Below are 267,155 nucleotides of genomic sequence, written 5' to 3' on the forward strand. Positions count from 1 at the left end.
CTGACTGTCATAGTCTGAAGTACCCAATATGACACTGTGTTTCTGCAGTAGCAGTTTTCCTTTTTTCTCTTCCCTTTCCACAGATGCATCGCTTGCTCTTTGGTATTCAGTGTTGGTCTGGTGTTCAGTCCTGCCAGAACCCAAAGTTTGAGAAGGATTACCACTTGCCCTTCAGAGAGGTTTGCCTGGTATTCTCCTTCTGAAAGTGTAGCTGTAAGCTTGATTGTTGACTTGAGAGTCCCTCCTCAGGTTCTTCAGCTACGTTGATCACGTCCTGCAGCTTCAGCAAAAGCCACCTCTGTGTTAGTAAAATCTGCCACAAAGATTTCAGAAAAAAAGTGGCTTGGAGGGTTCTACCTGGAGTTTTTATGTTAGAAACTCTATATGTGAAACTTCCGCTTTTTTCCTTCTTACTATTTTTCCAATGCTCCAAAACTCAGCCATATCAGTCTGCTGTAAGCCCTCATCAAAAAGAAATCAAAAGTAAACTCTGAAGTTCTATGATTCCATTTGACCTTAAAAGAATAAAGCAGCATTTAGTTATTTCTTTAACTTAACACTTAATGGACCATTTGAGCAAAATACAGCAATGACAAATTGGTAAAATATGCCTTAAGTGACCTACGACAGGAATACAAGTGACATTTGGCCAATGCAGTCTTTTCTCTTCTTTCACCAAGAGATGTCAATCAAGTTGTCTTGCTCCCTGACAGACCGTCCATCTACTGCAAATACTTAAGAAAATTTGGATCACTCTTTTCCCTGTGTTAGCAGCATCAACAATGAGCTCTTTATTTAAGGGTCAACAGGTCACTAGCCTGTCAACTTGGATTACTTGTTGTTTCACTCCAGGGTCCTGTTTCCCTAACCAGTAGCACAGCATGTGGGCTAGATTTGTCTGGGGATCTGTTCTGGTTAGTAACAACTGGGTATCTCTCAAACAAAACCCATGAGTGTTTTGATGAGCCAAAGTCAGTTCCAGTAGGTGTTATGGTGAGGCCTATGCCTGTCTTTCTGCCCAGCTCAGGCCTCCAGCAGGTATCCAGTATGATGGATCTTTTTATATGTTGTGATTTCATAGCCTGCTATATGCAGCCCAAACTCTCAGCAGTCTGCTGGAAAGGTATAAATGTATTGCAGGTGTCTCATTTTCCAAGCATATTGAAAAAGAAATAAATAATATTTTTTAAAAGTTTCTTTTGAAGAAATCACCATTAAACCAAAATTGAAGTGTCCAGGACAAAAAAGAAGCTTGACATTGCCCAGAGGAAAACTGAGACTCTTATAGCTGAAGGAATTCAGAAATCACTGAAATGAGGGACTGAAGAATTTCCCTGTTTATCCAGAGGGAGCAGCAGTGTCATTTCATGGTAAGAGGTGTGAGGCTCAAACCAGGCTGTGTGGCTCAAAATTAGAAAGATTAAAAGTGACTCATGATGAAAAGCAATTGAAAGCAGACAAATAGTGTCTATGTGTTAGAGAGGCAGTGGGTAACTAGACACAAGCGTGTGGGCACAAATTCTAATGGGACAGTATTTGAACCAGGGCACTGTGAAGGGAGCAACCATGGATAGCTGTGTAAGTGAGCAGCTGTGGCACAGTACCAGAAATTCAAAGTCACTCTTTGTAGCTTATGACTTGGCATTCTCTTACTAGGTACATGGTGTGGGAACAATTTCTTAAGACTTCAGCACCATCTCCTACAGAGTACTTTGGAAGATGAAGCATTGTGGGCTGGAGAGAGGGGTCTGTCAGATGGGCAGTCATGTGGGTTCAAAATTGGCTAGATCATCAGCTTCGTAGAGTAGTGATCAAAAGCTCAGTGTCAAGATGAAGACCAAAAATAGCCAGAATAACCTAGGGGCTGATACTGAGGCTCATTTGCTGTAAAAAGGAACATGGATTTATACCTTCCAGATGCCAGCAAGAAGCAAGAGCAAGCTGCTCTTCAAAGAAAGGGGAGATAGGGGCAGAGGGTGATGGCAAAGCAGGCAGGGTCTGTGGCAAGAAGTCAGGAAGTTTGGACAGCCAGGGTCAGGATCAGGTCCAGGGACAATGATCAGGGTCAACTGTAGTCCAGTGACAGCCCTGCAAATCCGTTGTGATGTGGTTGATCCAAGGTCAAGCCAGGAAGTAATTCAGTCTGTAAAGATTAGGGGCAGGGTAAGGGTCAGGACTGAGGAGGTATTTGGACCAGAGGCATGGCCAAGCTAAAGAGCTGCAGCTTGAAAGCAGCTCCCAGGGGAAGACTTGGGGGACAGGACATTGTTTCTTGTGGTTCTCCACAATAGTTCTCATTGGTGAGGAAATTGACCTTGGACTCAGTCAGACTCTTTAACTTAGTCAAATAGGCTCCTGCTATTGTGGGGGGAAGTGTGCCCAGGAGCCTGAGACCAGGGGGAATCCTGCCCAAAGCTCAGCAATCCAAAGCTGGAGGAGGAGAGCTGGCCCATAAGTCACTAACCACATCTCAGTAATAAGGAAAACATCAAGTCAAGTTAACAGGTGTACGTCTTTTCAGTAGATATTTTAGCAAAATTAATGCCTAAAATCACTTAGAAATATCCCACACTAGAAAACTGGCAGATCCACCCCATCCAGCCAGATTCTGTCATCTGTGGCTGTTTCATCTTTCTGACAGATCAGCTGGCTTGACTACATTTCACAACAAACGTAGCAGTAGTCAAGGCTTAGCTAAATATCTCCAATACTGAAAGCATTTCCTGAACTTAAGCTTTCTTTTCTTCTCACCTTTGCAGGAAGGAGTTTTTGGTGTTGTGCCTATTAATTTCCTTTTGTGCAGGCAGGGAGCCTTTCTCCTTGCTTTGCAATACAGCAGGTTTTATTTTTTAAAACATGTATTATTATTTAATACATACTTGACTTTTTTATACATGCTTAATGTGAATAACACAACGAAAAAGGGATTTCAGTCTGCTTTAATGAAACAGACTCTTTCCACCGTTTTTATGGGGTTTTTGGGGGTTCAGGGAATGTCACAATATCCAGCAGCCGGCATTCATGGGTGTGAGATCCTGCAGGTCTTCAGTCAGAGTGTGTAAAGACAACAAGGGGGAGCTGAAACACAGCAACACACAGCCATTACACTGCCCTTTGCTGGAAAAGGCTGATGAGATATAGAGGAAAGGCTGTGTCTTGTAGTGCATGGAATACGAGCAATGACTCACAACTGGAAGTAGGCAATAAAACCCTGCATCCTAGCTGCATCCACAACAAGAAGGCAATCTAAAAGCAGTGATTATTTAAGAAACTGGTGTTGTTGGTTGTTTTAGAGCATTTGCACTTTCAATTAACACATGTTCAGTTGGCCAGTAATTGCTGGCTTTGTGTATTTGTGGTCATGGATAATTACACCATGTGAGGAACTAAAATATTTCCACAGAGTACAACTGTATTGATCCACAACCTACTTCTAAATGTCATGGAAATATCTTTCAAGGGGCATCAACGAACAACGTTTTTCTGGAGGAAATTGGATTTGATTTGGCAGCATTAGAAGTGTTTAAAAATCACTCATTGAGCAATTACAGTGTTGGCTGTGCTCATCTTGTTGAGGTTGAAATTTGTTCACCTAAGGAACGATACACTGAGCTTGCATGTATAGCTGGAGGTTAGTCACTGGAATAGTCAGCGGGGCATAGGGGCATAAAAGGCAAAGGATGATTGTTTTCTTGCAGAATTATTATTTTCTCAGGACCATATTCCTCTTCATAGAAGTATGGCATTGTCTGCCAGGGCCAATAATTCCAGGAGACAAGCACCTTATGGCTATGTGGACTTGTGGGGAAAAGCTGATTTAGGAAAATCACTGTTTAGTGAAGAAACCTCATTTTGATCACTCAAAGACTATACGCAATGGAGCCTTTCATTTCAGTTTATCATTCTTGCTGCTTCATATATCTGGCCTTTATCTATTGCCTTCCCAGCACAAGCTCAATAGACTTAAACTGGCGTTCATCACTGTCCTCTCACTGCAGCTTTAGCTTGACAGCATTAGTGTGAGACACCTTCTTCTGTACTGCCAGGTGAGCAGGGATGATGTGAGGCAGCAGAAACTTGTCAGATCCCATAGCTAAGTACAACTCAGATTTCAAAGCCAGAAAAATAAACTCCTGAATGGCTGTCATGCTTCAAGGCTGAGAAATTCTCAGTTTAAAGCATTAGAAATGATCTTGGCTCTGTCTCAAACCCTTGTTTTGTGGTGACAATTCTGACTATTATAAGACACAACAGCATTTGCTTTAGAAAAATGGTTGTTTGACAATTAAAACACTGGGTTTTCAAAAAGCTAAATATAATCGAATCATCAAAGATTTGTAGCCTATTTGCCATAATAATATTCTGGTCATCTTCTACACTTTCTTTGAGTATTCAGAAAACACATTACCCATATTAAAGTATTAGGACCTACAATATTTCCATGCTCTAAGCTAGCATTACTAGCGTCAGTCTACAGAGCAGAAAATTTAAGGCAATCACAGTAATGATTTTGTTCACTGTCATTTAGCAGATATGCGAGATGAATGGGAATAAGATACAGACCTCCTCAGCTGCAGAACTCGGGTATCAGTACTTCAGGATTCTCCTTTTACTATCAGAAACAGTAACAACTGGCATTGAATTAGCAGAAACTACAATGAGGACTCATGCACTTCCTCAGACTATGAAAGGTAGCAGGATATTGGATCAGTCATTTGTGCATTCGCAGAGCGCTGCATCTGTGAGGTGTTGCTCTTCTATTGAGCTTTAAATTCAGTGGAAACAAGCTAAATTAGTACTGAGTATATGCATACCCCGTATGTTAGGGTTCCTCTCCTGAGAGGTGGCAACTTTATATGTTTGTGGCATATGTTCAGCCATCCCTCTGAGCCTTGAATATAAACCAGGGATTTAATTTTGTTGCTTCAAATCTGTCACACCAACCCCAGCAGTTTCCAAATGCCTATGTAGTAGCTGTTGTACATAACATTTTCTCATGCCCTGTAGTGATATGTCTGCGATATGTAACTTAATACCAAGAGCAGCAGAGAGAAAATGTTGATTCTGGGATAGACTTTACAAACCTCAGACATGCTGGCATGTTTTAAAAGGTTTTCACTGATTTCAATGAGACCACACTTCTTGTCATCCCACCCTTACCCAGAAACGCTTGCTTGCTCTACCCCACTTCGGAAACAACAGGGTGACAGGGATCCGAGGAATCTGCAGTTCCCTGCTCTTTGTTGTGACAAGGCAGTGACAACTGCTTCTGAGATCGGACAAGTTTTCATATGCCTTCCTAGTTCTAGCTGCATGAACAAGGCAGACCACTGATCTCAGTGAGGATTATTAAAAAAAGTGATGGATAAAATGCACTAGAAATAACAATGGAGAGAAGCACTGTATGCAGTTTGGAGCTGGCAAAGGGCTCTAACCCATGCTTTTTGTTAAAAATTAAAGCATGAGATGTATGCATTGCTAAAAATCAAGGTTAAATTTTTGCAAATAGAATTAGCAAAATTAGTGAAAATCTTTTGCTGTGCAAATAAATAAGGAAATGAGTCCACTGTGTTAGTGAGGATGGGTGAAAAATGAAAGATAATAATGATACATTTCCAGATCCAAAATTAATGCTTCACCTCATTTTTCAGTGAGAAAGATGATGTTGATATGATGGAAGCAACGGCTAAATGGTTTATGGAAGTGAATGCACAGTGACAAAAATGACCACATCTGGGTGTAAGAATCCTCACCATTCTCTTTAGAGAAACAAGGTGATTCAGACACTGAAATCTGTAAAACATCCTGTTTTTGTAATGGAGCATGGAGGAACACCATCTGACTAGAAAACAGCAAGCACACTAAAATAATCCAGAAAATAATCCTGAAACAAGACATTAATCTGAATTAGATGTAAGATTAGCACAGATATTGAAGTGATGAATATTTAAAAGCTGGAAATCAAGTAAAACCCAGGATAAAATGTAGTATAAATTTAGCAGTGGTAAGTTGATCAGATGGTTGTTATACTTTCTGATACCACGGATTACTGTAAAATATGGAAAAAACACCACTGAACCCCAAAGCTAAATATCTTTCTGTACTGTAGCTAACTACCAATACCTTATAGCAAATTTTTATATGCAGAGGTAACATGAAGAAAGTAGCAAGAAGCATGAGCTCAGAATCAGCAAAAGAAGAGAAAAAATAATTGGTCTAGAAAGAACTGCCATTAGTGGAAATCCTTAAACATTTGGGATTGATTTTTTAACATCTTCATTAACGACTCTGGGATAAGAATTTGGCATGTACTAATGAAGTTTGGTGATGACACAAAGCTCAACAGAGAGGCAGACTCTAATATCGTACAGGAAAAACTAAATGACCTTGAGAGTAGAGTATTAGTAATGGGATGAAATTTAATTGCATAATGTGCAAAGTCATGCACTTAACAAGTTTATAACATGAACTTCTGCAAATTGGGAGTTTCAGATGAAAATGACAGAGAAGGCGGGAGACCCTTGGGCACTTACTGATTACAGGAGAATTGTGAGCCACCAGTGTAGGGTTGTCGTGAAGAAAACAAGTACCACAGCTAGAAAATACCTTTGCTGGTATAGCTGGTAAAGCCAGAGATGTGTTTGTGTCACTGCGAGATACTAATCAGAAATCATGTGAAATGTCACCTATTTCCCTTTTTTGAAAAGGACAGATTTAGTAATCCCTGGTATCAGCTACTGGGATTTTCTTAGAGCTGGAGACAGGGATTTTCTTCTGCATGAATGAAAGGCAACATAACCATGCGAACGTCCCTATCCTGCCCCTGGGCCTGGATCAGTTCCCTGCAGAGCGCTGTGCCCTACCTGATGGATTCATCAGCCCCAGACAGTGCAAGCCCAGCATGCAACAGAGACATGTCCTCCCAGATATAGTTTTCTTGGTTGAAAAAAATAAAATGGGCTAGAAACTTGATCACTTTCTATAAATAAACACTTGGGTTTGTAGCTGTCCTGTCCCCCACAAGGGCAATGCTAGGAAAAACAACCAACACAGCAAACAGGGAGGAAAGAAAAATAAACATGGGCTGAAAATAAAGAGAGCTTTGTAGCCAACAGAAAAGACAGATTTCGCTGTGAAATTATGGAGGAAAAGAAACTTGCTTTAAAACGTAGCTAAATTTTTTTACCATCCTCTATTTACATTTTTTTCCCAAAATGAACCCAGAAAAATTTCTTAGCCTGTGATTTGTTCCGTAACAGCATTACATCAACTTCTTGGCTTTAATCTACTACTTGTTAGAGAATGTGCTATTTTTTAACAAGTCATCTCATCAATTCTTTATGGATAAAACACATTTAATTCAAGTTTTGGGTGTCATTATTTTTAAAGAAAACGTGGCACAGAACTTTTGTCACAGAAAATGAAATTGAATTACTGGAGTTATTTTCTAGTTCCTGCATCATTTGCAGTGATCTTCCATTGTATTTGCAAACATTTGTCTGTAGGAAGGAAAGTCAGCAGACTCAACTGGGCATTCAGAAATGTGGTGCTAATTTCAAATGTGCGGAAATATTTTCTCCCTAAACAGACTAGTCTTTTCACACTGAAGATGGTTCAAAAGAGGCAGAATAAATTTTCCACTAACTGCCGTCAACTACTGATGCTTTCTTCACTAGAACACCAATTATACTGACAAATGTTCTTCTTGGGTCTCTTTTGGGCACATATATTTCATCAGTTTTCTCCTTCTCCATGGCTTGGAGTGGAGTCGTTTCTTTGGAGATCTAAAGTACTTGTCTTCCTTCTGATCCTTCTAGAGACAAGTTACTGGCTGGCAATTTATAACTCTTGGCTAACAAAGTCCCTTTCTCTAAAGTCCCCGATCACTTCTTTTTGAAGACATTTAATTTCTTTGTATTTTCTTTGTGCTCCATCCCTGGCAGTGTTCAAGGCCAGGTTGGACAGCGTCTTGGGTGACATGGTCTAGTCTGAGGTGTCCCTGCCCATGGCAGGGGGTTTGGAACTAAATTGTCTTAAGGTCCTTTTCAACCCTAACCATTTTATGATTCCATGATTCTAGCTATCATCATATGTGATTATGGAGATTAGTTTGGAATTCAGGAGGGCTTTTTACAAAATATATTTTAAGTCCTACATGCCTTACTGTTTTTCTTCATGTTTTATACTTGTTTATATCTTTCCAGAGATGCTGAGAAGCACACTGTTTTCAGCAATGTCTAGGACAAGTAGGTACTTGTTGTCTTTTCACATTCTACTGCAGTACGGTATGAAAAAAAGTACAGGCAAGAGGAGAGAAACTGCAACTCTGTCACATACAAGTGCCCATGTTGAGCCACTCCATCATCTGGTTCTTCAGCCATGCAGAGTACGTGACACCTCCTGAAGTGTGCTGCAGGTCTGAGGCAGGTAATGTTCAGCAGCAGGATTTAACCAGCCTCTGTTCTGCAATGAGATTTCCAATGTTTGGAAAGGGACAATTCAATTTAATGGCTGTTTCTAGGCTTTGTCCAGCACAGACAGGGTGTGCACAACATCATCAGAGTGGAAGCCAATAACCTAACCTCAGCATTAATGTGGAGCAAACTGCTGCATGCTCGCATGGTATCGATCGTAAGTCCTGTATCAGGACGGGCCACACACAGTCCTCACAGCCCAAAGTTAAATCTTGAGCTTTTACTAAAGGGGAAGCAAGGCTAATTATGCCCAGCTAGTTGGGCAATACCTGAGCTTGAGCACCTGGTTGAAGAGTTTTTGGGACTTTATGCCTCTCCCGAGATGATCTGGCAGCTGTGATAGACTCCAACAATATCTGAGAGAGAGGACTTGCTGCCAGAATCAGGTGTCCTTCTAGCACTTTTGCAGCTGGTTAATGAAACCCTCTTTCATGTGCATACATAGGAAAAAGCGGGTATTTGCAGTAGTGTATTTTGAGACATGGAAGAGTGGCAGGGGAATACATTTTCTCTCTTATATGTACACATATGCACACACACACACACATGCAGACATGTCCCAAAGCCATTAAAACCTCAGCTGAAGGGGAGATTTCTCAGGATGTGTGAAGTGACAGTCCTTGGCACTTCTCCAGCCAGCTCTCCTGCAGGTCTCTGCTGCATGAGAACAAGCTGATTAACAGTTTTCCGTACCCTGAAGCTAGGGACACTTTAAGGGAAAGGGTTGTTCCTTTTATCCTACAGCTGCAGAGAGGGTACTGCTGCAGACAAGGTAATGAGAATTTTCCAATAGTCTCACCTTCCCCTTCCCAACTGTTTTTATCAACCTTCCCCTGCCCCTCCTCCCTCCATCTCCAATGTACTCACTCATTAATGATAACAAACCCCCCTATATGGTACACCCAGAAGTGCAAAGCTGCTGCTGAATAGACCCCGTTTGCCTCAGGATCAGTCGCTGCATCTGCTTGTGAAGCTGCCAGTCAGGACTGCAGATGATTTGAGAGGCTTTCTTATTGGCAATTTAGTTAAACCTGCTGTTCACAGCTAGGTCTTGGGAGAAGGGAGATGAATGCACATTTTAATGACTGAATCAGCATATATTGGCAAACAGGATGGCAGCAGCCTCATCTCCCTGGGGGCTCACCAGCTATGACAACTGAGAAGCCTCCTGCCTTTTAAAAAGTACATGATTGCTGTATGCCCCTCTGCTTGATACATATTCTAGATGGATTGTGCTGGGGCTCCCCAATGGCATTAAACTATACCCAGTGTTTGCAAGATGATGGTGATGCTGTTTACACCCTGATTCCAGTGCTGCATCCCAGGAGGGATAAAACTCTACTGCAGAGTAGCTTCAGCAGATTGTTGCATCCTAACCTTGTATGAAGTGGTAATGTAAAACATCTGCCTGCTGACAGGTGTAATAGTTGTTTTATATACACACACTTACCCCCGTGCTGGCTAGTGTAAATTAGCACATCTGAACCACAGTCAGTGAAGTTATGTTGATTTATATCTGCTGAGGACTGCAGCCATGATACTTGCCTCTACTTTCGTACATGCATGCATATACATTCAAATACTTTGGTTTTCAATAGTCTTCAGCTATCTAGAATAAGATTGTGTCCTCCATCTGTTCTTATTTCCAACAAAACTCTCTGCAGCTATTGAGTCGCAAATGTGAAATTATTCTATATCCTCAGTGACATTAAGATAATTGAATTTATATTGCACATATGCTTGTTTACACATGCAAGAGCTCACAGTCATTATTACTGTTGCTGATTTATCTTATTGCTATCCCAAGCTGTATGCATTTATGAACATCATTCATTTTAAAATATTTCAGAAATAAATCATCACATAACAAACTAAGCAATCAGATGAGTATCCTATTATTCCTCTCATCTCTAAGTATTCCAGTCAAACTACCAGCCTTCATATCCTTTTTTGTCATTTCAGAAGTTATATTCTTGCACTTTGAGCTCAACAATTCAAGCTATTTTGAACAAACACATAGTAGCAAGTTACAATTTGAAGAAAACATACAACAGAGTTTGGGAAGTTAAGGAATTAACTGGAGAATTAATATTAAACAGTGCATGTATTTCAAGTTTTTAACAAATCATACCCAAGATCAGTATGTTAGAATTCAGACTTAAGTATTCCTTATGTGCAAACTCAATTAATCCCAATAGACTAAGCACCAGAAAGCAGCCAGGTTTTTCCTGAGAGGATTTTCCTGAATTAATTCTGTAACAGCCATCCTACACCTTCTTGCTAGACCCATCTACTTTCTGGACCACTTGCCTCTCTGTGAGGATTTTTCTTTGTCATTCCTTCCTATCTCAGGTTGTCTTACTCCTGGATAGGAAGAACATTAGCTCTGACAGTCACTTTCTCCGGCAGTAAGGCTAAGTTTTGATGTGTTATTCTTAAAAAGTTGTATCATTAGGTGCTAGCTATGCAAAACATGACATCTCATAATTTATTTCCCTCTGCAAAAGGACACTTAATGGTCTAGCAAGACAGCACCATTATTGTTTAGACAGATTAGCACTGACTTTGTGAATACTTGAACTCGATAGAAGCAGGTCCCCAGGTGGTTTAAATCACAAGTATTTCACTAAAGTCAGCGCAGTGAGTGCTGCCAAGTAAAAGCAAGGCCAAACCTGCACCTGACTTATACAACACATCTGTGCCTAAAGTCAGTGTTTGCAACACCTGAATGATTAGGCCATCAGAGAGACACTTGTTTTTTGAATGCTGATTGATCTTTGGTACCAAGCTACTCAGGCTGGATCTACATGAGGAACTTTATGATCCCACAGTAAGCCAGCTATGGGATTTAGACCAGTTCAGAGTTAGGCAAGAGCTGAGGGGGGAAATTCTGTGTCACAGTTCTGAAAGCTTGACTTTACCTGGCTAGTGCTGCTGGCCTCCAGCTCTCTGCTGGTACTCCTTGCCAGCTCCTAGGACTCCTATGGAGATGTGAACATTTCTGGTTCACCCCTCTACATGCTCAGGGCCTAAACTTTGCTTGTGTCCTAGTTACACACTATTCTGAGAGTGTCAGAAGTGGCAATAGCTTGTGAACTCAGCAAAAGAACAAATTCTCTCCATCAAGAGTGAAAACATCAAAAACTGGACCCTTTTCGTTGAATAAATCATATGAACAATCCATTTGCATATGTTTTGCATTCTTGGGTATAAATTATGAAATATTTTAAAGGTTCAAAAAACCTGGGAGGATTTATAACATGAATCCCTCTGAACTGTGATCTAAGAGTTACTTCTCCCTTAAGAATAATGATTTATTAGGTCTAAGCAGTTTTAGCATTATTATTTTTTAATCTATTGGGGTTTTCAATGCAGTTACTTTCAAAGGAAATAAAACTAGATGGTAATTGTAGATTAGGGAGAAAGAATGAGCTCCCAATTAATTATTAAAATTAACTGTTAATTTTAGAAACTTGCAGCAAATTGTTCATTAAAGATACAGGAACATCCTATATTATTTCTTTTTTCTCAAACACCCTATTCACAAGTTGTAAAGAACATTGTAAATATTAGAGAAATCATGTTGAAAAAGTAAGTGATGCTAGATATATACTGAATTACACCAAAGATTTGTTTGTCTCCTCATATATGCACACCATTCACAATAGTTCACACCCTCACCTGTAAGATGCTAAATATCAATATGCTTTTGTGTAATGTAGATATATATATGAGTTTCAGTCTGAAAGCAGAGTAACAACAGTTTTCTACTTCTTTACTGTGATGAATTAAAATATTTCAATAGTTTTGCGCTTTGTATCAAAGAGAAAAAAATATCAGAGCTGAAAAAAATGCAAACTAGCTCCAAGCTTCATGGCACTTCTTGGGAGTCAAAATTACAGCAATGTCACTGAGTGAAGACAAAATGTTTTGCTGCAAAGACAGTAGATTCAGTAGAAACTGTTTATCACACCTACACCATGGAGCACCCAACCACTCTGCTCTTCCATGGATCCTTTCTACAGGTGGTGAAAATATACTCTATCCAAGTTTGTTATTTCACTGCTCTACATTAAAACAGAGAATCAAGATGTGTGATGACAGGGAGGACCAGGTTAGACTAAAATTAATATCAAAGTTCTACTTCACTTTCCTAAAAGGCTGCATAAAATATCCTCCCCCCTCCAAACTGATCTGTTCTCTCTGCATGTTCAGTCAGTTCTAATGTCTTCAGTGACAAACCATGACTACAGGCACATTTTTCTCCCCTTAGCTAGGCATATTCAACACTGCAGATGAGAAAAGGATGCAGCTCCAGCCTGTGCACATCAGCAAGGGTGTTCCTAACGTCCCTGACATACCTTTATGAAACTGAAGGTTTTATACCTTCAGGCCTGCTGTTTCTGAGATCATAACTTCAGATGAAGTGTAATGACTAGGGCAAAGAAAAGAATGAGAAGACCTGAAGCATGACCTCAGTGTACAGAGAAGACTTTCCAGAAAGAAAGTGATGAAGTGGTGATAAGAAAGAAACCTGAGAATATTTGCAGTGGGATCAATATAAGGCCCTGCTGTAATAGGCTTGCTTCTACCATAGCATTGTGCTACATGTCCATCACCCAGCGGATCAGCAGGCACTGGTCACCTAAAAGCAGCACAAAAGGAAAAAAAAAACCAACAACCCCAACTTCAATTAACAAACCAAATAAAAATATTAAATCCCTAGATATTAAGCATACATCAAATTTGGCAACTCATTTGACTGCCTAAGGAAGCTGGTTTATAGACTCATGTTCATTCCACTTAATATTATTAACAATTCCCAGGGAAGTTCTGCATAGTTACAGTAGCTAGTACATTAATCTTTATCATATGTGCAAGAGTGGAAGCTTGCAACAGGATTATGAAAATGGAGTGCTTATTGTTTTATTTCCAAACTGATCTCTATGCAAAAAATAATGATCTAATCAGACTACTTACTAACTGACTACTAACTTCCCTGGGGCTAGAAATGTTCTCCCATCAAGTGCTGGGACAAATGCTCTTGTGAGAATGTTGAGCTCTGCCTTTGAGCTGTTGCTTCAGCTCTTCCAGTCAATGTGATTGAGTCACGGGATGCAAACACATTGTATGCCAGTTTCAGACCTGGTGTGGGTTAAATTAGTGGTTGTGTATGGAAATGATTCTTAAAGCACAAGGCATCTTCCCCACAGATTCCTTTTGCCTTTGCTTACGAATATTGTGGGGTTTCCTTTAAAAAGCAAGTGACTCTGGATGTACGCTCTTTCAAATAGGACAAAACCACTGGCTCTTCCCCTTTCAAGGGAAAGAAAAGCTGAAAGGGCTCCTGCTGTGTCTACTTTGTATGTAGGACTATAAGAGCAGCCAGTAATGGTTCATATCCAAGGTCCATCTAGCCCAGTGCCAATCTCCAGTGGTGATTAGCAGTGGACAGCTAAGGCAAAGAATAAGAGCAGGGCAAGGATACAGTAATTCTCTCCCACATATTACGCCAGCCTTCAGCAATTTGTGGAACAGGGACTTCCTGAGCCAGAGGTCATGACTTCACATTTAAAAGCCCTTAATGTATTTTTCTTTCATGAATATGTCCAACAAATCTCTGAAGCCTGAGTTCCTGTGGAAATGAGTTCTACAGCTCCACTGAATATTTTGTGAAGTATGCCCTTTGGTTTGATTTAAACTGGCCCCTTGTGAGTTTCTTTTCTCCTACTCCTTGAACTGGAAATGAGATTGAGATATTGTTCCAATTTATCTTCCTCATGCTGCTCGTTATTATGAAATATTGTAAATTATGAAAAAACCACACCACTATTTTATCCACACTTACTCATCTCTTTTTTTCCATGCTGAAGAATCCTACTGTTCAGACATTTCATATATAGAAGTTGTTTCCTATCTTTAGTATTTATCACCCGGTTCTTTGCTATGCAAGATCTTTCAGTAACTGGCGCAAGAGGGCTGTCCAAAGAAAAGAGACCAAGACAGTCAGCTGACATTAATCCACCACTTCCCAGGAATTATGCTCCACGATGTGGAGTGAATAGGGGTAGCAGAAGAAGAAATGTGCTTTGCTGGTACATTTGTTTGCTGTGTTGCTAAAAGCAGTTGCATATGAATTTGGTTGCCAAAGCCACTAAGTCACCCAGTATCTTCCAAGTACAGCTTAGAAAAGATCTTACAAGGCTCATACAGAAAGTGGTTTTCGGGACCTAACTTAATGAGACACCTACCCCTCTCATGTCCTTTCTACAATGCTAGCTAAAGCTTAAGAGATCCCTATCACAAAAGAGAGGTGATAGTTTGTGAAGTAGGCAGATGGCCTGTGGAGATCCTTGTCAAAGGATGTTACGGAAGGATGTTCTAGAAATTTGTAAGTGTCCTAGGAGACCCTGTGAAAGTTCAAGGAGAACGAGGTCATCCTAAAAACACAGGCACCACATTGCTGGGGAAATCCCTGAACTTAAAATGCTTGGGAGAGGGGTTGAGAGAGTGAAGGGGTGAAGCTTGTACTGGCGTTATGTTCTTCACCAGTCATTTGCTGTGGCTGCTGCTGGCGACAGCACCCTGAGCTAGATGTACCTGTAGCCAGACCCAGCCAAACTTCTCTTACAAACGCTGGCTGCCATGTTCGTTAAGGCAGCCCATCTATAACACACGGTACATTAGGATTACCCTTTCTGTGGCTGCTGTAAATGCCGCATGAGGTTCTGCTCCCCCCGAGTTTCGCTGGGAGAGGGGTGATGTGAGAAAACAGGCGGCGGAGACCATGCCACGAGGTGAAAGCCGTCGCTGCTAAGCAAGCAGCGGCCGGCTGTGCTGCTGCTGCGGCTCTCCGGGCTGTCAGCAGCCCGCAGCTCCTTTGTCACCGTCCCTCGGCGGTGGCGGTGCGCCGAGCCAGCGGCCGGGGAGCGCCGGGAGGCAGCCGTGCGGGCGTCAGGAGGGCTTAGGACCCAGGGGGACGGCAGCCGCCGAGTGGAAGGACCCAGGCTGTGGTGCACACGCCTCCTACCAAAAAAAAAAAAAAAAAAAAAAAAAAAAAAAAATCATACCCGTGGAGCTGGCGCTCGCTCATTCACAGTTTTCTAGAGAGATCTGAGCCCGAACCTGGGAGCCGGGAGAGCTTTCGCACCCACCCAGCTCGACAGCAAGGACACCTACAGGGGGACAAAAACCCGACCGTCCCCCGCAGCCCCCGCGGCCCCACGGCAGGCTGCCTGGCGCTGTGCAGGTATTTGCATTCGTCTTTTCTCGGTTTGCAGCAGGAAGGCTCTCCGCGATCCCAGACACCCCCCCCCTTCCCCCCCACCTCCGTGCCGCCGGGCCCGGCTGCGGCGTTTCAGCACCGCCGAGCGGACAGCTCCGGCCGCAGCCCCGCTGCGCTGCGAGCAGGGGCCGCTCCCTGCCCCGCTCCCTGCCCCGCTCCCTGCCTGCTCCCTGCCTGCTCCCTGCCTGCCCTGCTCCTTGCCTGCTCCTTGACTGCTCCCTGCCTCCCTCCCAGCCTGCTCCCTGCCTGCTCCCTTCCTACTCCCTGCCCGGCTCCCTCCCGGCTCTCTGCCCTGCTCCCTGCCTCCTGCCCTGCTGCCTGACCCGCTCCCTGCCCGGTCTCCTGCCTGCCCTGCTCCCTGCCATTTGCCTCCTGCCTCCCCACTTCCCTGCGTGCCCTGCTTCCTGCCCACACTATCTCCTGCTTCCTGCCTGTTTTTCTGCCTCCTGCCTGATCTTCTTGCCCCGACTGCCTCTTTCCCCTGCTCACCGCCTCCCCTGTCTCCGTGTCCCGTGCCTCCAGTTTGCTTCTCCTGCCTGCCCTGACACCCTGCTCCCTTCCTGTCCTGCTCCCCGCCTCCTCTGCATCATACCTGGCCTGCTCCCTCCCTGTTTCCTTATCCTGCTCCCTGCCTCCCCTGGCTGCCTCTCCCGCCTGTCCTACCTCACTACTCTGCCTCCCTGCCTCCTTCCCCTGCTCCCTGTCTGCCCTGCCTCTCCTCGTCGCCCTGATCCCTGCCTTCCCTGCCTGTCCTACTTCCCTTGCCTCTCCTGCTTCTCCTCCCTGCCCTGCCTGCCCTACTTCTCTTACTACCCTTTCCTTCTCTCCTTCCCTTTTTTCCCCTGCCTCTCCTCCTTGTCCTGCTTCCTGCCTCTTACCTACCCTGCCTCTTCTGCCTCCGCTTCTCCTTGTCCTGCTTCTTTGCATCCTGCCTTCCTGTTTTCTGCCTTTCCTGTCTACTCTCCTCCCTACCCTAGTCCCTTGCCTCCTTTCCTCCCCACCCCTGTTTCCCCCATTCCTCACTTTCCTACCCCTTCCTCCCCTCCTGTTTTCCTTCTCCATCACCAGCTGCAATTCTTCCTGAAGGTGGGCATGAAGGCTGGAAAAATCAGCTCAGCAGCCCAGGATCAGGGCAAGCAGGGAAAAGAGTTCAAGTTGGAAGGAAAAGTCCAGATACAATTTGAAAGCAGGGGAGAGGTGAGAGGCATGGAGTGGAAAGTGTTAAAACCAAGTAAGGACTCCAGCCAACTGCCAACAGATAGGAGCTTGCTGAACAGAAGTAGTCACCAGTTGTGCTCCTCATCAAATTGGCACATATTTTGACCAGGTGTATTCAACCCAAAGAGGAATGGGGAATGAAGGAACGTGCAGGGTCAGTCAAATATTGTGTTTTTCCAGTGACAAGCAGTGATGAATAATGGGTGTAGGGAAAAAATGAGGTGAATTGTGCCTACCATGTCGATCCTTTGCTGCAGGAAGTCAAGAATTAAGTTGTGATCTCTGCAAGCCGTGAGGGTGTTCAGCGACAACTTCATATGGATAATAAACAGAGAGCAAATAACATCTGGAGAAATACCACGTGTGCTACTGGCCTGTACTTAGTTCTGTTTGCAATGGTTTAATCCTGGGAGCATGGGGAAGGTCATAGGAAAAAAGGAGCTTTCCCTTTTCAAAATTCTGATTCCTCAGTCTGAAAAAGCTCTAGGAATAATGAAGTAAAGGATCAGATGGTTACTCACTGTCCATCACAAAACCGTGGTTGGATCATATTTGAAAGGGAAAATTAAATTACAGAAAAGCTGCTCTCATGTGCTTTCCAAATAATAAAATGGTAACATGGATTTTCTCCAATACTAAAAGTTAATGCAATGCCAACATTTAAATGACATATTATGTAACAGTATTATTACATGCATTGCATAGCGAAAGTGTTATAATGATCTGTCAGATAGCCTTATAGAGCTTTCCTTGTTTTGCAGTCTGTATTCCAGCTCAAAGTTTATAAGGGGCAGCTTGTGTTGTTAACATGATCAGGTCTGATGTGTATCTGCTATAAAATGCTGCCGATCATTTTAAGAATTCTGTTGATTCATCCAACTGAAAACTTGTATTTCCTAAAAATCAGGCTTTTGTAATGCATATACAAACCAATTAAAGATATTACAGCCTTTTCCAAAAACCTTCTTACTCTTTTGCATCATCATTTATAACTTCTAATCTGCTGCAGAGACCAGATACTCATACTGAGTAGCGCTGAATGCTGCTGAGTAGTAGTGTAAGCTGCGTAATTGAGTTAAGCAATGGAGAAACTGTAGAATCCACCCATCACACTGGGTCATAATTCCTTAAGCTCTATGTGCTTTGAACACAGAGGCGGCTTCACTTCAACATGTAACAGCAGCCTCCTCATGTTCTAGAAGAGGACCATGTCAGTTAAAATGCAAATAAGCAATGTCATAAAAGGCTGGAGAAAATTTCCTTCAAGCTAAGATTGTAAATAAATGCAATTCTTGATTTAAATGTGCAGTTACTGAAGCAATTGTGCTATTGTTTGGCAGGTGAGTATTATTCTCTCCCACAGCCCATTGCTGTGGTGTCCAGTACACACACAAACAAGATAGGATAATCAGGTCCTACTAGTTAAAAAAAAACACAAAGCAAGAACATCAGTCTTTTATGGAGTTGGAGATTCAGTGAGCAGAGTTCACATAGTTTTTGGCAGATGAGTTGTAAGTCCTTGCCCTCTTGAGTGCTAGTTTGAGAATTTCCAAACAGGTTTGGGGTTTTGATTATTTTTTTTCCTTCAATAGGATTTATAGAAATAAACTTCTTAAGTCTGATATGTTCCTTCACTGAGAAAACAAGCCCACAAGGTATCATCAGATTATATTAAACTTTATTTCTACAGTTTTGTGAGAAGCGTCTGTGTGAGGCCTTTGTGTTTGTGCTCAGACTTCAATAGGAAGGAGAGAAAAAGCCAGGAGAATTTAATGGATTCCTCAGTGCAGAAATCTCTCCCTTTTTCATTTCTAACCTTCCTCCCTTCTTCCCTTCTTCACTCCCTCCTTTCATTCCTTCCTTCCCTCACTGCCTCCCTACTTTCCCCCTGCATTCATTTCCTCCTTCCTTCTTTCCTGCCCAGCTTTCTCTCTTTACCTTCCTCCCCCACTGCCACTCCACAGGATGCTATGGATGCCTTTCTCTGACATCATGTATAAAGCAGAAAGAAGTCGGTCACTAACAGGGCTCTAATACAACACAACTGCATTTTGCATTTTAAAAAGGAACTTAAACTTTAAAATGGGGAGCAAATCACTTGAATGTCATTTTATTAAGAATATAGGACAAAATGCCATGATAATATGTCTTGTTTCTTCTGCGTATCTTTGTGCAGATGTTGTAACACAACTTCTACAGTGCATTTAAGGATTTTAAGACAAAATGTTATTATCTTGTGCTATCAGATTTCTACATACAGCTTGACTATGAGGCTTGGGGGGTCAGAATTAATGTTTTGCATGCTGCTGATAATTTCTGCTGCAAGAAGCTTCTATATTATTGGAGAACTTTTTGCGTGGTGACGTTTGGAGTAGTGTGATGACTGACATGGAAGTCCTTTGAAGCCTGCTGTTTCTTAAAGATGCCACACGTCAGGCCTCATGTTCCTATAGGGCTTTGCAGTGGCTAGTGAATACTTCAAAACTGTGATCTGGATTAAAATTGAAGCAATGTCATTAAGTTCCCAGATGCTTTGTTAAACCTTTTTCTTTACAAGTTAAGTTACTCTCCTCGGCATGTGGTCCTATTTCTTAATATCCAGGTAGGCAATTCATTTTGCACATTTCAGGTCAAAAGATAATGAGGCTCTTTTTACATCTCTGAGAAAACCTTTTCAGTCTCTCGTCATGCCTGCTAGCTTGTAGCAACAACAGGACAATTGCAGCTCGGTGTTACAGACATGCCTGTCCTACATACTGTGCAAAGCTGCAAAGACCAGTTGAATTGCTGCTGTGATTTGTGCTGTGCCACAGCTAAATTACCACCACTGGACAGCTAGATGTGGCCTGAGGGTAGACTGTAACTGACTCAAGCTAACCAGAAGACTATTATATGAGGGAAGTAGGAATGTGCAATGTATTGCTTTCAGTGAACTGAAAGAAATGTTATTCTTTGTACCTGAGCAGGGAGATCACATCCCGGGAAAGTGTGAGAAACCATCAGATTCCCCACGCAGCTGTTACAGTCACAAACATTCACTATTTTCATACTGATGAGAAGTAACCGCTCCCTCGTGAAGGTTTACAGGAGCATCAGGACTTAAGGGACACCAACCTGTGATACTCAACTTGTTTAGATTCACTGGGAGAATATAGTACCTTAGAGAAGGGCTATAGGGAGGCAGGAGATGTTCATGATAGTCAAGACTGGTAAGGCCTGGGGTGTTGTGTTCAGGTATGGGCTCCTCAGTACAAAAGAGGCATGGACTTATGGGAGGAAGTCCAGGGAAAGGTCACAGAGATGGGTAAGAAACTGGAGCATCCCACATGTGAGGAAAGACTGGGACTATTCAGCCTGGAGAAAAGCAGGCTCAAGGGGATCTTATCAATATGTACAAACACCTGAAGGGACGATGCAGAGAGGATGGAGCCAGGCTGTCTTCTGTGCTGCCTAATGACAGGACCAGAGTCGAAGAGCACAAACTGAAGTGAGGGAAGATCCCCCTGAACATCTGGAAACACTTTTTCACTGTGAGGGTGACCGAGCCCTAGTGTGGGTTTTGCAGAGAAACTCTGGAATGTCCCTATGGGAGACAAGCTACTCACAAGCTGTTTGCACATAGTCCTGGGGAACCAGCTCTAGGAGGCCCTGCTTGAGTGGGAGGTTGGACCAGATGCTCTCCAGAAGTCCCTTCCAATCTCAGCCATTCTGTGATTCTATAATAATCTGTTATAATTCTATAATAATCTATTTGATTTGGGATATGAGAAACACTTGTTGGGAACCCTCACAGAGGGATTGTTCTTTACAAAAAACATAAAGATATAATACACTTTTTAGGTCCTGATTGTGCTCTTGAAGCCTAGGGGAATTACACTCAGGACACTGGGAACATTGTAGTCTACCTCTTGGTTTTCTTGTGTGCAACATGGCTTTACATCTTTCTTAGGATGCAGAGCATTATGCACAGGGGAAAGATTGCCCAGATGTTAACATGTTAGCTTGTGGCTCAGGAGACATATGGTCTGTTCCCAACTGTGTAAAATGTGTCCTTCATAATCTCAGGCAAATCACTCAAGGCTGTACTTCTCCCCACTGTCTGTGGAGGATGCCAGGATGCTGCAGCCAAGGACAAGAGTCAGTTTTTTCTCATCACTCTTTTGACATTAGTTCATGGAGCTGGGTATGTCCCTTTCTATGTTTGACCACTCCATTTCCAGTGGGGGTTCCTACTAAAGTACCCCAAGGCCACAAAATGCCATAAGAACCGTTCCTATAGATACGAGTTCATCCTACCCTGCCCTACTAAGCACAGCATAACTCAAAGATGTTTTCCACAGTTAACATCAAAATATTTTTTCAAAAGAAATTTAATGAGATGACACCCACACTCTGAGATGAAATCATTCTAGATTACCATTTTCCCTCCCTTCCTGCCCACTCCCTTCTTTTCTGGCACGATTTTGGCAGCTAATATCTGTATGAATGCTAGGAGTTTAGGTATTATATAATGATACAAATCATAACAGTGATGCGTATCAATACCAGGTGAGGACCAAACCCTAGTGCCTTCCCATTTAAAAGCTGTGGATGAAATTTCACATGGCGTATAGCTTTAGATTGAATGGAAAACACTTGGTAGATAGAGGCAACCAAAATCTTTCTGGAACTGAAGCTGATGGGGAAGGGCCAAATGGACATGAAGACAGTGCTTCAAGAGGCAAATGGTGCTGCAGGGACAGCTAAGTGGGCAAGAACAGAATGATTCAGAGAAGCGTCATCATTACTGAGATCAGGTTTTGGCCAATTTTCTAGGGGACGTAGAGCAAGCAAATAGGGGTTGAATGCTAATCCAGAATCTGTAACCGAAAAGAGAGCAGTAAAGCGTATTAAGATCTTCAGCACTGGAAAGTGCTGTACATGCTTCCTAAAGATATTATTTTAATTTTATTTGGTTAGTAAGTGTTATTATACATTTTATTATTAACTAAATTTTATTTTTGAGGGTCAGGCAAAAATACAAGCTGTTAGTCTGAAGATTTTCAATATTTTACACATACTAAAGCTACTCTCTGTCCCTTCTCATTCTCTTCTTAGGGATGCCATGAATAAACCAAACTGGTAGGTGACACCACAATTTCAATGAAAATTTCCTTTTTCTTTTTTTATTAATATGTTGTTTTTCAAGCTTTTGTAATTTTCCTTGTTTAAAGCTGCATTTTTCTTTAGACAAATGATTCATTGTAAGTGGCTGTGAAAAGACGTTAGGAGAGCAAATAGTCCTTTGGGAACAAAGAGTCGCAGCACAGAAAAACAGCTGTTGAGACTAATAAAGAGTCCAGTGTGCCAACATGCTCCAACAAATATTCAAGATAGGGGAAAAAGGCCAACATCTTCATTGGAAAAAAACCCCATCAAAGTAGAACAAAGATGTAAACATCTGAAAAACGGGCAGATGGATCAGAGCTGAGCATACCACCAGAAGAGAAAGTGAAATTGCCACGTGTGGGAGGGGGTGAAAATGGAGAAGGTGCTTCTGTTGTACCTTTGGGAATCAGGAGAAATCAGTATCATTTGAGAAAGCACAATGACAAACTGGGTAGCTATGGAGCATTACATTTCTTGTCAAGGTAAGTAGGAGAAACATATTATCTACTGATGTAAATCAGATTCTTTTAAGTCAGTGGATTGCTAACCCCATGATCTGGGCTATGATTCAGATAGTGTCAACACTGCTCTCCTGTAAGCTGTAACCCATGGCTATAGCTCAGCTCACTATCAGAAAACTCTGAAATGCAGTTAAAAAATTTGGTTTTTTGTTAGAGTGAATATTGGCAAATTGTTTTTTGACAGCAATATCTGACACAAAAGGACTGTATCTCCCTCACCTTGGCATCATCCTGGGCATAAAGGGTGGTAATCCACTTAAATAAGTTAAAAAAAAAGTAGGAAACTTTAATGAAAACAAATAGCATAACTTGTGACATTAAATGCTTCAGGATCCTATAAAAAAACCTGAAGGGACAGATTTTATCTCCTTGGTCTAATCCAATTTTCTCCTAGAGCAGACTGGAACTGACCTATTAAGAATTTGCCTTATTTCCAATGAAGCATCTTAGTGGAGGTGAGAGTCAGAAAAGGAGCAGTAGAAGGGACAGTTTAACTTCCATAAACTCTTAGAAAACAAAGCTGGTGGGTCACAGCTACCTGCCACTTATCCTTGGACCTGGTACAAGTGCTCCAGAGGAAGGTCACAGAAATCGTCAGAGAGCTGGAACACCTTTCCTCATAAGGAAAGCCTGAGAGAGTTAGATTTTTCAGCCTGCAGAACAGAAGGCTCCAGGGGACCTTATTGCAACATTTCAGTACTTAAAAGGGGCTTAAAAGAAAGATTAGGACAGACTTTTTACTGTAGTAATGGCACAAGGGTTAATGGTTTTAAACTGAAAAAGGATAGATTTAAATTGCATACAAAGAAGAAATTTGTTATGATGGAGTGGTGAGACACTGGAATAGGTTGCCCAGATAGCTTGTAGGTGCTCCATCACTGGAAGTGTTCAAGGCAAGGTTAGAATCATAGAATCATAGAATAGTTAGGGTTGGAAAGGACCTCAAGATCATCTAGTTCCAACCCCCCTGCCACAGTCTCCTTACTTTACTACCTGCTGTTAAAGCTAGGAAGGCAACCAATCCTTACACTACACTGCCCCAGTGTCAGTGTCACACTTCAATACACCTAGCTCCCTTAGTTTGCCCATAGAGGCAATTGTAACTAAAACCATGATTTATGCAAGAAAATGCTAATACCAGCATTAATTTGAGACCTTAAATATAAAATACTGTCCTGGTTTCCCAATGGCCTACATCAATTTTGCATCAGTGGAATTCAGTTGATATCATCAGAGTTACCCTAATATGGTCTAGTAAATGCAAGAGCAAAGCAAATAACAGTTACTTTATTTTTATGTCTGAAATCCATCTTTAACACAACTCTAATTTCTTTGAGAAATGCATAACTTGAACCCATAGATTACCCCTCAAAACTCTAGGACTTGTTTTTCTGTGGCGCCTTCCTTTTCCCAGGTTTTCCTAGGCTGATCAATCACCAGGTACTCTGCCCCGCAGGTAGCTTTTCTCACCTCCAGCTCCACAGTGAATACAGAAGGAGGCTGTTTAACAAACTCTCCTTTGCATCATGTACAGACAAGTCTAATACACATGAAAAGCATCTCTCTTGTCACAAATGTCCTTTAAGCAAATATGCAGAAACTCTCTGTATTCAGATTTTGGGATCTCATCCTGGGGTTGCAACTGTGCCGTGTAAAATGTAGCTTTTATCAATGCATGAAATGCAAGCTCACAAAACGAGCAACTTGGTCATCCGTTGTGCTGATTAACATCCAGGTCCTGCAATGTGACTTTGAGCAGCCCCTGGACAAAGGAATGCTCTGGCTGCTGCTCTCCACTTTGTTTAATCTGATAATGCTGAACCCAGAGAGTGGCTGGGTGAAATAGTTGTTTTGCTATAAATAGTTCATAACTTTCCAAACAGCTTTCTTTAAATGCAATATGCTGTTCACCGAGGGATTCCCTTTTAATTTTTAAAACCATTTTTTCTTTTTCAGAAGTTAGGGAGAGAGATCAGTTAAGTGGTGGGGCTTTTTGATAGCTTGTCTGGTTTTGTGGTGACTGAAAAATTGGATGGATCTTGATCTTTCCTCACACACATGTCTCTTTGGAACAGACCTTGATCTTATCTCACACAAGTGTAACTACACAGACATCGATGACAGCCTCTTGCTAATTATGTCACTGAAATGTAAGAGAAACACTGTACCATTTTGCTCATACATAACAGCTTAAGCAGCTTTTCTTCTAGCACTTGTAAAAAACAAGTTCTAGGTAAAGTACAGGAATAAAAATTAAATTCAGAACTAGGTATTCAGGAAAGCTCCAAGATCCTGAATACTTTAATTTCTGCTTTTGTCATCCTGGCCTTGATGTTATGGGATACTGGAACTCCCACACTTCAGTAAGACAACTTTGGAAAGTGTATTGTAATCTTAAATTGATGCAGCTTAGTATCAATTGACAATTGAATAGCTTGAATGGTATATATACATTCAAGATGCCAGTGACTGCCTTATCTTAAATTCACCCATTCTGAAATAATTTGACTGGTATCCTCTTACATATGAAGCACACAAAGTAATTTTATTGCTATATAAATTTCAGAAATTCATTCCTGTAAGCTTTACATACATATTTAATCTTTCTTTTATATATTTGCTTTTTCTTTTAGTAACTGATGGAATAAACAGCACTTTCCTTTGGATGGATTACACTACATGTGAACTGCCTGTTACTCTTACTGCAAGAATAAGAAAAGCCATTTGCTTTCATTTGTTAAATATCAGCTTGACAGCAAAAAGCTTCTGAATGGTTCCCACTCCCAGCAGACCATCAATTGAATGGGATCAGCACTTCTACTGAAATATCTGAAGTTAAGGATTTGGAAAAGAGGTTTTTGCAGAGATGACCCATTTACAAGCTGGACTTAGCCCAGAGACTATAGAGAAAGCCCGCCTGGAACTGAATGAAAACCCAGATATTTTGCATCAGGATATCCAGCAAGTCAGGGACATGATCATCACGAGGCCTGACATTGGGTTTTTACGTACAGATGATGCCTTCATCTTGAGATTTCTCCGAGCCAGAAAGTTTCACCAAACTGAGGCCTTCAGACTGCTGGCTCAGTACTTCCAGTACCGCCAGTTAAATCTGGATATGTTCAAAAACTTCAAAGCTGATGATCCAGGAATCAAACGGGCTCTGACAGATGGGTTCCCGGGAGTACTGGAAAATCGTGACCACTGTGGCAGGAAGATTCTTCTGCTTTTTGCAGCCAACTGGGATCAGAGTAGGTAAATGTAGATAGTGTCCTTATCTTTTTACATACACTCACGCTCAACTTGTAATGGAATATTTGTGGCCATACTTGAAGCAGCAAGGCCATTTTCATTGAAACATTTTGTAACAATGAGTCCATTTCACTTAAACTTTCTTCTGATCTCATCACCTGTCATTGTTCATCCATAACACCATTGATACACCATATAAAGGGTGTATCAGAGTATCAGATAAGTAGCTCATGGCTTTTTTTCCCATAAATATTTTCCAGTTTTAACCAGATAGTGTCTGTTTGCTATAAATACATTAATGCTTATTGTGTGATTACTTCAGCAATATCACAGACTAGCCAAACAGGTTGACAGAAAGCAAATGTCTCAAAACTTATGAGGGTTCTCATACATCTTCTGGTGCAGAAGGAACTGACCATATTTATTCTGTCTCCAGCCTTCTTAATAGATAACCTGTCTTTTTAACCGTTTCAGGAGTTACAACTTGTGTTATGAGATTTGCACAAACTGCATTGCACTTTCTACACATTCTGGTTACTGTATGTTATGTATGCAGTCTGACAAAAGGGAGGTTCATGCAAAGTGTATTTTCTGTTCAGGTCATTTCTTCACAGAATGGTATGAACAAAGATATCTCCCAGCCATTATTATAAAATGATGTCCTTAAATGTTAATGTGATTAGTCAGCTTTCACTACCTATTTGAAATAATACAGAAAAAAGGGTCTAGTCCAGGAATATCATGTTCACATTGTCCTTTTCTCCAGAAGTCATTCTATGCCATTTTCCCTGCCTTCATGGTGGGAGGGAGAAATGGAATCAGCTGTAGGATTGCCATGTGTTCTGCTGATTTTCGACAAACATCAGATCAGAAAACAAAATTCAGATTCAGGTTTGCAGTATTACAAATTCTGTTGAGTTCCAGATAGGGTTTGTCTTGGCATGGTCTAAAGTTGTCCAACAAAGTGTCTCACCTTTAGGAGTCAATTGACTAGAGCTTTGAATTTATATTATGGAAATTATTACAGAACAATATACAATATATGCAATTTTTCATATTAGTTGCTTTCTGGGAGAACATTTCATTTCTGTGTGAAACCAGAGCACAGAATTGTTTCTGATATTCATTTTCATGTATAGATCTGGTAAATAAATATACAGAAAAAGTTACAGAAATGTAACTTTGCATATACAGAAGTATTTTGTGAAACCTAGAACTGAAGACAGTGATAAAAGTCCTATTGACTACAAAGGGGTTAGCAGTTTATCTCCTGTCTTTCTGAATTGTGAGCTTGCTTTTCTTCCAACCACAAACCCTTTCCTTTAGCAATCGGCCTGTAAAGAAAGACGAATGAACAGGTATCTTGAATTAATAGAAAGTATCAGCTTTAGATGACAGAAGCTCTGTGGCTCTGCTGGTTGCATTAAAGGATTTAGGTATTATATAGAGCCAGCTTTGGGTTTCTGATCCCTCAACAAAATGAGTCCTTGTGATTAACCTCGAACACCGTCTTGCTGTTTAGAAGCTGAGAGTGCTGCTGTCTAAGGCTCCTCCAATGAGATTTCGACACAACATTGATTCCTGTGAGATTTTGGCTCAAAATTTCTGCGATGCTTTAATATGCATCCATGTACATGCGTGTATGTCGGTTCAAAAACCAAGGTGATCCTGCCTGCAACATACCTCATTTCTGAAAATGCAATTTTTACCTTCAAAGAAGAAAGGCTGAGGCAAATAGGATAGGATGTACTTTCCTAAGGCTTCTCAGTGAAATTAAAATCCACATACAAGTTTTACCTCCGTTGAGCCACAGAAGCTTGCCTCCTCTATAGATTAATTTCTGTGGGCTTTCGAAGCACTCCAAGTGCAACAGGGATCTGGGACAGAATTTGGACTGTAAGCAAATAAAAGGATGACCTTTTCATTTTCTACTGATTAAGAGCATTAAGAAGAGAAAAAGCTTTTAAGAAACAAAAAAAATGATGAGTGTAACATCTTGTAAAGCAGCTGGGAAGCAGTTTATTGGCCAGAGGACATATATATTCATATGCCTTTCACAAAAACCCTCAGACAAATAGGCATTGTGTATATCTGGCATACATGTGTCTCAGGCAACCTTTCTATACATGTGTCTTCAGTGATGGCAAGATGTGTACAGGCTTGTATTTCAGTTGAATGCTAACGCAATTCATATGAGGCTGTGATGCTGACATGCACATCATCATATAACAGTGACATGCACATCGCCATGTAGGAGCTCAGCCTTCAGCATGCCTTTCCTAACTGTAATCTCATTTTCAGCTAGCCATGCCTTTTCTTTCTGTATGATTAAATCATAATTTAGAAAAAAATAATAATTCACAAAGGATTTCTTAAAATCAGCATGGCTGTAATCCATAAACTGATTTTCAGTCCAAATGTTCTTACCATTTATACTCCTGGGAGTAACAGGGGCAGGTCAAAGAGGCAGAAGCAGCCTCGAAACTTTTTGGTCTTACAAATGTGTTGATTTTTAAAAGGAAATGTCATTATTTGTGTAATGTGACTGCTTGGACAAATCGAATCAAAAATGTTTTTAAGGGATTCCCTGTATCAAAGTTAAAACTTCTATGTGAGCTTTTAGAAACACTTGTGATTTTATCTTCAAGAATACAATTTGATAGATCTAACATCTCTAGAAAGCCAGGTTTCAGATTCCAGTCTCAATGTTTCCAGCTTCAGCTTCCAGCTGCTGGATTCTGTTAGTTTAAAGGGAGCATAAAAATGACAGCTTCCCATGTTTGTACCTTTGTGTCCTGACCACATCATCTTTTAACCTACTTTTTAATTCACTGAGGATGCAGCGCTGTAGGGTAGGTTACTGTTAGCAAGAAGATAATACATTAGCTGCTCTGCAACAGTGATCCTTGTGTGCACTTGGGTTCAAACTAAAACAGGGGAAGTTCAGGTTAGATACAAGGAAGAAGGTCTTTACTGTGAGGGTGGTGAGGCACTGGAGCAAGCTGCCAAAAGACGTGGTAAATGTTCCACCCCGGGCAGTGTTCAAGGCCAGGTTGGACAGAGCCTTGGGTGACATGGTCTAGTGTGAGGTGTCCCTACCCATGGCAGGGGGGTTGGAACTAGATGATCTTAAGGTTCTTTACAACCTTAACCATTTTATGATTCTATGATTCTATAAGCAGGGTGAAAGCAAAACAGCTACCCCCATTTTTCTTGGGGAAAAAACAACCTTGTGCTGTCTACAAGGTAAAGACCATACTTGCAGACAACCAGCAGAGCAAAGATAATGTTCTGTAAGGTATTACACTAGCTTAATGTCTTGCAATACATTTCTGCTTCCAAATCTTGAATGGATTGGGCTTCTTTACTCTCAGAATTAGGAAGATTTTCCAGCTTGCTGAGACTTTTTGTCATTCTTTTCTGGATCTTTCCTATCATTTTAACACTGTTGCTAATGTACAGATGGATGAACTGAATATGAACTTTCATTAATAAACCATCATGTGGTAGCACCATTCTGCTCAGTACTTCCTTCCTTTTAGATATAAGATTGTCACTGTTTTCTTAGCTACTCTATCTCATTTTGAGCTCATGTTCAGCTCAAATCTGCTTCCAAGTCACTGTTGCCTAAAATACAAACACCACTGTTAAATGTGTCATACATTCCCATCCATAATGTGGGCATAGTCTAGCATGTGATTCACGCTCTTCTGCAGTGCTAAACCTGTCCTCCTCATAAATTATCATTGCATGGGTTTTGTGACAGCTGCAAAGTTCACTGGCAAGACTTTTATTTTTAGCTCCACATCATTGAAAAATATAATGATTATTGTTTTGATCAAAACCTCCTTGATGGCTAGGAAAAAAAAAAGGAATGATAATTCTTATTGCCAATCACTAGCTAAGATCTATTAATGGTGCCAGGGTTTCATTCATTTAGCATGTGCCTCATTGGTTTGATTTTCTATTTTTTAGACAGATTTTTCAGAGATGGTGTTATCACTTTCTATCTAGGTTCTGCATAGTATATTTTGGAACTCTTCATTAATGTTAATCACATATGATACAGAACAGAAAACTTCAGAGGTATTAAATAAGTTAAATGAGCAGATGGATAGAAAAGGATCAGATTGGTTCCACACTGAGGGAGAAGAAAAATGTTGAGCTATATTACTGTATTGGGCCATCCACCCAGGGGATGGTCATCATTCACTTCTTTGATCAGAGCTCAAAGTGTGAACTCACCCCAAGCCCACAAAGGCTTCACATGTATCACTGCTTAGAGAGCACTTTATTTTTTAAATGGTAGTTGTGGATTAATACAGATAGATAAGGATGTCAAACTGATCTTGTCAGGAACTTTTTTAATTAAATAATTTGCATTATAAAATATCCTAGTTTGTAAAACAAATGCATGCATGCATACAAATGTACAGTTTTGATGAGACCTGGATTTCTCATAAAAACAAATGTGCCATATGCTGCATTGCACATACTTGTCCTCCCAGTTTTTCATTCCATCAGTCTCACCAAACCTAAGTCTTCACTTCTCTGATGCACCTCCAGCAAAACTGAAGCTTTTAAAGAAGCCTGATAAGAGGGCCTTTTTGACTCTTGGATTGAGGAGTCTTCACTACCGCAGCTGTTCCTAGGTCTGTTGTTGCCTTCTAATACATCCTGCTCATACACTGAGGAAATGGGGATTTGGGTGAACAAGTAACTCAGCAGAAAGTGTTCATTAATCTTCCAAGTAAAGGTATTTCCTTCAAGGTTGTTCAACCAGAGTAAAATTTATTTCTATGCAGAGAGACAGCAGAAGGGCTACCTCCAGTCATGATCATCTGTGAAAAGGGTACGGGGGCGGGGGGCAGAAGGTTGCCATTGTCATTTGCAGTAAAATGATAGTTGATTTCTGTCTTCATGTCTGCACTGTTGTGGCTCAGAAGCTGTCACATAGCTCCAAAAATTCTGTAAATCAGTCATATGGAAAAAACCTGCTGCTCTGTATACAAAATATATTCCCAATATATCAGCTTCTAGCCATAAATTCTCTTTTATCAGCCAAGGAATCTCAAATGCCAGATACTTGCCATTCTATAGGAAAGTGTATTGAGATAGGCTAAAGGGCAAGGAAGTACTCTGACATAGTGGTAAACTAACAGCTATAAATATTTTCAAGGATCACAATAGAACAAATGATGTCCCTGCTGAGAATGCTCATAGCTGTGTACAAGGATATTGTCATCAGCAGATCCTGTTGGTATAAATGAATATGTCTCAGATGCTGATTATTCCAATATTTTTCAAGGATAATCTCAGTTTGATAGAATATGAAGGAATAAACATCTGTTGAGACTGATTTATAGTCCCAGGCAAACTGTGGCAATAACTCATCCTCACAGCTTTTTATTATGAGAGATCGCAGCTGAAATACAGCCAGCCCTGAGACCAGGATGATTTTTACAGAGCAAGTCTTTGGGTTTGATTAGGAGGCAGTGCTTCTGTGTTGTGAGATGCTTACAGTAATGCAGACTGAGGTTGTGTTTCAAGCATTGCATTGACCAATAAATAGCCTGGAAGCACACTGTACTAAAGCATAATTCATATTACATTATTACATTACTGAGGTAGTCTGAAATGGTAGCTGAATTCAGGGTAGAAAACATAGCATAAGAAGAATACTCATTTTGAGGAGTAACAGATGTGCAAATTAAATGTTGGACAAAGAAGGCGAAAAGGAGCTCTGCCTTGAAATGTTTTAATTTGCTTGCAGGCAGCAACTTAATTTGGTTAGTACCATTTATTATGGAAGCTGCATTTGGGAAGGCAGTTGTAGTCCATATGAATGACAGAAGGATGACATGCACAAATGACAGTCCTGGGTAGGGCTGAGAAGGGAATCAGAAGGAAAATATCTGAAAAAGCGAAAGAAAAACAGCAGCTGGGGGAGTTATGAAGCATGACTTGAAGACTGAGAGAAGCCTGACTCAAAGGGAAAAACAAAAATATCAATGGGGTGGGGGTAAGGCAATCAGACACATATTGAGAGGGAAGAGGAGATGACTGGATGGTGCTGGGCTGAGGCTTGACTGAAGAGCCGTGAAGAAGCTGTGGGCAGAAGTGGGCACTGTGAAGTGCCAGTGGGTGAGACAGGCAATTGCTGGAGCTGGCCTTTCCCCTTTCAATGGGAAACAAAGGGCAGACTAGAAAGCTGTTCTGTGCCATCTCCCTCCTGTGGAGAAAAACCAAACCCAATGCCCAAGCTTTGTGAACCAGAGCGAAGAACAATTGATTAAGAAAAGTACACACAGTCAAACATGTACACAGCAAATACATACACACACATGATACACTCCCTTCCTCCCCAGCATCTCAAAGGACCCAAATTTTGTGTGAGGTTTATGACTGGGTGGCAGAGAAGACAAACTGCATACAGTGGTGGTAGCACTTGTCCCTTGTCCCTAGAAAATAACCCATACTCCTATGTGGGCTGTATATGTCATCCTCACAGCTGGGTTCTGCAAAACAACATTTGAACAGGCCTGTAGCAACAGAATAGTAAGAAGCCAAACAGTATGACTTCCCACTCAGCTCTTTGTCCCGTTGACCCTTAGGAACAACTAGTAACCGTGACTGAATGCTCTTATGAAAAGGAGATTTTTTGAGGTAAGACTTAGTAGGGAGAGGTAAGAATATTTTTTTTGGAGCATTTCCTAAATCAAGCTTTCTGAATATCCAATATTGTGATCAGTTTCTAGCTTACCAACCTAATTAAAAGGAGCTAAGGCAAATTCATGCATTGCAGCAGGAACAGACTGCATAGAGTCAGTAGAGGAAGAAACCATAATTCTCTGACTAGCTATTTAATAGGCTGCATAAAGTAGAAATGTCAGAAAAGACTGGAGATCCTGAGATGGAATCATTAAATACATTTGAAATTTTAAAATTACATATTCTTGATACATTATTTCCCTAGACCATGATTCATTTTAGAATCTTTCTCTGAACTCTGAGCCCTCTGTATCAATTGCATTATACATAAAAATATTTGTCTTTTTCAGCACACACTGGTAGGTGTTCAACATCTTCCACTTCCAGCACACTTAGAATCATAGAATCATAGAATAGTTAGGGTTGGAAGCACAAGGGATGTTTAGGAACTGGTACAGGTCAGTAGGTTGGGTGATCCCAGAGGAGTTACAGCATGAATTTGGTTAGGATGTTCATGGTCTGTGGGCTCAATCTCTATAAAATGGCTGAACAGCGTGTTGGGGTAAGTTCTACCCTGCCACCATGGTCATTCTGCTTCAGTGTTTGTTTGCTGTAGTGAGGCTGAGAGATAGCTGGATAGTACCCATGGTTGTACTGGTGAGAGTGACCTGACCATATATCTCTGGGGTGCTCTTGACAATGTGAAGAAAGTAGTGGTACAAACACCCGTCTGCCACAGGCACCTAAAAATTTGACAGACCAGACAGGGGTGGAGACCAGGATGGAGGAGTAAAGAGGAGGATGAAGGAGTAAAGACATTGCAGTAAACCAGCCTAAAAATTGAATTGTTAAAGCTCTTCCATAAAAGATATTTTACCTCTTTTGACATGGGTAAGCCAATAAAACACATGGAGCATAATAATTAATATGCCATGACTTGACTCCTAAAGAAAAGAAAACAGAATCACTCCTTGAGGAAAAGGATATTTTTTGTCTTAAATTCTGACTGCACTCTCACAGTTTTAGTAAGTGCAGCAACCACAGAGGCAGTAAAAAGCAACTATCGCTTGCTTCCAGGCCATGATAATCTCAGCTCTGGAAACTTCCTGGAGGGTCTATTTGTAGCAGGGAACAGAGGGCAAAGCCAGCCTTGTTAGACTCCTGCTGGAACTATTTCCTATGTAGCAGCCTGTTTTATGACCATGCTGAACAATTTTGCATCAATAAAGATTAATTTTTAAGGGAAAGGTAATATGCAAATGTTTTCATTGGTGCATTTCCTTTAGTGAAAGATGATATCACTTTTCTACTTTTCTATTGCAGACACACAGTGGGTGGTACATGCCTGAGCATGCATTAACATGTGTGGTGCCAGTTATATATGTATGTAGCAAAAATCACAGCACCAAGTAATGTTATGATGCCATGTGATCCATAACGATGTATTTGAAAATTATATGGATTATCTCTATACTATTCCATGATATATCTTTAAAGGGACAAAATGCAAGATATGAATGAAACTGTAAGATTCTAAGCTACTGACTACCATATTTTTGAAGTTAACATATCAATATATATGTAAGAAATATTTGTTTTTCAGAGGAAAATCAGTATGTTTTCTGTTTTAAGCTTTTCAACTAGCTGTGTGTCAAACCTCTTGTTAGGCACTTGCTGCTGGCCGCTATCACAGTGAGGATTTTGGGGGAAAGGAACCCTTGGTCTGATCCAGTAGAACCACTCTCACATGTATTTTGCAAGGCACGTACTCTCACATACTTAACAAGACATGTAGCTGTTGCTCTGAATTAACAAAGCAGGAAGCTGAAGACTTTTTTTTTTACATTTTCAGACCAATATGGCTTTCTTCACTGAGTTCCAGTCATAAGCCACCCCCCTGCCTTCCTTGTTCTTTCCCATAGATAATGCTGTGCTACGTGCCACAAAGCCTCTTGGGTTTATTTATACCACATCAGCAGAGGAGCTGAATACTGTACATTCAGATATGAATGAAGTAACAAAGGTGGTAACAAGCACAAGGTCATTGCTATGGTGTGATCAGCAGCTTGCACTCCCCACACAACTGCTAAACCTTTCACTCTTTCTTTCCTTCTGGCTTCCTTTCACAGCAAATCCAAGAGATGCCAGTCATGTATATTAAATATGCACAGATCAATCTACTGAGTATATATGGTGCCTATACCCCTTTGGAGTGCTAGAGTATGTGTTAGCACACAAAATTTATTTTGTATAGGTATTTCTGACAAGGAAACTTGACACCAGAGTGTGATGACCTTATCTAAGGCATCTCCACCCTCCACTATTATCTTGGGCCTGTGATCCTCTAAGCTGTTCTCACTTTGAGAGGTTTCTGAATAAGAATGCATTGCCTTGTTTTCCCAGGGATAATCCTACCCATCTGCTGTGTAAGTACAAAAGAAGAAATGTGTTTTATATTGTTAAGAGAGACTGCTTAAAAATCCTGCTTCCAAATGCACAGCAATATTCATTTGAAAACTAAGAAAAAAAAAGGAGGAATAAACTGACCTAGGGAGGGATGGTAGGAAATCTTTCGGTTTCTTAGGTGCCCATTTACATGTAAGCCACTTCTAGCTGGCTACTGCAATTTAAATTCAGTTTCACTCTGATAAAGCCTTCAATTCTGTTTGAATAAGAGAGCTTTGCAAGGCTAGGGAAAATGGCAGTTTGTGTATGCCTTAGCTGGCACTGAATGCCTTTCTTTTTTCCAGCATCTTATTATTATTCTCTGCTAAAATGTGTGTGCAGGTAGATGTATATTCACTTTCTTTCAGAGAACATTTTCTATGATTCATCTAAAAGTAATCCAGGATCATTTGGGGGTTTATTTCACAAAGGCATATCAGACGTAGACTCCATGTTAAAAGCCAAAGAGCCTTGTGAGACACCAAATATAGCCCATTTGGAAATAGTCCTCCAAAGGAGACTTTCCGATATGACTTCAGTAAAAGAAGTTCTAAGAATTAAGGAAAATATTGGTGAGCAAATACTCTGTCAGGAGCACTCTGTCAGGCGTACACAGATGCAGTGAGTGAATCACAGAATCACAGAATCACAGAATCCCAAGGGTTGGAAGGGACCTAAAAAGATCATCTAGTCCAAGAATGGTACTTTCTTGTGTTTGTTTTATTTTCAGACATTTTCAGAGATTTCCCATGGGAGGGAGCTGGTGAAGTACTGAGGCTGGCTGTGAAATGTCACAGTACAAGCATAGTATTGCCTACATGTTCATAGAGGGAATGCTCCATTGATGCAAGAGCCACATGGGCTGTCCTGTTGGCTGCCGTCAAGGAGAATAGCACAAGGAGGGCCCTCAGAGCTCTTGTTGGCCCTGCTGATTAATAGCCACATCCCTATGTCCAAGGAAATTTAATTAGTGTAAAGCCACTTTCATCTTAGCTCTGAAATACACGGGGGTATGGTACTGGCACAGCTGACTGAGCATGTAGTCTCCAGGACATTAAATGCTGTTCTTGAATACTAGTGGACCTACCAAGCCCAAAATACTGTCTTAGTAGAGTGGGTTTGAATTTTAAGAGGTTTACTGTGCTATCTCATTCAACTTCATTAAAGTCAGGGAAAGACAGCAAGTAGCAAAGGTTATATTAACATATAATGCAGAGAGGTAACGTACAGGCAAATGTCAAAGATAATAAAATGCATAGATATAAAATGCAGCCGCATCAAAGCTTTTACTCAGTCAATCCAGACCATGGTTGTCGAAGTGGCTGATGCTTACTGCATGATGTATCTAAGTGGATATTGCATTTTTACTAACCAGTTGTGCTCAGCAGCAGCCAATCTTCTACGTGAATTTTTCTATTTTCTGCTATCAGCTCTAAACTGGGTCCTAACACACCAGGATGGAAAAATAAAGCAGAAGGAAACTGAACTGGTCTCCACTGACCCACAGAGGCACTGCAGTCCTGGTCTAGCTCTTGCATGAGGCTAATCAGGAAAAACACTTTTGCCTGCTTTTTTCTCCCCCGCAGAATAATAAAATCATAGAATAGTTAGGGTTGGAAAGGACCTCAAGATCATCTAGGTCCAATCCCCTGCCATGGGCAGGGACACCTCACACTAAACCATCCCACACAAGGCTTCATCCAAGCTGGCCTTGAACACCGCCAGGGATGGAGCACTCACAACTTCCCCGGGCAACTGATTCCAGTGTCTCACCACCCTAACAGGAAAGAATTTCCTCCTTATATCCAATCTAAACTTCCCCTGTTTAAGTTTTAACCCGTTACCCCTTGTCCTGTCACTACAGCCCTGACGAAGAGTCCCTCCCCAGCATCCCTATAGGCCCCCTTCAGGTACTGGAAGGCTGCTATGAGGTCTCCATGCAGCCTTCTCTTCTCCAGGCTGAACAGCCCCAACTTCCTCAGCCTGTCTTCATACCGGAGGTGCTCCAGTCCCCTGATCATCCTCGTGGCCCTCCTCTGCACTTGTTCCAGCAGTTCCATGTCCTTTTTATGTTGAGGACACCAGAACTGCACACAGTACTCCAGGTGAGGTCTCACAAGAGCAGAGTAGAGGGGCAGGATCACCTCCTTCGACCTGCTGGTCACGCTCCTTTTGATGCTGCCCAGGATACGGTTGGCTTTCTGGGCTGCGAGCACACACTGCCGGCTCATGTTCATTTTCTCATCGACCAGCACCCCCGAGTCCTTCTCTGCAGGGCTGCTCTGAATAAAAGAAGCTCTATGTCTCCCAAAGGCCAAAGGTATGGCTTACTGTAACTGTCTACAAATGCATCTTCAATTAAAAAGTGGTCATTTTGTTATCCTGAGATACTCAGAAAGATAAGCTATGTTGTGGTATGTTAAGAAAACAACCATTTGCCAGGCTGGTGGTGCTGAACAGTTAAGAATGGCACTCAGGACTAATTTCTGCAAGCAGGAAATTGCTCTGGTGTGAGTACACCAGATAATAGAAAATGAAACAAAGGATGAAAATTGAAATAGCTATGCTGGAAGCATCGCGAAGCAGGCGTGATTTATAGCACTGCACCTTAATTAACTGTGTCATCTGAGGAGAGGCTCTGGCTGGGACCAGGGTAGTGGCAGGGTACAGGGGTGAAGGGCTGCAGACACTCAGAGGGAAGGAAGGTGTTCATCAATGTCCTGCTCACACAAGGTCCCACTGTGCCAGCGCTATACGCTGTCATGCAGTTTCCTACCTCTGGAGTGAAAAATGGCCTAATTCATGCCTACAGTCATGTCGTGGGGCCTTTAATAAAAGTAGTGCACAGGACCAGGTCAGAATAGGGGAACTGAAAGTCTGTTTTCTGACTTGCATGAAACTATGAGTTAGAAGATTGCATGGCTGAAGCCAGAGAACCTCCTTATCTTATTCTTTCAAAAGCATATATGTTAAAGGTTTCACTCAATTCCAAAGAGCAAGAAGACAAAGAAAAGTTTCTTTCATAAAATCTGAAGCAGCAATGCATATATGTGAGCAACCCCAGCAAATTCAACTATAGAGACAAAACGCAACAATGAGAATATTTAAATGCTTCACATTAGACATTTGCTTAAGTACCTTATGGCTTAATATACTTATTGTGCAGAAAAAAATCCAGTGCATTTACTTGACTGTTGAGGACTGTTGATTGATAATAAAATTGCAAAATAATAACCTAAGTTAAGTCAACTGAATGCAATGGAATGGAGTGTTGAAGAGTTCTGCCAGATCAGGGGGAAAAAAACCACAGAGAGACAGGAATCTCTATGCTTTTTGTACATTTTTGTGGAGTGAAACTAACTTCAGCATATTGGGATTCATTTTGCAAAGACTTGATCTCTTATGGTTTTTATCTGATACTGACATAAGGCCTTCTTAGTAATGCATTTGTGAAGTCAAAGCATTGAATAAAAAGAAGTATGTACTAGCATTGTTTTTAAGCACACAAATTCTACTGTTTTAACGAATGTAAGGTTATGCTTTCAACACAGTCTAAACTGTGAGACAAAAACAGACAAAAAAGGACACCTGATGTAGTATTAACCCTGAAATTTTAACAAGTCATCCCTTGATACCAAATTGTAGCTTTTATATATTAATTCTTCCAAACGCTGTGTCTTCCCTTACTTTCTGAACATAAAATCAAATAGATCTCAAGGAAAATTAATTGTGACTTTTGTATTTCTTTGTAAACAAGCTTGTACCAATCAATACATATAACTTTTTTGCGGAAAACAAAGAGGATGTAAATAAGTAGGAGTGACTTATTTGTTTCAGGCTTCCCCATTTTCTTCAAATATTGAAGTTTTCCTTCTGGCATTTTTCTCAAGGCCTTGTAACTAGACTTGCAATGTCTGCTGATCCTCTTTTGGCCTCTTTTTACTTTGACTTTTGACAAAACAGGGCTTCCCTGCTGTCTGTATCTTTATTTCAGTGATGTCTACTGCTTGTGTTTGGAGTAAAGATGCTGGTTGCTCCAACTATCTGGTTTCAGACCTGCCTCCTACAATACTAACGTGGGGTCTGGCAGGATGCTATTGTATATTGAGTCTATTATTTGTCTATTATTTTCTGTGCATAGTTGTTACATATGTTGCTCCATGAGCAATGATTTATAATTGAATGAGCAGTTCAATTAATCAAGTTTATTCAGTAATTCTCTGTACTATGTAAGAATTCTTATTAGAAGTATGAAAAAATATTTTAATTAAGTACATTAGCTTTACAATAAGAAGCAATATAAAGGGAAATAGAAGAGTATAAATCATTACATTATCATTGTACAGTTTCCAGTTGTTTAGAAGCCTGTACAGCCCTTGCCACAGAAACAGCAAACCCTGAAACAGTGATTTCCAGAAAGCAGAGAAAAAACATCCAGACATAGAAGTATACTCTATTGTACAGAGATTAGATTGATTTGGGAGGTTGCTGATAACTTTTGCAATAAGAAATTAATGAAACTTTTATTTCAGAATCCCTAACATTGCAATACACATGAAATTCTGTTTTCAGTTCAACTGATTTTTAACAGTTTATAAGCCACTTAGATGGTTTTTCACTGGCAATTCCTGAGAAAATTCAATAATCTGCCAAAATAATAACGTAACATTACTACTCCAAGGCAAGAACCACACTGCACCCGCAACACTAATCTGCACCCTAATGGGAATTGCTGGCACATACCAAAAAATTGTACTGGCTTCAGGGCAATAAGGGATACCATGCTGGACTTCCTTTCTCCATGACCATATATTCAATACAATTCTACTTCTGCCCATCTGGGCTTTCAACTTCATCTCATCCAGGAAAAAGCCTTCATGCTGTTAGGTCATGGTATCACAATCTTGGCTAAAAGGCAGCGTTTGCTTCAGAAACACAAGGTTTCAAATCCTGACAATAAAATAGAAGTAAAGCATTGATTAAATTTTTCCAGTAGATTGCCTATTCTTTTCTTTCCTTTTTTTTTTTTTCCTTAAATGAGGAAATTATGTACCATGCTACTGCATTCACAGAAATGGAAGCACTCACAAATTATGAAGATTCAGTCTGGAGTTTTAAAATACGCTTTCCCTTTTCCTTTTTCGATCATGATATCTGAAATCATACTTTACAAATTTATTAAAGTGTATTTTGTCCACTGATCCTGCACAGGGGCATTTTCAGAACAACTGTAACCCTGGTAGTTTCTAATTTTCAGTTTTCAGCCTGCATTTTAATATTTTTGTTCCATGATTGCCTCCTCTGCTTTGAGAAAGGCAGTCTAAAAACACTTGTATTTGTAAGTGAGCTGTGCCATTCCCATTAATTTGTTCAGGTTGCTCCTTTGGAAGAATTTCAGGGGAGTCTTTCCAAGGTCACCTCTTTTCCCTTTGTCCTGCAATTCTCTCAGAAAACCGTATTTTGCAGCTTCAAGGGAAAAAAGAAAACAAATAAAAGAAAAAAAAAAAAAAAGACCATTCCAAAGGACTATTTTGTCAAAGAAACCCCATACATCCAAGGAAAGTGTCTGGATCTGAGCAATTTTTGTTCTCCTTACCCAGCCTATTCTGCGTAAGTGTTAGTAAAATACACAGGAAAAGATTTTTGTCTTCCTTTAGGCAGACCTCTTTTGCTCCATTGCTGTCATCCACACAAAAATACACTTAGTAAAAAGCTGGTAATGCTACATAATATAATGTTGGTGACACTTGATTTCTGTATTCAGCAATTGCCCTTCAAAGGGAGCAATTACCTCACTCACTGGAGTCATTACAGAAGCAGTTATCATTCATTCTGCCTATAGAATTAAATTCCTAAGGTTTCTCCTAAAATGTAGTATGATTCAGACTCATGTTGTCTTCCATAACTTCTGTTTTCTACTAGCTACTTATAAAATTCATTCTGTATCAGTCTTTTGGTGATTGGCATACTGGAGAGTCATGTGTCTGTGGAATCCAGATGTCCCAAAGAAACTGCTGTCATCTGTTTTCCACACGGGAGGTCCAATACCCAGTGAGGTCTGAGACAAGCCTGGACAATGTTAGTAAGAAGGCATACCTTTTTCTAATGCCATTGGTGACATTCGACCAGACTCCTCATTGTTGCTTTGGTTGCATCATGGTTTTGTCCCATTAAAGATTCTGTAAACTCTGAGGTCTTCAACAGATTTGGCTCTTTTGCACTTTCAGTATGGTTTCTGGGAACAAACAAAATCTGTTTTCTTAGGGGGAATGGTTGTTGCTATCCATACCTTCACTTTATTCAATTAAGTTGCATGAAACACAATGCACTCAAAAGTGGCTAGGGTAAAAACTACTCATTTTTCTTGAGCTTCATGGTACTGCATATCCTTTTCAGCATAACTGCAAAGAAGTTACTTTGTGGCTGGCCGCACCACGATCCAATACACTTTTAACACCCTATTTCATAAATCCACACAGGTTCATTTTATTTTCTGGTTCTTCTCCTGTGTTTAGTTGAATCATTACAGCAAATTTTCTTCGCTATTGTTCCTGAAGAGATATGCAGTTAATTTTACCTAGACTGCTGTCTTATGAATCTTCATAGCACCTCTTTAGAATTCCTCAACGATCATTTCAACACCAATAATATCAAGTTCCTCGATTTTACCAGCTATATCAAAGTTGCCTGTTGTTTTAGTGGGAAATCTTTTTGATATAAAATGCTTGACAAATCTTTTCATTTGCTTATAAGAAATGATTACAATATGTCTGTCCTTTATTTACCCTGAAGGGTTTAAACTAAAATAATTTATAACCCTTTTTGAGATTGACATCACTTTTGTGCACCTTTTTAATGCCTGCTATTTTCACTGTCCGGATTTAAGTACTTTAATAGCTATTTTAGATATCTGATAAGATGCACTTACATTTTCTTTTTTGTCTTTTATTTGCCTTTGGTGACGACATCCAACATGGCTTCATCAGTCTGTTCTTGCTGTTCTAGCAAAACCCTATCATGCTCTCCACCAAACAGGCACAGGGACCACTGAGCTTCTCCAACCTTTTTAAAAGCATCATTTTTACATCATACTTTATATTATGATAGTTAAAATGACATTTTAACTGGAGAAAGGCTGTAAGTTTAGAGACTGTGATGCTTCTGATTGATTGCTTTCTTTGTAAATTATTCCTTTGTTTTCATTGTGGCATTGCTGGTTACTACCCATACTTGCTCTGTTTTTCTCTTTTATTCCTCCTGAAAAGAGAAACAAAACATGGTTTCTCTGGTTCTCCATTATACCTTGTGGTGATAACAAAATTACTTTATCAATCTGTATGTGGAGATACACATTATTGCCACAGGATAATTTTGCTGATGAAGATGCACAGGCCATTTTCCAACATCTTCATGTGAACCATTTCTAGACATGCTACTGCTGAGAGGTCTGCAACAGTCTGTGTGTGCTCATTCATTCCACACAGGCCAAGGACGATGTCACACTGACTTAAAGTCTACTGAAATACTGTGTTTTTCTTATTCTTCTTCATGTTCTTCTTTTGTTAGGGAAATAAGAGTGCACAACTGTCACCGTCATGCACAGTGCCTGAAATTCCATGTCCAGGGCACTACCCATAACTAAGTTTACTGTGGTTTTTCACCACAGTCAGCTCAGATCTGCTCTTTCTACTGGATAAATCATTATTGCTTGAGCCTGATGCAACCTGTTGCTGACAACCTAGACTCACTTAGTTTTCCAGTATTCCTATGAGTTTTTTCATCCTGTAGCATCAAATGCACCTCCCATAGTTCCAAACACAAGAAAAAGGGACCATTCAGTAAAATTTCTTTCAAAATATGAAATGCTTTCACAGGCATGCTTTAACTTTAATCTTTCAAGCACACCAATTTTACACTGGCTTTGAAAATCTGAGCTTCAGATGGACCAGATTTCTCTGACCTTAGAGCTTCATAGAGATTTCAGGCTAGGTACTAGAAGGAAAGAGGTGACTTTGCACAATACCTTTTGCGTTCATTGTCAGTTTAGGATTACCAACTGAAAGTTCATTACTGTAACTTCAAATGCACAGAAGGAGTCTTTTTATTAGCTGAACAGTTAAACTTTCCAATGGAGATAGAGAAAAGTGGGTTTCTGAATGAAATTCCAGGCATTCTTTTACATTTTTCAAATCTTTCTGGACTGATAAGTGCTGTGTGAATAACCAGGTACCGTCCGAATAGCCACAAGCGATTATATGATTTTTGTAGTTCTGAACTCAGCGCTCTCAGAATATATGCATTGCTAAGCAGTTATTTGATATCAACTTTACTATTTGATCAAGTCATCAGTAAGGTTTGACTGGTGTAAAACAAAAGGACAATTAGATGATTTTTTTAGCATTGCAGAAGTAAAAGGCTCAAGTATTCTGTCTAGTTTGCTAATAAAAAATCTTCCTGTGAAGTTTGTTTTAAACTCTTTTCAGAAAAGTTAATAAATATTCTGGTGAATTCTTGCCTTGCACGTAAAAACGGTGCTGATACTTCAGGCACAAAGTAGGATTTGTAAGTGGCAAAATTATGTTAACATAATATCCAGCAGTAATATTCTTTGGGTGGTGATGTGACAAAAAGTAAATGGGAAGTTGTGTAGGTTAGTGAAGATTAGAGGAAGTTGTGGAGAACTCTAGAATGACCTATAAAATCAACATTTGATATGCAAAGATGTCTAAGTGCAGCACAAGAACAGGTTGGATTTTGATATGTTGCCAAATCTAGTATGCAGATCCTTTCTTAACTCTATGCAGTATCTTCTGGGTTTTCAATTACTTTTAACCTTTTAAGAAAAACATCATGTCATTATAGACAGCACAATTAAGAAGCATACTTATTGTGCAGAGGTGGTCAGAAAAGTTGATTAGATGTTAGGCTGCATTAAGAATGAGATGGAGAACAAATAGGAAAAGATAACACATACTTTCATGTATGTTGGCATTCCAAACTCACCTTGAATACTGAATTAATTTTACATTGTATTATCTCAAAAAGAAGGGGATGTAAAAAATAATTCTTAAAAAAAATAGGGCAATGCAAGGAATTCATAGAATCATAGAATAGTTAGGGTTGGAAAGGACCTCAAGATCATCTAGTTCCAACCCCCCTGCCACAGGCAGGGACACCTCACACTAAACCATCCCACACAAGGCTTCATCCAACCTGGCCTTGAACACTGCCAGGGATGGAGCACTCACAACCTCCCTGGGCAACCGATTCCTGTGCCTCACCACCCTAACAGGAAAGAATTTCCTCCTTATATACAATCTAAACTTCCTCTGTTTAAGTTTTAACCCATTACCCCTTGTCCTGTCACTACAGCCCTGACGAAGAGTCCCTCCCCAGCATCCCTATAGGCCCCCTTCAGGTACTGGAAGGCTGCTATGAGGTCTCCATGCAGCCTTCTCTTCTCCAGGCTGAACAGCCCCAACTTTCTCAGCCTGTCTTCATACGGGAGGTGCTCCAGTCCCCTGATCATCCTCGTGGCCCTCCTCTGGACTTGTTCCAGCAGTTCCATGTCCTTTTAATGTTGAGGACACCAGAACTGCACACAATACTCCAGGTGAGGCCTCACAAGAGCAGAGTAGAGGGGCAGGATCACCTCCTTCGACCTGCTGGTCACGCTCCTTTTGATGCAGCCCAGGATATGGTTGGCTTTCTGGGCTGCGAGCGTACACTGCCGGCTCATGTTCAGTTTCTCATTGACCAGCCCCCCCAAGTCCTTCTCTGCAGGGCCGCTCTGAATCTCTTCTTTGCCCAACCTGTAGCTGTGCCTGGGATTGCTCCAAACCAGGTGTAGGACCTTGCACTTGTCATGGTTGAACTCCATAAGGTTGGCATCAGCCCACCTCACAAGCGTGTCAAGGTCCCTCTGGATGGCATCCCTTCCCTCCAGCTTATCAACCAGACCACACAGCTTGGTGTCATCGGCAAACTTGCTGAGGGCGCACTCAATCCCACTGTCCATGTCAGCGACGAAGATGTTAAACAAGACCGGTCCCAACACCGATCCCTGAGGGACACCACTCGTTACCGGTCTCCAGCCGGACATTGAGCCGTTGATCACAACTCTTTACGTGCTGCCATTCAGCCAGTTCTTTATCCACTGAGTGGTCCATCCATCAAATTGATATCTCTCCAATTTAGAGACAAGGATGTTGTGTGGGACAGTGTCAAACGCTTTGCACAAGTCCAGGTAGATGACATCAACTGCTTTACCCTTATCCATCAATTCTGTAGCCCCATCATAGAAGGCCACCAAATTGGTCAGGCAGAATTTCCCCTTAGTGAAGCCATGCTGGCTGGCACCAAGCACCTTGTTGTTTTTCATGTGCCTTAGCATGCTGTCCAGGAGAATGTGCTCCAAGATTTTGCCAGGCACAGAGGTGAGACTGACTGGTCTGTAATTCCCCGGGTCTTCCATTTTCCCCTTCTTGAAAATGGGGGTTATATTTCCCTTTTTCCAGTCGTCAGGAACTTCACCTGACTGCCACGATTTTTCAAATATGATGGCCAGTGGCTTAGCAACTTCATTCGCCAGCTCCTTCAGGACCCTCGCATGGATTCCATCAGGTCCCATGGACTTGTGTGCGTTCAGATTTTGAAGATGGTCTCGAACCAGATCCTCTCCTACAGTGGGCCCAAGGTCTTCATTTTCACAGTCCCTGCGTCTACCTTCTAAGACCTGGGTGGTGCAGTCAGAGCCTTTGCCAGTGAAGACCGAGGGGAAGAAGTCATTCAGAACCTCAGTCTTCTCCAAATCCTGTGTAGCCAGTTCTCCCGAAAGCTTCCTCAGGGGGCCTATGTTGTCCCTAGTCTGTTTTTTGTTTGCTACGTACCTGTAGAATCCTTTCCTGTTATCCTTAACATCCCTGGCTAGGTTTAATTCTAACTGGGCCTTAGCCTTCCTAACCTGGTCCCTAGCTTCCCGGACAACATCCCTGTACTCTACCCAGGCCGCCTGTCCTTGCTTCCATTTTTTAAAAGCCTCTTTTTTTCTTTCATTAACATTATGAACAAGGGAGGTAATCACATCAGGAGGAAGCAAAAAGTCCAGGGTTAGTTCAGATGGAAAGATGCTGAAGATGCCATAGAATTATAGCTAGAAGAGATATAGTGGAATAACATAGAGAAACGTGATAGCAGTGGGACTGAATCGGTGGTGCCATTTGTACCTTCTAATAACAGAACAAAGCAGCTGTGTAATTGCTTTCTGTGATTAAACAGTAGCTTCATAATGTTCAAAAGAACATCCTTTGCCTTTCAGTAATGAAAAATTAACTTGTGGAACTCAATGGTGCAAGAAATAGAGCAAATAACTTAGTATGATGCAAGGATGGATTTCACTGCCAGAAGAGAATAAGGCTATGAAACACACAAAATAAAGTAAAACAAAAGAGGTCATCAATCCTAATGTTTCTAACCATAAGCAATTCCTGTACCAGCATTCATTTTCTTCATTATTACTGCAGATGTGCTTTAAGGGGACAGTATCATAACATCAGAAACCCCTCAACAGGAGAATAAAAACTACCTCTCTAACACTGTCTTGAACTGTGACTGTCAGTCTGCTCCCACATGTCTCCAACAGTGGAGACCACTAACCTGAAACTACCACAGACTCCCTAACTGTGCTCATTCTGGAATGCATTCTCTGCTCACCTTTCCCATGCTTCTCGCAGGGGACATCGCATTTGCGACTATCCAGGCAAATTATTGCACTGGCTCTGCTGTAGAACTGATTTATTGATTGCATTTAGGGGTTGTAGCATAGGGCTTCTGACAATTTCCACAGTATTATAAAACACTGCCTATGATTGTCACTTATTCCTTCTCAACAGAGAAATTTGCACAGTTTGCAAGCATGACATTGCTCTAGGAACAAAAAATGCAAGAAAATCGCTGGTGTGTAGCTCAGAAATACTTAACTCTTGAAGGGATAAAACAAATCCATGTCTGGAGGAGCAGCTGTGTTGCACCTGAGATTCAGCTCCAGCCTTTCCTTTCAGCAACAGGCTACAAAGTAGAGCTGCGCACTGCTCTTGAGAGGCTTCACCCTGCACGGCACTGAGCACTCCGGCTGGAGGCCAGCCATGCCGTTAGCCTGATGGCTAGGCAGCACTACTGTACCCGTGTGGACCCCTTAGGAGCAGTCTGTGCTGTGACAGGTTGCAGCCGTTTGCCTGCTTCATTTGGGATCAGGTCCCTGGAGAGCTCAAGCAGGGATTTTTTGAACTCTCAAGAGTGCTTTATCTTGGTCCAATTCCCTGCTAGATGGGGTGACACCTCCCTGGGCTGAGGCAAAGGGAAGAGCAGGTGTCACGTCCCCATCCCCTCCATAGTTCTCTGGTGGAAGCTGGTCCTGCCATGGGTCTTAAGAACCCCAACCACCTGCACTCTCCAGCTGTAAGCACAGGGGCTGTGAAGGTCCCCATTTTTCAGTCAGATTCCACATAAGAAAGGGTCCTTGCGCAGTCACATTGACATCAGGAACAAGGTATTCATTTGGCAAGGATGCCCACAATATGAATGAGTGTATGTAGGAGGAGATTCGTAACGCAGACTTGAATGCAGAGCATGCAATTCAGGGGCTATTGGTTGCTATGGAGTTCAACAGAAGTGGAAAGTGACAGCAAAAAAACTCATAATACTTGTATATAGAAGAACCTCCAGAGAAATATAACAAGAGGAATAATTTCATATCTTTAGGAAAGACACAGAGGCAATTTTTGCATGATAAAAGAATAAACTGATGCAGTTTCTTTTTGCAGGCTGGTACATTTCCCCTTCACTGGCAATGACAGGCTTCCAGCTCACTCCAAGCAGGAATTCAAGGCCAGACAGATATCTGTGGGTGACTGGCCTCTGTTCAGTTATAAGCTAAGCAGTAGCTTTCTAATGTTGTTAAACACAGTTCAGGTCTCAGCTTAGTCTATGCTATTCTTTGTATCTTGCACATTGTGGCACTAGGCACTTCAGAAATAAAAAATCAGTGCACTTATCTATCCAGTCTGTTATCCTGGATGTAAAGTTACTTGGGAATTTTATTTATAGACTTACACAGATGCTGTGGGGAAAAACTTGTTATCTTTTCATTACAAAGAGGAGAGATGCCTGTCTGAAGCTGACATACTAGAACAACCAAAGATAGCTACACTGGATGTGACAGAAGAATAATTTGGAGCTATGACATTAACTTGATGCAACCTGTGTTTTACCCAGTAGGAGTTTTATGTGCATATATTCTGGTTCTACAAAGAAATAGAAAGTTCTGTAACTTGGCCGTGACAAAGAAGAGGTTGGTACCCTACAAAACAAGACAAAAAAAATCTCATAGCGTTGTGTAAGAATTTCTCCATTTTGCCTGCTAGTGAATTGTTCATATTTTTGCAACTAACAAGTTTAAATGGCTTTGGATTGTTCTATGAAGGAAGTTACCTGTGACTGGTCAAAATACTTGTTGTGAACGTTTGCTGTGAATGAAACCCATTTTCTCTGTGAATCACAGAAAAGCCCTGCTAATTTCTGTGCACATACGTGCTGTTCAGACCTCACACAGATGAGACAAACAAGCCCTTTTCAGTGCATGAGTCAGCTGTGAGCTCCTCTGAGACATGCATCCCCAAGGACTGGATGTCAGTAATTTCCAGTGCTTTTTTTCAGCTGAGGTGAGTTTTATATTTCTAAAATAAATACATGCATTAAAAAACGCCAAATGTTTTCAAAGAACACATTAATAGATGCTGGGGTTTTCTTATCAATATTTGATGAGCAGAAAGGAGAATTTAATCTCCTGAAATAAATTACTTCATATGAACAACAGATCAAAACCCAATACTGACTGGATTCCAAGGGCTTTTCCGTGAACAGCATACCTTGTCATTGTGTGGGATCAAGTTCTATACTGTGAGGGTGGTGAGGCAGGTTGCCTAAAGAAGTAGTAAATAGTACAGCCCTGACAGTGTTCAAAGGCAGGTTGTGGACCTAAATGATCTTAAGGTCCTTTACAACCCTAACTATTCTATGACTCTATGATTCTATGAAATATATTATTTCCTGGGCTCTCCCTCCTCCACCAGCACTGATCTGCTGTGTTCTTTGCATCTCCCTTTTTAAGCCTTTCATAGAATCATAGGATCATTTAGGTTGGAAAAGATTATAGAGTCCAATTGTAAACTTAACACTGCCAAGGCCATCACTAAACCATGTCTCTTAAGTGCTGCATCTGCACGTTTTAAGTACCTCCAGGGATGGTGAGTAAACCACTTCCTTGGGCAGCTTGATCCAATGTTTCATAACCCTTTCAGTGAAGAAATTTTTCCTAATACCCGATCTAAACTTCCTGTGGTGCAATTGGAGGCCATTTCCTATTGTCCTGTCCCTTGTTATTTGGGAGAAAAGACTGGCACCCACCTTGCTACAACCTCCTTTCAGGTAGTTGTAGAGACCTGTAAAGTCCCCCCCCAGCTTCACCTTCTCCAGAGTAAACAACCCCAGTTCTGTCAACCTTTCCTTATGATACTTGTGCTCCAGACCCTTCACCAGCTTGTTACCCTTCTTTGGACTTGCTCCATCACCTCAATATCTTTCTTGAACGAGGGGCCCAGAACTGAACACAGGATTCAAGGTGCAGCCAGCTTCTTCAGCTTGGATTAGCCCAAATAATTTGGGCACCCTGAAGATATTTTCTAGTCCTTCTGCTTTCCTTTTCCTCTTATGTGCTTTACTCTCAGTGGGAATCCTCCTTGCAGGGCAGTAACAGCTCTGCCTCCACTAAAAGCTCTTCATTGGTGATTTATTGACTGGAGAGGGACCAAAGCAAGATGTGGCTTCTTACCTGATTTGCGTCTCTGCCATGTTTGCAGTTTGCTGAATGTTATTCAGCTTTGGCCACATTGTAAGTATGTATAGGAGAGAGACTCTTTAGCACATACTAACTCAGGAATGTTAAGTCGAGTTGTCTGCAATTGCCAAGATAATGACACTGGTCCAAACTTTGTTAGCCTGCTGTCTTGTGGGACAGTCAGGATTTTTAGTGACAGTTTGGTTTTGCTTACTGCCAGACTATCTTAATGGCTTCAGCTGCCAGTACTTCTGTATGTTCATACTCTTAACCATCTGATAATCCAATTAATTTCCCTAGCATGCCTAAAACAAAGCCTGCACGAAGCTGTTCAGAGAGAGTAATGTCAAAAGCCTTTACTAATGTTATCTTCTCCCAAAAGTATTGCTTTTTTGCAGTATATCTTATTTGACCCCTTATTTTCCAACAGTCCCTCAGCTTTATTATCCATGTATCTCTTCAAAATGACTGGTGGCAGAGACATGCAAATAGATCGTTTAATTTCTCTGCAATGTCTTTATCCCCTTTAATTGTTCCCATTGCTCCCTGGTACTCCACTGAGCCTTTTGATTCTCTCACAACCTGCTTACGCCTCTTATAATTAAGTAATTTCTTCTTATTTATTTTCATGTTATGCCTTTGGCTAATCTCTCCACCAAATCCCTCAGCTAAACCATCTTCATTTTTGTTTTACATTATTGTTCCCTACCACTAGCTTCTGTTGGGCTAACTTCCCATTTTCCAAAGGATATTTGAAGAGCCTCTTTTGTGGTACCTTTCCATTCAGCCAAGGCAGATAGGCACTCTCCCTCCCTCTTCCTTTTTGTCTTTCTGGAGCTTGTGCAAATCTTTCGTAACTCATTAGTGGCTCACTCCAGTAGGTTCCATGCTGAATCCTTATAGCACCTTACACATTTCCCTTTATGTAATAGTAATTTATTTCACCTTTTTTGTGTGTGAGAGGGTTAAACTGGTGGAGAGGGTTTTGGAGGAGGGAAGGGAATATTAAGCAAAGGAACAAAAGAGATGGACTAATAGAAAGTGGTTCTGTGTTCATGCATAGAAAATGATTTGGATGCAAATCAGTCACACAGCTGAACGATTTGTGTCAAAGCCTCAAGATCAGGGAGCAGAGGGCTTCAGCCTCAAGTGGCACTCTTTCTGATTTCTATCCAGACCCTACATTCACAAAACAGCATGCCTGCAAACAGCCCACCTGGAAGACCTGTGTGCTGCTTTCATGTCTCCTTGTCCTCATCTGAAAAACATCTTTGTGTTCACTTTGAATTATTTCCTACCCCATGTTTTAAAACTGCAAATACTTGTGGGATTGGGGAGAAACCTGGGCAGGGCACAGCCAAATCATTTACACACTAAGAAAACTGAGTGCCATATCTCCCAGGCAAATAATTTCTACTGAAAGTACAGGTGAGTAATTGATTCATATAGTGGTAATTTATGTAGACACCCAAATAAAGTCTGGAATTCCTCAGCATAGAGTCTGAGAGGAAGATTTTGCACTCAGTCAAATAAAATATTTCATTGTGATTTAGAGTTTAAGCATATTACAGAGGATGCCTTGTAGGCACTGTATTTATACAGCCCTATTGAAATCATTATGTAGCCTTTAAAAGTATCAGGGATAGCAACATCATGAATATGAGTCTGAATGGTCTATTAAGAAAACTTCTTCCCACAAATTAAGGATGAAACTTTTTCTTATTACAGTGTGGCCTTCAGTAATAACAAGTGTTCAGTTCATTTTCAGGTTTGCAATTGTGGGGTTAAATTGAGCTCTGGATTAGTCCATCTTCCCTAATCTAGCCAGAAAGCCCATCCATGAATGATGACATCATTGTGTGTTGATGCCGCTAAGAGGGTAGAGAAGGCTGGGATGTGTGTGGTGACACTTTTGGAGCCACTGCACAACCACTGGGAGCTTCCCTAGGGCAGTTCTTGTGGAAGGGTGACCCCCTTGAATGGGGGTGCTGGGTTAGAGCAGTGTAGGATATATTAAGTAGATAAGGTCTAGGGGTGCATTCGCTTCTACCATCACTGAAATCCTAGTAATCTGGTGCTGCTGCTTGCAAATCATCACCAGTTGGGTTACGGATAATATATCCATATCATAGTTTTTTGAAATAAATTTAGACTAAAAATAAATGTAATTTGCCAATCCAATCAGTACACCCTCACCTTATGTTGCTAAGGAAATTACTTTCAGCTTGTCTGTTTAGCACAGTTTCCCCACAGGATTTGAAAAGGTCAATCTTGTCCTGTTACTGCAAATGAGAGAGAGGTAGTCTGGTACCCAGCAGCAACAAAGTTGAATCTTTAAGCTCTGTGTGTTGCAAGTTGCTTCAGCAATTATGCTTCAGAGGAGCTTCTAACTTTTGCAGAAAGGCTCAGTTCAGAGACAGCTTTTTCAAGGGACCATGTCTTTAGACAAAGACTCCACTCAAAACCCGATGAGAGAAAAGAGAAAGAACAGGAAAACACTTCACTCAAGGCCGGGTTGGACAGAGCCTTGGGTGACATGGTTTAGTGTGAGGTGGCCCTGCCCATGGCAGGGGGTTGGAACTAGATGATCGTAAGGTCCTTTGCAACCCTAACTATTCTATGATTCTATGATTCACCATTTACTTCTAACAGAAATCTCTCCTGTGTTGCTGCTGTTCAGGAAGAAGTCTTGGTGGAGAAGTTTGCTTTGACTGCACATAGGTTTTTTCTCTTGGGCAGAATTGGAAAAACCGCTCTTGAAGGCTTCAATGACTTGTTTCGTATTAAAGAAAAAAACAGAAGAGGATTAAATTAAAATCTCCATGGGAGAACATGGTGTGAACCTTCCCTGTAATAGAGCTCAAGCATCATTAAAATTTGAGAATTATGCAGAATTAAAGCAGACTGCAAAAGCAGTATGTTACAATCTCATTTTAGACAAGGTTAAGCTGAACTTTCTCAAGCTTTCTTTTCTTATTCTTCTCTTAAAGACTCTATTATTTGTAAATCATCTTAGTGAGAAGGACAGATCAGGAGACAGCCTGATTCAGCTTACTCAGGTGTGAATATGGAATTAGTCGTTAAGTATCCAACTCTTGCGTTTGTAAAATTCATGAGATAGAAGTAGAAAGGGGCCCAGGCTTCTCTGTACAGACTTCCACATGAAAGTAAAACATTTCAGTATTTTCTTCGTTGTCACTTTCTATCCCCTTCAGGGCCTCCTTCAGGGCCTTCTAATTATTCTCCCAGAGCTGAGGGAAGCCTTTCAGCCAGCCTACTGGGAGCTGCTAATTAATAAAGAGTTCCTATTTTGAGTGGATGCAGCTATTTTTCGTATTGCATTTGGTTTGCAGAAATAAGGCAACAATTAAAATTTATGATGTAAAGCCTTGAATCATTCACTCCACTCAAGCAGGAAGCCAAGGAACCTGGTTGTAACCATACCATTTATATCAATATGGCACTGGTTTATTTCCTTTTCAGATTTTTCCTGTTTCTTATAGAAAGAAAAGAAGGAAAACAAACAAACAAGCAGATTGGTAAAGTATATCCAAAAGAGCAGGGATTTAAACTGATAGCCTGAATCTGTTTCATGTCACCACAGACAAATATTTTCATCAAGTAGCTTAGCTAGAATCTATTGTAAGGAATGCCAGAAGAATCAAAACGATTTCATTCAGGGTTTATTTTATCCAGCAGTGTGCAGGAGTTATCACACCAAGCAGAAGGATGTGAGTTTTGGGGAAGGAGCTCTTTACTGACAACTCTGAAACAACTCTTTTTTCAGGAGAATTCTACCAGAATAAATCCCCCACCCTCCCTCACACCTCATCCACAGCAAAGCTGCGTATCTTGAGGTTTGAAGATAACTGCAACCATTGATCACTTCTTTTTCTGCTTCGGCTTTAGGAACTCCTTCATAGATATCCTCCGGGCTATCCTGCTGTCCTTGGAAGTGCTCATTGAAGATCAGGAGCTTCAGATAAATGGCTTCATTCTAATTATAGATTGGAGCAACTTCTCCTTCAAGCAAGCCTCCAAGCTTACGCCATCTATCCTCAAACTGGCAATTGAAGGGCTACAGGTAGGTGGAGGGTAATACATGTACTTGCAACTCTTATTGCTACAGACATTGATTTTTGCCTCATCAGGCAGTGGGCAGAGTGAAGGGTGGAGAAAATAATCCAGAATGCTTTAGTGTCCCATCCACTTTCAACATAGATTGATTTTCAGATGTTTCAGTTTGACTGTCTTCCACTTTTATTTCAACTGTAAATCAGTGTAAGCAATATACATGTTGCTTACTGCAGCATTAAAAGGAGGGTTAGAGATTTAAGGTTTAATCCATCAGAGTATTCAGGGTGATTAAAATCCAGCAGTGTCTGCCTCCTGGAGTGTGCAGTCCACACACAGGCACATTTGTATGCAGAGGGAGGGTGGCAGAAGAAGAGAGTAGCTCCCTCAGTAGATGGAAGTGTGCTGTTGTGTTCACGTGAGCATATTTGAGTTGGACAGAAATAAGGAAAAGGGAGGACAGGCTCCCTGTTGTGCCCTCATTCTGACTGCCTTCATTTGTCACATAGGATCCTGCTGCATTATGGTTCAGACTCTTCAGGGGCTGTGCATACACTTGGTGCTTGCAAATAAATAGGAGCAAGCTAAACCATGTGGTGTTACAGGGTTAGGATGAAAATGAGGACCAGGTAGCTGGGGCCTGATGGGGTAACCTGAGGGTGAGGGTAAGATGTGGTGCTCAGAGAGCACTTCAGCCCTTTCCACAAGAGTGTGAACCCATCTCTGCTGCTAGACCCAAGATGGGTTCTTAGGTTTGAAGTAGTCTGACACAACCTTATTAATTGTGGGCATTTGATGGGATACAAAGACTATTTACGTTGGAAGGACCTCTGGAGATCATCTTGTCCACCCGCCTGCTCAAAGTGGAGCTGACAGTCCTTGACCAGGTTGCTTAATGACCACAAGTTTCATATTGTAGCTGCATACTTGAAAGGAGAGATTTTATAAGCTGTTGGGTTTATTCTTTTAATTTGATTTTTAGCACCTTTTGGGTATCTTGCAGTCATAAATACCTCAGGAATAATCTTCCCTGGAGTGTGTGTATTCTAACTTTAACTTACAGATTAGAAAGAACAATTTATTCAGCTAGTTTTTTGACTAACAAATTGTCTACAATTAGGTAAGAATTGTCTTTTCTTTGTGTTATTCAAAAATGAGGTAGGAAAATCTGCCAGCAGTTTGAAGCCTGTTCTCTCCTTCGAGGGGAATTTTCGTCTCTTTAACAAATTAGAAAGTCAAGCTGTGCAAGTAGTCTCTAGGACAATACCTTATCTTCTCCTGCTGATACTATCACTTCATCTGCCTTCCTTCACAGAATAACATTCTGTGGTTGAAAAAACCCTCCAGTCAGAAAGAAGATAAGGCCAAGTGACATTCACAAGCAAACCAGATTCCAGCAAGGTGTCCTTGTGCCTGTCCAAATTTTGCACTTCCAGCTCTCCAGTGAGAGGCCAGTCCAGCCTACATCCCATCTGATTTCTGGACATGGCACTGCCAGGTTTTCTGCCTACATTTTATTTGCAGTTCTTGACATCAGTATGTTTCTGAAAGTACCAAAGCTTGAAAGTACCAAAGCTGATTTTATGATTAATTATTAGCCTGACTTCCTGTGCTTGCAATTTAAAGAGGTTCCCTTCTTGTTGGTGGGTGGGCATTTTATTTAATTTTATTCTTCTCTGTGATAAATAGAAATATAACTCTCTCTCTAAAAAGTACAGACTGGGATAATGTGCCCTAGATTTTCTAACCACTGGCTGGCTTGAAGAGCTGTAGGAGTTGTGAAGGCAATTTGCCAGGTTTAGAGAAGCAAGTCATTCATGCTTATAAAGCTCATATTTAACAAACAATATTGGTGTTGGTTTATATTAGGGGCGAATATTTTGGGCTCCCCTAATTGCTATTGAAATACCTTCATTAAGACTTCTTTCTATTATTATTTTAAAAGAACTACTGCTATCCTAATGTAAAATTAATGTAAAATGTTGAAATGCAAGCAAGACCTGCACACAAGAAAGGAAGAGTCACAATATGAGTTGCATTGGAGGTCACTGGAAGCAAAAACGTCAGGTTCTACTCTCATGAGATGATGATGTCTGAAAAAAAAGGAGATTGTTTTAGTTCCTTATTAGTTCTCACAGCTAAGGCACTGTGCATATACAGATCCTCAGACAGGCAGATTACATGGCTGTCCCAGTCCTCTTTTCTAAGGAAAGATTTTGTGTCATATTAAGTCCTGTGTGACTCTAGTGAAGAGGATGCTATGAAAATAATTCTCTCTTACAATTTCTAGGGGGGTTGAACCCTTATCTTCACAATTTGGTATCTGACCCAGGAACTTCGTGTCTCTGAATGTAACAGTAATTTTAATGTCATAGTTGAACCATTTTCCCATAGCATTGTTTAGATCTCATCTGATTCAGTGTCTCAGAACATAACTTTCTGAAATATAGAACTGCTAAAAAATAAACAGTAGTGTATTAGAAAATTTAAATTTATGCATTTGGGTCTTCTTTTTTCTTACTTTCAAATTGCTTTAAGCCAATTAATATATTGGCAGCTCATTTTTTGCATTTGTATTTAATTTAATTTTTATCCTGGAATTGCTGCTGTAGTACATTGTCACTAAGTACAGAGAACAAACATTACACAGGTGCATATATTAATTCATCCTGTGTTGTAAGACCAGCACTAAGCAAATCTAATAGACTTGTCTGTAGAGATTAATATGTTGTGATTATATAAGATGCTTAGTTCCAAACACTGTATAGTCTGTAAATGCTCAGAGAGATGAAGTACAAATTACATCACCATGTGGCTGAAAGCGTATTTTGCTCAATACTACTCTTTATTCTGTTTGGATTTCTGTATATATAGCATCACACAAGATAGGTCATTATAACTGTGCTGTTTTTCAGTTATGATGTTATTTAATTATCTGAGAGTAGCCTTACGTCTCCACTTTAAACAAAAGTTGTGCAGATGCAAAGCAAGTATTTGTACAGCATGGCAATTCACATTATGCCACAGCAGTGCAGGAACAAATGTTTTCGTAGTGACTAAACCATCTCTGACTACTGAGCTCTTTTATCACAAGACAGTTGCTACTGTGTGCTTCCAGCTCATACCATACTCCTTCCTACACTGTATTGATGTTTTGTGTTTTAACACACTAAAGAAAAAAATCATCATGTGGATGGAAAGGTGGGGAAAGGCATGTATAAAAGCAATCTATTTTGCCAATAACAATGAGTTTTAACTTCTGATCCTTATTCTTTTAACATGAACAGCTTTTCCCATTCACAGTGTATTTCTCCCCTCTGTTCTCTTCATCTGTGAAGTTATACTTCTCTGTATCATGCTGATCTTATCTTATGATGGCAGTCAAAATTTGATCATGGCTTAAAAGACTAACAAGATGAGTACAGACTAACAAGTTAACAAGATGACTACAGGCTAACAAGTTAACAAGACTAACAAGTTAACAAGAGACTGACCATTTGACATTTTATATAACAGTTTAGAAGATCAAAGTCTAATGGCAAAGGTAAGAAAACCATGTTCCAATTTTGAAGCAGGTAAAGCATGTAAAAATGGTCCCTTCTTAGTATACAAGATGTTTGTTACTGACCCCTGCATTTGATGACCTCTAATAAACACGGGAATTAGGGCTGAAGTGTAAGTGTTACAGGAAACATAGCCTGGGTGTCCAGTGAAGTCCAGACTATTTTTTTTAATGCTAGTTTTTTTTTTTCAAAGGATGTAGTTGCTTTGCCTCCAGACAGGTCTTTCCATTTTAGGGTGAATATAGAATACCAATGAATACAGAAAAAAGCTGTTTGCTTCTGCTTTATCCAAAGCAGAATATATACAGAGCTATGTCCTGCAGTCTGTGTACATGCATGCACATATCAATTTAGAAATTCCCCCAGCTAGCACTATGAGTTGAAATGCAACAACTTCTCCAACAGCATCCAGAAATAGTTCAAAACTTTCAAAACAGCAAGAGGTCTGATCTCTCCTGCCATTGTTTTGGTGAAAACAAAGCCAGAAGGCCCCTGTCTACCAAGGCCCAGATGAGTGGCTTATGTCCCAAATCAGCAAGTTGGATTCAAAACTGACCGGAAGATCAGGTTGGCACTGCAGCATACCTAGTACTACCTTACATAAAGTCTAACTTGCCCCAGGGCTTTCTCAAGGTACTAAAAGAAGAAGTAGGGTGAATGGTAATATCTTGGCCATATTTTTTCTTTCTCTGATAATTCTGTAACATGTAGTTGTACTCACATATGCAAGGACAGCGAGTCTTAAAAAAAAGCCCTATGCCTCCCTTGTCACAATGATGAATCACTGCAGGAGTGATCTTTAGGGTTCAACAGGGCTTTCATTCAAATTTCACAATCATCGCAGCAAATAGCAGTAACAACAGGGAATAACCAAGATCTGCAAACAGGAATTTGTCCCTAGATTTTCACTGCTAATAACTTGACAGAATTTATGACCAGCAATGTCCATTAAAAGATCCGTTAAAGTTCTTTCATTTATTTTTTTTTAATTACCTTCAGTTTATCATCATCCAGTGAAAATCTGAAACTGGTATTTCTTGAAGGAGAGGAAAATAGAAAGAAATCAATGATGTTTGACTTAAAAACACCTTTATCAGATACTGGTACTGATAAAATTCTTATGGGAAAAAAAAATCAAATAAAGGAAACTTGTATAAGCTTCTCTTAGAAAATTGTTCAAGGTACATTTGTCCAAAATAGCTCTGATGCTGAGATCAAGCCAGCTAATCAAGCTAACAGGGTTTTTTGACATTATTGGAGGTTATCCCATGTCAAAATCTGAAATGAGATACCACATTAGAGAAAACTCAGCCTGCTTAGAATTATAAGAAGATCTTCAATCTTTAAGATGAGCAATAGGATTAAAAGTTGTTTTGGAGGTTTTATTTTTCTTAGGTTTGGTTTTTGTGTGTGTGTGTGTGTGTGTATTTTTTAAATTTTCTTCCCACTGTAATTATGTGGGATTGAGAAACTTAATGTCTGTTAAATTATAGCAGCAGATTATTGGTCTCTTGACACTGTCTTATACAATCAAATATTTTTCTTGTTGTGCTTCAGAAGGAAGAGCTAATATAAAAATTATGCTCAAAATGCAGGCTATAATGTAAGGCTTGAAGGAAAAAAGTGTAATTCAATATTATATCAAAGTGTAATTTTCTGGGGCTGTTTCTTTTTCCAAATCTTAAATGAAAGATATGAGCTTTCAGAGCTGATAAAGCTCTCCAGTGGAAAATTTCTTTTTCTGGAACAATGCCAGTTTTTTTTTTTTTTTGTTTTTTTTTTTTTTTTTAAGAATAAAAGTATTATGGTGAAATATATTTCCAAAATTCCCTTGGAAAAAAAAGTCTGGAAATGTGCTTGTTTCCAAAATTTTCATCTGGAAATCTAAATATTTAATATTCCATTCCATTATAGCTAGTAACTTCTGTCTCAATTGTTAGAATTTCTTGCTTTTTCAAAGTTTAAATCAAGCTGAGATAATGGAACATATTTCAGATCAGCATAACCTGGTTTAATTGGTATGATAAAATCTTTGTTGTGGTCAAACTGTGGATCCGAACAGAGCCCAGACAGTCCTTGTACATCTGGAGACTTCGCAGACTTGGTCTTCCCTTCACCAGCCTGGACCATGGGGCAAGGAACTGACTCTTCTTTCCTTGTTTAAACACATTCGTACTCTGAAACCCGAGGTAGATGTGATCTCTTTGACTTAGTACTTGCAGTTGAACTCTTTATTAGTCATGTGAAGGATGCAGGATATAAGATGCAGTAGAAAAAGATACAACCATTTTTTACACAGAATTTCTGAACATAATACCATCTTTACTTTAAAATGTCTTCATAACAAACTGAAGAACACTCTAAAGCACACTACTCTAGCTCAGCCTTTCTGTAGAAACCTGTAGTATAGGGAGAATTCTGTCTGTGCTATAAATATCCTATGATGCTGTTACTTCTCATCAGGTATATATAACAGGTCGTATTAACAGAAAGAGAGCTCTCTGTCATTGCCTACAGAAGGCAGAACAGATCAAATGTTTAGAAATAGAAGCTAGGCAAGTAAAACCATATATAGGCACATCTATACACTGGTCTGGACAAGGACAAGAGAAAAAAACCTAGCACCTAGTCTAAAAAGCCCCTCAATGTAGACCCTAAAGCTGTTTATCTCTGTGAGACTAAATGTAGACTCAAAAGTCACTCATTCATTGCTTCGAGTGCTCCTCAGTCTTTCAGGTTGAAAATCTTGAAATACAGCATTAGCAGACAGCTGAGGCCAGTTGCTGGATTGGTATAACTGGCTGGGGCTCTGTGCACATCTGCAGAGTAATACTGATTTATGACAACTGAGAACAGGTCCCTCTTTCCCTTCCCCTGTTAGAAAGAAACCTACTTGAAGGCAGATTTTATGTCTAGAATTTAAAGATATGTAAAAGGTTAAGGGAATGTTTATGTTTTCAATTTTGTGCAAAAGCCCTTCCAGGATAGGGAAACTGAAGAGAAAGGGATATTCTAGGCTGGGTTCTCGAGGGTAGATAACTGTTTCTTTAGCGGTAGCCTACCAGAGCAGTGGCCTACCGGAAGACAGGCAATTTCCTCAGAATATAAAAGCATGTGTGTTGCTGCCTTGTGTTATAACGGTTGTGTGTTGATAAGACCAAAAGGTGTATTATAACTTCCTAAACTGGAGTCCCTGCCAATAACTGTAGAATATCTGCTAATAACTCAAGTTTATGTTCATAGAGGCAAGATTATCTGGAAAACATGGGTTTACTTGCAGAGGGGGACAAATCAGGTCTGTGAAGAAAATAGAGAACTCCTTCCAATAAGAATGATTTAAGTGTTTCTAAAAGGGGCAGCCTCAAGATCTAATGATGTTCAGCATCTGAAAATGGCTACAGATCAGAATTTAGCAGGTGCCATAAAATATAATGGGATACTCTTCTTCCCAAACATCTTCAGCAAAAACTTCCTTGATTTCAAATCAACTTGATTTCAAATTCACTTGTAAGAGATGTAAGTCTACGCATTTACACAGATATTGGGATTAAACGATTTGTAGTATATATACAGAAAAAGTATACCATTTTTTTCCATTTCAGGTTGCCTCAAAAGTTCCCAAATCTGTTCTGTAGTTATTTGTTTCCTCAATATTGTAATGTGCTTCATGTTAGAGACCTCTGTTGAACTGCTGAACACGAAGTTACAGCTAAAGATGAGCACTTATATCCATTGGAAGAAGGTCAGTTTGAATCATTTCATAAATGCTCATGCTATCTGTCTCCAACAGCTGTTGTGATATGTAGAGTGAGCACTTTGAGCTGTCAGTGAGGGTGCCTTTGAAATTATAGGAGACAAGAAAAGGGATTGGCTCATTATATATAAAATAAAAGTAGATAAACAGACTTTGCTGTGTGCAAGAGAAGGCCTATGCTCATTCTGTGCCTATCATCTCTAGGGATTTGACTGGAACAAAGAAAAAGAAAAGCATAGTAGCTGTAGACTTGCATTTGTCACTTCAAAATTGGAATTAGCTGCATAGTAGAATTGATCAGCCCAGTCATGTTTGCCAGTTGGAGGCTTTGGGGCTTTTGGCTGTGAGTAAAGGATAAGCTGCAATGTGGACAGCCTGAGAGGCTGGATATGTTAAGTGGAAAGTCTTTTTTTAATGCCAGTTATTGTATTTCAGTAAAGATCCCATTGAGTTGCTCAGTTAGACAGGAAGAAAAGAAATGAAAGAGTTTATTGCAATAAGTCTTCTTAGAACAGAAAGCAGCTGTTTCTTACCGGTAGCCAGCAAAAAGGCAGCTATAGCTAAAACAAGTCATCCTCTAACCTTCCCACCAGCAGATGCATAAATACCTCATGTTATATCATAAAATGTGAATGTGTCCAAATGTACGTGCATTAATTTACATTATTCCTGCCCTCTTTAATTTTGCAGAACTTCAGGAGTGATGCATCTGCTATAACTATGTAATTTCTTTTATAACCCCGAAAGCCTTTTTAGCACAGAAACTGAGTGAAAGCTTCCTGAAGAGTGTGTGTACTACAGACAGCTTCTTGCTATGAGAAACATATAAAGCAATTATGCACAAATATTAAAAAGACTGTATTTACAAGATTAGACCAAAAAAGATACAGTAGTGACTTTTCAGTGAGAGTTACGTATCAACAGAGGTGGAATGGGTACTATTTTGTTTGTGATGTGAGGTAGTGTTGGAGGTACCTGTGGCTAGGGAGATGAAAGCAGTCACAGCAAGAGCAGGAGTGATGATATCCCGGTACACTGTGCTATGCAGCATGGAGTATCTCCTGAGCACAGGCAGGTAAGGTCTTGCCACTGTCTGGGAGAGGGCTCATGCTGAAGCCTTGCTAACAACTGCAGCAGTGAAATTCATGCCTGCTGGGAAAACAGCTGTGGCAGTGTAAGACCAGTTGTCCCTTTACACCTCTGTCTCAAAGTCCCCTCTTTAGCACACATTTTCAAGGGTGTGCTGCATCAGTGGAACTGGCTGTGGGTCTCTGCTGTGCAAGAGCAAGCAGCTCAGCTTGTGCGGATGCAGGAGAGGGCTCTGGCCAGGACTCTGTGTTCACACTGTCCACTTTGCTGCTCTAGGCAAGGTCATAATTTCTGATGCAAATTTCTAACAAAGAGCTACAGACAGTAACATTTTTAAATGTGCATAAAGACAGTGACTTTGAAAAATATTTGCCTTATTCTTTGACTCCTGTTATGTACAGAAAACCAGGACTTTTCTACCACACACAGCAATTCTCTTGAAAACCTCTATTATTATTATTTCCTCCTAAACAAAGTAACTCATAAATTCCTTAATACTTTGTATGGTCAAACGTATTTCTATGGTCAGTAGGTTTATGACTAGTATGGTCAAAAGGGAGTACAATGTTTTCAACGTTTCAGGTGAAATTCCAACTGATGTGAATAGGACTTTGCCATTGCCTTGATGGAGCCTGTAATTCCAACCCTATTACACCATGGTAGGAAGTGATTTTCCACTTTATAAGTTTTCCAGGCTTGCAGAAAATCGTCCTCAACATCCAAGCACTTTCTGGAAATTTTGCACATCGACTTGAACTTTTTGTCTGGTGATCTTGAAGCATTCAAACATTTTGTTCTCAAGCATTTTTATGTATCTTAACTGTGTAGAGCTTAACACTTGAAACAAGCATTCCTGAATAGCAGGGGTTCCTTGATGCAAAAATGTCAACATGAAACACCTCAATCTTCCAAGGAAAGATGAAAACATCGAGTGAAAAATTCATCCTGCTTCCTTCTCTCCTCCTCTCTACCCCTTGCCCCCTCCTAAGCTTTGATTTCAATAAATGGGCATTTTCAGAGGAAAAAAGAATTTCAGTGATAATTCCTCCAGAGGCTCTATTGCCCTGTAATTCAAACCTCTCTATGGTTCTTTCAGGATGTGTTTTACATCTCTTTCTGGTAGACATGTATTAGCCCATTTGAATGTGCATTCTGCTTTTCATTCTGAGCACATTCCCACCGTTTCAAACTGTTTGCAGAAGAACCAGCTTAAAGCATGGCTGAGGTGTAATAAAAATAATTTCCATTTCAGAAGAGGCTTTCTGATCAACTCCAATCTATATGCAATGAAAATGCAGCTAGGAAAAAGCATAGCTAACACAAATAATTAAAATGGAAATATTCTACAAATAACAGGTACATTTGGAATGTCATCCAATTGACAGTTTTTCAGAACAAAGGCAGAAGCATGAATATATGTGATGAGTGAAATGGCTGGTGTTTAAGAATTATGGATGATAACAACAGAACTTTCAATAAACCAAAAATAGAGTTCAGGCTTGCCTAGGCTTATAGGGTAATATAAATCTTATTCTTCTATTTTCCAAGAGAAGTTAGGAACATCTTTGGATCAGTAGAAGTGTTCTCAGCAGCACGTGTGCTCAGTGTCTGGAAGAGATGGTTTCTGGTGGGTTGGTGGGAATGCTTATGTAAATGGACATCTGCAGTAGTTACAAAGAGTCCTACTCTAACTTCTGTGTGAAGTTTCATGAAGAGTACCTCCAACAATCCTAACTTTATTTGGTTTCATTTAGAAATACAGAGAACCTGAATTGAAAAGTTTGTCTGGAAATAATATCTCCTCAGTATAGCACAGAAAGCATTAACCTCCTTGTGATGGTCCTTTCCTTTATCACATCATTTGATATCAGTTATCAAACTTATTGCTAAGTGTGAAAAAGGTGCAAGTGGACACTCCTGAAGAGATAAGGATTCCTGAATCTGTACTGTAACTGAAATTGATGAATTGGTACAGATAAAGATTCTGACTTAATCTATGTAAGTGGGTTTCTGCTAACATTGGAAACAATATCTACTATTCTGGAAAAAGAAAAGGTTTTCTAACTATGCCAAAAAATTACCTTCCATTTTTTCAGACAAATTCTGAATATTTTTTATCAAAAAGAGAACATTTGCACTCAAAAACCAACCAGGCAAACCTCAATTTCTGTTGTTGGGCACTATGCGTAATCTAAGTCAATGATCACTGCAGCATAGAGGCTGTTTGTAGTCGTTCGGCATCATGTGTGAAAGAGCCACTTGGACAACTAGATTTAGAAAGGACTAAGGAAGCAGAAAACAGCCAAGCTGCAGTCCTGGTCAGATGCTGCAGCAGAATCTCTGCAACTAAGCTTTCTTTACAAGAAGTCAACATTTTCAATAAGAAGGACACAACTTTTCACACATAAATAAATAGCTTGGCCAGAAGAGCTGTCTCTTGTTGAAACTGAGAGAAACTTGGTTTATCTGCAAGATTCTACCTTACACTTAATAGCTGTATCACCCCACATATTCTTACCCAGTCCCTGCCATGTATATGTGGGTTCAAATGGAGCTCTGGTCATCTAATATTAATTGCTGTTCATAGTAGAACTACTGCAAATATTAGATTTGTTGAACCGCAGCCATCAGATCAGCTGGCCATTATCTAGGTTTTTCCACTTCCCAACCTCCATGCTCTTTCTCTATGTTTGATATTGCTTTCTCCTCTAAATATTAGAAGATGCATAAAGCTGTGAGGTAAACCAGGTGTGCAAGGTGTGCATTTTGTGATGCTGAGCTCACACGGTTTACAGCATTAGATATTCAAACACACAAAATTTAATTAACTATTCAAGAAATTTCCCTCTTTCAATTTGTTATACATGCCTGAGTGAATGTTAATGGGGTCACATAGCTCTTTGAACTGCTGCTGACAGAACAATAAAGAGTTCCTGTGGTTTTCAAGAAACAGCACAGTATAATTTTGCTTGCTTTGCAAGGGCATTTCTTAATGATATCATTATACACTCTAAACTCCTGGTCCACTCTCAGAAACTCACAACACTTCAAATGACAAGTTACCTTCTCTTCTCCCTGGGAGAATTGAATCTCAATTATAATTTATAATGTGTTACTTACTCAGTGAATATTCTTTTCCTGTGCCTCTGAGAGGTGCCAGCTCTGGTATTTTAATGAAGCACCCCCGTTTTATAGCCTCTCTCCTTAAAAAAGTGGAACAACAGCATTTAAAGGGCTAGACCTCTTATCCAGTTTGCTGAGTAAAGAAAGGAATAAATTCCATTTGAATTGTCTTTAAAGAAAATGAAAATAACTTAGATTTATCTCTATTCCAGAGAGAGCTCATGCCTGAACAATATTGCCTGGGAATGTAGAAATAACCTTAACAAATTCCTGCCATCTGTGATAAAATTGATTTAAATGTTTGAAATATTTTACTGCTTACACAATTTTGAGCTTTGTTAGTTTTTTTTATTTGTTTGGGGTTTTCTTTTGGTTGATTTGGGTTTTTTTTCACATCTATTCTAGGCAAAAGAAAAAACAACAAATAATTGAGTGTTGTGATGTCATGGGCCCACCGGGCCAAAAATAGTTCACCTTTATGTTGCCAACCTAAGTCCATCTGAGCCACTTCAATCTTAGCAGCTTTATCCACTTGTTGGTTGTTCTGGTGTTCCTCAGTGGCCCGACTCTTGGGTACATGTGCATCTACATGGTGTACCTTCACCACCAGGTTCTGCACCCGGGCAGCGATATCTTGCCACAGTGATTAGCTTGAGTAGATTTGTTTGGTATCTACCTCTAAGGAGTGCCCAGCTTTGTGCACAGGAGAAAAACAAACAAAAACCCCACAGACCTTTGTAGTACTGCATTCCTTTTCTTTGAAGCTAATGCAGAAAGTACACCTGTAGGATTCCAGATATAGGCTAAAAGAAAAAAAAAACAAAAAGAGGAAACAATCTTGTATGCTTATAGAAAATTTTGAATTAGTCCTCTGTGTTGATTTTCCTTGAATTTGAAATTACAATTAACTGAATTACAATTAAATTGTAATTTAATTACAATTAAATTACAGTACAAATTCTGTAATAATATCAGAACATGATTATCAGAAATATGCTTTCAACAACAGAGAGTTTTGTTGGGCTTGCACATGCTTGAAAGTAAGTACCTAACTTCGGTGTGCATCTATACAGTTAGTTGTCAGGCTGCAGTTTTCCCTCAGCAGCAGTAATCTCAGATACTGGGTCTCCTCAAATTGCCCCAGACCAGTCAGGAAGTATCCATGCCACTGACATGAACAGGGGCAACTGATCAAAGATTTCAGTGTAGTGAATCTCCAAGTATGTTACCAATATTATTAGCGTGTCTGTGTAACCACAAGCAAAAATCAATGTCTCCCTTGTTTTGTGTGTATTTGGGAGGTTGTATCCAAACCCAGAGAGCAACTTCATGCCACCACTCCCTAGACCCTGGAGGCTGTGCTTTCACGGTAAAAACCTCTTTGAATCTGGGCTGGTTGGCATACTAAAAGAAGATGTGAAATGAGTCTTGGCAGGGACATATCACTACAGATGAAACATCTGTTGATTTTTGTGTGTATTTCATCCTTTTGAGAAACCTGCTACCTCAGTAGGCAACAGCCTTGGAAGATGTGACAAAGGTAAACCCTTCTGATTTACTTTGCTATTCAACTGTTGTAGCATGTGAAGCAAATCTTGCATCCTTTAAATATTTCAAAATACTATTTGTATGTGCTACATGCAGCAAACCAACAACTTTAGATTAATTTATCTTTTTGTTTTGATCTATTTTCTGCCCTTTCAGTCAAGAGCTGACATTTCCCTAGCATTTCTCCAATTGCTAATGCACAGCAGTTCTTTACAAGCTGAAGAACTTTTACACTGCCATGATGGGAGGTTTTATGAAGCAGAACAGCTAGTCCCATATCTCTCTTTTCTTTCGTCTTCTATTTTTTTAATATCCCCTCCCCAACCCCCAAATTATGTAAATGATCTCAGCACCACAAGTTACACATTGAAAAGCTTCTATTCAGGAAGTAGTACTGGAATGATATTTACAATCGTTTGCTTTGCTAAATATATCAGAAAACATGCCATTTCACTGTTTCTTTTGTTGCCACGTCCCCCACTTTCTTTGCGTTATGCCCTTTCTCAGATAATTTCTGACTGAATTTCAAGGTATTGGCTCTCTGGAGATGTTATTATCTACAGAAAGCAAAGCTCAGATTTTATTTAATACTTTTACTATCTTTAAAAGCTTTATAGGAGCTGTAATGTGTGGAGGGGTAGAAAGGGTGGCCATTTTTTCATACTAGACACTTTTCCAGGGCTGGTGTACTACCAGCACACGCTGAGATGCTATAGGAATGCAACAGAAGTAGAGCTCCACAAAACCCCATTCATTTCCACCCTTCAGTAAAAACTAAAATAAAAATGGGGACAAATTAAATAAAACTGGAGTTGGCCTTTAAAATACAACTGTCTGATTTTTTTTATATCCTGGAGTTGCAGGCCAAGAAGCTATAAATATATTTGGGCTCGTGAAACAATAGCAATTCCAAGGGGGATGTGACACCCCCAAGAAGTCCAGTTGTTGATGGTGCGTTTAAAAGCTAGATCCAGCAGAAACAAAGCTTTGAATGAGAATTCATGGCAAAATCCTTCTCTGTTGCCTTGATGTTAATGGCAGGGCAGTAATAACTGAAGTCTGGGAGCTATTGCTCTAAAAAACTATAGGAGCACAAGGCTGATACTTTGCCACTGTCATTAGTGACACCCATTACTTGTCACTAGCACAAGGACAAGGAGGTAACAAATGAAGCTACTAGGAGCCAGGTTTGGAACAAATGAAAGAAATCAACACTTCCTGTAGTGCACTGTAGACCTGCAAGTCCTTGTCCTGAAGGATATGTGAATGCCACATGGCTTCAAGAGACACTGGACAGGTTATTTTGAGAGAAATCCAGTAGGGGTGACTAAGATGACAGAAATCATATCTGAATCTAAAAGCCGAGAATAACTGAAGGCTGAGACCATGTTGAATGAAGACATGTTTACCTGCCACTCAGGCTTACGTATTCCTCCTCTCCCTCAGCAGCTGTATAGGATAGGTGGTCTGGAGGAAGGCTACAAGGCCAGATGTGTCTTTGGCCTGGCTGCATGGCTGCCTCCTGCTCCAGAAGCAGCAAATTTTGCATCTGTCATCAGTGATTCCTTCAAGTACTGCCTAGTTATGGTAACAGTTATAAAGCATTTGCCTCCAAGAGTCCAAAGACACTAAGCAAAAATGGTCCTAAATTTTCTGCTGGCATACAACCAATATAATTAGGATAGTGGGCTGCAGTCATGGCTCAGGAACAGTCCTTGGCACTGTAGGACTTGGTTCTCCTCTTGTCAGTGCAACTCAGTGGTGTCAGGATGAGCATTACTGATTTATACTGAAACTCATGAAAACAGGTTAGTATTGACCCCTATGAATACAGAAATGACAGTTTGCTCAGCCAGTGGCTCTGTTAGTGATGTCAGTGGCAGAACAGCATATACATTTTTCCTTCAAACACTATTTATCTTTAAATATCTAGCATGAGAGAGGAATTTGTAAATGTGATCTTCCATGTTTACTAAGTAAGTAAAGATCTGATTTGGTTCAATATGGTTAAAATGAGCAACCAACCAACCACCATCTCTCCCTGATCACCCCAAAAAGAGGGAAAAACCACATCCCAGAATGAAATAAAAATGTCTGAGCCAATGTCATGTAAGACAACAGGAAATCATTAGATATGTACTGCCCACTCCTTCTCCCTCACCCCCCAGGCTACAGGTTTCATTTTGAAACAAATCTGTACTTGGAGGCATTGGTAACTATTTCCATTTATTTTCCACTTCAGTGATATGTAAAGCTGCACTTCTGATATGGCTTGCCAAATGCCTCCGTTGATTTACATAAAAGGTTCCCAGGAGGAAGAAATATTTGCCTGAAGGATAAAAATAAACATATTCAAGCAAAAAAGATGCTAGGAAAAATGTAGTGAATTACGAGATTTAGTGGAAAGCTGATTGTATGTCTCCCTGTGCTTATCTAAGCATGACCTCAGCAGTGTTTGGTGGATCAGAATCACAGAACATTCAGATGTTCCCATTGATCCATTACCTGCTCCTAACTGGCACTGTTGCCCTGCTGGTGGGCTGACTAAGGTGGGTGAGGGCAGGAGCTGCTGAGTTGAAAGTCTGTTTCCCTTCTCGTGATGCTGAAGTGAGCATTGCTGGTGGGAAGAGCAGAGAACCACAGAGCCTCTTTCTCCACCCTCCGAAGGAAACCGCTCCTCGTGCTGTGCTGGGGCCAGGTGAAGCAGTGATTATGAGGATGAGATGAAAGCTGGACTGTGGTACTATGACTCCAGTGTCTCACAGAGCACCCAAAGCACAGCAAGAGTAAAGCGTCCCTGAATTCCCCAGCTGTGCTCTGGCACAAAACCATGCAGTCTTCCCCAGTGGTTTTCAGCTTCTTTGCAGGAGTTTTGCACAAACCATAGGACTCAAAGGGGTGAGAGTTTCATCCAAAATCATGGTGCTCTACCTGGTTCTCTTTGAGGAGTGCATGGAAACCTCACAGCAGGTCCTCTCCTCCAGGTGGGCAAGAGACTGTCAGTCAGGACAGCTGCTCCATAGTACTGCTGCAGCCTTCCTCTGGAAGCATGCAAACCCCCCACACTCCTCCTCTCTTTTATCTCCTTAATGTCATGATTTATTTTTTTTAATGGAGATGTAAGTGCAAACTGAAAATTTAAGACTCTTTGCATTTGCAATCTAGGTTTTGAGTCTCAGTGGTACATTCAGTTAATGTCTTCAGGATTTTGTCTGCTGCCATGAAGGCTAGAACCATTTTCTTTTCATTTTAATTTTAATGAAAGCTCAGCTTTAAAGCAATACCACAGGAACAGCAGCTTGGGCTTTAAGGGAATCTTTGAAAATCACAATGTGATTGATTGCCAGTGCTGCTTCTGTGTCTCCACAAAACAGGAGGTTTACATATGCTCTCACTCCCTTGCAAGGCTCACTTGTGACCTGGCTGCTGCTGCTGCCCTTGCAGAATAGACAGCTGTGTTGAGTATGATTGTGATTGCAGTAGAACGGTTTGGCTGGATGGAGGAGGAGGGATGAATGAAAAGGTACAACCTCTCTGAGCCAAATGACACATAGCATCTGTTGCATTAAGCAAGGTCTGGTGAGCAGCTCCAACACCTCCCTCCTCACTGAGTCCACATCTAAATGTTTTCCATGGAAATGCTGTTTATTTTCAGCTAAAATGATTAATTACAAAAGACCACCTCCCTCTTCCTTTGGATACAGTGGTGTACAAGATGCACAGAGACTCTAATTACTTAATTTTGCACAGTAACAATGTGGGATCTTTTTTTGCTCAGAGTGAAAGGATGATATTTGAGAAATCATATTCTTCCCCTTCAAATCAGAGTAATGAGGTTTACCTTGAGGCTGAAGTGCTATGTTGCCATTTGTTCCCACTAGCACTGCAGAATCAAGCCAGAAAGGATACAGCAAGCTTGATTTTACTATCACTTCCCACCCCTAAACTCCCATGAAATGGGGATGAGTGAGTGAGGAAAAGCCTCACGTTATTGCTGATTCCAGGTTTTAGCTAGAAACACACCTCCCTCCACCTCCCAATCACGTCCATTGCAAAATGGCCACAGTTTGATTTGCAGACCATAAATTCAGAAAATTATTTCGGTGATATTAGAGAGCCCTCAACTGAGTTGTCGGAAGACCAGTTCTGACCAGGAAACAGGTCTTTACTTACTGATGTGTGCTATCAACAACTACAGCATCTCATGTAGGAGTGCAGTAGATCTTCCACTATGTGAGATATGTTAGTGAAGGCCTGATGGCTTTTTGCACGTTGTGGGCTATCCCTAGCTGCATTTACTGAGACAGTTTGCAGCAATCACCCGCTGAAGATTTAGTGGCTTTTGCTAAACAATAGCCCAAATGAGATTTCCAGCTTGCTTCATTCTAGCCTTTAAAGTTCTCCATGGCTGAAAAATGGGGACTCCTATTTGTCCCATTCCACTCAGCACCTTTTCAAACTCACAATGTACTTTTACTGCTCCAAGTTCCCTTGTACCTTGATTTTTGTTCATCTTTTTAACACTAGCAGCAGCGTGAGGCTGGGAAGCAAATTAACATGTACAGTTTACAAGGAAGCACACATGTTCCTGTACTGGAACAAGGAGGTTTGAATAGGAAAAGGTCTAAATAAGGCACCTAGCAGGGTTTTGTTATTCAGGTTGTCCTTGTGCCTCTTCACTCAGCTATTTAATCACAAAAGACGGATGAACAGAGAGTGCTGATCCATAGCTGTATCTTCACAGAGCCTTGCAGGAATTAGTGCACTATAAATGAAGGAGAATGAAGTGTTTTTTTCAAAGGTGAAAACAGGTTTAATAAAGTGATTAATTAAATAGCCTTCTACATTTTGATTGCAATGAGAAATCTCAATGGAAAAAGAGCGGTTCAGTGAGAATGAAGCAACTAGCACTGCTCCCTCCAAGAGAAGGGAAGAACAGATAAGCACAATAGAGGCAACACCCCTGGTGTGAGTGGATAGTAAAAAAAAAGTTTGAATTTGGTGGAAAGTGACTGTATGTCATCAAGGATTGGTGGCGAGTTTTTTTGTACTATGCTTTACATTCAACCCATGATGGTTTTAAAGACTGCTGTAAAAGGAGATGAATTTTTGCTGATGCAGCAGTCTGTCAGCAGGCAGCTGGGCTTCAGGGCACTCAGTCAGTGGTACTGCAATTATTTACAAAGAAGATCAAGTAACCTCTAATTCTTTGGATCTTAGTCCCCTTTCACCTCCCCCGCCTTCATTTCAAATACAGGGCTAAAGAGAGGGAAATAAAGGTAAAAATGCTGTCTGGGGTTAATCTCTTTGCCAAAGAGAGGTAAAGGAAAGATTTAAGAAGAGGACAAAAATTACATGTGCATTTTCTCTGGTTTTATTTGCCAAATCCTATAAAAATGGAAGTTCCAGATCTAATTGCAGAGTAAAAAGTAAAGAAATAAAGGGTCTAAATATATCTGGCTTTCCTGAAATAGACTTTATTTTTTTGTTCTTCGCATCCTTTTAAAATGCATTGCTGGGAACTGCAGCCTGTATCTAGGTATTAGAAAACCTTGTGAGATGCAGGAGCTGAGTCTTTCCCTTAGGGAAAGGGAGGATGACGAGGGAGGAGGTGCTGTGATGAAGGAAGGTGGGCTCAGCTCCTTGCAGTAGGTGCAGATGTTTGCAGATTCTTCAAGCAATGGTGATGGGTCAAGAGATGTGGAGCTGAGCAGCCATCACTGCTGGAAGATTAGGGTCTGAGGGTCCTGACCATGGAACAGTGAGATGTGGCAGCAGAGAGCCTGTGACGGAAGAGCAGGGAAGATGGGGAGTTTGGTACAGGGCATTGGAAAAACTGATGAGGTTTGGAGTTGGGTGGTGCTCTGGATGGCTTTTGGGGACAGGGATGGGTGGTCTGTTATGCACTGTGAAGTTTTGGGAAGCTCTGATCTGAGACAGATAAGTGGAATTAGAAATAACCATGAATGGGATTTTTGGAGTGACAAGAGCTGCGGCTGTTGGAGAAGGGCAAGAGGTCTTCAAGGCTGTTAGACCAAAAACGATGAAGAAGCTTTAGAGGTTGTGAAGGGATAGCTATGGGGCATCACTTAGGCATTCTTGTGGTGATCCTGGTTTGGGAGCATACACAGATGTCTATAACACCACCCTATATCCTTCAGCAAAGGAACCTGCCTTTTTCCATACCACCAGGGCCTGCAAGAAGTCTGCAAGTTCAGTTAAGCATTTAGTCAGCTTTAATAATTCATAACACTATACAAGGCTTGTGTCTATGCCTTATTGATAGGCCAAAATATGGAAAGTAGTGTTTTGTAAAACAAGGGTGGTTAGCCTCCCTTTCTTGCTCTCTGTTAACATGTGAAGTGAGATGGATTTTATCACTACAACCAAAAGAAAATACCAGTAGTATTTTAAGTAGGTAGCATCCATATGAAGTCAGGTCTTCTCACTCCCCAAAGCTTGTTCTGGCAAGAGTGCTTAGCACAAGCCAGTCACTTCTGGGAGTCTCTTTCTGGTAGCAAAAGCTTAGAGGATTGTATTTTACTGAATCATCATTTTTAGTACAGTTTGTGTATATTCGGACATGACAGTTCTTTTTAAGAAATGTCAGGGCTATGATTTTGAGTTAGCTAATTGGAGGTGAAGGCAGTGTCAGCTCCAGAGTAAGTTCCGAGGATAACTGTGTGCATGCCTCTTACCATTAAAAAGCCCACAGCTTTGCAAGCCACTTAATGTAGACACCAAGGAACTGGTATTTCTTTATATTTTCCTTGTTGCTTAATGAGATTGACAGAATTCACCTTTGAAATCTCAAATCCCGCAGTAATTGGCTATATATGCTTCTGTATTCTTAAGTTATTAGTTTTCCTCACCTGCTGGTTTGGAGCCTTCTCCAGGTGGTGGCAATATACAGGTTATAACTTTCATCTGTTATATGTTCATTGTAGCTGCAGCTGTAAAATACAGAAACAGTATTCTGGTTCATTGTTTAATCAATACCCTTAGCTCTTTATCTACCTTTGAATTTTAGAAATAGAATTGTCAGTACTTTGTTGCAGCTACATTTCTTTAAGTTTGTCAGAAGATTTGAAGCCACAAGTGACTATTTTAATCTACACTAGTTAATACTCCTTGTATTACAAACAAGTACTGTATTGGACAGAGCTTTGGGCGACATGGTTTAGTGTGAGGCATTCCTGCCCATGGTAGGGGAGGTGGAGCTAAGGCCCACAGTGATCTTAAGGTTCTTTCCAACCCTAACCATTCTATGATTCTATGATTTATTTTGCTTCTCCTATCCTTCAACTCAAATCTCTGAAGTCTCTCTTCATCCCTCTCTTCTTTCCTCCCTCCCAGCAGTACTCACTGCAGGGGTCTTTCACAGGGAGCTAGAACATGACTTTCTAAGCTACACACATACCCCAGACTGCAGAAAAGATGGTCACCACATAGGCTTGCGAAGTTTTGATTTGCCTTACAACACTGGAAAGAGATTATATTTTCCACCTTGTGAATTAATAATATGAGGGGTAAAACTCAAGATCCATTTTGCAGTCATGGTCCTGCTGCAGGAACCCTACTGCAAATTTAGTATTAATCTCCCATGCATTTTTAAACCTTCCCACGTGGCTCATGAAATAACACTATAGCAGTAACCTTCCTGACAGCAGTAGATATTGTTTAGATATTTCTGTTTAGATATTTTTGCAAAAATGTAGGCATGTGTACATATATATGCATATACATAAGGTGATGGTGGCTAAATGGAGGTCTCTTCCAACACTGCTGCTTCTTTTTTTTTTCCAGCTGAGTAAGGTCCTAATCTGCAGATCATTTCTATGTATGTATGTTTTGTTTAATAAGAGCTGCAAGGTTTTGCCTTCTGAAGAAGCAGCACAGTGAAAATTTTGCAATAGACTTTGCAGTACTTACACAAATCTGTCTCAGATACAGTTTTGGCACAGCTGACATTATTTTCATTGAATCACAGCTTTACGACATTATGTATATATTGAAACTAAGAACAATATGCACCCAATTTTCTTCAGGCCATATATAATTCATTCAGTTATTTCCCAGTTGTTTTCATTTTAAAAGTTACAGGTACTCCATTACACTTGATATTTTAGGCAGCCCTTTTCTCCTTCTTTGAAAAGATCCCCTACAGGGAAGGACGCAATATACTTTAATTCATGAGCTATATTTTGTGATAGATGCAGAAATATGAAATAGAAACTTCCTATTTTTTAGTTCCAAAAATCAAGGGCCGTTTTCTCCTGGGCCATTTTGTCTTATTTCCACTAGCTTAAAGATTTTGCATCTATTTGAATTTTGCCAACAGCAACATCTGACAAGTGAGTGTACCGCTTACATGAATTCCCAGAACTGACAACAAGGGCAAATCTTTTGCTGACTTAAGAACCAAGAATTTCAGCCTAGTGAGTCATATTGAAGTATTTGCTCTTCTCAGAGTTTGTAATCACAGTGGATTGGACACAAAAGTGGGAATACAGAAAGCTACTTCTACTTTGGTTTTGAACTGCAGGTACTCATAATTTCATTGAGTGATGCATTTATTACAAGAGGAATATTTCATGTCTCTGGAGTTCATGAAGTCCATGCATTTTGTTTGCTAATACCTGTCTTTCTTTCCAGCTGTAAATGACACAGCAACTTGCAAATAAGTAAATACTTCTGAAATGTTATTATTGTTATTTTAGCTACATTTACAACTATTCAAAAAGGAGCAGGAAAAAACAAAAGCAAACTCAAAGGTATTCCATAGCCAAACTTTTTTATTAATTAAGAGTCCTTCACCCTAATCAGATAAGTGCCCTTTCTGCTACAATATTTTGCTTCTCACCTCCTTACTTATTGTCTTATCGGGGCAGGGTAGAATAGCAGGGGTGGAGATGTGCATGAGAGACCAAAGTAAAAGGGGAGCTGTATGGCTGTAAATAGTTATTTCAGAGATCAGATTTTCCCTTTTCCCTGTCTCTATTGAGTCATCCTATAGGAGCATGTGCCTGTGAATTTATGTGTTAGAGCCAGTATTTTACCTGAGGGCTGTCTTCCAGGGGAGGCAGGTAGCTTGTTGCTTATGTTCAGCACCACAAAGTAGACACAGAGTGAGGTCTGAGAAGGACTGGGGGCATCTTATTGGGAACAGAGGTGTTACCAGTTCCAGGGTGGACAACAGAAGGAAACCCATTGAGGGAAGTTGTTAGGGCACTTCTTAAGCAACACCCACTATGCTCACTGCCTCTCAGCCATTTCCCTTGTTTGCTGGTGCACTTGCTGGGGTATCTACCTCTCCTCAGAGACTGGGAGGACGTGATTGAAAAACTGTAACTCCTGAGAACACCGATGTTCTGTTTTCAGCACCGTTCACTGGTATTTCTACCAAATGCTTTGTCATTTCCTGGGCAGATCTCGAGAGGGCTGAGCTCTGCTAATGCAGCCTCTTCTGTGTTCAGTCCCCCTCTTCAGCTGGACAAAATCCCTCATTTTTGCCTGAGGCTCATTAACCTGGGTTAATAAACTCTCATTATCCAAGGTTTCCTCAATCGACTGCTGAACTGATGTAGCCTTCCGATATATGGCTACATCAGAGTGAGAGATTTAACAACATGTAATTAAAATCCCCATTATTCTAGCATGAAGGTGACTGAACTGACACAGAAAATAATGATGTAGAGTGAAAGCAATCAGCACTTCTCCCATGCAGAGGTCCTCCCATCCCTGTGCAGGGTGCAGTTTAAGGGGCTTCAGACGCTGGGAGGAACAAACAAGTACTTTAATATTGGAGACTGAGTCAGGGGAGGTACATGGTATAGCTTACGTATACTGCAAGAGAAGGACCAGAAGATGTCTGAGAAAATCAATTCAAGAACTAGTAAGGAGCTAAGAGAGACATGAAGGAAGCAATACTGCTTCAGGTGTGATGTGGCACAGCCACTCTGCATCAAGTGGACTTTTTTGGTCATGCATAGTCCAGGCATGCACTCTGTGGTGAGGTGTGGGTATGACTTTGGTACCCTTAGACTTATTGTGTTGCCTCATTTTCTTTCCTTTAACAAGTTAATCGTTTCTCTAAATATGAAGTATATGGTACTGTCCTGGGCATGTGTCATGCTTTTACTAGTGATGTTTGAGGAAAACCTTCTTTTTTGAGCTTTGAGAATGGCAAATTATAAACCAGACACAAATAATTAATTTAACCAGTACCTCTGTTACCTTTTTCTCAGGATTTTTATATCTTTGTGTTTTAAGTAAAGACACATGGAAAAACATTATGAATGTATTAAGTTTCCCAGGCAAAATAGTTTTTAAAGCAAAACAGCCATGGTAAGAAGGAAAATGAAGATGTTTAGACATGTGTTCACTATATCAGAAATTGAACTCAACAGGGGATGGTACAGTTTTGAAATTATGATAACCAGCACAATTAATTTAAAGTCTTATTATAACAGTGATAACAAAGGCAAAATTTCTGCACATGTCTGAGCGACTGATTCTGGTATCAACAGAGAGCTTTTAGGATTTTTAAGAGCAAGTTTGCATTCATTTCCAATCAACGTTATTTGCTAATGGGATTATGTGATTGCTCAGGTCAATTCAACCAAGCAACTCTAAAATAACAATTTAGAAACTTAGACCAAATTAAGAATATCAGTTTATTTCACAATTAGTTTGTCCAGGTAACACACTGTCCTGGTTTGAGCAGCAGCAGTCAGTTTTCTCCTTCTTAGGAGCTAGTGCAGTGCTGTGTTTTGATCTTTTGGCCTGGGAACAGTGCTGATAACGCCGATGTTTTCAGTTGCTGCTCAAATGTTTAGTCTGGCCAAGGACTTTGTGAGCCTCATGCTCTGCTGGGGACGAGGGGAGGCCGGGAGGAATCAGAGACAGGACACCTGACCCAAACTAGCCAAAGAGGTATTCCATACCACAGCACGTCATGCCCAGGATGTAACTGGAAGTTACCCGGAAGGGTTGGGACTGCAGGGTTGGAGGAGGTATCGGTCGGTGCTCGGCTGGGGGCAGTGGTGCGAGTTATTGGTCGGCTGGTGTTGAGGTGTTGTATTCTTTCCTCTTGTTATTTCCTTTATCATTATTATTATTGGTGGTAGCAGTAGTGATCTGTGTTATACCTTAGTTACTAAACTGTTCTTATCTCAACCCGTGGGAGTTGCATTCTTTTTGATTCTCCTCTCCGTCCCTCCAGGAGCAGGGGGAGGGCAAGAAGTGGGGAGAGTGAGTGGACGAGGTTTGTGGTTGGGTTTAAACCACGACACACACCAAAGCTGTGCTGCTTCTATGCATGGCACTACTGTATATTAAAACTAAAGTGGGACTTTTCAGCCAGGAACAACTCCAGCTTCAGACCAATCTGTGCTATAGCCGTCTCAGATAAATGAGGGAAACAGGGACAAAAATCTTCTGACAATTTCTTATCTATCTGGGTTCTCAGTTCCCTAGGTCCTGATGTCTCCCTCTCCCCTTGTATGACTCAATATGTCCCTGTCATAAGAGCATACTGAAGCTGTCTTCATTACATCTCTGAATGAGAAGAGGATGTGGCATTTGGTCACATTAAGCCCACATTTACAGACGTTAAATAACACAAGGGTAGGCCTTATACTCTTCTAGGGTCTCTATACAGGTTACATGACATACACTTTTCTTCTGATAATTTGGAACATGATAATGGATTCTTCAGTAAGAGCTAATTTCTTAAGATAAATGCAGCATTTGAGTGTTGAGTCTTCCCCAGCCTTACAGTCTTCCCACATTCCGTTATGGTCTCTCTCTGCCTGGGTGTATGGTATAAAGAGAGTTTTATATTTTTTATTCAAGTAAGAGGATCTGGCTCTTCTTCGTAGCAAATACAGTTTCTAGTGATGGTTTACAAATGGGCTTGAGGGCCTTTAGCCTGGTCGTGTGAGGAGGGAGGAAATAGTTTGGAAAAGCTGTTTATTTCAACCCTCAGCCAAAAGATTTGGGTCAACCACTGACACCTGACTGTGGTTCTGCCTTCTCAGTCACACCCAGGCTGCATCTTCACGTTTCCAGATTAGTTTTCAAACTACAGAAGTGTTTTCTATTCAATTTCTGTTCCCACTCACTTCATAGGGGCCAGCTCTTGTTTAACACTTTATTTTACAACACTGAAAACAAAAGGAGGAATAGGATTGCTTTCCAGTTTCAGAGGTGTTCAGTTATGCATGTCTGCTTAGCACCAGCGATTCACAGCCCATGGCACCTCTGTGTTAAATGTCTGGAACAGCACTTATCCATTGACATGCATTCAAGTCATATGCCTTGACTCTGCTAAGGGTTTCTGGTTTCTGGCTGGATTGCAAGTAAATATCAACCATACTGGTGTGAATAATAGCCCTATTACCCACTGAACGACTGGAGACAGAAACTGATTTTCTAAGTCTTTGTCCCAGTATTAAAGTTGGAACAGCAGTCACTGTGGGTCAAACCAAAACAGAAAACATCCAGTTCATTCAGAAAGGCTTTGTGTAATTTCAAAATGTTTATTTCTTTCTTTTCATATCACACCGAAGTTATATATCAAAACAAAATCAGAGTTCAAAATAAAAGCTGGAAATACTTCAGTTTATGCATTTGCTTTATTGCTTCTTCCATTCTTTTTTGGCAAGATGTTTCATCAAATAAATACAAGTAATTTCAGTCAACCTTTCACTTCTTCAGTGAATAAATTGCTTTCTCAATAATTTTTTGCCTCATGGCCAAATTTCTGATATTGCCAGAAATTGTCCTCCAACAGAAATACTTTTTCTGCTGTGGTCCACCTGTTACTACCTGAAGCAAATTGATACCAAATTGTCTTATCCTGCAGTGTTAAAAACTAGATAGCACTGGATGGAAGAGTGGAAATCCCTCACCGGGGGATGCAGGGTTTCAATTTGGTCATGTTGTCAGCAAAATAATTTTTTGTTTACCTATCTAAACAATTAAATGGTCTTGTAAGAATGGTTAAGTGTTTATAAAGGGCTTCCTGTGGTTTCCCAGTCTGGAGCTTGTTTACTTCACAGAACAGATGGTGTTCCCAGAGCCAACGAAGAGGAGTATTCAGGTGCTTCCTGCAGGCCAGGCAACAGAGAGAAATCCCTAGGCTGGGGGTTGGCCTATGGTGAGGATATTTACATCTTGATTCTAAGGGAAGGCTGTGCATAGGTCTGTATACCCTATGCAAGCATAGGAGACTATACCTCTTTGCTGCTTTTAGCCATTTTTTTTATCAGGGACTTTTACAAGCATTGCGACCTTCCAGCATTCTGGACAGCTGCAGTGAGTTGCTTCCACTAGCAGGCTGAATTAGGCTTCATAGATTTTGTGAGTTGTAGCCTTTTTCTTAAAACCAGAAGGCTTTATGGATGAGACATTCTGTTTTACATGGATGGATTTTTTTTAATGACTGCTTGTTTCTGTCTTCACCTGTTCTGGTACTGCCCGGAACATATGCTGAGTATCTGTAAATGCACAGTGTTTATTAGTTTGATGCTGTGGAAGTTTTAGAACATAGGCTTTATTGCATTCCCAGGAGTAAATACAGCTACAGAAATAAAGAGAACAGGAATAAGGGATATATTATACCTGCTAGAAGACACTTTAGTCCTTGTGACCTCTTCAGAGTCAGTATTTTACTCTAGCACTCTAGACAGCTAAGTATAACAAATTGTAAAGGATTCTTAAATATGTCATATTTTGGTAAACCAAGATAGCTTTAATACCCTTTTTATCCCTTCTACTCTACACTAGCAACTGCTAAACACCTGGAAGTATCAGGAGATCCAGAAGTACTGCTGCAGAACGTCACAGAATAGCAAAAGCTTCTGGATGAAGTGCTGTTGTTCTCGCCTTCCTTGCAAATTGTTATTATCAGTCATCACCTTTTATTCAACCCTTTTCCACCTTAGAAAGCCCACATGCCTCACGCTTAGAGGTGAAGCTAAAAAGGAAATGTCAACCTAATGAAAAAAGCAAGTGTTTTGGAAAGTCAGGAGTTTGTACTTGGAGGTGTTCAACATGAGAGAGTGCTGAGCCAGGTCAGGTTCTCAGGTAGTCCAAGGAGATCTGCTAGCATATGGGTCCTTAGGTCATCATCACTCTGCAAAATACACTCAGTAGGTCTCAGCTCCAAGGATGACTTGCAAAGTTACCTATTGTATAAAGCAATGTAACCAACATGATCAAAAAGATCCTGTTTTTGTTTGTTTGTTCATTTTACAAGTCTTTAAGCCTTGTTGCTTAAGCACTGCACGGGAAAGCAGAGCTCCCACCGGACTCCCTAGTATCTGAGGAGTGCATGTAAAACCTTCTTGGCTAGCACTGAAATGTTCCTGGAGCACACATGGAGTTACACACAGGATGGTACCTGACCTGAGACATGGAGAGGAAGCAGCTGAAAGGACATTTTGCTACAATCTTTGGTATCCTGATTCATGGTCTCAGGATAAAATAATAGGCGTGACCCCTCCCACAGCAATAATCTTAGCTATTTTTCCCAGTGGAAAATTCTGCAAGACACAGTTCCCAAAGAGTCTTTCAGTGAAGCAAGTAACGAGCTATTGACTGTGACAATGCTGAAATATGCTGAAAAGGCAAAACCGGAGAAACAGAAATCATTATGGTATCCTCTTCTTATAATAAACCCTGACTTCTAGGGACAGCTTTGCATCTGGCAGGCTCCCTCCTGTTTCAGTAAGGAATGTTTTGACAGGAGAAAGCTAAACTTTGCAATCTATTCCCAGGCAGGCAAGTTGGACAACCAAGATATTGATAGTCATCAAAGTTCCCATCACTTTAGTTCATTCTTTGCTTCTTTTACTTATAGGTTGGAGTATCATGATTGAATTTTCGTTAGAAAGGAGATGTCTTTGGAGACAGAAAGATCTTTCAGATTCAGGAAGCTGTTAGCTGGAGATAGTGCTCTGGGAACATACCAGATTTTACCCTGTTTTTCTACTCCTTCCTGGCTGTCCATCTGTGACCATTGCCAGAGACAGAATACTGAGCTAGCTGGATCTGACTCAATAAGGATCTTCCTACGCTTGTAAGAAAGGTTTTTTCAAAAATGGAATTTGAGCAAGGAAGTGTTGAGCTCCTGAATATTTGTCCTGTTGTTAATAATTCAGACACAAAGAAAAAGCAATCAGAGATCACACTGGTGTCAGCAGCCAGTTACTAACACAAGCAAGTGAGGTCAAGGGATGGAAGAGAAGGAAGTGATGTTCAGGTCCAGTTATAGGATTTGGGGAATTTCCTGCTCCCCCATTTCCTGCTTTCACTGATACAAAAACACCAGGTACCAAACCTGAGGGCACCTGGGTCATCAATCAGACATGGAGGCCCACCTTAAAGTGTTGTCAGAGCAGCATGTCCTCTGAAGAATACCTTCTTTGAAGAGCAAAGGAGGGAATATGAAGGGAGAAGAAGCTGGTAGGCTTAGAGATGAACCTTAGAGAGGAAGATACCCTGAGGTGTCCTCCAAAACATGACCTCACATGAGACCACTGAGTGCAATGGAGAGGAGTTGAGATTGCTAAAGTGGCAAGGCAATGTTCAATGTACAATTTTATTCAATGGAAAGCAAAGCAAAGTGTGAGCAGATTCTCATGCAAATGTCCAAGCTGTCAAGCCACTGTGAGACTCACCTGTCAGGCATGTTTGATGCCCTTTCGTGTTGTCTGATGAATATTCCCCCTGGAGACCTCACATTAAGGTGAACTGCCAGCTCCTCTTTGTGGGCTTCCACTTATAAATACAGTCCTTCAAGATAACACACAATCAGCATTCAGTATTACTTCCATTTAAATGTCAGATTGTTTCATCATCTCAAACCCATGACAGTGAAGGCAGCTTTTCAAATACACTGTTGTGGTACTGCAGCTGTTTCCTCAAATCTGATACCACAGAGTATGAAAAGAAACTTTAGGTTCCTTAGGGAGTGTGTGTGTATGAAGCTTTTGCAGACACAGCCAGTGCAATATGTTTAAAATATGTCTCTCCACCACTGCAAACCCATCTTACTTGCTGGCTGCATGTGTCAGCATGCCTGGAGTCAATGCATGGCACAGCAAAAGTGAATGGCTGAAATTTTCCCTCTTGTGCTGCCAGTTCCACAGAAAACATACCTGAGTTGTATTAGGTATTACAAAATAAGTGTGACACAAAGCTGAAACAAAGCCTAGTGTGGAAAATTAGAATTCATGGAAAAGTTCCTAGGTCTCCTTAGTGGAATCAGACCCTTGAGGCCAGTGTGTCGTTGTGACACAGTTCTGTAATCTGAAGCCACTGGGGCTGGAACTGTACTTTGGAGCTACATTTTCTACTGACATTAAAATCTGCCGTAAAGCCAAGACACTCATCGGACAGAAAAAAACCACCACACAGCAAATTTCACTGCTTCAGACACTCACAGGTGTTATATTCAGAGTCTCTTCTAAATAGAAAAAGCATTGTCCATACTTTTATATGAAGAATGCACAAGTGATAGATTTTAACCTTGTCTTTAATTATGTGGCTTCTAAAAATCTTCAACACATGAGAAGGTATTTTCTAAACTAAACATATGATTGAAAGGGTATATATTAATAAGACTTTACATGTTTTAATTGGGGGAGGTAAAAAATGGCAGTGTACCTGTTGTTAACCCACCACAATCCAGCAGGGATTAATTTAAGAAACTCAAACCTCATGAGCATACACTTGGAGGAGTACCCAAAATGGGTAGATAGTAGTATCCAGCTCTCATCTTGTAGTTTTTCGCAGCTGTGGACCAGAAATACTCTTTGATGTCTCAAGGTGAATATGTCAGGTTTACTTAAGGCATCCTGGAAAGTTTTATTTGTAATGAATGCTACAGGGACTCTCACAAGGCCCAGTTCCCCAAAGGATGGCAACCAGCAGCTTGAAGGACATTATTAGCAGGGATAGAACAGTAACCTCTCTTGCTTTTTCAGAACTACACCCCTGTTCTCGTGTGCTGAGTTTCAGTCCACAGTAAATTTTCCTGTGTCTCAGCAGAGGCAAGGCTCTTCATTTAGTCTCTACTATTTAGAATTACTCAGAATTCCTGTGTGCAGGCAGGTGCTGTTTTCTTCAGCTTCCAGCTGGCGTTGCTAGTTTCATGTTTTGCTAGAACAACCAGATACTTCTGTGGTACGTACTATTTGTTTAGAATACTTTATAAGCAGCAGGGAGCAATGAAGCTTTTGACCTATGGCTCTAAAAATACATGAGAAGTCAATCAAAATGAAAGAGAAACTGTTTATTGTCCAGGATTTTGCTTCAACAAACTTGTCTGAGCCAGGAGAGGACTATGGATGATGGGAAGAGTGAAGGAATTGCGACAACTGGGAAAAAAAAATAGACAAAAAGGCAGTTCGAGAACATTAGCATCAGGTCATAGTTTGCAGTCTGAATCTGAAATTTCTGACAAGCCTTGCACCACAACAGAAATAAATATTACTTATCTACTATACAGGGACTTTCTTGGAGGAGTAGAAAAGGGCAGCAGAAAGCGGAGCAATGAAACATTAGTGTCCTACTAACCTTCACCTCTGCGTCCAGCTCATCCACATCACACTGGCAGCTCAGAAACAAGAGGCCAGAAAAGGCCAAAGGGGAAGTTCAAAGAGAAACTGTAGGATTGTAACATGCAAGTGTATGCATCCATGAGCATAGGACAAGTCCAGCCACACAGCTGGAGCTGGGTCTGTGTTTTTAGCCTACATGAGTCCATAACCTGGGATGCGTCCTGCAGAGGGGTCAGACCTGCCGTGGGGAGCTGAGTCCTGATATAAGCACCAGGGTTGTGCATACCCCTGTTACTGGTATTAAACATGGCTGATATTCTTATAGCAAAGACCATATGAGTACTTTAAACTGTCTTGTATCTGATTCCAGAACACTGTAATTGCAGTTGTGCTTTATTGTTCCTGTTATTGCTGGATTGATTATTAGTCTTGCATGTCTTTTTTTTTTTTTTTTTTTTTCTTTTTATAAGAATGGACAGGTTAAACTATAAAAATTTCATCAAAATGTTTTTAAAGAATGGAGAAACAGGATTAAAAATGAAACCCTCTTTAATAAAATAAAAGAAACCCTGCAGAGCTGTGATGTGACTGGATGACTAAACCAGCTATCTTTTCCTGAAGTGTGCTCTTTCCATGAGCAGATGGTTTCCTATTATAACCAGGGAATCTGAAGCCAGAAAAATTATCCAGTTGTGAGGATGCCACTGGGGAGAATACATTTCCTACCTTCTTATTCCTCCTTCTTGTTGTCTCTTCCTTACTCCTGCTTCCTATCAATCTGGTCTCTGTAAACAGCGTGGGAGACCTTATACTATACCCTGAAAGGGAAAAGAGACTGCTTCTGCTACTTTTAAAAGATATGCAAAGAAAGTGGTGTTTCGTATTTCCAGTCCAAGCTGTGAGCATAGCAACAGTGTGGGTAATAAATTGATCAGAGCTAGACTGATGGGAGAAGGAAAGGGATCAATAATTTATTACCTAGTAGCTGTTTTAAAGTCCTCCTGCAAGTTCTTAATTTTCCCACAACTTCTATTTCTAAGCACACCATCACTGATTTTTAATGCAATTCAGAATTTCAAAGACCATCAGTTATCAGTGCTCGACTAACTCCTGAGGTGCACCATACTGTGACATAGAGCCTTAGATCTCAGCTGTAATATCCGTGTTGCCATTTCTGCCATTGCCAGGTCCCTCAGTTCCTGCTTTCACATGTCTGGGGCTCAGCTGCCTCAGCTGGGAAAGCCCACTCGACCTTTGCTTATGTCCATTTGGTGCAGCAGTGTCTCTTTCATCTGGGATGAGTCCACTGCACATTGGCATGACTGCTTCCCACCTTCATTACTCCTAACCTCATTTCACAAGCCACACTGGTCTTGCTGCTTTGCTCTATCTGTCTCAAAACATTTCTGAGGCCAAAGCGACTCTGACAGCTGGCTGACAAGCACACGCGTCTTGTCTTCAGAGTTCATGTGACCTCCAATGCATCACTGGTGCCACAAAGTTAAATACAGACCTTTTTGTGACCTACCCTTCCTGCATGTATCTTTTCAGTATCCTTCAGTTGCTAATGCAGACAGCTTGACTAGGTACAAGTTTCCTTATATCTCGCCTGTTTGAGGGGTTTGCTGGCGGAGGCTTTCCCACGGGGTTCTCTGGAATATTCTGTACACTTTACATCCAAATTTGTTTAGTTTATGTCAGAATTTGTTGTGCTTTCTGAGTTTCTTGAAGCCTCCAGACAGGATTTTTTATACTTTCCCCCTATATCTAGCACAACTTATGCATAGCAGCATAATTTATGCATAACTTAGTACTGTCTACACTGTCAAATGTGCTGGATTTCCAAGCACAAATTTTCTGGCTCCAAGCACAACCCAATGGCATTCCGAGAAAATGGTTTCCTAAAGAGATAATGATCACGCACAAATGGATGTCCCAGTTTCATAAAGGTCACCTCCCAGAGTGTTACTGTCCTTTCAGTTTCTCATTACAGACATTGCAATAGATGCCATTTTTTAGGTCATTCATATGCAAATGCAATATTTCAATGTTTTTGTTTGATTTTTAACTGATCTGTAAGAGCACTACTCTCACTTGTTCTTCTTAGTTATATTTTTCTCCCTAGAGCAAAACCTCCTCTTATTGTAGCCTAGATTATGGAAGAGGAACTTTCCTGGGTAGATGAGCCATGCACCGTCTTGACCCTTTTGTCTCTGTTCCATACTCTGTTGAGGGTTCCTCTGTTTTCTAAAAGCATCTTAATATCCTCTTGGGTTGCTGTCAACAATTGTCTGAACACTGAATGAATTTACTCTCTTAAATCCAGAAGCTGATATCTTTTATCTCGATAATATGCATCTTTTTTTCCATCTGGTACTGTTATAAATTTTAACCCTTCCATATTTTTCGTTATCACTTTTGTTAACACTTACTGGCATCAACCTATAATGGAATAAATTTTACCTCTATGAGATGAAAGTTTTATTGGCTCCTGCCGTCAGTGATTTGCCTGTTGATATTGCTGTCCCTGACGCACCTAAACATCATGGAAAATCAGTTTGTGTTCTGTGGGCGTTCAGGTGGACAGTCCACTCAGCTTCTACTGTGCTGTTTTGCATGACTACTATGAAAAAGTCTGCTTCCTTCCTTTACAGATCTCTGCTGATGCTTGTAAAAGCCTGTTCAGTGTTGTGATCCTTTTACACATGACAGGTATTATCTTGTGTGAGTTGTTTGTCCAGTCAGGATTTCTCAGAGTCTTGGGCTCTGTGGACTCCCACACTGACAGTGTTATGCTTTCCTGCCTCAGTCTCAGTCAAAGAAACATTGTGAGTTTATTTCTATGTCCACAACATCAGAACATCTAACCTCCTCAAACTTCTGGCAAGCCCTTCATTGCTTTAGCAATGCTATTTCTTTGCTGTAAGTTGATGCTGGGTATTTCAGTAGACACTTCCTTGAACTATTATTCTCAGAATCTAACTGTGATCTTATCACAAACTGAATTTGATTTCAAAAACTGAAAAAATGTTTTTACTTTTGATCGGTCACAAACATGCTTTTATTCTTGCCAATCTTGTTTGTAATGTCGGTTTGAAAACATACATCTGACGTGTTTCACTTTAGCTTGAGAGTGGTGCTCAAATCGCTGTGATGATAGTTGATAATTAGCCTCCTCTGCCTAAGTTAATGGGAAATTATTTTTAACAATCAAGGTGCTTCAGAACTTCTCTGTCAGAAATGAAGTTACCTTTCCAGTGACACTTCTGGCTTGTGGATACAGACCGAAGTACTAGGAAAATTACTCTATTTATGTTCTGTAGTCTGAAAGAACTTTTGGTGCTGGAAAGGCATTTAACATCTCTATTTTTCTATTCAGGATATTTTCTTGTTGCTTATTCTTGGGAAAATTAGTTGTTCGTTAACCACCTCGAGTGAAGAATTCACTGTGTTCAGTCATGGATTTCACACGGAGCAGGCTTTCATAACCTGAGCCCCTTCACAACTCAGGTAGTTCAAACAGCAGGGCCTATTTAACAGAGCAGTCTCTCCCAGGTTGTGCAACACAGTGTGCCTAAGGTTTGTTTTACCCTCAATATTGAAACAATATTGAGCCTGGCGTAGAGAATTATGGAGAAAAAACAAGAAAGTTTGCTAAAAGTTATGGGAGAGGACGGTGCCAATAAGCAGTGAACTGACTTTCCCAGATAAACCCCTAATACAAGTGGGGAAACAAGATATTAGTGTAACCTCTGCATTAAAAGTGTGTTGTCAGTGGCCTTGTCTTGAATTTTTGTACAAAGATGTACTGTACATGCACACTACTGCATATGCATGACAAAGTTGTGTCAGTGCCAAAAGAAAAAGAGAAAAAGAATCCCAGGTCAAGCATCTGTAAAACGTTCAGCAGTACTATTAACTTGCCACTAATGTGTGCAGACAAATGTCGTCTTTGGTTGCAATCTCCAAATGTTTTCTGAATTGCTGGATTTCCAGCAGAAACTGTTTATTTCCTGCCAGAAATAACCTGAACTCTTTATTTCCTGACAGAAATAACCTATCTCTACTGTCCACCGGTGGACAGCATAAATGAACACTGTTTCCTAAGCTCTGACACCCTTTTGTTCTAGTTATAGATTTTAATAACAGAGAGGTTTTAATTAAACTGATGGAGATAAATGGGATTAATAAGCATTGGGGGATGTGCGTAATACTGTAGCAGTTAATAGGCAATGCAGCTTTTCTGATGACTTCTGTTCACCCAGCATATTCCTGATAACAAGGAAATCCTTCATTCTTTGAACAACAGTTGAATGCAGGGAGTTGGTGATATAGATTTTCTTCTGGTCTGAACAGATTATTTTATTTTGTTTATTGCTGTCGTTTATGCTCATAATACGAGTTTTGTGACAAAGCATATCATAAATAAGACTTACCCTCCTGCCCATTAGTCTCTAATAAACTCTGGGGCATATTTTAAAGATGACAAAAGCTGTAGCTTTAAATGGAAACTGCAACTTGAAGCCCTGGAGTAACCAGAGATCAGTCAGCGGTAAGTGTGGAACATGACTAAGTAAATTACAGGGCAGGAACAGCCTGACAAGTTTAGATGCACACATAGAAGATGCAGTAGAATCTAGGGATAATTAAGGTTGGAAGGCTATCTCTGAAAGTCAGCTGATCCCATTCATGGCTTAAAGCAGGGCAAACTTTGGAGTTAGATCCAGGTTTGAGTTTAGATTAGGTCACTCAATGTCTACTCCAACTGAGATATGAACACCTCCACAGATGCAGTTTCCCAGCAACTCATCTCTCCAGCCAGTCACGATCTGTCCCTCTAAACAGGGACTCTCTGTCTCAACCTCCAGCATATCATCTGTACTCCACAGCCTGCTACCATCAGCAAAGCTTCTGAGGCTTATTTAATCCCTAGCATCACCCAGGTTATTTATAAAGACAGTAAGCTGTATTGGCTCCAGTATCAACCCTAGAGAAAATATTTAAGTAAATGACCACGAGGGAGACTTTGTACCTCTTATCTCAACACTTGAATCCTGGCATCCTGATCGATTTTTCACCCACACTGTATACCACCTCTCCAAACAAAATCTCTCCAGTTCACTAGCGGGAGAGCCAATACTAGCCAATGTGCCTAAAGCCTTGTTAAAATCAAAGTTAATGACACCCACCGATTTGCAAATGCCCTGGTAGTGAAGCAGGAAACAGCAATAAACTGCTTGGATTTTAAAGAGGAGGATATGCGGCTGCATGCCTCCAGGTGGAAACAGTTCTCGATGGGAAGCCTTCAAAGGAGAAGGTACAGACCGACTGCATCTACCTAGCAAATTTAATGACCTCCAGGGATATCATACCACATACTCCAAGCCTTGGGGTCGAAAAACCCTAATTCATTTAAGACTCTGTGTAGCAGTACTTAAAGTGTGACTTTAATCCAATACAAGAAGAAAGAGGAAGAGAGAAATTTGTATGCCTTTTTAACCTGAGGTGGGTGAGATAGAGGGTCACACCTTCCTGTTAGCTGTAGTTTTAGCAGGTTCAGTGAAGCCTTTATAATTTCTGCTCTTGGCCTTAGAAAAAACAATCAGAACAAATTTTTAAGAGTAGAACATGAGAATGGAGGAATCACTAGCTTGCAGATTGATGCTGTGCTGCCTGAAAACACAATTAAGGATAACCTTTCTGAGCAGGCAGAGTAAGCACTACTTGGGCAGTATTCTTAACTGGTAGCCCTCAGACTCCTTTTGTTCAGGGACTGTAGTGGGAGCAGGTGATAACATAGATGAGGTCAAAGGACTGAAACATTGCCCTGGAATTATCCCTGTAGTCTGATGTCAATGCTCGGCTGATGATAACGAAAAGGCTGGGAAGCTACACTGATTAGTTACCTGCTTTCCTTGCACCTACACAGACGGCAGAAATATTTTTTTTCTATCACTACCTGTTAAAGTTGTTCTGAAATCAAATTTAAATTCACAGTAAGGCAAGGTAGTGAGGAATGAGAAGTGTGAACTGAAGGGAAGTTGTGTCATGGAAGTGAGAGAGCTGTTGCAGAGTATAAGCATGTATTTTGTGCAGCAATGACTACAAAGTTTAAGCAGAATTTAACGCTGCTAGACTGATAAAAGCCCTGATTCTGAGTGATTATGTGATGAGCAGCACTGGCTGTCACCCAGCATTGTTTTAGGTGGTGAATACAGAACAAAAAGAACATTAAAATGGCAAAGTCACACACTTAGAAAAGGAGAAATCCCAGAAACAAATTACAGCTTCAGGGAGCCCTGACTCTACCGTATCTCTAGGAGCAGCCACTGCAGGGAGAATTCTGCCTCCCATCCGTGGGTCAGGGCTGCAGCTGCTCTGATGGGAGGACGTAGAAACATAGAATCATAGAATAGTTAGGATTGGAAAGGACCTCAAGATCATCAAGTTCCAGCTCCCCTGCCATGGGCAGGGACACCTCACACTAAACCATCCCACACAAGGCTTCATCCAACCTGGCCTTGAACACTGCCACGGATGGAGCATTTACCACTTCTTTGGGCAATCTGTGCCAGTGCCTCACCATCCTCACAGTAAAGAGCTTCTTCCTTATATGTAACCAAAACATAGCTAGTGATCTCTAAGAATTTCGGCTGATCATAGGTTTTAATGCAAGAGGGTATCACTATGACTAATCCACGTTATGAAGCATCTCAGCCTCCAAACTTCCCTGGATGAGTTCTGGCATATGCACACATGGAGCTGCAAAATCACACTATGCCAGTAAAACCATGTGCACTAGGAAAACTTCATGTGAAAAGTTGGGTCCATGTGCCACCATCTCCGAGCTTTAAATCTCCAGCCTCCAGTAATCATAGAAATATTTTGAAGTGCAGAAAACAATACTTTTTCCTCCCATACCCACTGAGAAACACTCAAATCGTGTCCTTACCACCACCCTGCAGCCCCCAAAGTGTCCCCATGGAAACATGTCTAGCTCCCTATTGAAATTTTTGGGCCCAAACTGTAAACCTTTGGCAAAAATTATAACAAATTGCAAATGGAGCATCAGAAATGTCATGAAACTTAAAATGCTTCTGTCACTGTAAAAACAGCTTTCCTAAAGATACATTTTCTGCAATGTATCTTTATATCTTTCCACATGTATCTTTAGCATTACTCATGATTTTATTTGTTCTCAAAACTTCTTTCAAGGACATTCAATTATGGTCAGGGTTGTCATTACCAAGGTATTCCTCCATTGTTAAAAAAAAAAAGAAAATAGGGAAAGAGGTCACAAAAGGGCAGACACAAACAGATTATATTCTATTGTAGACCTGACCCTTTGGTTTGCTCCTGCCAAATCAGCCTTGTGACTGTGTGGGACAAATACATCAAAGAAGTTTCCCTTCAGCATGGAGGGATAAGAAAGTTAAGCAGTCTTGCTGAGACTGTAACAAGGACAGAGACTGAATCACGTGACTAATCAAAGGTATCTTTTTCCCCCAGGCTTCTATTCTTTTGAAGAATAAGAGGTTGTACGTGAAGCAAAGGTGCTGCTGCTGTCAGGTGTTTATCTAATACATCCCGAGTTGCCTCGTATTGAATCCCCCAGACTTGGGTTTCCACCATTGCACAGTCAGCAGCGTTTTGACTCTTTAAAACAAAGTAGGTCACAGGGTTTCCTCACCCACTTTCACATACACACAAGATTAAAAATAGCTGAAAAATAATCTTTGCCATGGGCACATTTGTGCTGTGCAAGAGCTAGGTGAAGGGCATCCTTCCATTTTAAAATGAGGATTCAATCCCAAACAGATTCGGGGAAAAACTTGATTTCTTAGTGAAATAAGATGGGAACATAGCTTCTGCTTAGCAGATAGCCTTGAGAAAATGGGTGTGAAAAACCTATGATACCTTCAAGGAGATGTATGGAAAAGTCAACACATAGGATTTTCTTAACTTCTTGCTAAATGCAGGGAAATTTACTGGAAAAGGAATAATCTCTGCCAAATAGCTTATTTCAGTCAGTCAACAAATGCCAATAAAAAATTGCTTGATCATTTTTTTCTGGTCCTCATCATAATAATAGTTTATAATCTCCTTTACATGCTGCTCTGCATGTGAGTGCACATGCAAAAGCTTAAAGATGATTCCATGGTTTGTTCAAGCCAAGCTACAGCAGACTTGCATTCAGCGCCAGATAGGTTGCCTAGCACTATAAATAACAAAATCTCTTTTTCTCCATCATCAGCTTTCAATCACAACACAAGTGTAATAAGACTGTATGATTTCTGTGTGACACCTTGGCACTTCCATAGGCAAGATGAAACGCTTTTCTGCAAAGTCAATAAGTCTCCTGAGAAGAAAGGCAAGTGGCACAAGACCCTTTTTTAATTGCTTTTCTTTGGTTGACTTTAACTAATGCTGTGGGCATTTGTCCTCACCATGGCAGTTTGGCCTTTACTGCCCCTTCACTCAGACACAGGGCTATTTTGGCAGAGAGCAGATACACAGATACAGCAAGTGGTGATGTGAAGAAAATATAGAATAAATGTCTTACACACATGATGTGTGCATAACAATGCATACCAAAAGAGGCAGTCTTTGTACAGGTTTTTTTGTTTAAAATCCCAGTATCTAACAAGAAATAAGGTGCTGTACTTCCTCCGCTTCAAGACTGGCTTTTTGCATGCACTTGAGTGTCTCCTTTCAATAGCCTTTTAAATCCTAGTGGATTTGCCTCAGTGTGATTTTCTTCTCTCTCCTATCTCCTTCAGCCCCTGTACTTTCCACCACAGTGTCCCACAGATCTATTACCCTTTGGAATGGGTGCAAGGCCTGTCTATGGAAATAGAAATAACCAGGGAGAGGTTTAAGACAGGTCAGCTATGGAAAATAGCAGATTTTGGCTACAGTGGTTAATAATCCTAATTAATTTTGCTTAGAGTTTAGCTTCGTAAAAATACGTAAAAATCATCTCTAAGCTGCTCTTTTACAAAAAGTGCATATTAAAAAATCGAACATTTTGGGGGTCAAGTTTTCTATGCCAAACATTTTAACCCCAGCATGCCTTCGTGGATTCTTTTCCAGGTGCAAGCGAATCAGGGTGGTCTTTCCTTAAAGCTGTCTTAATGCTGAATTTTACTTCAATTTCTGGACATGTTCACTCTGCTGGTGACCATGTTGCGTTAAAATCTGACTACAAAAATACCCCACTTCTTTATCACACTCCCAAAACTGAGAGCAACTCACACCACACAACCCACCAGTGGCTCAAGCAGACACAAACAGCATTGCTTTAACTTTTGGTGGTAGGGAAAGGATTGGATAGAGGTAACTTCTTCTGGAATCCTGACATTTTCATGGAGACTTTCTTCTCATGACGATTTTGAATGAGCAGCCAAAGCTCATAGGTCACAGCCAGCCAAGGGAGAGTGAAGCATCACAGCTGACCTGTGGTCACACACTTCAGGCAGCAGCACCTGTGTTGATCCAGCAAGCTTCCAAGCCAAGCTTGCACTATTCCCATCACATTTTGCATTTCTAATTAAACCTTAAGCTGCTTTCAGCTTTGGTGATCTTCCTGCTGCTTTTTCTTCCCCCACAACTAATTTCAAACATTCATGTTCAGTGAGATACAGGAATAGAAGCGACTCAGCTTGCAGTCACCCTCACTTCAGGAAGCTGGATATAAGTGTGTTACTGAGCTATGGTTTACACCAAAATCAGGACACTAGAGACAGTTTAGCCCACTTTGCTAGAGCTGGCTGCAAAGATCATAGCAAGTTCCTAAACTAACTGTGAAAATTAGCCTTCAGCTAATTCATGTTCCTTCCCATGGTGCTGCCTGTTCCTGTGACCCAATCTGCCTCTCCTTAGTTTAGCATTTGATTCACTCCTCCTGCTCCACCAGAAGCCTGATCTGGCCTTGCCTAATCTGACCTAATCTAGAGCAAACTGTGGCACCCCAGTCACACACATGTGTGGGTTACTTCCAAATAAGGGTATCAGTGCTCTTTGTGTTATCATTTTTAAATCACGTCTTGAGTCCTTCTCTTCTGTGCATACCTCCTCAAGCAAGCCCCTGAATGAGCCTGCTGTTTCTCCATCAATGTAATTTATTAACCTTTTGCTTTGGAGAGAGCCTCAGTCTGTATCTTAAGTGTGAGAAATACTTTGAAATCAACAGGGGCACATTCCAAACAAGAAAGCAGCACCATGGTATGGCGTGTACCCAACAGAGTCACCGCTTATGGGAAATGTTCTGTTCCTCAATTATTCCAAGCTGGTTTGGCAAAGGGTTTCTTGTAAAAAGGTAGTGAAGAAATCCCTGTTTTGCCCGAAGGTTACAAGTTACTTTGTTAGACCAGATGATATGACAGCATGATTCTATGAGGACAAATCAAAGTTTACTGAGCAAATCTGTGTTCTATAACCTGATTTATTGGTGCCATCTGCCAACACCCGTGAGCAGATTCTCCGTAGGGCCTCACTAATGTGCAGTAATGACTGGGAGGAACCCACTGTATATGGCTGAATTTTAAAAGTTATTGAGTGTAGCAAGAGAGATAACAAACATAATGAAAAATGTCTAGGAGAATGCATCCCAGTGTTCATCGTACAGTTCCACTTCCCTGACAGCAGTACTTCAGAGTGTACTCATCTACATACGTGGGTATGTGGTGCAAAAATAAACCAAGCACTCATATTTTCCTATGATTTTGCTCCAATCCTTTGCTACTGTATGCTTCAAAGAAAAGAGAGCATTTTGGTGTGAGCAGTTACAGTCACAGCTTACCCAAATGAATGAGTTCTTCCCGACTGCAAAAAATCATTTTTAAGGTCGTATTTGAGCAGATCAGGACTGCCATATTGCTAGCGCTAATGTCTTCTTTTTTAAAATGGTTTTCCACTACTCTGCAGTTATTTCCAAGCCCTGTGTACTCTGAGGGCATGGCAAGGTAGAAGCGAACAAGTTTGCAATTATTGCCACCGGCAACATTAATTTTGCATACCCATCTTTACAAAAACACGGGGGAGCAGAAAGAGAACAGAAAGATGAGCAACTCGCCCGAATGGAGGTTTGAAACGTGCCTGTGCTCAGAGCAGGGACCACAGCAGGTAAGCAGGCGCAGCCCTGACTCCCGCAGCCCCACGGACTCCTCGGAGAGGTGCTGGAGCATCCCAGTCCCTCGGTCCCCACGGTTCCCAGGCCTGCTGCTGCCTCCCACCTCCTCCTGCCTGTGGGATTTCCAGAACTAACCATTCGTCTCTTAGGAGCTGCATTAAAATTAGAAGCTGAAGCAGTAGCAATGGGGGAGACACTTTACCTTCTCTCCAAGCACACACTGTATGACAGCCTGCTCTGTCCACATCAAGGGCATTACTTGGTATTCACATTCTCAGGAATGTGTTTTTGATAGGCACAACCTATCCGAAATCTGACAAAGTTGTAAAATCTGGGGAAAACAACTTTCAGTCACTGCCACTCTTCATTTATGGTGCCAATCCATTAAAATCACACACTCACGTAAACTCTCTGTGGAAAAACTATCACTGAACTATTAATAAAATCTTCCTGAACTATTAATACAGTCTGTGGGAGCTGTAATCCACCACAGGGACTGATTATGTAAGTGCACAGGCACAAAGATGCTGTTTTTATCCTCAGTTTAAATGACCTTTCATTTTCAACAGTTTTGTTTCTGAATGAAGTCTTCCTGAATCTAAGGGAAATTATTTTCTTTCAAAAACTATGCTTTGATTTGCAGTAAACTGGCAAGTATGGTTGAGATTAAAATGCATTTGGTTGGCAAGATGTGTGTTTGCTCTTTTGATTGCAAAGGGTATGATTTGTGAAAGGGTATTTAAATCTGTGCCACAAAATTCAGACATCCTGTAACCTAGAAATATGCTATAATTTAGTTTTTGATCTTAGGTCATTGGTCTATGAGGCCAATTTATGCAGTTCAGAAAGACGGCTGACCATGATCATCAGGTTGGATTTATTCCTAATTTTGGTATTCCGCAGGTAGCATTGCTTTTCTCACATATCTCAGTGTGAGGAGATGTTGGAAGATCATCTTGATTTTCAGCTTTCAGGCAGTTCAGAACAACACCACAGTAAAAGGTTTCTGATGCTTACTCATGCCAAAAGAAATAGATGTTGCGAAGGCAAGACCAGGAAGAAATAATGAAAAATTGTCTCTCATTCACCTCCTAAGCTATCGCTCCTGTGCTGTTTAACAGGACATCATGTACTGGGAGGCTTCAGTCCCAGACTCAGTTCAGAAATTCCCTTGCACAGGATGTCTGAGCAGAGAAGGGAAACTAAGATCTTTGCAACATTTTGCTTGGATCTGCAAGCTTGAGGGTTCTCCAATCTGAAATAAAAGATGTATTGAGGCCTGTATTGGATTTAACGACGCTGTGACAGCTCCACTGTGGAACTCAAGTGTTCATTTCTTTGAGCATAGGAAGGGAATAACTGAAAGCAGTAAAGAAACAAATATATAAAGTCAAAAAAAGACAAATCAGGCAAAAGAATGGTCCCATCTATGGCACAAGTTACATTAAACCAACAGGAACAACTAAAACCCTGTGTCTGGACAATTTTCAATCTCTACGTTAGCCTACACTGCTTTGAGAAGGTGCCACTGCAGCATAGCTAGATACAGTCCTTCCTTTAGTTCACTTCAGGTCCCAGTGAAGAAGAACTGATCTGATACTGGCATGATCTAGCTGCCCAAGAAGGCATTTGGAGTCCTTTCACTGTTTCTTCTCTTCTACTGCTGAGTAGAAGTTGGCTAGATTAGCACTGGGTTGGGTGCATTTCTTCATGCTGCCATTTCATCTCTGAGCAGCATCGAATCATAGAATCAACCAGGCTGGAAAAGACCTTTAAGATCATCAAGCCCAGCCATTACCATGCTAGTATGTCCAGCCTGTTTTTCAGAGAAAATGACAGTAGTGCCCACAAATAATTGGAGCAATTCCTGCGTGCTATATTTTATTTATGCCATTGGAATAAAATGTAAATATATCCTCAGGATTGGGTATTTTTAACAAGGAATCAGGTTAAGGAAGGCTCCATGATCCCAGGGTCCTTTTCACAGTAGGCTCCAAAAAATGTACCTCATTATAAAATACACCTTCCCAAGGAATCACAAGACATGAAAAATCAAAAGAGAATTCCTAAAAGCAAAAGCTCTCCAGCAGAAAATCAATTTCAGCTACTTTCACCTTGCCCCAGGGAAAGCAGCAAAGACACTAAGTGGGGTGTGGGAAATGTCTCACACATCTTCCTGGAACTGCACCAGGCAGACCTCCAGACGGGAGCTTTTCTTTCCAAGACAGCTCTGCTCTAATTAGGGACTTGTGCAAAATTGGTGTGTTGCGGTTCCAAACAGTGTCTGGATGATTCCCAGATCAAATTTCTTCGGTTAAAAAAAAAAAAGGAGAAAAAAAATTGTCTTTGTCCTTGCTCTAATTGACAGCCTTACAGATGCAGGTGGACTGAGGGATGAAGGTCAAACTGAGCTTATTGTGCCTAATAGGGCAGGGAACAAAAATCAGCAGAAAGTTGCACGCAAAACAAACCCTATTATTTGGTGGCTGTTTTTTCCCCTGGCCATCATGTGCCCTTTTCAAGGGTATTTGTGCATTTTCGGGTGTACCTTCAGAATGAAAAGAAAGTAGTTGCCTTTAAATAAAATGGTTATATGAGCGACTTCCATGTAACAATCAATCTACTGATGTACCAGACGGAATCTAGTTTATGGACTAAACAATCTATGCTGGGTGGCCAAAAAATTAATTTTCTATATAGGAAAGTACATCCTGCTCCTTAGTTGACCTTTTCCAGAGACTGTATGACAATTTAAACCTCTGGCTGCTTCCTATAATTCTCAGCATTCAGACCTTTCTGGGTAATGTGCTGTCATTAGGCTGGTCTACATGTTCTAAAGACAATCCCCACATTCCCCCTTGGAAATGAAGTTTGCCTGACATTTCTAACTGAAGACTGTGATCAGTATCATCTGTGCATTCCAGTGAGGATGCAAAACAATTTTTCTTTCTTTCTCAGGTATAAATCTCTTTGTCTTAAAGTTTTTCCCCTGCTTCCCATCTCTCACTTCTTTACTCTCCTTTGCTTCAGACTCAGGCTTTTGTCTTCCTCACTGACCTAAGCTACTATGGTACAGCTTGGGACAGCTGTGGCAGCTCAGCCCTGAAATGGAGTCCAGAACTTCTCCCTTAGCGATACAGCTTGTGGGATGGCAGCCAGCTTGACAAATTTAGAATTGAAAATTAAAAAAAGGCAAATGTGGAACATTCCAATAGTTCTTAATTTTTTTCTTTTGGAATTTTCTGTGAAAAGTTTCAGATCTTCAAATTTTCATTCCCATGTAGGAGGAAAGCAACTGAATATGTGAATTTTTGATGACTTGGGCATTTTTGGCTCTAGTCTGCTCTAAACCCTGATTCTAGGTTATGATAGGGTAGAAAATCACTTTGGGCTTCACACTTCTGTTGGTCAGTGGTTTTTTTCTAGGTAGTCTCCGACTCCCTCCAGCTGTTTCTCAACGCAGCTCAGCTGAAGTCACTGCAACCTGCAGCACTGCGGTAGTTTGTGTCAGTCAGAGATGTTCCCCTAAACTCTAATAAATATTGCAGCAGCAATGGAAATACGGTCATCTTGATTGTGAGTGAACACCTCAACAGAGCACATACCACCTTTAAAAAGCTAAGTTCATTGTTTATTGAGATTTAAACTGTGATCACTTGTTACACTGTTTGGCACCCTGCCTGCTGGCTGGGCTACCCACTAGTGAGTCTTGCACAGAGCATCCGATATTAAGATTTGCAATGATTTCAGGTCAGGTGATGTATCTGAGGTGTGTCTTATACTACTGTATAGCAAAAGAAAAAAGTATCCCTTAATGCCTGTGGCCACTCCCAAGCATTACCTAAGCATGGTTTAAGATGACTGCGAGGGCAATCCATGGCCAGTGCCAAAGAGCATGGCAAGTCCTGCTAAACTGTGCAGGGTGGTAGGAGGTGGTGGGACACCTACATAGATGTGAAATCTGGAGGAAAAAATGACCTTGAAGCAGAGCAGGATCTATACCAAGCAAGTGTATAGGGGGATTTTCCATATCATCTCACAAATCCACTCCACATCCTCACCAGCTGTGTTCAATCTCTGATGCTCCAGAGGAAGGTAAGAGAAAGCCCCAGGATGCCCTGTGCTAATTGTGGGGGGAATGAACCTGCCTGAGTCCCAGAGCCAAAGCCCTGAAGGACGAGACCTGATTATGCCCTGTTTTTCCACGCTGAGCCATAGGGATTAGAAGCACACACAGGATGAGGATGGCCTCATCAGGGTCTCCCTTCACGAGGGAGAGACAGGTACCTCTCCTCTCGCTGGAAGGAGATTTGCACACAGGAGCAGCGGTCGTCCCCCGTTTATGCGATGTGAAAAAATCCTGGGCTCTTCCCTGCCTGACTGACGTTTGTTAGATGAGAGTGTAGGTACAAAATACCCATCACAGTACACAATAACCCTTGAAGACACGCCAGCAACCTCCTCTTTTATTAAAGCGTGCCAGGCTGGCTGAGCGGAGTAGGACACTATTGCAAACACCTCCCCGCGGGACACTACCTGCATGCTAATGCCGAGGGTGTTTGTGCACAGCCCGGCAGCGAGAGCTGGGCGACGGCAGTTTCCATGGTGCTGTCATGGTGCGCTCTCCCCACACCTTCACTTATCAGCATTTCCCACCCATCCTCCTCCCCATAATATGCTGCTTGCTCACCCCTAAAGGTCAGCCATTGTGATGATGATTTTAGCAGGGGGGAGGCGGGGAGGCTGAGGGGTGAAAAGGTGAGCTGTGTGCAGCTATGTGCGTGGGAACCGGGGCTTGCCTTACGCTGCACAATGACAAATTAGAAAGCTTCCCCTCAAGGGAGCAGGGCTCATCAACCCCCTCTCTCTTCCCATCGCAGCCGAGTCGGATGCCCTTGATGGAGTTAAAAGATGTTCATGCAAAGTGGCTGGAAAGCCTACTTTAAATCATCAGCAACAGATGTGTTAGTGTGCGAAGGGGAGAAGAGACTGCCTCTGCTAACAGAGGAGACTGATGCAAACATTTCCAGGCATCTTTCTCTTTCCATTTCCCTCCTGCCCCCTCCCAGTAAGCCCAGTTCTTGTTTGCAGATGGAAAGAGGCAGGCTCCTTCCTCTGACTCCCATCCTTTTGACTGCTGGACTAAAGCACTGCATCTATTAACTGACTTCCTTTTCTTTCTTTCTTCCTGTAGGACAGCTTTCCTGCCCGTTTTGGAGGAGTCCATTTTGTCAACCAGCCCTGGTACATCCATGCCCTGTACACGTTAATCAAGCCGTTCCTCAAAGACAAGACAAGGAAAAGGGTAATTAGACAGGGATGGGGGGTAGGAAGCTGCAGTGGCAAAGTAGCCTTGTAGCTGCCTTTCATTTCTTCGTTCTTTTTCTCTCTGCATTTTTCATATGGCCTCAGAGAATTGCTGCTGTTATTAAAACTTGGAGTTTGCAGTGGTCTGGATTGAATCAATAACTCAGCCAGAGACCAGAAAGCTGTTATCACTAGCAAAGTGTACATACATTTTAATGGGACATGCTCAGGGACAGAGAGAATAGGCAATGTGGAGGAATTATCAGGCCTGGCTGAGGTCACTTGCAGCAAGGCAAACTTCAGCTCAGCTCTTTTCGTGAAGGTAAAATTTCTTATGTTGTTCCATCAGCAAGTTGGCTGTTTTCACATGGTGAAAAGCCACCTGAAGGCTGTTTGCTCACACTGAAGAAGAGGTAGGGCTTCCCCACTGAAACCCATGCAGTCATCTTAGCCATTTGACCTCTGCAGTCTATCAACCAAGCACTGGGTCATCCCTCAGGAAGCCCAGAGCCCACCCTGGGGTCTGTCTGACCAGGCAGGACAAGGGTAGTATCAGTCCAAAAGAAAAGATGGATCAGAGAGACAAATGTTGCTGAAGCAGTGCAAAGTGGCAACACAGCCTGGTACACCCCGGGAAATGTCAGTCCTGGGGAGCAGGGCTGGATTGCCCTGTCGACCCTGAATGCCTGCTCTTCACATCTTTCAGTAAGCTGCACTATCTCCCTTTTCTTCTCACTGCTCTTGGTGCGAGCCTCTATCTTCTTACAGTAGCAATATAGTCATTATTACTGACTCACTTTTCCTGATCTGGTACTTCAGAAAGTGAAAGTGTCATGTGCCAAAAGCAAGTAGAACAGGGTTTTCAGAAGTGTTTATAATGCCAGCCGAATTCCCCAGATGCACACCCCCAAACTAATCCACACCCAAGCCAGCCCTGAGCACTTCAGGAATTCCCACCTGAAACTCCAGGGTCAACTAATGATGCTCCACACCTCATTAGTACTGTTGTTACTGTACTTAACGGAGTAAGGAATCAATGATCATTTTGAATTTTCTTTTATCTAAGATCTTTCTTCATGGTAACAACCTGAACAGCCTTCACCAGCTAATACACCCCGAATGCCTGCCCTCTGAATTTGGGGGCACCCTTCCTCCGTATGACATGGGGACATGGGCTCGAACGTTACTCGGTCCTGACTACAGTGATGAAAACGAGTATACCCACACCTCCTACAACGCCATGCATGTGAAGCATGCGTCCTCCAACCTGGAGCGGGAGGCCTCACCCAAACCCATGAAAAGGTCAGTACTGCCTTTGAAATCACCTCCTACACTGGCTTTCTGAGCAGGTTTGGCAGGAGTCTAGCAGGAAGGGCTCATCTGACTCAGAGAGAGGCTGTGATTTGGCAAGTGTCGACGGTAAGGAGCACTTTACCCTGGACTGTGTTCATGGTGTGGTGGGAGAAGGGAAACCTCTCTGTGGAACCATAATTATTTCTCTGATTACTGTGCATGACAATGAGGGGAAATTAATGAGCCCCTGCACAGAGAATTACAGAAAGTATATCAGAGTGAGATGCTCTTTGGTACGGTATAGTGCGGCAGGCAGCACCACTTCAGTGCTGGTCACTATTGCTTGCTGCTGCTGACCCCAGTTAACGACAAGGGTTTTACCTCATCGGAAATGCAGCTTTTGTGCGACGAACACCACTGCCCTCTAAAGGGAAAATGGGTTAGTCTCCTCCCTCAGCTTCTGCTCCTGCTTTCTCAGTCCAGCCCTGATAAAGCAGCAGAGCTGTTCTTTTAAGCTCGCTGGGTTTAGATCTAGTGGTTGTGCATTCAGTTCTGAATGCTTGAAATTAAGCTTCTCAAGGGTATCACCCCCAGTAATTTGCACTGCTTGCAGAGATGGGAGGAGGGTTGTATACCTGGTGCAGGTTTGTGGGTGGTATGGCAGAGCACCATGTGCGCCATCTGCACTGAGTGATGGCTGCGTTGCCTTCTCTGCAGGAGTGTAACATCTGCTCTCACCTCACCCTCTGTGCCCCATTCTGCAAAACTGCTTTCCATGCAGATCGCAGTGATGCTTTCACTCACTGCTGCCACTTGATGAGTGTGTTGCTCACAGACACAGCGTCACTCTGTGTGACAGGAAGCGGCCATCATTTTGACACAGCAAAATCAAAGCTGACAACACAGACAAACCATAATGCCATGCAATTAATTTTAAGTCTTTCATCTTCAGAGGAAAAAGAAATGCACTCTTGATTCACAGTTCCTTCTCCGGTCAGAGGGATGCCACGCTGCTGGAGCTGCAGAGTGAAGCCTTGTGCTGGAAACACTCACAGGACTAACAGGGCCATGCGACTGCAGGGCTATGGCCCTTTGCAGGGTTGCAGCCATGGCACAAAGAGAGGTGGTCATCTACATAGCAGTTCTCACTACTGACTGCCAGCCAAGACGGGAAGCCAGGCTGAATTTACAGAGCCGATCCCAAAGAGCTGATTTTAAACCAAGTTTGGTTTTAATTCTTTAAGTATTAGCAGTGGAACACACTGAAAGATTTTAGAAAGATGCTAACTAAATATTCCATTGTTACTAAAATGTGTATCAAAATCAGACAATTTATGTAGTTTTATAGAAAGAAATCTGCAGTTTTTAAAGCTCCAAACTGTGCTTAACACAGGTATCCACAAGTAAATCTTTGCTGAGGTTCACATCCTTGGCTGTAAAGAAGGGACGGTCTTATTGCATCCTCAGGAGAGAACCTCAGCTTGAAATTGAGTTCAGTGCCAGAAAACCCTGCCTTAAGGCAAAGCCTTCTTTTATAATCTGCTCACTAATACCAAAGTGCATTAATACAAATATGGCGAGCGGATGAATCTAATTTGTCATGTTGCCTCTGGGCAGACTAGGTCTAACTTTTAGCCTAATTTCGTTACTCGGCAGTTAAGTGAACCATCTGATCTTGTACCCTATGGTCATTACTGGCTCCTAGAGGTGAAAAGTTCACTGGTTCAACAGATTTTCTCCTATGAGTATTTGCTTTGATTCTTCTTCCCCCGAAATTACAGTTTGGCCTAACGAGGTAAAAGCCTATGCTTAAGAAGCATAATTGTGTGCTTTATTAGATTTATTAGACCAGATTTATCTCTAAGGCCTATTGAAAGGTCTACGGATTTCTAACAGCATTACCTGTCTTTATATATCCCCCTCTTGCCTCTTTAGACATCACAACAACAAGAGTCTCAGGCTATGGCTGAGATTCCTGGATACTCCAGGAAGCTTTACACTAGGCATAGGTGATTTCCTAGCATTAGTTTTCATGTCAAGCATAATACCCTCACAAATGCCCTATGATTTTTCCTCTTATTAACGCGATTTTGCAGTTGCATTAAAAATCTCTCCTCCTCCACTCACAGCGTAAAAATCTTTACGTGCTTGAGTAAATGTGGTAATTTTGTGCTTCCATGTTGAAATGTTTGGTTTAACAAAAAAAAGGTGTCTGACCTTTTCTTTGGCATTTATGTTCCTCTGTAAACGGTAAATAGATGAAGACTGAGTCTTCTTGGGTTTCTGTAATTTAAGGATGAAAAGGCTTGCTGAACAATTGTGGGTCTTCCCCTCTCTGACTTCCCAGGTATCAGTGCAGGTTTACCTGTCCAGTAATTAGCTGCAGAGGAGGGTAGTGCTTATGAGAGGGGAACTTACCTCAGAGGCTGGGGTGGACAGTGGTTGTTCTACTCCCTGACTTGAGGCACTGTCTTGCTGTGTGACAAGGTGCAGGGTTGTGGGTTGCCCCTCCTAGCTCTGTGTCCACTTGCTGTACAGCCATACAAGCATGTCCTTGCTAGAACTGCCACTGGACCAGTGCTGTGTTAAAGCTTTCTTAATGTTGGAGCCCAGTGCTGCTAAAATAGCTTAGAGTCTTGCACTATGACCACACAGAAATTCCCTTGTTAAATGCAGTACTGCCATCCTACACTCAGAGACAAGCTCACCATGTGCACAAATACGGTGGCTAGTGATCTTAGTAGTGAAGATGCTGAGAAATCAAGACAGGTATTATAGATCTGGAAGAAAAATGCCAGGTAAAGGACAACTTTCATGGCCACTTAATCTATGTTAGAAAATGAATGCAGAAGGGAGAAAGAGGGCATTTTAAAGATATGCCTGAGACCAAACTGAAGTCATCACCTGAAAGTTAAAATAAGTCTCCAAATGCAAAGCACCCAGCAGCAGTGGGAGGGAGTCAAGCTGGAACCACTACGTGCCCACACTTTGGCTTCAGGACTGACAGCAGTGCTTTGGCTCCTGTCATCAGGGCAGATGCATATAAACTGAAGCAGGCTTACCTGAGAGTTGTGAGGAGACTGAGAAGAGTGGAGAGCACATTTTTCCAGCAAGAAGCTATAGAACATAGTGGTTTATTCAGTCTCACAGAGCAAAGGCTGAAATGGATATGATTGTTTTCTACAAATACAGGAAGGAATAAAAACTGGGGAGAGAGAACAGTTATTTGACAACCTAACTGATACACAAGTGAAAGGTCTGATATGAGGCAGATACCACTGATCACAGGAGGCCACAGTAGACTTTGCCCCTCAAATTCTCATTAGATTCTGATTTCTGCTTCCCTGAACAGCAATGGAATCAAAACATTATCTTCTCCCCAACTACAAGCAGGAGTGTTTTTTCCCTGTGACTTGAAATTGCACAAGGTTTGTTCCCAAAAAAGAGTCCTTGTTACTTAAAAAAATGGAGGCATTGTAGATAGGGAACAGATCGAAAATTCTCTTAGAAAAAAACCTGGCACTGGCTCTAGTTAGCAACATGATCCTGAAAACCTTGAGATTTGACAAGTTTCTATAATATGGAAAATCTGTAATAAAAACCATTGCGACTGGCATTTTCCCACCAGTGGCCACATGAAGCTCCACTGAGGCAAAATCAAAACAGTGGAAATTGTACTCCCATCTGCAGTATTAGCACACACCCTGGGAGAAATCCCAGAACCCAAGTACTGTATGAACAGATGGGAAACAAAGCAAACCAGCTGATGACTCCACATAATGAGTCTTAATGGCCAGGGGAGCAAAAAATACCCACAAAAACAATGAGAACAAAAATCCATTCACAATGTATCTGTTTATTAAGATTCAGCTCAGTGAAGTCTGAAATGGGCCAGGTAATAAGCATTCAAACCAGCATTAATACGGTAATAGTAAAGTTGGTTCAATCCAAGAGATTGGCCACATCCATTTGATATTCATGGGAGAAGCAATGCAGCAGACACTTTCTCTTCTTGGGCCATGTCTTCTGAATGGTCTGCATCCATGCAGGGAGCCTGTCACTTACGAGCTGTGGGATTTGAGAGCAATGTAGATGATGTGAAAAATTCAGAGCACAGGGAAGAAAATCACCTCCTTTTCAGCTGTGGCCAAACCTTCAGCGAGCCCTGATGGTCAGAAAGGGGCCTTGGGTTGCTTTAGTCAAGAGGGAGCTGACATAAAAGCAAAACATTTGCCTGAGGCACTCACGCTGGCTTTTGTTGACAAGCTGATTTTTTTGGAACAGCTGGAGGTTTTATCTGGATGTTCAGTGTAATGAATAGCTATGGTGGATGGTTGAGCATAGCAGTTAAAGAGTCAGAGACTGCTCTCAACATATCACGCTGCAATAGGGCGTAATCTTTTGGCCAGCCACAGTGGGAGAAGCATGACTGTAGCTATTTGGGTACCTAACCTCAGTGAGTGCGCATCCCTGATAGGAGGGATGGATTTAGTGACTAGAGAAGATATAAAGGAGCTCAGTTCTCTGAGGAGTTTCCTGTTTCCTTAGTATCCCCCTACTCTTCTGCTTGAGTCCAGCAGCAGCAAGTTACCTGCAGTAGCACATTACCTCCCTGTGACTTGCTTTCCCTTAGAGTATCTGCCCTTCTGCAGCTGCATCTGGGTCACTTTTTGATATCTGAACTTGCAGTTCAATCAACAAAGACTGTTCTCTGCCTTCGCTTCCTCCCTGTGCAGTCACCAAACACAGCCTGGGAGATGAATGTTCCTTCTCTGCCCTCCCAGGTATCAAAAGAGTGCTTGCTTTTAAGCTGCTGCTGGTGCAAACAGATCTGAAAACCTAGTGCAACTTAAAATTTCCCTGCAGAGAAAGGAGATTTTACCCAACAGTTACACATATGTTCTGGCCAAACAACCTCTGCTGTTTAATAAAATTTATTTCATCAAAGTTTAAATAAGAGTAACTTTAATCAAATTTAGGGTTTGAAATTACTTTTAGGATAATATGGATTGAAGAGAATTGTTGTCACCAGGTTGGGCTCATTCAGAGTTAGAGTAAAACTTAGAGCCAAGCAAGCTAATTGTGAAAATGTACAGTTTGTGCATCGATACACCATTACATTTTCCTGCTGTGAAGTAGAAACTTACAGAATCATTGAATCATTTAGGTTGGAAAAGACCATTAACCATTAACCAAATCCACCAATAAACCACGTCCCTAAGCTATACATCTACACGTCTTTCAAATACATCCATGGATGGTGGCACAACCGCTTCCCTGGGCTGCCAATGCTTGACAACCTTTATGGTGAAAAAAGTCTTTCCTAATATACAGTCTAAACCTTTCCTGGCACAACCTGAGGCCATTTCCTCTCACCTCAAAGGACTTGAGCACCTAAAGATGCAACGACTTGCCTAGTGGTTCATCAAAAGCCCCTGTATTTAGGCATTTTGAAAATGCAGTGAAAAAAACTGTTGGAATGCGTTGCCTCATGTTGTTGAGCCACAGCATGTGGAATTTTATGCCCTAGATTAGAATGAGGATTTTAAAGTACAGGTTAGCGTTTGCCGTTATTGCCTCCTGATGTGTGTGCTCTCAAAAGGATTGATCTTCAAATAAACTTGCCTGCTGAAACTAATTGTTGGTTCTCAGAAATGGGATCCTGCTCCCAGCAGGAAGTGTATCCCAGCTGATACACACTGATGCTGACTGGAACAGCTTTAGATCCAAAAGGGGCCATTCATTGGGGTGACTTATGCAAGGGTTTTGTTTATTCAGACTGGTTCCTCCATATTCCCGTCTGGGCTGTGCAAGGCAGAACTTTCTAGTTGTTATCCTTGGTGTGACCTTAATGTTTCTTCACCATATGTTTCTGCTTTTATGGGTCATGCTTTATGCTGGTTCACAGTCAGCACCAATTTACTGCAGAAGTAGTAAAACGCCAGCAAATAAAAATCAGTATGAAAATGTGTGAAAACTTCTCACTGCCCGTGGATGGCATCTGCATTGCTCTGCTTGCAGCCGAGGTACATTTCCACACGTGTTGGGGGAAAAGGGAAATACTCCTTGTAAGCTTTCAGTTAAAATATCTCACTGCGGTATATGAGACCTATGGTGCAAAGCTTATATTCACTATTTTATTATGAATTATTTCTTTTGAAAAACAGAGAATTCCTGAATGCTTCTGCAGAAATGCTTCCCCCATACACAGATTATGAATGAGACATGTCTTGATACTAAAGCAAGTGTCCTGGGGACATGCATGTCACGTAATCTATGCATTATCTAGTAATATAGATCATTAGCTGTTGAATGGTTTTCTACGTTTTGATTGGAGTTCTGCTAATACATCAGAGAGAAATGGAAGGGAGCCAGTGGATCTGGCATGTTAGCAGGTCCCAGGGAGGCTGCAGGGGAGAAGGTGCAGAATATCCTCAGGAACCAGAGTCAAGAGAAGCCGAAGAGGACATCTGTTGCAAAGCCACAGCTGACCCAGTTACAGGAAGGACGGGCAGCGTGGTGCTGCTGTCCCCTGGGACAAGGCAGGAAATCGGTTGCTCTCTGAGGGAATTGACAGCATAGGTTTCATCTGCTCACAGCACTCAATTGCCAGTGCATGGGTGCACAAACACAGGCTGGAGGTGGGAATGGTGGAATCAGTGCTGCTCAGGCTGCCTAAAATATTGCATTGTAAATTATGTCTTCAGCTGGCTATAAATTTGCCAAAAGTTTTGTAGTTTAGATTAGAGACATGACACTTAATAAAACAAATGGTTTTACAATGCTTATGTCTTTTGCTGTCCTGTGAAAAACCCACCTACATCTGGCTGAGTTACAAGCCTTTGAAAAGGCAATTCACACATGCTCTGTAGGAGCATATTTAATTTCAGCATTTAATGACCTCAAGGACTGCCTCGTGTTTTAGCTCAGCCTCCCGGCATAAATAACCTTGTTCAGCTTGGGCTGATGGTTAAATGCCCATAACGTGCACCTCTGGTCTATGGCATAGGGTACAGCGGGTTTTTGAAGTGACAACTTCTACTTGTGATCACAACCTTCCCTGCGCTAGCCCAGGCTGTAGCAAGACAAGGAGCTAGGATTTGAAAGACTGACAGCGCATGCTCTGGGGGCTGCGTCTCTTCACTGTTGGCAGGAGAATTGTAGAGGATTTAGTACTGAACCCAGCTGGGATACTGGGAATTTGGGTCACTGGGATGGGAGCCACAAAGCAGACTGAAAGATAAGGCAGGCATAAAGGAATGGAAGCAGCTGGGCCAGGAAGCGCAGTTGATGGATCAGCAAACAAGGATGGTAGGGGGAGGGCTGATGGAGGCCAGGAATGGAGCTTTGGTTAAGCCTGTTGGGTGCAGGCCTGGAGAGGCAGATCCTGCTCTCCTCCTCTCCCTGAGCCCCTGCATCGGCCTGGCAAGTCCCTTAAACCAACCTTCACACAGATGGTGAGATTGAACGTTGCTTATTTTCAGCTTGCCAAGCTAGAGACTCTGGGGTCTAATTTCCAGAAATACTCAGCGCTCACCTGCAACACAAATCAAAGGGACATGTGCTTTGAACACACAAGCTGCCGCATAATGCTGAGCACTCTGCAAAATGAGACCCTCTCGGCGCTGGGAAATGGGCACCCCACATTAGAGGAATACTTGGATCCTAATCTAACTGTGCTTCAGCTCTCCACACGTGACATGGAAATGAAAAAAAATGCTCACAGTCGTGCTATGGCGGTAAATGAATTTGCATTTAAGAGGCACACAAGTACTGTGTTGATGAACTCCACAGAAAAGCTCAGGAGGGAATTAACAAAGGCTATCTTCAGATTGAGGCTTGGAATAATAGGCAGCAAATGTGTCACAGAGCCACACGCTGAACTGCTAGAAGAAAGCAAAATAAATAGCCACTTACCAGCTTGGCACTGAATACCCTGAGCACTGAGGGAGGAAAGAGCCCTCCAAGAAAGAACAAGGAGTGCTCCTGGGGCTAGGGCACACTCTGGGGGTCACAACACCCCCACATACCCAGCCATTTTGGCTCTTTCAACTGTGTTGGTGCTTGCTTTCCAGCCTAAAGTGTAGATCTGTAGAGTTGCTTTCACGATGCACTGCTGTTCTTGTTAAGGACAGGAAATTTGTGATGTAGCACAGGAGGGTAAGAATCCTGACTTCATTTGCTCTTGGGGTTTTGTCCCGGGTTCAGCAGTAGCAGTTATTTTTCTCCTTCTTAGTAGCTAGTGCAGTGCTATGTTTTCTTTTTTTGGCCTGGGAAGAGAGTTGATAACACCGATGTTTTTAGTTGCTAACTAAATGCTTAACTCATTGTTAAGTCCCTTTTATTGCAGAAGTGAAGAGACTGCGATTCAGTGACAAATCTGGTTGAGGTACTGGGAACTGGAGTCACTGGAATGGGAGCAAAAAAGGCAGAAGAAAGATGAGGCAGATGTAAACGTCTGGAGTGTCTGAGCAGAGCGACTGGAAGATGTTAGGCTAGAAAGACTGCTTGGTGAGCAAGGAAATTGGAATGATCAGGAAAAGCAGGAATGGTGATGAAAACTGCATGTGTGTGAGTAATACTGATAATGTGGGAGAAGAAAATTATCTTCATTAGTTGGCCTGAATTTCTTTTGTTTGGGTATCATATTCTGCACAGCTTTTAGCAGCTCTCACTGAATCTGCTGTAGATCGGTGTTGACTGCTGCTGCGGTGTTGTCTTTATTTGGCCCCGTAACTAGGCTTACATACTGCACCCTGGGGGACTAAGGGTCTTCCAGGAACTTCTGTCTGAAGCAGGTGCTCCTATTCCTTCTATGATGTGGAAAAAAAGCACGTGGATGAGTCAGACTACAGCAGAAAAAGCAAACTCCCACCCATGTCGTTCCTCTCTCCTGGTCTTGGGATGTGACCAAGTCAGTATCTTGACACAGAATTTCAGAGCATTTAGGAGTGAGAGATATCCGGTACAACCACACTGATGAAGAAAACCAGGGTGTGCACCCTAGTTCCAAGGTCGGTGGCACAGACTGACAACTCCTCTCTGTCTTGATCAGGAGTAGCATCTGACAGAGTAACCTGGCTGCATTTGGACTACATAGTGCCTGCTCTGCTCTCCCCTGGGTCTCAGAGGACAGTGTGCAGAGCTGGCTGGGCCATGGTTAGAGCCAAATGTGGTGTAATATTGTCCTTACCGCTATTTGGTGCACACCCTGTGGTGAGGTATGCCCAGGGTTTGTGGTCAGGAGAAGCAGCTGTGGCCAGCTGTTGGGAAAGGAAGAGCATGGAGAAAGCTGAAGGGCACAGAGAGGATGAGGGTCTCATGCTGAGCTTCATTCTGCAGCAGCCACATCTTTAGCAGCGTGGATGCACTCACATAGACTTCACCACACACAGAGTTAAACAGAGATCTGGACCATGGTCACCCCTGGCTGTGATGTGCCAAGGCAGACAGAGACCTCTCCCTAGGATGTGCTAACCATCAGCACAAAGATTGTCACTACTGCCATGGTGGCCACAAAACCAGCCCCCATTTGGGAAGTGCAGCAGCTTGTCACCATTGTCCTGTGGGCTAAGCACTGGCCTGGCATAAGGTTAAGCCAGAGTTTTCACGCTCTGACTCACCACGTTGGTGGATCACTTAACCAGCTCAGCTGTGCCCCTAGACACAGATGCTGCTTCATCTCCTTGAAGTGCTGTGGTTTGTATATCAAAGCTGCCCCCCCAGGCAGGTCTCTGCTGCACAATGCCACACTACCTTGATACCGAGCTGTGAGGCAGTGCAGTGCAAGTGCAGAAGCTGCAGAGCTGCGTTAGCAAGAGATTTCAGCAGGGCTTATTAGCCTGGGCAGAGAGCCACACTTCATTGCTTCTGGGTTGGAGTTGTGCACTGCTGAGCAGAGCTTGCCTACATCTGCCTGCACCACTCACGGGAGCATACATGTCTTTCAAGATGCCTTGCCCATGCATTTCATTTTCAAGTGCTTTCAATAATAAAAGAGTACCTACACACATGCACATCTGCATTGTTTGTGTAATACTGGGGGGAAATCCTTGGTTTTGCCACCTGATAAAGGCATAGTCTTGAGGTGTGTTGCAGAGCACACCCTGGGGTGCTGCACCCACTTCTTTAGGCTGATGGGGAGTGAGGAAGATCAGAAAGAAATGCCAGTCAGACCTTGTCAATACAAACATTTACAGGTGTGATCTAAAAAAATGCTTATTATGTTCTATAAAGGTAACGAATAAGTCAGAGATGAACAGCCCTGAGTTGCTGGTGAAATGGGAAAGGAATTAGAGAGAAACGAGCAGATGGGAGGTGAGAAGTGGATGAATAGAGTCACACAATGTGGTCTGATTGATTGGCTGCAGTGTGTCACTCTGACAGCTTGAAGCCTCCTGCACATGGGTAAAAAAACATGCCACCCTCCTCTTTCCTCCACAAAACCCTCCAAAGGAATCCTAGCACAATGTAATATGCTCTTGCTCCTGTGGGCTGCATCACATCAGCATTGTTGTGATGAAAAAAGCATAGCATGAGGAATCAGAGAACAGGAAAATGTCTTAAGGCAAGCATGGCATGGTACGCTGGCAGTTACTGTTAGCTCAGTGCACAATTTCAGTATTTGATTTTTTATGGGAAACAAAACTGATACCCAACAGACATCAATTCCTGTGAGCTGACTTGCTCCAGCTGTACTTTGACAGGAGCCTTCTGAAATCAGTGCAGCTAGAAGGCATGCATCCAGTCTTCTTACATGTTTTTTGACTCAATTTGAGATAGTTGCATTCAAATGACCACACATATAAAGCCATCTGCTCTCTTGGATACTGATGTACATACCTATGCAGTGCTGTCATTTGAAATATATGGCTGACCTGCTGGAGGAACAGCTGGGTAGTGTTGATTTTCCAGACTTCCAAATATTCTTGCTGAACAGTAAAACAACCATGGGGGGTTTGATTGACACTTTAAATGGAGCACATTCAAATGGTATTTAAGGCTTCAGAAATGAGACTGAGAATTCGTTTCTCTTTCCATTTTCACTTTGCTCTCCTAAGCAAGGTTACCTAGCGTTGGAAACTACACTAGGAAAATCTGTGGGCATTGGCTTGTCTATTTGTTACTTCAGAATTAGCCAGCTCAGGGCCTTGCACAGTGATTGTGTCATATGTGATACAATTACCTACTTAACTCAACCAAACCCTCCACACCCCAAGCATCTTCCAAACTGGTTACTGAGAATTTTTAGCTGAGAGAGGAGGAAAACCAGAAAGCTTTGAATTCAAATGTACTCAGAATTCCAAAGCTGCAGCAAACACAGGCAATGTGCCACATACCAGTGTATGTATAGCACATACACTGTAATGCAGTATTACTGGGCATCACTGAGAAGCGTCTGGCTTCGGGTTCTTTACTACACCCCATCAGGTATTTTTACACATTGATATTTACCATTTTAGATCAAAATGGCTTAAACTGTAGTAGAAGAGGGTGCTTTGGCGTTTTTAATGCAAAGATGGTTGCAAATTAAAAGGACTAGTCAGGGGAAAGGTGCTGGGGTGCCTGACTGCAGTTTATTTTTCTATGGGAAATTAAGTTGGAGTTAGATACCCGAAGGCCTTTCAAGCACCACGATCAGATTCTACTTAAAAATTAGAAACATGATTATAAAGTTCTCTGAAGAAAATGTTAATGCAGTTAAACCAGGTAGCAGTGCTTTTAAAACAGAAACTATTCTTAGTCCTAGGTTCAATACTAGAGTCAGCACTCAAATCCCACTAAATATTGTGTAAACTTGCACATAACCTAGAATATGACCTCTTTCCTCGAACCAAAGGTGTTAGATACAGAAAGGCAAGATGACACCAACACACACAGTGAATTCTTTCAAATAGCATTTGTCTTATATTAATTTCTACAACCACAAGATATAGTTACCGGTCAGCTGAAAATGTTTTCTGCAACAGCAGCCTATTGCGAATAATCTTTTCTCTGTCATTAAATAAAGTATATCTGTGGAATACATATTCCAGGATGTTCCAGGCCCATAAAACATATCTTTCACACTGAGTTATTACATTAGATTGTGAGCTGCATTGATATATACTGCCAAAAAGCTTTTCTGGGCATCTACATTTTTAATACTTAACATAAATGAAGAATATGGAAAAATTATATTAGGATCTTGTTAAGAATTAAGTAATTGTCTCTTTTTTTTCCCTATATAAAACTAAAGTTAAAAACAAAACTGGGAACATTTTTCAGCAGACCAAAAACATGCATTTGGAAAATGGAAATCCAAACACAACAGTAAGTCCTTTATTGTGAGGTCTTAGAAAACACCAGTGATTGTTTAAATCACAATTGTGCCCTTCAGATAGATGTCTGAACTGTTTACTTTAGGATAGGGGTCTAAGAAGCTTCTAGCAGAAAAGGGAAAAAGATTGTTGTTGCAGAACTTGGGAGATAGATAACTAAAATCTCAGCTGGATCTCTCTATTATTCAGATGGGCTGGACATTGCATTTGAATCATTTGGCATCTTGAGCTTGGAGGTCAGGTGGGCTGCAATGTATTTGTTTGATGCTCCAGCTATTTTGGCTCTGTGTGAAAAAGAACAGCGTAGGACCTGCATACAGGGTTTGGGACTATGTTGTTTCCAACTTGATGTGCATCTGAGTACCGGTATGGAGAGAAAACTGAGATCTTGCTATTTTAGATGCAAGAATATACTTTTTTTTGTGTGTAATGAGATGAGAGAGATAATCGGCAGTGAACATAAAACACAAAATTGTGAGATTTTTCACATGTGTCTTAGAGCAAATATTTCTGCTGTTCAGCGTGGAGAAGAGAAGGCTGTGTGGAGACCTCATAGCACACTTCCAGTATCTGAAGTGGGGCTATAGGGATGCTGGAGAGGGACTTTTTCTAAGAACAAGTATCAACAGGAAAAGGGCTTCAAGCTGAAAGAGGGTAGATTTAGATTAGACATTAGGAAGAAGTTCTTTACTGTGAGGATGGTGAGAAACTGGCACCGGTTGCTCAGAGAAGCTGTGGCTGCCCCATCCCTGGCTGTGTTCAAGGCCAGGCTGGATGGGACCTTGAGCAATCTGTTCTAGTGGAAGGTGTCCCTGCCCATGGCAGGGGGCTTGTAAGTATATGATCCTAAGGTCCTTTTCAACCCAAACCATTCTGTGATTCTATGCTGGCAAATGCTTCAATGGATCTGCATTGTAGAGCAGTGGATCAGACAGGAACAATACACTGGTGACAAGTATTAATAAGGTACTATTCAATAATAATTTAAACTGGTTGTTCAGGAAAGAAAATAAGGACCTGTTGATGTTGCAATCTGTATCCATTCTGTACCAGTTTCAAAGCCACACAATGTTTTTGCTGCCACATACTAGAAATATGTAAATTGCCATTTTGCCTAATCTCCTGAACCAGCTGCCTTTCTATATTAAAATGCAGTCATAAACATCACGCATGTCATATTACTGTAAAAATACACAGCAAAAAACACTTGAGCAAACATATTTTCTTTGAAAACTTTGGCATAAAATCTTCCCATTGAGCATCCGGCTTTTGTTATCTCTCTTCGGAGACATTTTTTGTAATGATTTTTTTTTATTACGCTTTAATGAAAGCTCCAGGCATAAGAATAGGAAAAATAATTACACAAGTTATTCACAGTCATGGTATTCATTCCTGATCAAGTGCTGCAGTTACCAAAGGATGCAATTTATTAATGATTCTTATCAAAAGAGAGGTGATATCTAATCTCATGAAATAGCTAAAGCTTAAACTGAGGTTACCATAATGAACAACTGGGAACTACAAACAGATCCTATAGGGAATGAGAGCTACCCCTAATTCTAAGAGCTGTCCATGAGAAAACTGGCTCTTTAAAACTATATTATGCACTATGCAAATGCATGGGATAGAAAATGCTACCCCTATGTTTGAAAAAGTTCCCTTTTTTAATCTTCCACATTCACATAGCGATTTTGCTCTAAAACTTATTGCCCACTCCAAACTGGGAGGCAACTCCTAGCCTAAGCCATAGAAAATGGAGGATAACAAATCTCTTTAGCAATAAACTCAACAGTTCCTCCTTCCACAGCACAATGAGCAAACACTGGAGCACACAGAGCTCAGAAAATGAAATAGTCTTTAATTTTCCCACTAGTTTAAACCTGTTAAGCATTTGTCACTTTCTCTAGCGTTTATTCATTTATATGTTGGGTCTGGTTTATATTTTTTTGGCCAGTAACAACAAAGGGTAAATAATGCTTCCCGTCTTGAAGGTAGAAATGAATTTTAAATAGACTATCCCTGAATAAAGTTCTTCAAGGGCGTAGGCAGGGAGATGGATAAAGCACAGGACTGGGCACACCAGCAGCTCCTTTGTTGTTGTAGTAATGTTGGCTTCTTCATTGATCTTGAGTAACTCACAGATGTTTTGTTCCTTAAACCTCTACATCAGTAAAATGTGATTTATCTACTTTAGGTCTGTAACAAGCATGAGCTGAGACTCACTTCTGCAAGCACTTGTACAGATGACTTTGCTTTCTAACAAGCAGTTTTGCCTAGGAAGACTTTAAGCACCAACAATCTCATGGTATCTCAGAATCAGGCCTTTAAATTGCTAGGTCTGTCCAGCATTATGGATGGCAGCTAAGCGCTAAATTATAAGCATTTGAGATCTGCAATGAGTCATATCCCTGTTCATATTTAAAGGAATGTTTCTCAAATTCCATATGAGTTCCACAGAAAAGAGTTAAAAGGCCATTAAGATGAAAATGGACAAAAGCAAAAACCATAAAATGAAGCAAAGGGACTCCAGGAAGGTGAGTGCTTCTGCAGCAGCCTTTGCTAGCATGCATATCTTCTTGCTTTCAGGTCCCAGTCGGTGGTGGAAGCTGGCACGCTGAAACATGAAGACCAGGGAGAAAGCGAGAACACCCAGCCACTGCTGGCTCTGGACTGAGCTCCTACATGCTCAACATGCACATACATCAACAGACTTCCACCATACTAGGAACCCACAGAGCACACAACACACATACTCATGCCCATGTTTTGCTTGAGAACAAGTCCTTCATGTTTCCTGACAAGTAACAACTGTCACCAGCCATCTGTCTGTGAAGCCAACACTGAACAAAAACTGAGAAGTTTCTATTGACACCGGAGTCTGTCCATAGAAAAAAAACTCTTTCTTTTTTTGACTTATGACATTAAAGCGTCGGAAATTATGGGACTGCATTCTCTGTTCATAGAAACCAGGGTGTGTCAGTAGCTTTCCTGAAGACTCCAGCAGGGACGCTCAGTTTTACAGAAGCAAAGGTTAAGTGTGTTTTGAAGAGGAACAATTCAAACTTAATCTTTGCACTGTAATCATCGGTTTAATCTGGCGCAGAGAGCAGAAACAGCAGCATCTACAGAGTACTCAAGTTTTACAGGAAGATTTTGCATTAAGAAAACAAATCAGTGCCAGCATAATGCCATTCAACATGACACTTTGTGACCACCTCATCCATGCTGCTTACTGGGGGTCACATTTCGGCATCTAGCAAAAGTTACTCTTAACTTTCAAAGACCGCATGAAACTGTCAGCTAAGTGGAATGAGCTGTGTGGGCAGCAGACGCACACAATCTGAAATGCAATTATTTAATTTAACGATGTGTTTTTCCACAGGCAACTCAGGAGCCTATTAGAGAAGTGTGTGTGTGCACGTGTGTGCATATGCGGAAGGTGGCTGCTAGGGAGACCCATTGGACACATTCAGCAGTGATTAATGGTTCAATCCAGATTGTTTCATTTAGGTCACAACAGCAAATATAAGCTCAGCAGAGCCATTTACCCCCTTCCCTCATGCAGTGTAGTGAAAGGTGTAGCCAGAAGGGTACGCTTATTGCAGATGCGGGCCATTATTAAAATGAAAAAGGAAAACTTTGAATTTATTATTCAGTACAAGCTTCTGCCAGAAGGAAATGTGGAAGAATAGAAGAACTGAAATGCCAAAGATCAGTTTGTTATTTCTCTGTTTGCTCTAGCTGCAAAGAGAGCCCCATCCCTTCATTGAAATGGAAACCAGATTAAAGAAATAAAAGAAAAATCGTTATCAAATTGTATGTGCAGTGACTTTATTTCCTAAAACAGTTATGACCACTGTACACACCTTTAGTCTTCAGTTAAATTGCCATACTTTGACAATTTACTAGAACAAGCGGTTGACAACAACATATCAAAGGTAGCAGTGTAAACCGTATATATCAATGAGATGATAATAGGCACAAGAGTTTTTAATGTGCCTCTAGAGCATCCACTGAATTCCTAAGTGATACGCTGAAGTGATCATATAGTTCAACTGGACACGGTCAACCCTAAGAGATGGACTAACAAATTACTGCCTTTATCTACAACATTTTATGCCTGTATAGGGCAGAAAGGACATCCTGCCAGATCCTATCAACACACCTGGGATTTACCTTCCAGTATTTGTACTGGATAGCCTCATTCAGGCTAACCCTTCTGCAGCAGCATGTCACTGATAAAAAGCCTGGCCTCCACAGTAGACAGTGAATCTATAAGGCAGTGAATGGTCCCAGTAAGGCAACACAGGAGTCAGAAAAAAGCAGCAGAGGCTTGTGGGAACATTAAACAAATAAGGCAACTGAGCCCATTTATCTTTGGGATTTCTTCCATTTCCCCTCCCATGGCGTTACCACCTATTAGAGAAAACTAGATGTCAACTCCTGGTAAAAGGACACAGCTCCGCCTCTCTTGGCTCATGAAGTCTCACAGGCATTTGGATTTGTCATAGAGAACTTGCCTAAAGCAGGAAGTAAAAACACAAACAGACAATAAAAGGTAGACGCTGATTATTATACTGCAGCATTAATGAAGAACACTTTGGGTTACAATTTTTCTCTGTTAATACACTCACCACTGAATCTTTGTGATGACCTGTTACAATCATTGTTCGTTCAAGTGGGACTTGTTCTGCCCAGGAAGTGCAAATATCACTGAAATCTTGTCCTTGAGGATTAAACCTTGCAGAGGATTATCTATTTTCTTTAGCTGTGACATGAATACATACATATGATGCCTTGTATGTAACTGTATGATGCCTGTATTTAACTGTAGGATTTTGTACAGACTGTGCTTGCAAGCAAGGTAACTACAGGCAGGGAGGAATCTAGCTCCTATCATTGTAATGAGTATGTACTGCTTTTAAAGAGATCATACTGCCCTTTTCTGGCATTTCCCTCTGCAAATAAATCTAAAGGAAAAAAAAGTATTTAAATTGCAATGGTTCTCACTTTTAAAAAACATTTCTATTCACTTCTTCCATTGGCATTTCCAATGTTGAAAAGCTTTTTCAAGATGAAATATTATTTGGCAAACAGGAATACCTAAATAATATATGACTTATTCAAGGCATGATTTCTGTAGTTTGCTATATCATCCTCCACGTATATAGCTAATCCTGTAACTGTAACTAACAAAGAGATATGCTCTCAGCTCCTTGACAGGTAGGCATAGAGTAGATTCACTTCAGTGTTGCAGGAGCTATTCATAATATACTTTGCTATATTCAAGGCACTTAAGATTTTAAATGGCCAATATATCACTACACAATTTAATAAACAGTGCTACCGCAGCACACACACATCTTGGGTAGATTACTTTTATCTATTTGCCAATTTTATCTTTTTGCCATTTGCAATAGGAAAAGATAAAGTATAACCCTTCAAAGGAACAACGAAACAATGTGAAGGATGGCATGGATTTTCATAAAGAAAGTCCTAAAGCTTTTACCACTCATTTAGTATTCCCTCTGAGCTACAGAAACTAAAATGCAACATTAATAAAAATATTCCTAAACCACAAATTTTGATTTAAACAGTTCTTGATTCCTTCTTTACAAACTATGTCTTTATTATAGAGAATTACAAAATACTTCATAATTTGTACTTCTTGATCACCTTACAAAGCTACACCCTGTGACTATGCAACTACCAGATTTAATTTCTTATGATCTTTTTACTACTTTACCCCCCACAATAACAAGCACCTGTTTAGCACATGATTCTACTAAAGGTCTGCAAAAATATCTCCAAATATTTTATGTTTTCATTATGATTAAATGATAACTGTTACTTTCTTGTATATTGTGCATAGTCTCAGGGTTATTTTTGACACAGACAACTTGTTAAAGCCTAATTATCACAGCTGTCTAAAACTGACTTAGACCAGAGAGGATTTTTCAGTTTAATATTCAAAAAGGAAATTAAAGTGCACACCTCCAGAAACCGGTTACGCTAATTCATGGTGCAATCATCATGTGTTACATCGCATTACAAGATTTAATTACCTAGCAAAATACAAAATCTGAAAAGCATTCACTTTATGGCAACGCAAAGCTCTTATCCATATTTTGCTCCTTCAAAGGTGGCATTCTGGTCGTGATACTTAGGCACCACGATGTAGTCTTGGTAGTACAAAACCATTGAGCATTTACAAACATGATGACTGTTCGGTGTCTTTTGGGCAGCAAAGCTGAAGCTGTGGAGACTAAGTAACCTTAGTGTCTTCTTCCTTAGTGTTTGTCTCTCAAAACCCTCAGTAATGTTGCCACCGCTCATGACAAGCCCTGAGCATCCTAGCACACCTATCCATACCCAGCTAGTTTTGTGGGAGAGTAGGTAACAGCCGGTCATAAGCATCAACTGTGCAACCTCATGTCTCTCTTTCCTATTAGTGTTCTTAGAAATTAACAGTGCAGGGTGCTGCACCCTCCGTCTCCCATTTAAATAGTACAGATCCCCCCCCCAAACCAGCTAACAGCTTAAATATCCAAACAGTTTTCTTTCTTGAAAACAGGCCTTTTTACCATAGCATAAATTCTGTATGGCAAGTATAGAACATACAGTGAACAGTACTGGGATAAGACTACTTCAGCAATATGTCATACACTTCAAGACAAGGAAAACACCATTAGGTCATTTAAAGGATCTTTCTAGCACTCTGTATGATGCTGGCAGCAGAAGTTAATAAAAGTTAATAACCTGAAGCTCTTCGTCTGCTCTGCATTCTGGCAGAAAACCAAGCCAGACCTTGTCCTTCTGCCCAAAGCACAGGAAGTTCTTCTTGTATATTTTTTTTCTGATGAATGAACACCTAAGGACAGCCTAGAAGGATCCCCTGGAAGGAGGCATCCCAGACCCTTGCTGGGTAGAAAACAGGTATCACAACACACTTTTCTAATGACAGGAAAAACAGCAGTTCACCACATAATCCTAAGAAGTTTAAGGTCTGAACCTACGGATGTCACATTTGCTCAGTATCTTCCAAAGTCACATTATCAAACTGAAGGCTGCTTCTAAATAAGAGAATGATTTTGTTTTAGAAGAACAAATCTTCACTAAGCAGCTGGTTATGCAAGTTTCAGTTTGCATTTCCAGGAAGGCAAGAGAAGGCTACACAGGACAAACATTAAATCTGATCATATGTAGTGTTTTCCTTCTGCTAACAGCTAGAGATGCACTTACATATATGTTGTTCATTTGAAAAAATAGTGGTTGAGTAAAGAAGATTTGTTCATAATTATGCTAGAAAAATACAGTCATTATTTAGAAAAAACTACAAACACATATAACCCATTCACATTGTCTACAGTTGATAACATAGGGACGTGCTCTAGGCCTAAAGCAGCTAACGTTAAAACTGCATACTGATTTTCAAAGTTTGTTGTGTGCATATGTTTGTAAAAATCTTACATGTTGCTTCCCAGATAAAAGCCTGGGAAATATTTCCCAGATAGAGAATTGCAAATATTGTGCACGGCTGGGCAAATAACTGACTGGTTTAGCATGCATAATACAGGCATGGCAAAAAACATCTGCACATTCCTTAATTTGAAAATCCAGACCTATTGCTCTTTGGCTGACAAGATTCATATTTTCAAACTTACATCAGTGCTGTACCAGTATGAAACAAAACATGGCTTTTTTTTTTTTGCCTTTTTTTTTTTTTTAAATCAAGTCCTTCATGACTGCAGGATGTAGTCCTTATCTCTGCTAACCCTTACAATACTTGTATTCTTTGTATGCTGGATAAATTAATCCTATTCGCATAGGACAACTTCTCCAAGGGGGTTAAAACTCCTCTGCTCTGCCCATCAGAAGGAACCCCTTAAATAGCAGGAAGGGTGCGTCTCTGTTGTGCTGTTAACTCGGGGTGCCACACATCCACAATGAATATCAGGCGATAATCTTCAGCATCCTGCCATACTTCATGTTCAAAAGAGTCATCAAAAATAAGAACTTTCCCTTCTTCCCAGGATCTGCAACACAAAAAAGAACATGATTTGGTGTAGTATTGGAAGTGCTATGGAGCAGACAAGCTATATATCAGCTCTGAGGATGCTCTTTCACATACCAGAATGATTTAAACAGTGTATATTGCACAGTCAGGACTTTACTACCTAATACAGAGACTGAAGTATCAGGGTTTTAATTAAAAGAAACTACAGAAAGATCAGTCTAATGGACCTTCTTATTACTGAGGGATTGTTTCCCCTCACTCTGCCCACATACACATTCAGACATTTATAATATTTGTTATTTATATATTTTTAATGAGATGAGTCCAATAAGCAGGAAGCAAGTATTAATAACTAGTGCAGTAATCGACTTTTCTCCCTTTCTAATCAGATACATACATAATGAGTGATGGAAACTGAGGGAATGACCAGTAATCTGATTTTATGGTTCAAAACCAAATTACATTGAATCAATCTGCTTTTTCTGAAAATCAGAGCAACAGAATTAGGCCCTGATCACGCTTAATATTTCAGAGATTTTAACAGTCATGTCCCATAAATCCGTTCAAAGCACTGAGCCTAAACATTTTTCTTCAGAGGAAGGTTGCAATGCCATGGTGTACACTGGGTTAACTACACTGTCAAAAGTAAACTGGAAGGATAAGGCCATGTAACTTAGCAAGCCCCTCTGCTTGCTGAGTACTGCTTAGCAGAGCAGATCACTCAAAAGATGTATATACCCTGGGTGATTGTTCACTACAGCATGGAAGAGTTTTAACAGTGATACTCTTCCAAGATCTGTATCTTTGTTAGGCACAAAAAGGAATACACATATTTATTCAACATGGCTTGGTTTTGAGCACCTCCATCTTCTGATAAAATAACAAAATTACCAGATTTAACAGAAATGGCAAGAGGCAGTTTAGAAGGGAGATATTAATTATTGGAAGAATCAGTGTTTCTGTCAATTTTACTTACTATAAGTATAGAACCACAGAATAATCTAGGTCAAAAGAAACCTTGGCAAGGCATGTGGTCCAAGACTCTGCTCAGAGCAAGACTCGCTGCAAAGTTAGATCCAACTTTGAAGTTAGATGAGATCTCTCAGGTTCTTGACTAGTAGATTTCTGACTATCTGCAACCACAGACATTCCACCATCTCCTCCTGTGTTTCACAAATCCCATTGTAAAATTTTCCTTTTATCTAGACGGAATTTTCTTCACCGTCACTTGTGTCCATTACCTTTGATGCTGGAACTGGACACCTCAGAGGAGCCTGGCTTTGTCTTCTGCACAGTCACCCACTAGTAGCTGAAGACAGTAACTAGGCTCCTCTTTAGCTTTGTCTTTTACAGACTCCAGCTTTTCGAGATTCTCCTCATGTGTCACATGTTCCAGTCTTCTAAATATCTGTTTCCATCCTCCACTGGAGGCCCTCTAGTTTATCAATGATTTTTTTTTGTATCGAAGAGCCCCAAACTGGAAACAACACTGCAGAGGCAGCATCTTGAGCGCGAAAGAAAGGGAAAACAATTGCTCCCCTCAAACTGCTTCCTGTGCACAGCTAGCCTTCATCAAGACAGGACTCATTAGGACTCATGTTCAACTTGTCCCCTAGAATCCTCAAGCTGCTTCCTATGCAATCATCACCCAGTCTGTACTGTTGCAAGGTGTTGATCTGTTGTTATCAGTTGTGGGGCTTTACATTTGTCTTTGTTGAATTTCACGAAGTTTCAGCTGGCACGCTTCTCCAGCCTGCTGAGATCTGGAGGCATAGTTTTGAAAAGAGGTTTAGTGTCTGATTAAATGTATTCCTGAGACTGCAAAAAATAAGCAACTCATAAGTGACCACTAGTGATAATGCCACAACATGTGAAAAAGTCACTGTGCTAGTCATTTGTCACTGCCCTTCAGATCTCAACCTCACCCACAGCATTTAGACACTGCAGCTGATTGCGTTACACGGTTTGTCTATTGTAGAGTCGCGCAGTGGTATGAGCAAAGCAAATTTATTTTGCATTGCAGCAGGACAAAAGCACACCTCTCATTATCCTCCCAGTTGAGACTGATGAAGCTTCTCTACAATGACCACATAATCAAGTTTTTTAACAGGATTCCTTAAGAGCTGAAGCAGTGCAAGAAGACGGATGCTCTTAAAGGGAACTAAGAACTATGAAACAAAAGTCTCGCCATCAAACATGGAAATACATTGCTTAGCTTATTCAACTGTGTTCACTCACAGAGAAAACAATTTTCTTTTTCAAAAACAGGGTGCAAATGAAATTTAGTATCCCAAGTAATCTCAGTATTTTTAATTCCACAAAAGCAAAAATTAACCATCAAAATTTATAGGGTTGTGCTGTAATGTTCTGAAGAGTAGAAACAGAAATTGGATCATTTCAACTGAAATGTTCACCTAAACATATTTTAAGCAAGAGTACATAAACCATAAAGCATAATATAGCAAAAAATTCACACTGGCTTGCACATAGACATCAGCCTTGAAGGCTCAGATAATGAGCCTTTTGCAGGCGTCAGCTATAATGATGTCGTTTTTCTGCTACCATATCAATTATCTGATAACAAAAACATTTTATGCCTTATAGACTCTGAGACTCTGCTACTGCACTAAAGTTACATTGGTATTATCCAACCCAACGGGAATCAACCACTTTCAACGCTGTAATGCAGCAAGAAAATCAAGCTGACTTTGGGTTTTTTTTGGGAGGTTTGTGGATTTGTGCTTTCGTTGGTATTTGGGGGGTATTTTGTATTGGTGGCTTTTTTACTTTTGATGGGTGTTGCTGAGTTTTGGGGTTGTTTTGTTTGCTTTGTTCTGGTTGGTTTTTTTGTTTGCTGTGTTTCTGCTTCAGTCTGAGAACGATGCTGGTAACACACCGATGTTTTTAGTTGTCAGTAATGCTTACCCCAATCAAGGACTTTTCAGTCTCTCATGCTCTGCCGGTGAGGACAGGCACAAGAAGTTAGGAGGGAGCAGAGACAGGACACCTGACCCGAACTAGCGAAAGGGGTATTCCATACCACAGCACATCATGCCCAGTGTATCACTTGTGTTTATTGGTGGTAAAGGGAGAGTGAGTGAACGGCTGCATGGTTCTGAGTTACTGGCTGGGCTTAAACCATGACACCCCTTTTGAACAGATTACAAACCCCACCATTAGCATGCAAATACATATTTTCTAGAAGCCTTCATGGTGTGAGAAACACTTCACAGTGGGACCACAAGGATGATATTCTTCTGGCCTGGTGTTAAGCCACTTTGGGAGTAGTTTCTATATCACCTGCAGGGCTCTAGTGTGACCTGTTACAGGTGAGATCTTGGACTGGCTTCTGCATAAGGCTGTAATTCTGCACTTTCATTTTAAAACATGATTACCTTGTCTGACAGACATGTTTGATTTTGAGACCTAGATATTATTTACCTACCATTTTTGTGCATTTTACCCTATGTTTTACAGTGCTGGGACTTCAAAACGGCCCAACAACCTAAAATTACTATAGCTGTACTGAATAATAGTGAGGTATACAGCTCCTTGCAGCTGCAGAAAAGACTCTTCTGCAGGTGAAGGAGTAAAATGCAGTACTAGACAGATCTGAGTTGCCTGTCCATCAAAGGATGAGTAGCATTGTAACACTGCCCCTCTAAACACCCACACTGGATGACACAAAGATAACCAAGCACAAAATTCTCATTGTGTCTGTGTTCTCATACACACAGCAGTGGAACAGAAGGCCAGAAAAGGCATGACCTACAATAAGCTTCATATTTGAACCAGCACTCCTATCTGAAACCACCAGTTTATCATGGCTCTGAACCACCAGGAAGAGAGGAATGAACAAAAAATGCCTAAGATAGGATTTCCTCCTGGCACCACTCTTTTCCACAGTACTTCACCCCACTCCTTTTTTACGGGGGAAGGGATGTAAAAAAAACCCCTTTGGCTGCCAGCAGCAGACATACTTTCAGTACTTTCAGGGAAAATCCTGCCTTTGATTCTGAATGTATAGCTCTTGCCAAAAGCAGCTAAAGTTAACACATTACAGCACAGGCTTGAATGTTTTATCCTTTCTTACATCTCCTCATATTTCCCAGGGGAGCATATACCCTGACTGTAAATGTAAAAGCTGTTGAATCTTACTTTGGTTTTTGTGTCAAGCAAACAGAGACAGAACTGGCCTTCAAGTCAACATAACTTTTCCCTAAGAGGTAAGAATTCTTACTTGAAATGCACTTTAAAGAAATTTGCTACCTCTGTAAGTAATTGGGCCAAATACTTTATAGACGTCTTCAGACTGAAATCAACTTCAACTGGAATATTTTTAACCGAATTAAAACAAATAATATCAGCTAAGAAGGAGGCTTCTGCCAAAACTACAAGAGTATTCCATCATGGTGGTGAGAACGGAGGTACATACAATGAAATCTAAGACCCCCCAAATCAAAACAAATAGAGGAACTCTGCTGACACTCAGACTGGCATTGGCACTGTAAAAGTAAACATAGAGAATCTGTGGACTATACCCACTGTTATTTCCATGCCATAGCAGAGAAGAGCAGCTTTGTCTCTGAAGATTCTTCTGGCATTGTTTGAGAACTGATATTTATATGTTTGTACCAAGAGTTAGTGCGCAAGTTTCTGGTTTAAGGAAATACATTACACCTCCTGAACAGTAAAATATCCCCTACTTATTATTTTTTTTTTAATTACATGCAATCCCATCCCTTTTTCAGCCTTGAGAGAAGTAGAAAGAAAGAACCCCAAAAATCCAACCATACCTGTTCTCTTGGGCACACCGAATCCTGCAGCCTTCCTTAGGTATCACCAAGCCCAAATGCATCCTTAGCCGACAGTTGGTGGGCCCTGTGTGGGGCCAGACATGAGTCCCCGGGTGCATGATAGAATATTTTATCTGCAAGAAGAGAAAGGCAGGCCTTCAACACGTTCAGCTTCACAGCCATACTGCTAGAAGTTCAGGAATTCATTGCATCTCACCCTTGATGACGGGCCAAAAGTGCAATGTCATCTTTTGTTATGGTCTTAGCAACAACTGCTCATTCTCATATCCTAATCATGTTCAATGCTATAGAAAACATGTCTTCTGGAGTGTTTATGCATCCAGGTGTGTGTGCAAAAGTCCATGTTTTTCATTTTGCTTAAAATATACAATATTCATATTTCAATCTGGAAATAATTATCTGCTATCTACAATCAGAAGAATATTTATTTTTTTTTTTTTTACTATGGAAAGGGTTACTGCCACTTTTATTGTTTGAAAGGATGGACTAAAGGAGAAAAGGCCTGTCTTAGCCAGACTGGCCAGCCCTTCTCAGATGACAAAAGTGATGTGAAGGTGACTGTAAGCCTTGTCTGGAGGAACCATGAGATGACAGAATTCAGGATCTTGAGAGAAGGGAGAAAGGCAAAACCAGGATTACCACTCGCAGCTTCTGAAGAGCAGACTTGGACTTATTCAGTGATCTGCTGGGGAAAATCCCATGAAATACAGTGCTGGAGAAAAAAGGGGTCTAGGACAGCTGGTTTAAGTATCACTTTGTCTAAGCTCAATAATGGTTCATCCCCATGTGCAGGAGTCATAGAAACTCAGACAAAGTTGAAGCACAAAAAGGAAGCATACAAGAGGTGGAAGTAGGGTCAGGTCACCCAGGAAGACTGTAGAAACATTTTCTCAGCATGCAGTGATGACATTAGGTTAGTCAAAGCTCTCCTGATGTTGAATCTGGAGATGGAAGTGAAGGGCAACATGTGTTCTATATATACATCAGGAGATCTGAGAATAAAGGACATGGGAAAGGCCTTCTTTGCCTCAGTCTTTACTAGCATGACTGTCTTCTAGGAATCCCAGGTAACTGAGACCAGTGGAAAAGACTGGAGCAAAGACAGCTTAACTTCTGTGAAGAAAGATCAGGTTAGGGCACGTTTAAACAAACTCAAACTGGTCCATGGATCCTGATGGGATCCACACTTGAGTGCTGAGGGAGTTGGACGATGTTGTGAATCCACACTCAATCGTCTTTGAAAGGTCATTGAAACCAGCAGAAGTTCCTGAGGACTGGTAGACAGTAATGTAGTTCCTATCTTCAAGAAGGTCAAGGAGAAGGATCTGGGGAACTACAGGCTAGTCAGCCACACCTCAATCCCTGGGATGGTGATGGAGCAATCAATCTTGGAAACCATTTCCAAACACATAAAGGAAAATAATTTGACTGGGAGCAGTCAGCATGGATTTATGAAAGGGAAATTGTACTTTACTAGCTTGGTGGATGAGGAGAGATTGGTGGATATTTTTTATCTCATCTTTGGTAAGCCTTTCAACAGCCTGCCATGAACATCCTTATTGAGCTGGCGGAGGTCATTGCTAGGCCACTTTCCATCATCTTTGGTAAGTCGTGGGAAACGGGCGAGGTGCCTGAGGATTGGCGGATGGCAAAGGTCACACCAATCTATAAGAAGGGCAAGAAGGAGGACCCGGGTAATTATAGACCGGTCAGCCTTACCTCCATCCCTGGAAAGATGATGGAACAACTTATTCTTGACTCCATCACTAGGCATATCAAGGACGAGGGGGTCATTAAGAACAGCCAACATGGTTTTATGAGGGGGAAGTCATGTATGACCAACCTTATAGCCTTCTATGAGGAAGTGACTAGGTGGAGGGATGATGGTAGAGCGGTAGATGTAGTTTTTCTTGATTTCAGTAAGGCATTTGATACTGTCTCCCACAGCATCCTCATAGATAAGCTAAAGAAGTGTGGGCTTGACGATCAAGTAGTGAGGTGGATCGAGAACTGGTTGAAAGGAAGAAGGCAGAGAGTTGTGGTCAATGGCGCAGAATCTAGCTGGAGGTCTGTGACTAGTGGAGTTCCTCAGGGGTCGGTGCTGGGACCGGTGCTGTTTAATATTTTCATCAATGACCTGGATGAGGGAACTGAGTGCACCCTCAGCAAGTTTGCTGATGACACAAAACTGGGAGGAGTGGCTGACACACCAGAGGACTGTGCTGCCATTCAGCGAGACCTGGACAGGCTGGAGAGTTGGGCGGGGAGAAACTGGATGAAATTTAACAAGGGCAAGTGTAGAGTCTTGCATCTGGGGAAGAACAACCCCATGTACCAGTACAGGTTGGGGGTTGACCTGCTGGAAAGTAGTGAAGGGGAAAGGGACCTGGGGGTCCTGGTGGATAGGAGGATGACCATGAGCCAGCAATGTGCTCTTGTGGCCAAGAAGGCAAATGGCATCTTAGGGTGCATTAGAAAGGGAGTGGTTAGTAGGTCAAGAGAGGTTCTCCTCCCCCTCTACTCAGCCTTGGTGAGGCCGCATCTGGAATATTGCGTCCAGTTCTGGGCCCCTCTGTTCAAGAAGGACAGGGAATTGCTTGAAGGAGTCCAGCGCAGAGCCACAAAGATGATTAAGGGAGTGGAACATCTCCCTTATGAGGAGAGGCTGAGGGAGCTGGGTCTCTTTAGCTTGGAGAAGAGGAGACTGAGGGGTGACCTCATCAATGTTTACAAATATGTAAAGGGTAGGTGTCAGGATGATGGAGCTAGGCTTTTTTCAGTGATATCCAGTGATAGGACAAGGGGCAATGGGTGTAAACTAGAGCATAGGAAGTTCCACGTTAACATCAGGAAGAACTTCTTTACTGTAAGAGTGACAGAGCACTGGAACGGGTTGCCCAGGGGGGTTGTGGAGTCTCCTACACTGGAGATATTCAAGGCCCGCCTGGACAAGTTCCTGTGTGATGTACTGTAGGTTACCCTGCTCTTGCAGGGGGGTTGGACTAGATGATCTTTTTAGGTCCCTTCCAACCCTTGGGATTCTGTGATTCTGTGATTCTGTGACAAACTGATGAAATTGAAACTTGGTAAGGTGACAATGAAGTGTATTGAAAACTATCAGTTAAGCCAGGCTCAGAGAGTTGTGAACAGATGCACTAAGTCCAGCTGGAGGCCACTCATCAGAGGTATACTTCAGGGCTCAGTGCTGGGTACAACACTGTTTCATTGCTTCACAAATTACTCAGATGATGGGACAAAGTGCATTCCCTTCAGCAAGTTTCCAGATGATAGAAAATTGGAGAGGAATGGCTGATACAGTAATGTTTTTCCTGCTGCCATTCATATGGAACTTGTCAGGCTGGAGAAAGGAGCAAACAGGAATCTTATGATGTTCAACAAAAAGAAAGGTGAAGTTCAGCACTGGGGAGGAATAACCCCATGTACCAATACAAGCTGGTGCACAACTGTCTGGAAAGCAACTTCCCATAAACAGACTGTGGGGTCATCATAGACAACAATCTGAACATGAGCCAGAAATATGCCCTTGCAGCAAAGCTGACCAACAGCCAGCAGGGCTGCAGTAAGGAGAACTTTGGCAGCAGTCAGCAGAAGGAGGTTATCCTTCCCCTCTACTCAGATGTGGTGAAATTTATTGAGTGCTAGGTCCAGTTCTATGCTACTTACTATGTGACAGACATGGACATACCAGGGCAAGTCTAGTTAAAGGTTATAAAGATGATCAAGGGATTGAAGCATCTGACATACAAGGGGAAGCGGAGAAAGCTGGGACTATTCAGCCTAGAGAACAGAAAGCACATATAAATACCTGATGGGAGGAGTGAAGATGACGGAAGCAGGCTCCTTTCAGTGGTACCCAGTGACAGGCAAAGAGGCAATGGACAGATATTGAAAAACAGGAAACTCCATTTAAACATTCAAAACAATTTTTTTTTTCTGTGCACTGGAACAGGATGCCCAGAGAGGCTGTAGAGTCTCTATCCTCAGAGGCATTCAAAACCTGACTGGACACAGTCCTAAGTAACCTGCTCTAGTTCATCAAGCTTTGAGCAAGCGGTTGGACTAGGTAATCTCCAGATATCCCTTCTCATTCCTTCTTTCTGTAATTCTACAACAACTGAATCAGGAGGAAGTGTGAATAATGTACAGCAGTGGTGAGAAGCATCTTTTCAACTGAGAAATCTGCACATCTGGCTGGGACAGGGTAACACTGATAAATCTTAGGGTTTAAGGTGTTACTTGCTCTCCAACTGTGACAAAATCAGTAGAAGACAGTGTGTGCCTAATGCCCTAGCTGTTGCCACCATCTGAGATTTCAGCCTACCTGAACCTGATTTCACCTCTGCTACACTGAGGTGCATTAACTCAATTTCCCTGCAGACCCAGATGCAATGCAAATAGCTGGCTAGGCAGGATAGTTACTAATATCCCAGAAAACCATTTTTTTTTAATGCTAATATACCAGCACTGCAGAACGATTACTGTCATGTATTTTATCTGTCCACACAGATCAGCCTGGATATGCCCATGAATTAAATGTATGCACTGTCCTCAAGTACTATATATAAATAGTCCTATTTATAGGACTATAGTCCTATTAGGACTATAAATAGTCCTATTTATAGGACTATTTGCTAATCTACCAATAGATTACACTATGGTTGTAATTTAAAACCCTAAAGGGGTAAGAAACACCCAGAATTAAAACTCCCTGTGCTACTTTTATTTTACTGTTATTTTTAAGACTGACATAATTTTTAATAGTATGATCACTTGTTATTGTTCTACACAGTCCTCAGCAGCACTAAGCAAGTGACTATTTCACATTTTGTTAACCTTTGTCAGTACATGACATGCCCAAAGCATCCTAATAGTCAATCCCCCAGACAACTCCCAATTTCCTGATTTGTTCCCATTGTTTCCATACGTGACTACAGACTAGGTGATATTTTAAACTTAATTTACCAGTAAGAATCTGAGTCATGGATACCATAAGATCAAAATTGTCCTATGCATCCCCCAATAGTGTATGAACTCAAGACTTCTAGAGCACCATTTTTCATATTATCTTACATTTTATATCTTCAAAAGACATGACTACAGCTATAACTGCAAGTACACAATGTCTCTGAAAATCAAATCCTGGTGATAACATGTTGGGTGCTAAAAAATGATGAACAAAACAGTAGCTCTCAGAGAGACTTGCTTCCTAGGATAGGTCAATTTTGGCTATGGATGCCACAGGAAGCAGTTTTCCTGCTGTCAACTACACCGTGTGAGGTCCTCTTTCAGCAGTTATATTCACTATAATCAGACTTTGCAACAAATCAATGAAACAATAGCCTTGTTCATTCTCACAACAGTTGCCATCTAGTGCACTTCTGCACATCAAAGGTACTCGTCTGGTGAACACCTGCTCCCAAGGCTCTGAACTAGGATTATGCTAGCACTGTGTATTCCAACTTCTGCACCCTTAATTTTGCAATGTGATGGTTGTTTTCCTGTAGTTATTACATATAAAATACAACAATTTGGAAAAAAATCATGAAAAATTCTGTCCTACAGATTCAGGTGTCTGTGATGGGCCATTCATTCAACCACATATGTATTAATCCATACCACATAAGTCTACTGCATGATTTAATGAGGTTAATTTGTAGCCAAGTAGACCAGGCACTTGGGTTGGTACCCAAAGCCACAGCTCATGGGTGTGAAATTTCTTTCCTTTACCATTAGGAAAGAAGCATATGACAGCAGTACTCTTGTTTGGCTTCCATGAGGCGATTCTCCTGTCTAATGCAACCAGGCTGGGGTAGACAGTGAGAAACTGGCTCACTGAATGAGTCTTGTAAAGTTAGGTTCAGATCAGAAAAAAAAAAAAGAATTAAGGTTAGAAGGGACCTAATCCAACCTTCGCTCAAAGCAGGATTAGCCATGAGCCAGATCAGGTCACTTAGTGCTGGGGTTTAGTGAATCATTACTTATTGGTTGACCTATGGCAAATAACTACCTAACTACCATGAGCTCTCAAGAACTACAAGGTAAAATGGCTCAGCTAGAGTCCATAGAAAGGTTTTGACTAACATATTTCATCCTACATTTACCGAGGGCTAAAACTGGGCATATTTTTACTCTTAACTCCATTGTGTGCTTGAGGCATAATTAAATATACCAAAGTCATACATCTCTCCATACACATTCCTCAAAATCCCCTGCTCCCAGCATTAAGAATTAGTAAAAAAGAAGTTTGCCAGGTACCTGCCCTCTTCTGCAGCCAGTAGCTTCCGGGAATCTTTCCAATAAAGCACATGTTTTTGGAACACTTTTACAAGCATTCTCATTTTTTCTTCCTAGTGAAAATAACAGCCAGAGCATTGGTAAGGGCAACGACCAAATATTTCCTTGTTTCCTGCTTTGCAGAAAACAACAAAGCTATCAAAGAGCTGACACAGAAAGACACGTAAATATTATTATTCCCATTTTACAGGTTGTGAAACAGAAATAGTTGAACATATCAATATCAGAGCAGCCTGCACATCTTTGCTTTTAAGTTATTTGTGAAGACTAGGATTTCCATATTTTTTTAAATATTATTCTAAAAATATAAACAATAATGAGACTGCATAGAAAAAAAAAAGGCCACCAACATCATACATTTTTGAAAACAGATTATATTTGGATATAAGTTGCTTTTAATATTTTAAGCATGATTCTAAAAGTATAAACTATAATGAGACTGCATAGAAAAAAATTGTGGAAAAAGCCACCAACATCATTCTGTTTCAACACCAGATTATATTTTGATATAAATTGCTTTTAATATTTTATTTTACAGAACTCTTTCATATGAAGTCTTATATAACATGATTATAAAAAATAGTCTCTTAGAAGAGACTTACAAGTCTTGGGCCTCACTCTGCACAGCTCAGGGATAGGGCAGCAAGCTTGTAAGTCATATTCTTTTGCTCATACAATTTCTCACCTTGCTGACAATACAATATTGAGGATGTGTCTTCTCCCACACTCCCGTCTTCCCTCAGGCTGCTCTTTACTATGCATCACCATGCGAAACGTTGGCAGCCTTGTATCACTTGAAGGAGTATTACCTTCAAGGGATTCTTAGAAGTCCTTCAAGACAACATGGTTTAGAATAAAGAACTCTTGTTCACTGTCACAAAGATCCCAAATGCTATTTTATTAGTTCCCTTCTTCTGCAGGTTCAGTGATTATATAAAAGGTTCTGGAAAAAAACTGTGTTGCTACTCCTTATTACACTGTATTAATCTGAGAAAATGAGACAGGGGAAAGAGAAGAAATACAAAATGGTTTACCTTGTTGCCATAAGGTAAACTGGCTCCAGTCTCCTTTTTCTCGCAGATTCTCATCTTCAGGCAGGAAAAGGCTTCTTTTCTTATCCATCACAGCAAGCCCCTCATCCCGAATGAGCTTCCAATTTTTCTCTAAGGACTGTTGTAAGATCCAAGTTACTGCACAGAGAACTTACTGCGTTCAGTTTTAGTACTGTTTTCATTTTTCCCTGACATTATTAACTTTTTTTTCTTAATTTAAAAGCACTAAAAAAAAAAAAAAAATGCTCATCATCATTACCAAGTTTCTTTATCCTCATTTCCCTTCTGACATATTAAAGCAGTAAACCCAACTGTCACGGCATTCCTCCGATTCAATTACATTTAGATCGTAAAATTTCAATAATCCCCAGCCTCTTTGCAGGATAGGCCTCACTTTGACTTGCTTTCTGATTAGCCTAAGGGCTCTTTAACAGCTCATTTTGTATTGCGAGCTAACAAGCGTATTAATCTTCTTAAACACTACACACCTTACCTGGAAGCACTCCTGCAACTACAAAACCACTCATAACCCGTAACTCCAGGCTTTGGCAGAACATTCCAGTTCAAAGAGGACAAAGGTAAACACACAACTTAAGCTGAAAGCTATGATTTAAACCTTCAAAAAAGTTTGCAGAGATTCACTTGCACATGCTGATGATATTGAGAAAGATCAGATAGGACTTGAAATGCCAGGTAATGATTTATGGACACAGCCATTCAAAATGTGTAAGCTGCCTTGTACTTCATACATACCAAACCCACAAAATAGTACAATTAAAATTTCTGTTCTCTGCTGCCTTAGGACATTACATTTGTAAAAATCAAATAGATTAGAAAATCTTTTATTCTACCAATTATAAATCATTTTAATGTTATAGCAATATAAATGAAAAATTCACAGTGTAACAACAGATCTGGATAAAAGCAACTTCCATTTCCCAGCTGCTTACTTTGCTTACTAAACTTTATTTGTGTGAACAGTTTTCATTTTCTCTTTCTGCTCTTGAACAAAGCATTTCTGCTGCTTTGTCACCTCTAATCTTTCACTAATGCCCAGGCTGAAAATTAAACTGCAGAGATGGGTGTTTGCCCTTGCACTTTCAAGCTTCTTCCCCAACTTACTGGCTACAAAGTGATTTGAACATGTCATTGATTTTGAACTAACTCCTCAATGGTTTTAGACATAACTTCTTCCCCTGAGATCAACAGCATCTCTGTACTCCTGAAAACCTGATCTCATCTATAAAACACACTGATAGTGCTTTACAATGAGTAATAGGTAGCTCCTAGGTAGAAATGAAGCCAGAAGATCAAATGCCTTGATCTCCCTGATTTTACAGACTCTTAAACGTACCTTGGATGAGTAAGAATGAAAAACACCATTAAAACATAATGACTAAGTCCATGTCTTGGACTTACAGCTCTTGACCTGAGAGCCGTTAGCTACAGAAAAAGTTAAATATGCTTATGCTTCATGGTATGTAGGGATGCATGCCTCAGGTTAGAGCAACAAATCTGTATTATATTTGGTGCGATATCCAGATTCCAAGTGAAGAACTAGGTGGCAACCAGCATTGAGAACATATGTGCTTGTTTCCTAGCAGCTGATTCCCATAAACCCCCATATGGCTTTTTAAACACAGTTCCTAACAATAATGGAAGTTTACAGTTGCTTTACATCTGGCAACAGTGTAGATTTTATTGGCAAAGGCATTACTATATTTAAATAGGGATTTCTAAATATTGGTTTATTTTTATGAGTGACTATTATATTAAAAGAATCCTTACTCTGTGCTGTCAAACCCTTTCAATGCATAACTACTGACTGCACGTCCATTTTAATCCATTGGACCATAAAATAAAAACATGGTGTAGACTTTAACCTACTTCTCTTTGCTACTGAAAAAGAGGAGGAGAGTATTCATGATCAGTTACTCTGTCTCAGCTGGGGAAACACTGACAACCTCCAAGTAAGGCGCAGTATTTTAAACCTTTCAAAATAGATTCATTGCACACATTGGGTCACTCACAATGCTTAAGCATCAGCCCTTGTACGCATCATCTCTGCTCTTTCCAACACGAGGCTCCCCTTAAAGCATCCAGCCACACTTTAAATGCACATTTCAATTTAATTTCTCTATTAAATATGAATGTTTAGCTATTATTAGAGAAACCATTAAGCCCTAGCTGTCACTCTATGGAAAATATTATGGATATGTGGTGCTGCCAGTAGCTTAATTCTCTTTCGGGCTTTTCTTGCTGCACTTGAAACTTTCAATTAATAAAATCTAAGCCATCAGAGAAAACTGATAATACAAGATCTACTTTAATCAATCATCTGTTCACTGTAGTACATTATTGGCAAAGCATTTTCCAGGTCCTTTCCAAAAGTCAAAGGACACAGCATGAGGAAAGGACAAAGTTACCTAGGTCATTACCTATGTATTAATTTCAGGCTGGTGAAAAGACTCTAGGATCCAATAGCATTTTACCCCTTTCATTATTTTTTAAAATGAGCACCAGAACAGAAGAGTAATGCTGAGGTTCTACAAAAGGTACCAGGGAACGATGCAATGACTCGGTAAGAAAGGAAAGCTAATTGTCCCAAGGGAATAGGACAGGTTTTCAAAGGTAAAAGAAAGGTTTTCTTTTAGCTGAGCTCAAACAAGAAATTTTCTTGACTCTTCGGATTCAAAGGCCTGAAATACCATAGATCAGAAACATCAGCAGAACATTTCTACATACATCACTTGATACTAAACTAAAGGTTTATATTTTCTGCTCTCTGTGAAACCAGGGAGAAACCCTTCCTACTCCTTCAAGGAAACTACAACAAAATTAAGCCTTAATGGGTCACAGCTAGACAGAAGCAAAGTACTACTAAGCAAGATTTACCACCATCATACATATCCTGGTAAGTATTACTGACATATTTGCAGTCTCCCCAGACATCCAGGCAAGTAGGTAATAGAGAAGGAAATAAAGTATGAGGCTGTCATCTTTAATCTTACCCATCAGACAGTTAAACATCGAGCCTAAATTAATTGCCTAGGCTTCCTTTTTTAGTAAATCAGTAGGAAAGTTAACACCAGGAAGGGAGACATGCCATCTTTAGACAGTTATTTAACATAGTAAAAATTAATCATCCTCTAGAAATACTTTGATACCTGTAAACTAGATCACTAGTAGACAATATGCCTTGCATCTCTATGACTACAGTTGAGCTGAATTCCCCTCAGAAGGAATTCATTAAACTGAAAATACTGAAAAAGGACAATCTTTTCTTCAGGCTTTTGGTGGAAAAAGCATTGTCAAAATTCACATCTCTGTCTCTAGTGCCAAGAAACTATATGACCCTTTATAATAAAATCAAGCCAGGTCTTTGCGATAAGATGCCACTGACCACAGGTGTGCTGCTTAATAGAATGAACCAAAGAAAGCTGCCAGAGAGTCTGGTTTTAGAGCTGTCTTAGTTAACCACAAACAAATCTTCAGTTAGCATTGTTAAACTATCAAGATACTGAGAATCGTCATCCACATTTAACAGCAAGCAGTGAAACACAGGGAGAGACGGTCAGGGCCTCCAATGCTTCATACAACAAATTTGCATGCCAAATTTTATCACTTGGATTTGGTAGCATTTCCCACACAGATGTAAGAGGAATGTAATGAGATGAAGAGGTAAAAAATAATGTTGGGTTTTTGTTGTTTTTTTTGGTTTTGTTTTGTCTCTACTAAAACATGTACAGAAGTTGGAACACTTCAGAAATTAATAAACCCAGTGTTTTCAATGATCTTTTGGCATTTTCTGGAGAACACTGCTTCAAATTGTGCTTTCAGCATTGTATGTTACTAGGGTCAAGCCTGCTTTCCTTCAGAACTTTCTTGAGTTATTGGGGAAACACAACAATACAAATATTTTTTCCTGATGCATTTAACTTACATTTGAGGTTTATACTTTCAGCTGTGAATGTTATCTTGCAGAATGCAAATCTTACCACCCCCAAATTATGACACATATGTAAGTAAATTTGCAGCCACAATTTCGACCAGATTCAATGACATGTTGCTAGTAGCATAGCTAAAAAATATATCACAGAATGGCTGGATTGAAGAGGTATGACTGGGTTTCAGAGAGCTAGCTGTGCTGTGGAGGTCAGGGGAGAATTTCCACCCTTGTTGGTCTTCTGAACAGCTCTCCTAGGAGCCACATAGGATGCTGATCCAAATCAAGAGCTCTATATATTGACTGATCCATCTGAAAAAAATCCCTTGCAGGTGGAGCCCTGACCATTTTATAACAGGAAACTCAATTCTTTCAGCCTTCAAAGCTGACTTGTCTCCTAATGCCAAGAGTAAGGAGACCATTACCTTCTGTGATTTAAGAATTTGAATGGCTTACTGTAAAACATCACTGCAGATAGCTCTAAACCATCAATAAAATAATATATATTCTTTCCTTTTTGTTTGGCAAAAGTATGATAAGAAGTTCCCCGTTTCTCCATCCCTTTTATGGCAGAAAGTATCTATTCCTACACATACCTCGAGTTCACTAGAGGACCATTTCAGATCTTCCCAAACACCAGTCCATAAAGGTAATTGCTTTTTTGTGCGACTAAGATAACAGTGGAGAATCACACTTTAATATAAATTTCCTAGCCTTATTCATGCTGCCATCAAAATTATAACAAAGAATAATCTTCCTTTTGTAATTTCTTTCTAATAAAAACATCCTTTTATAGTAGGTTATCATGTTATATAACTAAGTATAAAAGAAAAAACAACCACTGAAAGAACTCCTCTTGCAAATAAATTATTTATGTAGAATAATCTGCTAAGCCACATACCGATAATTAAAACATACAGGGAAAAAATGTTCTTCCCCCATTTTAATTCTTACTTTTTAAGGATTGTTATAACCATTATTAAAATATTAAAAATTACGCAACTTGGGAAATGAAAACTTATTATGAATAACAACCAGACTACTTGCTTTGCAGTAAATAGAATTTCAGCTCTTCAAAGTTCTTTTTTCTATGTTGTTATCTTTTGTTAAATCCACCTCTGGGCATCTACACTTGCTTTGCTTACCTTATAGATTAGCATTTTCTCTGTTTAATACCTTAGATAATAGTTGTCATTATAAAAAAAATAAATAAATTCAAAGTATACAGAAAGAAACTGCCTTACCTTCACCAGTTCTGTATAACCAGTTTCTTTTGCTGTCCACCAAGGCTGAGCTTTCAGTCCCTTGACATTGTAGAGGGAGCGCTGCCACACTGATGCGAAGTGACCTCTTTGGTATCCAAGTTCATACCACTTGTATGCCTAAAAGATTACAATTGTTAACAACCGAATTCATATCAGCCAAGCTCCTAGACCCAACTAACATTCCCAAAATAGATTCATTGGCCAAGGCTGTCCAATCCATAAGCAAGATAGGATAATCGTCTCACAACCATTCACACCAAATATGGGACAGTAATCTAGTTGCTCCCCTTGGATTTGGGACATCCAATTGTTTCTCATTTAGGTCAACTCTGTTTTCTCTGTTTCCATTATCAACCTATAAATTAAAGATGATTGCCTTCTGCTTCCAGTAGAGATGCTGCAGTGATGAAAACACTGATGACTTTGTGGATCTAAATTGTTACTTAATTATTTAATACATATATGCACTTGAGTTTCTTCAAATGCTTGTTGCCACACCAGAACTGATCACATGGTAGAAAACTACTGAGGTAAATACTTCATCTTCCTTTGTCTTACTCTCCCTTTCCACAAGCTGCTTTACCCCTGTACAGCAGCAAAACAAGGTTCTGCAAAGAAAGAAAATGAGATGCTTGGAAAGAAAAGATCCAACATGAGTAGCACTGTGATGAAACATATACAGAGAAGATTATGTATAGCGGCCTTCTTCCTGTCCAGCACTACTGCTACACCTGAAATATTTTAGACAATACAAAAAACAAAAAGGAGATGACAAGACAGCTAAGTAGGGAGATATGAAGATAAGTCCAGAGCAGGGGGACTGAAGCAGGCAGCAATTCCTGCCTCAAACAGAAACAGTCCAAAATCCTCTACTTGGAGTCATGCATAGAGTCCCTCTCTAGCTACAATGCTTGAAATTCACTCTCTACCAAGCCTGCAATGTATCAGATTCACTTCCACCTAAGCATCACTCATCCAAACTTGGACCATTTTTTCACACTCCTTTACCCAGCCTAATATCTGTTCTTACCTCACTCTACCTAAAACAGCCTATCATTTCAACCTTGTGCTTCCACTTAATAACACTCTCCCCACATCTTATCATTAGCTTCTTTCCCTGGCCGTGCATATCTCCTTGTCAAGTTCTCCTCAACAAACCAAACCTTCCACTTTTGTTTCCAGCAGGAGTACAGAAAATCTGAAGATGAACACTGTCCCCAGAAGCATTCTGGTATGGTAGTTTTCCTGCATGACTATTTAAATTAGGTTTTGTTTTTTCAACAAGAGTCATTTCTTCTCCTATAACTCATAAGCATATGACAGTTGTCCATCTATCTGCCCACATTTGACGTTAAATCTAAACCAAGTGCCTGGCTGAGACAAAAACCACATTGCTAACTCTTAAGATAAAGAAGAAACATTTTATGTATGGGTTCTAATAGAAAGCAAAATATATAATCAAATAAACACATCTCTAAAGCAACAATTCATGTCAACTTTTTATTAATGTTTACCTTGAAGCCATGGGAACAGTTTGTGACTTACTAAGACATACAAAAAGCTACTGGAAATTCTTCATGCAATGGATTATTTCTAAAAATGTCCAGGTGTCATCTCAGAGATCTTTTATTTCACAGATGTAAGGTAAGAAATCATAGAATCACAGAATCATAGAATAGTTAGGGTTGGAAAGGACCTCAAGATCATCTAATTACAACACCCCTGCCATGGGCAGGGACACCTCACACTAAACCCTGCCACCCAAGGCTCTGTCCAACCTGGCCTTGAACACCTCCGGGGATGGAGCATTCACAACTTCCCTGGGCAACCCATTCCAGTGCCTCACCACCCTTACAGTAAAGAACTTCTTCCTTATATCCAATCTAAACTTCCCCTGTTTAAGTTTTAACCCGTTACCCCTTGTCCTGTCACTACAGTCCCTAATGAATAGCTGTTCCCCAGCATCCCTACAGCCCCCCTTCAGATACTAAAGTACTGTAAAGAATGCTGACCTAATGAGTACCCAGTCAGCAGAAAGTTCTCCAGTATGAACTGTGTAGATAGATGGGCTATAATAAAGTCTATGTATGTGATCTTTCTCAAGCCTAGTCCATCAGGTTAGCTTTCTTTTTTAATAAATCATGGAATTTTTATTGCAGTAACCTATACATATGGTAGATTTATAACATTGAAACGTAGTAATATCTGAATTTTGTAAGTCAGAGTGCCTTCTCTGAAATATTCTTCCAATTAAGTTGGGATTTTTTTTATATTTAAAAGTTCATTTACAATTGAGAATCAGTAGGCCTCGTTTTACACTTATACACAGAGTCTGCTTGCACGTTCTGTCTCTCTGTCTGACTGTCCTTCTCTCAACAGAAAACCAAAAAGAAAGTCCCTGTATGCTTCCTTTCCAACCCTAACTATTCTATGATTCTATGATTCTATTACAAGATAACTGACTAAAAAGAAGTGCATTTCATGGCTCTTTTCCACTATGCTTTTTTATGCTTATTCTCTTCACATTTCCTACTGAGGAACCTGTATGGGTTTGGTGGTGTTTTTTTGTTGTTATTTTTATATTCATACCTGTAGTAAAGTTCATTACTAATAACATTCTTTAACAAAACCCTTTGATCCCCTATCATAACAGGAGGGCTAATTCACACATTCAAGTTTGGCTTTAAAATGAAATATGGTTTTAAATTAACAAATTAGAAATTCATATGGCTTCCAGTGGCATATGTTTGTTTTCATTGGGCACACGACAGATTTGTTCACAAATTTCTGCTTTTCTGATCTCTTTGCTAATTTCCTTATTGAACATATACCATAACTCAGCCCACACATTCAGTCCTCTCATGGTCTTTTATCACATACTTGCTGGTGCTCATGGTCACTTCGGGAAAGAAGAAAGGTTTGCGAAACACTCTTACACTAGAGCTATAACAGAACTTCTATACAGTGATATACACTTAACTGTATTTTTTGAAGTCTGGTTAAAATCTTTGTTTTAAGCGGTAGGAGCACAAAACAGTCTCTAAAAACACTGTCACTGAATTGCCAAATGAATTCTGTTCCCTCAGTTCAAACTACTCCATGCAAGCTTCAGAAGATTGGGTTAGTTCTAAAGCAAGCGATGCTAAGAGGTCTTTATTGCCACATCAATGGCAGATTTTTTGCTGTTGCTCATCTTGACCTCTATACACATATACCAGATAGTTGTTGCAACAGACCACTCATGTTTTCAACATTGAGCCCACCACTGAAGGTTCTTCTGGATTCTGCAGTCTCTCAGAGGTTTAGACTTTGAAGCAAGAACACATTAAATACGTACGTCTTTGTCTCCCATTCTCTGCAAGGCATCACCGAGATGAAAATAAAAGCGTCCATCATCTGTGCCAGGATCACCAGACTCTAGTCCTTCCTATTAATAGAAACAAAAAATGTGTTAGAGAAACTTCAATAGGACCTCTAAAAGTAACCTGGAACTTAGGCTGTATGAATACAATACTTCAGTAAAAAGCTATTGAGAAATGTTATCAGTTTTCCAAATTCCATGGCCCCTCCGCTCAGTCCCTTCAAGACAGAGGTGTATTCAAAGATGGACACTTACCCCATACCCTATAAACATATACACAACTGGTTTAGTAAGCTGAATTAAGGCTTTATTTTGTAGTACTTTCTTCCCAAACACCCAGAAGTGTACACAAGCCCTCTATGGATCTTTCAAGAACCTTAAGTTTGCAGCATACTGCCAACCTCAGCACAATCACAGCTCACAGTACACAGCTTACAGTTGTGTACTTTGGGTTAACAACTAATAAAACAAATCCATGATATTCACGAATTGATGAGTCTCAATGTACAGGCTTGCTCCAGGTCACAGACAGCGATCCAGCAATGTAACTCCAACAAGTAGCTTAAACTGTGATTTGTAATTCATATGCTCCTAGCTTGACATGTTTTATACGTTTCAATTATATTTTTTTTACTAGTAAAACATTTACTGCAGGTGAGAAAAGAAAAATACCTTTAGATAGGGTATGCTCTCTGCTATCTTGTTTTCTGCCTTCAGGATGAAGCCATAATGTACTTTGGCAAAGCCATCATTTGGAGCCAGGCTTAGAACCTGCATGAGAGCAAATCAATAAAATTCACACATGTATGGATCTATGCAAATTAACACACCTATGTACATATTAGTATTTAGTAATGCAATGACATTTTCTTCCATTGCTGACTCTCAGATGAATTCTTGGCTTGGCTGTACTTTTTTTCCCCATTCACTTTTGTGCTTCTCCAGAAATATCTACTACAAACCAAACTTTAAAGTCTCAGAAGTAAAAGTATTACAACCAGAGTCTCTGAATTGCTTTTTGGTTTAGTTGTCTGTCCTTCTCCACCCTCTCTTTTGGTGTACAGCATGCTACATTACACAATTAACACCATTCATGATAGTTGTGTGCTACGCTATTTGACCAAGACCAAGACCTCACAAGCTAAATTAAGCTAAAAGATTTTGTACCCTGAACAAGATTTAGACACCATTGGAGTATAACCTAGCTTAGTTTTGCAGGAAAGGAAAACGCATAGGCAAACATCCAGAAAAGGATATTTCATGGGGACTATGCAAGAGAAAGATTTGTGAGGGACAGCTGTAGAAAAGGATCAGTGTATGAGGGAGTGTTTCAGGGAAAAGTGTGAAGCGAGCTGGCCTGAGCTCTGAAAACATGTACTCCCAACATTACTGAGATAATTTAAGTGTATTTGGTCTGCCTCATCCAAGGTGGAAATTAGAGAATGCCTTGATCTACTTTCCAGGTCCACATTTCTATGATGTATATATTCAACATCATTTGTAGTTCTATGTGATACCAATTACAAGGCCAAGTTAATCTGTTGTTACACCTCTTTTCTTCTTAAAATAAGGGTGGATGGTCTTATCGGGATCTGTGAGGATCATCACAAGAGCCTGGCAGCTGGTGGAATTACAGAGGCTGATACCTGCTGAATGTCTAACACAGCTGCTAAATACAAAACAACGGACAGATGAGCAATTGCTCTTGCCTGAATCTATTTTTGAAGCTACTAAACTTACGCCATGGATAAAATGTCTGAATGCATTATAGCTATATCCCTCTGCCTTTTCCAGTCCCTGTCTAACCTAATCTTTCAATCAAAGTAATTGATTGAAAACAACAACAAGTTCTCTGGTCCAAATTCTCTGCTTCCTCAAACCTTACTACTACATCTAAGGAAAAACCAAATCAGCACAATGAGGGTATAAAATGTTGAGTTAAAAATAGCAGCATTTAACTTCCTTTTTTTGCAAAAAAGAGCTACTATGAAGGATCTATCAATTTGGGAATCTATCTGAAGTCCATAATATGACACATTATTTGCAAAAAAACGAACCTGGCAAGTCAGAGTAAGGATGAGCTTGACCCCTAGTATAAGAATAGCATACCACCTTACACATCTTCTGCCTTTTGACTAGAGCATTCTGTGCATAATTATTTTGATCCAAGAATCTGTACCTGCAGGGTGAAATAAAATGACTGACAGAAATATTTATTAGATATATAATTTTGTTGCAGTTTCTTTAACTATAGGATAAAGCTATATGATTAATTAAGACAGAATAGAATTTTCTGTATTATGGTTCATTTAAACTACGCCGAGTTGCATTAAGGTATGATCTACATTCAGAGCCCCTAAAGAGAAGTGAAGAGATACAATCAGCAGAAATTACACTGGAAGTATTTAATGTAAATTGTATTACTCTGTTGCTGTTGCTGCATGCAATATTAATTATGTTTAGAAATAAGTTTTACTAAACTGCTCATAGCTCATTAAATATTAATCATGAATATAGAAATTAACCTCTGGGGCTACCAATGGCTAATTAGCCAGGGCAAAGTACTGCGTTAATGTGGGTATTCTGCTTTTGGTACCTGAGATAGCTAAATCAGAGCTGGCTTATGTACATCTGAATAATGCTGCACTGAGCCATGCAGACATGCCTCAGCATGGCAGGCAGAAAAAGTGCTATTAGCAGAGTAACTGGTCTTATAAAATTCTCTTCCACTATATTTTATTATTATCTGTAGATCCTTGAAAACAAAAATAGCTCTAAATTCCACAAGGGCTACTTTAAATATTATGTTTTCTTTGAAAATAAAAATAGTTCTGAATTCTAGGAGGATTACTTTTACCATTATGTTTTCCTGTCCCTAAGAGTAATGCTCAAAAGAAAATGCTCTAATATTAGAGGCAAAACTGAAATTGTCTCCAGCTGGACACTATTTTCCATCTGTGGTTCAGCATAAATTCTGGCAAATGCATACTAGAAAAGTGTATTTGTGTTAGACTATACTACATTATAGCTCTAAGTACGAAACTCTCTTGATCTGAGGTGCAGTGTTTATACACATCACTTCCGCAGCTAAAAGAAGGCACATATTCAGAGTTTTGAAATAAAAATGCGATTATAATACTTCAACATCTGCTAAGACATAACAGATTTGGAATGGAAAATAACAATTGAATGGAAAATAAGTAAACTGGCTATTAAATGTAAAGAAGAAAGTTTCATTCACTAGGATTTCTTGCTCATCTATTCCAGTTCCCTGAAGCTGATGCAAGCTGGAGTTAGTCTGGTCTGAAACGGTATATCCCAATGTAGGGGACAGTGCTCTTGAAGGATCCAGCTAGTTGTGTGTGCTCAGCCCATGCTTACACTGAATTAAGATCAAAATGTTCAGCAGGAAGCAAAGGACGAAACTGGTACATTTTGGCCAGCAGTTTCCCAGGAAATGGGGAATTTGGAGTCCAGATTCTCCTGCACAGAAGAGTGTTAAATTACTTGGGAACTTGCCTGAGGAGCAGAAACAAGTACCACATGCACAAGAAGTTAGACATCCATGAGGAATGGAACCAGAGGGAAATCAACAGAAAGCTGAGCCTTTAGTCAAACAAGGGATGTGTTTTCTTGATGATGAGTCCTGTGCTCTGCTCTCTCTTTCCAGATGTCCATGCCTTCTGCATTAAAGAACACTTGCATAAAATGTACAAACACCCTTACAGTGGGCACCAGAACCCAGGACTTATAAATATTGGAGGCATCTACTGTGCAACACTGAATTCCTGCTTTCGTCTCCACTCTCTTATGTTTTTCTATCAAAAGTCTAACTTGTCCTACACTAGTGAGAAGGATTCAGCTACACCACAGAAATTTCCCTGGCTTTAAAAAATTCATGGGAAGAGGAAGATGTCTCCTGAAAGGCCCCATAACCACCCTTCACAGCTTGCCCTTCTCTTTATTGACTATACAGAGAACTTGAGTAACTATGGTTGGAGCTCCAAACAACATATCAATCACTTTCTAAACATGTATTGCAACAGCTAAGCGAAGCTGTCAAGAGAAGACCATACAGCCCCTGAGCAATCTGCCCAAAATCATGTAAGAAGCCTTCAGTATAACCAAGAATAAAAGCAAGTACACATGAGCTTCTCTCTGTTTGGCTATGTCTCCTTTCTTAAAATTCTTAACATAAATTTATCCTGAACTACAAGAAAGAAAAAAAAAAGACATTCCTGTGTTGGAATTCAGCCTGAGGAATAGCCAGAATGATTTTTAAATGCAATAAATCCAACTCCTTTTAAAAGGTATTTATTTGTTGCTCTTTTACAAGGACAGAACATCACTATGATCTATACTATTTCCGTGGTTAGTGAACTGCAAAACAGAGTAATTATGTTGGATAAAGACCATGGAAGCATGGAAAAGAACATATTAAAAGCAGACTAGTTCTTATTTTGCATATCTGCTCTTAATCAGAGCAGTTCTGAAGTATATGAAACTTGATATCAAAGTAATTATATAGCAAACTCATTACATTCTTACACTTATAAAAAGTCCTGTGTTTATCTATACTGAGAAATTCTAATAACTATATTGTTTGCAGCAAAATAGTGGAAAATTGCAAAGGAAAATCTTGCTCAAAAGGAGTATGGTTTTGTTTTCAAGCTCCTTGTAGCTTAAGAAGCAGGTTCAGTTAATATAGTCCATCTTCAAAAGCTGATGCTTCCAATCCTCTGAGAAATTCTGACAGCAGGCCAAAAATTATCCAACAGAAATGTTTTATGGAGAGACCTACAAAGTAGCCAAAGGAGCAAAGCAAACATTATTCTGGCAACATCTGAGACTACCAGAGGAGCTTGAAATTAAAAAAAGGGCATTATCAGGGTTTGGCTTTTGCTTCCAACCATGTGGCCAAACATCCTCTTCCTCTTTGAGAAACCACATGAGATGAGAATCCCCTCAGACTTGACGTAGGGGATGGAAAACTGGGCTTATATTCTCAGAAGGCGGTACTAATCATGCCTACCCATCTTTGGTCTATATAACCAGTCAATTACAGTACCATGCCTGTACTAATGAGTGCTGCAGCAAGTGTGCCAACATCAAGAAGATCATCTCTGATCAGGTGTTGACAGCTTGTGCTCTACCAGTGACATCAAGCTCTACATCTGTCAAAGTTTCCAGATGTTAACAGGGTTTCCAGATAACAGGAGCAGGGTGGCCACTCCTGGCAGTGAAGTCTCCCCAGCCCAAAAAACATAGTGTAAGATGGGAATATAAATCCAATGAACTGTCCAAACTACAAGCATCAGGAAAGAAAAACAGAATTTAGGCTCCCTACAAAACTCGTGAAAAAACAAAGGTTAAATGCTGTGTGAGTTCTGAAATACTGCATCATGTAATTAGATGGAATGTTTCTGTAATGAAACACACTTACTTCTGCTTTCCACATCTAAGATGTTTTTTTAATACTATACATTACATCTGTGTTGTCAATATATTCCAAACCTATCTATCTATATGCTATCACGAGGTATAAGAAATCAAATATTTTATATGCAAATATTATTAAGCATACGAAAACCATATGCATTTCTCTATGAGGAAAAACATGTAGCATGACAGTATCAGGAAATCTGAATTAAAATTAGAAGACATTTTAAAATGGCACTAAATAAAAACCCAGAAAACCAACAAACCATATATCTATATTGACCTTTCAAAACCTGACATGCAAAAGGTCTAACAACTGAAAAAGTTAAAAGCAAGCAGTCTTTAGAATGAACATATGAATGCAAATAATATTATTCCTTGGCTAGAATAGAAACTCACCTCTTCATATACTTTCTTGGCATTGCTGTTATCTCCTATCAAGAGGTAACCAACACCAAGATCATTCTTGAATGAAGTATCACTGGGGAACAGCTGAACTAATTTCTGCAGAGTAAGCAGGGAACCCCTCATGCGACCTAATTTGATTGAACAAGACCCAATTACGATTACATATACAGGTAACAGTAGCAAGATGCTTAAACAACATCTAAGAAAACATAAATCAGAGCCAGGTGTTGCACTGTCGCTAACGATCAAGAAGCAGAACTTGAAAAAACCCCTTGTGCAGATAGGAGCAAGTTCAGCTGCTTGGTTGTCACCGCGGGTGTAGTCATATAAGGAGTATTTCAGGAAAGCAGTGCAAATGCGTATCAGGCAGTGTTATGGTAACCTCTAGTGGAGAACTGTTCACAGTGTAGCAGTAACAACATTATTGAAGCTTTGGCTGCTCTTTCATACACAGATTTCAGAGTGCTCAAAAAAATTAGGTAAACATATGGAAATAAATGTAATCTTAATTGATTACATAATTACAAGCATTTCTACTGTTACACAATAATTCTACTATATTTCCATTATGAAATTAGACTATGCTTTACACGTTTAAAATCAACTATGTTCCTCGACTTCCTAGATGAGGTCTTTCTGAGGAACACCAAGATCAAAACAAGTTGATAACAAAAACCCCACCGATCAGAACAGAACTCTTTTCTGCAAAGTTGACTGCGCCTCGTAGTTTGATCAGCACTTCTCGTACATCCCAGAATTGAGATCTAAACTCCCAGATGTTATCCCCTGAGTTGAATTTCATTCGTCTCCCTGTTCAATGAAAGTTTACTCTGGGTATGTTTACTCTGTGTAAGCCATTAATTTCCTCATGAGTTCTCTCAGCTTCAGTAGAAAAAGAAGATTATTTTCTTCTTCCTCTGTCAATACAAGTTTTTTGACCACCTCCCATCATAGCTTCTCATAGCACCCAGTGAACTGCTGTCCACAGGCACTATCACCACACAAGCAACTACAGACATTACTTCATTAGAAAACATTTAAAGAATCTTAAATTATTTTTCGTAAGCATTTAAGAGCCTAGGATCACAAATCCTACCAAAATTTCAGTGTAACTGGCACTTGTAAATCCTTGGTGATCTTCTGAAAGTCTTGCTGACACAGCTTCCAAAACATTCACACCACTCTTGAATCTTACCAAGAAACTGCTGCCTGTCTGCTTCTCTTTTCAAGCTGAGTTTTATCAGATCTGGAGGGACATTTGGCAGACTAACCACCTCATCATAGGTGTTGATAGCTTGTTGCAGCATCTCATTACTTCTCATTTTCTCAGCTAAGTCATCTTCAGACTAGAAAGAATCACAAAACCATTTATTAGAACATATAATAATCCATTAGGCTTAAAAAGTACTTTGTTTTCTTAAAAGGCAAACTATACAATTGTTAAGATTACGGGAATAATTTTAGAATTGCCTTTAATCTGTGCAGTTTTGGCATAACAATGAAAAACTTAACTGGTTGTCCTTTATGGTATGGTAGATCAGAATTACTGTTATTTCTTGTTTCCTATGGACTGTTTGAAAGCATAAGTAGGAGAAATTTTGCACCTAAAATATACATTAACATGGAATTTTGGTTTATGTTCATAGAATTCATAATTTTTGCGTTTGAAAATAGATGAAGTAATCTGTTTAATAATATAGAAGACATGCAAATTGGTGACTATGGATTATTCGTATGCTAAGCTTCACACTGGCAACAAGGCAAAGATCAAAACACACCAACAAATATTTCCTTCATATATTCTGACACTAATTTATTTACACCATTTCTTGGAAAACTAATTAGGAGTTGACTTTACTTTTGCATATGTTGACTGAATAGCTACCCTACAAGTCTTTCAGGACTTAGATTGGTTCAAGCTCAGGAGCAGACCAAAGGATATATGTGATCTCTACTGTGAAATTACAGATTTGGTGAAGCTAATGGAAGCTACAACTGTTTTCACCTGTGGTATGGCACTTTCGTAATTTGTTTCTGCAGCTGAAAAAAGTAAGACTGTACCTCAATTGCTAAATTTTTAAAGCTTTAGTTTGAATTGTTTATACAAATGCAGGCATTTTCATATGTTCAATGCATTTTTCCCAAATACTTTAAGTTGTCTGGTTTACATTCATTCTTATGTCAACTAGCAGAGCACAGTACAGATGCACCACAAGCACTGCGAGTGCCGAAGGTCTTATTGGTCTGTTTTAATTCACTCTTGTATCAGTCATACACTTTAATGAAACAGCTTCAACTGTGTTAGCTGCATCTGCTGTAATAAGTATCTGGAATTTTTTTGTACTTCTGTCCTTTACTTTTTATCCTTGAGCTACTTTGAAACTGAATATGTGAAAAAACAAACAGCATGGTCACTCAGCCAAACAGTTGATCAATTGATGTTCTTTATCCTTTTAACACTCTGCCCTGGGTTCAGCAGTAGCAGTAAATTTTCTCCTTCTTAGTAGCTGGTGCAGCGCTGTGTTTTGACTTTTGGCCTGGGAACAGAGCTGATAACACTGATGTTTTTAGTTACCGCTCAAATGTTTTACTCTGACCAAGGACTCTGTGAGCCTCATGCTCTGCCAGGGAGGAGGGGAAGCCGGGAGGAAGCAGAGACAGGACACCTGACCCAAGCTAGCCAAAGAGGTATTCCATACCACAGCACGTCATGCCCAGGATGTAAACTGAGAGTTACCCAGAAGGGCTGGGACTGCAGCGTTGGACGAGGTATCTGTCGGTGCTTGGCTGGGTGGGGCAAGTTATCGGTCGGCTGGTGGTGAGGTGTTGTATTCTCTTCCCTTGTTATTTCCTTTATCATTATTATCATTGGTGGTAGCAGTAGTGTTTTGTGTTACACCTTAGTTACTGGACTGCTCTTATCTCAGCCCGTGGGAGTTGCATTCTTTTTGATTCTCCTCTCCATCCCTCCAGGAGTAGAGGGAGGGAAAGAAGGGGGGGAGTGAGTGAGTTTGTTTAAACCATGCTCTGTGACTTTGTTTAAACCACGACACACTCACTGTATAAAAACTCCAAGGCTCCTTCTCCCACTAAGCAAAAAGCAGCATTCAGCCCACAGATGACACATTGATTTACCAGCTGCAGCAAACAGTATGTAACAGCTAAGTTCTGTCTGCTGTTCCTGCACTGGGACATTAGCTGGGATTTATCGCTTACCATTCATCTGACAGTTTTCATGAAATGTACTGGACATATCTTATTTTTGTGTTATTTACAATACTTTCCACTAAAGTCAGACAAAAGCTCCCAAAGTAATTGGAAGAGGATAGAGGCCTGCAATAGATACAATATGACAGATCATATAATTCTGTTTTTCGCTAGGAACATCCATAACATTATAAATGAAGTCTGACTGGGGTTTAGAACTCCACTGTTAAAAAAGGTTCATCTTTTTTAATATTATAGCCTTTTTTTTAGTACCTGTGCTTTCCCGTATCTTGCTCGAGGACTCTGTGGGTATTGATTCACTAAAGCCTCAAAGGCCCTTAGAGCTTCTTCAACTTTTCCCTGGAAAGTAAAGATATTTATCAGCACTTTTATCTAAGAGAAATGCTGAAGGTTGTACAGCATAACAACGCAGTTCCCCCAGTTAAATACAAAATAAAAACAAAGAGATGGACACAATCAACAGTTTTCATTCATATTTTTGTTGGGATTCATGCTTATTTAAGACAAATTTGTTATTATTATTTATGAAAAAATATTATCTATTTTCCATGGTTAAAATGAATGGCTTTGTTTTTATTTTACTCGCTTTCCTTTTGTTGGCTGGAAAGAGAGCTGAAATGACAATAACCTGTGTATATAAAAGTGTAAAAGTTCTATTGTTAAGAACAAATTCCAAACTGAATGTAACAGAGATTAAAACAGAAATTCTAGATGCATGTGGAAATTTCCTCTCTGCATACCTCACATGATGAACTGTATTGTAACTACAGTTCTTTTAGAGGAAATACTGTTTTGCAAAAGAGTGTTCCTCAGGACACCTCACATGTGCTCCGTGTCTCTTCCCTGACTCATCTAAACTCCAAATGTAACTATGATATATTCTCATGACTGATGCTGGCTAACAACTAAGGATGGCAGTTGAGAAGAACCAGCTGTGCTGTTTAAATGGGAGCTATGCACTGCTTGGCAAAATTTGGCATCATATCTTGCTGCCATTTCCAACACTTGTAGCTTTATAAGTATGATTAGACTATCATAAACAACTGTCTTGCTATCTTCAAATATTCCATATCTCTTATTTGCTACTAAATTTATACTGCTTCCTACAAGACAAGCATGATTGCCTGCAACTCACTAAGAGACACAGGAAGTTAAACAGTCAGCCAACTGACCCTACAGGCTCATCAGAAGTTTCTGTTATGCCTTTCTCTGATCAACCAATTTTTTAAGTCACAAGAAGCATGAAACTGCGTTTTATTTTTGTATTCTAACACATAAACAAGGCTCCCAGTGAAGAGCAGCAGCAGTGGCAGGCTGAGGTTAGTGCTCCCTATGTAGTAGCCCTTCAGCCTCATCACAGGCTACAGGGCTGCATAGACAGCAAAGTAAAGCTAAAAATGCATAGTGAGTCTTCTGAAAATCAAGACTATTCCTACACCTGCAGTAACCAGAATAGTTTTTATTGTACTGTACTGGAAATGTGTTTGAGCCATGTCAAACCCAGGGTACAGGCCTGCAGGTGTTCTCCATGTGATAGGACTGTATGTGAGGCATATCAGTTTTTACAAGATTTACATCCAAAAGACTTAAGGTCTCTCATTTCTAACAGTCACATAGCCTTGCTCCACTATTTAACCTCAAATCAGTAAAAGGGACATCTCTGCAAAGGTCTTGCTTTCTCAAACACTCAAATAATGAATAAAATTGGAAATTATCAGAGGAGATGACTGAAGAGTTTTTATTGTTGGGTTTTTTTGTTTGTTTTTCGAAGTCAAGCTTTTGAATTCATAACTACCAAAACTGACTGATGTTAATGCCTTGCTGCCCCTGGTGACAGGCAGGAAGATCTGCTTCATGCTCTAAGGAGCTGAGACACACAGGACACACACAGAATTGCAACAGAAACAGTGGCTACTACTAAGATACACACCTAATGCTTATGAAGCATATGAACACTGAGAGATTAACATACTTACATTACTTAAGTTCTCTGATAATAGTTGACTAGTCAAAAGGACAACAGTGATAGGACAAAATTAACCCTGTTCCATGTGATTAATTTAAGCATTTTTTTGATGAAAGGAACTCAACAGTTATGCTAAATACTTTCAAGGTTAAAGGTGCACAAACATGCATGAACAGACATGCATTTTTGACTTCAAAAAATTTAAACTAAATTATGCAGCAGAAATGAAATTTAAAGGACAAATATGCACTGAACGTTTAATTCTAAAAAGTTAATTTCACAGAAACTAACCTGAAAGTAATTCTCCCTTTTTCTAAGTTATTTTTCATTTTGTTATTTTTGTCCACTGTCTACAGTCCTGACTGAAGCATTTCAAAACTTACTTTTTTACGCAGTTTTTCTGCAGCATCTAGTTCAGCCTTAATGGTCTTATCAAACTTGTTCAAGAGCTTTGGCTTCTTCTTTTTAGCTGGAAGAGATTTAAAAACCACACACTTCATTACCTTTTTCATATTTCACATCAGTTGTTTAGAGTAATGCTTAATTACTGACTAGTACTGTGCTGGTAAAACACGTGATTTTCAAGTAAGGCAATTGAATATATATTACAATCAGAAATTCCTGTATGAAAAAGCAATCTTCAGTCATTCCAACCGAATAACTTTGCAGTTGAGTTTTTGATAAAGGATTTTTCATCTCATATATTCAAGGATTTTTTTTTTCCAATTAGTACAATTGAAATGGAAGAATAAAGAGAACAGGTATTTTTTTTCACATTTATATGGTACTATGAACAATATAATTACCAGGACATGTTATCAGTTTCTAAAGTTGTGTCTATATATGCCTACTTCCTCATCTAAAGCAATTAAAAGAATTTATAGAAATCATAGTTACTTAGGGTAGGAGGGACTCAAAAAGTCATGTAGACAAATTCCTGCTGAAAACATGTTCAATGCTGAAATGCCTGATCGAGACCTCTTAAAGCGATCAAGTTTCCACAGTTTAGTATGCTACCACACAGTAGCAGAGCAGCAGCAGTATGTAGCAAACCAGCCTTGAAGTAAATTGCGTTTGAAGCAAATTGAGGTAAATTGTGTCAAGTTAAACAGCCATTTACGTCATAGCAGTTCACTCTTAAACAATGTCTATTTGGTCACATTAAGTAGATGTTAAAAAAATGCAAATACACTACCGAAGGATATGACAGTATGCAAGTGCTTTTCTCCACATTTGCTATAGGTAAACTTGGTTCCATTAGAAAAAACAACCAACCGTTTCTGACATAAGTAAGGAAAATACATATTGGCTGATACAAGTTGACTACTAATTATGTATATCTCCAATTAGTAGCACATACTATTGCTTAAATTATGCATTACTGTTTTTTCCCCCTGTATGGAAAAGAAGTCATTAACAGCATGAAAAGAGGTAAAATTATTTTCTTTGTAGAAGTTTAAACAGGCAATGATTTAACTGATACATGTAAAGTTGAACCCAAACACCATACAGCTTCACATCGCAAGACTGCTGCAGTGCCGTAAGCAAGTATTCTGGATAACAAGGTGCTGTAACTAGCCATGTTTTATTCTGCTCCCCAAGTCCTTGGGTGCAAGCTTCAGGAATGACAAGAGCCACCCACATGCTACTGGAAGCTGTGCTCATGATTCATTAAATGGAACTTGCTCTCTGAGACTCTGATGCTACACAGAGCTTGAGGCAGACAAATCATTTCATCTACTTCAAACACCAGAGAAAAACTAATGCCTTAATGTCCTGCATTCAGCAGTAGCAGTCATTTTTCTCCTTCTTAGTAGCTGGTGCTGTGCTGTTTTTGACTTTTGGCCTGGGAACAATGCTGATAACACTGATGTTTTCAGTTGTTGCTAAGTAATGATTACTCCGACCAAGAACTTTCTGGGAGGAAGCAGAGACAGGACACCTGACCCAAACTAGCCAAAAAGGTATTCCACACCACAGCACATCACGGCCGCTATATAAACTGGGGGCAGTTACCTGGAAAACCCAGATCACTGCTTGGGCCGGGCTGGGTATGGGTCAGCAGGTGGTGAGAGGTTGTACTCTCTTCCTTTGTTATTTCCCTTATCATTATTATTATTGGTGTTAGCAGCAGTGGTTTGTGTTATACCTTAGTTACTGGGCTGTTCTTATCTCAGCCCGTGGGAATTATACTGTTTCCATTCCTCCCCATCCCTCCCAACACCACTCTTATTCAGAGACCAGGACAGAAGAGCAGAAATGTTACTTTCACAGGTGGGAAAAATAGGAATGGGAGTGCAGTTACCAGCCCAAGCATTAGATGCCATGTGTCTAATGGACTAGGCAAAAACCACATCTCTGGAAACATAAAGAAAGAATATGATCCAGAGAAATGGAACAAAGCGAATCTATCATTAAGCAACAAACCGCAACAGATAACAAGTGTGCTGGAAGACTGGGATGACGATCCACCTATGTTAGTGCCAATGACACCACTGCTAGAAAGCAAACAACCTTCGGACCAAGAAGATCATTCTCGTGAGCAAGCAGCTTTGTGGTTACTGGCTGGGATTAAACAGCTCTTTGTAACGCCCAGCGTAGGGCTTGAAGGGTTGAGATAACAACAGATCTGACCGGAGTGTGTCTAATCTTATTTGTGATAAGCATTCATTGTTTCGGATTAATAGTCACTTGTCACAATGCTGATTTATTGGCTCTCAAAGTTGTTGCTCTTGATCTTAAGAGTTTCAGCACGTCATACCTTACTTAAAGCCGGTATTTGCTGTTTCAGTGTTTATCAGCTGGGGGGCCTGGGCTAAGGTTCTTGTTTCGCTGTACTTCATGCAATGATTTGTACTACAATAGAATCATTGATCATGAAACTGGCCTGGTATGCATCCTCTGCGTGGTCATTACCTCTATACTACGGGAGGCATGTAACGGGAATTTTTAACAAGTACGTATCTTTCTGTTTCCTTCCCTCAGGGGACCAACCCTTGAAGGAGACATTCCCTCACACCCTCTGCTCCCTCACCAGGCTATTTACAGTAGTAGTAGATTTTGGAAAAGTTAACAGATCTTAAATATCCTTTCAATGCCCTTGAAAGCATCCTGCTCCTTTTGCTGGGAACCAGCTTATTGCTGCATATGCTATGCTTTACCCACGGCCATCCCACCCTGAGAACACCCTACTACATCTGATCTTGAAAGTTAATTAGTGTCCGGCTTGGGTCTTGTCTAGGGTTAAACAACAATATAGGAAGATCACCAAGAGATTTTCCCTGAGGCTAGACAATCATGAGTGGCAGGGTGTGTGGGATAGTATGGGCACGTACGTAGTCCAGTGGGCCTCTCCAGTGCTTTGGAGGCGTCAGAGATGGAAGGCAGCTGTATGGAGTCCCCTATGACAAGCTGCAGAAACTGCTGAAGGAGAGGGTGAATCAGGTCAGTTTGCCAAGGTGAAAGCCATCCAGCTGGCTCTGGACATTGCTGAACGAGAAAAGTGGTCAGCACTTTATCTCTATACTCATGGATGGTGGCAAATGCCCTGTGCGGGTGGTTGCAGCAATGGAAGCAGAACAACTGGCAACGCAGAGGTAAACCCATCTGGGCTGCTGCACTGTGGCAAGATATCGCTGCCCGGGTGCAGAACCTGGTGGTGAAGGTACGCCATGTAGATGCACATGTACCCAAGAGTAGGGCCACTGAGGAACATCAGAACAACCACCAAGTGGATAAAGCTGCTAAGATGGAATTGGCTCATGTGGACTTAGATTGACAACTTAAGGGTGAATTATTTTTGGCCCGGTGGGCCCATGACACTTAAGGCCATCAGGGCAGAGATGCAACATACAGATGGCCTCATGATGGAGGGGTGAACTTAACAAAGGGCGCTATTGCCCAGGTTATTCATGAGTGTGAAACATGTGCTGCAATTAAGCAAGCCAAACGGTTAAAGCCTCTTTGGTATGGAGGACGATGGCTGAAGTACAAATATGTGGAGGCCTGGCAGATTGACTATATCACACTCCCACTAACCCGCCAAGGCAAGCACCATGTGCTTACCTTGGTCGAAGCGACCATCGGATGGTTGGACACATACGCTGTGCCTCACGCCACTGCCCGGAACACTATCCTGGGCCTTGAGAAACAGATTTTATGGCAACACGGCACCCCAGAGAGAACTGAGTCAGACAATGGGACTCGTTTCCAGAACAGCTTTATAGAGACTTGGGCCAAAGAGCATGGCACTGAGTGGGTATATCACATCCCCTACCATGCACCAGCCTCCGGGAAAAGCGAGCGGTACAATGGGCTGTTAAAAACCACACTGAGAGCAATGGGTGGGGGAACTTTCAAACATTGGGATACACACTTACTAAAGGCCACCTGGTTGGTCAGCACCAGAGGATCTGCCAACAGAGCTGGCCCGGCCCAGTCAGAACTTTTATATACTGTAGAAGGGGGCAAAGTTCCTGTGGTCACATAAAGAATTTGCTGGGAAAAACAGTCTGGGTTATTTCTGCTTCAAGTAAAGGCAAACCCGCTCATGGGATTGCTTTTGCTCAGGGAGCTGGACATACTTGGTAGGTAACGCGGGAAGATGGGGAAGTCCGATGTATACCTCAAGGGGATTTGATTTTAGGGGAAAACAGCCAATGAACTCAATTGTATGCTGTTGCCTGCTATGTAGCACTTTTATAGCCCACCAACTAGATGTCTTCAGGTCACCAACGACTGGCCCTGACTTCCCTCCAACCATCATCCCAACAAAGAATGAACTCTGACAAAACCAAATGAGCTCAGCAGTGACCAGACGAGTTCCACGGTGTCAGCAGGCAACAAATACGACACTGCATACCATCTCTCCTGCTCTGAAAGACTGTTACAAGAGATGGAGCCCAACATCATGGACAAGATGCACTCAACAGCTTTATAGGGACTGGTCCATGCACTAAGGAATGATCTCTCTCTCTTTGTGTGTGTGTATATATATATATATATATATGAGACGAGAGTGATGGTATACTGAAAAATGTGAGATGTGAGCATGACGTGAACAGTATGGAATAAGGTGGTTCAGCAGTAGCAGTCACTTTTGTCCCTCTTAGTAGCTGGTGCAGTGCTGTGTTTTTGACTTTTAGCCTGGGAACAACGCTGATAACACCGATGGTTTTAGTTGCTGCTCAGTAATGTTTACTCTGACAAAGGACTTTTCTGAGTCTCATGCTCTGCCAGGGAGGAGGGGAAGCCAGGAGGAAGCAGAGACAGGACACCTGACACAAACTAGCCAAAGAGGTATTCCATACCACAGCACGTCACACCCAGTATATAAACTGGGGTCAGTTATTCAGAAGGGCTAGATCACTGCTCGGATCAGGCTGGGTATCGGTTGGTGGGTTGTATTCTCTTCCTTTGTTAGTTCCCTTATTATCATTATTGGTGGTAGCAGCAGTGGTTTGTGTTATACCTTAGTTACTGGACTGCTCTTATCTCAACCCATAGGAGTTACATTCTTTCCATTCTCCTCCCATCCCTCCAGGAGCAGGAGGAGGAAGAACAGGGGGAATGAGCGAGTGGCTGCATGGTTCTGAGTTACTGGCTGGGCTTAAGCCATGACACTTAGTTACTGCTAAATCAATGCTAACCCCACCCAAGACTAGAGGATCTCGTGGATCTCATGAGTCTGAGATGCTTCTGTACCAGATGAAAAAAACACAAACAAAACCCGAAACAAAACCAACCCTCAACTTGGGTACCTGTGGTTCTTTCTGTGTAAGACTTTACTGTCATTATCAACACTGAATTCAGACAGCTCTGCATGAAGAGAGGTTTTTACATTACCTGTATAAACTACTCTGCATCATTGGTATGCACAGTTATATAGATGCTATTGCTTTTCAGGGGGAGGGGGTAAATAGAATTTAAGCAGAATTGAAGTTCTCCTACTAAATTCCATTTATTTATTCACAAAGGTTGTATTAACCTTTAAATGCAAAAATGTATTAAGATCTATAAAGGAAAGGTACTAAAGAAGCAGTGCATAAAGATTATTATATCACTGTTGATCCTTCTTATAGCAGAAGTTACTGTAATTTTCCAAGGCATTAGCTACCAAGAAGTTTAGAAGGAAAAAAACTCCTGGTATACAGTGCTTTACTCCTTTTTCAAGGTAAACTACCAAATAGCACACTTTAATATACTGGTTTTGCTTCCCTAAATATTTCGGGATTTTAGTTATCATGAAGCTGAACTGACCAAAAAGATGCGTTCTTTGATCCTTTTTTTTTTTTCTTTTTTTTTCCCAATATAATAATATAGATGGCTTTAATGTCCCTTATTCATTCTCCACAGATAATGCAGTAGAAATGCTTTGCAATCTGTGGTTGATTCCAGTCTTGCTGCGTCTTACTTTAATATTATTGATTTAATAGGAAATTGATGTCTTTACTGCATTTTCATGCAGTTGATGAGAATCACAGAGTGGTTGAGGCTGGAAAGGACCACTGGGGATCACCTAGTCCAACCTCCCTGTTTCACGCAGGGGCACCTAGAGCACATTACTCAGGATTGTGTCAAAACAGCTCTTGAGTATCTCCAGAGGAGAAGACATGACAACCTATTCTGGACAATCTATTCCAGTGCTCAGTCATCCTCATAGTAAAGAATTTCTTCCTCATGTTCAGGTGGAACTTCCCGTGTTTTACCTGTTGTCTCTAGTCCTATCACCAGAAGAGGCTGGCCCTGTCATCTTGACACCCTCCCTTCAGATAATCAAATACATTGACCAGATACCCCCCAAGCCTACTCTTCTCCAGGCTGAACAGGCCCAGCTCCCGCTGCCTTTCTTCATTGGAGAGATGTTCCAAAATCTTTACGGTTCTAGTAGCCCTTCACTGGACTTGCGCCAGGAGCAACGTTGTACTGGGTAGCCCAGAACTGGACACAGCATTCCAGATGAGGCCTCACCAGGGCTGAGTAGAGAGGGAGGATCACCTCCCTTGACCTGCTGGTAATCTCTTCCTAAAGCAGCCCATTGGCCTTCTTGGCCACAAGGGTGCATTCCTGGCCCATAGACTACTTGTTGTCTACCATGACCCCCCAGGTCTCTCTCTGCAGAGCTACTTTCCAGCAGGTCAGCTCCCAGCCTGTACTGGTAAATGGGATTTGTCTTCCCCAGGTGCAGGACCCTGCACATGCCTTTGTTGAATTTCAAAAGGTTCCTCTCTGCCCAGCCTGTCTAGGTCCTTCTGAACAACAGCACAGCACTCTGGGGTATCAGCCACTCCTTCCAGTTTCATATTGTCAGCAAGCTTTTTGAGGAAGCATTCTAACCCTTCATCCAAGCCACTGACAATGACTATGGAGTACTCCACTGGCTCTGTTCCAAGTGTTCATACCCCTTGAATCCAATAAAACCCATAGAAACATCTCTCATCATGGCAGCCAGTATCCCTCCACCCCAGACCTTGAGTCCACAGTGACTGACAGGTATGGGTGGAAGTTTCTAACATAACGTCATTGGGCCTGAAAAATAAAATCTGTAACATGCAAAAGGTTTGTGTGGTTTTGTGATTTTTTTTATTATTTTATTTTTTCTTTTGCTAAAAATATGCCAGCTGTTTTCCAAGAAACCATTGCTACTTCTAAGGTCCGGCTTGCTCAGCGGTAGGCGTGCATAAACACAGAGGCATCAGCCCAGAGAGCCAATAAAAAGCAAGTGTCCCTGAGGACTTTTAGGTTGGTTGAGCTCACAGCTGCTGACACTGTGAAAGTGTCATTTCTTGTTAGCAGGAAAACTAAGGCATGTCAGTTCCTGTGGATACATGATCTGGGGAGCTTCCAGCTGGACATCAGCACAAAACACTTGGTTTGTTCCTGTTCTCCAAGTAGGAGGCCGTGCATAAAAGAAATTATGTAAGTCACAATTAAAATGTCAATTCTCAGTTTCTATGGCATGAATGAAAATCTTTAGCTAAGAAACTGTGTATTCAGTAATATAGGAAAGCTATCTGTCAGCTAACTTTCACTATTCAGAGAAAGACAGAGTCATTTGGTCCTTCTCAAACTCAGTAATCACAGCACCAGGGAGGTTCCCCTGAGGAAAAAGAAAGATGTTTTTTCCACCCACCAAGAAACTCTTACTGCCTATGGGACACTGTTTCCACAATTCCTTTGACATTAAAAGGAAATGAGACAGAAACAGCTCAGAAGAAAAAGAGAATGAAAACCTTACAAATCTGTGGCACAAAGCTATGACATCTTTCCCCTCATATCTAATTTCAGTGATGTGTTGGAAGAACTTTTTTGCAACCCCCCATTACAAAAAAAAAGTATTCTTTTCCCATTTTCAGTGCAATTATATATTAGCTCTAGAGCAGCAGGAGATCAATATGAAAAGCTGGAAAGGAGCTGTTAACATAAATATTATTCAGCTGCTAGGCACCAATATAACACAGCAAACATTATATAATGAGCAATCATCTTCATCTTCCATTCTACTCCTATGTTAAAGGATTCACTAGGGAGCTTTCAGTGTAACCATCAAGCATTCCTCTATATTAACCAGATAGCCTACTATCTCTCTGCAGGGAAATTTTAATAAATTATCCATTGCGTCCTTCCAGTGTAATAATCTTTTAGCAGATGTGACCCAATATATTACAGTCAATGTTACCAGAAGTTATGTTTTCAGAAGAAAAAAACATGCAGTTTTTCTTTAACGACTTACAGATTTCACCATGCACCTGAAGCAATGCATGATCACACAACTGCTAGGATGATTTGTAGTCCAAATCTGGCTGAGCATTAAAATGGTAATAATTCTTTTATATATCATACTATGGTCTTGCAAGAGTAATACTGAGAATCTTCAATAACAGCTTTGTATGTAAGAATAGGCTTTCTAGCTGAAGACTACCTCAGAGAAAACAGTTTCCACTGTCACAGCAGCAAACTACAAGTATTATAAGAAACTCCACACTATTTTTTTCTGTTGGAGAATAAACAACGGTCAGTGACGACAAGCAATCCTATACTTTCCTTCTATATTAAGACATAGAAGGAAAAAAACCCCAAAACAACAAAGCAAACCCAAGAAGAAAAATATTTGTGAAGTGGTTATGTATTAAACATGCAATAAAGTTAACAGCCTGCCACATCATCCAATCAAAGATGATGAAATAGCTGTTTTATATACCTATTTTGGAGCATGAGAACTAAAATACAACACATTATTTTATGTTTTTATGTTGAAAGGCACCTTGTCATCACCAAAGGCAGTGATGGCCTTTTCCACAAAGGACATTTTTGAAAAAATAATGAATGCACTGTTAGCTGCCCTTCAGACTCCAAGTCTGAAATCACATGAGAAAGTAACCAAATGATTAAAGGTGGTTAAAACACTTACTTTTGAAGAATGCTTTAAAAACATTTTGTTAGGAGTGGGGGACAACATTTACATCTGAGTAAGCAACAACAAAGAGGGAAAGCGTAACAGTAAAGAGTTTGCTATTGGAAGAGAGGCACTCTGAAAAAAGTAGCTACAGAGATTAGAAGAGTAAATTAATTTCTGCACCACCATACTCAGGACAAGCAATAAAAGGCTTAAAATTGCTAGAGCAGAAAATTTGGATTGAGCATCAGGAACTAGTATCTCTGAGAAAGCACAGCAGAACAGATTGCTGAGGGTAGTTATGGAATTCTAATTCCCATAAATTTGTAAGAACAAGCTGTATAAGCATCTGCCAGGAACAAAGTATTCAGCTGATAAGGTCTTTGGTCAACAGAACAGACAAAGTAAGCCTTAGGGTCCCACCCAATCTTATTTTCTACCATTTCTGTAATATACCACTATACATCAATGTGCTTTAGTGCTAAGGCTATAATTATGTAGGGAACTTCCACTCTCATTTGTTAATTAAAGAAATTCTCCCAGAAGCTCACTGTGCCAGTCATCACTGCGACAGAGTCCTCCCAGCCTTACGCCAGGAACAGAGTATCAAAGTTCAAAACCAAATGGATCACAATTGCAGATTATCTGATTTGTCTAACAATCACGTGTTTATGTTCTACAGCTTCTACTCATCCACTAAGCTTCTGTTGCTCATCTCCTTTCTCCTTTCTTCTCCAGTCATCTTCTTGTTCAGCCTCTGCCTTCTCAACCTTGACGCCCTACCACATTTTTTCTCTTTCATTTCTACACTTGCTCTCAGTTTGCTCCTCAGTCCAGCTCTTCCTATTACCTCCAACTTGTTCTAAGAGAACTGTCTTCTTCCACATGTGTTGCTTATGCCCTTCTTCAAGGGCCTTTTCCCCTCAACTCTTTTGTCCCAATCCCTGTTACTCCCCGCCTATTACGCTGCTACTCAATCTCTGCTGTGTACTTCAGAAAACTATTAGGGCTACAAGCAGTCATGAGGGTGACTCAAGGAAAGATGAATGCAAGTGACAAAGCCTCTCTGCTGTCCCATAATTATATGTGCCCCATATCAAATGGTGCTGACAAGCATTAAGTATCCCTTTTCGAGAAACACTTCACCTATTTCTACATATGATGCAGGACTGTGTTCATCACCTGCAAATTATCATAGCCTGAGCAAGAAGCAGCACAACTACTCAGCTCTGCTGCAGTACCTGATGGCACAGCTCTTTGCCCTCTAGCTAAATGGTCATTCATTTAGTCATCACTTGAGAATGTCGCCAGTGCTGTGACAGCTTAAAATTAAGGCAGCTAAGTCTAGGTTTCTCTACGTAGACACCTATACATTGCTGCAACTTAGAAATCTAGTCATTACAGCCCACGGAGTCTAGAAAGTGAGTTCAGCATGAAGTACACACCTACTAGGTGATTAGCTGAATGTTCCACTGACTGTAGGGATGGCCACTGTATATAACACAGTTTGGACACCACACCAGCACATGCATCCACATGATCTGGTCTTGACCTGGAACTGAGACCCATCCGGGTTGTTCTCCTCATTCACTGACGTTACTGTTAGATAGTAACTCTTACTCCACTTACTCCACTCTTACTGTTTGGAAGCCAATAGTGACTGAGGAAACAGTTCATTCATTCATTCATTTAGTAGGTCAAGAGAGGTTAGTAGGTCAAGAGAGGTTCTCCTCCCCCTCTACTCAGCCTTGGTGAGGCCGCATCTGGAATATTGCGTCCAGTTCTGGGCCCCTCTGTTCAAGAAGGACAGGGAATTGCTTGAAGGAGTCCAGCACAGAGCCACAAAGATGATTAAGGGAGTGGAACATCTCCCTTATGAGGAGAGGCTGAGGGAGCTGGGTCTCTTTAGCTTGCAAAAGAGGAGACTGAGGGGTGACCTCATCAATGTTTACAAATATGTAAAGGGTAGGTGTCAGGATGATGGAGCTAGGCTTTTTTCAGTGATATCCAGTGATAGGACAAGGGGCAATGGGTGTAAACTGGAACATAGGAAGTTCCACGTTAACATCAGGAAGAACTTCTTTACTGTAAGAGTGACAGAGCACTGGAACAGGTTGCCCAGGGGGGTTGTGGAGTCTCCTACACTGGAGATATTCAAGGCCCGCCTGGACAAGTTCCTGTGTGATGTACTGTAGGTTACCCTGCTCTTGCAGGGGGGTTGGACTAGATGATCTTTTTAGGTCCCTTCCAACCCTTGGGATTCTGTGATTCTGTGATTCCTTTCAGGACCTGATTTTGCAGAAAGTTCAGAGCTGCAAGGAATGGCATCAGAGGAAATCTTGCTCAGGTCTGAAAATCTAGATCAGAATATGCCATCCGCTTTGAGACATGTGGAGATACAGCAGCAAACAGGGACTGGCAGGGGATCCATAATGAAACAGAGGCCAAACACAAATGTGTCTCCACTGATTATTAGCCGGCATGTGCATGTGTGAGCTAATATTTTATAGCTGTTAATACTACATGTTCTTGCAAAGGAAAAAACATACACTAAGTTCACAAGAAACGCTTTTTCTTCTACTTTTTTCTTTTTTAATCTTTTTTTCATTTAAACACTGGGGGAAAAAGAAGATATCAAATCAACCAGTGCAAAGTACATCTTGTGAAGCTACTGAATCTCTTCCTTGAAACCCTCCAAAAAATCAATTTTTAGAAAGGCATTTTCAAGATGAGCTTTCCCAGGGCAAAATGTAATTTCTGAAAAGCTACAAGTGATTAAACCAATGCCTTGTGAAAGCACTCTGAATTACTGGCTCTATTATTAACTTTTGCTCTAAAACCAAAAGGCTAGTAACATTAACAATCAAGTTCTGTAAATCTTCATCTGAAGCAGATCTATATTTTCTTTTAAGTAACTGTCCAGACAAACAGCATCAGGCAAATAATTTGCAACTTTTATGCTGATTTTATTCACATAATTATAAAGCAAACATGATTTTGGGATGGTTTACAACTTATAATACAAAAAGATACTTAAGGAAATAACAATTGAGAAATTAAACTTTTCTAAGATTTCTAGACAAATGTGTTCAAATGATCAAATGTCTGTATGTTCCTGTAGAACTGAGCAGAACACAAGGCTTGAAGTCAGTGTAAAATGCCAGGTAAACCAATTATGTTAATGTGATAAGTGCATTCAAACCAATTACATGAAGTACCGGGGGCAAAAACATAATGAAAGCAACAGTGACTAGTACACGGTACATGGCAAAAAATGAATTACATCTGATCATAACTCCAAAACAATACAGAACAAACTGGTAGAAATATTGTAACAAACTTGTAGAAATATTATATCAGAAATAACTAGTAAGAATACTTCTGTAATGGAGTAAATGAACCATCTCTAGCCTCTACTGAAAGGGAGGCTAGGGAAAACTTCATTCTAAAAGAGGAAACACCTCTGACCTGACTGATCAGACATCAGCCTGATATCTCAAAAGAGTTAATAATTTCATTAACAAGCACACAACAAAAATATTGAATACTATCATAATTATCTTTCATGATCAATACACTTTCTTTATGTCCTAAAGTTACACCATGCACTTGGCATTTTAACAGCAAGTTATTTTTAAGTGGGTCTCAGATATTGTCTACACTGTAAAGACTTCAATTAGTTGTTTTCTGAAAAGGTCATTTAAAGGATGGGATACCTTGAACATGACACACAGCATGAACTGATTTTTCCTTACTGACATCCTCTGAACCTCTGATTAAAGGACACATGCACATTTTTGCTCCTGAGCAAAGTAAGTGGGAGGCAGTATCACACTGCTACTAAAAATCTCAGAACAATTAGTGCTTATCTCTAAAAAACAGTAAGAACTTCCATACACTTAACACAAATCATCTCCCACTCCTGTGCCTTGCAAAAATCTGGGAGCAGATATTCTACAATTCCGTGACTTGATTCTGACATGATACGCGCTGCCAGGAAGAAGGACACCAGAAACAGTGAGCTGGTTAGCTGATGTGCAACTATGGCCAGGAAAAAATCCCAACTAGGACTAGCTCAGGTCATTTTCCACCCATTCTTGCTGCCCTATTCTCTTCCTCCATCTTTTGCTCTCTGTACTAGTACCTTTCCTAAGTTCTCTGCTCCCTTTCTTATGTTCAGAGCCTAGTAAAGTGGTGGAGTGGGAGGGCAGGCTTGGCACCTACTGCACTGGAGCTGACAACCTGGACCTGTCCCATACATTGATAGTAATGACTGACACCCTGGTTGGTTCAACTCAGAGGTCTGGGAAAAAAGGTGCCTTCCACATCAGCTAAATTGTACTGCTTTAATGTTTGGAAACTAAGCCTGTAGGATTCATAGTCAATGCAGAGGGGCAGTAGACTCCTCAGTGATTATGAGTCCATATTACACAACTGGCATGAGTATTTCTTCTTAAACATGTCTTTAATTAAATTTCCAGTTCCTCAGAAATAGCAAGACCATAATGTCACAGTCTCTGAGGGTGTGGGGAGAGAAAATGAGGATAGAATGACACTACTTCGTTTCTAACAAACCAGCTCATAAGTGGGATTTAGCTCTTGTGATTAGTTTATTTTATTCCACTTGTCATTATAGTATGTTAAGGGAGCTTTCCTGGCAGCTTCCTCTATCTTGCATCTGCTGCTACTGGCATTCAAAACAGAAAGCAGCTACAACTCTGGCTTTTAGTTAATTACTTCATAGGCATAAGGATTCAAGATAAACCACACTCTTCACAGCCACCTTGAGGACACATGGTTTCCAGTTTCTGCATGGAAAACTACACTGAAACAATCCTGCTGCACTAACTGTAAGATGCGCTTATAACTGGCAGGTAAGTTTTATTTAAGTTCTAACTTGTAGAGGTCGTAACCATATAATGGTTCTCTGCTTCTCTCTCACATTGACAAAAGTAGACAAGTGGGGGGTGCCGTCTCAAAGCCTGATCTGAAATAAAAATCTTCTTACTGTGATGTGGCCTCATAGCCACTCACAGCAAAGGCTCCTCCTGCCAGTTCTTCGTAAACCATCAAATTCCAAGGAAGCCATTTCCATGGGAGCCATTAGCTTGGTTTTCTAAACACCCTCCTATCCCTGCTGCAATACAAATTCAGTAATAATGCTCTTGGCAACTTGTGGATGGGTGCCTTAGAAGACAAAGATAACTAGATAGAGATGATCACTGCTTGTAATATTTCCAATTAATTTCGTGACCTTCCGTTTTACCAATTCCCCCCAAACCCTCCCTCAAATACTCCAACCTTCCAAGTTCCAGTTTCAGTTATGGGCTGAAAAACATGTATATACACATTAGCTGACCAACCACTTTTACCTGTAAGTCAAAATTTACCCAAGTAATTGTCCTCTCTCCTCATACTAGGCCCATATAGTTACCCAAATTAGTTTCGAAATTGTGCTGCCTCTCAGTGGGTGCTCAAATGAGAATTTGATGATGATGAAAAACTCCTGTCACTGTCCTGTTGTTTGGGAAGCTCATTAGGTGAGATACAGATAGTGTAAGTGATCCTCTTGGTTTATGGGCTTCTATAAATGATAACTTAGAAGATATACAAACAAGTAACTGCATCTCAACAATTTAAAGCCAGTAGCACTACAATAATTAAAAGATCCTTCTAAATTGTACTGGCAGAACAGGCAGTACCTTTATAATCAACTTATCTGGGGAAGCAATCAGACAATAAAAACTGAGGCATTTTAGGGACTAATAAGGCTGTGGAATCTAATGACTATAATAAATCTTTAGCTGCAGTTATTCCAGAACAATTTCCCTTGCAGTAAAAAGTATTCTACAGGGTTTTCTTCTGAAGTTACTATTGGTTGGTTGGATGCTGATTGTAAGAAACAATTGTGGAACGATAATTTTATTTTTGGCACGCATTTCCATCATTCACCTCTCCCTTTCATCATTAAATCTTTTGGCTTCATTCGAAGGTTAGAATCAAGCAATCGTTTGACAAGACTGGGAATAAATTTTTTCATTGACTTTCTGTACAAAAATACATGCTAATATTCTGAAGTCCTATACATTTAGCTCAGGATGGTGTTATGCAGCAGTTTTGGACTTTGAGAACTACATTTCTATGGAGTACAATATTGGTCATTCTGCCCAGAGCTCATTTTTGATGCAGGCTACAACTAAATATGTAAGTAAATCAGCAGGTAGTATGTATACCTTTAAAAGCAGAGCTTACAAGGGTGGAACTCAACCCGTCTAACTTGATGTGATAATGCTGGAGGTGAGCTAAGCATGTAAGTGCTTCCCATAGCCAGTGGAGCTCTGGATAAGGTTCTCAGTCAAGGTTATGTGGCAATTCATCTCACCCTACAGCAAAAAAAACCCTACATTTAGCCAGAACTGCATATGGCCTCCACAGGTTATGCAGGTTACAGGTACCACTTTGGAAATCCTACATACCCCATGAAAAGATAAAGACCTATAGCAAACCAAGGTGAATGTTGACCCTGGTATCAGAATGACACTTGTGGGGCTAACTGTGGAATGACATCGTTCTTAGGTACTTAGGTTCTTAGGCTTAGGTACACCTCTGTCCCTGATACAACACAACTGTGTGCTCCAACTTCATTTTCACTTTCATGTTTTATCAGTTTTGAAAAGTGAAAATTATTGTAACTACTTATGCTGATATTCAGTGTATGAAAGAAACATAGTCATCGCAAAAGAATGATTCTTCCATTATATAAATTCTTTACCAATATAAATGAACATTCAATATATGCTAATATAAGCAAAAATCAGATACAAACTCTGATCCCAATGAAGGAGATTGTGCAAGCTCCATGCAGTTAAGGGAATGCATGGTGCCATCACCAATGTGATTGTAAAGAGAACAAATTCACAAATTCTCTTAGCAAAACCTCACTTTTCCACCAAACCTGGCCTCTGCGTGTTCCTAAGCCTTCCTGAGTTGATAAGGGCTGATTTTAATGCCACCTGTCTCCCCAGGCTTAGTACAGCAGACAGCGCTGAACCCAGCTTTTTTGGCTGGGCAGCCCAGGTTGCCTCTCACCTACAGATGCAGGAGGAGGTTGGTGACCTCCTGAGTCCTAATCTAGGAGTATAACACTGAAAATTTGACTCCTGAAACAGTAGAAGTTTTTAACAGCAGCCTGTGACAATGTAAAAGGGGAATATCTTGATGTCAGCTTTGGAAATGTCTATTCACTTTCAAAAGCAAACACACTTTGGATGTTTATTCAACTCCACTTTATCTACACTGGCCAGGAACAAAGCTTCACTACTATTTAATATGATTTAAATCAACCCTCCCAGAAAGCATGCTTTTGAATTTCAGAAGAACAGAATGTTTGTTTCAGACTTACCTTTTTCTGTTTTGTCTTGTTCAGTTTCTTTTTCACTTTTCCCTAGAATATTAAAAATATTATTTCATTGAAATAAATTTATGTTAACTGTTTATGATGAGAGATACAATAAAATTCAGCTTACACGCAAAATATCACTGGACCAAAAACTTTTTTGTTTTATTCTTTGAAGTAACCATAGATTACTGTCTGAACTATAGAGTTACCTAACAGCTCTTTCTCTGCAGATACTTCAAATATTACCTTACTGCTTCTGTCAAAGAAGATTTGATAAACTTTTTCCCCTTAGATATTTGGTAGATTTTCATGATACACATTTACAATGCACGCTATTTTGCAAGGAATAAAAAAAACCTGTTTAATAATTAAAAACTCTTGGGACCACTAGTTTACTACACATATATACAATTAAAATGTACAAAATATTAAAATCAGTTGGGAACCCAGGTCTCATTTTCAGAAGTGACTTTGAGAACTTGGAAGCTTTGGTCCCGCTTCACCTTTTAAAATAATTTAACCCATGAATATTGTAAGCATCTGAATGCACAGGTAAATATTAACTAAGCACAACAGTCTGTAGCAAAAGATAAGACTACATACTGTTCCAAAATCACATACGCTTATATTGTGAAGGTAGTACGTAGATACAGGCTTGTTATCTCCTCTTTTTCTCCTCTCGCAGCACTTTTTGATCCTGCCTTACTCTATAACATTTAAAGCGTCTTGCCACACAATTCTAACATTATTATTCTGTTTCCAGTTTCATCCCAATAAGCTTCCAATATTTCCTCCCAATAAGCTCAAGCGAAAACACCAAAACAAGAGGCCAGTTGGCTTTTCAGTTAGTTATTTTCCTAACATATACTCTTTAATTTTGAGGTATACTTATATCTAGCAAAATCATTTTATTTCATTCCTAAGTCAATTAAAGACAGCTTGTCAGAATATTCAATCTTCAGAGTTTTGTAAACTGACTGCTCAGAAGCTTTATATTGTGAATATACCAGATATAAACACTGAAAACCTTTGTTTTTTTTTCCTGGAGAAACTGAGTTATACGCACACAAGAAATCAAACTATTTCACATTCTAATGTGACCCTTTACTACAAGGTGACAACTACTACTACAGAATGTGCAGACAATACAAATGATTTTTATATTCAGCACAAAGCAGAGTAAGTATTAACTTGATTATGATATGGTAAATTAAATAAATATGGCCACATTGGAAGTCATTCACCTCTTAAATTGCATCATACAATCCAGATTGTAAATTAAACTGAAAGAAATGACAAAAAGATCTATAGGGTCAGTTACAGACTATGTGATAACCTGGAGAATGAATATTATTACTATAATGGTGTACTAACGAAAGCGTGTTTCAGTACTTGCTAATATACTGGCTTGGTTATTTTTGTTTTGCTTTTTGTTTTTGGTTTGTTTGTTTGCTTTTTCCTCATATACCACACAATACATAAAATGGCCATGTCCATCTCTATGGCATCAGAAAAACAGTATTTTTAAAAAGAGCACTAATGCAGCTCCAGATGAAACACAACAGTTTATATACGCATATTTCTACTATTTTTACCAACTAAAAGCACAGGAACAACTGATGACAGGATAGTAAATCATTATATACCATGCTACTTAGCCACCCATTTTCTCTGTATTTTTTCCTTTAGCAGCAAGAGTTGATATTCTCACCTGACCTCTCTTCTTTAATTCCCTCTACTCAGCGACCACCTCACACCCATCTTGGGCATTCATGTTATTTCTGCAACTTCTCTTCCATCACAAAAAGAACAAGGTATGAGCTGATCACTCTATAGCCTGCTCCTATCTCCCATTTCCTGCCTAGCTTCACATTTCCTTACTGAGGCTCACGCAACATATAACCTACAGTTCTCTGCACCTATTTATGTACTAGGATCTATTCTTCAAATTCTCAGACTTTTTTCAACTTGTATTCTGCTAAATTAGCACCTGCTATTTCTGACAAATGTTTAAAAATATGCTCTCTCAAAGAGGATATGACAGTAAATATCATATGTAATACTGATACAGGGATATGATAGTAAATCTTGAGACTATTTTGTCATTAACTTAAACAAAAAAATTTCTTAGCTCTTCAAACCACTCTCATCCTTTACTCAACTTCTGTTTCCAGCAAAATAAATCTAGCTCAAGATCAGACAAAATTGTTTTAACCAATCCCTACAGTCTAGAACTGCTATCACTCTGTAACGTATGCACCAGGTATTCGTAAGATGGTTTCTATTACAAAGAATAAACTTATCTTTCATATAATATATCTATAAATATTCGTGAGTGCATGTAACCATGACCCAAACAATCAGCCAACTAAAAATAGTTTCAGACCTTGTAGCAAGAAACCAAGTCAATACTGTAAGTGTACAACACAATTTGTTATTTAAATGTATATAATGTTTCAAACTCAAAATTACTATTGATATTCAGTAAAAATGTTTTCCAGTCTCTTTCCTATATTTAACCTTATCAATTTACTTCTTAGAAAAAATAGGGTCATGGTATGATACCTTTTCTATCACTAAGAATGCAAAAGTCACTTAAATTTTCAATATTAAAATTAAACTTTAGTATTTCATTTAAATTTGCTTTCCTTATTGGTATTTCTTCCTGTAATTTTCAAAAGAAGCAACTGAATCCAGGATTTCGCAGATTCAGTGAGATATAGCAAGAAGCAATGTAGCAATGTGAAAATATAAAGATGTAATCTTTTTACTTTTCTTGAACTACAGTTCTGTATTCAGCAGCATTTCATCATAAAAATATGGAGGTGTCTGAAAACTGAAAAGATCAGGGAATACTTTTGCTTTAAACCAGAGAACTGCAAAGACATAACTCCCTTGCTAGATTTTTGGTTGAAACTTTGGACCATACCCCAGAATATTTCTCTATGAAAGGTGGATATCCTACTTCCCACACACATTTATAGCTGTTAAAGACTGATATCTCATCCCTTTTAGTTGCAAATAGAAATTATATATCATGGGCAAAACTCAGGCCAAACTGGTTGCAAAAAGAAGAAACAATACAATTATTGAAGACACAGACCTTAAAGAAATGCCCATTTCCTTCACATAATACCACCCAGAAATAAAAATTTCTTCTACTTGTTACATTTCTTTCTCCTTGTAAATAATACCTTTCACATATATTTTTAAACATTCAAAATTACTTTGAAAAATAATGTTAATAAGTGCAAATATTTATCCCCATATTTAATATCTACCACATTTTTGAAAAAATAATGACACTAGAAAGACAAATATATTCTTTTGTGTTTTATTGCAGCCAAACATTAAAATAGATTAAATATACATTTTTTAATAGTTCACTTGACCTTGCTCAGCTTGGCATATTTTTGTAAACATGAAGCACGTAAAATCACATACCCAGTTACAAAATAGAAGTTGATCACAGCATAATATATGCTCACAGTCCCGTTATTCTACAAATAGGCTGCCACTGTTATACAAAAAGTGCTCCATATACCATTCTGAAATTATTCCCAAGCTTCCTGACAGAATATGGCTTTGTAAAAATTATTGCTCTGCAATTCACAATCACAGGTAATTCTACTAGAATATCCCATCCCAAACCACATCACAGTCTAAGAATATTATTGCTTTCCTGAAAAGTCTAAAGAAACCACTTTGGGACATCTGTGTTCGTTGATCAGATGTACACTCACTTAAGTGGAGTCTTACTGAAACCCCGAACAAAAAAAGCCAAGCATATATGATACCCCTTTCACTATAAAGGTAAGCAACTAAAAACCTGACTTCAAAACAGTACTACAGAAGTTTAAAATTTCCCTGTCAACCAAATGGCAACCACTGTTAGGGTTACCAAACTGATTTTTATTTTATCCTTCAAAATTTGTCTTATTTCTTCTAACCTCCCATTTCAGGCTTAGCAATTTCCTAAAATCATAGCAATCATTCCTGAGCCAAAAAGGAACACATGCAAAATGCCAACAACAACAAAAAATGTCTTCATAATTGTGGAACAGCAGCACAGAACAGGTAAAAAGTATACCTGTTATATTAAAACTATCACTTGAAGTCTAAATATCAGACGTACCATTTACAAGAGCATTTATGATGTTAGGTCTTAAATTTTGATATCCTGTTAAGTTTGAATTTTCAACTTTTTAAAATAAAATTTACAAGTCGTATTTAAGCAAACTTGACTTAAAATAATTCACTGTATATAAAGCTTACTAAATTCAGCATTATTTATTATATTTATTACTTTACTGAATTCAACTTGATTCCAGCAACTCAGTTTCATTGCAATGTACAGCTATTATGCAGTTTCTATACATTTTTGCTTTAAAAATCAAACGTGAATAAACAAAGTTTGAATCCATACATAAAAGTTTTCTGAAAAAAGTAATTTAGTAAACTGCCCTTTTACTAGCATGAATTAAACACACACATTTTGTACCTTGTTCGACTATTTTAAAAATACCTGAAATTCATGTAGTGTAACTGCTGACAGAACATCAGTGCAAAGAGATACAAGTCAAACTTCACAGCATAGTGAGCCTGATTTGTGTTTTCACTAAAATGCAGTTAGGCTGTACGCTATGTCAGCAGTTATAAAACATCTAAAAATTCATAATATTATACGTCTCATGTGACCAAACTGCTCTGTACATACTGTATTAATCCACAACAAAAGATATACACTAAAATCTGAAAAAAAATGTACTTGCTGCTGCATTATAAATAGAATATTAACAATTGCTTGAACAGCATATCCGAAACGTAGCTCAAACTTGCAACTCCATCACAAACACAGAAGAAAAATAATGAATTCGCTAAACTTGACCAAGGGGGGAGAGGGGAGAAATCAGACAGGAATGTAAATTAAACATCCAAGTGTTAAAAAAACCTTACTAAAATGACAGTTGGCTAAAACCCATTTACAGTATCTTAGTGTTCATTCCCCAAACCCTGAACTGCTTGGTAATTACATCATAAGATCTATTACAACCATCTGCTCCCCTTTTGTAGCGTATGGTTAGGGCTGGTCCTCCTGATGTAGGGACTTTTCTTTTGAAGCTTTAAGTATCTGAAAAAATAAGGGGAAATCTATATTAAAGGACCAACCAAAACACAACTTACTCTAAAACAACCACAGAAAAAAAATCATAAATGCTAAAAAATGCAACTTTGTATCAGACTAGTTAATTTGAAAAAGCTACCATTTCTAGGAGCTATCATAATGAATATGCACAAAGTTGCTGGGTAAGGTGGGAAATATAAGCTTTTAAATATTTACCTAAGCAGTAACTTTTTTCCTCAGTATATGGCACTTCATTTACCTTGTAAAGGAAATCTAGGCCATGGCACAAATACATTAAACTCACTAGGGTTTTTTTTACGTCAAGGACACTCAAAATGGGAAAAAAGGAGCCAGGGAATGAGGAAGGGTCAAAATTCTAAAGTGGAAACTTCTCTACAGGTAAGGGATTTCAGCAGTAAAATAAATGTAGATAAAGTGGGAAGGGGGTGGTGGAACAAATCTCAGATATTTTAAAACTGAACACTTATGAGAGGGATCAAAATACTAAGAGAGAGTAAAAATATCCCAAAACCTACAATATGACTCTCTTGAAGCAGGTCTCCAACAAGTAACCCTTCCTGCCAGTGTAAAACAGGATTAGCAAAACAATCTTAAATAGGAAATATTTCAAGCTGACCTCTCATACCACTTAAGTGCATTAGTTTACAAGAATAGTCTATAACTAGTTCAAATAGCCTCCTCCTGAAAAGAAATACTGGTAATTGTTTTAGAAGTAAACTTACAGAACTGGAAAACAGTACCTACAGATACCTAAGGATGCAGTTGCCTACTGCATTTATTTTGTGCTACGCCCTGAAGTCAGCAAAAAATTTCAATTGCATTCTGGCATATTCAAGTCCCACACCGAATCTCCTCACCTATGTTCCTCATAACTTAATTCATCCTATCTCCTGTTTTCTTTCCAAAACAAGTGAGAGCCTATGTTTCAGGTAAAAATCAAACAACAGCTTCTAACCTGATAAAAACTGGTGCCATCTAGCTTCAAACAAAGTTGTATGCATTTATACTACTGAAGAATAAGGACTCTATAGTGGTATTTCTGAATATCCTTTATGCTGCCTGAAGTTATGTTTATTATATAAATAAAACCTTTCATATATATAAAAAGCATATATATACGCATATAAATATGTTATTCATTCAGAAGAGCGTTCTCAACTGTCTCTAGTACAATGAACTTTAGTAGTAGTATTGCTGACGTAACAGGAAATACTAGTTTTGAATACCTGAGAAATGAAATCACATGAACAAAGAAAAGACTTCTGTTCACAAAACCCTCTCATACTGAATCCTCCATCACAAATAATAATGAAAATCCCAAAGTAATAAATATGAATTTTGTAGTCTAAGAGGAAAATGTGAGAATAATGTTGCCTTCAAACTGAATTTTTCACATCCAAAAAAGGCAGGTAAACAACTAATAGCAGGAAAACATAATAACAGTCGTAAAATTTTTATTCCTGATTAGGAGTTTAATTATGTCTCCTGTTTCTTAGTTTTCAGAGATGCTATTTGAATTTTACTTTATGTGCCAAAACAATGAGCTTTTTACATACACTGATAAACAATAATTCTTCTGCCTTCAAAGTGGTTCCCACATAACTACACAAATTACTAAAGATTCTTGAGTATGTCAGCACACTGTCGCAGATTTTGTGCTGATCAAATTATTTTCGTGTTCTACTTGCTAAAAAAAAATCACGTACACGGTACTACATCTAGAAGTTATTTTGTGTTTAATAACTGAAGAAACAGCCTGGAGAAGAGAAGGCTCAGGGGAGATCTTATAGCAGCCTTCCAGTACCTAAAATGGGACCTACAAGTAATCTGGAGAGGGACTTTTTACAAGAGCATTTAATGACAGAACAAGGAGGAATGGCTTTAAGCTGATAGAGGGGAGACTTAGTTGACATTAGGAAGAAATTCTTTACTGTGAGGGTGGCGAGATACCAGAACAGGTTGCTCAGAGAAGTTGTGGATGCCCCATCCCTGGAAGTGTTCAAGGCCAAGCTGAACAGGGCTTTGAGCAACCTGATCTAGTGAAAGATGTCCCTGCCCACGGCAGGGGGAGTCGTAATTAGATGATCTACATGGTCCCTGCCAACCCAAACCATTCTATGATTCTGTGATTGATTCTTTCACTTCTTCCCCATGAATGGAAAAAAGAAAAAAGAAAATAAAATCTAAAAAAAACTTTCAAAAGGATCAGAAATATATACTATTTCAGAGTAATAAAAGTTATTTTTTATTCTAATCATGTCTGAAAACAGTAAGGACTCTCTTTGCATCACAAGACAATAAAAGAAGGGCGGATAACTAGGTTCAATTCCACCACCTTATTTGAAAGTCCATCTACAATTAAATGAGTGACTGTGCTGTTGTACTCTGCACTGGAGAGGCTGCACCTTGAACACTGTATTCAGTTTTGGGCCCCTCACTACAGGAAAGACATTTTGGTGCTGGAGCAGGTCCAGAGAAGGGCAACAGAGCTGGTGAAGAGTCTAGAGCACAAGTCTTATTTATAAGGAGCAGCTGAGGGAACTGGGGTTGTTTAGCCTGGAGAAAAGGAGGCTCAGGGGAAACCGTATCACTTTCTACAACTACCTGAAAGGGGGTTGTAGTAAGGTGGCAGTTGGTTGAGTCCCCATGTCTAGAGGTATTTAAAAGACATGTACACACAACGCTTAAGGACATAGTTTACTGGTGAACTCGGCAGTGCTAGGTTTATGGTTGGACTGAACGATATTTGGGGTCTTTTCCAGCCTAAATGACTCTATGAATCTAAATGGAATATTTGGAAAACCATCCACTACTGTACAATACACTGAAGTTTTTATGGTGAAGGTAGGAAACGCATTTACTGCTGCAAGACCGAGCCGTAAATTGTAGCACAGGAAGTGATAGGAACATGGTCCATAAAACCACAAATTAAAGATTTCAAGTTGATACCTGGATTCTGAATTTAGTTTTAAAACAGTGTATGTAAGTCAAGAGATCATTTCAACATCCTCAGATCAATACAACTGACACTGTGCAGAGCAGCCTACTATTGAAACTTTGCAATCGTCCTGTAAAGAGCTTTTTGTTATTTTAACTTTAAGCAGCACCATTTTCTGCCAAAACCATCTTTTCTTCTTCTACACTTTCAACTTTAAGCACGACAAATCATCTAACACTACCTTTGTTGAACTTTTTGCCTTTGCTGTCATAGGTAACTACTGCTTGCTCCCATGCTAAATATAAGCTTTGATTAAAAATGTTTCTTATTAGTTATAAAACAAAACATTTTTTTGATAGTGCATCTATTAATACCTGTGGCTTCAAACATTTCAACACAAACCATGTTAAGATAAACAGGTTAGAAAGACCTCACAGACAACACAGTTATGTATTCACATGAGCATTTCAAATCACCTCAGTTAAGGTTTAGCATGTAAATTAAAACATGAATTAAACCATGCCTCAAATCTGTTCTGGGCAAACACAAAGGCCTCCTATGTTTTTTCACTTCTTTGGCTATTTTTGGCATGCCAAGAACCAAATGTAAGTTTCCTTTCCTGCAAGGAAAAATGAAACCCCACAGAACAACCTGGCACCACACCACACAAGAGCTTCTGCAAAGATCGACTAGAGCCAGAGAGGTGCTCAAGCTAATCAGAACAAAACAGAAATATACCTGTCAGGGCTCTTGGATTGCAGCTTCTGTGATATATCAGCCCAGGGATACAACTCAATGTTCCACTCAACACAACTGCTCTATTTTGAAGAACTAGCAACTTGCAATGATTATCTCCAAAAAAGCAGATGAAATGTAGCAATACAGTCTTCAAATTTAGAAGCAATTTGTCTAATCTAAAAATGGTTTGGTAAACTATGTGCTTACTACTGTCAAGGCACAGATGGAAAAGCTGGAAGTACTCTTGTTCTTAAAATTGGTTATGTCAAGAAAATGTAATGGCATGACAAAACAATCCTGCTTCCAGATCAGTGCCCACAGAATACGCCACAGTCAGACTGCACCAGATCTGGCTGACACACAGAGAAGTGACAGTATCACCACTCATGATCAGTTACTCTGGAAAGGAAACACGCACAAATTTTGAGACCCAAAATTTTCTGTTTCCCTGTGCAGCAAGAGTACCCAGCTCTGCCTGAAGTTTCATTTGGAATGCTTCCATATAACCTGGAACTATCATCAGCATTTATCCAGTATAAGATATAAACTATTGCCTCAAAAAACAGGACGCAACTTTAAATGACAATACTGATATTCTTCTACTCCCTTGCAAGATGTAATTTATTTACAAACTCTATATAGTTATAGCTACATTTCTTTGGGGAAAACAAGAAGTATTTAAGATACACTTACCCACTAGATTGTCATTTGAATAATCCTCAGCTTGAACAGGAACTTCTGTAAGTCAAAAGCATAAAAACAATTCAAACTGGACATTCACTAAATATTTACAAAACGATCATTTTCCCCCTTATGCTCAAAACACTGACCTATCAAGACTACTCTGTAACACTTTTGCAGAAGTGGGATGCAAATTTTCCTCAGCTGAATTTTTCCAGGGGAAAGATTAATATTTAAGTAAGCCAATGAGTTTCAAAAAAGATACTTTAAAATTCTGAAAGTAAACTATTCAAAGCACAAATCTCCCACAGTTTCACATGCTATGACAGTAACGGCTTAGAAAACATTCATATACTTATGTCCTCAGCTGTAACTGTGAAATACTTGACTTCAAAATTCAGTTCTTTCTTTCCATATGCATGTTTAAATTAGACATGTCATATGTCACTGAGTGCCATTACTGCTGATAAACTAAAGGTTAAACAGTTCCCTGTTCATGCATAGGGGGAGTCAGAGAAAATAATTTGCAATAGCCAGGAGTTAACATTAACTACTGGCTGTAGTTAATAAGAATCAAAGAGGGGAAAATATATTCTCTGACTTCGTAAGCCCACAAATTAAGTGCTCAAAATTGGAGAGGCATTCCATTTTATTTCTAACATACACTGTCTTTCATGAGTATGCAATACTGACTAGCTGGTAGAAAACAGAACATAGAGAAGAAATCTTTGATTTCATATGATGTAATACAGCCATTTTAATCAATGTAAGTTAAGTTTTTCTGAACTGGGAGCACTCTCAACTTCTAAAACCGACGAGTGTGCTCATCAGTAAGCCATTAAAATATTATCATTAAAAAACCTAAGATCTTAGATTCCACCACCACAGTTATGGTTCTCCTTAAAAAAGAAACTGCAGGAAAACTTACTATATTTTTATCATAACTGCAATAAAAATATTTTTACTGCAGCACAGACTTCCACTCTACCACACCTATTACTCTAAATTTACTTACTTTTTTTTTTTAGTAACAAACTCATGCAAAAGATAATACACAAACCTGACGCCCCTGGTTCAGTGGCCACAAGATCTTCTGTATGCTCACTTTCTACTGTTAGAAAGAAAATAAGTGTTGAAAGCTACACACGGTATGTTTTCAATTTTTTATTTCCCACCAGCCACCCAATCAATTTAATATCAAATAAAAAAGAAGACTTAAACTGCAGAACACCTAACTACAATAAGAGTAGAAAGAAGGTACTGAATGCATTTCATGTCCGTAAGTTTAGCTACTCTTTGTTACTGACGTCCATTCCTATTACACCCCCAAAACCCAAAAGGGATTTTGGCTAAAGTTGGATGAAGCCTTGTGTGGGATGTGTGAGGTGTCCCTGCCCATGGCAGGGGGGTTGGAACTAGATGATCTTGAGGTCCTTTCCAACCCTAACTATTCTATGACTCTATGATTCTATGTTGGTTGTGTGAAACCATATTTTTTTTCACCCATTTAATTACAATAGTGAACATTTTTCAAATGGGTAACCTAAATAAATACAGCATCCATCCCTGCCCCATCCCTGGAAGTGTTCCAAGTCAGGTTGGATGGGGCTTTGAGCAACTAGGTCTAGGGAAATATGTCCTTGCCCATGGCAAGGGAGTTAGACCAGATGATCTTTAAATCTCCTTTCCAACCCAAACCATTCTGTGAATCTATATAGCACATTTTTCTGCTTTTTCATTTGTTTGGCTTTTAAAATTTTATTAACAAATAAGTGGAAGAATTCTTTTTATTTTTTTTTTCCTACAAATTAAAACCTCATACCTGACAGGTCTTTACCAATATCAAAATCTTCTGATATTTCATCTATGAAAGAAAGTATAAAAACAGAAGAAAAAGAAAAATTACATAATGTGTTTTTTGTTTGTTTGCTTTTACATTCACAGATTTCAAAATTATTTCAAAATTGTGTAGTTTTATCAAAAAACTTTAAGATAACAATTACAAAATACATACCTGGCTCTGTGGCTTCATTCACCTCCTCCAGAAGGTCCTCAACAGCTAAGAATATGTTCAATTCAGAGCAATAATGAATTTAAACCCTCAACTGATGAAACTTACATACAACACAGAAGAACAGAGCTAGCACACAGGCATGAATAACTATGAACAGTAAACTGCTATAAACAAACAGGATCTTCAATGAATCTGAGGTGAAAAAAACCGTAACAAGTTACTTCTTAAATTTCCTTCCCTGTTTCACTGAAGAACTGCTGCATTCATTAGCTAAATATTTCAAAACTGTACCTTCTGAACAAATGTTGTTTGTATTAAGACACAGCAACTTTAAAACCTGAAATTTTGAAAACACTTCTTCATCTTTCTAAGCATGATCAGTACCCCAAATTTTACCTTTTGCAGCATCAACTCCATCTGCTACACATTAAAAACCCTCAAAAAAAACCCCAACAAAACCCTCTATAAACTTTCCATTTAAAAGGCTTTCTTTTATTTAATAAACATGCAATTCCCTGGTAAGTCCCACTTTCCTTCCTTAAGGACAGTGAGGAAGTTCTTCAACTTAAAGTTATGGATTCCATGGAAAAATAAATTATTTTAACTTTTATTTGAATATGGCACCTTCTAACTCATTTGACTGTCCTCTTAAACTTCTGAGCCCAAAGGTGACAAAGCAGACTTTTGTCAGGTATGTAAAATTTACTTACACTAGAAAATTTCTTGACTTCATTCTAAACTAAATAATCATATCTGTTTCAATCAGCAGTTTAAGAAGACTGAGACTGTTGTGATAGGACAAGGGGTAACGGGTTCAAACTTCAACAGGGGAAGTTTAGATTGGATATAAGGAGGAAGCTTTTTACTATAAGGGTGGTGAAGCACTGGAATCGGTTGCCCAGGGAGGTTGTGAGTGCTCCATCCCTGGCAGTGTTCAAGGCCAGGTTACACACAGCCTTGGGTGACATGGTTTAGAGTAAGGTGTCGCTGCCCATGGTCGGGGGGGTGAAACTGGATGATCTTTAGGTCCTTTCCAACCCTAACTATTCTATGATTCCATGATTCTAAGATGGTCTTAAAAAAAGAGCTGGAATTTCAAGACCACAAAGCATACAGGACCCAGAGAGAGCACTGCAGACAAGTAATTTTTTAATTGCTTCTGTTTATTACACAAAGGTAGTAGCAAAAAGTATGCATCAAAGCAGACCCAGTACTGACAGCCTGCAAATTTTGAATCACCTTAAGTACCAATTACAGGGTTATGAGCAAACCTCATGGCGGGCAGCAGGTTGAGTGTCTACGCATAACTGCTGTGTTCCAAATGTCCATAAAAAGCCTCACATATGAACTTTGTTTCATTTGAGATCTTAGAGATGAGTCCTTAAGAATGGCATATTAAAAGAAGGTGTCTAAATTCATAGCTAAAACCCCAGCTTTGTATCTAACACAGACTGTAATGAACCTTTGGCATCATTGGCAATATATTGTGATTGAAGATCACACAGATTACATATTTCAATACATATATATATACAAATAGCAGGATTATGTTAATGACTTCTATGTTAACTCAACTAAAATATGTCTCTGAATTCAAAACCAATTTATATTCCACTAACACTTCTTTTGGAGGTGTTTCTACTTTAACTACATAGGAAACAAAGATTTTTCTAATATGCTCCATATATAGAAATACATAGAGATGATGAATGTGTGTGGAATAAACACACGTCCTGTCCACACACATATACATACACACACATATACACATTTACATACATGTATACATACCTGTATCTTGAGCCTCAGTCTGCTCTTCATGCTTTGGTTCTGAAATGAAAGAAAAATAAAGCTTATGAGTGGCCACTGTGCAGAGTATCTTACAAATTTGTTTTTTAAGCATTCTGTTCATTACTGCTAAACACAAAGCTCTCAAAGACTTTCTCTAGTTTGGGGGCCTGAATAGATATATGAACCCTTACTGGAGATTGTAGTAGAAATTCTATACAAAACCAAATTTGAACATAATGCTGAAATTTGAAGCATTTCTATCTACACAGATGAAATATGGAAAAAAAAAAAAGCTGTAATTCTGTACAGTTATAAAATTCACCCACACTCCTAATCTTTGAGTAAAGAGCCAGTCTAATTTTTGTAATTCTGAAGAAATAAGAATATGCGTTATTTTACTTCAGCTAATATCTGAAAACAGGCAAATGCTGTCCATTAACTCTCTGAATTTTCAATATAAATATTGTGAATTTTAGAATTGAAGATGTTCAATGTTCATCCAATGTTTTGGACAATTTCATTATTGCAAAAGGTACTAACCCTCATATGAAAAAAATATTTACATGAGATTTTTTTTAAATACTAAAAAAGTACAAATTACAAAATAGAGTGATTCACTGTTATTGCGCAGGACCACCACAAGAAACTACAGAATAGGCAATGAGTTTGGAACTAATTCTATGAAAAACTGATGCAAATTACTTTGGGAACACTGAAGCAGGTATAGGTAATTCTTCTTAAGGGTAGGAACCATGTAAGTGTTCTCTGTTCATGTCACCACTATATATGAAGGAGAATTAAAAGTAAGGATTAGAAGTTGCACTTCTTATTCATATATAGGTGTGAGAAAAAAGAGAAGTGATTCCTGATTAGGAACCAGTTGTAAAATAAGTATCTCCTGGAAAGGAGAGTAAACAATTAGCCCACGGAAAAAGCTAGGTCTGTTTTACTTTTCCATCCTATTGAAGCTGACACATTCCACCAAGGCCACCATAGCTGAGGCAAATAATTCTTTTCTGTAGACTGAGAAAAACTTGCACTAAAGGCTTAAATACACCTTTGGGCCACTCAAAGTCCTACAATGGAATTTTGACTTCTAACTGAAAGGTGGACGTCAGAATTTCCTTCCTGATGGCAAAGAATAAATCTGAAGGTTTTCTGCCTGAAATATTTTGAAGTTAAGAATCTCTGTCATTTGCTTAGGTTAGATAATCATAGAAAATAAGACTACTACCATTCTATGTTGAAGACTTGACATGTCTATGTATGTTAAAAGAGGACCAAAATGGTAATATAACCTATACACATACTCTACACTTGATTTAGTGCTATAAATTGTTTACATACACGGGGGATTTGAACGTAAAAAACCCTAAAACCTTAACTTAAAACTTGCAAAGTAATGTGACAGCATAGAAAATTTTAAGACAACATAATTTCACTTTCATATTAATGAAAGACTTGATACTATCTTTTCACTAAATATAGCAGTTGTCTTACCATGATCTTCATTATAATTGCCATGCACTCTATCTTCTGTTTAAAGAAAAAAAGAAAAAACAACCCCCCCCCCCCCAAATCAATGTAAAAATTCATTGAATTTTAAGACCTTAAACACACACAAATAATAGTCTACGGTTTATTCAGAACAAATATGATAATCAAAACTACAGCATTTTATACTGTATTAAAGTTATTAAGAGTTCAACAAAGGTGAAGATTTCTAAAAGATCTTGTAGGAAGAACAGAATCATTTTCTGGCATCATGAGACAGACTTAAAAAAGAAAACACTATGAGCAGGCTTTTCTTACGCAGTTCATGAACTCATCTACAAATTACCTATCATCCAGAATGGAAATACTCTAAGATTGTATCTATATACAGAAAACTTCTACAATTTTAGAATCCTCCTGTTATGACTCACTTTTTTTTTTTTTTACAAACTTTTTTTTTCTTCAGATACTACCTTTTCCAGACACTTATCATGCCAACTTTTACCAATTCAAATTATTTTTTACCCACAGAAATATTTCTATGCAATTTAAATTACAAACTGGAAATCGAACCCTCAAAATACAATTCTGCCCATTTGGATGACATTACAGTAGTATTCATGTAGGTCTTCATATTTTTTCAGAATGGAAACAGAAATACAGATGTAGTAACTCACTACAGAACTCATGCTATCTACGAGCTCCAGGAGTTTTGTTTGTTTGGTTTTTTTTTTGTTTGGGGTTTTAGGGTTTTTTTTGATATTTTTTGTGGTTTTTTGTTTTGGATTTGTGTGGGGTTTTTTGTTTTTTTTTTTTTTTTTTGCCTTTTTTTTTTTTTTTTTGTGTGTGTGTGTTTGTTCTTTTTTAATTTTGGTTTGTTTTTTTGTTTCTCTGGGTTTGGGGATCATATTCAATGAAACTTCAATAAAAAGAAATAAGACTTTGGAGTGTACCTGCATAATGTTCCACAGCATCTTCTAGCATTAAATCAGAGTGACCTTAAATAAAAATATTTAATATTTCATATTCCAATCAAATTTTCATGCAACAACTAAAAACCACAAGATAAGTTTTAAAGATCACATATTTAGCTCAAGAATAACAGAACTACATGTACTGAGTTAATATTACAGTGGTTTACTTGAAAGTGACAGCTGGATTGTAAAACACCTTCAAGAAGCTACACTGTAAGTCACACAGTATAATAAGGCCCATGATATCTGTATTTACAAGTAGGTCTTTGATAATTCATTGATTAGACGGGAAGATTCCTGACAGAACAAGATATTTATGTATTTCTGGATTGGACTTGCAGAGTGGTGAGCTCACAAATGTAATGGAAACATAGTAGAAAAAAATCAGGGTTCTTTGAAACTAACAAAAATTGAAAATAAAACTGTGATGAAACAGTCAATATGACATATTACTTCAAAGCATGTTTAAAAATATAAGCATAAGTCATTACATTGTCACCTGAAGCCATAAAAATTTACAAACCTGGAGCTTCTGAATCACTTAATGTATTTTCCACATCCGTATTATATTCATATGAAACTGTAAATTAAATATGAAAAAAAGTATTGTTAAAATAAAATCAATTATTTTAACTTGCATCCATAATGTGTCTGTCAACAGTTAAATGTAGCTCCTTAGCTGAAAACTGACAAAACCTTACAAACACTTGCAACTTGACACATGGCAGTCTAATGGAAGGTGCTGGGCCACTCTCTCTTCTAGTCATCTGTTGTACTCTCTGTATGAAAACCAGATCCACGAGAACCATTAGCCTCCCGCAATTTTTTAATAATTATTTCAAGAAGAATAAATAAAAAGGAATCTTCCCCTATCCTCTAAAGTTCTAAAGGAGCTTCTTCGCTGATGTCCAGGAGGACCTATTGGTGATGATCTACAGAAGACAAAAGCCAGAAATCAGACCTTGAGAAATATGTACGTTCACTTCTTGTACCACACATCTAGAGCAATTTACCTTTTTGTTGTTGTTGTTGTTGCCTAGTTAAATATGTGGATTATTTTCCTCTGTGACTACAATTCTTTGCCATGTTATTAATATGCTCAGTATGATGCATCTGACAATGCATGGTACTGAAGGTAAAGTAACTATTCTTTCACTTGGAGCCATCTCAGTTTGGATTCTAAATTGGTAACTGGAAAGCAGCAGTCTCCCACAAAGACCATAAGTAGTTTTAGATGCATCTAAGAAAATTATTTTTGTCTTATTTGGCATCAAACAGGACTGTAAAGTCCAGAACTAACATAGAGCCAAAGATAAGAAGCCTATAGCAAACAGAAATCAATGTCTAATGTAAATGGAAGAGGCTGCCTGTACCATAAACAAGAATTATTAACATCCAGAAGAAAACACTTGTCAGGTAGCAGGGCAACTGTAATATCCACCTTATGTTTCTTTATAATGGGAAACACTAATACCACTGTATGCAATATCGAGCACAAAGCAATGATGAATAAACTAACTGTATTAGTCCAGGCAAAATTCCAAAAAGCTTTAAAGATTAATTAAGGTGTGCAGAAAGACAGTGCAAGGCTAGTTCAGAATGAAGTCCTTGGTGCTGACTCACTCTCTGACAGTTGAATTGGTAATGACGAAAGGAAAGGTCCTGAAGGAAAGGTTACAAACTGGATGCTTTTGAAAGGTGACAGGATTCATATGAGAAGTTTCTAATGGCAAAAAGAACAGGCTAGAATGCCCTTAGCATTGTAGGCTGTATGAAGATAGTAATATAAGCAATAAATCTCATTCTCACTTTCTTAGACTGTACAACCACAGATCTCTTGCCTATCCACATCCCAATTATACACAACAGCCTGGAACACAAAGAAAAGTAAAATGAAGTTTTTGCACCAATGAAGACAGTTTCCATAACTGTCATCATTCTTTTTAAGAACTATTTGCAATAGCAAATATGCTACAGTCATCTCATTCAATGTGAAAATATCAAAGACAATCAAGAATAGTAATTTGGAGGAAAAAGAATAACATTATCTATTCCTAAACCAGTCTAACCTTTTCGATTTTGCTCTCTCATATAATTTGCTACATTTAGGCTGAAAGCCAATATTGCCAAGCTTGGAAAACCAAAATTATACCTGGTGCTTCGTATGGTTCAGGCTCCACTGCTCCAAGGTCATCTTCCAAAAGATCAGCATCTAAGAAAGAAACATGGATTTACAAAATTTACAATTTTTAAATCAATATATGATACTGCAAATCCTTTAACAGAATATTATATAAGATTATGTAAGTATAGTTAAATATCTAAGCAGACATTTTAAGAAAATTTCTAATGTCGGCAAGATAGGTATATAAATTGAGATATTTTATTCTTATATATATATTAGAGGTTTGGAACTAGATGATCTTTAAGGTCCCTTCCAAGTCTAACTATTCTATAATTCTAAGATACTGAGAATATATATACACATATAAACTACACACATTTGCTCAAAAAATGACTCTCCACAGAAATTTCTGTAGAAATGTAAAGGAAGCAGAACATTCACTCTGCCTTCCTACCAGTAATTTTGAAGATTTAAAATAATTGGAATTTCAATTTCTCCTCAATTCCCCTATTTTAACTTGCACTGTGGACAAATAAAAGAGATACATAAACAAGGACATATAATAGACACAAACTGAAATTAATTACTTCAGTTGCAAAGAAGAAATTCCAGTGTATTTCTAGCAATCAAAACTCTTAGATGATCAATGACATGAATTTTTCAAAAAAAAAAGGTATTAAGATATATATAAAATTTGTAGTAGTACATCTAAAAAAGCATTCAGAAACATTTTTTCCCAAGTTGGATTTAGATCATACGATTCCTGTTTAATATTTTGATTACATACAATTTGTATCATCCTGTCAGTGCCCCACAGCAGCAGGATATGAGCACCTTCCTATAAAATGTTATGTTCTCAGCAGGACTTACAATATAGTTCATGCATAACATTCTCTTAGAGCGCTACATTACAGTCGTTTAAACCATGACAGAAGTAGAATGAGACTAAGTGTCTATAAATGGCTGGGCTAATAAACTCATAAAAATTAGTTTGATAAATTAGGAGGTCCTGAAGCAGACTCCATACAGATATTAAAGAAGTCTCTCTTACTGGGAAGAGAATTCGGTTGGTTGAAAGCCAGTATAGCAGTAATTAAACAACAACATATAGTTATCTGGATTCTAAAACTCAAGGCAGTAAAATATCCCATTTTGATTTTAAAAATATTTTTCTAAATAATACTTGCTGTGGTTGACATTTGTTAAGTCTCTACTGCAATTAGAGACATTATTAATCAAATTTTTAGTGAGACATTTCCATTTGTCCTTATTGTTGACAGAATTTAATTTTCATTGTATTTAGCTATTCGGGTACCTTTCTGAACTGAATCTGGTGTCTCATATGCTTCTGGCAGTTCATTCTCTAATTCTGTGAGCAAGTCATCTGTTGCAGCAGCTTCAAGTGTTTCTCCATGTATTTCTTCCTTCACTTGGTCATTTACACTTTCATCTACATCTTCATGTCTCTCTCCTAATCAATCATACAAATTGTTAGAGAATACATACCCTGGTAAATTCTATCACCAGCAAACACTCAGTCTTCAGCACACCCTTCACGTTTTTCAACTGGTTTCCAAAGGGGATGAGGACAGATTACTTGTTTGCACCTTCCAGCAGTATAAACCCAAAGTATCTGCACTGACCTGCCAGTGTCTTCTTTACCCACAGTAAAAACCATCTCTGCATACCTACTCTTGCACTTGACCTAGTATTTTGAAGTTTTTGTCAAGTGACTGATTTAAGGTACTGTTACCCCCTGGGGAAGAGGCCACAGTTTTAGGATTTGGTAACTGAACTTCCTGTATTCTTTTGCAAATAACAAATTAGCTGATTAGAATGTTTAGTGCAGGCATAAGTACTTAAAGCACGTACCAAAACCAGACTCTGAGATTCTACAGTCTAGCCTACAATAGTATTTATAAATTCTTCAGTGATTTCTAAGCATTAATGCCTTACCAGGCTGGGAGTGGAGAGCTTCACGAAGAACAGACTGAACTTCTTCTTCCAATTCTACGTCAGCATTCTTGTGCTCTAAAAGGATTATAAATTACACTGAAGGTAAGTGCAAAAGGCAAAGTCTAACATTAGGTCAAGGCTTGCAGCTTTCAGTAGCCTCCATGAAGTTCTTATTCCATTCCATAAAGTTCTGCAGAGACAGACTTGGTGAACCTCTGCGACTTGCACAATAACAAAAACAATTTGGGTTTGCTTACTCTCCAGTATGGGAGATGCCTTAATCACACTAAATTAATTCTGAAGATGAATCAGAAGAATTTATCTACACTGCATTCTCTGCACATATATTTTTCTCAGTGGCAGTAACATTGATAACTTCAGGTAACTATTCAAACCAAGAATTCATTTTCAAAGTAATTATTTTCATCAATTACTTTCCTACAACTTAGGCAGAAGCACTAGGATGTCACATTAGCCAACAAAATGTCACTTGCAGAAGTAGGATTTTGTTGGCTTCATAAACAGGTAAAATACATACTAACATTACAGTATCAAGTCACACCAGAACAAATCAAAAGCTGATTTCAGGGAAAAATTATTACCAGCTAACACACCAGCCCAGGACACAACAGGAATTTGTATGAAGTGTTGCCTTCGTATAAATGTGCTGAAATTAACACTTGAGAAACCCAACAGCACAAAACCAAATAATTGCATTGTTCAAATAAAGACCCAAAATGGTACCAAGTTACAGGCTGGAAAGAAAGAAAATTTTTAACTTTGCATATTTTATAAATTATAACAAAGTAATGCAAGTCTTTTAAAAACAAAATCTATATTCTATTTTATTGACCATATGTTCAACATTTGTGGGTTGTGTTAGGCTAACATAAACATCAAGTAGGATTAGCCTTTTCAAAGAACAGGAGAAAATACATAGTATCTGAATAACACAAAAATGCCAATCACATATATGAAATCTTACATATAGAAGTATTTTTTCTTGAATTCCTCTTAAACTTAATGAATTTTACTAATTCTACGGGGCTTTTAAAATGTTTAAATGATTTTTTTTCTATTTATTGTATTTATGACATACTACTGATTTTAGTGGAAAAGTGAATATTATGAAGTTGACTGTTAGTTTTATGTTTGGTTGGCTGGTTTTGGACTTTCTGAGGTGGAGAATTTGCTGTTGCATATACATCAAACCCACAACAGTGCATCAACAGAAAGTTATTCTGATGGGACATGGCTCCAGTGATAACCACGAGAGCTGACAAGAGTGCCTTCTATAGATTTAAATTACAAGCTTTTCATGGTCAGTGATTTATATAAAGTTATCAACAGTGATTCCCATTAAATCAACTGAAGTGGATAAGCAACACATAAAAATCAACTAAAGAGTTCTTTTTCTACTCAAAGAAATAACACAACAAGTTAATTCAGTTTACAAAAGGCCTTACCTGATTCAACATATGATTTCTCAGCAGGCTGGATGGTCTCCTCAGATGCTGGTGATAATGGCTGTGCTGGGACAGATGTTTCTTTAAGGCCTGCATTTTTCAGTTATAAAGTTAACTTCATGCTCTTTTTGATCTTACTCAATTATAAACTAAGAAAGCTGTTTCAATTAAATTAACTGATGCCAAAACTCTCCAAAATGTATTCAATTACACAGCTGTCCTGATATACAGTGATATATTCAAAGATTATTCAGATAATAAATAAGTTTTGAAGACTAACATATAACGAGGCACAGAAATTTAAGCACATGCCTTTATATCAAAGTAACTGAACAAATGACTATGCTATTCTCAACACCAATTCAGTATCCAGAAGAAAAATAGGCAACAGGTTTTTCTCACTGTTTTCTCTTTGGACAGAAAGTCAAATAAGGTTATCTCAATCTCCAATTTCTTTTGACAACTAAATTACTACAGAAAAAATATGACTGATGGCATTTTACCACTAAGATACTTACTATTTATACCATGGTCTTTCTAGATCAAAACATAATGAAAAGAAAGGAACCAGGAACAACAATAATCAACACCCTTGTAAGAGGTAATTTATAGCCTTGAAAGATTATACCACATTTTAAGATACATCCTCAAGAAAGAATGTATTGGTATTAGCCTAAACTATTCTTCAGGAAGGTTTCAAGCAAGACTTAAACAGAGGTTCAGACTGATTATAAGGAAAACAAAAACATAAAACAAACCCAAACTCACACCCACCCACTCCATGAGGACAGTCAAATCAGTGGAAAAAGCAGCACAGAAACCTTGCACATTCCCATTCTTGGAGGTTTTAAGGGCGACACTAGATAACAGCCACTGTAACCTAGTCATATCTCTGAGATGACCACACTTTGAGCAGTATGCTGGAATAAGGATCTCCTGAAATCCCTTCCAAATGGAATTCTCCTATAATTTTATGCCATTTTTCTAAGGTTCACATTTAAGTTCCAAGGTCGATAAAGATGAAGATAAAACTACCTTAAGCACACACACTGCCCCAAACAAAGTAGTTTCTCAAGACCTGTGTGCACAGAAATCAGTAGTAAAATAGTATTTAAGAAAGCAGAGGCTACACTATAATGAGCACCCCTGACTGCTAACAGTCTCGGAAAACTAACTTTAAGTGGAACAAGTACTATATTTCAAGTCAGTAAAGCTTGTTTTTTTTTTTTGTTTGGGTTTTGTTTTTAACTGCCATGTCATGCCAGAGTCAAACATATCTCTGTATCAATAGGACTAGTATGCCTCAAAATGACTTTATGTAAACTAGAGATATTTTATTATTCTATGCATTGTGAGAAAAATATATATTTATTCTACTGCTCTGTATAATGGGAACAGAAATAACAGGATTAATTCCACTTACACCTTTTTATATTATTCAAGTTACATGAAGATAAGTAGTTAGGCTGTATCTAGAAGTACTGTAATCAAGAGTCCACTACTATGGAATCAAGGTAAGAAGCTAGAAAAAAAAGCACCAAGTTTAGACTCTTTTTTTTTGCCAGTTTTTTTCTTCACCATTAAAAGACCCTGAAACATTAAAAAATATTATGAAGACTTGCATTAATCTTTTACTGCATTAATATGAATAGCTACAAGAGTAAGAAGTTAGTTTCTTCTGCAATCATCTTTAACCACATATTGAGATAAACTCAGTTACTGTTATAAGAAACTGCCTCACACTTTAGAATCTCTAAGCATAGAAACTGCCACTTGTTTTCAAAAATACAGTTCCCTTACTCCTCTTCAAATAAGTCCTCATATCATCTGACAACCTGCATCTCCAATTCCAGACAACCACTTGCTTTACTTCATGAATAAATGGATTCAAAGTATTTCAAAAGATACTCAGTATTTCACAGCCAACCAAAGTGTTGTGAAAGGAAAGAGACTAGAAAGAGTATTTTTGTTTTTGTTTTGCTGGCACATTTCTAAACTTTGCTTTCAGGCTTTTATACACATCTATGATGTGTTTATCAACAATTCTTATTCAACCCTGTCAAGTATGTAATATGTTAAGTCATTTACTTTTTGCAAGATACTATTCTGTCTCATATTTTTATTAAAACAAAGTTGCACTCAGTTTTTACTTGTGTAGTGCATTCTTTGAGCTTATGTGGTAACCTGCTATGTTAAATTAAATGACAGTCCTATTTCATGGAGATACACAACAGCACAACAGATGTCTGGAGCAAAAACCTCATTTTATTGTGTGGCTATCCATACAGCCTGGTGTGCTGCTTAAACAAAATGAAACAAAAATTAAGAGGGAATGGAAGGAAAAAAAAAAACAACCCAACAAACCAAAAACCCACAACAAAACTTTTTTTAGGACCAGCTAAACTTTGGGTCATAGATACAATAATATGTTAATCAGAAAGGCAACTCATTCCAAATTCACTCCCAGTTACTTAAGTGTGATTTGAGTGCTCCTCTGTTAAGTATCTATCTTAGCACTTATCAGACCAAAGATTAATAAACACGTCTATCATCTTTAAAACATAATAAAGGATGCTCATTATGCAAGTGCATTTATTAGATCTTCATTCTGTCGGTTTTTGCTAAGCATTATAATGTTCATAACACACACATCTTTTAATTCCTCCTTCACACATATATAAATACTTAGAAAATAGCTCAGTATATAATCTGTTAAATACCACAGCTAGAATCTTAATCTACAGTACTATTTTCTACAGCTTTCATTTAAACTATTTTTTGTAAATTTCCTCTAAAAATCCCCAACAGATTAGATCTTACCCTACCACTTATTATACCTGTAGGGATCAAAGCATCTTACACAGACATGTATGTTCTTTATTGGAAGTCTGAGGTAAGTGTATTGCCAACTGCTATAGACAAAATTTAAGCAAAACTAGGAAAAGAAGCAATCATCAGGACCCTAATCTTATACCACCACCCACATATACATACTTATGCTCAATCTCACTCCTTAGTTTTGTTTTCTTTAAAATGATACTGCAATACAACAATAATAATAATAATACTTCAATATTAATTACAAATTTCATTCTGAATCTTGTGTAATTTTATTGTGCAATCAGTAGTTCAATATACCAAGCAATATTATTTGTCTGGTAAAATTAGAATATACTGCTGTCCCATATAAACATGAAAGCAAGTACAGATTTAACAACATACTAAAATATCTCTGCAGAAATGTTTTGTAACTTTGTCTATTTTAATGAGACTGCTGCATAAATCATTCTTTTGTGCTAAAAATACAGGAACTATAAGAGCAAACTAAAACAGGAGGTTGCTTACAGAAGTATCATGTACTTGAAAAGTGTTGTTTATAGAAAATAGTAATTGCAAAAATAAGTAAGGTGTTCTCTAATCAAGTTCAGCCAGAATACACTAGTAATAAGCAGTGCATCACTTAAAATGTGACTGGAATCCAACAATATCCATCAATGGTTAAATAGGTGGCCTAATTTTTAGAAATGTTCATTACCAGAAGCTTAGGAAACTCAGAAAAATCAGGACACAGTTAACTGAACAGGGACAATGAATCCAATGAATCAAGTTTTCAGACTTAAAGATAGCTAATAAATAAATAAATCAAAGAAGAAAGCAGAACATATTGTCACAGGATCAATAAGGAAAAGTATTGGAACATTTTGGTTGAGCAGACACTGAAGTCTCAAATTAACACAACACTAAAGTGGTTTGAATGTGTATTAAATAGTTTTCTCAGCCTACTTAGGGGAAAAGTAGTTTAGCAGGGAATAATTTACATTTATTTGCAAGGTTCCTATGACAATGCATTCCATTAATACTCCTCCTGGTTGTTTTTATGAAACAGAAATCTATTTGCCTCTTACTTTCCATTTTAGGTGTCCAGAAAATCCTCTTAATGCTGCTTTTAAACTTTAAACAAATATAAAGCATTGTATTTTCATTCCCACATCAAGAAAAAAGCATGTTAATATGAGGAAACAATGAAAGAGCAAAACAACCCAAGAGATTCAGAGTATGTCTGAAGTAATTTGCATTGATTTCACATTCGATTGCTTTCAATACACACTGTTATGCAGGCATATTCACATATGTACATATTTGAGATTCACAGAAGACATTTTTTGCTTTGTGTTCACACTGCAAGAACATGCTTACTAGTTTTAAAAAAAATATTATTATATATAGCCTTTGTTCACACTTATTTCCAGAAAATACTATGTTCTTATTGCCATATTTACCACATTCACAAAAATACGCTGAATTTCTCATTCTTCAGGTCTGTTCCTCAGTAGCAGAACTGATACTCTGTTTAGTTCTTTTCTTTCTTGTCTTCCTTGGATGGGTTTTTAGCTACCTTTTTTGTTTCTTTCTCTTTTCCCACCTGATTAGTACCATCCTTTTCACTGGCAGACTTTTTTGTAGCCTCCTTGGATTTTACAGTTTTGTCTAAGCTTTTTTCCTTTTCTCTGTCTCTTTTAGCCTTGTCAGAATCTTTCTTTAATTTATTCGTATCAACAGCTTTCTTGTTCTTTCGATCAGTAGCATCTTTTCCTTTCCTGGCTTTCTTTTTTTCTTCCTCATCTTTGTTATTCTCCTTCTTGGATTCCTGCTTCTCCCTTAATTTCTTGAGTGGTTCTTTGACAGCTTCTTTTACTTTTTAGTTTTTCATTTAAAAAAGAGGAAATGTTCAATAAGAAAACCATTCTTAGATCAGAAAACATCTTATGAACAGCCATCCAAAAGCTTTGATTGAATTATTACTTAATGTTTGTTAGGTGCCAACTTAAATTTGCATAATTAACTATTTGAGCTTTAAGCAATTTGAACAATTAGTTTTGACTTTTAGCAATATCTCACACCATGCAGCCAGCCAATAAACAACTTCAGCTTACTGCAACTGCATCCAAATAAAGCATTAATCAATTAAAAACCATGCCTCTATTAGCTTACTGTTAACTAACTTGTGCAGAATGCTAAAATCAGTTTTGTCTGTAAGTACGAAAATCACGGTAGATTTTGAGTCTTTGACAAGAGATTCTACAGATCGCACAATGGTAGGATCTCTAAGCGTCAAGAGCATCACCAAAATAATTATTCTTCCAATTTTCTCAACTTTCTAAAACTACAAATGCAAGTGTTATAACAACACAAATGTATATTATGTTCTACTGACATTGTTATTTCTGATTAAGCCAAGACTTAAAAATGTATCTGAAGTATATATTTTACAAAAATCAGAAATAAGTACACCATAAGTAAGAAGAAACAACAATGCCCTGCTGAATTAAATGAACTCCAGAAAGTTTTACTTGGTTCACACATATGCAGTGAAATCAAAGTAGCAACTGTAAATTAATTCCTACATTGTCCATAAATGCTCGGAACAATGTACATATATTTTGGCTGCTCCAGCCAACGAGCCGGCTTCAATTGGAGCTCGTCTCAGATGCCTCTATACAAACGCCCGTAGCATGGGGAACAAACAAGAGGAATTAGAGAAGTGTGCACATCTATGGGGGTATGATATAATAGGCATCACAGAAACATGGTGGGATGGCTCCTATGACTGGAGTGTTGGAATGGAAGGTTACAGGCTCTTTAGAAAGGACAGGACTGGCAGGCGGGGAGGGGGAGTTGCCCTTTATGTTAGGGATAGGCTGGAGAGTATGGAACTCTGTCTGGGGGCAGGTGAGCAGTCAACAGAGAGTTTGTGGGTCAGGGTTAAAGGGAGAACAGCCCTGGGAGACATCACTGTGGGGATCTGTTACAGACCTCCTGATCAAGGAGAACCTGTGGATGAAGCACTCTACAGACAGATAGGAAAAGCCTCACGCTCGCAGGCCCTTGTTCTCATGGGGGATTTCAACCACCCTGACATCTGTTGGAACGATGGCACTGCACGGCACAAGCAATCCAGGAGGTTCCTCGATTGTGTGGAAGACAACTTCCTTCTGCAAGTAATAGAGGAGCCGACAAGGAGAGGTGCCATGCTTGACCTTATGCTCACCAACAGGGAAGGGCTTGTTGAGAATGTGGTACTCCAGGGCAGCCTTGGATGCAGCGATCACGAGATGGTCGAATTTGAGATCCCCAGGACAGTGAGAAGAGCGTGCAGCAAGCTCACTGCCCTGGACTTCAAGAGAGCAGACTTTGGCCTCTTCAGAAGCCTGCTTAGTAAGGTTCCATGGGATATAGCCCTGGAGGGCAGGGGGGCCCAAGACTCTTGGTTGATATTCAAGGATCACCTGCTACAAGCTCAGGAGTGCTGCATCCCAACTAGAAGGAAGTGCAGCAGGAGGGCCAGGAGACCTCCTTGGATGGATAAGGAGCTGCTGAGGAAAATTCCAAGGAAAAAAAGAGGCTTATCAAAGGTGGAAGCAAGGACAGGCGGCCTGGGTAGAGTACAGGGATGTTGTCCGGGAAGCTAGGGACCAGGTTAGGAAGGCTAAGGCCCAGTTAGAATTAAACCTAGCCAGGGATGTTAAGGATAACAGGAAGGGATTCTACAGGTACGTAGCAAACAAAAAACAGACTAGGGACAACATAGGCCCCCTGGGGAAGCTTTCGGGAGAACTGGCTACACAGGATTTGGAGAAGGCTGAGGTTCTGAATGACTTCTTAGCCTCGGTCTTCACTGGCAAAGGCTCTGACTGCACCACCCAGGTCTTAGAAGGTAGACGCAGGGACTGTGAGAATGAAGACCTTGGGCCCACTGTAGGAGAGGATCTGGTTCAAGACCATCTTCAAAATCTGAACGCGCACAAGTCCATGGGACCTGATGGAATCCATCCGCGGGTCATGAAGGAGCTGGCAAATGAAGTTGCTAAGCCACTGGCCATCATATTTGAAAAATCATGGCAGTCAGGTGAAGTTTCTGATGACTGGAAAAAGGGAAATATAACCCCCATTTTCAAGAAGGGGAAAATGGAAGACCCCGGGAATTACAGACCAGTCAGTCTCACCTCTGTGTCTGGTAAAATCTTGAAGCACATTCTCCTCGAAGGCATGCTAAGGCACATGAAAACCAACAAGGTGCTTGGTGACAGCCAGCATGGCTTCACTAAGGGCAAATCCTGCCTGACCAATTTGGTGGCCTTCTATGATGGGGCTACAGAATTGATGGATAAGGGTAAAGCAGTTGATGTCATCTACCTGGACTAGTGCAACGCGTTCGACACTGTCCCACATGACATCCTCCTCTCTAAATTGGAGAGATATCAATTTGATGGATGGACCACTCGGTGGATAAAGAACTGGCTGGATGGCAGCACACAAAGGTTGTGGTCAATGGATCGATGTCCGGCTGGAGACCAGTAACGAGTGGTGACCCTCAGGGATGGGTGTTGGGACTGGTCTTGTTTAACATCTTCATCGCTGACATGGACAGTGGGATTGAGTGCGCCCTCAGCAAGTTTGCCGATGACACCAAGCTGTGCGGTTTGTTTGATACACTGGAGGGAAGGGATGCCATCCAAAGGGACCTTGACACGCTTGTGAGGTGGGCTGATGCCAACCTTATGAAGTTCAACCACAACAAGGGCAAAGAAAAGATTCAGAGCAGCCTTGAGAAGAAGGACTTGGGGGTGCTGGTCGATGAGAAAATGAACATGAGCTGGCTTTACTGTGCGCTCGCAGCCCAGAAAGCCAACCGCATCCTGGGCTGCATTAAAAAGGAGCGTGACCAGCAGGTCGAAGGAGGTGATCCTGCCCCTCTGCTCTGCTCCCGTGAGACCTCACCTGGAGTATTGTGTGCAGTTCTGGTGTCCTCAACATAAAAAGGACATGGAACTGCTGGAACAAGTCCAGAGGAGGGCCATGAGGATGATCAGGGGACTGGAGCACCTCCCGTATGAAGACAGGCTGAGGAAGTTGGGGCTGTTCAGCCTGGAGAAGAGAAGGCTGCATGGAGACCTCATAGCAGCCTTCCAGTATCTGAAGGGCGCCTATAGGGATGCTGGGGAGGGACTCTTTGTCAGGGACTGTAGTGACAGGACAAGGGGTAATGGGTTAAAACTTACACAGGGGAAGTTTAGATTGGATATAAGGAGGAAATTCTTTCCTGTTAGGGTGGTGAGACACGAATCGGTTGCCCAGGGAGGTTGTGAATGCTCCATCCCTGGCAGTGTCCAAGGCCATGTTGGATGAAGCCTTGTGTGGGATGGTTTAGTGTGAGGTGTCCCTGCCCATGGCAGGGGGGTTGGAACTAGATGATCTTGAGGCCCTTTCCAACCCTAACTATTCTATGATTCTATAGTGTTATTAGTAATACTTTTTTTGCTTGCTTTACTTTTGGAGTTGTATTCTTTGTGTTTATTTTCTCTATTTCAAATCACATTTGGCTGTGACAGTATCTAGGTAATACATCTGAAGAACAGTCAGAACAACATCCTTGGAATTTAGATGTTTAATATTTACTTCCACTTTGCCCACAGTTCCAAAAATATTTGCCAGTATCAGCAGCATTCTCCAAAATAATTTTTAACTCAATAAAATTTACAATTTTTTCCATAAAATCTCTGTATGCAGCTCTCCTGGATTCCTCCAGCAGCATTTGCATTTGATTTAAATACAGTATTTACATTTAATTTTAAAATTAATATTCTCATATTAGTGAAAAAGCAATCACAATTTCATATATAAAATACAACAGCTCTGTTTTTATTCAGACTTCTGAAAGAAATCGCTGTCTGTGAGGTAAAAAGCAGGCAAGTGACATTTCTCCTGTAACATCTGCCTCTAACCGCTGCGTAACATTTCTGTGGAATGAACAATTCAGTCACACAGCTCAGACTAAAAGGAACAACATCATATATTTTTCCAAATGTTTTTTGGCATAAAGCATTCAAACTGTATCATACCATTTCTTCATTCTTATATCAAACACTGACAAATAATGACAAACTCAGGAATGACTTGCTAAATTACATTTACATTACATTTAGAAACAAGCAATTTGCAACCAAGTCATACCAAGCATAATGTGAACCAATGCTGAAAATTTTAGCTTGTACAGAAGATGCCAAGAGAAGTCACATACATACATGAGCATGAGAGCTTCCCTCAGGAAATGCACTTTTTCCCAAATGCGATTTTATACTATAAAGAGTGCACATTTTTCACATACTGCTAGAAAAATCACATTAAAGTCTAAATGCCTTTAATGAAACAAAGAGACTGTGTTCTTTACATAATGCCATGCTGTGTGGAAATAGCTGAGCATATCTAAGAAATTAAGTACCTGAACTACATCTGGTACCTTGGTGTTTTGCTAAGGCTAATTAGATTTTTTAGTCTCTTTGCTGCACTGAAACATTTAGACCATTATGTTCTATTCATGAAGAAATGCAATTATAAGTAAATATATAGTAGAAATTGGTTGCAAGCTATCCTACTTTAAGCTTTTTGAAAAAATTATCAGTTTCATCACTTCAGTCAATCCTGCAATGATATTAAAAGGGAAGTTGTTGAATTTTACCTAAATGTCTCCTTCCATAAGAAAGAAAGAAACTATTTAAGTAGACTTGATTAGGAATTAAGGTGCTCAAGTCCAATTACGATATAGTAATAGCATTAAGAATTCATATAAGATAACTAAAGGAGGATTTCACAGAGAGTAAAGTCTGCACATAAATCAGAACATTGTTTTTTTTATTTTGTTTTTGTCTTTAAACACATGCACAATATGAAGTTACCATAAACTACTTGTAATCCAAACAAAACAACTCCTGTAAAATAAATAAAACTTGCACAAACGAAGTCTCTAGTTAGGAAAGCACTCACATTGCCACTAAATTACAATCAGTATTAAGAAAAACGCCACCGAAACAATGAAAAATGGGAAGGATAATAGTTTGCTCTACCATTAGCCAACACTTAGCCAACATAGCTAGTATTAGTAAACATGATTATAATCTGCAGTTTGTATTTGCAATGTGCATGCATTTCAGACATCATTATCTGCATAAAGTTCCACAAGAAAAAGAACATTAAGAATACCTTTGACTCTAGTTTTTTTCTTGGCTACCCCTCCTGGCTCCTCACCTGATTTGTTGCAAAATGGAAATAGGTTATGAACACATCTGTGATGTTCAACAAACATGACAAAATTTTCGACTTTGTTATGCTATGTGAAAAGTTATCTTTACACAGCACACTGCAGTGCAATGGAGAGATGATGTTAACTCATTAAGAATAAAGCATCTTCAGTAGCAAGACCACCACAAGTACTGAGATGGGAGACTAATAATCCAAGAAAAGTATCACATTACTAGATTCATGCTACTTAAGATGCTTCTCTAACTTCATAGAGCTAGCTCAGTTCACTCCAAACAGTGTGATGCCAACTAATTATGACCAATATCCCAGCTGATTTCTCTGCTAGGTATTGAGTTCTCTCACAAACCCACTAACTTATGTTTCAATATGATTTTATAAATATTTAATAAACATGAAGTTAAAGATCTTCAAGCACGTATGCAATGTAGGTTATATAAATTGAGCATTTTCTTACAATGAATTACTATTTGTTTCTTTATCAGTTGCAGAATGTGTGTTTTGGCAAAGGTACTGCTCATATTTCATGGCCATTTCATTTCAGCTAAAATACTGTTTTGCTTAAGGCTATTAAAGGCTATTGAGACTTTCACTAGAAAAAAGCCAATCTCACTCTCCAAAGTAAGGAGCTGCCCTATTACCCATTGTAACAAACAGAAACAAGTTATTCAACACCTTTACTGTGCTTTACATGTAAATACACAAAAGGCTTGGAGGCAAAAGCCTTCTACCCACCCCACCCAAAAAAAGAAAACAAAATTAGTCTTATCTTCTAACATTGTCAAAATATATAGGATTATCACCATCATGCTGCTGTGGATTAAGACCTAAATCATAACAGAACCACCTTAACAACAAAAATCTTGTGCATTGTTACGCAAAAAAACAACTAGAAAGTTAACAAAAGTTATGTTAAATATACTTTTAAAACTTATACATAAACTTATTAAACTAGAAGAGATATTCCCATGTCACATAATTAGGCTTCTCAGATATATAAAGCACCTATGCTGGACGTCTGAACCTCAGTCTTATGTTTCCAGTAACAATATACATCAAAAGTTACTCTTAAAACCAATACAAACCCCCAACATTTTACAAATAAAATAAACACATAAATTTAAGAATGTAGCCACTAAAGTCATTGTAATAAACTTGAATCTAATTTCTATCTTGCAGGTATTGAAAGTACCAAGCATTGACATTATGGGCAATATTTCTTTAAAATGGGTTAGCCAGGTAAAAATAAAATTTTTACAATAATTTCCTTACAAACTCATACCTGGGATATAAAAGCCTTTTTTTCCCCTCACAGATTACAATCACTGCTTAAATCCAGAGTTCTAATATAGCTAAATTCATTACTCAATCTTATTCCTTATAGACAGTGCACGGAAAAATAAGTAATTTTCTCATATAAAAGGAAGATAGATTCCAACTTTGTTATACTACAGCATTAATGAAACTATAAATAATAAGAGATACTCAGCAAAGCTGCACAAAGCCATATTTAAATTCCCAGCTCCTCCCCTCTTTTCATAGTAAAATTAAATGTTACTGAGTGTTTTAAAATATACTCTTTAAGATCACGTCTTGTCAGGGAAAACAGAAAATTTTACAAATACCTGTACACATAAAAACTAAAATACTTATGTTTGAAATTGTTTTTAAATAAAAGTAAATGTACTACACTGAAAGACTACGAAATACCTTGTTCGCTGATTATTGATACTTCCCTTGTTAAACATTCAGGCAAGCAGTAATTTCTTTCAATCTGCTTTTATACAATGAAGAGTTTTAAGATTCTCAGTAAATTATCAATGCATGAAATAACTCTGTAAATCACGCATACTTTAGCATACTATGAAGAGACCAATTAACAGGAAAAGTATTCATTTTGAAATTAATATTTCAAAGTCCTATTATGCAATAATCACAAGACAGAAATCCTGCTGCATCTTGATTTCCACTTGGACTGGGTCCCTACAGAAACTACAACACAGGGAAGTCTCATTTGTGAAGCCCAAAGAGCCTGAAGCAGACATGAGTGCAAAATCACTTCACTTTTCCAAGACAGCAATGTCCTGGGGCATGTGATAAAATCTGGCACCTAAGTAAAATGACTGGCAAAGACATAGGCTCTTGCAGCCTTGGGAGACAGAAATCAATGTCCAGAATTTTATGAATCATGTAACTGAGCTTGTGAACCTTTATTCTAAGTTTCAATTCAAGTGTCTTCACACTTGGTTTTGAACTTTTTTTTTTTACTACATTATAAATGGCCAGAGATGGCAATACAAAAAGAAATATAGAATTTATAACCATCAATATGGTTATGATAGAACATCAGAAATGGCTACTATTGGGAGTCAGGGAATTAAAAAGTAGGCTTCAGAGTTAACATAGCTGGACAGGTTTCCAGTATTTTCCAAAGAACTGTTTTAAGCAGTCATACTAAAAATTAATTATTCACGTCTAAGTGGTTATTTTTACCAAATGCTTAATGGTACATAATATCTTAACTGATACTTTGAAACTCAGAACATTACAAAGCATTCTAATTCTGCAACAAAATCCAGTCATTTCCTCTATTTTTACCTCGTGAAAATCTTCAAGAACAACCTCCACAAAAAGAACCCTCAAGTAAGAACACAGCTTTAGAATTTCAGTATCAAGAGAAAAACGTGAATAGTATTTTTATTTGGAAATACAAAAGCACTGCAAAACAAAACCAAAAGATAATACAAAGCACTCAAGTCTTTTTGAGAAGTTTCATTTATGTCGATAGATAACATTCGCATATTTAGCAATATACTGAGAAACCTGACATTTCTTCTTGCATATATAAATTTCATATTATTCATTTAGTAATAGTGAAAACTTTGGTAGCCTTGCTATACAACAGGTTTTGACACATAAAATACAAATCTTATAAATCAGCTTCACCACATCATCTCCGAGCATAAATCCTCTTAACCTACAGCATCATGCAACAAATGCAAGCTAATTATTGTGTCTTATCCACTTACATGTGAAAAGGGAAGAGGCTACTTCACATTTACCACAGAAAGCATACAGTCAATGTTAGCACTATCCAGCTGACAGACAGGACTTGCTACCCTTCTGGGATTTGTGTGAAGCCTTGGTAACAAAGTGTCAAGCTTTAAAAAGTAGGGCTTGTTTTCAGACTCTTGCTTTAAATCACAAGATCCTATCAAAAACTTCCTTTATCATACAGCAAATTAGCAAAAGATGTTAAAACTGCACAGCTAAAAATGGAAATACAAACCTGCAAGACAAAACCATTATTAACCTTTTTTCTCTCCCATTTTCTTTCTCCAGAAGTGCAAGTCAGAAAAAGCTATGATTGTTTCCTATGCACCTGCACGTAACTATTACTACTATTCTGCATTTACAATATTCTACATTGGATATACAAGGTCTTCCGCTAAACAAAGTGTCTTACTGATAAAGCTAGCACCCACTTACCTGAAACTTAACACGTTACCTGTATGCATACCAAAGCCTGTAACTGTCCCAAATGCAAGGGCAAATGCAATGCAGCTTTTTTTTCTTAATTAACACAAGCATTAAAAATAACAAAATTACTCTCAAAACATTCTCAGTAAGTTGCTTTAATATCTCTTGCTTATTTGTAATTTCATAATTTTAGAAGAAAAACCTAAATTGAAGACACAGGGTAGAAAGCATTTTCTTTTTTGAAGTCACAAACACTTATGTTGCATTTTGCATGAGAACATACAAGAAACCAAAAGGCATGCCTTGCCTTTATTACCCTCATCTTAAGAAATCTGTCACAACCAGAAAGACAGTATTTAGCATATTTCATGCTGTTGTGCTATCGTTATGATAGCTGTTTAAATTATGGCAAGTGAATAGGAAAAATATCCCCAATTACTACACTGTACACAACAGCTTTTCTCCAGCTCTCAAATACTAATCAAAGAATTTTTACAGTATAGGTGGTTCCCCCACTCCATCTGACCATGAAATGAAATGAAAATCCTAATGCTTCAATGCATTCTTCTCCTCCCCCCCAAGCCAACCATAACCTACATGAATAACTGCAATAAAAATTCAATTTCTCCTAAGGCCAGCCAATTGAGACTAACTAATAATGCAAATTACCATAAACCGAAACCTACAGGTGGCAAGCCTTATTCACTGACTGACCTTAAAACAAATGTCAGGAGCAAAAGATTGAACACATTCTCAAAGAAGACCATTATGCATGATGGGTGAGGGGGAAGTACTAGCAAAAAGTTGTTGCAGTAAGAATTTCAACAGATATGCAAACAATTATGAATTTATTTTCTTCAATTCTAAGTTAATTCTATAAATTATGAGCGCTGTGATTTCCTCCCCCATAGAACGCTGTCTTACTTTCACATATTGTTGAAGGTAGCCACAGAAGTCTGGGGTTCAAACCTTCCATAAATTCTCAACCATTTCAGATATACGGGTATCAAGGATTTTTCCGTACAATTTCTTTACATTAGTACCACAACAAAGCAAGGCAGAGCTACAAAGGTTAATGCAGTATTTTGTTTAAAGTTTGTAAACTTTCGCTGAAGTCTTACAGCTAAACTATCAAACATTCACCAACAAGAGAAAATGAGACAGCAAAACATCCCACTTATTTCTAAAAATGCTGGCCAAACGGGAAGACTACTACTTTAGACAGACTTTTACTTTTGGAGCTCTCTAAAATATAATATAAATAGCCTATAAGGAATATGAAGGTAGCTAATGAAAGATCCATGGCCAATTAAACATAAAACCACTGAATTCTCATTCTTAACCAGGTACAAAATCTAGCAAGTTCCTGTGATTTAAACAATGTATTTTCTTCATTAAAAAACACCGTTTGCTACTAATTTGCTCCTATTTAAAATTCTCAAACCAAAAAAATGCAGGTAGAAAGCAGCAGCTTTGCCTGTAAAAATAATTATTCTAAAACTATATCAGAAGGCAAAGCTGCTACAGCTTTCTAACTGCAGTTTAAAAGCACACTGGAAGTTCCCTGGACTTCTTTTAAAGCACTAATATACTGACTTTATTTTATATAACTGATAGCCACAAGTGACACTAAAAAGTTAGGTTTCAAATTCCTCAACTGATTTCAAACACTTTGTGTGGACTTAGAAGCAAGGGTTGAGATACAGTTCAGTTTTCCTTCTTCATGTGCATGTCATACTCAGTATAACCTTTTTGCTGTTAAATTGCTTAAAAAAAAAAACCCAAAACCAAAAAACAACCAACCAACCAAACCAAAAAACACAAAAGAAACCTCTGCCATGCTATTATAAACCAAATACTCATTTAAATCTTATTATTAACCTCACTAGCCAAGTCCTCCTGCTTGCAGTCACAACAATTAATCCAATACATTAAAATTGAACACTTTATCCTAAACTTTGAGAGCTTTGACAGTTCTGCTCTGTCAAAACTATTCATGAGGGTTTAACTGGCACCTCAACACGAGCAACACGAGGCAAGAATGAACACTTCTGAAAAAAAACAAAAAACCAACAAACACACACACAAAAACCAAACACCTACATTCCAGAAACAACACTCTTACTGTTAATATTTCCCCTAGGTGCATCCTATGTCCCTCCACTCCCCACTCTCCCAGCCTTTTTACTCCTACAAATTCTTTATTACCATTATAATTGTGGATTTCCACTCAGTAAAAACAAGGAACTTCCATGATATCAAAGTAGAACTTTCTTGGTCAGCATTTTATCTCCCCAGCCCCAGTTAAATTTATTTACGGTTTACTGATATAACCATTACCAATTTCAGTGCCTGCTTCAACTACTTGAAAGCTGCAATCTGTTTATTTCACTTGAAACTTCACCAGATTATCAGTGTATATTTTAACTATTTGGTATGAACTTCATTACACAGAATCCTCATAGTAGATGTTTTACTCCTCTTCTAGGATATCTAGCTCCGTTACTGAAGTATCTACAAAAGAATTACACATTCAATGACAGTATTTCTAATTCATACTGTTATTATTATCCCACAATAGTGATGAAACTCTTATTTTTAATTCAAATGTGCTTCTAAAATTAAAGAGACCAAACAAATCAAGCTTGCTTATTTCCTATGTGTCAGACTTCACAAGTTTCTTCCACTCGCTAAGAAACTTATCACTAATATTCCACAGATCTACTACCACTTATTTTCATAATGTACAGGGTGTGCCCACCCCTTTGCTTTATGCTTCATATATATCATCCTAAAAAACATTAAATTTGCATGGTACTTTCTTATATCCAAATCCTAAAATATTTGGAAGAAAATGTGACTAATGTTCTTATGGCTCTATTCCATTCATAAATCCCAAGCAACAGTATTAACACATCCTAATGTTGTTAGTTTTTTTTTCAAGCATTTCACTTGCTTAACACTAACACTTCTTTTTTACTACCTGTAAAAGATTAAGTAAAACCCTGAGTTGGATGACTTCCTGGAAGTTTGGGGTTGGTTTTTTTTCTTTAATGAGGCATGTTAAATTGCCATGCCAGAGCAAGTGAAAATTAATTTCATTTAAAAAGATTAAAATTTCAGCCTGCATCCACCAGTGTTAAAACCTGAGTATAAACTTTATATGGGAAACTGATATGAACTTAAGCATAGCAGGCATCACAATAAACAATAATTCTAATAATAATCTGATTGAGTACAGTATTCATTTATTAAAATGACAGCCTGGTTTCAGCTTTTAGTATCAGATACAAACTGCAAAACACAATTATCAACTCCCCTTTCTAGACCAGTATCTTTATGATAGTGGACAGAATTCATGTACACTGAAAATATTTTTGGAACAACTATCATAAAACAGTTCCACAGGAAAAGGCTTAAAATTTTCAAACTGCATTAAGCTCTTGAATTTAGCAAGGAATAGAAGACAATCTTATTTCCAATTTGTCTTTAATAGATTCAGCATTACATGAGGAACACACAGTCACAGCCTCCCACTTCCATAAAAGGCCCACTTAAAAATACCCTCAAATTTAGAACAGCCCTTCTGATGCAATTGTTATATTGAAAAAATGACTGAAAACTTAGCTTGAAAATAGTCAAATCAGTGGGAACAAACCATATGATGACATCGTATCTTCTGAATACAACAGATAACAGCTAACTTAGAAATAAATGCTTCTGTAAAATTTTCAAGCACTTTTAAACGGAGTGCTTTTATTCAAACAAGTAAAAAGAATCTATCTGAGAAATCAGTGAATCACAAAATAAGTTATTTATTAAAATCATATTTCACAAGAGAATTATCATTGTCATGTCTATAGTAAGGATTAACATATAAATACGTATTTACATAACGCAGTCATGCTAGAATACTTTACAATTAAAGCTGTTACAAAACACTTTAGTTAACGTTTGCTAGAAAGACAAATGTTACAGTGTTAATAGAGGTTATTACACTCAGCTTTGTAAGCTTTGTGCACAAAATGCACAAATTGAAGCACATACAGAAACCAACTACACAACCACAAATACATGTTTTATTCTACATATTTACACAACTGTGTAGTATGTCATCCTGTCACAAAAATGGAAAGGTAACTGAAGGCTTTCAACTAGTAAGACTACCTTGTGTAGCTGACTTCAAGTTCAATCTTTATAGCGTCCAGTTGGGAGTTGCCCCGCAATGCCATGAATTCTTGTTATATTAAGACTGATGATTTCATGGACATTTTTGAAAGCCAATCAAATTAGTCTCTCAGTCACTGGTTCTGTAAATCCAAAATAACACAAGTCTTTTTTCCCTGAACCCCTTCATTCTGTGACGTACCATCAACATCATCTGCAGCTTCGCTCTCTTCTTCTTCTAGTATTTCAAAAGGAGTCAATACATCATAGAGAAATGAGAGAAAGCCATAAAACCAATCAGAGCTTTCCTCTGCTAAAATATTAAGGACTTCCTCAAGGGAATCAATATTTTCATTACTGCCATCTTTGGTCAGGCCTACACAAGAATAGAGGAAAGAGAGAGAGAAAGAGGGAAGGAAAGAAAAAAAAAAAAACAAGAAAGACAGCAGTTAGGTGGAAAGAGGAAACTGTAAAAGGAGGATCTGTGAAAGACATGTCACAGACAGCGGTCTTTACAGGAATGCTAATCAGAAAATAGAAAGACGTTAAGAAAGCTGAATCTTTCAAAGTACGAACTACAATTTGGACAATAAACATGCACAATATTATGCCAAAATGCAGCAGCTTTGCTTTCCTTTGTTCCTAGTCATAAAACCAAAACCATTTATATTCAGTTTTCTTGCCGTGGCATTTACCTTAATGCAGGCAGTTCTTTAACATTTATCCTCACACTACTTAAAATCATCCAATCTGCCCTTTTTAAACCCATCATGTTCAAATTTGACAGCTTGCAGCTGATAGCTGAAAATAACACCCAAAAGCAAACAGTATTTAAAGATCTTGCCACAGACATACTATTAAAGATATAAATTATTCTACCATGCAGAATTTTGATTTTGATTGGAAGTGTGGACCCTTAATTGCTGGGGGGTGGTGCTCCGCAGTTTGTTTGCTTGTTTGGGACTTTTTTCTATGATATATATTCTACATGATATACCTGCTCCCCAGGAATTACTTCCAAACCTGAGGACATGCAGAACAGTAGATGAAAATGAATATGTAGTCAATATGAAAGTGTGTATTGTTCCACAGAAGATCTAAACCAGGCTAAAATCAGATGAAGAAAAGATGGTCAGAGCAGCAAAGAAAGAGCTTGTCACTTCTGAACTCTCAGATACCAGCAGTTGCTATGAAATTCATTGATCTAACTGGTGTTTGTAAAATATCAATGAGCCATAATTAATTCTTTTTTTCCTGTCTGGTGTTTTTTGTTTGGGAATTTTTGTTGTTTTTTAATTGAAATCCACTGGTTTACAGTCAGTACTAAATAATATTTCAACATTTCCATTCTGAGAAAAGCACAACAGAATGACCAAGCAATGACAAACGTCAAAGCAGGACAGGAAGGAGCTTCCCCTACTTCTAACCAGAACAAACCTTGGTTTGTGTTGAAAGGAGAAGCACAGTGGGCTAAGGGTGAAAACAAATTGTTGAGACATAAGATTAAGTGAAAACGTTGCACATGCAGACTGCAAAGCAATATTAGGTGTAGGTTAATGAAACATTCAAGATAGAGGAGTTCATGGCAGAGACATTCAGCACATTTCAACACATTTTTCTTACAGCACATAGTGAAAGTATCAATGATAATTCTGAGGAAACTTCCAAGTCCATGATGTTCCACATCCTTGTACCTGGATGTCCAGAACCTCTACTTGAGTGACCAGCCATTCTCTTTAATTTTTTCACAGGATAGCTCAAAATTTTAAAACTGAGAGACTGAATCCAGGAGGCAATCAAGGTATTACAAATATCCCTCTCCAACTTCTTCCATGGCTTAGTTCTACAAAAATTAAATTTTTAGACTTAACTTCATGCATGGTAGACAATCATCATTCTAAACTGTTTCCGAATTTTGGCCCAAGTATGATGTAAAGACGTAAAAAAAAGTAAGTACATTTACTGAAGAATGAAATCTTAATTTAAAAATTGAAAGCTTAATCTAAAAATAACAATTTAAAAAAACTAAGTTATAAACAGAATTATAAATATTTTTATCATTCTATGCTGCTGGAAACTGGCATTAAAAATAGATCAATAAACAAAATACCATTCAAAACACTCCAGACTTTAGAGAGTATTTCTGTAAGCACTGCGAAGAACTATATAGATGTCCTTTCACTAAATCAAGAATAAGACCCTCAGTCAATTATCTTTGTAAAATGTAATACAGAGTACACCAGCATATTTTCTTTGAAAAGATTAGGTAACCAAAGGGAAAGACAAACTGGAAGAATGTGTCTTACAGTATTTACCATAAGAAAAACCCCACCACACAACCATCCCCCAAACCTTTTCTTTCGAATTCTTTACAGAAACTACCAAAGATTGTATTAATGGCCTTTGAATCTAAGGGTTAAGAATACAAGACACTTCAGCTTGAGTTACCCAAAGTAACACATTATTTCATAAACTTACCTTTTCTTCTTTCTTAGAGACTTACAATAAAAAAAACCCAAACTAATTAATAGTCAAACTGCTTTTAATTCATTCATTCCTACGAACAAGAAGAACTCCTTTTCAATGTAAAACTCAGGTACCAATAGGCACAAATAAGCATGGTAAGAAGTACCTAAAAAAGGCGATAAAAATGGAACTGCCCAGTGAATACCATGCTAAATCAGTGACCCAGAGGAAATAGTTTATTTCAAGAGAAGTCTAAACATTACTATTTAAACCCAAGAGTGATCAAGGGAGTCAAAATCCTTATCTATTCACAGTGTTGCCACAATCAATGGGGCATAGGGATTGTCCACATTAATTTAACAAGTCACAGCCTTTCTTCTCCTGAAACATGTCTTTTATGAGAATGAGCATATACATGCCTTAACATTTGAAGGTGCTACAGTAGACCATGAGAAAAACAGAGAAGAGTATGAAACTTCTAAACAGCTGAGCCATACAAAAGTGTTTATCAGAACTCCTATTATCTCACCACAGATTTTCTGAATGGGCAATCTTAGTACAACTACTTGAAAACATATTTTTCTGCCATAGGTGAACCAGGGGAAAAAAAGATGGTTTACAAAAGCTTGAATTCTACTGTTCACTCCCCTCGGTTTGTTAATACACCAGGTTGTTTTGGCGGGTTTTTTCCCCCATTTTTTGCCTAGGCAAACTACTCTGAACTAAACACACAAGAACAATATTTTGACGACTTTCTGTAGCTGCAGTTCCACAATTATACTAACTACTGCAAGCATTTCTGCAGAATTTCTCAGGATATTGTTGCTTGTTAAAAAAGGTCCAAAACATAAAAAACTGGCTCGGCTCCAAAGACTCTATTACAACTGATACTGGTAGTCTCTATACATGATTTTTGGGGTAATACTACTACAGCCACTGTTTCTCTGTACCGAGCAAAGGAAATAGATGTAACACTCCTCCTAAGAATAACAAGTTCCTTCAAAGAACAGTTAGAATGAAGAGGGCAAAAAGTGGGAAGAGAGTTATCAACAACAGGAGCCCTCAAAGGAGTAGATTAAGCCTCTCTTCCCATTACCAAATGGAATTCAGTAAACAGACCTCACAAATACCTCTGGAAAAGAATCTCTAAGATAACTGCACGCTAGCTCCAACAAGTTTGCATTTCCATCCTGTACAATTTTTATATAAACGGATATGAAACTAACCAACAAATATAGTTGGGGTTGAGTAGCTGGCCAGGTTTTAGGTGGGGTTTTGTCCTCTCTCTCTCTTACTTGAGGGTGGGGGAGCAGGGAAGAGGGGAAGAACACATTTCTTGTACACCATTTTTAGAATTATACTAATACCTCTAGAGAACTTAACCATCAAACCTCCTTTGAGTTCAAGAAATTAAAAAAGAACAGACCCTATCATACCTTATACATAGAAGAAACAAACAATAAACTGTAATCCTTCTATTTAGGTGTGCCCAAGTAGAGAAAACTACTAAGCTATCAGCTACTAAACCATTCTTTGAAATATAAAACAAACTTAAGCTGGTAGAAGCATTTTCCAAAATTAAATTGACTTAAAAATATATTTATCATCAATATGTAAATTAAATCATGAAATTTGTAGCAAAACCTAAAGATTATGGAAGAGGACAACATTAAACTATTGTACATGCCACAGTCTCAATACACAGTAGTTTACTAATAGCTAAAGAGCAGAGAAGAAAAAAGCAGACGACTTCCTAGCATTAAATATCAAACAGTGGCATCTCCTTTTCAAGACAATATTAAATTAGCAAAGAAACCACTTGCTGTTATCGCAGACTGACCCAGAGAAATACCCCAGAAAGCAGCAAGTCTTCACACACAGCAAATATACTAACAAAAATCCTCAAAAATAAAATACAAAAGGAGTTATGCATTCAATGATACCCTCGTGCAATTGAATATAGGCCTGCTATATGGCTTCCTTCCCCACAAAGCCTTAATTTTGCAAGACAGATTTCTCAAGAGGGAATTTAATCTTCCAGTTTCTGCATCAATAAAATAATTCTAGTCTGTGTAGTGGTGTTAATTTTTAGCTCATGTTAAAAGCTAAACACAAACAAGCAAAAATTTTTTCTGGGAACTTCATAATATTATATGCTAGTTATTAGAAAAAATATTTTTATACTCAATTTTAACCAATGTTGTGAAGCTTTTTTTTTTTTTTGTACTGCATCAAATATTCTGAAATGAGATAAAATCGTGATTTAAGCGAGTATTCAATAATTAATAAAGATAACTTTTGATCTGTGACCTTTTAATGTCACATTTGAAGTACAAGGTTTAAATGCGTGATAAGACAAGCCTGTAATAGAAACACTGTCATATACTGGCAGAATTCCCAGCTGAATCAAGTGACAGAGATGTCACAAAGCTGCAGCATATTTCTAACTACCACCTTGGCAATCTGACTCCAACTAATATGACACTCAAGAAACTGATATCTGCTTTCTATACACTACATAGCAGAAAGAGAAAAATTAGGATTATAACTAATTTTATAATTACTTATAACACTTTATATATATATAACACTATATATATATAGATAAAAATAAATACATAAAGTGTTATCTTATCCACCATTTATGCCCAATCTGTAGATTCTGGAGTAGACAGTGGAGATTCTTAGGAGTGACTCTTGCATTCACACCACTGCAAAGTGGTTCAGTAATTTTGATTGCATGGGGTTTCTTTAAGCCATGAAGAAATTAAACAAATAAGCCCCCCCAAAAAGAGTTGCTTATTTCTGCAAGCGTAAGTGGAAGTGGAGAAAAATAAACTGACTATAAACTTTTTATTTTTTTTTTAATATAATACAAGTTTCGAATAGCAAGCCATAACTGACAATCTTGACTAGTTTGAGACATTCCACTTTGCCCTCTGCTCAAGCTTCTATTTCCTAAGCTGCAGGTTTTTGTTGTTTTGTTCATTCATTTAACTGGTTAGGTTTGCGTGCCCAGAATAAGTTTACACTTGAACAAATCAAAGTAAACTTTCTAACATCATGTATGCAAGAAGTATCTATCCAATGCTTGACTGCGAGACTAAAGATGGTAGTGCTTTAACTGCTAGAAGATGTAGGTAGAAGGGCAGTATCACGCAGCATGTCTGATGACTGAAATTTCTCTCTGAAGATACACAGTGAACAGAGAGACATTCTCACACACTACAAAGAACAGAAACCTAAAACCAGAGCTTCAACCTCAAAAAAAGATAAATCTATGTCACGCAGGATTTCTGAAAGGCAAAGAAAATTAACAGACTTGTGAAGAACTCAGAATAGAAGAAAGACAGTACAAAATATGCTAAACAGTCATCAAAGAAGTACAAAGGCCTGTTCAAAGCAACTTTAAAATTGACCTGGCTTAACACGTTACCGTAATGTTTTAACTCTCGAAACATCTTAAGCTCTTATTATTAATAATCACAAACATCTTTCAACAGTTGATACAGCAGCATCGAAATCATCCTTTAATTAAATGCTTCCCACTTACCTTGCTATATTAGTAAAAAAAGAACACAACTTGCTACAAGTTGCTCACACAATCCCACAACTTGCATTAAGATAAACCCCAACCACAATTAGATCATTTTAAATTCTCCAATTGGGAAAAAAATCCAGAAATACTGTTTTGACATTAAACAAAAGCCAAACATAAATGACAGTTGTATATATTTTTCCTCCCATGTTTGTACTTGCCTAGCAATAACTTAGCATCTTCAACATCAAAATCTCCATCTCCATCGGCATCATATATCCCAAGCTTGCCTAGAAATGCAAAAAGAAGAGAGAATTAGGGATTCAGCAGTTTGTTTCCAGTACAGTGTTTTCGATGTGCAATAGTTGACTGCTGATGCTAGGTTGTTGACATGTATTTTAAAAATCATTTAGCCATACTCTTCTTATCTAAATTTTAAGTTTCCTGGAAAATTTTACAAATACTTTAAGTTCCTTTCTGCAATTTCTAGACTTTAGACTGAACACAAGTTAGTCTTTTTTCAACACATTATTTTGGTACTCACAGATTTAAAATAAATCCATAATCAAGTGTTGCACTTTATTTGAACATACTATGCTCAGAATAAAATCTCAGTTCACAAGGAACTTTCAACATGTTTGATGGAAAAGAAATAACAAGAATTAATCAAATAATCACCATTTGGTTTCAGATTGGTTTCCTGCCTTTCTAAATTCTTGGGCGGAAAAAAATAGACAGATACCTTCTATGAACTCGGCATGAAAAATTATGTAAGCGACATACTTCTTGGACAAAGCATTCATGATTTTTAATCAACAACTGTATGGTGTTCACAGCAGACAAAAAAAGTTGTCAGTCCTCTTGTAGACAATTAATACATCAGAATTCTCACTTTTTTCTTAAACTGCAGCTCTACCAGCCCTAAGCACACACAGGAGAACCCAGTTTCTATCCAAAAAGAATTTCTAGCACAGAATCATGGTATTTAGGATTAGAAGTGTCCTGGGATCACCATGTGAGTGGTGAGCTTTCTAATTATTTCTGACAAAGTTCAGACATAACTTTTAATAGGATTGAAACTCTGCACTCTTTGCAAAAAAATTCTAAGTCCTTACAGTCCTTACATTCTCAAAATGAAGGCAGAACTTGATTACAATTAAAATAAATACAGTTCATAACAGGGTATTTAGAAAATTATAAAACAGTTTTGTGGAAGAAAAGTTCAGACTTGGGTCTAGAATAGACCAAAAAATAAGGTCATCACTACTGTACGGAAGCAATCAATTAGAAAGGATCTATATCAGCTTATGGTTAAACACAGCAGACTGATGGAATAAATGTAGTTCTCCAGAAATAAGAATTGTATCATCTTCAAAACCATGAAGAATGAGACAGATGAGAAATGACTGTTTCGTGACAATGCAGAATATTAATTCTCTAAAAAAATTAAAACCATAAAAAACCCCCGCATTTTTCAGCCAAGAGACTGCAAAATAAGCTTATTTCTCCAATATCCTACCTTGTAGGACCTCTGACAAGTTATAACGGAAATCCTTTGCTTTGGCTGCATGCATGGTAAAAATACAGAAACCATTAATTGCATTACTAGACCCAATTAAGTTCCAAACCAGAAGTTTCTCTTAAAATCAGTCCAGATCAAAAGAAGCATGTGCCAACAGATTTGTAAAGCTTATAAAACCTGGAGTTGCAAGAGCACAGGTTGAGTCCTACAACATACGGACATAGATCCTGAAATCTGAAATACTAATTTTCACTCTTACATATTATATTAGCAATACTGTTTTAACATTGACATATTGAGATACAATAATCATCTTTATAAGCTTAAACCTGAGGTCACTCAACAAGTCACTTATGGAAGGATGACTGATCAGTTGTCCTGACATTATAGGCAACACAATCCATCAGAAAACTGGCAACACTAGCCTTTCAAATGAACTGTTTTACCGATGTTACAAAGAGATCCGGATCTATCCTCAGAAACTTTTTCAATTCTTTAATAAATGCAGTATGTTAATAACCTTTTTCAGTCTTATGAGAATCCCATTTTAACATCATAATAGAGTTCAGCATTAAAATATACTTTTTGAACTACATTGCCTATTTTTATCACGTAGGTCATTTGCAAACACCCCAGTAGTCAAATCAGCTATTTAAAATGGCCTCCATTTAATGCATATCATAACCATATTAGAAGCATCTTAATATTTAAAATTCTCACCTAGAACTTCTTCGTAATCTACAAGTTCAAACCAGACAACTGCTACTGATGTCCAAACTCCCAGCAAAGCAATTACCATAAACCAGGTGAAAAATGAGCTTCCAGAGAGGCCTTCTTTCTTTCCATTTTTACCTCCTCCATGTTTGGTCTCTGTAAAAATAAGGCAAACAAATAGGAAAGATGGATTTGTATAAGTTAAGAAAATCATGATTTACGATACAATTATAAATATTGGTTTTTATGACTACACAGAACACAACATTTGAGTAACATTTTTGTGTTGTTTTTAAACTTTGCTAGTTGCTTGCTTTTCACATCACTGTGAATTACAGTAGAAAGCTTGATGATCATCTAAGCAAAAGCCCTATAATCAACCGAACACCAAAGCGCCAGATGCAATTTGTCTTAACAACTTAGTTGAAAATCCCCCCTTGCTCCCCTTTAGTGTATATTTATATAGAGCTTAACATTTTTGAGACGCTTTACATTTACGCCAACAGTTCTCAAATTGCCACCAGAGGGCAATAAGACCAGCAGAAACAGTTTGGAAGAAAAGCTTTTCTTCTGAAGTAAGTTTCAAAGCTAGTTGAATTAGCTCACAGAAACAACATGAAAATTCAAATAGTCTAAGAAGGCTCTAAAATCTAAACAATGTTAAGGGTAAGACTCCATGTTCAGACACTGTACCAGCCAAAAATATCTCCCCTGCTGCAAGAATCAAGCTGCAAAAATCAAGGAGATTCACTACATGCCTTTAGACTCCCAGTCTGATGGAAACATACAAGTAAAATGATGACACAGAGACTTAATGCAAATCACAGCTTAATTTATAACTGCACATATGAAAAGTAAATGTGTATAAAAAATACAGTAGTTACAAACAAACCACTGGGAAAGACCTCAACCTAGCATATGGGTAGGGTGATTAAAACGGACATCACGACTAGAAAATAAATTGCTTGGTCCATTCCTTTAGGATCATTTACAGGAAAGTGGGATACATATAGCAAATAAACATGCATCCAAAAAAATGCCTGTGGCTGTCTGCAAAGATCAAGGTCTGCTCTTCTGCCTCCAGATACTAGTGCTGCAAGGCTGGCACTTGGCCACAGTTCCACAGCTACCAGCCTATTTCACTCCATTTCCTCCGAAGCACTAGCCTTTGCTTGTTCAGCCCTATCCAGTCCTAGATATTGAAGTAAAACTATTTCTTATGATTTTTAAATACTTGAGGAACTTTGCCATGAATATTGTGATAATATAATAAAGTAGGGAAAAAATTTATAATACTTCTTGCAAGTAATGTTTGATGCCTTTATCACCACTAATTGTACAAAAAAATGAAAAATGCCTTGAAATATTAACATTGCTCTGAAAGATGACTAATGAGACACTGGTGACTGATTTATTTATTTCTGTAATAGATATTACCACAAGTACTTTCAGACCCTGCTTGCCATCAGGTTTACAGCTGTAATAAACTAACCTTTTATTACATTCACTGTGCTACATAGAGAGTTCAGACCAATAAAATGACTCACATCAGCTCTTACTCAGCTCAGCATTTTATAAAAAGACTAAAAAAAATCTAAAAAAAATATTTTATTGCGCACTTTGTACAAAGATCACATACCAACTATTTAGTTTCCTTTCTATATAAACACAAAATTGCCTTGGTATAGGCCGTCCAAGAATACTCAGAAAGCAAGACAACTCAGCCACACATCAAGCATGTATCACTTGCTGCTGCACAGTATCCTAATTACATGTGTGCAAGGCTCACATACATAATCCATCATAACATCTCTCTTAGAAAGAGGTACAGATAGCCTGAAAATAGAGGCAAAGTCATGCAGCATGTGCCACTACACTCAGAAATAAGATCAACTGTATATGAAAACTCTTTAAAGTACTCTTGAGCTGGAAATGTTAATATTCAGAAATAAGCAATTATACTTTGTAAAAGCAGAACTTTGCTACTCTTGTGTTCCAATGCAGTCAATGGAAGCTCTGTGTGCATTTAAAATTAAACCTTAAGGCTGAAAACATTTTACATTATTCCAGGTTATGACTCTGTACCATGCAATCTAGGCATTAGAAAAAGCAAACAGAAAATAGAATCTTATTTTGTTTCACTTATTCATTTACCTTACTGTTTTCTACAGTTTACTGCTAGTTGCCTCTGAAGAGAGGGGCTTTATTTATTAGAGGAAAAGAACATGGAAATGAAGGAAGATACAACTTAAGTAATCAAGCATAATCTCCCACATTTTTTCCAGTCTACAAGACTGTTCATGGAAACCCCTCAAAAACAGATCCTGCTATAAAGATAACATTCACAACAGTCACAAAGATACATTTTTATGCTGTGGCTTCCTATCTTACAGGGACATTACTTTCGAAACTCTTGAAAACTTCTCCTAAGAATTCAACCATGGCAGCTTCATCAGGCCATGCTTTAATATAAATGGAAGTTATGTAACATAACATTTACCCATTGTCTGCACAAATAACCCTACACACAGGGTTAGAACAAAACATTGCAAGGACTGAAGCTGGCTCAGCACTCATTCCAGACAGTTAATTCTCAATTCAAGCCCTTTCTCTGCACATGCGGCCAGCCATGTCAGAAGTAGGTCACTTGCCATATCTGGTAAGCCTGCGCTTACACCACCAGATGTCTTTATGCAGACATCAGAAGTCTTAAAGTGCACTCTATGTCTCAACGGCAAATCTCTAAAAGTCCTATAACCCGCCTACGCTGCATTAAGAGTCACATCTAGATAAAAATGTATGAAATTAATTCCTTTTACTTTACCTTACATTAAAAGGACACCTATTAATTTCACATACTCCCAAAATAACTGGAAAGTCAGGTATCTGATGACAAAACAACATCTCTTCCATTAACATGTATCCTACTCAAGATAAAACTAAAGTTACTATTAACTGCCTGCCATAAACTAATTAAACCCCACTACTGCAGAGAACATTTAATCAAAGAACAGAGGCAGTCTGTAACACTGACTAAACCAGTAAACAGAGTACGAAACATACCACAGTAAGCTAGTTATCTTGCTGATTATAAAATCAGACATAGCCAGTATTTGCAACCACACATTTTCCATTTGTTCCCCAAAAGATTAGGATTATACCTGTGTCGTCGGCCATAACAATAGCTCTTGATTTCCACGGACAGAGCCAAGTATGTTGTTATCTCCAAAAATTAATGTTGAAAGCAAAATAAGAAAAAATTTATCCTCACTAGTCTTGCAACAGGAGCAAACAAGTTTCCTAAAGCCAACTCAGCAGGAACCTGAAACTGGACCCAAGAGAAACCTCTCCTCCAAATCTATTTTTAGAGCAGTTATCCTCAGGAGCCAAATGCTTTTCAGAACTCATATGGCAATGTAGTTCTGACGACAATAAAATTCATTTACTCCTCCAAACAGAGCATCCTGGGTAGCTAATCCTTTCCCCTCCCCTTAACCCTCCAACATCAAACACAGCTGCGAATGAAACTGAACACACTGTACTGTAGTATTTTTCCTGCAACGTATGCCACAGTGCCTGAGCACTAAGGACATTAAATCCATCAGCAGAAGCTGAAACACAAGTCTGAACACAAAGCTTGCCTGCTTGCATTTGTTAAGTTGGCCCTCACCCAAGAAACTTTCTCCATGTTGGCACTGGAGAGGCTTCCCAGTATTCTGCACAGACTGCTCATTTGAAACTTTTTAACTACTTTAAGAATAAAAGAGAGTTTCCAAGATGTAGTTTTGAGTCTTTAAAAGAATTACTTCAGCCCCACACATTCTTTCTAAAGATTTTTCGGATCAGAACTGTTCCCCTGGTATACCTCATGTTTGCTTGTAGCAGACCCAAAGAAGGGTTACTGATGGTTTTTGCCAAAGCAAATCCCATAAAGCTAAAGCAGGAAAGTTTTCTATTGCTTGTTAAGAGGAGCAGAGGTGTTGAATTTGATTTGCTGCCCACCCTTTCCAGAAAGGAGTAACACTAACTCATCTCATTCACCCCTCCTTTTAATTCTGACAATATGCACCTAACCTGTGCTATTTAAAGCTAACACACATTATTAATGATCAACATACCGTCTTCTTAACAGCCAGAAAAGGAGGAAAAAAACTCCACTAATATTTCATTTTAACAAACTATTATTTTCCCACTGCATTTCAAACAAAAGCCAGCTCCTTTTGGGTGGGAAGAAGACAGAAACAAACTCATTTGTCATTAACAGCAACCCTAATAAAAACTTTAGGATCTAGCACTATGCCCTTCTTCCCCTGTGCTTCTTTAAATAACATAACCATCAGGTAGATGGAGTAAACAGCAGAATCTTATGGCTACTTTGAAAAACAACATATACCCCCTGTGGTTTTAACACCCAGCAACTAATTACCAAATGCAATTCCCAATAGCTCAAGGGAGGAAAAAAAAGAAGAAACAAAACCTGAGTTTTAAGGTTTTAAAATGGATGTAAACAAACCACAGACAACTGATTCTATAACTAGTGTATCTTCTAACTATCTTCAAAGCCACTTGAATACATCAAAACAGAACAGATGCTTTAAGAAAGACCTCCTAACTAGCACATTTCAGCAACTTATGTGATGTGCAAGCAATTTAGAGCAAGATAGGAAGAAAATTTAAAGAGTGAAAGTTGCCTAATACAGAGACAAATCAACAGCTCATTAAGGAAGTAATTTTACATGCAGTGATATGTAGTCTATTGAATATAAAACCTACAGTGTTTCCACAGGCAGGGTTTGATTAGGCAACTTGTTGCAACTTTACTTCAGGGGCACCTAATTTGCAGGTCTGCAGAACAAGTGGATTTATAAAGCATTCAAATGATGCTGAGAACCTGAAGTCCATGTAACACATACTCTGGGGGGATTGCCCCAAACTAGATCTTACCTGGCTGAATGCCTGTAAGTGGTTGCAGCATATCCTTCTGTTTTATTTCACTCAAACCTAAGTTAGTATATTCAGGGACAACAGCACATTGCATAAAAACAAAGTGAGGGGAGACAGTAAAGAAATTCAATTCAAATATACACTCCCAACCTAAACTAACACTCATATGTTGACCTTTAACCAAATACCCCCAGCCATCTTGTACCCTTTAAAAAATAAAAAAAATCAAAAAATCAACTGATCACAAGAATATGTCCTCCGAAGAAATGGCAAACACCTTTCTTCCTGAAAGGGGAGACTACACCTAAAACAGGGAAACTCTTCAGCCTCATCAAGATAAGATGGACCAAAAGGAAGACGGACCCATGGGACTCAAAACCGACTACACATCAAATGAACACATACATTAATGCACACCTTGAAAAATACAGCTTACACATATATTCCTCTGAATGCTAGGGTACTAAATACCAAACAATAGAATTTTGGTTAGTTTTGCGGAAGACAAAAGGTTAAACCAAATACATATACACTTAAAATTCAAGAGAGCGTGGACTTCTTGTGAGGTCTTATTCTACTGCATGCAAATGCCATGACTACTGGTTTGTCGGTTTGTTTCTGAAGCATCTCAAATTGCTTCACTAACACTCAAAATTATATTTTCAGCTCACTTGCATAACTGTTTCAAATTTAAAAACTATTTTCGAGTTAGCTTTGGTACAACTATTCACTCCACGGTACTTGTAGAAAATCAAAATTTACAAGACTAGCAATATTAATTCTAGATGTAGATCATTTCTAATATGCAAGCAAAGAAGCTTAGAGGAGAAGAAAAATGTCGACTATGAATACAGAACTAAAGGCAGGCTTCAAAACATCAGGCTGAACTTTGTAATGTGTGTAATTATGTCTCACAAAGTTACATAAGGAATTAATACAGAAGCAATTATGGATTATCACATACCTAATGTGAAATACCTAAAAGTTGCATTTCAGAAGCAAAAATTATCAACCAGATAGATCACAGGGAGACTTTAGAACAAGCTTGCTTTAAAAGCAAAACACAGAGTGGCAAAACAAGATATGGGAGAGAACTAAAAAACTAAAGTTACAGTAGCACCATCCTACCACCAACAGAGCTGGACTAATATCTGTGCAAAGACAGAAAACCACCTCTCTCAGTTATTTTGGCTCATGTATGAGCATGGCCAACTAAGTTTTGACATTTTTGCCAAATTATCTTTTCCAATATGATTAACAATAAAACAACTTTTGCAAGTCATTCTCAGTAATAAAACTGCAGTTGACAGGTTTTTTGGGGTAGGGTCAAAGTAACAAGTATTTTGAGTAAAATATCTATTAAAGGGAAATATACAGCATTCTCTGTTGACACTATTTTCCTTGTTTGTTCCCCCTCTCACTACTGTCGTATATGTGTATGCATATATATACACACAGGTTTGTGACAGATTTTAAGATCTAGAGTCAACATGCATTTATGTTGAATTGCTCTATTCTGAGAAGTGTAAACACCACAATAATTGCAAGTACTACCCTGAGGTAAGACTGATTTTCATGTTTTATTTTCATTTAGTGTACCAGTGGTAGAGTAATACAATTTTTATGGACAAATCTGCACTTCTGATGAGCTTTTACAAATTCTCTTTCATTTTTATGGGAGACAGGATTATTGTTTTCTCTCTGCTGTTTTTATAGATAAGACATCAACTTTCAATGAAATAATTGCGGTTTTACGTACAAAATATTCCAATCTAAAATTTTCACAAATATCCATACTCAGAAATTTTTGGTTGTTTTTTTTTTTTTTTTTTTTTTTTTACAAACAATCATGACAGCAGGGTCTTTCAAGATCTGAAGTTTAAGGTAAAGGTTTATTTTTAATAAATTCAATATAAATTCTTTGTGATACGAAATTGATCCTTTTGCTATCTAAAACATCTTCTTCACCACTGGAACCTTAATGGAAATTTGGGGGGGGGGAGGGGGAAATCCCAAACCTGGCCTTTTTATTATTATTATTCTCATTAAAAACTAGATCTCTGCTCTGCACTTTATATAGAATCATAGAATAGTTAGGGTTGGAAAGGACCTTAAGATCATCTAGGTCCAACTCCCCTGCCACAGGCAGGAACACCTAACACTAAACCATGCCACCAAAGGCTCTGTCCAACCTGGCCTTGAACATTGCCAGGGATGGAGCATTCAAAACCTCCCTGGGCAACCCATTCCAGTGCCTCACCACCCTAACAGGAAAGAATTTCTTCCTTATATCCAATCTAAACTTCCCCTGTTTAACTTTGAACCCATTACCCCTTGTCCTATTGTTAGAGAAAGGGGTGAAATTTTTACGATAACTAAATATTAGAAATTATTATATTTGAAAAATTTATAAATCAATAGTGTGGGTTTGGAAATACTGTAATTTTGCAGTATTGTCTGTAGTTTTGTACTAAAGTTATTCAGTAACCAATGTTAACAATGGTAGGCTAGGTGGCAAGAGCTAACATAATCACATATGGTGCAGGGCATATGGGTGGATTTAAGAAAGTATTGTGAAAGTCTATCGAAGCAGAAATTAATGGACACACCAGGGTAGTCAAGTGAGAATAAGAGAATGCTGGCATCACAACAATGGTTGGGATACATCCAAAGAACAGAATGGTGAAAAGGACAGAGAGAGGAAGACTTCTTACTTCATCTGAGGAAGACTCCTTACTTCATCAATGTGACTACCAGACGGGGCTGCGCAAGCGCAGAAGAGGCTGATGTCGTAACAGACTGATGTGGTAATCCTTGATGCATATGTATTAGTTAATGGTGTAATCCGTGTTGAATATGTATTAGTGACCAAATTTTTAGTGTATAAATTGCAAACGCGATGTGACGAGGTCGAAGCCAGATTTGGGCGAATGCCCCTGGTTTCCCAGCGCTGCAATAAAGCACCTCATATAACCATTACAGTGGTTATGTGTTTATTCTTACACTAACATTTTGGCGACCCAGATGGGACCTCGCAGGCACTGCTGAGGCGGATCGCGTCTTGATCCTGCTCCAGCCAGCACCGAGAAATTCTCAGGGAGCCATCAGCCGCGACCGACCTCCGCTGCTCACGACGGACCTCTGATACGGTAAGAAAGGTGCTTTTAATTTGATTACTTTGGTTACGGTACCGACTGTTGAGTAACGTAAAGTGTAGTAATGTAAAGTGTAGTACCGACTTCTGATAAGCCTGCATAACAGATGTGGTGAAAGCCACACTAGGTTTGGCGAAGTCTGGTGTTGAGTAATGTAAAGTGTAGTACCGACTTCCGATAAGCCTGCGTGACAGACGTGGCAAAAGCTGCTCTTGGTTTGGCGAAGTCTGGTGTTGAGTAATGTAAAGTGTAGCACCGACTTCTGATAAGCCTGCCTGACAGACATGGCGAAAGCTGCACTAGGTTTGGCAAAGTCGGGTCTGGTAAAGCCTGCCTGTTAGACGCGGCGAAAGCTGAACTTGGTTGGGGCTAGAGAGCTCTCAGAGTAAAAAGCCTAGGCGCCGTCCGTTAGACAGCAGCGAAAGCTCTGCAGGTTCGGCAAACGTGGTTATGGTATTGGTATTTGTGCTGCAGGATCAGCATCTGTCTGTATAATTCTTGTAACGTAGTGGTAAGTGTGTGTGCATGTTTTGGAGATCTCTTTGTATTTACAAAATACCATTGGTCCCTAAGTCGTCTCCATTAGGTTGTTTTTTTAAGTCACTGGAAGGAGGGTCGGTTTGGGCAGAGCATGCAAAAGAGTAAACTAATTGATTACTGTAATGTATGGTGGATGCAATATGAATTAGAAGACCAGGAAAAATGGCCTGAGAATGGAACTTTACAGTATAATACTATCTTGCAGTTGATGTTGCATTGCAAAAGGGAAGGAAAATGGGACGAGTTTCAAGGGAGGCAGGAGCGAGCTGGAAAGCCCTGCTGCCGCCTTCCTCCCACCCACCTACCCCTCCTCCTTTACCCCTCTCCTTTCCCCACCTCCTTTCCCTCCCTTCAGAAAAAAGAAAAAAAGGAAAAGGGGAAAAAAAAGCCCCCAAAAACCCAGAAACCTTAAAAAAAAAAAAAAAGGAAAATTGAAAAAAAAAAAAAAAAAAAAAGGATGAATGGCAGAAATCCTATGGAATAATGGTTGTTAAGGTAAATACTAATGAACAATGTAAGGGATGTGCTACTAAGAAAAGAGGTATGGGGTGTCTTGCCTTAAAGAATAATTTACAACATCAGAAAGATATTGAAAGCTTGGATTTGACAGTTGCCCCATCAGCCCCACCGGCATTAAATGAAGAAAGGGGGGAGGAAGAGGATTTTGTAATTAAAAAAAAAAAATAAAAGAAATAAAAAAAAAGAGAATGAATGTAAACAGAATGTGATATAATCAATGTGCAAATTGCAAACAGGAAGGACACTGGAAGAATGAATGTCCATTTAGGGGAGGAAAATTTATGTCTCCAGGGAATCCTTTTATGGGATCTGATGTAGCTAAGGCAATGGTGCTAGGAGAATTTGACAATCAAAGCTGAGTAGACAGGGCGAAAGATAAAGAACCCCTCACAAAACTTCAACTGGGAGAGAAAGAAGTAAAATTTTTAATAGACACAGGGGCTACATATTCAGTTTTAAATGATTTACATGGGGTGTTAGGGGAAAGAACTACGACAATTGTGGGAGCCACAGGGAAGGAGGAAATACGGCCATTCTTGCAGCCCCTAGATCTGCGATTTAGAGGGAAGGAATTAACACACAAATTTCTATATGTACCTGAATGCCCCATTCCCCCTTTAGGACGGGACTTATTGGCCAAATTGGATGCAATGATCATTTTTGAAGATGGTGAATTAATAATGCAAATCCCCGAATCAAAAGCAGGACAGATTTTGGTTCTTAAAAAACCCCATTGCTCAAATTCCAAAAGAGGTAAAAGAGGCTGTGATACCAACAGTTTGGGAGACAGAAATCCTGGGAAAATCAAAAGCAGCTCAACCAGTAACAGTGGAATTAAAAGACGGGGTTAGGCCAGTAAGAGTTAAACAATATCCTCTGAAGCTAGAGGCAAAGTTTGGGATTATAAAAATAATTGAGAAATTTTTGAAATACCGAATTTTGGAAGAATGTGAATCAGAATATAACACACTAATTTTTCCAGTAAGAAAATGAAACAGTGGATATAGGTTAGTACAGGATCTGAGGGCAATAAATAAAATAACTAAAGATATCCACCCAGTAGTAGCAAATCCTTATACACTGTTAACATCTGTGAAGGAAAAATATAAATGGTTTACAGTGATTGATTTAAAAGATGCCTTCTTCTGCATTCCTCTTGATAAAAATAGCAGGAAACTGTTTGCATTTGAATGGGAAGAATCCACAGAGTGGACAAAAAACAGAACTAATGTGAACCAGACTACCACAAGGATTCAAAAACAATCCAACCCTTTTTGGGAATCAATTGGCTAAGGAACTGGAGACATGGACTACTCAAGGAAAGGTGCAGGTACCGAGATCACAATATGTCCTATTGCAATATGTAGATGATATCTTTACTGGGACAGAACAGAAATCATTATGCATAAAAGTGACTATTGAAATCCTGAACCAGCTAGGAATAAAAACTGCATAGAGACAATTTGTGCCATTCCAGAACCACGGAATTTACATGAGTTAAGAACATTTTTGGGCATGGCAGGATGGTGCACGTTGTGGATAATGAATTACAGACTTATTGCTAAACCCCTGTATGAAGCCCAAAAATCACATGCTTTTGTTTGGGACAAACCACAGAAAGAGGTCTTTAAAAGACTGAAGAAGACGTTAATGAAATCACCAGCATTGGGACTCCCAGATTTGACAAAGGACTTTCAGTTATTTGTCCATGAGAGGCAGAGATTGATGTTGGGAGTATTAACCCAGAAAATTGGAAGCTGGAAAAGACCAGTAGGATATTTTTCGAAACAACTAGATCCGGTAAGTGCGGGGTGGCCTTCATGTTTAAGAGCGGCAGCGGCAACTATTGTTCTAATACAGGAGGCCAGAAAACTGACTCTGGGAAAACATATTGAAGTGTTTGTACCACATACGGTAAAAACTGTCTTGGAACAAAAGGGGGAGTATTGGTTATCCCCTAGCCGAATGATGAAATATCAAGCAATCTTAACAGAACAAGATGATGTGAATCTAAAGACTACTAATTTGTTAAATCCAGCAGCTTTTCTAGGAACTGACCTAGAGAAAGGAACTCTTGAACATAACTGTATAGAGGTATAGAGGTCATCGAGCATATATATGCAACCAGAACAGACTTAAAAGAGATACCTCTTGAGCAACCGGACTGGGAACTTTTCACAGATGGAAGCAGCTTTGTGGAGAACAGAACACGGTATGCAGGATATGCTGTGACAATGCAACAAAAGGTAATTGAAGCAAAAACATTACCTCCTGGGACATCAGCTCAATGGGCAGAGCTGATAGCTCTTACAAGAACATTGGAACTGAGCGACGATAAAAAGGTGAACGTATGAACTGATTCAAAGTATGCGTTTGGTATAGTACATATACACGGAGCATTGTAAAAAGAACGAGGACTGTTGTCTTCGCAAGGGACTAATATAAAATATAAAGAAGAAATTTTGAAACTGATAATTGCTGTACAAAAACCCAAACAGATAGCCATTATGCACTGTAAAGCACACCAAGGAGGAACTTCAAAGATATCCGAAGAAAATACACTGGCAGATTGGACAGCTCGACAAGTGGCCTGAAAGGTATGGAACATGATGGCCCTGATACCTCTCAAGGTAAGCCCACTCCATACCTATCTTTCACAAGATCCTAATTATTCAAAAGAAGATGAAAAGCTGGCAGGACTTTTGGAGGCTCAAAAGAATTCTGAAGGGTGGTATACAACGACAACTGGACAAATAATAGTACCACCAGCAATAATGCGAAAAATCCTACAAACTGAACACCAAAAATGTCATTGGGGTGCAGAAGCATTGGTAACTTATTTAAGGCTAGGAATAATTTCCACACAGACATTAACTATGGCAAAGGCAGTGGGGTCAAAATGTGAAATCTCTTTGAAAAATAATCCAGTAGTAAAAAGACAAATTAAGATGGAAAGAATTAGGATAGGAGTGGAACCAGGAGATTATTGACAGGTTGATTTTGCAGAACTACCAAAAGTACAAGAGTACAAATATCTGCTAGTAGGGGTTGACACCTTTTCCGGATGGCCAGAAGCCCTTCCCTGTCGCACCAATCAGGCAAAGAAAAGGGTAAAATGGTTGCTTAGAGAAATCATTCCACGATTTGAAGTCCCTTTAGGGATATCATCAGATAGGGGTCCACATTTTGTTGCAACCATAGTACAAGAAGTTAGTAAACTATTAGGGATATCATGGAACTTACATACTCCCTGGAGGCCCCAATCTAGTAGACAGGTAGAAAAGATGAATCAAACAATAAAGAGACAAATCAGTAAAATATGTCAAGAGGCCAGAATAAAATGGCCACAAGCATTACCTATAGCTCTGTTACGAATCAGAGTAAAACCCAGAAGTGGAATGTCAATAAGCCCCTATGAGATCCTCTATGGAAAGCCATAGTTGGCAGGAAACCTCCACAGGAACTAAAGTAGGATGGGCTATGGAATCCTTATTTGCTCAAGTTGCAGTATATCGGAATAGAGAAATGATTTATGATCTGATTGGTCAGAAAGAAAGATTAGCTAAAATAACAAAAAGGGATTCAAAGATATAAATTTGCAATTACAAGCCACGACTAAAATGACCTTGCAGAACAGAATGGCATTGGACATGTTACTACTTAAAGAACATGGTGTTTGTGAATATTTGAAAGATAGAATAGACCATTGTTGTATTCATATTCCCAATGTAACTGCGAACATAGAATATGGTATTTCCCAATTGAGTAATGTTGAACAAGAAGCGGGAAAAAAAAAGAGAATATATTGAACAAAATTGGACCGGAGCACTCTTTGATAGTTTGGGCCTTCACCTCAGAGGATGGGTCCATTCCCTCATACTAACTATAATTGTGATACTGATTGTATTTTTCATGCTATATTTGATGTATCTTTGTATTCGAAAGGAAATAGCCCAAAACAGGGCATGGACCCATGGAATCATAGGAGCAGTAACTAGGAAACATCTGAAATACCCTACACCTCCACCTACTTATCAGGAGACAGCTACCTAAGAGAATGAAAATACTTACTTAAGTTGAGTGAAGTATTTTCAAAGGGGGGAAATGTTAGAGAAAGGGGTGAAATTTTTACAATAACTAAATATTAGAAATTATTATATTTGAAAAATTTATAAATCAATAGTGTGGCTTTGGAAATACTGTAATTTTGCAGTATTGTTTGTAGTTTTATAGAATCATAGAATCATAGAATAGTTAGGGTTGGAAAGGACCTCAAGATCATCTAGTTCCAACTCCCCTGCCATGGACAGGGACACCTCTCACTAAACCATCCAACACAAGGCTTCAACCAACCTGGCCTTGAACACCGCCAGTGATTCAGTAACCAATGTTAACAATGGTAGGCTTGGTGGCAAGAACTAACATAATCACATATGGTGCAGGGCATATGGGTGGATTTAAGAAAATATTGTGAATGTCTATCGAAGCAGAAATTAATGGACACACCAGGGTAGTCAAGTGAGAATAAGAGAATGCTGGCGTCCACACAGTGGTTGGGATAAACTTCCCCTGTTTAAGTTTTAACCCGTTACCCCTTGTCCTGTCACTACAGTCCCTGATGAAGAGTCCCTATAGGCCCCCTTCAGATACTGGAAGGCTGCTATGAGGTCTCCATGCAGCCTTCTCTTCTCCAGGCTGAACAGCCCCAACTTTCTCAGCCTGTCTTCATACAGGAGGCGCTCCAGTCCCCTGATCATCCTCGTGGCCCTCCTCTTGACTTGTTCCAACAATTCCATGTCCTTTTTATGTTGAGGACACCAGAACTGCACACAATACTCCAGGTGAGGCCTCACGAGAGCAGAGTAGAGGGGCAGGATCACCTCCTTCGACCTGCTGGTCACGCTCCTTTTGATGCAGCCCAGGATACGGTTGGCTTTCTGGGCTGCAAGCGCACACTGAAGCTGGCTCATGTTCAGTTTCTTGTCAACCAACACCCCCAAGTCCTTCTCCGCAGTGTTGCTCTGAATCTCTTCTCTAATAGACTATAATATAGTCTATATGGTTATAAGATACCTGTGCACATTATCAAAGGACTTACACTAAATCTGAAACTTTCTAGTGAAAAACAGGGAAATGGATGGAACAGAAAGATCAAAGAAAACACAAAGACCAGAACTTAAATGTCAAAATAAGTTAACCAAGTGAAAGGCAATTTTGTCTTTCCTGCTGCCAACTTGACTGATTTTTACTTTAGTATTTGAGGAATTTTTCCTTATTCCACATATAATCAATCTCACATAAGCCTTTAAGGTGCTTAATTTTCAGTCAGATTTCTCACAGTGAAGTATCCTACTATGCAAACAATCTAAGAACATAAATATTGAAAACAAGCAAAGTCATAAACTCAGGATGTGACAACTAAGCAGGCTGACTGTAGAGATGCTGCAGGTAGCCAACTGAAAGAGACAAAAAAGAAAGGATATGCACCAAAAAATATGTAAAGGAACTGTAGGATCGTAAGTGCCTTGCTGAACTTCCCTAGTGAAAGGAAGCTCCTCCCTTCAAAAGATGAAGTGATTCCATTGAATGATCCCCTTGAATTCAGCACTTAATCAGGATGTAAAAAAATCAGAGATTCAGTTTTCTCCTATGAGGAACAGTGTCTAAATTTCTTCAGAGGTCTAAACCACATTTTTAAGCATGCCCAAGGGTATGAGAACAAAGCCATTTTAGTCCTTCATGATGAAGCTATTTATTCCTGCATAGCCATTATCTTCAGTGGCCACAACAGGAATTTGTAAGAGAGAACCTCTGCAAAACAGAGACTAAAGCACATTTCTTTCCCTCCTTTCTAGGTAAAGAAGGGGACTGCAGACATAACTGGCCTATCCTCATGCTCACCCTCAGCAGGCTGAATCTTTCGTTTCACATTGGATTGGGACAGTTTCAACAACAAGAATTTAAAGTATACACTCTCACTTCTGTTCAAGCATACCACACAAACAGCAGCTGCAACACTGGAAGTCAACCAAACCTTTTCTTAAAGAAGAAAATGGAATTAAAACTTTTTCTACTCTATCCTGAGTAAGAGCTCTGATTATCTAAGTGTATTTGCAGAGAAGTACAAAGCCACTCTTTCCAACTCTGTTCTACACAGCATCAGCTCCTCAATCCTGTTATCTGAAAATACACTTCAGGTAAAATAGCTGATATATGTCGATTTTTCTTTTATATATTCAATTTATAAAGAGAGATGGTCAATACTTTTAAAAAGTTAGCCTATTTCTGAATATGTGCTGTTATAAGTCAAAGTATTTTGAAGCCTATAGATACCCTTCTGGTTCACAGGAAGCACCACAACATTCAGAAGAGGTTTTTAGTTGCAAACTATGGTGATTTGTTACCAAGATGGAATTAGCTATTCATCAGAAAAAATTCAGCACACATCAAGAAAAAGATTAGGATCAGGCTGACTAATGTCAAGGATCATTCCAAGGATAGCATTTGTTTTAATCATTATTCTTATGTAATCACATGTATTCTGTCTTACAAATAGCAAACAAATCCTGATTGCTTTCCATTCAAGTGATTCTTCTACTACATACACAACAAAAAATCAGAAAATTTATCCACAAGTAATCTACTCATAAAAGAAACATCAGAAGAATTACTAGCTTTGTTATTTTTTAAAGGAACAGAAGTTTTTGTCTCTAAAACACAGACACAAATTAAAGACAAAAAGAAACTTGATGAGAAATTCTGTCCTGAAAGGTTGCATAGTTTCATAAGACTTGTCAAAGGCACTTCATCTAAATACATCACAACACTGAATTCTACTTGTGATGCTAGCTCTGCACTTTTCAACAAGGTTTGGAGAGACCAGCTGTTTGCTACCATATGAGCTGCTCCTGTCACTTTCCTCTGGAGTTCTGTTTATCTAAGCATAACTGCTGAAGTCAGACGAGGTAAAAATGAATGCACAGATACATGTTAATTAGAGAAAATCCTGAACCTGCACCTGTTTCTGTTCTAAACATGCTAGAAATATGACTGCTTTCAAAAGCCAGTCAAATTTTGTCCAAGCCATGTTTGGGGTTTTTCTTTTTGATTATCCAGATAAACATCTTTTTTGATTAGTTCTTCGATTAGGATTTATTACAAGGAAAACTACACACAGATGTGCACATAGTTTAAATGGATAAAAACAACACAGCTTACAACTTCAAAGAGTTTTATAATGAATACTATCAACAGGAATGTATTTAGAGCAGTATTTAATGCATCCATCACAGAATGGTTCGGGTTGGAAGGGACTTTAAAGCTCATCCAGTTCCAACCCCCCTGCTATGGGCAGGAACACCTTCTACTAGCTCAGGTTGCCCAAAACCCCATCCAACCTGTCCTTGAACACTGCCAGGGATGGAGCAGCCACAGCTTCTCTGGGCAACCTGTGCCAGTGTCTCATGCCCCATTACTATTCAGGTATCGTAGTTTGGATTACTTCTATTATTTTTATAAAACCTTTTCTCCACAAACTTAAAGATAGTATACTAGCAGGCTTAAAGATTCAGCACTTCAGGAGAGACACATTAAGACCTTTAAAGACAGAATAAAAATATTGTGTGTTATCTATTTACTCTTCTGTACAGATCTATTTAGATTAAGTATACTTTCCTACAGTCTGATATTCATCCCAAACACTTCAGTCAATTTTCTGAAGTGTTATTGTACATGTATACAAACACAAAAAAAACAGAATTCACATTTAAAACTGAATTAAGAACTTGGCTGTTAGAAACTCACCTGAGTTAAACATCAAGCCAAGAAGTTCCAGGATAAGACTACAAGCTTATAAAAAAAATTTAGCTTGTTTTCTGCTACAAGATCAACATATATGTATCAGTTATAACACTGATGAGACAAAATTAATACCAATTTTAACTGTGAAGATGACAAAGAATTTTAATAGGTGCTATTTTGATTAACCAACTCTCTCTCACAGAACATTTGGAAATAAGAAGGCCTAAAATTAAATGATCTACCCATCTTGTATTTGATTTAAGGCAGCCAAGAGCCCTACATAATTACTAGGTTAATTAAATATTTGGTGGTATTTAGGCCAGAGCAGAGAACATGAAAAGTAATGTGGAAAAGAAACACAAGAAACCCTTAAGCCCAGAACATGCAAATTCTGTTGGTAGTGACCTTTAAAAGAGTTTCTATTACATAAGGTTGAAAATCCTCATTGTGTAGAGCACACTGGAATTAATTCTAGAGTATTTTCTCCTTGTTCCATTTTCCTATCTTGTAATATGGGACAAGTTAACCGTATTGACAAATATCAATTTGTTTTAGCAACAAGTCCCAGTTATGCCACGAAAGAAAGAAAACATTATATTGTTTCAATTTTTCGCATGGTTTGAGGGAGTTTCAAATAGAAGCAACTAAAACTCTAGTTGCCATGCAAGTACCTACAACTCTTGTTATGTGTAGGTTTCTGCTCACAAAAAAACCCCAAAAAAAACCCAAAACCGAAACAAAACAAATGAAAAAAACCACAAACAACAAAACCCCTACATCAAGGTAACTAGGTTCATAGAGGTACTATGCATCTGCAACTCCTACAGAGTTCAAAAGAGTCTCACACCTACAGTTTTAAAAATGTTTGTTAAAATATGTTGCTAGGAGATCTCAGTTGCAAAAATATTGCTCTTTTCACAGCTTTCTTGTTTCAAAACATATAGCTGTCCCCTTCAGTTACTATGGAAAGAAATAGTACCACAGTTACAAACTACCATGTGAACCTTTTTCTTTTAGTATTAAATAAAAGGCACAACACAATGCAAACTTAATAAAACACTAGTGTAAAAGGTGAGATTTGTTACATTAGTAATTAATTGTCATTCAACAGAACCTTAGGAAATAAAAATGTGAAACAAGAAAACTGCTATGCAATAGTTACAAACCCCCTAGCTATTAAATACTTTATAAAGAAAACTTCAAACAAACTACTTGGAAGCATTTGTTACACTGGGTAAGTACATGCATAATAACAGTGCAACTGCACAAGAAGGAGACTAAAATTTGTTTCATTTCTAACAAAGCTGAACCACACAGTCTGTTCAAACTCAGTATAAGCTTATCTGCATACTTATTTCCAGTGTATTTAAAGACACATAATAGAGTTACAGTTTCCACTTCAAAGCACAGCTCAAAACTCTTCCATGCAAAGAGCTAGCCTATAGGATGCAGTTAGGAAAAAAGGTTGCTGCAGGCTATCCACACAAATTACCAGTTTGTGCTCTTCAGCAGGAAAGAACCACTTGGAGTAAATCAGAACTCCTCTGCTCAAGCTCTCTATAATGAAGAATTCAACATAAGAATTAGCACAAGAACAGTTATTACATGTTTCAAAGTGATTCAGAAATGTCCAGCTGAAAATGAAGGGTTATTTTTTTCAGACAGGTGATCACTAAAACAGTTTTGAGTTTAAAGAAACAGCAATTGGAATCTCACCTCTTTATGCACTCTAATCCTGATAAATTTTGTTGTCTTTACTGAAGTCCTTACATATCCAGCCATTACATTAGCATATCCAACCAAACCATTCACCTTCTATGTTCACACCACGGCTCCATGATGACATGATTAAACATAAAACTCCAGATTTAACCTTAACCTGCCCCAATGCCCAGCCACCCATTCCCTTCACCCATTCCCTTCTATCTAAATGACTTTCCATAAAGCTGCATGCTGAGCCAGTCTGAGGAAAAAAGGAGAGTCGGCTTTCAGATTGTCAGTTCCCTGTGTGGTTCACCTATGAACTGCACAACTACTAATTCAGGTACAGAGAAGGGGAATTGAAAAAAGGAAGACTGCAGAGCAACCTCCGACTGGGTTAAGTTGAATGCAGACATATAGCATGGAACTGTAAAAAAATTTAATGCCTTAATCCCCCAATTTAATATACATCCCTTGAGTCTAAACCTAGTCTAGCTCAGATGGGGAATTTTCACGTGCATTCTCAGAGTAATTGCCAAAATCTGTCTCCCCAAGATTACTTTAGTACTTTAGGTTCTCCTCCTAGCATTTTAAAAAAGTCCTATCGTCCAAAGGCAACTGAAAAGGTTACTTCTCTTGCACAACATTTAAACTCTTGATGAAATATTTAAAAAAATATGTGAATACAGACACCCTTGCAGATGTCAAGTATAAGCCTCCTCCATATTGAAGCACCATGAGTAATAATACCTTTTAGCCCACAATGACTTCTTGCATGCAGGTAAGATATATTAGACAACAGAGCAGGCCCAGGATTTCAGACCACACTAGATCAAAAGGGACAGAACTTTCCTTGATGTCTTTATCAAGAAGGAACATCTCTAGAAGCATCTACCATCGCTCCAAAATTCCCAAGAAGAAAAAGTACTGATAGAGGGGAAAGGTTCAGGCTCATTTTGTTTTTACCCAATCCTGCTATCCTTAGGTATTAATCTTAAAACCCAAAATAATACTTTGAGAAAAATGAAAGAGAACAAATACCAGGCAATATGGAAGTCACTTAACTCCAGTTCTAGATGAACGAACGAAGAGGTTTATCAAGGACTCACTATTCCAAAGCAAATCTGCTCAAGTATACAGGGGAATACATGTGTTTACAATCTTAAGAATGTTATCTACATCACTTTCATTTAGTCAGAGATAAGAAAACTTGCCTATTGGAAATGGTACTGCCTGGAGTTTCGTACAGGAGAACCAGTAATTTCAGTGATGATAATGCAGCAGCATACCATGTAAATTACAGCTGTTTGGATCATTACTATCGCTACCGCTACTTAATTTGGCAGATTCTTCTACAACATGTTAACATGCTTTCCAGGTCTGCCATCTTGAGCAAGATGCAAGGCAGACAGACGAATCACAAATAGGTGGCTGCCTGCATTTCACGGTTTTGCACTTAGATGCCATTAAAATTCAGAGATCTAGTATTAAGTCTCACAAATCATAATCAACTTTCCTGATTAAATCCATCTTGTTTCAAATACAGAGACATGTTTTTTACCAGTCTGTGCCAAACTGTTAAAAAAAATAGCAATATCTGACACTAGTAATAATTCAAGATCTTCAACTAGTTGTAAGCAACTAAATTAGGCAATAGGATAAGCTCAGTGAAGAAATCACAGCAACATTTCTGGAACAGCATATAAAGATTCTACCAGTGAGACACAAAGAATTTCCCATCTGTCTGCAATAGCCTATAGTAACTCTAACAAAGTAAATACATTCTGTTGCATACACCTGAACACCAAAGATGTGACACAAAAACACTGTAACACTGAGTTTAAATAGACAAATCAAAGTACTGAGCAGTGTAATAGCTGAATTCATAATGATCTGTATTAGTCCAGCAAACACTAGGAGTTAGGCTTGGACAAACCAGTCAAAACATTTGTGAAGCCCCACAGAGCAACTCAAATTTACACCTCGCTTATGTACTCCAACACCTTAATACCCTTCTTCCTAAGGATTGCAATTAAAATCAAGAAGGATATAATGGATAAATTGTAACACAAGAAATCAGAGAATACACTACACAATTACAAAGCCAAGAGCATAAAAACAAGCCCACTAGCTCAGGTCAGAAATTAGATAGAATTTTTGGATAGATGGGAGCATCGTATTTACATAGAATCCTCAGCGTAAAAAAATGAGATGTTATGCCACAGCACAGCTGGGTAGCTGAGAAACCAGAGAAGGCACAAGCAGTCCCACTTGCACTGGAAGCAGGGATGCAAAGTTCAACACTCCCAAGAGCTAACAAAAGAGCAACCTGTTTAGCCAATGAACTTTCTCTGCTCTTTAGGTAAATAAAAACAACAACAACAAAAACACCCACAAATAGAGAGTCTCACCCAGAGAGAATACACTATAAAGTAGTCTTTAAAATAGAGATGAGCTAAAATGTCAAAGTTAATGTAAGTTAACAGACAACTATCTTTCTAGAACTGATCATGTTAACTAAAAAAAGGAGTAATATTATTATCAGGTCAACTTTAATGTATACAAAATAAATATTAATTCAAATTTGAAGAAAGTTGAAAAGCCAGGAATTAGTGAAAGGTCTGGATTAAGGGACATTAGAAGGTCCAAAAGATGAGTAAAAGGAGTTAAAAGCTTGGCAGTACCTTTGTATTTGGATATATAAGGAAGCTACATGGTTAAAACCAGAAAAAGTTAAATCAAACATCTGGGATCTTGCAGAGAAAAATAAGGAATGTCAGAATATGATCTCAATCATTACGACAGAGATTAAAGAAAATTTGTCAAAGCAACAGTAGAGTTCTTTGAGTTCTACCTGCATCATGACAACACAGCCTCAGAACTAGCAGAGCTAGGGCTTTTTTTCCTTTCTTTTAATATAAAATACAGTTGTCCATAAATACAGACAATGCCTTCTGTTGGAAATGTGGTTTGTGTAGTGTCTACCTTACTGGAGAACCACTCATCCACTTGTTAGAAACACAAAGAAAACAGACAGCAATTGTTGCCCAACTATATGATAAGTGATAATTATGTTTAAGTAAGTCTTTGCTTACATACTGTAAGATATAAAACATCAACACAGCAACATAATGATAGATGCCTTCTCATCAGTACTCTTACATCTACAGGTTAGGATAGCTTACAAAGTAATTCATATTTTTTCAGCTATCTGTGTGTCCAGTGTTTTGAAACACACGACACTGTTTCAAAAGCAGCTGGGCTGCTGATCCTCACTCTTACAGGAAGGCTTTGCTACAAGTGCTAATACCAAAGACATTTCCAAATCTCCCATCTCATGAGATTTGAGGGAGTTAATTCATGACCAGGTGACACGCATTTGTTCCTGTACCAAAACTGTCCCTTGTCTAATAAAGCTTTGAGGAATATTCCAGCAAGTATCTGTTATTTCATCTAGCTGTCTAAATTGATTTTCTTCCTTTAGAGAGGCCACAGTTTTTACAATAGATTCTGTAGGCTAATGACAAGAAGCCAAACTTTCCAGTAAACAACAAACATGTTTCCCTCTCCAAGTACCCTCGAACTGTCAAATTTTGACCTGGTTTTCACTCTTGTACTCCAAATATAATCATTGCCATATTTATTTAATTCTGTGTCTCTTTCAAATAAGTATCCATCATAAGCAATACAAAGCTTACATACAGGTTTGAGCATTTTTAGTTAGGACTGATTTGACAGCTTCTAGAATTTGATTGTTTAAAGTAAAAGGTAGAGTTCTATTTCTAAAAAATATTTAGTTCCAGTTCTGACATTTCAAAGAATATGAAAAAAACCCTACCCAAACCCTAGATACACTAGAGTTAGATCTATCTCAGACTTCATCTATTTGTAAGATTACTGTCAACATGTTCTGATGCAGAAACCTAAAAGCAGATGACCACAATCAGATGCAGGCACTGTCTTCAGCAGATTTTTAGATGTGCTGTCAACCTCAGTGGTTTCAGAGCTATGAGCAATGTCTTGGCAAGAAGCCACATCCTCTCCCAGACTGCTGTGAAAGTGAATACTACAACATTATCAGGAACAGTCTCAAACTTCAGGTTTCTATACTTCATAGTCTCAATTAAAAGCAGTCTCAAAATTACTTCCTTATCTCATTTTCACTTCCCCCAGCTGTGGAAGGCTTACTGGCTGCTCTAAAGACTCTCTTCCCCTAGCTGTTCCTTTATTTGCACAGGAGTAATCATCCGTTACCTCCTTCTGCAGCTGCAACTATGAAAACAGCATCAGCTTCACACTGTCATTTTTACAGTTGTCCAAGGGATTCTAACTACGAGTTGCTGATACTAACAAAACATTTGTGTAAAGCAGTTACATCTTAGGGGAGTGCCTAAGCCATTACTCATACTGCTTCACCCTCTCCTCGGTAACAGTAAACAGAATCCCCTGTGCAATTACACAAACCAGACATCTTTTAATACAGAGAGATAAAATTTTACTCAGATTTAAAATGAAAACCAACAGAATACTTTTTTACTTAGTCAGAGATTCAGTTTCCTGATAAACTTATTTTTCAAATGTTCATGAACCTTTACAGTGATATTTGAATTAACAGACCTGCATTCAGTATTTAAAATCATACCAGGGGTGCATGTCCTCAATGCATTGTAATTGAAAATTTGTATTTAGATGCTTAATACTGGATGAGGATCAAAGCACCTCCAGCCCAAACAAGAAAAGTATAATATAGACTCTGCAGCATAGGCCAGCAATAACAGAAACTACTTTTAAAAAATTAAAAATAATAAAAAAAAGTTCTGTGAATATTGTAATATAATTGAAATATAACCTCTAAACTCATTTATGCTTAAGTATACTTGAAATCTTTTTCTCTTAAATTCATCACGTGGCAGGTAAACTAAGCCTGTATGATTCATCCTTTCATTAGAATCACAGTATAGTTTGGGTTAGAAGAGGCCTTACAGATCATCTAGTTCCAACACCCCCCACCCCCACCCCTCCATGGGCAGGGACACCTCCTACTACACCAGGTTGCTCAAAGATGTCTGACTGGCTTTGAACACTGCCAAGGATGGAGCAGCCACAGCTTCTCTAAGCAACCTGTGTCAGGGCCTCATCACCATCACAGTAAATAATTGCTTCCTTATATCTAATATACATCTACCTTCTTTCGGCTAAAAGCCATTACCCCTTGTCCTATCACTAGATGTCCTTGTAAGAGGTCCCTCTCCTAATTGACACTGTTCTCCATGTTACTGCTATATTCAAAGAATAGCAACAGATATTATTTCAGTGTTACCATCACATTTCACCACTGGAGCTCTGTGCATATGAAGCTCAAACCCAAAGAAATTACATACAATGAGCAAACATTCAATCTCTGATAAAATCACTTCCTTTCTTCAGTGCAGTGCAGTGTGCGTGGCTGCATAGTGACTTCAGAAGTATATACTTTTTTCCACTTTCTGCTATGCTTAAAAAAAGCTACTACACATAGTTTTCCCTAGCTAAGCTGTCCACACACAGTATTTTATGAATAGTCAGATTTGCTAAGATGTCCTTTATTTGGGGGAGCTGTCTCAAAAAACAGCACACTTGCAATTTTTTAAAGATTATTTCTCTTTTCTTCTATACCTACAGAAACCATCATCCTAGATGCTATATCTACAAGAAAACCAATAACTTCAGACCAGTGCTGTTAAACAGGTCAGCCTAAGGACATACTCCAGCATCCAAGTTCAACCCAAGAATAACAACGACTTTACCAGAATCAAATGTTGGGCATTCCGGTTCTACCGCCGGGTTCTGGAGGAAAAGGTCTGAGCGGACTCTCCCGGGATACCAACAAATACTGAGACTCGCCCCGGGCCGGGCCAGCCCAGCCATTCTGGGGAGCTGTCGAGGGGCGTCCGCACCGCCTAGGCCCGGCTGCCCAAGTTCCTCCTCCACGTGAACTCCCGATGCGGAGAACGACGAGAACGCAAGGGACAGACAGACCGCGGCCATCGCCCCCTCTCCATCCCCCGCGGCGCCGGAGGAGCTCAGGGCCGGGGAAGGGGCCGGGTGGGGGAGGCCACCCCTCAGCCCGATGGGAGAGAGGAACACTGGAAAAGGCGCAGCACCCTCTCGGTCCGCCCGGGAGCTCCCCCTGCCCGCGGTGGGGGGCGGCATCAGCCACCTCCCCTCCCCCAGCTCCGGGGCTCCCCAGCCACCGCCACCTCGGCGGCCGCCCCTCAGGGTCCGCGGGAGCCCCCGCCCCTTCCCGCCGAGACAGGGCGCAGCGGCCGCGCTCACCTCTCTTAGAGCCGGGGCTAGGGCTGCCGCCGGCGCCTCTGGCACCCCTGCGGGAGGCCATAGCAGCTCCTGTCACGCACCGCCAGGCGACGGCGGGGCGGAGCCGGCGCGGCTGCAGCGACAGCGAGCCAGGAACCGCGGCCACCACCTGAGCGCCGCGTGCGGGAGCGCCCGCGGCCGCGGCAGCGCAGCACCGAACGTACCGCGGACAGGCCCGCCCGCCACCAGCCAATCGCGAACCGGCCCCGATAACGAGGCGGGGCGCCTCTCTGCTCCGATTGGCGGGCGGCGCGGGAGGGCGGGGCGGCCGTGTGTCGGGCGCGCGTGTCCGACCCGGTCCCCGCCGCCGGCGACTTTGAACGTGGCAACCCGGGAGCGAGCGGCGGCCTCTCGCGAGGGTTCGGCCGCGCGCGGGAGGTGGGGCTGCCGCGGAGGGGCCCCCTCATGACGGCCGGGTTGGGGCCGCGGTATCCCTGAGCTGAGGGGAGGAGGCGCCTCCTTCGCTCCCAGCTCGTAGGGAAAGGGGTCGGGCCCCAAGCGCGAGAGGAGGGAGCGGAGGTGGGCGAGGTGGCGGCTGCCGTCATGCGGCGAGAGGTAGCGCGGCCCGGGGCGCTCCTAGCTCTGTGAGGAAAAGAACAGCGGGAAGTGGGAGGGTGCCGGGATGACCGTGTGCCTGAGCGGGGGGCGTTTGTTTCTATGGAGACTCCGCTTAAGCATCCTGTACTGGTTCTTAAGCCGCCCTCCGCTGTGTTCAGGCGTTCATAACGCGTCCTGTTAAATGCCCAATTTGTGTGAAACGGCTCTTTAAGCCTTTCAGAGAGAGGTTTTCTGTCAACGCGGTGACTTTGAAGTGCTTTACAGCCCACGGGTGAATCCTTAAGCTTTTTGAGGCTTTAAAATAGCCTGTGACAAAATAAATCTCTTTTGCACAGGAATTCAGGATGCTGCTTTTTACTTACTTAGATTGAGACTTCTAAAATAGTAGTTTGGCATAACAGTAAAAATGAAGCCAAAAAAAAAAAAGAAACCCCGCCTTTGAGTCTTGACCGTAAATACCTGTATTTATTATTCAGATCAAAATAAAGAGGTTTGGAAATTTGCACCTTTGCAAATGGATGTGTGGGGAGAGAGGGCTTTCTCCCAAACAAAGGTGGCTCTGTGTTTTGAGCTGAGTAGTGTAATGGAGCTAACCAGAAATAATAATTTACTGAAGAGCATTAATCAGTAATTTTGAATGAGATTTGAAGTGCTTAGTCAGGTAACAGGGATGGCAGTGTGGGTGCTTTAGCCAGTAGAAGTAAAAGCTATTAGTTTTGTGAACATCATAATAAATAAAGCCTACTGATTGGTACTGAGTGTCCAAATGGTAAATACTTAGTATTTTTGAGACTCTCTCTTTTTGTATAGTGAGGCTGAAACTGCCAAACAAATTCAAAAGCTGACAGGGAGGAGCAGATGCGCTCATAGCCATGTACAGTTTATCACAGAAAAGCTAACAGGATAAATTATAAACATTTAATCAAAATGGAAAGTACAATGGAAGGAACAAATTGTCCTAAGGAAAGCAAGAAAAAAATAGATAATCCGTACCTGGGGTTACTGTATACATAAGAATTAGTAGAAAATAACTGCCTGTGTGGCTATATTCTTGTGAGTAGTGACTGCTGTCAAGTAAGTGGTTAATGTGGGATACGGTTTCCTGAAACCACTATGGGAGGTGGCAGTTTGATTAGAAAAGATCTTAAGAACATTGAAGCAACTGGGTGAGCGGTGACACTTGCAAAGGATATTGCTAATGATTTACTGTGAACAAAATTTACGGCTGTAAATGGGCTGTAAAGTTCCTTACCTCTGTTTTCATTGGCACACAGCTGCCAGCATTTCAGTTCTGGTGTATTCAGTACCTGCTTGTATGCTCTTCTGTCCAAGCAGACTCTTGCAGGATTAAAATATACACACAGGTGCAAATGCTCACAGCAGTGTTGTATCTTCTGCTGATCACTAGCCTTCTGCATGATCTTGTTATTCAAAGGTTTCCGTTGATCTCCTGTAGCATCAGGAAGACTTTTTCCTCCCAGTCCAAAGATAACTGTAAACTGAAGAGGAATGTTAAATAAAAGGTGCTGTTGTCTTCTACTGATCAAAAAGTCTTATATTCCTGTCTGATCCCATATTTAAAACTTGATCATGCATGGTTTTGGAGTAAGCAGCCTTTCAGATAAACTTAGAAGAAAGCAGTAGATCAGATTTTCCTACTGGGATCACCTGAAGATAATCCGCACAGGCTCTGTGATCCATGTTGTACCATTGAAGAAGCCTGGGACAGTTTGATGTGTCTTATTCTAGTGACAGTAATGCTTAATTTGATATAAATTTGCAAGGTGACTTGCAGCAAGCAATCTAATGTTCCCTTCTGATGTGAAATGTAATGAAAACTGCAGCAAATTTTTCAAATGTCCTTGTGGGAAAGGTGATGGAGAGGAAAGCAAACAACATGGATAGGTGAATGTTCATGGTAATGGCTTGTCGTCTTTTAATCCACACAGTTGTTTGAGTGTTACATGTTTGGTACATTATAAGGGCATGCTCTAATCCACAAGAAGATATGTATCATTGGTTTTGTTTGTAGGAGGAAAAGAAACAGAGCAGAAAAATAATGTAACAGTGCGAAAGGGGCAAGTTTGTCAGGCAAAGGAGAAAAGCAAGAAAAAACAGGAGGAACAGAAGCAGAAGTTCTGTAATAAGGGCAAGAGGTATGAGAGCCCACAGCAGTCTGTTGGAGTCTTTCGACTTAGACCTGGCTTATTTAAAACAGAAAATAAAAAATACCTCCTTTTGGCAAGAATCACATTTACCCCACTGCAAACTTTCCTAATTGCTTGTTGAGACTGCAGCTATGCTAAATTTGTATTATACTGCATATCATAAATAACTGTATTAGAAGAATGCCATCAATTAATGAGCCCTAGTTGGAAAATAAATGCATGGTTTTACTGTGCCTTTTTTTTTGCTTCCATAAATACCTTAATGTGACCATTAATGCAGTCACAGCTGTTTTGCTGGCCTGATTCATTCAATATCACAGTGACTCTGCTATTTGACAGAAAAAAACCCCACATCCAAGATGATAAGCAGAAGCAGCCATGAAACAGGAATAAATCCAATGAAGAGGATTCAGTCTCTAGTCTTCTGATTTCTAAAAGAACTGCAAATATATGACCTGTCTGTAGCAGGGAGAAGAGATGCTGAGTAAAAGAGGCATCATTAATAGGAAAGAATCAGCGGCATCTACTTAAAGCAACTATTCATTTAGCCCTTTATTTTTCACTTCCTATATCATAGCTGAATAAGCCATTTAAAATTCCCCTTCATCTGTGCCAAATTCAGTATTATGGTTTTCTGAGTTCAAGCTGTGTGTTCTATTGACAAATTTATTTCCTTTCACAGTTTTTATCTGAAATGGCCATAAAGTCATCTGTTATATTGCTAATAGGCCATGAAATTCCTTGTATGAAAAAAAAGTACAAAGAATAATTGAAGGCTTAGAGGACTCAGACTTATTCTGATGGTGTTCCTGAGCTAAGTTGTTCATATGTTTATTATTCTAATGTAATTACAGCTGTCCATTAGCCCATGTACATTTCCCATAAGTGAGTTTCAGTTTCATCATTAAGGGAAAGCCCATTCTCCAACTAGAGGAGAAAAGCATTTTTATGACTTAACACATTGCAATGGAAAGACGTATGGAATTCTCAGGATGTGATAAACATGATATGTTAAAAACTCTAAGATAGTTGACTCTGTTATCAAAAATGTGCCTTGGGTGAACTCAGGGCAAAGAGGGAGATCAGCAGGCTTTGCTGTTTGTTTTCTGGATTATCAAGTTGACACTTGAATTGATGATCAGCTTTCTGGTTTCTGATTGGGTTACAGGCAGTACAAAGAACCAACATTCAGCCAATTGCATTTGTCAGCCAAAATTCAGCAATCACTTAGGGAAAAGCAGAAATATTTTGGGAAGAGAGGGGACAAAAAGAAGGTAAAGAGTGCCTCAGTTATCCAAACCTAAACAATGTCATTGTCTGTGGTGGTGTTCCACTTATAGCTAGATGAATTTGCAGCAAAAAAAGGTGTATTTGAGTTGGTTATTCTTAAGGAAGAATTCCCTCTATTTATTTTAATTATACTTTTATGGCAGTCGACATCTCTTATTAGATTTGTGCATTCTTATATAAACTTAGAATATAGCACTGACAGTGGTGACAAATGGAAAGCAGCCATTTGTTGGAGAGACATTCAGAAGCATGAAACTAAGGAACACAAAGAACTTGAGCCAGGTGAAGCATGTCTTGTTCAGGCAAAGCTGAAGCTGAAATTTGATTTAAAATTGCTATGGTAACACGTAGGCTATCTGTTATAAAGTCTAGGTCAAAAGCTTTTTCTCCTTACTCTCAGCTGATTTGCATCGACTTCCCCAAATAGGAACTCACATAGCATTTGGCCTTTGGATGAGTAGTATGGTCTGGTAGTCTGGGATTTGTTGCAGCATTGCTTGGATTCTGTGGGTCTTACTGCAGATTTTGCCAGGCCTGACTCAGCTAAATTGATCCATATGAGTGTAATTACAGCTGAAAATGAAGTGAACCTCTCCAAGCAAGATTTCTCTTTCTGGAGATTAGATTTTGCAACTCAAAACTGTGAAAGATTATTCAGAATTTAAATGAGGCCTTTTGTCATGTCACTGTGCACCAACACAGGGATGTGTGGATTTGTTTCCTGCAGCATGAGAGGCTCAGAAGAAAAGAGCAAACATTTCTTTGTGCACCTCTAACAGTTACTTGTAATGTGTATTCTTGGAAGGACAATCAGAAACGAGCCTTGAAAGATCTTTGAACTGTCATACCTTCTAGATGGATTGAGAGCAGCTGATAGAGCTCAAATAGAGCAAAGCACAGATTGGCTACAGATGAAGACTACAGCAAACCAGGATCAGTATTATTTCAATTATCTTTGATTAAAATAAAAACCTCATTAAAGTGGCAGCAAGAGAATGATGCTTAGATTTGTTTGTTTATAAAAGAAGAACTTGCACTGGTCATAAATTAGGATGTTTTTAAACTCGGAGAATGTGCAGATCTGAGCAGAAATAGCAACGCACTCAACAGGTTGTCCTGATGGGTTGTACTTTACTGTAACTGACTGAGCAGCTTTCCAGAATCAATCTCCAATGTTCTTATCAAATCAGCCACCACCCATTGCTGCTTACCCAGATGCCTCATCTGAACTAGCCTTGCTTTGCCTTCACATTTCATAATATAGTAATTTTGTAGATATTCCGTCTTAGAAAATAAGTTGCCTAAAGAGAAACAGAATGCATGATGCCTAAATTTCTGGAGATTTGTTTCTCAAAACTCTCTCCCACCTCTGCTTCAATACCCTCCCATTTTCACTGAGTACTGTGATCATCCGTATGGCATGTTCAGATACCGTGTGCTGTCTGGTTAGTGCAAAGTTGCAAGACTGGCATGTTCTGGCATGGCTGGCCAGTACATACTTGCTGATTAGTCATTCTGTTGGCATATTAAAGAACTAAGTGCTACCTAATACTTTCATTAAAAATCTTCAGTTAAAAATAAATGCTAAAGCTTATTTAACATATGAAATGTACTGCAGCCTTCAGAGGCTTTCGTGCACACATACGCACATACATGAACACACAATGTGACTTGGAATTAAGCCAAATTCCTAGATAGGTTAGCTAGCATTTCCAGGACCTTCACCTGCTCCTTAATTTTACAAGGTGAAAGAATGTACCTTTAGGTTACTGTTCTTGAAGTAAACTTTGTTTCTTTCTAAGCCTTTAAAGCCTATTCCCCTTTCCAGTGATACACATAGCAGTTGAAGAAATGTAGCTTAATCATAGGATCTTGGCATCTTACCCATATGCTTTAGGCAAGTGAATTTCAGAGTTAAAATGTTCTGAGTCTTATTCATTAATCTTTGGAACTTGATATGAGTGGGGACATGGGCAGATCTGACAGGAACTGTCTTAAAACTCATGGTATTTCAAGACTCCTTTGAGACAGAAAATGAATGTTCTGCGTGTATCCTGGCTGGTTAACTTTCTGTGCATTACTGTAAATAGTGTATTTGAATACTTCTTTTTTTTTAAGTTGTGGGCCTTTTAAGTGTTCTGCAGTAAGCATTTTCTCCCAGATGTATGCCTTCATTAGCTCTACTTTGACTTCTCACATGTATGTCTTTCTCTCCTACTGGAGCAGAGCACTTTCAAGAATGGTTCATTTTACCATTTGTTTCGATAACCCTTTTTTATTTTTTTGTTTGGTTTTTTTTTTTGTTTTTTTTTTTTTTTGTGGATTTCACTGTAGTAGTTGCTGAAGTTTCTACTAAAAAATTATTCTGGACTGATAAGATTTATACCTGGTTGCACTTACTGACAAGTAAAACACGATTTGTTGCCAAACTTTTCAAATTGAAAGAGCTATTGCTTCATTTATTTGAGGTAGTTAGGCATGCTAGCTCTTGTTTAGGTGCAGCCTGACTTACAAAAAAAAACTTGGCTGTACTGAACATTCAGTGCACTGGTATCTACACTTACTGTATTATTAATCTTGTCTCCCCTTATTGGTGGAATGAGTATATGAATTTGCTAATCAAAAGAGTGGAGTCTGTGACATAGAAATCCTGTAGATTATGAGAAGAGACCTTGCTTTGCAGTGGAAGCACACCATCATCCTAACAAGAAGTTTTCTGGTTTGTGGATATTGAAAATAAGTTTGCATTGACAGGTTGTCATTCACTTTTAATAATTCATTCGATCATGAACTTCAAAACTGTTCTTTTTTTATCCAGTTAGTCAAGCTGGCCAAGTTCAAGACTAAATCCAGAAGACTGGCATTTAAAATAGCAAGTAAAAATAAAATCAAGGACTTCAAGCAGAATCTACCAGCATTACATGTGCTAGAGTTACTTCATTTTTCAAGGGCCTTCAGCTTTACTTCACTAGCTTTGTGTGGAAGGGAGGAAGGATGCCAAGTTCTGTGTGTTATACAGTCAAGAACAGAAGACTGGTATTCAGAGCGTGAGTGGGTCCCACCTCCACAAGCTGACAGATGCCTGTCATTTGTCTGACATCTGACTTTCCATATCAGGATTAAAGTTACTGTTTCTCATGCTGACTTCATTTGCCCATATGTTGAAATTTATAATAAGCACTGGTGTACTTTCTTCCATGATCTCCTTTGTTCTTCATATTCCAACTTAAACCACTTTTGTCCACAAAAAATAAATAAATAAATAAATAAAGCCCACAGTAAGGACTAGTGCATTGTAATTAATAGGATGAAATTGTTTCCTAGTACTCCTTGTCTGTCAGTATGTGGTCCTCTATGCTGCCTTACAGTATGAGTTCCATCTTTTATTGTGATTGTATAATTACTGTCATTCTTAGCTGCTAATAGGAGTGAGAAATAATAGAATGGAGTAATGCCAGCAGCAGAATTTGGCCTGTGTTGTTGCTTCTCTGAAATTCAGAAGCATAGTTCCTGAAATGGCTTCAAGACAGTATGAAGAGGCATGTAAAGCTGGATCACTGTAACTTTCTTGGTTTCAGTGAAACCTTACTGATTTGCCCCTGCAAAGTCTCTGGCAGACTTCAAATGATGTTAACTGTTTTGGAATGAACTATCTTGTGGAACTAAAGAGAATACCACCATTAAGTTTTCATTTAGGATAAAGACAATTCTGATACTTTTTCCTCAAAGTTCTTATCACGTATTTCTCTGATGCAAGCTCAAACTTATTTCTGAGAAGTAAAATTTCCACTGACTTCCATTTGCACAGTCATTCTTTAAATTTCTGATTTTATCAGGCCATTTCTTTCTTTGTAATAAGCTGTGTTACAAATTGTGTCTTTTACCTGTTGCCAATAGGTGGAAGGTGATGTTGTGAAGGTCCATTTACACTGCACTAGAAGACTTAAATGCAGATGTACAAGAAGATGGTAATATGAACCTACAACACCTATCACAGCACATTAACTGAATTAGTCAAGTGTTAAGCCTAGTGTTGAAAAGAAAATATCTTATTTCAGGAGCCTGTTTGCTTTACTCATGACTGGTTATTAAAACGACATGAATGCTGATTTAGAAAAACGGCCTGTGAACCTTTTGCATGCTGGTGCATTTGGAATAAAATATTTTAGTAATGGAAAGGTATTTGAGTTTTGGAATAGAATGAAGAAGGGTGGGATGTAGGGGTCGAATAAGTAAAGAAAGGTAGTAAGAATAGTGAACATAGTCCAAGCAATTTTATTTGTTCAAACCCAATTATACATTACTAAGTGGATTTAATTTTGTTTGTTTGTTTGTTTGGGGTTGTTTTTTTTTTACAAAATCTGAGGCTATGTCATACATGGAAGTTTCCAGAAGAATATAAGGTATCAGAGAGTTCCGAACTCCAAGAACTTACTTATGGGGAGGACAGGTGGTAAGAACTAAGAAAAGAAGTAGAACATACCCACATACATACAAGATTAATGTGATGCTAGCAAATATGGTGTGTTCAACTGTACCTTGGGAGAGAGCTGATTGCTGTTTGAAAGGGAAAATAGACAGTGAAGGGAGTGTGAGAACCAAAGAAGTTGCATCTGACAAGTTCACATGGAGTGAAGCTGAGGAGAAACACTGGTGACACTGTTCTTAGTTAATCCAAACAAAAATATTAATAAGCATTTAACATTCCATTAGACAAATAGACCCATCAAGTCCATCAGTGACCTGGCTGGAGGGTTTTGCTATGACAAAAATGTAAGATAGATATGTTTTCTGCCTGCTCCAGAAGTTCATGGTGTTTCTTTCTTATCATAATTTCACGTCACAAATTAGAGCAGTCTAGAGGTGGTGGGTTAGCCGCACAAGCAGAACTGAGTCCATATTTTAAAATTCCTATTTATGTAGGTCCTCCACTTCTAGTATCCAAGCATAGATCAGCTAAGTTCATTTTCTTCATAGTAGGCTGCCATTTCCACTTGGATTAATGAAAAGGAGGAGGATGGAGCAGCATGACTGTAATGCAGTGACAGAAATGGGCTGGGGGATCCCACCAGGGAAGGTGTAGGAGCTCAGCCTCTGTGGAAGCAGGTAAGGCTTTGAAGTTTTATTTCTGAAAGAACGGGAATTGTTTGCATGTCTACCTGGAAGATCATTCCGTTCTTGCCCCATGGAGGAAAACTGCACAGAGGTCAAGTCAAACAAAAAACTCCTTTGCATGCTTGGAGTGTCTTTCTTCAGATGGGTCTGCCCACTTTTAGTTTTGCTTCATCTCTGAATCCTGCGATGAAGGAGGGGTAGCTTAAGACTTAACAAGCTTTGCCTTCAGAGATCAAATGCTTAATGATTCCCAGCATTTTTACAGTGATTCACATCTTTCAATGCAGCCCACTCCAGCCTCTCGCTTAAATCCTCCTCTGCCCTCTTGCCTGAGTTCTATCAATATTTTCTGTTATTACAGAATGCAGTTACTCTTCTGCTCAATAAGCAGACAAAAGCTGACTGATACAGTTTAAATGAATGTCTATTTGACAGTTAACCTGTCTGATGGAGGTGACAAGTTGGCAAAAATGCTGATACACTTAAACGTTTGACCATTTATTTGTTCAAATAAGTTGTAAAACTACTGTTACTGATAAGTAATGCTGCATTTCCAGTGCATTTTAGTCCTGTTGTACGAGTAGCACTGTACCTGCTGGGAGAGGAGTCTAGGAGTATGCCTTTTCAGTTCTGCTCCTTCCTATTCTAATGTTCCCTTGACTGTAAGAATCGTCATCTTTCTGTACCAAAATTGATTCACTGTTAGTTGTGGTCACTTTCTCTTTCCAAAACAGGGCATCTGTTTGTTTATTTCAGGTTCTGTTTGTAATTTGATTTTAATGTCCTACTGAGGAAAAAGGAAAAGGAGGGAAAACTTGTCACTGATACATCTGCTTTGTTGTCAGGGAGCTCAGCATTTTTTGGAGCATAACTTTAAAAATTATTCTTTCTCTCTCTTTCCATAGCTATTTTGTTCACATCATTCAAAAGGCACTATGTAAATACAATTTGTTTATTGTATATGGTGGTTTTGTGTGTATGTATATGTGTGTGGATATATATTTTTATATATTATGTGTGTATATATAGTATATTAGTCTTTCTATAAACAGACTGTTGATAAGCCTTTTCTCATAGATCTTTACAAGTTTTTAAACTGATGGTAAAGTGTTCATTTTGAGCTATAGGTCCCAAGGTGTGTCTGGGAATGTTTCCTGTCTCACGCTAACATATATTGTCAAAGGAGGAACCTGACCTAAGTTGTGTAAAATATCCAGTCCTGGACTGATTGCAAAGCTGGCCCTTCTGCTTAACCCCATGACTGTGAGTAGCTGGATTTTTAGTGGGGGTTGCCAGTGGCAATAGTGAAGCTACAGGGGGTAGGAGGGTCTGTTTACTTTGTTGTTACTGAATTATCTGATTTGGTCCAAGGAGCATTTAGTATCTTGTTTATGTACTACAGGTGGCTTTTAAAATATTAGCAATGATGCCTACAGCTTTAAAGGGTAGCACTTAAATCATGTTATCTAGTATGTAAAATCCAATTACATTATATAAGAAACATATATACACACAAATTATAGCCAATAAAGTATTTTGTATTTTTATGTATTTGAATAGCTTTATAATGCTGAACTTGTTTGCCTGAGTGTAAAGTTTGTATTTTTATTTTGTATAACATGCTCATTTACAGTATCTGGTGGATGATGAAAATAGATTGGAAGCAAAACATTTAATGTAAATGAAATTACCTTGGAAGACATCTGCATATTGAAGTATATAATGGGACCATTTTCTTTTTCACCAAAGCAGCATATAATACTAAAAGAGAAAGGAGAATAGGATTTAGTATACAGGGTCAGTTCTGTTGTATACCTAATCTGGAAATGCTGATTAAGTATTCAAGGAAAAGGTTAAAAACCAGGCATCATGATCTGTGATAAACAGAGCCAGCTACTCAGGACTACACGCATGAGGAACATTCCTTTCTAATCTTTGTAGGTGATCAGGTTATGCCCTGACATGGGACCCTGGAGTGCTCATATTACCTTAAGCTGGCTCAGCAAGTGACTGTTCTTGAGTTGCCAACTAATCATCCAGCACCTTAAAAAAATCTTACAATCCATATGTGATGTATTCATGTTGTAGGGAATGTGATGTTACTAATATAAATCCCTTGTATGGTAAATCGGATATCTTTTAGTTTGAAAGGTAATTTCATTACTTCTAATGCCACAAAACAGAAGTCTGTTTTCATTAGGAATGTCATGATTTTTCTGGAAAAGTAGCTTCCTTCTCTCTTCCCTACCCCCACCCCCCCTCTTGAGAAATTCTGTAGTTCATTGTTTTTTACTGTAGGGAAATCTTATTATTCCACTGGCTTTATTTTTGGTCTTTTCTCCTGTCAAGCCCTTACTTATTTTAAACTAAAATAACTGAAAGGACTCTAAATGTTTTCAACAGACTTGTATATTCATATGTTTAATCCTCTGGACAGAAACATCAAAGCAGGGAGGGAAGATTAACTGGCACCAAAGGAAAAAGGGAACATCCTACTGTGTCTAGCATAATTTACATAAATCATTGTGCTATTTTTTCCTAATTCCACACAGTACTGTTTTCTTGCTGCTTTAGATGATCTGGCTAGGTTAATATTTTGTGCTAATGACAAGACAGATATAAATTTCGTGTTTTGTTTCAGGGTTAGAGAGTCACCCTGACTTATCAGGCAGGGAATTGTGAATGGAGAATGGTATTTAAATTTGACAGGATGACTGCCAAAGTCCTCTTTAAGACATAATTTTTTCTTTCATTTTGAGGGAAAGGTGTGGAGTTCTGTCCAAGAAACCATGAAAGCTTCTCTGAAAAAAACAGAGCAACCCAATGGTAGCAGTCTGATCTAGCATTCTTGTTCTGAATCCTTCATCTGGAGCACAGCAGTTGTGGTCCATGGGTCTGGAGGATCTGTTTTAATCCCTGGGATCCTATGGGCTTGGACTGACATGGGGCCTAGAAGCAGTTACTGCAGCACAGAAGGGATTTTCACTGTCAGGCCCAGGAAGATGAGTTGTAGTCGCCTGATGGTAATACTGAGCTCAGGAAGGGTAGGTAGTCTGAAGTGTAGTTGTGCTGCAGTGCAGGGAGCTAATGGTTTCTGTTATGTGAACAGGCAGTACAGACCTGAACACCACAAACTAGGTAGCAATGGCAGGGTTTATGTCACAGAAATTAATCGTGTCAGAGCACACTGTAGTAGAACTGTGTGATACATATGTTGCTGGACTGAAACAGATGTGAAAAAAAGGCCAGCTTGAGATAATGACTCAGTGGACTCACAGGCACAATTGTTTCATGGCTAAATTGTAGCTCATTAAACCAGATAGCATTAGGAATGCTATTATGACCATAGTTCTGTTGCGCAGTAGATCTTGCTCCTTTTATTAAGTGTATGGCTCATAAAAGTGCACATTTCATAGAAATATGGTTGTGTGCCTTCTCACTCCTCCTTTTGTTAAGTACTACTAGCTTCCAATTTTCTAGGGGCTGGATAAAGCAGAAGTGTGTTAAATGTGACTAATAGACAAGCTAACCTAGCAAACTATAACACAAGATATGATTGGGAAAAAGAGAAAATTGGCGATGGAATACAGAAATGCTCTAGCAAAGCCAGACTGGTAGGTGTGCATAGTGAAAGTGGCCTGTATTGCTTTTAGCCTAAAGCTGTCCTGCTCAACACACTTAGATGACTCTGCTTCCAAGAACGTCATTGACTCACAACCTAGATAAAGTCACCAGAGACATATTGAGCTGTCAAGAAGATGTGTGGGTCCATGCTTACAAAGATTCTTAGGATTTGTGGGTAAAGGTCAGTAGGGGAGATGATTTAGCTTCTCAAATCCAGAAGCACAATTCTGAGTCTGAATTATCTTTTCTTTTTGAAGAGAGCCTCTAGCAGATTGCACGTCATCTTTATTGTTCTAGCACTTGTATGAGCCATATTTATACGCTTTATCTTTTCACTCAAGTATCTGGTTTGATCGTTGTGTAAGATGTGACACAGTAGTGTTATAGAGAACATGATTTCTCAGTAGGATAGGCTTTCTTAAGTGTTATGTGACCGTAGCACCCATATAAACAAGAAGTAGCTGTGGGAAGACAGCTACTGCAGCATCTTGGAGATTTGGGGCTGCTCAGACCTGTAAAAGTGACATACAGGCAATACTCAAAGGCTGTCATAAATGAGAACAGTTCTTAGCTGACTGTCAATGTAACTAAGCACCAAAGAGCTATCTCTTGATTTGTGCCAAGATAAAGCAGATACGGATTCAGATCACGCAAAGGAATTGAAAAATCTATAAAAGACACTCATCACAGAAGATCTGTACAGTAATACCTGCACACACAGCCACTGTCTTAAAAATGTCTCATCTTTTCCGAAAGGCTATACTTTAGTCTGATAGTCTTCTTTGAGAGATTATTTCAAGTACCTATACAGTGCAAAAAAAGACCAAAGAAGAGACTATTGTTGTAGTCACATACTTTGTACTAGTAGAAAGTTTTTACATGGAGCTTTTGTATAAATAGGGATAAAAGGTCGGGTTGTTTTCTGAGGCACAACTGTCTATGTGATGCTTAGATTGGAGAGTTGTTTTGCACTTCCTCAGACCTTGGCTGAGATCAAAGGGGACATCTAATTACTGAGAAGGGGCATAAAGTGCAGAGATGCAGTCTGATCTAGTAGGTTCACAAATACAGTCCAGCATTTCACAGGATTAGCAGCTCAGTTTTCAAGACAGCGTGTGTACAAATGAGCTTAGCATAGCTCCTGAACTAATGAGCTCTGACTCCTGCTACTGCTCAATAACTGGGGCACAGAGCTGCACTAATTCAGCTTTGTTTCTCCATGGCCTGGAGTTGGCATATGGTTCTTAAATTTCAATGTGGCATTCTGGGCCCTGCGTCATGTTCAACAGTGACAGCCTTTTTGGAGTCAGCGCAGAGTGATATGGGGACATTGTTCTCAGTATCCTTTAGATGAGTTCTAGATGAGTCTGGCTGTTCTGCTCTGTAGAGCTCCTCTAGTAACTTTTCAGACAATAAGTGGGATGTTCTTCAGGCTTGTGATTTAGCAGCATTTGATAAAGGATAAAATTGCTTTGTTCTAGAGGAAGTTGAGTTGAATACACCTTACTGGATTCTGAACCAGTGCAAAAGCTGGTTTAAACTACTGGGGTTACTTTGGGGTTGGTTTGGTTTTGTGGTGGGTTCTGTGTTGTTTTGATTTGTTTAATTTTTTGGTCTTTCAACACTATTAACACATGTATGGATGTGCCATTTTGACAAGGTGTCGTTTTCCAGTTCATTGCTTTGGAATGCCATGTGAAAAATGTGCGTTTGCATTATGAATCGCTTTAATGGGTAATTGGGTAAGTGCAATTTAATGAGAGAAATGAAATTTTTCAAATCACTGTTTACATAATTCATCTTTCAAGAAATTACCCTTATGTTAGAACATAACATTAAGGGAGACAAAATAAAATAATGAGATGAATAAATTACCATGTTCTGAACATTTGTGTTGGATATGCTTTTTCTTCTTTCCAGTTGTGGCCATTCGTAATGCTTTTGCAGGAAAAGAAAATCATAATCCATTTTGCTTCAGTACAGATTTTGACAATGGCTTCTTTGCTAGGAGTGGCTAGGTTGTCTTCTGTTTCAGACTTAGAACCCCAATGCTCTGATGCCCCGGTTGTGGTGTACACAACCTGACCCACTGCAGAGTCCTGAGGACTTCTGGTGTTGCTAAAGACGTTATGCTGTCACATTCAAGTTTCTGCTTAAGAATGGCTCTCTTAAGAAACATGGAAAATATTCTTGGACTTCCTGGGGATTAGAAAAAGAAGGAGGCTTGGATTCATTTTGCCTGACTTTGATCCGAGCTGCTTACATTCAAAGATCAGAAAAAAACTCTTGTCAGAAGGGAGAAGGTTTTATCTGAGATGATTATGAGTGGAGCTGCTTGCCTCCATGGGCTGGCAGTGGGGAGGCTCTGGTAGAGGAAGATATTTATCAGTCTGAGTGATCACTTCTGGCTCTCAAAGTTAGAGGACGTCTTACATTTTCTTTTGATCTTAAGAGCGTTCCGTCACTGCTGTTAATTAAACATTAACTCACCTCTTTTCCCAAAGCAGTACTTCCAGAATTATTTCTGTTTTGTGCAATGGCAGTCCTTTTGTCTAGTGTTCTGGAACTTGTACTAAAAGGAAAAGCATGAGCCAAAAAGCCAGCTTTCATACCTCAGAAATGGAGACAGACTTGTATCTATTACAGACTGAGAACAGAAGTGGGTTTTGCAACAGCTTCTCTAGGGACTGACCTACTACCCCCGCTATATAGGAGACTGTTGACAGTGCCCAGCTTGCACCCTATAACTCTGTCCTAGGATAGAACTCTCCTTTATGTGATTAGTGGTTTCAGTTCCCAAAATGAAGAACATGAGCTAGTTTGAGCTTAGATCTGATGTATATAACTAAGAACTTAAGCAGACTGCATGTATTCTTCGCAGGGCACTGAAATCCCTAAGCCACGTTTGTGTTAACACTCGTGTCATTGTGTAATAAAAATCTATATGTAATATGAAACAATGTTTAATCTATCATAATTTTTTTTTTTTTTTTTTTACCTCCAAGGAATTTTAACATCTTATCTACTCTTTAGCATCTTGCTGAGACCTGAGTCACTACCTGGTGAAATTTGTCTGCTGACTCTATGGCAACAAATGAGTCCTATTTATTCTGAGTATATGTTTATGTTATAGGACACCTACATAGTACTGCTTTCATTTTAATAAAGAGTAAGGTTGAAATGTTATTTGTTTGGGGAAAAGTATCTTGATCAAGAGCTTTTTCAGTATATTAATATGAATGCCCTTAGGATTGGTTAACATAAATATTCACACTTATTGCTGACAAAATGTGGAGTTTTGGAGAAATACATTATATTGCTATTAAACCGTCTCTAAAAACAAAAGGGGAATTAGCTGTTTTGTTTTTCATGGTATCTTTAGGAAAATATCAAAACACTGTAATGTAAGTTACATCTTTCTTCATAAAGAGCTATTATTTGTAGTAAAAGCAAAGTTGGTTTTTCGTTATTTTCAGAAATATATTAGAAGTTATTATCCTCTTTGTGTCCTAGTTATTAGATATTTCGCACATATCCAACATTATTTTGTGTTAACTTTTTAGTTCATGCTACTTACTTGATTTTAATCTACTATTGATTTTGTACTTACTTAATTTTAACAATGATGGTTTTGTGCTATGAATATGGGTTTTATTTCTAATGGAGAAAAATAATTCAAATTTTTAAAGTTCCACATTCACAATTCCATAAACCCACTCATTTATTTTCTATCTAAAATATTGCAGAGTAATTCTGAGTAATTCCAGAGTAAAAAGTAATTCCAGAGTAAAAAACTTCCTGAAGATTCTCTGAAGAGATTTCTACCCAGAAGTAATACTCGATTTGAGGTTCAGGAAGGGTGTGATTCCCTTTTTGGTAGTTTAAGCTCCTGCTGAGTGCAGTGAGGTTGCAGACTTGGTAGCTCCCAAAGTTGGCTCCAAAAGTATAAACATCACTGCCATGGTGAAGTGTTGGTAATGCGTTGCTGTTGAAGCACAGAGACCGTAACACCATGACCGTAACGGTGGTGTACTGCTGCAGTTGTGTAGTGCAACACTGCAGCATTAATCTGGAAGTGTTAATTTGAGTAATAGGTCTGACAAAAATCTCTGTCCAAGTCTTCCTACCTCTCCTAAACGGGTAGCACCAAGGGAAAAGAGTGCTCCTGGCTCCTGCTGAATGACTCAGCTTTTTTCAGTGTCTGCTGTGTAGGCAGAGAGCTCATTAATATGTGTCTGTAGTATTGTTTGTCCTTTTCCCAGTAGTATTTGTCCTTTCCCCAGTAGTGTAAGTAACATGCTCCTTTTTCTATAACTTTTACCAATCCTCAATCTATGCAGAAGTTTAAAACTGCCTATGGCCTCCTCAATAGGGAGAAATTATTATGCAGTGACATAGTGAAATTAAAATTCAATAGCACTTCTGAGATAATACCCTGTTAGGATTGCTTACTCCAGAATACAAATATTTTCTCCAGTACAGTGTTTGGTTACTTCAGAAAAGGGCAAGCAGAGCTGTTCTCTGCTAGCTGTTGCAAAATGGCTTTTAATGCAGCATCTGCTTTTGGTCAAGATTGCTGTGTGTTGCTGGTCCAAAGGGACTGTAGCCACAGCCCACTGGGAGGGAGCACAGCTTTACCCTCGTTTCACAATATTTTCTTTGAAAATTCATAGCACCCAACTGACCCTGTGCTTCACTTGTGCTGGTATTCTCCTGTCCAGCCTTAAAAACAGCTTCTTGTTCTACTAATTATTATCAGTGTATTTGGGAAAATGTTATGCCCTCATTTGATGTTTTTCATGACAGCTGAAACTGTTAAAACTCTCTCTTTTTTTTTTTTTGTAATTATTTTTATTTTTTAACCCTGGGAATGTCATTTTGACACAGATGAAGACAGCAATTTAGGAAATATAGTAATTTTCAGGTATATTTCCTGGGAATTGAATTACTTAGTCAGTAGAAAGGGGAAAATTGTATTAGACTGACTATAAAGGACTAAAGCTAGTGAAATTCTCCTGGCTTCTGGAACCATGGATGAAAGGATGTGGGAGTCCTGGAGAAATGCCCACAATTAGACGGCATTGTCAGTCATTGGATATTTGAAGTTGTTTGGGACATGAAAACATTTCTGTTTTATTCTTACCCTTGAATGGAGGTTCTTTCAATATCATGTAAAGATAGCTGCATAGTTCAAAAATATGATAACCTTAATAGACTGTTAGAAGATGTAATTGTAAGAGGTGTTAACCTAGACATTTTTACAAGACTGTCAGATTATACAATAGCAACTAAGTTACAAACTAGGATGAGGGGTAAACAGCCACAAAGATGACTGAGGGCTGGAGCACCTCTCCTGTGAAGACAGGCTGGGGGAGTTGGGCTTGTTCAGCCTAAGGAAGAGAAGGCTTCAGGGAGACTTTATGGCAGCTTCCAGTACCTAAAAAGGGTGGCCTACAAGAAATCTGGAGAGCAACATTTTTTTTACTTTTCACTTTTTTTGTCCTGGGTTCAGCAGTAGCAGTCAGTTTTCTCCTTCTTAGTAGCTGGTGCAGTGCTGTGTTTTGCCTTCCAGCCTGGGCAGAGAGCTGATAACACCGATTGTTTTTAATTGTTGCTGAGTAATGTTTATTCTGGCCAAGGACTCTGTGAGTCTCATGCTCTGCCTGGGACGAGGGGAGGCCGGGAGGAAGCAAAGACAGGACACCTGACCCAAACTAGCCAAAGAGGTATTCCATACCACAGCACGTCATGCCCAGGGGGGTAACTGGGAGTTACCCGGAAGGGCACACTCTCTCTTCGGGGGGGTCAAACTCGTTCGGCAGTGGTATTGTATTCTCTTCTCTTGTTATTTTCTCTTCTCATTATTATCATTGGTGGTAGCAGTAGTGGTTTGTGTTATACCTTAGTTACTGGGCTGTTCTTATCTCAACCCATGGGAGTTACATTCCCTCGATTCTCCTCCCCATCCCTCTGGGAGCGGGGAGGGGGTGGGTGGGGAAGGAAAGAAAGAGGGAGAAAGGTGGGGGGGAGTGAGTGAATGAGCTGTGTGGCTTGGTTTGAACCACGACAGGCATGTGGTGACAGGACAAGGGGGAATGGCTTTAATCTGAAAGTGGGGAGATTTAGCTAAGACGTTAGGAAAAAGTCTTCACTGTGTGTGGGGTGAGACACTAGCACAGATTGCCCAGAGAAGCTGTGGCTGTCCCATCCCAGAAAGTGTTTAAGGCCAGGTTGGATGGGACTTTGAGCAGCCTGGTCTAATGGAAGGTGTCCCTGCCCATGGCAGAGGGGTTGGATCTAGATGATCTTTAAGACTCCTTCCAATCCTAATCCTTCTAGGATTCTCTGACATGCATTTAAAATAAATAGTAAAACTGAAAATACGTTAACCATCTGAAGGCTATGTAACACTTTGCAAATATACTATGGTTTTCAATGTCAGGTGGCTGGCATTCCTCAGGAGCAAAATTCCTGACCAGTCAAGCACATACCAAGGGAGAGATGTGTGAGGCTATTTCAATAGTGTGCTATTTTTGCACTGTACTACAAAGCTGCTTCTCACAAGCACTCAGGTTTTACTGTATTCACATAAGGTTTTCAAGCCTGATTACAGGAGCACTCTGGTCTTTGAGTGTTATGTCCTATGTTTTCAAATTTGGCTTTAATCTGCTAGTATATTTGAAGTTTTACTAGTTAACAGGGTTTAAAAATACCATGTCCTAGTTGTAGTATGTGTCCCTCTAGAAAGCAACTTCTTAGGAAGAATAACCCAGGAATGCCTGCAAGCTTGCTCTGAAAAGATAAATCCTTATGAGGAAGAACTTGTGTTACTACCGCATTTCTTCTCTATAAAGGGATAAGAAATTCAGTCAATGTGCTTACTGCTCATTAGAGGTCAGTAGTGAAGCGCGATGGAAAGGAAGAATTGAGCAGTCGTTTAAAGAACTCAGTTCTCTTCTGTTCCAAAGTTATTTTGCTGTATTTGAGACAGGAAAAAAAAAAAAAAAATCTGGTTTCCAGATGTGGAGTTTAAATGAATTCTCTTAAAAGAGATTTTAGATTGCATTGCATGAGGATATGGTTACTGAGCATTGGATTGAACATATAAGTCATTAATTCTTTGGTAATATTTATTTAATCTGATAGTGGAGTATCAATCACTTGGATGCAATCTAGATGATTCTGAAGGAAAAATCAACCTATTTAAATTACAAATGACAGGTGTCATAATTATCTCACAATGCCTCCAAACCAACATAAAATATATGAGAAAAAGTATTAAGGACAGTATGTGTGACTGTCATCTTCAGTTCTGACAAATCAGCTCTGCAGAGGTATCATGAGCATAGTCTGAAAGTTTTAGGTTTTATGATATCAGTTGTATTTTAATGTGGATGCTAAATGTGCAAACACATACCATATAACACACATTTGGTCATCAGTGTCCCAAATGTTTCAACATGCATCAATAAGACCCATTTCCTCTAAAGTCCATTATGGCCCTAGTCCAAACCTCACCATCTTTAAGACTCCAGTGCCTCCTACCGACTTTTTGTCAAGACCCTAAATAGTAGTCTCCAAGAAACTAGCGTCAGTGGAGATGGTGAAGCAGTTTAGCAGTTTAAAGCCAGTGCTTTTTAACATTCTTGAATAATTTACATAATCTGAAAAAAAACCCTAATTCCTCTGCAGACACCTAATTCTGGAGTGAAGAATAGCTGCAGTTTTCACTTCAGTCTTGGGGACAGAATTATTAACGTACTAAATCAAGTAAGTTAGATATCATGCAATGCTGGGTTATTTTTCAGGATTTAATAATGCATAATCAATAGAAGCATTTACTACATTCTGGTGCTTTCTCAACATGGACTGAGACAATTTTTTTAAAGCACAGTTTTTCAGCATTCGGGCTACTGTAAACTGCTGCCAAGGCAGTTAATTGTAAACTGCTTCCAGAGGCCTCTGCAGTTGAACATCCTCCTTCTCTGCCTTCCCTTTAGGTTTTGCTCAAAGGTGCATCTGAACATTTCAGCCTTTACGCATAAGAATAAAAATTACGGTCAGCACAAACATGTGCCTCTCTTATGAAAGTTCAGGGCTTCATTTTGTACTTTGAGAAGCTTCTATGAGCTTTGAGGTAAAGATAGAAAGGATGCCATTAAGAATTCAAAAATCCACTCCTTTTCTTCTCCACCCCATTCTTGCAGCTTGGCAAGGAGCTGGGCTGTTTCCTACTGAAATCAAACAAATCCTTCTTAATGGCTTTTCCCGGAAATTAGAATTACTTCTAAAAAGGGAATATTCCTTCAATCAGTATCAGGGATATACACCTATTTCCATAAATATTCCTTTCCGAGCTACCTGACTGCCATCATTAATAGTAAAATTAATGGAATACCTTATTGTCATTTTTGCTTTTGAGAAAGTATGGTTTGTGTTAAATATGGTACATAAAATACCTGAAGAAATCAGACACTCAAAACTGAAACCTGCTCTGATGGGTAGTAACGAGTTAACTGTTTACCGAAGTACCAGGAAATGCATTAGCATATTCTGTTGACCATTCTTGTAGGAGAAAGTTTTGTTTACGAGTCCCAGGGACATCCCATTTTTAAAGTGAAATGGTGAATTTCAGTGAGGTAAGTCAAGTTCAAGTACATTTTTGAAACAATCTCAGGGACTGTCTATGTATATTTGGATGCTGGAGTTGATCCTGCTCAGCGGAAGATGGCCCAAGATGAAGGTTTAATTATGGAAGCATCCTAGCAGGGAGCTAGCTAAATGAAACAAAGTAAAGTGTTTGGGATTTGACCCAATAGATGGGCCTCAAAGGTGCGAAGTAACTGCGTGTGTTTCTAGAGAAGCAGATGCACAGCCCCCTCCCCAGGAAAACTAGCTATAATAAAATTCCACATTTTTCTACTGCATGTAATACAATCATAACATGAATTCTGAGGCAGGGAGAAAAGAAATCCTTATAGGTATCATGTGATTCTGTCTTTCCTTCTCCTCTCTTCCTTTCAGGTGAGTAACGGCATAGTTGTGAGACTTTACAGACTTTGACTAGCTGGTTATTCCTGAGCTGCATGACATACAGGAAGTGCATTTAGATACTGAGAGGCCTTAATCTGTGCTCCTCTCATCAGTCTCTTGGTACATCTGGGCACAGTGTTGTAAAGGTATCTATATACTTGATTATCCCCAGCATGTCTATGATTTTGTGGGCAGAACCTCTGTGTGGTGCATGGGGAGGGGTGATGTGTCACTGCATTCTGATTCCAGGCTGCTTTGGCTATGCAGTCGGTTTCTTGGTTAATTCAGCAAATACAAAGCCAGGTTTTGTGCTCCACTAGATCTGACCTCTGTAGCCAGCTAGATCTAAATTGGTTTAAATTGCCATTTGGGTTCCCCTTGTCCAGGGCTGCTGCAAGGAAGAGAAAGGAGAACAGAAGGTATAGCAGAGGAGGTGTTCTGCTCATCAGCCTCTTTGAATGAGTCTTTTATTTCTTTTTTTCTTTCTTCTTCTCATTAATATTTAGAAAGAGGAGCGAAAAGGCACAAAGATAGTTTAATATCATTCCCCAGCCTTTATCATGTCATGCTTCTATTACACATGCAAGAGTGACTACAGTGTAGTGCAGAGATTTCCAACATGGCTTTAGTCTAGCCAGTAAGGGCACTCCTAGCATGTGGCTGTGGCAGCTTGGAGCTGCATTTGTTTTAATTGTGGAGGACATATATTCTGTATCTACCCTTATTTCTTAGTTTGAAGCACAGGGAAATTTTTTTTCTACACTAGATTTCAAATTTTAGCATTTTACAATATAATTTGATCTTTTATCCTTATTTCTCTTTCGGTGAAGCAGCAGGAAGATATGCTGGTCTGTCAAGAGAACTTTAACTTTCAGGTACTGCTGCAGGTTGCATTAAAAACAATTCTGTCTTCCCAGGCAGTCTGTGTTTGGCTCAGTGTGATCGTGCTGCTGTTCTCTTCAGGAAATGTTCCAGAGTGCTGGTCTAACACAGCAAGTGTGTTGCAGACCTTGTATTTTGTTGTATTTTGCTGGCACTTTCATCTATGTAAAATGATGCAAAACAGGCCAATGTGTTGAAAGTTCTGATCTGAACACCCTCTGCACCAATGACAGGGTAACTTTTCCCAAGTGATTTCATCATGTAAGGCCCAACCTAGAGGCAAAACAGACCTCATGCAGAACAGTAATAGAAGGAAACCAGAAAGTCTCTTTAGGTATGTTCCTATTCACAATATCATGTAACCGTCTGTGTCATGATGAGATGTTTGAATAAAAGACTATTGAACATTTTTTCCACTCTGCGTTCTTGCATGAATATTTTTGTATTTTCAGCACCTAACTTACGGGAAAATGGAAACCTCAACACTTTCAGATTTGTAAGACACTCCAGGTTTATCAAATATTGTTTCTGTGTCTAGTTATATTTCTAAAAACCTGTCAGAAACCTGTCCAGATCTGTCCTACTTCTCTTGCCACTTTTTCATCTTTTTCAGGAAGGGAGTTGAGATAAAATACAAATGAATACTTCTGGGCAGATGATAAAATGGTCTTTTCAAAATCACTATGCTGAACACAGAGGCAGTTTCCCTTGTATATATAATCAGACTATACAGGCACTCAGTAAGAGCATTTTGGGGATAAGATACTTTTTCCATACTACAGTGGAATTTGTTCCACTAATTATTTCAGTTTTCTTTTTTTAATCAGTATTTTTATTTCAA

General features: G+C 39.3%; 2 protein-coding genes across 2 annotated transcripts; one reads left to right on the forward strand and one right to left on the reverse strand.

The window, feature by feature from the left end:
* The first annotated feature begins 25,448 nt into the window (after positions 1 to 25,448).
* On the forward strand, positions 25,449 to 117,458 carry CLVS1 (clavesin 1). The gene is given in 6 exon segments (XM_065669377.1): positions 25,449 to 25,502; positions 25,504 to 25,901; positions 53,857 to 54,031; positions 100,994 to 101,104; positions 102,173 to 102,408; positions 117,306 to 117,458. Coding segments are annotated over 6 exon segments (1,062 nt in total). The 3' UTR covers positions 117,394 to 117,458.
* Positions 117,459 to 118,525: 1,067 nt separating this feature from the next.
* On the reverse strand, positions 118,526 to 243,488 carry ASPH (aspartate beta-hydroxylase). The gene is made up of 28 exons (XM_065668344.1): positions 243,077 to 243,488; positions 218,638 to 218,787; positions 216,617 to 216,685; positions 192,650 to 192,739; positions 191,184 to 191,258; positions 190,543 to 190,698; positions 189,255 to 189,314; positions 187,626 to 187,682; positions 187,082 to 187,126; positions 186,135 to 186,170; positions 184,635 to 184,673; positions 182,844 to 182,888; positions 182,652 to 182,693; positions 181,890 to 181,940; positions 180,842 to 180,886; positions 171,330 to 171,371; positions 171,187 to 171,189; positions 154,917 to 155,002; positions 152,820 to 152,906; positions 150,535 to 150,685; positions 149,331 to 149,467; positions 144,165 to 144,263; positions 143,469 to 143,558; positions 140,111 to 140,248; positions 134,903 to 135,038; positions 133,830 to 133,921; positions 127,533 to 127,666; positions 118,526 to 122,755 (listed from the first exon to the last, which is right to left on the reverse strand). The coding sequence occupies exons 1-28, from the start codon at positions 243,480 to 243,482 to the stop codon at positions 122,605 to 122,607; spliced, it is 2,712 nt and encodes a 903-aa protein (XP_065524416.1). The 5' UTR covers positions 243,483 to 243,488; the 3' UTR covers positions 118,526 to 122,604.
* Between the last annotated feature and the right edge of the window lie 23,667 nt (positions 243,489 to 267,155).

This window comes from Lathamus discolor, chromosome 2 (genome assembly GCF_037157495.1).
Source record: "Lathamus discolor isolate bLatDis1 chromosome 2, bLatDis1.hap1, whole genome shotgun sequence".
Classification (NCBI taxonomy): domain Eukaryota; kingdom Metazoa; phylum Chordata; class Aves; order Psittaciformes; family Psittacidae; genus Lathamus; species Lathamus discolor.

Bases quoted from the DNA above. Each gene is read 5' to 3' on its own strand.
- ASPH (XM_065668344.1), bottom strand. From the start codon at position 243,482: ATGCCGCCCCCCACCGCGGGCAGGGGGAGCTCCCGGGCGGACCGAGAG. The intron at 149,468-150,534 runs GTAAGATTCAAG...CAATCAAATTAG, and splicing joins AGACAGGCAGCAGTTTCTTG to GTCGCATGAGGGGTTCCCTG. The intron at 135,039-140,110 runs GTAAGGCAGTTT...ATCTTACAACAG, and splicing joins GTTATACAGAACTGGTGAAG to TCCTTAGAGAAAAATTGGAA.